General features: G+C 47.6%; 1 long non-coding RNA gene across 3 annotated transcripts; it reads left to right on the plus strand.

The window, feature by feature from the left end:
* Positions 1–61,759: 61,759 nt before the first annotated feature.
* Positions 61,760–211,637, plus strand: LOC141240292 (uncharacterized). 3 transcript variants are annotated; one of them, XR_012305559.1, is made up of 4 exons: positions 61,760–61,949; positions 125,342–125,453; positions 155,825–155,903; positions 156,984–157,972. It is a non-coding gene; the product is annotated as an uncharacterized lncRNA (long non-coding RNA). The 3 variants fall into 3 exon arrangements; XR_012305560.1 differs by lacking the exon at positions 125,342–125,453 and adding an exon at positions 211,512–211,637 and having other exon boundaries at positions 61,781–61,949; positions 156,984–157,158; XR_012305558.1 differs by lacking the exon at positions 125,342–125,453 and having other exon boundaries at positions 61,782–61,949.
* The last annotated feature ends 76,721 nt before the right edge of the window (positions 211,638–288,358 follow it).

Consider the following 288,358-nt stretch of genomic DNA (forward strand, 5'->3'; position numbering starts at 1 on the left):
AGGCAGTGTTACCATAGTACACCGATCAGTAATTACTGGTATTAGGTGTAATAATGACTTGTGCCAGGCAGTGTTACCATAGTACACCGATCAGTAATTACTGGTATTAGGTGTGATTATGACTTGTGCCAGGCAGTGTTATCATAGTACACCGATCAGTAATTACTGGTATTAGGTGTGATTATGACTTGTGCCAGACAGTGTTACCATAGTACACCGATCAGTAATTACTGGTATTAGGTGTAATAATGACTTGTGCCAGGCAGTGTTACCATAGTACACCGATCAGTAATTACTGGTATTAGGTGTGATTATGACTTGTGCCAGGCAGTGTTATCATAGTACACCGATCAGTAATTACTGGTATTAGGTGTAATAATGACTTGTGCCAGGCAGTGTTACCATAGTACACCGATCAGTAATTACTGGTATTACGTGTAATAATGACTTGTGCCAGGCAGTGTTACCATAGTACACCGATCAGTAATTACTGGTATTAGGTGTAATAATGACTTTTGCCAGGCAGTGTTATCATAGTACACCGATCAGTAATTACTGGTATTAGGTGTAATAATGACTTGTGCCAGGCAGTGTTACCATAGTACACCGATCAGTAATTACTGGTATTAGGAGTGATAATGACTTGTGCCAGGCAGTGTTACCATAGTACACCGATCAGTAATTACTGGTATTAGGAGTGAGAATGACTTGTGCCAGGCAGTGTTACCATAGTACACCGATCAGTAATTACTGGTATTAGGTGTGATAATGACTTGTGCCAGGCAGTGTTATCATAGTACACCGATCAGTAATTACTGGTATTAGGTGTAATAATGACTTGTGCCAGGCAGTGTTACCATAGTACACCGATCAGTAATTACTGGTATTAGGAGTGAGAATGACTTGTGCCAGGCAGTGTTACCATAGTACACCGATCAGTAATTACTGGTATTAGGTGTGATAATGACTTGTGCCAGGCAGTGTTACCATAGTACACCGATCAGTAATTACTGGTATTAGGAGTGATAATGACTTGTGCCAGGCAGTGTTACCATAGTACACCGATCAGTAATTACTGGTATTAGGTGTGATAATGACTTGTGCCAGGCAGTGTTACCATAGTACACCGATCAGTAATTACTGGTATTAGGTGTAATAATGACTTGTGCCAGGCAGTGTTATCATAGTACACCGATCAGTAATTACTGGTATTAGGTGTAATAATGACTTGTGCCAGGCAGTGTTACCATAGTACACCGATCAGTAATTACTGGTATTAGGAGTGATAATGACTTGTGCCAGGCAGTGTTACCATAGTACACCGATCAGTAATTACTGGTATTAGGAGTGATAATGACTTGTGCCAGGCAGTGTTACCATAGTACACCGATCAGTAATTACTGGTATTAGGTGTGATACTGACTTGTGCCAGGCAGTGTTACCATAGTACACCGATCAGTAATTACTGGTATTAGGTGTGATAATGACTTGTGCCAGGCAGTGTTACCATAGTACACCGATCAGTAATTACTGGTATTAGGTGTAATAATGACTTGTGCCAGGCAGTGTTACCATAGTACACCGATCAGTAATTACTGGTATTAGGAGTGATAGTGACTTGTGCCAGGCAGTGTTACCATAGTACACCGATCAGTAATTACTGGTATTAGGTGTGATAATGACTTGTGCCAGGCAGTGTTACCATAGTACACCGATCAGTAATTACTGGTATTAGGAGTGAGAATGACTTGTGCCAGGCAGTGTTACCATAGTACACCGATCAGTAATTACTGGTATTAGGTGTGATAATGACTTGTGCCAGGCAGTGTTACCATAGTACACCGATCAGTAATTACTGGTATTAGGAGTGATAATGACTTGTGCCAGGCAGTGTTACCATAGTACACCGATCAGTAATTACTGGTATTAGGTGTGATAATGACTTGTGCCAGGCAGTGTTACCATAGTACACCGATCAGTAATTACTGGTATTAGGTGTAATAATGACTTGTGCCAGGCAGTGTTATCATAGTACACCGATCAGTAATTACTGGTATTAGGTGTAATAATGACTTGTGCCAGGCAGTGTTACCATAGTACACCGATCAGTAATTACTGGTATTAGGAGTGATAATGACTTGTGCCAGGCAGTGTTACCATAGTACACCGATCAGTAATTACTGGTATTAGGAGTGAGAATGACTTGTGCCAGGCAGTGTTACCATAGTACACCGATCAGTAATTACTGGTATTAGGTGTGATACTGACTTGTGCCAGGCAGTGTTACCATAGTACACCGATCAGTAATTACTGGTATTAGGTGTGATAATGACTTGTGCCAGGCAGTGTTACCATAGTACACCGATCAGTAATTACTGGTATTAGGTGTAATAATGACTTGTGCCAGGCAGTGTTACCATAGTACACCGATCAGTAATTACTGGTATTAGGAGTGATAGTGACTTGTGCCAGGCAGTGTTACCATAGTACACCGATCAGTAATTACTGGTATTAGGTGTGATAATGACTTGTGCCAGGCAGTGTTACCATAGTACACCGATCAGTAATTACTGGTATTAGGTGTAATAATGACTTGTGCCAGGCAGTGTTACCATAGTACACTGATCAGTAATTACTGGTATTAGGAGTGAGAATGACTTGTGCCAGGCAGTGTTACCATAGTACACCGATCAGTAACTACTGGTATTAGGTGTGATAGTGACTTGTGCCAGGCAGTGTTACCATAGTACACCGATCAGTAATTACTGGTATTAGGAGTGATAATGACTTGTGCCAGGCAGTGTTATCATAGTACACCGATCAGTAATTACTGGTATTAGGTGTGATAGTGACTTGTGCCAGGCAGTGTTACCATAGTACACCGATCAGTAATTACTGGTATTAGGTGTGATAGTGACTTGTGCCAGGCAGTGTTACCATAGTACACCGATCAGTAATTACTGGTATTAGGAGTGATAATGACTTGTGCCAGGCAGTGTTACCATAGTACACCGATCAGTAATTACTGGTATTAGGTGTAATAATGACTTGTGCCAGGCAGTGTTACCATAGTACACCGATCAGTAATTACTGGTATTAGGTGAGATAGTGACTTGTGCCAGGCAGTGTTACCATAGTACACCGATCAGTAATTACTGGTATTAGGTGTAATAATGACTTGTGCCAGGCAGTGTTACCATAATACACCGATCAGTAATTACTGGTATTAGGTGTGATAGTGACTTGTGCCAGGCAGTGTTACCATAGTACACCGATCAGTAATTACTGGTATTAGGTGTAATAATGACTTGTGCCAGGCAGTGTTACCATAGTACACCGATCAGTAATTACTGGTATTAGGTGTGATTATGACTTGTGCCAGGCAGTGTTATCATAGTACACCGATCAGTAATTACTGGTATTAGGTGTGATTATGACTTGTGCCAGGCAGTGTTACCATAGTACACCGATCAGTAATTACTGGTATTAGGTGTAATAATGACTTGTGCCAGGCAGTGTTACCATAGTACACCGATCAGTAATTACTGGTATTAGGTGTGATTATGACTTGTGCCAGGCAGTGTTATCATAGTACACCGATCAGTAATTACTGGTATTAGGTGTAATAATGACTTGTGCCAGGCAGTGTTACCATAGTACACCGATCAGTAATTACTGGTATTACGTGTAATAATGACTTGTGCCAGGCAGTGTTACCATAGTACACCGATCAGTAATTACTGGTATTAGGTGTAATAATGACTTTTGCCAGGCAGTGTTATCATAGTACACCGATCAGTAATTACTGGTATTAGGTGTAATAATGACTTGTGCCAGGCAGTGTTACCATAGTACACCGATCAGTAATTACTGGTATTAGGAGTGATAATGACTTGTGCCAGGCAGTGTTACCATAGTACACCGATCAGTAATTACTGGTATTAGGAGTGAGAATGACTTGTGCCAGGCAGTGTTACCATAGTACACCGATCAGTAATTACTGGTATTAGGTGTGATAATGACTTGTGCCAGGCAGTGTTATCATAGTACACCGATCAGTAATTACTGGTATTAGGTGTAATAATGACTTGTGCCAGGCAGTGTTACCATAGTACACCGATCAGTAATTACTGGTATTAGGAGTGAGAATGACTTGTGCCAGGCAGTGTTACCATAGTACACCGATCAGTAATTACTGGTATTAGGTGTGATAATGACTTGTGCCAGGCAGTGTTACCATAGTACACCGATCAGTAATTACTGGTATTAGGAGTGATAATGACTTGTGCCAGGCAGTGTTACCATAGTACACCGATCAGTAATTACTGGTATTAGGTGTGATAATGACTTGTGCCAGGCAGTGTTACCATAGTACACCGATCAGTAATTACTGGTATTAGGTGTAATAATGACTTGTGCCAGGCAGTGTTATCATAGTACACCGATCAGTAATTACTGGTATTAGGTGTAATAATGACTTGTGCCAGGCAGTGTTACCATAGTACACCGATCAGTAATTACTGGTATTAGGAGTGATAATGACTTGTGCCAGGCAGTGTTACCATAGTACACCGATCAGTAATTACTGGTATTAGGAGTGAGAATGACTTGTGCCAGGCAGTGTTACCATAGTACACCGATCAGTAATTACTGGTATTAGGTGTGATACTGACTTGTGCCAGGCAGTGTTACCATAGTACACCGATCAGTAATTACTGGTATTAGGTGTGATAATGACTTGTGCCAGGCAGTGTTACCATAGTACACCGATCAGTAATTACTGGTATTAGGTGTAATAATGACTTGTGCCAGGCAGTGTTACCATAGTACACCGATCAGTAATTACTGGTATTAGGAGTGATAGTGACTTGTGCCAGGCAGTGTTACCATAGTACACCGATCAGTAATTACTGGTATTAGGTGTGATAATGACTTGTGCCAGGCAGTGTTACCATAGTACACCGATCAGTAATTACTGGTATTAGGTGTAATAATGACTTGTGCCAGGCAGTGTTACCATAGTACACTGATCAGTAATTACTGGTATTAGGAGTGAGAATGACTTGTGCCAGGCAGTGTTACCATAGTACACCGATCAGTAATTACTGGTATTAGGTGTGATACTGACTTGTGCCAGGCAGTGTTACCATAGTACACCGATCAGTAATTACTGGTATTAGGAGTGAGAATGACTTGTGCCAGGCAGTGTTACCATAGTACACCGATCAGTAATTACTGGTATTAGGTGTGATACTGACTTGTGCCAGGCAGTGTTACCATAGTACACCGATCAGTAATTACTGGTATTAGGTGTGATAATGACTTGTGCCAGGCAGTGTTACCATAGTACACCGATCAGTAATTACTGGTATTAGGTGTAATAATGACTTGTGCCAGGCAGTGTTACCAGAGTACACCGATCAGTAATTACTGGTATTAGGAGTGATAATGACTTGTGCCAGGCAGTGTTACCATAGTACACCGATCAGTAATTACTGGTATTAGGTGTGATACTGACTTGTGCCAGGCAGTGTTACCATAGTACACCGATCAGTAATTACTGGTATTAGGTGTGATAATGACTTGTGCCAGGCAGTGTTATCATAGTACACCGATCAGTAATTACTGGTATTAGGTGTAATAATGACTTGTGCCAGGCAGTGTTATCATAGTACACCGATCAGTAATTACTGGTATTAGGTGTAATAATGACTTGTGCCAGGCAGTGTTATCATAGTACACCGATCAGTAATTACTGGTATTAGGTGTAATAATGACTTGTGCCAGGCAGTGTTACCAGAGTACACCGATCAGTAATTACTGGTATTAGGTGTAATAATGACTTGTGCCAGGCAGTGTTATCATAGTACACCGATCAGTAATTACTGGTATTAGGTGTAATAATGACTTGTGCCAGGCAGTGTTACCATAGTACACCGATCAGTAATTACTGGTATTAGGAGTGATAATGACTTGTGCCAGGCAGTGTTACCATAGTACACCGATCAGTAATTACTGGTATTAGGAGTGAGAATGACTTGTGCCAGGCAGTGTTACCATAGTACACCGATCAGTAATTACTGGTATTAGGTGTGATACTGACTTGTGCCAGGCAGTGTTACCATAGTACACCGATCAGTAATTACTGGTATTAGGTGTGATAATGACTTGTGCCAGGCAGTGTTACCATAGTACACCGATCAGTAATTACTGGTATTAGGTGTAATAATGACTTGTGCCAGGCAGTGTTACCATAGTACACCGATCAGTAATTACTGGTATTAGGAGTGATAGTGACTTGTGCCAGGCAGTGTTACCATAGTACACCGATCAGTAATTACTGGTATTAGGTGTGATAATGACTTGTGCCAGGCAGTGTTACCATAGTACACCGATCAGTAATTACTGGTATTAGGTGTAATAATGACTTGTGCCAGGCAGTGTTACCATAGTACACCGATCAGTAATTACTGGTATTAGGTGTGATACTGACTTGTGCCAGGCAGTGTTACCATAGTACACCGATCAGTAATTACTGGTATTAGGAGTGAGAATGACTTGTGCCAGGCAGTGTTACCATAGTACACCGATCAGTAATTACTGGTATTAGGTGTGATACTGACTTGTGCCAGGCAGTGTTACCATAGTACACCGATCAGTAATTACTGGTATTAGGTGTGATAATGACTTGTGCCAGGCAGTGTTACCATAGTACACCGATCAGTAACTACTGGTATTAGGTGTGATAGTGACTTGTGCCAGGCAGTGTTACCAGAGTACACCGATCAGTAATTACTGGTATTAGGAGTGATAATGACTTGTGCCAGGCAGTGTTATCATAGTACACCGATCAGTAATTACTGGTATTAGGTGTGATAGTGACTTGTGCCAGGCAGTGTTACCATAGTACACCGATCAGTAATTACTGGTATTAGGAGTGATAATGACTTGTGCCAGGCAGTGTTATCATAGTACACCGATCAGTAATTACTGGTATTAGGTGTAATAATGACTTGTGCCAGGCAGTGTTACCATAGTACACCGACCAGTAATTACTGGTATTAGGTGTGATAATGACTTGTGCCAGGCAGTGTTACCATAGTACACCGATCAGTAATTACTGGTATTAGGTGTAATAATGACTTGTGCCAGGCAGTGTTACCATAGTACACCGATCAGTAATTACTGGTATTAGGTGTAATAATGACTTGTGCCAGGCAGTGTTACCATAGTACACCGATCAGTAATTACTGGTATTAGGTGTAATAATGACTTGTGCCAGGCAGTGTTACCATAGTACACCGATCAGTAATTACTGGTATTAGGTGTGATAATGACTTGTGCCAGGCAGTGTTACCATAGTACACCGATCAGTAACTACTGGTATTAGGTGTGATAGTGACTTGTGCCAGGCAGTGTTACCATAGTACACCGATCAGTAATTACTGGTATTAGGTGTAATAATGACTTGTGCCAGGCAGTGTTACCATAGTACACTGATCAGTAATTACTGGTATTAGGAGTGAGAATGACTTGTGCCAGGCAGTGTTACCATAGTACACCGATCAGTAATTACTGGTATTATTTGTGATAATGACTTGTGCCAGGCAGTGTTACCATAGTACACCGATCAGTAATTACTGGTATTAGGTGTAATAATGACTTGTGCCAGGCAGTGTTACCATAGTACACTGATCAGTAATTACTGGTATTAGGAGTGAGAATGACTTGTGCCAGGCAGTGTTACCATAGTACACCGATCAGTAATTACTGGTATTAGGTGTGATACTGACTTGTGCCAGGCAGTGTTACCATAGTACACCGATCAGTAATTACTGGTATTAGGAGTGAGAATGACTTGTGCCAGGCAGTGTTACCATAGTACACCGATCAGTAATTACTGGTATTAGGTGTGATACTGACTTGTGCCAGGCAGTGTTACCATAGTACACCGATCAGTAATTACTGGTATTAGGTGTGATAATGACTTGTGCCAGGCAGTGTTACCATAGTACACCGATCAGTAATTACTGGTATTAGGTGTAATAATGACTTGTGCCAGGCAGTGTTACCATAGTACACCGATCAGTAACTACTGGTATTAGGTGTGATAGTGACTTGTGCCAGGCAGTGTTACCAGAGTACACCGATCAGTAATTACTGGTATTAGGAGTGATAATGACTTGTGCCAGGCAGTGTTATCATAGTACACCGATCAGTAATTACTGGTATTAGGTGTGATAGTGACTTGTGCCAGGCAGTGTTACCATAGTACACCGATCAGTAATTACTGGTATTAGGAGTGATAATGACTTGTGCCAGGCAGTGTTATCATAGTACACCGATCAGTAATTACTGGTATTAGGTGTAATAATGACTTGTGCCAGGCAGTGTTACCATAGTACTCCGACCAGTAATTACTGGTATTAGGTGTGATAATGACTTGTGCCAGGCAGTGTTACCATAGTACACCGATCAGTAATTACTGGTATTAGGTGTAATAATGACTTGTGCCAGGCAGTGTTACCATAGTACACCGATCAGTAATTACTGGTATTAGGTGTAATAATGACTTGTGCCAGGCAGTGTTACCATAGTACACCGATCAGTAATTACTGGTATTAGGTGTAATAATGACTTGTGCCAGGCAGTGTTACCATAGTACACCGATCAGTAATTACTGGTATTAGGTGTGATAATGAATTGTGCCAGGCATTGTTACCATAGTACACCGATCAGTAATTACTGGTATTAGGTGTGATAGTGACTTGTGCCAGGCAGTGTTACCATAGTACACCGATCAGTAATTACTGGTATTAGGTGTGATAATGACTTGTGCAAGGCAGTGTTACCATAGTACACCGATCAGTAATTACTGGTATTAGGTGTAATAATGACTTGTGCCAGGCAGTGTTACCATAGTACACTGATCAGTAATTACTTGTATTAGGTGTAATAATGACTTGTGCCAGGCAGTGTTACCATAGTACACCGATCAGTAATTACTGGTATTAGGTGTAATAATGACTTGTGCCAGGCAGTGTTACCATAGTACACCGATCAGTAATTACTGGTATTAGGTGTGATAATGACTTGTGCCAGGCAGTGTTACCATAGTACACCGATCAGTAATTACTGGTATTAGGTGTGATAGTGACTTGTGCCAGGCAGTGTTACCATAGTACACCGATCAGTAATTACTGGTATTAGGTGTGATAGTGACTTGTGCCAGGCAGTGTTATCATAGTACACCGATCAGTAATTACTGGTATTAGGTGTAATAATGACTTGTGCCAGGCAGTGTTATCATAGTACACCGATCAGTAATTACTGGTATTAGGTGTAATAATGACTTGTGCCAGGCAGTGTTACCAGAGTACACCGATCAGTAATTACTGGTATTAGGTGTAATAATGACTTGTGCCAGGCAGTGTTATCATAGTACACCGATCAGTAATTACTGGTATTAGGTGTAATAATGACTTGTGCCAGGCAGTGTTACCATAGTACACCGATCAGTAATTACTGGTATTAGGAGTGATAATGACTTGTGCCAGGCAGTGTTACCATAGTACACCGATCAGTAATTACTGGTATTAGGAGTGAGAATGACTTGTGCCAGGCAGTGTTACCATAGTACACCGATCAGTAATTACTGGTATTAGGTGTGATACTGACTTGTGCCAGGCAGTGTTACCATAGTACACCGATCAGTAATTACTGGTATTAGGTGTGATAATGACTTGTGCCAGGCAGTGTTACCATAGTACACCGATCAGTAATTACTGGTATTAGGTGTAATAATGACTTGTGCCAGGCAGTGTTACCATAGTACACCGATCAGTAATTACTGGTATTAGGAGTGATAGTGACTTGTGCCAGGCAGTGTTACCATAGTACACCGATCAGTAATTACTGGTATTAGGTGTGATAATGACTTGTGCCAGGCAGTGTTACCATAGTACACCGATCAGTAATTACTGGTATTAGGTGTAATAATGACTTGTGCCAGGCAGTGTTACCATAGTACACTGATCAGTAATTACTGGTATTAGGAGTGAGAATGACTTGTGCCAGGCAGTGTTACCATAGTACACCGATCAGTAATTACTGGTATTAGGTGTGATACTGACTTGTGCCAGGCAGTGTTACCATAGTACACCGATCAGTAATTACTGGTATTAGGAGTGAGAATGACTTGTGCCAGGCAGTGTTACCATAGTACACCGATCAGTAATTACTGGTATTAGGTGTGATACTGACTTGTGCCAGGCAGTGTTACCATAGTACACCGATCAGTAATTACTGGTATTAGGTGTGATAATGACTTGTGCCAGGCAGTGTTACCATAGTACACCGATCAGTAATTACTGGTATTAGGTGTGATAATGACTTGTGCCAGGCAGTGTTATCATAGTACACCGATCAGTAACTACTGGTATTAGGTGTGATAGTGACTTGTGCCAGGCAGTGTTACCAGAGTACACCGATCAGTAATTACTGGTATTAGGAGTGATAATGACTTGTGCCAGGCAGTGTTATCATAGTACACCGATCAGTAATTACTGGTATTAGGTGTGATAGTGACTTGTGCCAGGCAGTGTTACCATAGTACACCGATCAGTAATTACTGGTATTAGGAGTGATAATGACTTGTGCCAGGCAGTGTTATCATAGTACACCGATCAGTAATTACTGGTATTAGGTGTAATAATGACTTGTGCCAGGCAGTGTTACCATAGTACACCGACCAGTAATTACTGGTATTAGGTGTGATAATGACTTGTGCCAGGCAGTGTTACCATAGTACACCGATCAGTAATTACTGGTATTAGGTGTAATAATGACTTGTGCCAGGCAGTGTTACCATAGTACACCGATCAGTAATTACTGGTATTAGGTGTAATAATGACTTGTGCCAGGCAGTGTTACCATAGTACACCGATCAGTAATTACTGGTATTAGGTGTAATAATGACTTGTGCCAGGCAGTGTTACCATAGTACACCGATCAGTAATTACTGGTATTAGGTGTGATAATGACTTGTGCCAGGCAGTGTTACCATAGTACACCGATCAGTAACTACTGGTATTAGGTGTGATAGTGACTTGTGCCAGGCAGTGTTACCATAGTACACCGATCAGTAATTACTGGTATTAGGTGTAATAATGACTTGTGCCAGGCAGTGTTACCATAGTACACTGATCAGTAATTACTGGTATTAGGAGTGAGAATGACTTGTGCCAGGCAGTGTTACCATAGTACACCGATCAGTAATTACTGGTATTATTTGTGATAATGACTTGTGCCAGGCAGTGTTACCATAGTACACCGATCAGTAATTACTGGTATTAGGTGTAATAATGACTTGTGCCAGGCAGTGTTACCATAGTACACTGATCAGTAATTACTGGTATTAGGAGTGAGAATGACTTGTGCCAGGCAGTGTTACCATAGTACACCGATCAGTAATTACTGGTATTAGGTGTGATACTGACTTGTGCCAGGCAGTGTTACCATAGTACACCGATCAGTAATTACTGGTATTAGGAGTGAGAATGACTTGTGCCAGGCAGTGTTACCATAGTACACCGATCAGTAATTACTGGTATTAGGTGTGATACTGACTTGTGCCAGGCAGTGTTACCATAGTACACCGATCAGTAATTACTGGTATTAGGTGTGATAATGACTTGTGCCAGGCAGTGTTACCATAGTACACCGATCAGTAATTACTGGTATTAGGTGTAATAATGACTTGTGCCAGGCAGTGTTACCATAGTACACCGATCAGTAACTACTGGTATTAGGTGTGATAGTGACTTGTGCCAGGCAGTGTTACCAGAGTACACCGATCAGTAATTACTGGTATTAGGAGTGATAATGACTTGTGCCAGGCAGTGTTATCATAGTACACCGATCAGTAATTACTGGTATTAGGTGTGATAGTGACTTGTGCCAGGCAGTGTTACCATAGTACACCGATCAGTAATTACTGGTATTAGGAGTGATAATGACTTGTGCCAGGCAGTGTTATCATAGTACACCGATCAGTAATTACTGGTATTAGGTGTAATAATGACTTGTGCCAGGCAGTGTTACCATAGTACACCGACCAGTAATTACTGGTATTAGGTGTGATAATGACTTGTGCCAGGCAGTGTTACCATAGTACACCGATCAGTAATTACTGGTATTAGGTGTAATAATGACTTGTGCCAGGCAGTGTTACCATAGTACACCGATCAGTAATTACTGGTATTAGGTGTAATAATGACTTGTGCCAGGCAGTGTTACCATAGTACACCGATCAGTAATTACTGGTATTAGGTGTAATAATGACTTGTGCCAGGCAGTGTTACCATAGTACACCGATCAGTAATTACTGGTATTAGGTGTGATAATGAATTGTGCCAGGCATTGTTACCATAGTACACCGATCAGTAATTACTGGTATTAGGTGTGATAGTGACTTGTGCCAGGCAGTGTTACCATAGTACACCGATCAGTAATTACTGGTATTAGGTGTGATAATGACTTGTGCAAGGCAGTGTTACCATAGTACACCGATCAGTAATTACTGGTATTAGGTGTAATAATGACTTGTGCCAGGCAGTGTTACCATAGTACACTGATCAGTAATTACTTGTATTAGGTGTAATAATGACTTGTGCCAGGCAGTGTTACCATAGTACACCGATCAGTAATTACTGGTATTAGGTGTAATAATGACTTGTGCCAGGCAGTGTTACCATAGTACACCGATCAGTAATTACTGGTATTAGGTGTGATAATGACTTGTGCCAGGCAGTGTTACCATAGTACACCGATCAGTAATTACTGGTATTAGGTGTGATAGTGACTTGTGCCAGGCAGTGTTACCATAGTACACCGATCAGTAATTACTGGTATTAGGTGTGATAGTGACTTGTGCCAGGCAGTGTTATCATAGTACACCGATCAGTAATTACTGGTATTAGGTGTGATAATGACTTGTGCCAGGCAGTGTTATCATATTACAACGATCAGTAATTACTGGTATTAGGTGTGATAATGACTTGTGCCAGGCAGTGTTATCTTAGTACACCGATCAGTAATTACTGGTATTAGGTGTGATAATGACTTGTGCCAGGCAGTGTTACCATAGTACACCGATCAGTAATTACTGGTATTAGGTGTAATAATGACTTGTGCCAGGCAGTGTTACCATAGTACACCGATCAGTAACTACTGGTATTAGGTGTGATAGTGACTTGTGACAGGCAGTGTTATCATAGTACACCGATCAGTAATTACTGGTATTAGGTGTAATAATGACATGTGCCAGGCAGTGTTATCATAGTACACCGATCAGTAATTACTGGTATTAGGAGTGATAATGACTTGTGCCAGGCAGTGTTATCATAGTACACCGATCAGTAATTACTGGTATTAGGTGTAATAATGACTTGTGCCAGGCAGTGTTACCATAGTACACCGATCAGTAATTACTGGTATTAGGTGTGATAATGACTTGTGCCAGGCAGTGTTACCATAGTACACCGATCAGTAATTACTGGTATTAGGTGTAATAATGACTTGTGCCAGGCAGTGTTATCATAGTACACCGATCAGTAATTACTGGTATTAGGTGTAATAATGACTTGTGCCAGGCAGTGTTACCATAGTACACCGATCAGTAATTACTGGTATTAGGTGTAATAATGACTTGTGCCAGGCAGTGTTATCATAGTACACCGATCAGTAATTACTGGTATTAGGTGTGATAATGACTTGTGCCAGGCAGTGTTATCATAGTACACCGATCAGTAATTACTGGTATTAGGAGTGATAATGACTTGTGCCAGGCAGTGTTATCATAGTACACCGATCAGTAATTACTGGTATTAGGAGTGAGAATGACTTGTGCCAGGCAGTGTTATCATAGTACACCGATCAGTAATTACTGGTATTGGGTGTGATAGTGACTTGTGCCAGGCAGTGTTACCATAGTACACCGATCAGTAATTACTGGTATTAGGTGTAATAATGACTTGTGCCAGGCAGTGTTATCATAGTACACCGATCAGTAATTACTGGTATTGGGTGTGATAATGACTTGTGCCAGGCAGTGTTACCATAGTACACCGATCAGTAATTACTGGTATTAGGTGTAATAATGACTTGTGCCAGGCAGTGTTATCATAGTACACCGATCAGTAATTACTGGTATTGGGTGTAATAATGACTTGTGCCAGGCAGTGTTATCATAGTACACCGATCAGTAATTACTGGTATTAGGTGTGATAGTGACTTGTGCCAGGCAGTGTTATCATAGTACACCGATCAGTAATTACTGGTATTAGGAGTGATAATGACTTGTGCCAGGCAGTGTTATCATAGTACACCGATCAGTAATTACTGGTATTAGGTGTGATAATGACTTGTGCCAGGCAGTGTTACCATAGTACACCGATCAGTAATTACTGGTATTAGGAGTGATAATGACTTGTGCCAGGCAGTGTTACCATAGTACACCGATCAGTAATTACTGGTATTAGGTGTGATAATGACTTGTGCCAGGCAGTGTTACCATAGAACACCGATCAGTAATTACTGGTATTAGATGTGATAATGACTTGTGCCAGGCAGTGTTACCATAGTACACCGATCAGTAATTACTGGTATTAGGTGTGATAATGACTTGTGCCAGGCAGTGTTATCATAGTACACCAATCAGTAATTACTGGTATTAGGTGTGATAATGACTTGTGCCAGGCAGTGTTACCATAGAACACCGATCAGTAATTACTGGTATTAGATGTGATAATGACTTGTGCCAGGCAGTGTTACCATAGTACACCGATCAGTAATTACTGGTATTAGGTGTGATAATGACTTGTGCCAGGCAGTGTTACCATAGTACACCGATCAGTAATTACTGGTATTAGGAGTGATAATGACTTGTGCCAGGCAGTGTTACCATAGTACACCGATCAGTAATTACTGGTATTAGTAGTGATAGTGACTTGTGCCAGGCAGTGTTATCATAGTACACCGATCAGTAATTACTGGTATTAGATGTGATAATGACTTGTGCCAGGCAGTGTTACCATAGTACACCGATCAGTAATTACTGGTATTAGGTGTGATAATGACTTGTGCCAGGCAGTGTTACCATAGTACACCGATCAGTAATTACTGGTATTAGGAGTGATAGTGACTTGTGCCAGGCAGTGTTACCATAGTACACCGATCAGTAATTACTGGTATTAGGAGTGATAGTGACTTGTGCCAGGCAGTGTTACCATAGTACACTGATCAGTAATTACTGGTATTAGATGTGATAATGACTTGTGCCAGGCAGTGTTACCATAGTACACCGATCAATAATTACTGGTATTAGGTGTGATAATGACTTGTGCCAGGCAGTGTTACCATAGTACACCGATCAGTAATTACTGGTATTAGGAGTGATAGTGACTTGTGCCAGGCAGTGTTACCATAGTACACCGATCAGTAATTACTGGTATTAGGAGTGATAGTGACTTGTGCCAGGCAGTGTTACCATAATACACCGATCAGTAATTACTGGTATTAGGAGTGATAATGACTTGTGCCAGGCAGTGTTACCATAGTACACCGATCAGTAATTACTGGTATTAGGTGTGATAATGACTTGTGCCAGGCAGTGTTACCATAGTACACCGATCAGTAATTACTGGTATTAGATGTGATAATGACTTGTGCCAGGCAGTGTTACCATAGTACACCGATCAGTAATTACTGGTATTAGGAGTGATAGTGACTTGTACCAGGCAGTGTTATCATAGTACACCGATCAGTAATTACTGGTATTAGGTGTGATAATGACTTGTGCCAGGCAGTGTTACCATAGTACACCGATCAGTAATTACTGGTATTAGGTGTGATAATGACTTGTGCCAGGCAGTGTTACCATAGTACACCGATCAGTAATTACTGGTATTAGATGTGATAATGACTTGTGCCAGGCAGTGTTACCATAGTACACCGATCAGTAATTACTGGTATTAGGAGTGATAATGACTTGTGCCAGGCAGTGTTACCATAGTACACCGATCAGTAATTACTGGTATTAGGTGTGATAGTGACTTTTGCCAGGCAGTGTTACCATAGTACACTGATCAGTAATTACTGGTATTAGGAGTGATAATGACTTGTGCCAGGCAGTGTTACCATAGTACACCGATCAGTAATTACTGGTATTAGGTGTGATAATGACTTGTGCCAGGCAGTGTTACCATAGTACACCGATCAGTAATTACTGGTATTAGGAGTGATAATGACTTGTGCCAGGCAGTGTTACCATAGTACACCGATCAGTAATTACTGGTATTAGATGTGATAATGACTTGTGCCAGGCAGTGTTACCATAGTACACCGATCAGTAATTACTGGTATTAGGAGTGATAGTGACTTGTACCAGGCAGTGTTATCATAGTACACCGATCAGTAATTACTGGTATTAGGTGTGATAATGACTTGTGCCAGGCAGTGTTACCATAGTACACCGATCAGTAATTACTGGTATTAGGTGTGATAATGACTTGTGCCAGGCAGTGTTACCATAGTACACCGATCAGTAATTACTGGTATTAGATGTGATAATGACTTGTGCCAGGCAGTGTTACCATAGTACACCGATCAGTAATTACTGGTATTAGGTGTGATAGTGACTTGTGCCAGGCAGTGTTACCATAGTACACTGATCAGTAATTACTGGTATTAGGAGTGATAATGACTTGTGCCAGGCAGTGTTACCATAGTACACCGATCAGTAATTACTGGTATTAGGTGTGATAATGACTTGTGCCAGGCAGTGTTACCATAGTACACCGATCAGTAATTACTGGTATTAGATGTGATAATGACTTGTGCCAGGCAGTGTTACCATAGTACACCGATCAGTAATTACTGGTATTAGGTGTGATAGTGACTTGTACCAGGCAGTGTTATCATAGTACACCGATCAGTAATTACTGGTATTAGGTGTGATAATGACTTGTGCCAGGCAGTGTTACCATAGTACACCGATCAGTAATTACTGGTATTAGGTGTGATAGTGACTTGTACCAGGCAGTGTTATCATAGTACACCGATCAGTAATTACTGGTATTAGGTGTGATAATGACTTGTGCCAGGCAGTGTTACCATAGTACACCGATCAGTAATTACTGGTATTAGGAGTGATAGTGACTTGTGCCAGGCAGTGTTACCATAGTACACCGATCAGTAATTACTGGTATTAGGAGTGATAATGACTTGTGCCAGGCAGTGTTACCATAGTACACCGATCAGTAATTACTGGTATTAGGTGTGATAGTGACTTGTACCAGGCAGTGTTACCATAGTACACCGATCAGTAATTACTGGTATTAGGAGTGATAATGACTTGTGCCAGGCAGTGTTACCATAGTACACCGATCAGTAATTACTGGTATTAGGTGTGATAGTGACTTGTACCAGGCAGTGTTATCATAGTACACCGATCAGTAATTACTGGTATTAGGTGTGATAATGACTTGTGCCAGGCAGTGTTACCATAGTACACCGATCAGTAATTACTGGTATTAGGAGTGATAATGACTTGTGCCAGGCAGTGTTACCATAGTACACCGATCAGTAATTACTGGTATTAGGAGTGATAGTGACTTGTGCCAGGCAGTGTTACCATAGTACACCGATCAGTAATTACTGGTATTAGGAGTGATAATGACTTGTGCCAGGCAGTGTTACCATAGTACACCGATCAGTAATTACTGGTATTAGGTGTGATAGTGACTTGTACCAGGCAGTGTTATCATAGTACACCGATCAGTAATTACTGGTATTAGATGTGATAATGACTTGTGCCAGGCAGTGTTACCATAGTACACCGATCAGTAATTACTGGTATTAGGTGTGATAATGACTTGTGCCAGGCAGTGTTACCATAGTACACCGATCAGTAATTACTGGTATTAGGAGTGATAGTGACTTGTGCCAGGCAGTGTTACCATAGTACACTGATCAGTAATTACTGGTATTAGGAGTGATAATGACTTGTGCCAGGCAGTGTTATCATAGTACACCGATCAGTAATTACTGGTATTAGGTGTGATAGTGACTTGTACCAGGCAGTGTTATCATAGTACACCGATCAGTAATTACTGGTATTAGATGTGATAATGACTTGTGCCAGGCAGTGTTACCATAGTACACCGATCAGTAATTACTAATATTAGGAGTGATAATGACTTGTGCCAGGCAGTGTTACCATGGTACACCGATCAGTAATTACTGGTATTAGGTGTGATAATGACTTGTGCCAGGCAGTGTTACCATAGTACACCGATCAGTAATTACTGGTATTAGGAGTGATAGTGACTTGTGCCAGGCAGTGTTACCATAGTACACCGATCAGTAATTACTGGTATTAGGAGTGATAATGACTTGTGCCAGGCAGTGTTATCTTAGTACACCGATCAGTAATTACTGGTATTAGGTGTGATAATGACTTGTGCCAGGCAGTGTTATCTTAGTACACCGATCAGTAATTACTGGTATTAGGTGTGATAATGACTTGTGCCAGGCAGTGTTACCATAGTACACCGATCAGTAATTACTAATATTAGGAGTGATAATGACTTGTGCCAGGCAGTGTTACCATAGTACACCGATCAGTAATTACTGGTATTAGGTGTGATAATGACTTGTGCCAGGCAGTGTTACCATAGTACACCGATGAGTAATTACTGGTATTAGGAGTGATAATGACTTGTGCCAGGCAGTGTTACCATAGTACACCGATCAGTAATTACTGGTATTAGGAGTGATAATGACTTGTGCCAGGCCGTGTTACCATAGTACACCGATGAGTAATTACTGGTATTAGGAGTGATAATGACTTGTGCCAGGCAGTGTTACCATAGTACACCGATCAGTAATTACTGGTATTAGGAGTGATAATGACTTGTGCCAGGCAGTGTTACCATAGTACACCGATCAGTAATTACTGGTATTAGGAGTGATAATGACTTGTGCCAGGCAGTGTTACCATAGTACACCGATCAGTAATTACTGGTATTAGATGTGATAATGACTTGTGCCAGGCAGTGTTACCATAGTACACCGATCAGTAATTACTGGTATTAGGAGTGATAATGACTTGTGCCAGGCAGTGTTACCATAGTACACCGATCAGTAATTACTGGTATTAGGAGTGATAGTGACTTGTGCCAGGCAGTGTTACCATAGTACACCGATCAGTAATTACTGGTATTAGGAGTGATAATGACTTGTGCCAGGCAGTGTTATCATAGTACACCGATCAGTAATTACTGGTATTAGGTGTGATAGTGACTTGTGCCAGGCAGTGTTATCATAGTACACCGATCAGTAATTACTGGTATTAGATGTGATAATGACTTGTGCCAGGCAGTGTTATCATAGTACACCGATCAGTAATTACTGGTATTAGGAGTGATAATGACTTGTGCCAGGCAGTGTTACCATAGTACACCGATCAGTAATTACTGGTATTAGGAGTGATAATGACTTGTGCCAGGCAGTGTTACCATAGTACACCGATCAGTAATTACTGGTATTTAGTGTTGAGCGATACCTTCCGATATCGGGAAATATCGGATCGGATTGGATCGGGCCGATACCCAAAAAGTATCGGATATCGCCGATTCCGATACCGGAAACCAATGCAAGTCAATGGGACAGAAATATCGGAATGAAAATAAACCCTTTCTTTCCTTGTAGGTTAATTCTACATGAAGGAAAACAACTAAGAATAATGTAGAATGTATTGGGGGAGGTGGGGGAGACAATAAAGGCATAGAGGTTTAGCCCAATCAAATGGAATAGCATGACCGTATACGGCCAACCCGGGTTCCACTGTTCATATGCCTCCACCCCCATCTTACCACACTTACATACTTTACAAATAAAAACACTGCACCTGTAATTTTCTTTGGATAAATTTGGCCACAGCGGCCATTTTATTAACAAACAACATTAACATATATACATTATTATGAAATAAATAAGAAGGGAGGGTTCTTGGAGTTAAAAATTGATCTGGCAAAACTAAACCGAAGTTGAACCACCGTGTTACCCTCAGCCGTCCATCACCAGCTCGAGGGCACCAAAAGCTCCCAGGGTAAAACCCCGTCCAGAGCCCCAAAAACCAGATGCCAGATCACCCCGCTTAATCAAGGCACTGCCTGTAAAATTCAAATAATTTTCCACCGACACTTCTGTGCCAACTCCAAGAACCCCACCCCCCGCCACAAACGAACAGCCCAGACCACCTCAGGCTTGTGAGCGCCCCAACACCGCCATGGCCCTCTCAATCCCCTCCTGTATAGCCAATGTCCACAAATCAATTCCAACATCGTTCAGATGTACGCCATCCTTAGCCCAAAATTCTCCAACCCCCGCCTCAAGATCAAGATGCCGAACACTTATTTCCCCGTTCCTACCGACAAACGCTGCTATGGCCCTATTTAACTTAACTCGTACCCTGTTAATGCCCTTCACTGATCTAGCCTCCCTCCATTTTTTCCTCGGTACAATGTCAGACCAAACCGTTAACACCCCCGGAAAAGATGTCCACAACCTTAAAAAATCAATCCGAATATCCCTCATCAATTCCCTAACCGGCCGAGACCCCAAATCATTCCCCCCCAAATGCACTACCAAAATATCCGGCGCCCGGTCCAAACGAGCCGCCTTATGGAATTCAGACAGCACCCTTCTCCATACCATCCCTCGAAAACCCAGCCACCGAACCACCGCTTGCTCCCTGCTAAAACCCAATTGCCTACCGTTCGGCCCCCCAATGAACGAAAGACTGTCCGAGAATCCAGACTAATAACGGGATGCCACCTGCAAAAAGACAACCAAAGAATTGTATTCACTTCTGACCAGATAAAACATAAGCCTGCACACCTAATGCCGTACATAGGACAGATAACGATCTGAACTCCACCTCCTGATGCGTTTTATCACATCCTTTCCTAAACCCAAACCGTCCGCTTCTGACGCCGCACCGATTCTGAACGAATGCGACCCGTAAACCTCAGGGCTAAGGCCCAATTCTATGATCCCTTTCTTAAACACTGCAATAAATTGAAAACGAGACAAAAACTCACCATTTTTATGACACAATAATGGGCCCTTACGTCCCGACCAGACTTGCCAATAAGCCATTAAACATCTCCTAGGACACATAAACGATCCATCAACTTCCCCCAATACCACTGGCTTGCCTCTGCCCAATTGATCCGTCTTCCCCCTCCTGATCCAGAATTCAATGCACCTGTCCCGACCGCTCACGTCCTCGGCAAACAAACCCCCAACCTTATTCCTACTTGGTGCCACCAACTCACCTAATCTTAGTGCGCCGAAAAACGCCCATGAAAAAGCCAACCTAAACAGTGTGGCTTCAAAAACCGAACAACAGATCTTATCCAACGCAAAACCCAACTGCTCTAAAATACTAAAAGTCACCGGTCTTCGTTTATCTAACACTTTACTTCCCCTCCTAAAGCCCTTAATTGCTTGTTTCACTAAAAACGATTTTGTAACATCTTTTAACCCCTGTAATCTAAAACCGAATGCCAATCCTGCAACAAATTTACTGACTTTTGAAACAGACCATCCGCTCTCCGCTGCCTTTCCCACAAGAAACAACACCTCCATCTCTCTATCTCCCTCACTCTCCACGCCACCCCACTGCAAAATCCAGCTTTGCCATACTCGCCATGATGCCTCTTATGATGCCCAAGTCTGCCTTGCAATGGACTCCTGTATTAAACGTCCTGCTCTTCCATAACCAGCTGCCACAAATGCGAAGGGCATTCCTGTCCCGCATCCTCGGCCTCTGGTGCTAGCGCCCGAAAACGGTCCCACTGAAAACGAGACAAGGCATCTGCTATGGTATTTTGCACACCTGGAACATGTACTGCTGTAATCCAAGCGCTCAAGTTAAGGCAACAAAGAACTAGTTCCCTCAGCAGCCTAATCACAGGCGGGGACAAGGCAGACAAGCTGTTGATGACAGACACCACTCCCATGTTGTCGCAATGAAACCGAATTCTCCTGTTGGCAAAACACTCATCCCAAATAGTAACCGCAACAACGATGGGAAACAATTCCAAAAAAGCCAAATTCTTCGTAAGACCCTTCTCCGTCCACTCGCCCGGCCATACTCCAACACTCCACCTCCCTTTCCAATAGGCCCCATAACCAGCACCTCCTGCCGCATCCGTAAATATCTCACAATCAAAGCTGCTTAAGAACTCCTGCTGGATTAAGGACCTGCCGTTATAACTTTCCAAAAACAGCTTCCAAACCTTTAGATCCTCCTTGTGTTCCCTATTTAGCCGAATAAAATGATGGGGGGCCCGCACTCCTGCTGTCGCGCCTGACAACCTGCGACAAAATATTCTGCCCATTGGCATAATCCAGCATGCAAAATTCAGTCGCCCTAACAGCGATTGCAACTCCCTCAGGGTCACCGTGCGCAACCTCCCGACTCTATCAACCTCCTGCTTGAGCAAAATCAATTTGTCCTCCGGTAACCGACACTCCATTCTTTCTGTATCAATTACAATGCCCAAAAAACTTATGGTTGTGCAAGGGCCTTCTGTCTTTTCTTCAGCCAATGGTACGCCAAAATGCTCTGCCACCCACACCATAGTACCTAATAAATTCCTACACAACAACGATTGCGGAGGGCCTATAAACAAGAAATCATCCAAATAATGAATGACTGACTTAACTGATGCCAGGTCCTTCACAACCCATTCCAAAAATGTACTAAACGTTTCAAACAAAGAACAAGAAATTGCACAACCCATTGGCAAACACCTATCCACGTAATATGCCCCATTCCAAAAACAACCTAACAACGGGATACTATCCGGGTGAACTGGCAGCAACCTAAAAGCCGACTCGATATCCGTTTTTGCTAGCAACGATCCTGACCCATATCGCAGTACCCATTGCACCGCAGCATCAAATGAAGTATATTCAACTGAACACAATTCTTGTGCAATGCCATCGTTCACCGAGAGCCCCTTCGGGTACGACAAATGCTGAATTAACCGAAACTTATTCCTCTCTTTTTTGGGCACAACCCCCAGTGGCGAGAAAATCACTTTGCTACTAGGTAAGTCCTGAAACGGTCCCGCATCCTGCCCAACTCCACTTCCTTAGCCAATTTCACACTGACCACATCAGGATGAAGGGAGGCAGACAACAAATTTTTTACTGAAACGGGGACCTCGTGCTCAGGAAGAGGTATTCTAAAACCTTCCAAAAAACCGTCCGAAATAACCTTAGCCTTCAACTGATCCGGATACCTACTTAGAAAGGGGGCCATCGCGTGCCCCTTCACTGGAGTCACCCCCTTGACCGGTACCCACTGTCGGCTTTCCCTTACCCTTTTTAAAACATTTTGTTGCTCCGTGTGACCCTCCACTACAATGGGAGCACACATGTTTAAATTTACAGGAGCTCCCATATTTGCAATGGCCATCGTTGAATTGCCAGCAAGTTCCCGCTTCTTTCTTAGTGCTTTGTGCCCCCTGACGGTTTCCCCCATGTCCTGCTGATTGGTTCCCGCCACTGTTGCTCCCGTGAAAGGACTGCCCATACCTCACTGGGGCCATAACCTTCAGCCACAATCCAATGTCCTTTTGATCCCATCTAATCTCCGGGCGAACTGCCTTCCTCTGACGAAAATGCTCGTCATAACGTAACCATGCCTGACCCCTATAAGTCCTATGAGCCTCCCCAATGGCGTCCAAGTAGCAAAACAGCCCTGAGCAATTATCAGGAGCCTTTTCCCAAATAACGCTAGCCATTATCGCAAAAGCTTGTAACCAGTTAACAAACGTCTGTGGAATCAACCTCCACCTGCGCTTTTCTTCCTCCTCTTTCTTACTGTCGTCCTTTTTTCCCTTATCCAGGTTAAACTTTTCCAACGGAAGAAGGGAAAAAATTTCCACATACTCATCCCGCCAAATTTTTTCCTTAACCTCTTTTTTTAAATGCGCCCCTAACGGCCCCTCAAAACACACATATACTTCCCCTTTCGCCCTATCATCCAGTTTTACGGTATCCCCTTTCTCCTTTTCCGTCTGCACACACACCGACACCCCAGACGGTATCCCGGCTGCCACCGCCGCTGACCTGGCCGATTCGCTCCCGTCCTGTGACAGCGCCACTTGACTATGTACCCAAGCCCCCGCTGATGACAACCCCACTTGATAAGCCCCACCGCCTTCTAATCTGGCCAGAATGCGCGACATGTTAACCAACATATCCCTAATCCCGCATACATCAGACCCACTACCTCCTCTAACATTTCCCCCGCTGGGGCCCGCCAACTGCCTATCCCCCACCCCGTCCGCTAAACACCCCACGGGCGACAAACCATACATAGATGCATACTCACCGAGCTGCACGGGTGCTGTGTCCCCGCCAGCCATACGCCCCGAGTCCTGACGATTCCTTGCTTCGCCTTGATCTCCACCGAAGTCCAATGCGCCCGCCTCCATGCGCTCAGGGCCCGCGCCCCTGGCCTCCACGTCACCAGGGGGGACCCGAGCCCATGTTGATGTCCCAGCCGCTCGTCCTCCACTCATCTCTGCGCCGGTCCTCACCGCCATCCATGTACGGTCTTGATTAACAGATCCGGACTCCCTGGCCCGATCGGTGTCAGACAGCGAAAAACTGCCAGGCAACCCCATGCTGCTGCCTGCCGCCTCATCCCTCTGCCTGGTGTGACTTGGGCCAGGCAGGAGGTCCTGGAATTGCTGCCTGCCCGTGTGCCTCTGCTGCATCCTTCCCCTGCTGGTCTGTCTAGCAGGCACCCCGACAGGTACCTCGCCAGGTGTGCCTGCCGCGCTAGTGTTCCCTCCGTTATCCGCCTCTGCAGTAGCGCTGGTGCTCCGTCTTTTGAATTTCCCGCTCCGCACGTTGCCGCGGGATCTTGGAGCGGGGGGCGTGTCCGCGCGCCCGCCGCTGATAGGCCTGTCGTTCCTGCCGTCTGTTTCCTGGGGCGGAAGTGACGTGGGCCGCCCTTCCGGTGAGGCCCCGCCCCCTGGATGACGCGTCTGCAGCATGGGCCTTCCTTCCACAACGGAGCGGGGCACCATCTTCCTGGACCGCAACCCGACACTTTTGGAGCCAGCAGGGAGGCTGGGCAGATTCCTGCCGCGGCGTGAACGCTGGCGGGGGGTTCCGCCGGCATGGTCACCAGACGCAGGGTCCCCTGAGGGGCTCCGCAGCCTGCGCCTGCGGCCCGTACCCACCATCTCCGGGGAGAGCCTCTCGGGTGGCCGCATCCTCCTGGCGGTTCTTCCTGATCCCGACGTGGATTCTTCTTCACCTGCATTCCCCAGCAGACCGGACAGCTGGGCCTCGAGCCATCCTCCTCGCCTGGATCTTGCTGTCTCCCTCAACCTAGCGACAAGGGACTCCACAGACTCCATGACAGCCAGAGAAGCGTCCCAAACGATTTGGAATTAAGGTAAGATTTTTTTTTTTTTTTAAAGTGTTCCTCTGTTACTTTTTCCTATGCTCTTCTCCTCTGGACTAACCGTTTCCCGCACTTTTGCTTCTTATACCTCTCTTCCCCCATCTCCACCCCCGTCCCAATGCCCGCCCTTCCTGACCTCTACCCAATCCCAATTATTGGGATTCAAATTACACCCTGCTGGCCCATCCCGGTCATGTGGGGCTTCCTTCTAGGTTGCCCTGCCTCCAGCCCCTTTCTGGAATTAATATTTTTTTTAAGACGTTCTGAGTTACGGAAATATTGACTATGTTAAGTATTTTTATATTTTGTCAGATATTTATGTTTCACTACTTCCATGCTCTTCACCTTCTTTTTTACTTCTCCCACACTTTCTCCTTCATCATCCTCAGCATCTTTTTCATCCACTTCTTCTTCACCTTCTTCATCTTCTTCTTCTTCACCTTCTTCGTATTATTCTTTTTTTTTACATTCTTCATATTCTACTTCTTCATCTTCTTCATATTCTTCTTCTTCATCATATTCTTATTTGTGACAGGCATTCCTGTAGTTGTTATCTATAAAAGGTTGGACATTACACCTTTTGTTCTGCCCGTCACAAAAGATTTACAACAGGATTTGTCCGCGTTCAGTTTTACCTGCAGCAGCAGGTCTTTTCCAGGGGCACCACGAGGAGGAACGGACTCACCCCCCTAAACTGCTTAGTCATCTTCTGCTTATAATTTAGATATTATCTTTTGCTCTGATTTTTAGTCTTATGCTTAATGTTCTTCCGCTTTTTGTTCTGCAGCTTCTTGTACTTCTGCTTCTTGGTTTTCTGTCTCTTGTTCTTCTGTATCTTGGTGGTTGTCTTCTCTTCTTTGTCCTCTTGGTCAACTTCTTCAGTGTCATCTTCTTGGTCTTCTTCGGGGTGGTCTTCAGGGTCGTCATCTTCTTCGGGGTCCTCGTCTTCAGGGTCGTCGTCTTCGGGGTCCTCGTCTTCAGGGTCCTCGTCTTCTTCGGGGTGGTCTTCAGGGTCCTCGTCTTCAGGGTCGTTGTCTTCGGGGTCCTCGTCTTCTTCAGGTTGGTCTTCAGGGTCCTCGTCTTCAGGGTCCTCATCAGGGAGATCCAGAGTGATTACCAAGAACAATTTCAAAAAGCTTGCACTTGGAAATGTAGCAGAAGGTACAAGAAGGCTGAGGAACTACCGAGGACCAGCTGACGGTACTGGAACCCGGATGGGTAGCAGAAGGTACAAGAGCCAATGGAACTACCAAAGACCAGCTGACGGTACTGGAACTCGGTTACTAAGCAGGAGGTACCTGTGCCAGAAAGCACTACCAAGGACCAGCAGACGTTGGTGGAACTTGGATACCAAGAAGGAGGCACCTAATCCAAAGGCACTGCCGAGAACCAGCTAATGGTACTGGAACCCGGATGGGTAGCATAAGGTACCCATGTAAAAAAAAGTTTCAAGGCCGCGAGCCGGCCGCAGTTACCAAAACCCACAGTCCTACAGGGGGTGCTTGTCCTATTGGCACTATGGAACCAGCCTTCATTGCCAGATCCCGCAGCCCACATAGGAGTCACCTAAACTGCAGGCACCATAGAGTCGGCTAACCCGACCGCAACACGACAGGACAACGCATTGGAGGCAAAGTGACGTTGACACTACCTGGAAACAGCTGGTGTGCTGGAACCAGGCTGGGCAGGAGGGAGTACCCGTGCCAAAGACACTGCCGAGAACCAGCTGACGGTACTGGAACCCGGATGGGTAGCAGAAGGTACAAGAGCCAATGGAACTACCGAAGACCAGCTGACGGTACTGGAACTCAGTTACTGAGCAGGAGGTACCTGTGCCAGAAAGCACTTCCAAGGACCAGCAGACGTTGGTGGAACTTGAATACCGAGAAGGAGGCACCTAATCCAAAGGCACTGCCGAGAACCAGCTGACAGTACTGGAACCCGGATGGGTAGCAGAAGGTACCCATGTAAAAAAAAGTTTCAAGGCCGCGAGCCGGCCGCAGTTACCAAAACCCACAGTCCTACAGGGGGTGCTTGTCCTATTGGCACTATGGAACCAAACTTCATTGCCAGATCCCGCAGCCCACATAGGAGTCACTTAAACTGCAGGCACCATAGAGTCGGCTAACCCGAACGCAACACGACAGGACAACGCACTGGAGGCAAAGTGACGTTGACACTACCCGGAAACAGCTGGCGTGCTGGAACCAGGCTGGGCAGGAGGGAGTACTCGTGCCAAAGACACTGCTGGGAAACAGCTGGCGGTGCTGGAACCCAGGGTAAATACTAAAAACAGAGTAGAGCCTGAGGCGTAATTGGAGCAACTTTAAAATCTGTAGTAGTGTGAATGTGGACAAAGCAGGAGAATTTGCCGGACACACAGCTGGGGAACAGCTGACGTTACTGAACCCCAATAACACTGGAGCAAGCATTTACTGTGCAGATGGCACTTCTGAGCAGCAACTAGTGGTATTGGAGCCCAGGGTAAATACTAAAAACAGAGTAGCCAGAGGTGTAATTGGAGCAAGTTTTAAATAAGTAGTACAGTGGATGTGGACAAAGCAGGAGAATTTGCCGGACACACAGCTGGGGAACAGCTGACGTTACTGAACCCCAATAACACTGGAGCAAGCGTTGACTGTGCAGACGGCACTTCTGAGCAGCAACTAGCGGTATTGGAGCCCAGGGATAATACTAAAAACAGAGGAGCCAGAGGTGTAATTGGAGCAAGTTTTAAATCAGTAGTACAGTGGATGTAGACAAAGCAGGAGAATTAGCCGGACACACAGCTGGGGAACAGCTGACGTTACTGAACCCCAATAACACTGGAGCAAGCGTTGACTGTGCAGACGGCACTTCTGAGCAGCAACTAGCGGTATTGGAGCCCAGGGTAAATACTAAAAACAGAGGAGCCAGAGACGTAATTGGAGCAAGTTTTAAATCAGTAGTACAGTGGATGTGGACAAAGCAGGAGAATTTACTGGACACACAGCTGGGGAACAGCTGACGTTACTGAACCCCAATAACACTGGAGCAAGCGTTGACTGTGCAGATGTCACTTCTGAGCAGCAACTAGCCGTATTGGAGCCCAGGGATAATACTGAAAACAGAGGAGCCAGAGGTGTAATTGGAGCAACTTTAAAATCTGTAGTAGTGTGAATGTGGACAAAGCAGGAGAATTTGCCGGACACACAGCTGGGGAACAGCTGACGTTACTGAACCCCAATAACACTGGAGCAAGCGTTGACTGTGCAGACGGCACTTCTGAGCAGCAACTAGCGGTATTGGAGCCCAGGGTAAATACTGAAAACAGAGGAGCCAGAGGTGTAATTGGAGCAAGTTTTAAATCAGTAGTACAGTGGATGTGGACAAAGCAGGAGAATTTGCCTGACACACAGCTGGGGAACAGCTGACGTTACTGAACCTCAATAACACTGGAGCAAGCGTTGACTGTGCAGATGGCACTTCTGAGCAGCAACTAGCGGTATTGGAGCCCAGGGTAAATACTGAAAACAGAGGAGCCAGAGGTGTAATTGGAGCAAGTTTTAAATCAGTAGTACAGTGGACGTGGACAAAGCAGGAGAATTTGCCAGACACACAGCTGGGGAACAGCTGACGTTACTGAACCCCAATAACACTGGAGCAAGCGTTGACTGTGCAGACGGCACTTCTGAGCAGCAACTAGCGGTATTGGAGCCAAGGGATAATACTGAAAACAGAGGAGCCAGAGGTGTAATTAGAGCAACTTTAAAATCTGTAGTAGTGTGAATGTGGACAAAGCAGGAGAATTTGCCGGACACACAGCTGGGGAACAGCTGACGTTACTGAACCCCAATAACACTGGAGCAAGCGTTGACTGTGCAGACGGCACTTCTGAGCAGCAACTAGCGGTATTGGAGCCCAGGGATAATACTGAAAACAGAGGAGCCAGAGGTGTAATTGGAGCAACTTTAAAATCTGTAGTAGTGAGAATGTGGACAGAGCAGGAGAAATTGCCGTCCGCACAGCAGGGGAACAGCTGACGTTACTGAACCCCAATAACACGGCAGCAAGTGTTGACTGTGCAGACGGCACTTCCGAGCGCCAACTGGCGGTGTTGGAGCTCAGGGATAATACTGAAAACAGAGGAGCCAGAGGTGTAATTGGAGCAAGTTTTAAATCAGTAGTACAGTGGATGTGGACAAAGCAGGAGAATTTGCCGGACACACAGCTGGGGAACAGCTGACGTTACTGAACCCCAATAACACGGCAGCAAGTGTTGACTGTGCAGACAGCACTTCCAAGCGCCAACTGGCGGTGCTGGAGCTCTGGGATAATACTGAAAACGGAGGAGCCAGAGGTGTAATTGGAGCAACTTTAAAATCTGTAGTAGTCAGAATGTGGACAGAGTAGGAGAAATTGACGTCCGCACAGCAGGGGAACAGCTGACGTTACTGAACCCCAATAACACGGCAGCAAGTGTTGACTGTGCAGACGGCACTTCCGAGCGCCAACTGGCGGTGTTGGAGCTCAGGGATAATACTGAAAACAGAGGAGCCAGAGGTGTAATTGGAGCAACTTTAAAATCTGTTGTAGTGAGAATGTGGACAGAGCAGGAGAAATTGCCGTCCGCACAGCAGGGGAACAGCTGACGTTACTGAACCCCAATAACACGGCAGCAAGTGTTGACTGTGCAGACGGCACTTCCGAGCGCCAACTGGCGGTGTTGGAGCTCAGGGATTACAGTTCAGGTGGTAGAAACATGAACACAACAGGAGACCTGGATACTGTTGCCAACCAACTATTTATTCTGGAAGAGGACTGGCAAATTCATGAGAGATCCAGGCCTTGTTCATTTTGAGAAAAGTAAGCCGGTCAATGTTATCGGAGGATAGTCGCATGCGACGGTCTGTTAGTACACCACCTGCGGCACTAAAGACGCGTTCCGATAATACACTAGCAGCAGGGCAAGCCAGCACCTCCAATGCATACTGACTAAGCTCTGGCCTGTATCCAGCTTACAGACCCAAAACTTGAAGGGAGAAGAGCCGTCTGGGAGTACACTAAGAGGGCAAGACATGTAGTCTGTCACCATCTGACGGAAACGTTGCCTCCTGCTGACTGGAGCCATCTGTGATGGTGTAGACATTTGTGGCGGCGGGGACACAAAACTTTGCCACATTTCGGCCATAGTGGTCTTGCCTTGTGCTGAGGCGCTGCTTCTGCTCCCTCTTTGTGCAGAGCTTCCTCCACTGCCTCGACGCACTGAGCTGCTTTGTAAAGCACTAGCAGCACTGCTCTCGGTTGGAATGGAGAACATGATGGAATGCACCAGTGCGTCTTGGTATTCCCGCATTTTACGCTCCCGGTTCAACGGTGTTATGAGGCTTTGTAAGTTGTCCCGGTAGTGAGGATCTAGGAGGGTGGACACCCAATAATCAGCCGTGTTGAGAATGTGGGCGATGCGGCGGTCGTTTCTCAGGCACTGCAGCATGAAATCAACCATGTGCTGCAGACTGCCAACTGGCCAAGAAACGCTGTCCCCTGCTTGAGGCGTGATCTCTGCCTGCTCTGCATCACCCCACCCTCGCTCTAGATACTGACTACTAGAGCATTGTGTACCTCCCTCCTCTGGACAGATGTCTTCCTCATCCATTGACTCCTCCTCATCCTCCTCACAAAGTGTCCCCTGCCTAGGCCTTTGTGAGGAACCACATTGCGCAGACTGTAGAGAAGCAGATGGCATTTGTGACTCCTCATCCTCCACCTCTTCCAAAACCTCGTCCCTTAGTGCTTGCAGTGTTTTTTCAAGCAGGCAGATAAGGGGGATAGTCATGCTGACTAGTGCATCATCTGCACTCGCCATCCGCGTGGAATAATTGAAGGCACGCAAAACGTGGCAAATGTCCTTCATAGAGGCCCACTCAGTGGTGGTGAAGTGTGAACAGCGCGCACTGCGACTTGTTTGCGCCTGCTGCAGCTGGTACTCCATTACTGCTGCCTGCTGCTCACACAACCTCTCCAACATATGTAACGTTGAATTCCACTTGGTGGGTAGGTCACATATGATGCGATGTTCCGGAAGACGTAATCGGCGCTGCAGAGCTGCAATGCGTGATCTTGCGTTGCTGGAACGCCGCAAGTGAGCGCACTCTATGCGGACCTTGTGAAGCAGTGCATCAAGATCCGGATAGTCCCTCAAAAAACTCTGCACGACCAAGTTGAGCACATGTGCCAGACATGGGATGTGAGTGAGGTTGCCTAGGCCCAGAGCTGCCACCAGATTTCGGCCATGGTCACACACTACCATGCCTGGCTGGAGATTCGCTGGCACAAACCACACGTCGCTCTGCTGCTTGATGGCATTCCAGAGCTCCTGCGCTATGTGCCTTCGATTCCCCAAAGAAATTAATTTTAATATGGCCTGTTGACGTTTGGCCACGGCTGTGCTCATATCGGTCATCATAACAGGTAACCGTTCACGGGTCAATGTGGAGGTAGACCGTGACGGCTCCTGCAGCGCTGATTCAGAGGAACTGGAGTATGAGGAGGAGTCAATGTGTACAGACTGGATTCCTGCAATCCTTGGAGTTGGCAGAACACGTACAGCGCCACTCTCAAGATCTGTACCCGGCTCCACAACATTTACCCAATGGGCAGTGAGGGAAAGGTATCGTCCCTGTCCATGCTTACTGGTCCACGGATCGGTGGTCAGGTGGACCTTGCTACTGACGGCGTTTTGTAGCGCATGTTTAATTTTTCCCTCCACATGATGTTGCAGGGCAGGGACAGCTTGCCTGCTGAAATAAAAGCGGCTGGGCACATTGTATTGTGGGACTGCCAATGCCATAAAGTTACGGAAGGTGTCAGTCTCCACCAGCCTGAATGATAGCATTTCAAGGGCCAGTAGTTTAGCAATGCCAGCATTCAGAGCCTGTGCTCGGGGGTGGTTTGCCGAGTATGGGCGCCTTTTCTCCCATGCCTGTGCTAACGATGGCTGTAGACTGGCCTGGGAGTGTGAGGATGACTGGGAAAGTGGTGCTGTGGGTGGAATTACACTGTGTCTCTGTACAACAGTGCCAGAGATTCTTCCATGGCGATCCTGTGAGGAAGCCGAACCAGCTGTGTGTGAGCTGGAGGAAGAGGCTACAACACGAGCTGAAGAGGTGGCAGATGGCGCTGTAGGTTGGCCTAGGTCTTCAGTGTGTTTTTGTAACTCCACCACGTGCTTGGTCCGCACATGTTTCCACATATTTGTGGTATTGAGGTTGCTGACACTTTTCCCTCTTTTCACCTTCTGATTACACAGCTTGCATTTGACAAAGCAAATGTCATCTGCAACTGTGTCAAAAAAGGACCAGGCACTGCAAGGCTTGGGAGCGCCCGCTTTGGATTTTGGAAGAGCCATGCTCCTAATGGGTGCCGAAATGGAGGCTACAGGCAACCAAGTCTGCCCCCTCCCTCTCCCTCCTTTTTGGGCTGTTTGGGGAATCTCTTCCTCAGAGCTGCTCCCACCACCTTCCTGTCCCTCACGCCATGATGGGTCAAGGACCTCATCATCTACACCACCCTCTTCAAACAACTGCTTCTCCTGGGTAGTCTTGACAGCACAGTACGCACCAGAAAGTGGCACCTGAGTCTCATCATCAGATGCGTACTGAGGTGTGCTGCTGACCATAGGCACTGGCCCACCCGCCTCTTCAGATTCAGAGAGACAAAACGGTTGCGCATCACTGCATACTACCTCTTCTTCAAATTCTCAAATTCTGCTTGGCTGGCCCCCTCTTTCCAAGCCAAGAGATTCAGAGAACAGAAGTAGAGATGGCTCCTGTCCAGGGCTCTCTGACTGCCTGGGCAATTTGGCAGGTGGTGAAGAGACAGATGGGTGCTCTTCAGTGCTCAGGACCTGAGAGGATCTGGAACTAATTGAAGTCGATGCGTTAGCTGCCATCCATCCGACAACGGCTTCAATTTGGTCCTCCCGCAGCAGTGGGGTACAGCTAGCTCCTACAAAGCTGCGCATAAAGGACTGTTCCCTGGTAAAACTGGGGGATGCTGAGTCACTGGTGCCCGCAGCAGGCACAGAATCCCCACGTCCTCTCCCTGCAGGCACAGAATCCTCACAGTCCTCTCCCTGCAGAAACTCCACGCCCACGCCCACGACCACATGCCTTACTCCCTGCCTTCTTCATCTTGGTACACTGAAAAAGATAGGCAGAAAAGTACTAAGGGCTTAGTGTGCTTATTCCTGAACAGCTGCTAACAGGTATAAGAAACACTAATTTTATAACGTGTGGACTAGACTTTAATATGAGCTAATGTGGCCTACACAACTGTAAAGTGGAGTGTTTGGTGAACTTTATTTAGTTTTTTTTTTGTCACAAAAAGACACTGGATGTGCCTAAAGATGTAATAACGATAGTATCACAAACTTTTTGTAGCTATTACAATGTAGGAAGGTAACCTACAATGCAATAGATGAGGCTGCAAAAAATAGGCTAATACTAATCTGGCTGGGGCTGCAGGGCCCAATGCTGCAGAAAGGCTCCTCTAACTACTCCTATATAGTGTGTTTGGAACCAATTTAGCTGAATACGGATGGAACCACCACACTAATAGGAGAAATCAGGAAAAATTATGAATTGGCAAAAAAGGACAATGTATGAGGCAGTGACACACACTTAGTGCACTACAACCAGACGTGGTTGAAGCACACACTACAGGGTGAGCTGCACTCACACACACAGACCTTGCAGACAGCGGTGAACAGTACAGAGAACTGTGCACTAGCACTGCAAGGCACAGCGATTTATAAAGTAGCTTGGGTAAAGCAGAATAGACCAAATAGGTAGCTAAAACTGTCCCTCAGAACAACAGCGTCCTATCCCTAACTGAATTCACAGCAGAGTGAGCTCAAAATGGCGGCGGCGGCGGCTTTTATAGTGCATCATGACATCATTTCAGCAGCCAATAACAGCCATGCCATTAGTTAAGATGCCTACATGCCTAACAGGATGTGCCCACACTTCTTAGGATCCTCATTGGCTGAATAAAATGAAAATGGCTCATTGCATTATGGGAACTTCCGATTCCGGTATACGATATTGCAAAAGTATCGGAATTAAGTATCGGAATTCCGATACCGCGAATATCGACCGATACCCGATATTTCAGTATCGGAATGCTCAACACTAATTATTACACATAATGCCAGTAATTACTGATCGGTGTACTATGGTAACACTTCCTGGCACAAGTCATTCTCACACCCTGTACCAGTAATTACTGATCGGTGTACTATGGTAACACTGCCTGGCACAAGTCATTATCACACCTAATACCAGTAATTACTGATCGGTGTACTATGGTAACACTGCCTGGCACAAGTCATTATCACTCCTAATACCAGTAATTACTGATCGGTGTACTATGATAACACTGCCTGGCACAAGTCACTATCACTCCTAATACCAGTAATTACTGATCCGTGTACTATGGTAACACTGCCCGGTACAAGTCATTATCACACCTAATACCAGTAATTACTGATCGGTGTACTATGGTAACACTGCCTGGCACAAGTCATTATCACTCCTAATACCAGTAATTACTGATCGGTGTACTATGATAACACTGCCTGGCACAAGTCACTATCACTCCTAATACCAGTAATTACTGATCCGTGTACTATGGTAACACTGCCCGGTACAAGTCATTATCACACCTAATACCAGTCTTTACTGATCGGTGTACTATGGTAACACTGCCTGGCACAAGTCATTATCACTCCTAATACCAGTAATTACTGATCGGTGTACTATGATAACACTGCCTGGCACAAGTCACTATCACTCCTAATACCAGTAATTACTGATCCGTGTACTATGCTAACACTGCCTGGCACAAGTCATTATCACTCCTAATACCAGTAATTACTGATCGGTGTACTATGATAACACTGCCTGGCACAAGTCATTATCACTCCTAATACCAGTAATTACTGATCCGTGTACTATGCTAATGACGCGCCCCCTGGGCCATATTCTTTAGGGGGAATATCCGGAGCCGGATCAGATGGGAGTTGTAGTCTTCCGAGTGGCTGTGACCCGGTCCGTGCCCAGGGTGTCAAACTCAGTTGTATGTGGCAGTCCTACAGATGTTAATAAGTTCTTAATGTCGACTACGCCACCCGTTGTATTGCGGTCACTATGGCCGCCGCTGCAGCAGGGTCCGCTGAGGCTGATGGTGTAGGTGCAGCTTTTGATGGTATAACCCCCAACGAGTGGGGTATAGCCTCAGGGGGTCAGGTGCAGAGGATGGGGGTTGTGGTGGTGCAGCATAGATGTTAAAGGAAGACAGAGTCGGGTGATGCAGTTAAGGGTATTTACTCACTGCTGATGTTCCGGTCACTCCAGCTTCAAGTGACCTCCCGAGCCGTGCTGCATCCACCAGGTCCTGGATCCAGCCAACCCCCAAGCGAGTCCGGAGCGTGACCCTGAGCTCTCCTTCTGTCCTTTCTCTGGCCGTCCCCACTAGTGATCCACCCAGGTCCAGCTCCCTCGGGCCTTCTGTTGGGAGACCCTTGGCCTTGGGTTCCCTGACCCTCCACGTGGTATGCCTTCGGGGTGGATGTGGTGGGTGGCCGTGGCAGACGCTGCCCACGGCCTCCGGTCTCTGGCTGGGGTGTGTTTTTGCCCCCACCAGCTTGGGTTCCGGTACCCTGATGCCAACTCTTCACCCGCTGATGGACTTTGGGTTCTCAGAGTTCCTTTTCTGTTTCCCCCTCTGGGTCTTTCTGGCTTTCTCCTCTCTCTCTCTGGGGCTTCTCTGCTCCTCTTCCTCTGACTTCTCTGCAAAGACTCACAGACTGACTGACTGTGGCTGACTGACCCTGTTCTTTGATGGTGCCCACCTTATATACACCCTCTATGTGTGAGCTCAGGTGACCAGCACCCAATGAGCTCCTATCTTTACCCAGGCTGCTCCCCCTATCTGCCCCTACACTACTTGGGATGTACCACCCCCCCTCCCACTCCAGCCAGGAACAGACTCGGTCGTACCTGCACATTTCTAAGTGGGAGTACCGTCGGTCTGCTCCTCGGAAATGGGATGTATGTAGTGCATGCAGCCTACCGAGCTCAGTTCCACACTCCATCCTTACCCGGGAGTGGAATATCACACCTCTGGGTTGAGGTGCAATACCCCTGTAGCAGCCGAATCCTCAGGGTGCTACATTCCCCCCTGGTAAATCACAGCACGTCCTCGGGCTGTAAGACAAAACACCAAAACATACAAATTTTTGCATAAACATATAAAACATATAAAACATATAAAACATTATATATATATATTTCAATTTAAAACATTCTCGTCGCCTCTGGCTCCTCCTCCGGTCACTGTGCAACGTGTGACCGGGTAAAGTGCGACAGTCTCTCTGGAAAACTGGTTTTCCTATAAAACCGGTAGGGGGCGCTTTAGGACGCGCAACTATATACAAGGATATGGCCGCTCTCAGTCCTCGGCCAGGTATTAGGGAGGAATGACCGCTCTCAGTCCTCGGTCAGTGGGATTAAGGGAAATACGGGTAAACAGTTCACACATGCTGGTCCCAACGGGGACTATATTAGCAACAACAGTTTCAGTTTCAGTTTACGGTTTCAGTTTACTGTGCCCCGACGGGCAACTATATACAGCTTCTGCTTCGCTGTCCTTAGCGACGGCGTCCTCCTGCTCTTGCTTTATGGTTACCTTTGGCTCTAGTTTCAGACCCGTCCGGGTCCTCTTGTTCTTCCTCCTCACACCGCAGCTCTTCCTCCGTCAGGCGATGCACATGGAGGGCGTAAGGACCTTTGGCACACTTGTGCCGGGTGAAGGTGACCTCGTCCCCGATGTAAAGGTCACGACCTCTGTGTCCCTCCGGTAGGTGGGACTCAACGTCTCTCCTGGTTACGAAGACATCGCCTAGGGTGTGGTGGTCTCGGATGAAGCCCCACCCATGCTGCAGGTTAAACTTTATCACAGTCCCGGTGGTGCGGGGACTATGCGCTGCACGGGGGTCTCTCCTGGCCCGGCTCTTCTGCTCCGCGCTCTTTACTTGAGCTTGCTGTTTCCGGACCCGCCTCTCTCTCCGCTCCCTCTCGAAGTCCTCGAGCTGTTGGCGGCAGCACTCAGCACGCTCCGCTGCAGCTGCCCGAGTCTCTTGAGTGAACCCCATAAGATCTTCTCCGGTGGGGTCCCACTCAAACTGTGCTTCCGCTAGCGGGGGCGAGATCCTCTTTACGGGCTTTGGAGCCGGGATCAGGGGTTCATCCAGGGGTCTCTCTCTCCGGAGTCGGGGATGGTGGAACTCCGGTGGCCATATAAATGGCTGCCCATCCGGGCACGTATGCTGGGCGTACAGGTCCTCTCCCAGATGCGGCACTCTTGGTCTTATGGGCGCGGTGGTGGTGGCGCCCGGGTTGCCCGGGCCTTGCGGCCAGGCCTGGGGTATCTGGAAGGTAAAGGGCACCGTAAGGACGGCGGCGCCCTGGGCTACTTGGCCCTGCGACCAGGCCGGGGGCTCCGCGGAGGTAGGGGGCGCTGTTGGTATTGCGGCGCCCGGGGGTACTAGGCCTTGCGACCAGGCTGGTGGTACTTCCTGCTTGGTCACGCTCGGGGTCGAGGCGTGTGACGTCACAGGGGTCGCGGCTCCCGTTTGAGGCCTAGTCTGCGGCGGTGACGTTGCAGCGACGGGCAAGGCAGGATAGACTTCGGGCTCTGCGACGGGGAGCTGGGGCAGGTACGCGGTTTCCCGGTCTGGGGTATAGACGTCCCCTTTACCTGCCTCCACACGTTCGGCTCCCTTCTCGGCGCCGTCTCCGGCCTTCAGTCCTCCCGCGCCATCCTCAGAGGCGGTCTGTCTCCTCGTCTCGGGTGGCGTGCTCCGCTGACAGGTCTCGGTCTGCTGGGCCATCTCACGGCTCCACTCCGCCAACGTCTCTCGCTGCACCCGGGCCATCCTCCTTGCGAGGCCCTCCAGAGCGGTCTGTGCACACTCCCGGTCTCGGGGGAGCTGTGCTAGGACCTCCACTAGGCCTAGTGGGGTCGTTGTTTCCAGCAGGCTCCTGACCAACGGGTCGGTGCTGCTCTGCTCTCCTACAGTCGTCTCCAGCAGGCTCCTGGCCAGCGGGCCGGTGCTGCTCTGCTTTCTCGCCATCTCCGGGTAAGCTCCTCCGATATTCTTCTCCAGGCTTCTTGCCTCCGGGTGCGCTCGCTCTAGACTGCTCCAGGCGGCACCCATCTTTGTTCTCTCCTTTCGTCTCCTCCCACCTCGAGGGCGGTTCCGGGGCCACTTGGTGACTGTCAGCTCCAGGGGCTGTTCTTTCACGCTGACAGACACCTCTAGCATCACAGTCTCTGTTGGTGGGGGCGGTTTCCACTTTTGGCGCCATTTTCGGTCCTGGCCCACGATGGGAGGTGGCCTCTCGCCACCCTCTGGCACGCCCATAATGGCGTCCGCTCTTCCAAGGCGGGAAACCTTTGGAAATGGCGGGAATCGCTTCCCAGTGGCGGGAAACTCTGCAGATGGCGGGAAAACGCTGTTAATGGCGGACAACCGGCTGGGATCGACTGGTGATGGGGTCCGATGGCGGGGACCCTCCGGAACCGGCAGGAGACTTCTTTTTGAGGTAAACTCATTCTTTTCTTCAGGCACGCAGTACCCGGTTGTTGCGGGCACGTAATCCTGCCGACTACGCCAAAGTTGACGCGCCCCCTGGGCCATATTCTTTAGGGGGAATATCCGGAGCCGGATCAGATGGGAGTTGTAGTCTTCCGAGTGGCTGTGACCCGGTCCGTGCCCAGGGTGTCAAACTCAGTTGTATGTGGCAGTCCTACAGATGTTAATAAGTTCTTAATGTCGACTACGCCACCCGTTGTATTGCGGTCACTATGGCCGCCGCTGCAGCAGGGTCCGCTGAGGCTGATGGTGTAGGTGCAGCTTTTGATGGTATAACCCCCAACGAGTGGGGTATAGCCTCAGGGGGTCAGGTGCAGAGGATGGGAGTTGTGGTGGTGCAGCATAGATGTTAAAGGAAGACAGAGTCGGGTGATGCAGTTAAGGGTATTTACTCACTGCTGATGTTCCGGTCACTCCAGCTTCAAGTGACCTCCCGAGCCGTGCTGCATCCACCAGGTCCTGGATCCAGCCAACCCCCAAGCGAGTCCGGAGCGTGACCCTGAGCTCTCCTTCTGTCCTTTCTCTGGCCGTCCCCACTAGTGATCCACCCAGGTCCAGCTCCCTCGGGCCTTCTGTTGGGAGACCCTTGGCCTTGGGTTCCCTGACCCTCCACGTGGTATGCCTTCGGGGTGGATGTGGTGGGTGACCGTGGCAGACGCTGCCCACGGCCTCCGGTCTCTGGCTGGGGTGTGTTTTTGCCCCCACCAGCTTGGGTTCCGGTACCCTGATGCCAACTCTTCACCCGCTGATGGACTTTGGGTTCTCAGAGTTCCTTTTCTGTTTCCCCCTCTGGGTCTTTCTGGCTTTCTCCTCTCTCTCTCTGGGGCTTCTCTGCTCCTCTTCCTCTGACTTCTCTGCAAAGACTCACAGACTGACTGACTGTGGCTGACTGACCCTGTTCTTTGATGGTGCCCACCTTATATACACCCTCTATGTGTGAGCTCAGGTGACCAGCACCCAATGAGCTCCTATCTTTACCCAGGCTGCTCCCCCTATCTGCCCCTACACTACTTGGGATGTACCACCCCCCCTCCCACTCCAGCCAGGAACAGACTCGGTCGTACCTGCACATTTCTAAGTGGGAGTACCGTCGGTCTGCTCCTCGGAAATGGGATGTATGTAGTGCATGCAGCCTACCGAGCTCAGTTCCACACTCCATCCTTACCCGGGAGTGGAATATCACACCTCTGGGTTGAGGTGCAATACCCCTGTAGCAGCCGAATCCTCAGGGTGCTACACTAACATTTCCTGGCACAAGTCATTATTACACATAATACCAGTAATTACTGTTACCATAGTACACCGATCAGTAATTACTGGTACTGGGTGTGAGAATGACTTGTGCCAGGAAGTGTTACCATAGTACACCGATCAGTAATTACTGGTACTGGGTGTGAGAATTACTTGTGCCAGGAAGTGTTATCATAGAACACTGTTCAGTAATTACTGGTATGACCCCCCAAAAGAAATTCAGCAAATTCTGTGCTCCCAAATCCACATCCCCCCTCCCTTCTGAGCACTGCAGTGTGTCTAAACCACATTTAGTGTCCACATGTTTGGCAGGGGTATTATTTCCAAAATGAGGTCACTTGAGGGGGGATTCTGCTCTTCTAGCATTTAGGGGTTTCGGTATATGGAGTCCGCAAACTATTCTAGGAAAATCTGCGCTCCAGCAGGCAAACAGCGCTCCGTCCCTCCCGAGTGTCGCGGTATGGCCAAGCATTACTGTACAGACACATATGAGGTATTACCACATTCAGCAGAAATTATGGGACAAATGTTGGTGCCATTTTTATCCATTATCCCAGTGTGAAAATGTAAAATCTTGGGCTAAAACAAAATTTTTGCGGTAAAAATGTAATTTTTTTTTCCTCACTGCCCAATGGAATAAAATTCTGTGACACACCCTTGGTGTCAGTATGATCACTGCCCCCCTAGATGAGTTCATTGAGACGTGTAGTTTGTAAAATGGGGTCATTTATGGGGAAATCTGCTGTTACGGCACCTCAGGGGATCTTCTAGTGGGTCATGGCACCCTCAAACCATAACAATAAAATCTATACTATAATATGGTGCTCTATCCTTTCTGGCCTTTGCACTGTGCCTCAAAAGTAGTTGCCAATTACATGTAGGGTATTGGCGTACTCAGGAGAAATTCCACAACAAAATGAGAGGCCATTTTCTACAGTTACCCTTGTGAAAATAAAAAATTGGGGGCTAAAAATACATTTTTGTGATTTTTTTTTTCACGTCTCTATGTTATAAACTTCTGTGAAGCACCTGAGGGTTCAAAGTGCTCATCACACATATAGATAACTTCATTGAGGGGTCTATTTTCCAAAATGTGGTCACTTGTGGGGGTTTCCGCTGTTTAGGCACATCAGGAGCTCCCCAAACGCAACATGGCGTCCGCTAATTATTCCAGCAAATTTTGAATTCAAAAAGTCAAATGGCGCTCCTTCCCTTCCGAACCCTGCCGTGCGCCCAAACAGTAGTTTTCTGCCACATATAGGGTATTGGCTTGCTGAGGAGAAATTGCACATCAACTTCTGGGGTCCATTTTTTCCTGTTAACCTTGTGAAAATAAAAAATTGGGGGCTAAAAGAAAATTTTGAGATTTTTTTTTTTCACGTCTTTATGTTATAAACTTCTGTGACGCACCCACAGAGCACGCAGCATGCCCCTCACAGAGCCACAAGCCCATAGCATGCCCCCACAAACCCACAGCATCCCCCAGAGCCTCTACAGAGCCTGCAGCATGCCCCCAGAGCTGCCACAGAGCCGTAGCATGCCAGCAGCATAGCACCCAGAGCCAGCAGCATAGCACCCAGAGCCAGCAGCATAGCACCCAGAGCCAGCAGCATAGCACCCCCACGCGTGCATCTCCCCACAGAAACCCGCAGCATGCCCTCACCAGCCACACAAAGCCCGCAGCATGTCCCCACAGAGCCCCCAGCATCCCCCCAGAGCCCGCAGCATGCCCCCAGCATCCCTCCAGAGCCCGTCCCCACATAGCCACCACTAGCCCCCACAGAGCCCCAAGCATGCATCCCCCCCAGAGCCCCCACAAACCCGCAGCATCCCTCCAGAGCCCACAACACTGACTTCCTCCTGCAGCTTCACCGGCAGCTGTGTCTCTCTGCCTGAGACTATGGAGTCTGGTGCTAAACTAGAACACGCCCATAATGCAGTCAGGACACGCCCCCCGGAAATGACGCCAGACCTGGAAGGAGTTAATACATTCTAGCGTTTACCGTGGTGGGAGACATGGCGGATGACTGCGCACCCCACACTGAGCTCCTGGGGGGGCAGCCTGGCTTCCTGTGGATGTGGTTAGTCCTCTGCACTATAGAGAGCGGCACATAGACTGCTGTATAGCAGCAATGGTCGGTGATGGGTCAGAGCCGGGGATTACAGGGAGCCGCAGCCTCTCACCTCTCAGCAGTTGGACTATAAACCAGGTTTCCAGTCACTGACAGTATGGCTGGAGCTCTGCCCATGATGCACTGTTAGAACTTAGCGATTTCTGCCATGTTTGGAGGTTCCCGGATTCTGTATTTTTCTGCACAGTGTTTGTCCAGGAGGAAAAGGACCACAGAGCGCCAGTCCTGGCCACAGGTTGTGTCTGGTACTACAGCTCTGGTCTAGTGACGTGACAGGTGCTGAGCTGTAATGCCACACACAGCCTGTGCCCAGGGGTGGCGCTGTAATCCAACAGCTCTGGCTTTCTACTCTGGGAAAACTTATGTAAGGCTGAATTCACACATCTGTGCTCCACGGACCGAGCTCAGATCTGACAACCGCGGGGTCACCAGTGCTGATCTGTGATTATCTCCTAGGAATAGATGAGGCATGGATCAGGTCCGGAGGGTCGGGCCGGGTGGTCTCGTCCCACCACGGATGTGTGAATTCGTCCTTAAGTTAATATCTTAGTGTTGGAGTTCTCCTTTAGAATTTGTGTTTACATGAGAGTAATTTATTATAGTTTATTGTGTAACTTTCGAAAAAGGTATCGATTACTAATCCTGAGTTACAGCCAGTGTTATAGTCTAGAGCTGCGTTCAGAGATCTGCAGGCTTCTGAGCTGAAATCTCCCAGCAGTCCTTGATGAGATCACTATTGTTAGCGTTGAAATGTTAAGGCAGGTGCATACAACCGTGTCTTCGGTCGGAGTGCGATCTGACAAAACATTGAATCGCACTCTGACCAGTGTTTGTCCAAGGAGAAAAATCAGACATGTGCACGGCCCCATAGACAGTCTGTCCGAGGACAAAAATCACTATGCTTGAGTTTCATCTAATATACGGATCGCGCTCGGCCATGCGAGTTAATGAGTCCTTGGATAAGATCGGACTGCACTCAGATGACATCTGAGTGCAGTCCCATTTTTCATGGATTGATGTAATGGAAGAGATGGAGAATTTTTTTTTATCTATGTCTTGTATCTTGTTTTGTGTCACTTTATGTACAGTCGTGGCCAAAAGTCTTGTGACTGATACACAATTGTGGTGTTCACTTCAGTGTTTTTAGATCTTTTAGTCAGATGTTTCTGTGGTTACTGTAGTACAATTATCTGCATTTTATAAGTTTTACACTTTTATTGACAAATACATCAAGTTTATGGAAAGATTCAATATTCACAGTGTTGACCCTTATTTTTCAAGACTTGTTCCCTTCGCCCTGGCAGCTGGATATCGGCTGCTGGGCCAAATCCTGACTGACCACGGACAATTTTTGTCTAATCAGTGCTTGGAGCTGACTACATACATTTCTGATTGTCCACCTGCTTTTTGAGGATTGACCACAATCAAATTGAGATCTGGAGAGTTTACTGGCCATGAACCCAAAATGTCAATGTTACCCAGACACTTAGTTGTCACTTTTGTCTTGTGACATATTCTCCGTCATGCTGGTAAATGCATTGTTAATCACCAAAATGCTCCTGCTGTGTTCTTAGGCAAAATTGTGAGTGAACCCACTCCCTTTTGATGATGGATAACTCCACATGTAGCACCCTGAGGATTCGGCTGCTACAGGGGTATTGCACCTCAACCCAGAGGTGTGATATTCCACTCCCGGGTAGGGAAGGAGTGTGGAACTGAGCTCGGTAGGCTGCATGCACTACACACATCCCATTTCCGAGGAGCAGACCGACGGTACTCCCACTTAGAAATGTGCAGGTACGACAGAGTCTGTTCCTGGCTGGAGTGGGAGGGGGGTGGTACATCCCAAGTAGTGTAGGGGCAGATAGGGGGAGCAGCCTGGGTAAAGTTAGGAGCTCATTGGGTGCTGGTCACCTGAGCTCACACATAGAGGGTGTATATAAGGTGGGCACCAACTAAGAACAGGGTCAGTTGCAGAGAGAAAGTCAGCGAGCAGAGGAGAAGAGAGACCCAGAGTGAGAGAGGAGAAAGAGAGACCCAGAGGGGGAAACAGAAGAAGAGGACTCTAAGAACCTAAATTAAATCCCCGGGTGAAGAGTCGGCACAGGGTACCGGAACCCAAGCTGGTGGGGGCAAAAACACACCCCAGCCAGAGACCGGAGGCCGTGGGCAGCGTCTGCCACGGCCACCCACCACATCCACCACGAAGGCATACCACGTGGAGGGTCAGGGAACCCAAGGCCAAGGGTCTCCCAACAGAAGGCCCGAGGGAGCTGGACCTGGGTGGATCAATAGTGGGGACGGCCAGAGAAAGGACAGAAGGAGAGCTCAGGGTCACGCTCCGGACTTATTTGGGGGTTGGCTGGATCCAGAACCTGGTGGACGCAGCACGGCTCGGGAGGTCACTCGAAGCTGGAGTGACCGGAACATCAGCAGTGAGTAAACATCCTAAACTGCATAACCCGACTCTGTCTCTGATTGCCGTCTACACTGCATCACCACAACCCCCATCCTCTGCACCTGATCCCCCTGAGGCTATACCCCTCCCGTTGGGGGTTATCCTATCAAGCTGCACCAACACCACCAGCCTCAGCGGACCCTGCTGCAGCGGCGGCCACAGTGACCGCAACACAACGGGTGGCGTAGTCGACATTAAGAACTTATTAACATCTGTAGGACTGCCACATACAACTGAGTTTGACACCCTGGGCACGGACCGGGTCACAGCCACTCGGAAGACTACAACTCCCATCTGATCCGGCTCCGGATATTCCCCCCCTAAAGAATATGGCCCAGGGGGCGCGTCAACTTTGGCGTAGTCGGCAGGATTACGTGCCCACAACCACCGGGTACTGCGTGCCTGAAGAAAAGTGCAAGTTTACCTCAAAAAGAAGTCTCCCGCCGGTTCCGGAGGGTCCCCGCCATCGGACTCCATCACAGGTCGATTCCCGCCGGTTGTCCGCCATTAACAGCGTTTTCCCGCCATCTGCAGAGTTTCCCGCCACTGGGAAGCGGTTCCCGCCATTTCCAAAGGTTTCCCGCCTTGGAAGAGCGGACGCCATTATGGGCGTGCCAGAGGGTGGCGAGAGGCCACCTCCCATCGTGGGCCAGGACAGAAAATGGCGCCAAAAATGGAAACCACCCCCACCAACAGAGACTGTGATGCTAGAGGTGTCTGTCAGCGTGAAAGAACTGCCCCTGGAGCTGACAGTCACCAAGTGGCCCCGGGACCGCCCTCGAGGTGGGAGGAGACGAAAGGAGAGAGAAAAGATGGGTGCCGCCTGGAGCAGTCTAGAGCGAGCGCACCCGGAGGCAAGAAGCCTGGAGAAGAGTATCGGAGGAGCTTACCCGGAGATGGCGAGAAAGCAGAGCAGCACCGGCCCGCTGGCCAGGAGCCTGCTGGAGACGACTGTAGGAGAGCAGAGCAGCACCGACCCGTTGGTCAGGAGCCTGCTGGAAACAACGACCCCACTAGGCCTAGTGGAGGTCCTAGCACAGCTCCCCCGAGACCGGGAGTGTGCACAGACCGCTCTGGAGGGCCTCGCAAGGAGGATGGCCCGGGTGCAGCGAGAGACGTTGGCGGAGTGGAGCCGTGAGATGGCCCAGCGGACCGAGACCTGTGAGCGGAGCACGCCACCCGAGACGAGGAGACAGACCGCCTCTGAGGATGGCGCGGGAGGACTGAAGGCCGGAGACGGCGCCGAGAAGGGAGCCGAACGAGTGGAGGCAGGTAAAGGGGACGTCTATACCCCAGACCGGGAAACCGCGTACCTGCCCCAGCTCCCCGTCGCAGAGCCCGAAGTCTATCCTGCCGTGCCCGTCGCTGCAACGTCACCGCCGCAGACTAGGCCTCAAACGGGAGCCGCGACCCCTGTGACGTCACACGCCTCGACCTCGAGCGTGACCAAGCAGGAAGTACCACCAGCCTGGTCGCAAGGCCTAGTACCCCCGGGCGCCGCAATACCAACAGCGCCCCCTACCTCCGCGGAGCCCCCGGCCTGGTCGCAGGGCCAAGTAGCCCAGGGCGCCGCCGTCCTTACGGTGCCCTTTACCTTCCAGATACCCCAGGCCTGGCCGCAAGGCCCGGGCAACCCGGGCGCTAACACCACCGCGCCCATAAGACCAAGAGTGCCGCATCTGGGAGAGGACCTGTACGCCCAGCATACGTGCCCGGATGGGCAGCCATTTATATGGCCACCGGAGTTCCACCATCCCCGACTCCGGAGAGAGAGACCCCTGGATGAACCCCTGATCCCGGCTCCAAAGCCCGTAAAGAGGATCTCGCCCCCGCTAGCGGAAGCACAGTTTGAGTGGGACCCCACCGGAGAAGATCTTATGGGGTTCACTCAAGAGACTCGGGCAGCTGCAGCGGAGCGTGCTGAGTGCTGCCGCCAACAGCTCGAGGACTTCGAGAGGGAGCGGAGAGAGAGGCGGGTCCGGGAACAGCAAGCTCAAGTAAAGAGCGCGGAGCAGAAGAGCCGGGCCAGGAGAGACCCCCGTGCAGCGCATAGTCCCCGCACCACCGGGACTGTGATAAAGTTTAACCTGCAGCATGGGTGGGGCTTCATCCGAGACCACCACACCCTAGGCGACGTCTTCGTAACCAGGAGAGACGTTGAGTCCCACCTACCGGAGGGACACAGAGGTCGTGACCTTTACATCGGGGACGAGGTCACCTTCACCCGGCACAAGTGTGCCAAAGGTCCCTACGCCCTCCATGTGCATCGCCTGACGGAGGAAGAGCTGCGGTGTGAGGAGGAGGAGCAAGAGGACTCGGACGGGTCTGAAGCCAAAGGTAACCATAAAGCAAGAGCAGGAGGACGCCGTCGCTAAGGACAGCGAAGCAGAAGCTGTATATAGTTGCCCGTCGGGGCACCGTGAAACTGAAACCGTGAACTGAAACTGAAACTGTTGCTGTTGCTAATATAGTCCCCGTTGGGACCAGCATGTGTGAACTGTTACCCGTATTTCCCTAAATCCCACTGACCGAGGACTGAGAGCGGTCATTCCTCCCTAATACCTGGCCGAGGACTGAGAGCGGCCATATCCCTGTATATAGTTGCGCGTCCTAAAGCGCCCCCTACCGGTTTTATAGGAAAACCAGTTTTCCAGAGAGACTGTCGCACTTTACCCGGTCACACGTTGCACAGTGACCGGAGGAGGAGCCAGAGGCGACGAGAATGTTTTATATTGATATATATATAATGTTTTATATGTTTTATATGTTTATATGAAAATTTTTGTATGTTTTGTGATGTTTTTGTCTTACAGCCCGAGGACGTGCTGTGATTTACCAGGGGGGAATGTAGCACCCTGAGGATTCGGCTGCTACAGGGGTATTGCACCTCAACCCAGAGGTGTGATATTCCACTCCCGGGTAGGGAAGGAGTGTGGAACTGAGCTCGGTAGGCTGCATGCACTACACACATCCCATTTCCGAGGAGCAGACCGACGGTACTCCCACTTAGAAATGTGCAGGTACGACAGAGTCTGTTCCTGGCTGGAGTGGGAGGGGGGTGGTACATCCCAAGTAGTGTAGGGGCAGATAGGGGGAGCAGCCTGGGTAAAGTTAGGAGCTCATTGGGTGCTGGTCACCTGAGCTCACACATAGAGGGTGTATATAAGGTGGGCACCAACTTAAAACAGGGTCAGTTGCAGAGAGAAAGTCAGCGAGCAGAGGAGAAGAGAGACCCAGAGTGAGAGAGGAGAAAGAGAGACCCAGAGGGGGAAACAGAAGAAGAGGACTCTAAGAACCTAAATTAAATCCCCGGGTGAAGAGTCGGCACAGGGTACCGGAACCCAAGCTGGTGGGGGCAAAAACACACCCCAGCCAGAGACCGGAGGCCGTGGGCAGCGTCTGCCACGGCCACCCACCACATCCACCACGAAGGCATACCACGTGGAGGGTCAGGGAACCCAAGGCCAAGGGTCTCCCAACAGAAGGCCCGAGGGAGCTGGACCTGGGTGGATCAATAGTGGGGACGGCCAGAGAAAGGACAGAAGGAGAGCTCAGGGTCACGCTCCGGACTTATTTGGGGGTTGGCTGGATCCAGAACCTGGTGGACGCAGCACGGCTCGGGAGGTCACTCGAAGCTGGAGTGACCGGAACATCAGCAGTGAGTAAACATCCTAAACTGCATAACCCGACTCTGTCTCTGATTGCCGTCTACACTGCATCACCACAACCCCTATCCTCTGCACCTGATCCCCCTGAGGCTATACCCCTCCCGTTGGGGGTTATCCTATCAAGCTGCACCAACACCACCAGCCTCAGCGGACCCTGCTGCAGCGGCGGCCACAGTGACCGCAACACAACGGGTGGCGTAGTCGACATTAAGAACTTATTAACATCTGTAGGACTGCCACATACAACTGAGTTTGACACCCTGGGCACGGACCGGGTCACAGCCACTCGGAAGACTACAACTCCCATCTGATCCGGCTCCGGATATTCCCCCCCTAAAGAATATGGCCCAGGGGGCGCGTCACACACATGACTCGTCTCGGGGTGCTTTACTGTTGGCATAACACAGGACTCAAAGTAGCGCTCAGCTTTTCTTCTCCGGACATTCATTCTTCCATATGCCCCTAACAGCACTGATGCCTGCCTGCTGCCATTCTTGAGCAAGCTCTGCACTGGTGTTGAACCAATTCCATAGCTGAATCTATGTAGGAGGTGATACAGGGACTTGCTGGACTTTCTTCGGAGTCCTGAAGTCTAAACAGCAAATTAACCTCCCCCCTATTAAGTTATTTATTATGGTGCCATTTATTACATAGAGCTTTACATGTGAAAAGGGATATACATAGCAAAAAACAAGTACAATAATCTTAAACAAAAACGAATCACCGACTGGTACAGAAGGAGCGAGGACCCTGCCCGTGAGGGCTTACATTCTACAATGAATGGGTGAGGATACAGTAGGTGAGGGTAGAGCTGGTCGTGCAGCAGTATGGTGGAGCAGTGGTTACTGCAGGTTATAGGCTTGTCGGAAGAGGTTGGTCTTCAGCTTCCTTTTGAAGGTTTCCACGGTAGGCGACAGTCTAATATGTTGGGGTAGAGAGTTCTAGAGTAGGGGGGATGCACGGGAGAAATCTTGTGTGCGATTGTGGGAAAAGAAGATAAGAGGTAAGTAGAGAAGATCTTGTGAGGATCGGAGGTTGCGTGCAGGTAAGTACAGGGACACTAGGTCACAGTTATATGGAGGAGACAGGTTGTGGATGGCTTTGTATTCCAAGGTTAGCGTTTTCAACTGGAGTCTCTGGATAATGGGGAGCCAGTGAAGGGATTGACAGAGGGGAGAGGCCAGGGAATAGCGGGGGGACAGGTGGATTAGTCGGGCAGCAGAGTAGAGTTATCTGACAGGAGAAAACCAACTCCTTTGCCATGCTTGCCGATGGGGTGAGGGGTGTGGGAAAGGTGGAATCCAACGTATGAAAGTGCAGCTGAAGAGGCCATGTCAGAGGGGGTGAGTCAGATACCATTGATGCCAAGGAAGGAAAGTTTGTTAGTAATGAAAAGGTCATGGATGTAGGAAAGTTTGTTGCAGACAGAGCCAGCGTTCCATAGAGCTCCTGTTAGTGGGATTGGTGAAGCGGGGGATGGGCAATAGGTATAGGGTTAGAAAGGTTGCGGAAATTTGATAGATTGTGGATGAGAGGTAGAAGTGACTGTGGGGATGTGGTGAGGAGGGCCATGATTTGGAGAGATATCGCCAGCAGTGAGGAGGAGCAGAGAAAGTGATATTAGTGGGAGCAGGAGAGCGTGAGGTGGCTGTCTGTGTTTGGAGACAGAGGATTGTATGTTGAGGAACAAATCTGAGGAGGTGAGATGGAGGGAGAGATGACCACTTCATTACTAGGTGTATGGATGAGAAGGGTTAGTAGAACGTGTAGGACTATAGTGGTGAGAGTGAAAACCAAGAGAAACATTTTTTACTATGGCTGTGCAGTTACCTTCAGTTATCTTCTGGTTCAATTCTGGTCTAACTCAGTGCAGCACACTGTAAGATTGCTGCCGGACAGGTCGTGGATGGGATCTATATGTCCCCGAAGTGATGGTGATGTAGGACCCGAAGAAGCAGGCTCCAGCACACATAGTGTAGGGAGTTAATGGGCCCAGATTAAAGGGCCGAGTTTTACGAGCAGCTGAAGGGAGCTGTTATGTTCCAAGTTCACTGATGAACATCTGCTTTCTTCATGTTGCGTTGCGATCTACCAGTGTCTCCGTAAGATTTGGCCGCTCTCTACTGTTATATGCAAGAGTGTGCCAATTTTCCAAAGGAACAAGGAGATTGAGTAGCTCAACAGCCTCTTGCCACTGATCGGCAAACTAATTTGGAGAAAATAATTGGACAAAGCCTGAAGGACGCTGTAATACAGGGCTGTGTTCTGGGGGATGGGTGAAGACATACACTGTGTTCCAAATTATTATGCAAATAATATTTTCTCAGATTTTCCCAAATTACCTATATGAATTGCAGTCATTGTAATTTTCCAGTCAAATAACTATTAGAGTACAATTGAAAGGTTTTTGTACAAACTGCCTATGATAACAGTATATTTTTAAAAAAATAAAAAACTCAAACTGCATGTTCCAAATTATTATGCACAGCAGAGTTTTCAACCTTTTCATTTTAATAAAGAACAAAAAAATGGTCATTTTTGAAATTATAAGCATTAGCAGGTTATTACAAACTGAAATCAAACAGTTTTCAACTCAAAACTTTATTCTAGGTGATGTTACATTTGCACATAGGACCCCTTGTTCGAAAGGAGCTTCTGAACTCTCTCGTCTATTGAATTTGTCAGGTTTTGGATGGTTTCTGCTTCAATTGTTTTGCATGAGGACAGAATACCCTCTCAGAGCTGTTGCTTAGATGTGAACTGCCTCCCGCCATCATAGACACTACTTTTGATGATGCTCCAGAGGTTCTCAATGGAGTTGAGGTCAGGGGAGCATGGGTGCCACACCATAAGTTTGCCCCCTTTTATGCCCATAGCAGCCAGAGATGCAGATGTGTTATGTGCAGCATTAGACGGGGCATTATCATGCATGAAAATGATCTTGCTGCGGAATGCACGCTTCTTCTTCTTGAACCATGGAAGGAAGTGCTGTTTGAGAAACTCGACATACATTATGGAGTTCATCTTTACCCCTTCAGGGATCCTAAAAGGACCGACAATATCTCTCCCCATGATTCCAGCCCAAAACATTACTCCACCTCCTCCTTGTTAGCGCCGTAGCCGTGTTTGCATGGGGTGTCCATCAACCAGCCATCCTCCACTCCATCCATCTGGACCATTGAGATCATTTCATGCATGATAATGCCCCGTCTCATGCTGCACATAACACATCTGCATCTCTGGCTGCTATGGGCACAAAATGGGACAAACTTATGGTGTGGCACCCATGCTCCCCTGACTTCAACTCCATTGAGAACCTCTGGAGCATCATCAAAAGTAGTGTCTATGATGGCGCGAGGCAGTTCACATCTAAGCAACAGCTCTGGGAGGGTATTCTGTCCTCATGCAAAACAATTAAAGCAGAAACCATCCAAAACCTGATAAATTCAATGGATGAGAGAGTTCAGAAGCTCCTTTCGAACAAGGGGTCCTATGTGCAAATGTAACATCACCTAGAATAAAGTTTTGAGTTGAAAACTGTTTGATTTCAGTTTGTAATAACCTGCTAATGCTTATAATTTCAAAAATGACAATTTTTTTGTTCTTTATTAAAATGAAAAGGTTGAAAACTCTGCTGTGCATAATAATTTGGAACATGCAGTTTGAGTTTTTTATTTTTTTAAAAATATACTGTTATCATAGGCAGTTTGTACAAAAACCTTTCAATTGTGCTCTAATAGTTATTTGAGTGGAAAAATACAATGACTGCAATTCATATAGGTAATTTGGGAAAATCTGAGAAAATATTATTTGCATAATAATTTGGAACACAGTGTACAGTGGTGGCCAAAAGTATTGGCACCCCTGCAATTCTGTAAGATAATACTCAGTTTTTTCCTGAAAATGATTGCAATCACAAATTCTTTGGTATTATTATCTTCATTTAATTTGTCTTCAATGAAAAAACACAAAAAGAATTGTCCTAAAACCAAATTGGATACAATTCCACACCAAACCTAAAAAAGGGTGTGGACAAAAGTATTGGCACTGTTTGAAAAATCATGTGATGCTTCTCTAATTCGTGTAATTAACAGCACCTGTAACTTACCTGTGGCACCTAACAGGTGTTGTCAATAACTAAATCACACTTGCAGCCAGTTAACATGGATTAAAGTTGACTCAACCTCTGTCCTGTGTCCTTGTGTGTACCACATTGAGCATGGAGAAAAGAAAGAAGACCAAAGAACTGTCTGAGGACTTGAGAAACCAAATTGTGAGGAAGCATGAGCAATCTCAAGGCTACAAGTCCATCTCCAAAGACCTGAATGTTCCTGTGTCTTCCGTGCGCAGTGTCATCAAGAAGTTTAAAGCCCATGGCACTGTGGCTAACCTCCCTAGATGTGGACGGAAAAGAAAAATTGACGAGAGATTTCAACGCAAGATTGTGCGGATGGTGGATAAAGAACCTCGACTAACATCCAAACAAGTTCAAGCTGCCCTGCAGTCCGAGGGTACAACAGTGTCAACCCGTACTATCCGTCGGTGTCTGAATGAAAAGGGACTGTATGGTAGGATACCCAGGAAAACCCCACTTCTTACCCCGAGACATCAAAAAGCCAGGCTGGAGTTTGCCAAAACTTACCTGAGAAAGCCTAAAACGTTTTGAAAGAATGTTCTCTGGTCAGATGAGACAAAAGTAGAGCTTTTTGGCAAAAAGCATCAACATAGAGTGTACAGGAAAAAAAAAGAGGCATTCAAAGAAAAGACCACGGTCCCTACAGTCAAACATGGTGGAGGTTCCCTGATGTTTTGGGGTTGCTTTGCTGCCTCTGACACTGGACTGCTTGACCGTGTGCATGGCATTATGAAGTCTGAAGACTACCAACAAATTTTGCAGCATAATGTAGGGCCCAGTGTGAGAAAGCTGGGTCTCCCTCAGATGTCATGGGTCTACCAACAGGACAATGACCCAAAACACACTTCCAAAAGCAGTATAAAATGGTTTGAGAGAAAGCACTGGAGACTTCTAAGGTGGCCAGCAATGAGTCCAGACCTGAATCCCATAGAACACCTGTGGAGAGATCTCAAAATGGCAGTTTGGAGAAGGCACCCTTCAAATATCAGGGACCTGGAGCAGTTTGCCAAAGAAGAATGGTCTACAATTCCAGCAGAGCATTGTAAGAAACTCATTGATGGTTACCGGAAGCGGTTGTTCGCAGTTATTTTGGCTAAAGGTTGTGCAACCAAGTATTAGGCTGAGGGTGCCAATACTTTTGTCTGGCCTATTTTTGGAGTTCTGTGTGAAATGATCAATGATTTGATTTTTTGCTTCATTCTCTTTTGTGTGTTTTCCTTGCAAGCAAATGAAATGAAGATAATAATGCCAAAGAATTTGTGATTGCAATCATTTTCAGGAAGAAACTGAGTATTATCTGACAGAATTGCAGGGGTGCCAATACTTTTGGCCACCACTGTAAGAAGCATGATCTGTGCTGAACAGTATGGATTGTAATCCAAAGCCTCCATAACCAAGCTTGGCATGGAAGGCACTCGGGGAAATAGGAGTGTGAGTTGGGGGTCTCCCAGTGGTAATACAGTTGGAATCACTGCCTTATTAATACAACGGGGAACTGTTTTTATTTCAATTAACAATTTAAAGGGGTTGTCTGAAACCAACACTGATTTAATTCTAAATCTCTATTTAATTTAATAATCTAATTGCTTTTCTAATATACTTTAATTAAAAGTTAATCTGAATTTATTTAACTGAGGTGTGTTTGTATGTGTGTGTGTATATTTGTTTTTTTTACTAACTTCCTGTTTGATAAGATTTAGTTTGAAAATCCCCAGTGCATCCTGGGATATGAAGACGGACGCGATCAGGGAGCAGAGGCTGCGGTCACTGCTGCTGCCTCTTTCCGCACCCTGAATGAAGCGTCATCAGTGATGCCTGTTTCAGGGGCTGGGCTAGTCCTTGCTACTCTGTGCATGTGTCGGTTGTCAATTCCAACTCTCAGTTGCTCAGCAGGATCTTGTCACTGTGCAATATTCTTTTTAATGCGCAGTGTCAGGGATTCCTCAGACGACACCGGGGCGATCACGCAATATCTCATCCTGCCGTCACTGTGTCACGGATTTCGTCCTGAATCGCGAGCACACGATCCAGATTACTCGACAGTTCAGCACTTTTTGGGGATTATGAATCTCAAGACTGCTACCTACCGGAAGCTAAAATGCAATAAATGAGGGGCCAGGTGAAGAAAGCCATAGCAAATTCTGTCAGGTCCCTTTGAGGTGCATTGTACCTGTTGGGTACCCTGACATCATGCTTCCCAGGGGTTCTGTGAGCACAATACCATTCCAGGGTTCTACAGTGGGATCTGCTACATAATGAAGTTTCTCTTAAGGGGCACTTGGAAGGGAAGATGTCCTTATCACCCCGGTCAGTAAAATCTTTATAGTGGTGGCAGGATGAGCCTAACCTATCTCGAGGGGTTCCCTGTGTTCTTATGGTCACTAGAACAATTACTGCAGATGCGAGTCCCAGAGGGTGGGGAGCCCATCTGGGAGACATGGTAGCCCAGGGGACCTGGTCAGATATCGAAAAGGGTCTCTCCTCCAATGCAAAAGAACTTCTGGCGGTAGACAATGCGGTGAATAATTTCTTACCTTTCCTTCAGGGCCAGAATGTAAAGATCCTCTTGGATAACCTAGTTGCGGTAGCATATGTGAACCACCAGGGGGGTACATGGTCAAGATAGCTGATGAAAGGGACAGATCATCTCTTCCAGATTACAGAAAGTCACCTCCTTTCCCTGATGGCCCTCCATATAAGGGGAAAAGAAAACACCAGAGCAGATTTCCTAAGCTGCTATCCTCTGATGCAAGGGGAATGGGAACTAAATCAAGGAATTTTTACCCAAATAGCCTCCTGTCAGGTAGATCTGTTTGCCACAAAACTAAATCGGAAGACAAAGATCTTGTGTTCCCTAAATCCCCTAGCTGTGGACGCTCTCCTGATACATTGGGATTTCAGCCTGGCGTATGCCTCCCCCACCCCGGTTGGCTCTTCTTCTCATGGTCATAAGAAAGATCAGGGAGGACAAGGCCAGGGTTCTGCTGATCGCACCCTTTTGGCCCAGGAGGCCCTGGTTCTCATGCCTGAGGAGCATGTCCATCTCCGATCCTTGGGTTCTTCCAGAGATTCCGTATCTTTCTCCAGGGTCCGATATTCCATCCTCAAGCAACTGGCCTCCACTTGACGGTGTGGAACTTGAAAGGACACTGCTAAATCGGAAAGGTTTTTCCCAAGGTCTAGAAACCATCCTGATGCACAGCAGAAAACCTGTTGCAACCCATATTTATGCCAGAACTTGGAGAAAGTTTTTGTCTTTCTCTGGTTCTGGGGTTGATGGGGGGGCGCCAATAGGAAACATCTTGGAGTTTTGACAAAAAGGTCATGAACTAGGGTTATCCACCAGCACCCTTAAAGTTCAGGTTTCTGCCTTGGGTGCCCTATATAGCTGTGATCTAGCGGGTAACTACTGGGTTTGTCTGTTCATTAAGGCAGCTTTTAGATCTAGATCTATTGAAAGCAGCTTGGTTCCCTGGGATTTAAATTTGGTTCTAAAGGCCTTGACTAGCTCGCCGTTTGAGCCAATAGAGTCAGCAACCCTTAAATCCCTCTCCCTTAAGACCACTTTGTTAATAGCTTTAACCTTGGCCAGGAGCATTAGTGACATCCAGGCCCTGTGTATGGCCCCGCCGTTTACTCAAATTCTGGATGATAGGCAGGATCTGGTCTAAAAATCACTCTCTCGCCCTAAGGTAGCCACTCGTTTCCACAGACTTCAGGAAGTCCTCCTACCCTCCTTTTGTCCAAATCCTAGTAACCAGAAAGAGGTGGAGTTGCATACTTTAGAAGTGAGGAGATGTGTGGTTAGGTACCTTTCAGTTACCAAAAGCTTTAGAAAAGATAACTCGTAGTTTATATCCTACCAAGGGGCTAGGAAACGGTCTTAAGTCACGAAGTCCACCATAGCTAGATGGAATAGGGAGGCCATTTCTCTAGCATATACATCTAGCGACGAGGAAGTGCCAGAAGGGCTGAAGGCTCATTCCACCCGGGCTGTGGCGACCTCCTGGGCTGAGAAGACAGGTGTCTTGACAGAAGACATATGTAGGGCTGCTACCTGGTCCTGTCCCTCTACATTCCATAGACACTATATATGTTAGCTATGGGTATATCGGCTGACCTCACCTCTAGGAGAAGTGTTCCAGGCTGTGGTCCTTCAATAGATTACTTCATCTCTGTAATTCTCTCGTGGTGCTGCCATGGTCGACCGATAAAATCGTAAGTTACTTACCGGTAATGGGATTTTTCGGAGACCATGACAGCACCCTTACATTCCCTCCCTTCACGTTTGTGGGAGCACTCCCCTTTTATTAATTATAATCTCACACTCAATAGGTGTCGTGTGGTATGGCAATTTTGTGATGGTTTGCTGTGTTCATTAACCTGGCGGTCCTCTCAATGCTCTGTAATCCAAACTGAGGCGGGAGAGAGGTGACGCCCTTTTAAGCCTGTAGGTTTCCTCTCCTTGGTGGGCGGATCCCCTCTCTCGTGGTGCTGTCATGGTCTCTGAAAAATCGTCGTTACCGGTAAGTAACGACTATTCATTTGATGGAGCAATCAAAAAGTTCTTCCCCAAAATGGTAAGTATTAAAAACGGGTCTTAGAAAATAGAAACACAAGCCAAACAATTTGTTTGCAAAGTTTAGAATTTTTTAAAAGCAGTAAAATGTTTTTGTTTTTTTCTTCTGCACCATTTCACTTTATTTAGAATTCATTGCCCTTGTTTTCTATATTTTGCACAGTAAAGTGAATGGTGTCTTTCAAAAATGCTGTAATTTTGTCCCACAAAATACCTCTCAACCCTGCTGTATTGAGTAGTGTCTGTGTTATTCAGCAAGTAAGAAAAAGATCTTCAGCTCACCTGGCCCAGCCTGCCAGTCCTCCTTTCCATGATCTCGGTGCTTGGAATTAGTCCATCCCCATCTGGGAGAAAAATCCTCAGTGAAAGTAAAAAATAGTTTTCCAGCACACGATGTAGAAAAATTAGAAAAAGCCTTTATTTAATCCATCGTTAAAACATACAATTCCAACAGAGATAAAAGCATGTGTAAGCTTCCGCGTTTCGGATCATATTTGACCCTTAGTCATGGCATAAAGTACTGAATAAATGTTGCACTTTTCAAGGAAAACAGTCAAGGGAGCTGCCAAGGGTAACACCCACCAAAATCAGCTGTGATATTAGCTCACTAATTCAAGGCTAGCAGTGATCTAAACACTAGTTTAACCCTATACTACATCCATCCTCTACAAACATATTACAATGTGAACTGTCACTTAGTAATGCACTAATTATTTGATCACTTTTTACCCAAGTTTTTTATATATATGAATTCATTGAATAAACAATTGATGCACTATTTAAATATATATGTAACAATAAGAGCTTCTAATGATATCATTACCTATTTTCTAAAAATTATTGTTCTAACATTTGATTTCAAGGGCATACTTTTCCCCCAAAAAAATAAAAAAAAATCTCTATTTTAAAACCATATGAGAATGGCTGGAAATTATTACAAAATGTAATTAGCATGTTTTGTTTTGTATACTATTGATTATAGAGTCCCCTAGATTGATCACAAAAATAAAAAATGTATTTAATTCCTCAATTTGTCCCAACTTTTTTAATATAGATACATCAATTCATGTCTTAGATTTAGTCCTGCTGGGTATCTGGTATTTAGTTTTAGAATCTATCGAGCTTCAGTCATCTGGAGTAATTTCACCCTATCTCCACCTCGCCATGGAGCAGAAACAAATTCCAAAGCACTTACTCGCAGGCTACTTAAATCCCCCTTGTGTTCATTCAAAAAATGTTTGGAAGCCCCCGAAAGACTGCGGGTAGTGACATTGTTAATGTCATAAATGTGCTCCGACAGTCTTTTTCTTACACTGCGGCTTGTAGATCCCACATATTGTTTTCCGCATATCGTGCAAAAAATGATATAAACCCAGTGGTCAGTAGCACAGTTCATGAAAGTCTTAAGATTAAATACTTGACCCTCATTACTTATGACAGACTTGTTATTATTTATCATGAATTTGCATAAACCACATGACTTCTACCCGCATCTAAATGAGCCCTTAGTGGACTCATTTAAAAAATGGTTGTAAATTTGTTCCAAAAAAATCCCTGACAATAGGAAATGTAATCTCCCTGAGTGAACTCAGAGAAAATACAGGCAAAATAGGTCGTACATGGTGGTCCACTAAGGGCTCATTTAGATGCGGGCAGAAGTCATGTGGTTTATGCAAATTCATGATAAATAATAACAAGTCTGTCATAAGTAATGAGGGTCAAGTATTTAATCTTAAGACTTTCATGAACTGTGCTACTGACCACTGGGTTTATATCATTTTTTGCACGATATGCGGAAAACAATATGTGGGATCTACAAGCCGCAGTGTAAGAAAAAGACTGTCGGAGCACATTTATGACATTAACAATGTCACTACCCGCAGTCTTTCGGGGGCTTCCAAACATTTTTTGAATGAACACAAGGGGGATTTAAGTAGCCTGCGAGTAAGTGCTTTGGAATTTGTTTCTGCTCCATGGCGAGGTGGAGATAGGGTGAAATTACTCCAGATGACTGAAGCTCGATAGATTCTAAAACTAAATACCAGATACCCAGCAGGACTAAATCTAAGACATGAATTGATGTATCTATATTAAAAAAGTTGGGACAAATTGAGGAATTAAATACATTTTTTATTTTTGTGATCAATCTAGGGGACTCTATAATCAATAGTATACAAAACAAAGCATGCTAATTACGTTTTGTAATAATTTCCAGCCATTCTCATATGGTTTTAAAATAGAGATATTATTTTATTTTTTGGGGGGAAAAGTATGCCCTTGAAATCAATCAAATGTTAGAACAATAATTTTTAGAAAATAGGTAATGATATCTTTAGAAGCTCTTATTGTTACATATATATTTAAATAGCGCATCAATTGTTTATTCAATGAATTCATATATATAAAAAACTTGGGTAAAAAGTGATCAAATAATTAGTGCATTACTAAGTGACAGTTCACATTGTAATATGTTTGTAGAGGATGGATGTAGTATAGGGTTATACTAGTGTTTAGATCACTGCTAGCCTTGAATTAGTGAGCTAATATCACAGCTGATTTTGGTGGGTGTTACCCTTGGCAGCTCCCTTGACTGTTTTCCTTGAAAAGTGCAACATTTATTCAGTACTTTATGCTATGACTAAGGGTCAAATATGATCCGAAACGCGGAAGCTTACACATGCTTTTATCTCTGTTGGAATTGTATTTTTTAACGATGGATTAAATAAAGGCTTTTTCTAATTTTTCTACATCGTGTGCTGGAAAACTATTTTTTACTTTCACTGTCTGTGTTATTCACTATGTAATATGTTGTTGTTTTTTATGGTATACTAATGTATATTGACTAGTGATGATCGAGCGTGTTCTATTAACCTCTTCGGCGAGCACGCTGTCTAACAGCCGTGGCACTTGCAGGCACGGCGACCTTAAAAGAAATTTCGAGCATGCCAAAATATTCAGCGAGCACCCGAACGTGCTCGCCGAAGGGGTTGATAGAACACTCTCGATCATCACTAATAGTTACCAGATGCCTCTAAGGATTCGTTTTTGGCCTCTGTTTTACTGATGCTTGAAGTGAAAATTTTTGTAGCGCTAATGATTAATTAATATACCCCTCCCTCCTATTCCCATTCATGACCATGCAGGATTTGGAAAGCTAAATCCATAGACACCTCTATATCTTTTATCTGTTGCTGCATTTGAGTGCTCTGGGTGTAACGGAGCACTTACCGAGCCTCAGCCTTCCAAGGTTGCTTCCCTGCCCAGCACCAGCCTCTTTATCTTGATTGATAGCTCACTGTCTGATTTTCCTTGCCTGGTGCCTGACGTTCCAAAAAACTGTGAGCTGTCATTGACACCTGAGGCTAAGTTCCCACCATGAGCTTTCGTGAGTTTTTGATGTTACAGATTTAAAGCAAAAAAAAAAACAAGTAACCTATTTTACTTAATAGGTGCAGGAATGCTGTAGAAAATCTGCAACATCGAAAACTCACCAAAAGCAATGGGAACGTAGCCTAAAGAGACTGATGCTTGATGTGGGAGATAATCTCAGGAGACAGAGACTTAACTCCTTATTTGCATGTGAACCAAAATGCTATTTACTTAGAAGTGCAGCAACAGATAGAAGATATAAAAGTGTCCATTGGTTTAGATTTACATTTCAAAGGCCTGCATGCCCACATCTGAGGTTTAGAAGATTTCCTTTTAAAATTAGTGTGTTGCTTTGAACTGGAGCTATTGCTCAATCAGTAGCGCCACACTTAGTCACAAGGTAGCCCTAGCCTAATGGAGCACCATAGACACTAGCACTGGGAACTTTCCCTCCGTACACGCAGAACATAAACAAAAAAAAAGCAATTTGGCACATTACTTAATTATTTATGTAGATTTATAGAATGAAATGTTGGATCTCGTACGAGCTCTATCCTTGTTTTTCACAGAGCTCATATCTATTATAGTCTAGGGCTGTTCACATATTTCTGCGGGCCGCGTATTTTTCACCGAAACACGTTGACTTGTCGGATTTTGATCCAAATCAAAGTTTAGAACTTCTCGGATGCAAAACAAAGCTGATGAAAATCGGTCTTTTTTTTTTTTTTTTACCTACAAGAGAAATCACTGTGGTCTGAATGAGGCCTTACTCTATTGTTTATTTTTTTAAGCAGCGTTCATTCCAGGCTGCTGTACACATGAAGAGGGTTTACACACCTAAAATACATATATAAAACACAGAAACAAGCTACCATTGACAGACTATTATGGAGGGGGACACTGCCACCACGAGCTAACAGTGTGGATTCTGGTGTCTCGCTCCTTCCCTCAGGGTGTATTCCAAAAGCCGCCTCCAATAAGCAAGTTCTGGCCAAGCTGCAGGTGGAGAGGGAGCCGGGATTACGGTGAAGGCCCAGACTGCGTCTCTGCTTTACACTTACGAGGGAAAGAAGTATCTCCTGAACCTGATCCACACTCCGGTGAGTGTGACGTTTCTTCTTGATTTGTTTCTCTGTGGTCTTGTTGCGGATGTTCAGATACTGAATGAGTTATACAAAATGCAGCAGCTGCTCTAATAATAATAATAATAATTAATTTACAGGGTGGGTCATTTATATGGATACACCTAAATTAAATGGGAATGGTTGGTGATATCATCTTCCTGTTTGTGGCACATTAGTATATGGGAGGGGGAAAACTTTTCCAGATGGGTGGTGACCATGGTGGCCATTTTGAAGTCAGCCATTTTGGATCCAACTTTATTTTGTTCAATGGGAAGAGGGTCATGTGACACATCAAACTTATTGAGAATTTCATAAGAAAAACAATGGTGTGCTTGGTTTTAAGGTAACTTTATTCTTTCATGAGTTTTCTACAAGTTTATGACCACTTATAAAATGTGTTCAAAGTGCTGCCCATTGTGTTGGATTGTCAATGCAGCCCTCTTCTCCCACTCTTGACACACTGATAGCAACATCGCAGAAGAAATGCTAGCACAGGCTTCCAGTATCCGTTGTTTCAGGTTGATATCACCAACCATTCCCATTTAATTTAGGTGTATCCTATAAATAGCCCACCCTGTAGATCAGGGGTCTCAAACTCGGCTAACTATATGGGCCACACATAGAAAAAATGTGAATTTGAAGGGCCGCATTCTTTGCAGGATGATATGACATTTTTAATGATACCATATTGTTTTTTCTATACACCTTTTGATTATTTTTTGACCATTGTTTTTTTTTTTTTATTTTATTCTTTTAAATGGCATTCATTTTATGGCCTATGGTACAGTTTTATAGTTTTTAAAAGTTTACAGTTTTTACAATTTGTATTTACTTTTTGTGCCCCCTAATTGGCCACATACAGTGATTTTTTTTTTTCTCACAATTAGCACCATATAGTAATTCTAACCAATTTCTTATAGTAATGTCCCCAGTCTTGGTCCTCATCTTGTAGTAATGTGCCCATGCTGGTCCTCATCTTATAGTAATGTGCCCATGCTGGTCCTCATCTTGTAGTAATGTGCCCATCCTGGTCCTCATCTTGTAGTAATGTGCCCATCCTGGTCCTCATCTTGTAGTAATGTGCCCATCCTGGTCCTCATCTTGTAGTAATGTGCCCATCCTGGTCCTCATCTTGTAGTAATGTGCCCATCCTGGTCCTCATTTTGTAGTAATGTCCCCCATCCTGGTCCTCATCTTGTAGTAATGTCCCCCATCCTGGTCCTCATCTTGTAGTAATGTCCCCCATCCTGGTCCTCATCTTGTAGTAATGTCCCCCATCCTGGTCCTCATCTTGTAGCAATGTGCCCCTGCTGGTCCTCATCTTGTAGTAATGTGCCCATCCTGGTCCTCATTTTGTAGTAATGTCCCCCATCCTGGTCCTCATCTTGTAGTAATGTCCCCCATCCTGGTCCTCATCTTGTAGCAATGTGCCCCTGCTGGTCCTCATCTTGTAGTAATGTGCCCATGCTGGTCCTCATCTTGTAGTAATGTGCCCATGCTGGTCCTCATCTTGTAGTAATGTGCCCATGCTGGTCCTCATCTTGTAGTAATATGCCCATCCTGGTCCTCATCTTGTAGTAATGTGCCCATGCTGGTCCTCATCTTGTAGTAATGTGCCCATCCTGGTCCTCATCTTGTAGTAATGTGCCCATGCTGGTCCTCATCTTGTAGTAATATGCCCATCCTGGTCCTCATCTTGTAGTAATGTGCCCATCCTGGTCCTCATCTTGTAGTAATGTGCCCATCCTGGTCCTCATCTTGTAGTAATGTGCCCATCCTGGTACTCATCTTGTAGTAATGTGCCCATCCTGGTGCTCATCTTGTAGTAAGTGTCCATGCTGGTCCCTAACTTGTAGAACATTCAACTGAAAAGAATCACTGACTTAAGCGGCCCTCAGGACCAGGCCGCAATCATTACGGGGGCTCCGGTGCCTGGGGGCCGCACTAAGCAGCCTCAGGGGCTGCATGCGGCCCTCGGGCCGCGTGTTTGAGACCCCTGCTGTAGATATAACACTGGTTTTTTTTTTATTTTTTTTGTTTTTTTATAGACGCCCATAAGAGCTATCCAATATTTTAACATTGAAAGAGTTTGCTCTCAGATTACAACTTATCACTTATCCACAGAACAGATTGCTTGCTAATTGCTGGGGGACCCATCTCTGGGACTCCCAATCACAGGAAATCAGGTGCACGAGCCATATTACGCCCATGGATTGGCAGATGAGCGTGTGCACTGCTGCTCCACTCAAAGGCTAATGGGCTGCCGAAGATGGCCGAATTCACAGCTCAGCTATCTCCATCTGTCCCGTAGACAATGGCACCACTCCATTAAAAAAGGGGATGTGAGACATCAGTTCTTCTGATCATTGGAGGTCCCGGTTGTCACACCCGTACAGAATAGCCATAAAGTTGGGATCTTGGCACAGCCTATTTAAGAATGCTATAGAAAAAAAAAACCCAGCTCACCCACAGCGGCTCTCGGCGTGCTGAAGCCCGGAGATCGTGTGGCCTCACGTGTGTAAATCACAGGAAAAAGAAAAGGAACTCCAGCTCCATAAAATCCATCTTCATTATTTCATCTTTAAAAGTCCATTAATCCACAAGGTTCAAGTGAAAAACTTATGCAACATAGCAACATGTTTCACACGCTCAGCATTCTTTGTCCATCTACATACGAAATGACTCCCCTCACATTTAAATATGGTTATTTAAGAATGCGCCTTGTATCCATCAATCCATATTTGTCCAACATGTTTTCCCTTTTAAAGTTTTTGTACTTTTGTAGGGTCATGTTGATTTTAGCTATGAAGTTTCAAGGTCCCTTTCTGCATGCCAAGGTGTATTATTGGTGGTCGACGCAAATGAGGTACTTTTTCTTAGTGACGTTGTATATAATTATAATGCATATGCTACCTGTAAGGTAGATATAATTTATGATATACTGTTACTTCTTTATTGTTCCAGATTTATTGTACACTTGCATCTATACTCTTATTAGATTCTGATTATATAGAGACAGAGACTCTGATTCCAGCCATGTCTCAATAACTGGCTGCTTGTTTTAGTTTTATCACTCAAGGACTAGTAAACCTGCTACCATGTAGTCCTCCACATTCATGAGCTCTATATATAACCCCACCCGCACCACTGATTGACAGCTTTCTGTGTGCCCTGTGCATAGGCAGAATATCTGCAGCTAATAAAGGGATTTTATCAACACTGCATCAAGCAGCTCAGTAAGTGACACATCGCTGGAATCCAGGTACCACGGGTTTACCGTAACTAGAGGGGCCAGAAGTCTGCGGCGTCTGAGCTCCTGCACTGATTAGAAGCACTTCACTATCATATTAAACCGTGAAGGTTTCTGCTAGCAGTGCAAAGGTTAATCTGTTCAGTTGAGAGCTGCTAGAGCTTTCCAGCTGTTCAGTGTTGGCCTCTCCCCTCTCCTATATATGCTCGCCTCTGGCATTCTGGAATTCCCAGTGTTAGATTTATGCTGCCTAGTTCTGGAGTCTGAGGTGTTGGTTTTTTGAAGAGGCGTTTGTGTGTTAACCGCCGTCTTTGCCAGAGACATAAGGAGACACTCCAATTTCCAGGGGGCCTGGGGTCAAGGGCACCTAGGTTTGAGTTAACTGAGGAACCCATGCTGTTGGGTGTGGCATCTTGTTCTGTTGGTCCAACTGTAGTTCGGCAGAAAGTGTGTGCGTGCGTGCGTGCGTGCGCAGATATCATTGTGTGATGTCTGTTTATATGTATTTTTGTGTTTCAAATGTGTTTATGCGTGTATGTATATGTCTGTATATGTTTGTGTGTGTGCGTGACTGCATACATGTGGCCTCCTGCTGACTATAGTTGGCACCGTGCGGCCTCCTGCTGTCTCTGGGGGGGGCGCCGTGCGGCCCCCTGCTGTGTATAGATGGCGCCGTGCGGCCCTCTGCTGTGTATAGAGGGCGCCGTGCGGCCCCCTGCTGAGTATAGTTGGTGCCGTGCGGCCTCCTGCTGTCTCTTGGGGGGACGACGTGCGGCCCCCTGCTGTGTATAGATGGCGCAATACGGCCCCCTGCTGTGTATAGATGGCGCCGTGCGGCCCCCTGCTGTGTATAGATGGCGCCGTGCGGCCCCCTGCTGTGTATAGATGGCGCCGTGCGGCCCCCTGCTGTGTATAGATGGTGCCGTGCGGCCCCCTGCTGTGTATAGATGGCGCAGTGCGGCCCCCTGCTGTGTATAGATGGCGCCGTGCGGCCCCCTGCTGTGTATAGATGGCTACGTGCGGCCTCCTGCTGAGTATAGATGGGACCATGCGGCCTCCTGCTGTCTCTGGGGGGGTGCCGTGCGGTATCTATACTCAGCAGGAGGCCACACGTAGCCATCTATACACATATACTCAGCAGGAGGCCGCACGTAGCCATCTATACGGTGCCATCTATACACAGCGGGAGGCCGCACGTAGCCATCTATACACAGTGGGAGGCCGCACGTAGCCATCTATACACAGCGGGAGTCTCAGTGCTTTGCAAGAGCAGTCAATAAATTCTGCTTGACTAATTCTGAGCACCATAAAGTCTGGTTCGCTTCTAACCTGCTGTCTTCATTTTCAGCTTGCTGAATTCTAACTCATTTACTGTCATTCGAGACGATGCCTTTGCTGGTCTCTTTTACCTTGAATACCTGTAAGTGCTCCACTTAATGTCATATTTTTGATTCTGTTCTTCTTCATCTTTTGGCATGTGCAATTGTATGAGCAAGTATTCATATGAATTTATGACCTACTTAAACCTTGGAGGACCTTAAATTTTATTCAATCAAATTTTTTTCCAGTTTAAAACTATGGGACATATATGTGCCTTGGTCCTCAAAGGGTTTTTAAAGGGGCTGCAAACATGAATAAGAAAAAAATAATTCAATTAGTGCTTTTTGTGTTCATTTAATTTTTATTTGAAGTCCATTTTTTTACATACCTTGAAATTAAGCCCTACCCCATGGAATGAAGCCCTACCTACATGACATCTGAGAGCTACATGGATGCCGCTTGTGAGGTGCCTGTCCGTCACTACTATTCAGTTTTAGGGTCCACTCACTAAGCCATATATTCTCTCATGCAAGAGAATAGGGCCAATTATGCTAATGACACTCGGCTCAAACTCTGTCAGAGTTTCAACTGAGTGTGATCTGATTCTCTCGCAGCACAGATATGGAGAAGATGGAGAACTTAATTTCTCCATCTTCTCCATAGTCTCTGTGAGTGTTCATCGGACTGCACTTGGATGACATCCGAGTGCAGTCCAATGTTTTACGTGCACCCATAGACTTGTATGGGTGCACATGGTCCGAATATCGAATGAGATTATTTTCTCATGCCAATAATCGCAGATCTGCACTGTCCCATAGTATAACATAGGGCCGAATCCTATCCGATAAAACATCACATAGCATTCGGCCGTGTTATACGACAGTGTGAGCGAGCCCTTAGAGTCCAGGAATATTTACATGCAGATGATGATATTACTCTCCAAGTGTATATTTTTTTAGGCGAGTTCATAGTAAATGCTTTGCCTTTTTTGACATGTGATCAACTAAAGAACAAGAAAGATTTAGGACCTCCCCTATAGAGAAACGGAAAATAGTTTGGAGGACTTGCATGTCCTTTTTTATTTATTATGAGAAAATCATAAAAGATCCCGTTTTTTAACCATGCTGTGACTTTCTGCTGAGGGAGAGGGAGAGAGCTGCCCTATTCAGAGTCTGTAATAAGACCTGCTGACAAAAGTGTTGAAGATACAGTCAAATGTGAATTAACCGGTTCCCGACCGCCCACTGTAGATAAACGTCGGCGCTTGCTGGGCTCTGTGCAGCGCCGACGTTTAAAAACGGTGGGTGGTCTCGCAGCGCTCAGGACCCCCCAGGGTCCTGCAAGCGCTGCGATTCCGGTGCAGAGCGTTAGCTCTGACAGGGAACATCATCGGGACCTGATTGGATCAGGTCCCAGTGATGTTAACCCTTTGCTATGTTCTATATGCCGCGATCTATAGTGATCGCGGCATATAGAAGATAGAAGGAGGAGAGGGGGTCGTCTTACTTACCTCTCCGACGACCCCTGATACCTTCCAGGACCTGGCGTTGCTATGGCAGCTGGAGGTCACATGACCGCCTCCAGCTCTGCCATATATGGTGTCCTGCCTGGCTCAGCCTGCAGCTGAAGCCAGGCAGGAGACTGACTGTGACACAGTCAGCGAAGATCTCATTTAATGTAATATATGTCTATTACATTACATGAGATCAGTGATCAGAAAAATAAAAATTAATGTCCCATACAGGGACTAAGTAAAAATGTAAAAAAAAAGTTTTTAAACTATTAAAAAAAAATCACAAAATAAATAAATAAAATATTAAACCAATAAATCCGTATATTTTTACAAAACCAAAAAAAGTACACATATTTGGTATCGCCGCGTCCAAAACAACCCGAGCTATAAAAGTGTCACACTAATTAACTCCTTCTGTGCACACCGTAATAAAAATAAATAAAAAACGGAGCAAAAAAATATGCTTTTTCATCATATTGCCAAACAAAAAGTGGAAAAAAATGCGATCAAAAAACAAAATAGAAATAAAAATGGTACCGCTGAAAACTTCATCTTGTTCTGCAAAAAAAAAGCCGCCATACAGCTCCATCAGCCAAAAAGTAAAAAAGTTATAGCGCTCAGAATAAAGCAATGCAAAAAAAATTTTTTTCCTATAAAATTGTTTTATTGTGTAAAAGCGCCAAAACATAAAAAAAAAATACAGTAAGTGTAGTATCGCTGTAAACGTACTGATCCGAAGAATAACGCTGCCTGATCACTTTACCACACGCAGAATGGCATAAAAAAAACCTCAAAAAATCATTCCTGAATTGTTTGTTTTTGTTAATTTTACCTCCCAAAAAACGGAATAGAAAGCGATCAAAAAATGTCACGTACCAATAAAAATGGTACCAATAAAAATGTCAACTTGTCCCGCAAAAAACAAGCTGTCACATGACTGTCGGCCGAAATATGGAAAAATTATAGCTCTCAAAATATGGTGATGCAAAAACTAGATTTTGCAAAAAAAAGCGTCTTTTAGTGTGTGACAGCTGTCAGTCATAAAAACCCGATATAAATCTGGTATCTCTGTAATCGCACCGACCTGAAGAATAAAGTAATCTAATCAGTTATATCACACTAGGAACCCCGTAAAAAATAAATAAAACAAATTCTTCACCTGCTACTGATTTGTTTATTATGTCTCCCAAAGATCGCAGTAAGGCTCTGCTCACATTTATCCTGTGCTCTGCGCTGAGCGCTTACACCAGAGTTTCCGTATAAATCTCTGAAATACGTGATTCAGCCGGAACCCATGACGGAAGATTCCCTGTAATGAGGCAGATATAGGATAGGCCACTGTGGACGCCGTCTGGCCTGTGATCCCACGGTGTCATTTGTTTTAGGCGTGCATAAAAGTGCGGTTGGCCACAGTTTTGTGCACTTCTGAAAAAAAGGACACCGCTAAACAGAGGCCAGACAGAGTCCAGAGTAACTCTGCTGCCTCATTACAGTGAATGGATCCGGCAGGGGTTTCATCTGAATTACATCACTTGGAAATTTAGATGGAAACCCCGATGTAAGTGCTCAGCCTAGAGCGCCGGATAAATGTTACGTAAAATGTTCCCAATAAAAGCTTCAACTCAGTCCTCAAAAAAAGCTAGTCCCCACTCAGGTCCATCATCTGTTAAAAATATAAGGGACTTCCAAGTTACTGGTAGCAGAAAGGCTCTGGAAAAGCGAAATGGCCCTTGCCCCCCCAAAAGAAATTCAGAAAATTTTGTGCTCCCAAATCCAAATGCCTATTCTACAATAATTTGTTCTCCAATTGTCAAATAGCACTCCTCCCCCCCAGATCTCGCCGTATGGCTGAGCGGTACGATACAGCCACATATGGGGTATTGACACTTTTAGAAGAAATTGTGTGACACATTTCGGCACCATTTTTACCCGTTGCCCTGTGTGAAAATGTAAAATCTGAGAGTAAAACATTTTTTTGTGGTAAAAATATAATTATGCTTTTTTCACTGCCCAATGGTATAAATTTAAAAATTAAAAAATACTCACTACTTCCCTAGATGAATTTCTTGAGAGGTGTAGTTTACAAAAAGGGGTCACTTGTGGGGGTTTCTGCTGTTTCGGCATGTCAGCGACTCTTCAAATGTGACATGGTGTCTGCTGCCTATCCCAGCCAACATAGCGCTCCTTTCTCTTCCGAACCCTGCCGTACACCAAAGCAGTGGTTTTCCCCCACATATGGGGTATCAGCGTGTTCAGGAGAAATTGCACAACAAATTTCATGGTGCAATTTTTCCAGTTACCCTTATGATAATACAAAATTAAGGGATGAAAAACGTTTTTGTGGGAAAAATGTAAACATTTTATTTTTACAGCTCAATATTATAAACTTCTATGAAGCACCTTGGGGTTCAAGGTGCTCACCACACATCTAGATAAGTTCCCTAAGGGGTATAGTTTCCAAAATGGTGTCACTTGTGGGGGGTTTCCACTATTTAGGCACATCAGGGGCTCTCCAAACGCAATATGGCGTCTGCTAATTATTCAGACAAATTTTACATTCAAAAAGTCTAATGGCGCTCCTTCCCTTCCGACCCCTGCAGTGCGCCCAAACAGTGGTTTTCCCTCACATATGGGGTATCAGCATGCTCAAGAGAAATTGCACAAAAAAATTTTGGGTCCATTTTTTCCTGTTACCCCTGTGAAAATAAAAAAAATTGGGTCTAAAGTAACACTTTTGTGAAAAAAGTTAAATGTTAATTTTTTTCTTCCACATTCCAAAAATTCCTGTGAAGCACCTGAAGGGTTAATAAAGTTCTTGAATGTGGTTTTGAGCACCTTGAGGGGTGCAGTTTTTAGAATGGTGTCACTTTTGGGTATTTTCTGTCATAAAGACCCCTCAAAGTGACTTCAAATATGATGTGGTCCCTAAAAAAAATGTTTTTGTAAATTTTGTTGGAAAAATGAGAAATCGATGGTCAACTTTTAACCCTTATAGCTCCCTAACAAAAAAAATTTTGGTTCCAAAATTGTGCTGATGTAAAGTAGACATGTGGGAAATGTTATTTATTAACTATTTTGTGTGACATATCTCTCTGATTTAAGGGCATGAAAATTCAAAGTTTGAAAATTGCAAAATTTTCGCCAAATTTCCGATTTTTTTCACAAATAAACGCAAGTTATATCAAAGAAATTTTACAACTGTCATGAAGAACAATATGTCACGAAAAAACAATCTCAGAATCAGGGGAATACGTTGAAGCGTTCCAGAGTAATTAATTCATAAAGTGACAGTGGTCAGAATTGAAAAAATTGGCCCGGTCACGAAGGCAAAAACAGGCTCTGGTGCGAAGTGGTTAACAATGAAAAAAAGTTAATTTCACAAATGGCTTGTATTTTTTTAATGCAAACTTTTTTTGTGTTTACTGCTCCTTTAAAGGGAATCTGTCATCAGGTTTTTGCCACCTAATCTGAGAGCAGCATAATGTAGGGTTAGAGGCACTGATTCCAGTAATGTGTCACTTACTGGGCTGCTTCGTGTTGTTTTGATAAAATCATTGATTTGTCAGAAGGTAATTATCACTAGATGACTAGTAAGTTCTGTAGGACCCCACCCCCATCACTGATCAGTAGATTTCTGTGTACACTGAGCATGGGCAGAAAGCTGCCAATCAGTGGTGTGGGTGGGGCTATACAGAGCGCAGCATTCAGAGAGCTGCTAGATCTGCAGCAGATAAAATGGTGATTTTCTCAAAATGACAACAAGCAGCTGAAAAAGTGACACATCGCTGGAAACAGGGCATCTGCCCCTATATTGTGCTGCTCTGATGGGGCAGCACAATTAATATTGTGCCAAATTAATTTCCCGTGAACTATCACATGATCTATCACAGGGGATCATGTGACATGTCACGTGATAAATCAGGTGTGTGTGTGTGGGGGGGGCCCGCGACTTCTAAACTGCCCAGGGCCCTTGCTACTCTTAATCCACCCCTGGTCATGAGTCTCGGTTGGCAGGTCATCCAGGAATTTCTGAGACTAAGAGACTTATAAGTCGCAGTTTTTGGTGGCCTGGATGGCAGAAGGAAGTCATCAAGTGGGTGCGTCAATGTACTGTGTGTGCCAGGTCAAAGGCTTCACATACCCCTGCTGCGGGGTTGCTTTGCCCTCTGGAGTTTCCTAGTGCGCCTTGGATGCATCTCACAATGGATTTTATTACTGATCTTCCTGTGTCCGAAGGTTTCACTGTCATCTGGGTGGTCGTGGACCGTTTTAGTAAGATGTGTCATTTGGTTCCATTCATTAAGTTGCCCTGCGCCAAGACACTCGCTAAGGCGTTTGTTAAGGAGATTGTCAAGCTCCATGGCGTTCCCACGGATATTGTTTCTGATAGAGGACCTCAGTTTGTGGCTCGCTTTTGGCGTGCTTTTTGTGACAGGTTGGGAGTCCATTTGTCATTTTCGTCTGGGTATCATCCTGAGTCTAATGGACAGACTGAAAGAAAGAAAGAACCAGGATATTGAAGAGTTTTTGCGTTGTTTTGTGGCAGACAATCAAGAGGTGTGGTCTGAGTTTCTGCCTCTCGCAGAATTTGCTCTTAACAACCATACATCCTCCTCTGCTGGGTGTTCTCCTTTTTTTGTTGTACTGGAAGACATCCATCTTTTGGTTTGTTCTCCAAATTGGGGTCGGCGGTGCCGGAGGAGGAGAATTTTTCTGGTGATTTGGAGAGAGTTTGGACTAATGTACGTTGCAACCTTCAAGAGGCTAACAAGAAGTCCAAAAAGTATTTTGACAGAAAACGTAAGGAGGTTTTGTTTACTGTGGGTGACATGGTTTGGTTGTCCTCAAAGAACCTGCGGATGAGGATTCCCTCTAAAAAATTGGGTCCTAAGTTTGTGGGGCCATTTAAGGTGCTTCAGGTGGTTAACCCGTCTGCTGTTAGGTTGGATGTCCCTACTTCCTGGAAGATTAATCCTGTGTTTCATGTTTCCTTGTTGAAAAAGGTTGATGTACACTACCGTTCAAAAGTTTGGGGTCAATTAGAAATTTCATTATTTTTGAAAGAAAAGAACATTTTTTTTTTCAATGAAGCTAACATTAAATGAATCAGAAATACACTCTATACATTGTTAATGTGGTAAATGACTATTCTAGCTGCAAACGTCTTGTTTTTATTGCAATATCTACATAGGTGTATAGAGGCCCATTTCCAACAACCACCACTCCAGTGTGTTAATGGTACATTGTGTTTGCTAACTGTGTAAGAAGGCTAATGGATGTTTAGAAAACCCTAGAAAACCCTTGCACAAGTATGTTAGCCCAGCTGAAAACGGTTTGGCTGATTTGAGAAGCTATAAAATTGACCTTCCTTTGAGCTAGTTGAGAATCTGGAGCATTACATTTGTTTGTTCTATGAAACTCTCAAAATGGCCAGAAAAAGAGAACTTTCATGTGAAACTCGAGAGTCTATTCTTGTTCTTAGAAATGAAGGCTATTCCATGCGAGAAATTGCCAAGAAACTGAAGATTTCCTACAACAATGTGTACTACTCCCTTCAGAGGAGAGCACAAACAGGCTCTAACCAGAGTAGAAAAGAAGTGGGGGGGCCCCGCTGCACAACTGAGGAACAAGACAAGTACATTAGAGTCTCTAGTTTGAGAAATCGACGCCTCACAGCTCCTCAACTGGCAGGTTCATTAAATAGTACACGCAAAATGCCAGTGTCATCGTCTACAGTGAAGAGGCGACTCCAGGATGCTGACCTTCAGGGCAAAGTGGCAAAGAAAAAGCCATATCTGAGACTGGCTAATAAAAGGAACAGATTAATATGGGCAAAAGGACACAGACATTGGACAGAGGAAGATTGCAAAATAAGTTTTATGGACAGACAAATCAAAGTTTGAGGTGTTTAGATCACACAGAAGAACATTTGTGAGACGCAGAACAACTGAAAAGATGCTGGAAGAGTGCCTGACGCCATCTGTCAAGCAGGGTGGAGGTAATGTGATGGTCTGGGGTGGCTTTGGTGCTGGTAAAGTGGGAGATTTATACAAGGTAAATGGGATTTTGAATAAGGAAGGCTACCACTCCATTTGGCAACGCCATGCCATACCCTGTGGACAGCGCTTGATTGGAGCTAATTTCATCCTACAACAGGACAATGACCCAAAGCACACCTCCAAATTATGCATGAACTATTTAGGGAAGAAGCAGGCAGCTGGTATTCTATCTGTAATGGAGTGGCCAGCACAGTCACCAGATCTCAACCCCATTGAGCTGTTGTGGGAGCAGCTTGACCATATGGTACGCAAAAAGTGCCCATCAAGCCAATCCAACTTGTGGGAGGGGCTTCAGGAAGCATGGGGTAAAATTTCTCAAGATTACCTCAGCAAATTAACAGAATGCCAAAGGTCTGCAATGCTGTAATTGCTGCAAAGGGAGCATTCATTGACGAAAGCAAAGTTTGAAGGAGAAAATTATTCTTTCTAATAAAAATCATTATTTCTAACCTTGTCAATGTCTGGACTATATTTTCTAATTATTTTGCAACTCATTTGATAAATAAAAGTATGAGTTTTCATGGAAAACACAAAATTGTCTGGGTGACCCCAAACTTTTGAACGGTAGTGTATCTGATAGGGATGCCACTGTCACAGTTCCTCCTGTGGTGGAAGACGGCGAATATGAAATTTCTCGTATCCTGAATTTGAGATGGCATAGAGGGAGATTGCAGTATCTCGTCGCATGGAAGGGTTTCGGTCCCGAGGATAACTCCTGGGTAAGGGCGGATGATGTCTCTGCCCCTAGACTTGTCAAAGCTTTCCACAGGAGGTTTCCGGATAGGCCTGGGCCTGGAGGATCTGGAGGATCCTCATAAAGAGGGGATACTGTTAGAACCCTCCTGTTTGTTTTCTTTTCCTTCCTGTGTTTTGCGGTCATGTGACCATTTGCCATTATATTCCAGCTCCGCCCTTTTGGCTGTGCTGGACTTCAGTTTTTGACTGCTTCTCTAGCCAGGTGCTTCTGTGCCTATCTGGCAGCTCACTTGGTCCTTCTGGGACCTTTAGTACCTTTTTGTCAGTTTGTATTTTTGTGTTCTGCAACTACTTCTCTGTTTAGGAGGTGTCCCATTTTTGTCCCAGTCCTTAGTTCTTTTAGGGAACCCTTCCTTAATGCTATAGGTCTCTGTTCAGACTAGCGGAGGACTAAGGTGGGTCTGTTTGCTAGGAACAGACAGCCCGCTACATAGTAGGGATTCAGCTTAGTCTTATTGTAGGGACAGCCTTCCCCATCTTTCCTTAGTTCATGTTGCAGGTCATGACAGCAGAAGTTCCCCGGTCCTCCCTTCACACTTGCCGTTGGGAGATCAGCGGCCCTAGCCTAGCGACTGGCGCAACCTGGCCGCGAATTGGCGCCGGATTTGAAACACGCAGGCCACCATCAGGAGATCAGCGGCGACGCAGCCGCGAGATGACCGGTGCTAGCCAGTCATCTCCTGGCTGCTCGCAGCAGAAGTACCACGACCGGCGGTCTCGCTCCGCGGTCCTCCCTTCACACTTACCGTCGGGAGATCAGCGGCCCTAGTAGGGGGGCTGTGTGCATGCTCATACTGTATAGGGGGATGTCTTCTGAATTAATTCAGAATTAAGTATGAATTAATTTCAGCCTATTGGCTCGGCCCTCCACAAGTCACGGTGTCTCATGTGGCCCCAGGAAAAATTAATTGCTCACACCTGATCTAACCCAATGTTTCTACCAGTGCCAATTAAAACTATGTTCACACGTTGCGATTTTGCTGTGTTTTTTAATGAAAATTTATGTAACATTATATGTTGCATTTTACAGTACCAGCAGAAAGCTACGAGATTTCTGAAATCTTATGCACACACATAAGATTTTTTTTCCTGACTGCATTGGAAAACTGCTGCGTTTTTCAAAAAAAAGGCAGCATGTCACTTTTTTCTGAATTTTTGCAGCGTTTTTTCTCCTAAAAGAAAGCAATTAGTAAGTGCAAAAATGCAGCAAAAAAAAGCAAGTATCAGGTTTTGCAGCGTTTTTAGTGAAAAAAGCGGGTACAGCATTATGTGAAATACATTTATTTTTGTGATTTTCCCAAGTTTAAATCATGATGTCTTGATGTCCTAACATGAGCATTGCAATTAGGATTAGTACAGCTTAATTAAATTAGTGATATGTGAAAGGAATCATTGGCTCACCAAGGTGTTAAATTGAACAATACCTGAGCAACTCAAGGGCTTACCAAAGGGTGAAAGTAAACAGTGTCCTACAATCTCAATGCTTTGCCAATGTCTAAAGGAAAATATTTCCAACCAATTCACCTCCCTCCGGCTGTTACATTTGTAATTGTGTATTTTTTCATGAACTCATATGAGCTTTTTTTGTTCACAAAAGCTAGTTTAACATCCCTGGCAGCGTGCTGGCATGGCTTACCATCTCCCACCATGCAAGACCGCCAACTTACCTACCAGTCCAGGCTGCACACTATGCTCGTCTACCTGCTGTGTGCATGTCTCTTGTCTGCTGGCTTAGGGCGGCGGCGCTGGCACTTCCTGATTCTTAAAGTTACAGTGTGCGCAGTCCTAATGCGTCCCCAGCCTCTGTTTCCGCCACCCTGGGGGCTGAGTAACCAGGCCTGTTACCTGTATCTGTGACTTCTAGTCTATTACCGCCACACTGGGGGCTGAATGCCCAGGCTCGTTCCTGTATCTTTTTCCTGTGTCAGTTCCTGTCTGAACTGTGTCCTAGCCAGTTACCTGTTTGTCTCTGTCCCTTTTCCTGCAGTGTCTGAACCAGCACCTAACTCCTACTCATCTCTGTACTTCTGTGTTTGAGTTTTGTGTCCACTCAATACTTCATAGCAAGTACCTTGTGTGTATCTGGTTCTGCTTGTCCTGTTTCCCTACCTCCTGTGTTCTAAGAGAATGTCGCGCCCAGGGGATGGGGAGGACCTGGCGCCCAGGCCTTGTTGAGGCCTGACCTTGGGGGATGTTGCGGTGGTCGGCTCCCGGGCCCGTACCCTGGGCCTCTCTTTAAAAGCGGGTTGATGGATAATTATATGAGTTCGTGACGCCACCTTTGGTATCTGGTGAGGATCACCAGCGCTGCAGCAGTCCGCTGAGGCCGGTGATAAGACAGCTTGTTGGTATAGCTCCCCACAGGTGGAGCTGGGCCTTTGGGCAGCATATGGAGAGGGGGAATGCAGGACAGAAGAGACCCAGCAGGGACTACTGAAAGACAGGCAGCCACACACAGTTCTCTTCTGTACCTATTACTGATGGAAATTCAGGCACATCCCGGAGCACTGCAGGGTGAAGGGTGCATTTCAGGATTCTCCCCAGGGAGCGGGTATAGGGCCTCCTGATTCTTGCCTCTTCCTAATAAGTTCCTGACCTGCCTGAAGCTAGGCCTAACTTTGTCTCCGTCCTGCACCGGCTGACTTTGTGGTAGGGCCTTCTCTTGGAGTGCACGCTCCCAGCTTACGGGGCCTATGGGTCTCCTGGCTCTGTTACGTATCAGCTCTCTGGTGATCCTGGGACCTGTAGTTCTCCAGGGATTCCAGTTATGTCCTACTGGGTCATAGAGATCCCGGTAAGCTCGGACCCGGTGTCCGGTATATGCTTCGGGGTGAGCTGGTTAAGCTCCTCTGCCCCCACTGCTACTCACTTTCCACTCGCCTTCGGCCATGCTCGGGCCCTCATTAGGCTACTCACACTCACGGCAGCTTGCCGCGCTTCACCGCTCTTACGGCGTCGGCATGCCTTGGGCTCTAACCTGAGCTCCTTGAGTCTGGACTGGGCTTCAGGACCGCTGGAGGCCTAACTTGCCTCACACAGCAACCTGCGTGCTTCTTCTCACACACAGCTCTTCACTCACTGTGCACTTCAGACTCTCTCTGCCTAGCTCCACCTTCCCTATTTATATCCCTAACGGGCTCCCTCTGCTGGTCTGAGGTGGAAGGTGGAGATGTGTTAATGTTTATGGGAGCCTCTTGTGGAGGAATCCATTAATGCACCCCTCTAGGATCTGTGGCTCCAAGCGCAGCTGGGCGCCACACTGTGTTTGCCAGTCTGTTCCATGTGAACAGAGCTCTGCTCCGATTGTCCTCGGCACCTGCGGCTCTGCTTGTCCTCGGCACCTGCAGCTCCGCTCTGCTCTGCTTGTCCTCGGCACCTGCGCCTCCGTTCCTGTATCCCAGTCTGTACTGGTCACTATCCAACCTGTTTACCTACCTGCCAGTAGCTGCCTGTCTGTATACCAGCCTTACCTGCCTGTTCCTGCATTCCCCGGTGTGGGTCAACAGCTGTGTGATCAGGGTCTGACCTGGAGTAGCACCTGGGCCACCTCCCTCGTTCCTCCTCAGACCACGGAGTCAATTAAGCCGCCGTGCATCTGTGGTCAGATCTGGCGAGGCCCCTAGTCATGCCCCTCCAGGAGCTCCTCGGTTCGTGGCCCAGTGGGACCACTAACCACGTTCACGCCAAACAGTCCGGGCGTGAGCATAACAGCTAGAATAGTCACTATCTTTTCAGACATAAAGATCTTTTTCAAATAAATAATCTGATCAAATTGCACTTTTTTCCAAAAGTGGTTTTATGTTTTCACACATGTCTTGCATTGGTACTCTGTGTTCATGCTTCAGTGGTGGAAGCAAAGCTGAACTTTGGGATCCTAAAAAATCCAGCAAAGCCTGCTTTTTGTAAACACCTTCTTTACTGCCAAGAGAGCAGGTTTTGCCTGCAGAAAAAAAACGCAGCAAAAATGGAACATGTGAACATAGCCTAAGTCTTACATAAAGGTTTTAACACTGACACACAGTGTAGGGATTGTACTCACTCAGGTGCGATGACAGGCAAAAAGGAGGCATGTTTCTTTAAATGTCCGTAGCGGTTTATTGGCTTCATGAACTGTGAAAAGAAAAATGCAAACAAACAGCCTTTAGTCCAGGCAAAAGCAAAAGTAAGACAGTCCTTTAGCAAAGTCTCTGGTAAACCAGACCTATGGTCACACAGGCTGGTTCTCTGGTCCAGCACTCAGCTCAGTCTGGAGACAACAAACAGGAGACCTTCTCCCTCCAAACACAGCCCTTGTGCCAAACAGCCTCCATTTTATAGGCTGTTAACCACACCCAGAGGTGAGGTATGTGGGTTGCTAGAGCCGCCCATTCTCTCCTAACAACCCGTAACCCGTCTCCCAGGTGCACCAATTAGTCCTCTTAGTGCATGCGTGCACTAGAGAAAGCACTCTGGGTTACATTACAGAGACCAGCCATCTCTGTGATACATACCTCCCATCGTCTACGTGACCATTAGCCTCCTTACATCAGCAACAAACTTGCATTCATTTTCATGAACATTAGAGCTATTTTTAGTATATACTGTGTTTTGCAGGTTATAAGACGCACCCCAAATTTTGAGAAGGAAAATAGGAAAAAAATATTTTTAATAAAATGGTGGTTCATCTTATAGTCTGCTTTTATGATAGCTTACCGGGGGGAGGGAAACTGTGGTGCATCGGGGTCCGAGAAGGTTGGGTCGCTGCTGCAGGAAGTGGAGCCTCCACACTTCCCATGGTTTTCAATGCATTGAACTTCGGGTCTCACTGTAATAATGTTCATCATCCTGGCCTCTTCCTGTAATAATGTCCCCCATACTGGGTCTCTTTCTATAATGATAATAATATCTCCCATCCTAATTCCTTTCTGTAACAATGTCCCCCATCCTCTAACCATGAACCAGTTTGATAACAAACGTTCTACCCTCACCCGCCCACCACCAACAAATCAAAGCTTTAAGGCATAACTACAAGGCCTAAACATTTTTTTTTATTTTTTGAGGGCATTATTTTCACACTTCTTTCAAATTTCCAAACTAAAACCACAAGGGTAATAATAAAATATCTTTTCACATGACCATTCTTTTAACCAAATTAATTAAATTTAAAATAAAAAATGTGCTCAGTTAGATTAGACACTCCTAGTTTGTTTCTAAACATCATTTAAAAGGGTTATCCCTCCACCAACAACAAGATTATCACCTATGCATGTCCGGATTCTTGTTTTTGCCTCTCTGGCCAGTGGATATGAACATAGCCTGCAATATTAGAAGTGGAAGTGAAATATTGTACCATTGAAGCAGGTAACTTTTATGAAGCCACTGAACAATCGACAAGGCATACATACCATGCAGGGAGACGACGGGGCAGTTATGGTGCACTTGGTAATAGAAGGACCAGTCATGGTTGGTCCCATCTGTTTTGCTTTGAAAAGAAAGAAGCTGTGCAGGACCCTCCTTCAGAGGTTCTCAGGTCCAGACTTGACAATCTGTATAATGTCATTTACCAGAAGGTCTCATCTGTTGAACTGTACAGCTGCTCCCAAAATTGTCCTGCTCTGATTCAGCAGTCTGTAGACCAACAATCCAAGGGAGCATTATTTCCGTCTTGCCCCATGAAGTGAAATAGAGTAAAGAGGAGACTGAGCTGAAAGGGATCCCTAATGAAAAGAAAAAGATTGAATCTGCGATTATTCAGGTTATCATGACAGTTATGGCCAGACGCAACTCTCACTTCCCATTTTGCTCCTTCTTAAGCCCCTTACTGTTTTCACTCACTACAATACACCTTTTGAGGCTCCATACAGTATAATGTCTCTAAGAATGCATCCAGCACACTGAATGATACCCCCACCCAACAATGAATTCTCCCAAACACACATGAACTCCAAAACAGTATGATGTCCCCACAGTATATACCCCCACATAATGAGACCGCCATATCACCTCATATAGTATAATGGCCCTACCAGTACAATTTCCCCAAACACACATGAACGCTCCCATAATGGTCCCCATCACCACAGAGTATGATGGCCCTATAAGTACTGACTGATAAAAAAAATATCACTCACCTAGCCACGTTCCACTGTTGTGCTGCTCCATTCGCGTGAACTGAGGCTCTGTGCAGCAGGCTCCATCTTGTGATGTAATTGTGCCTGCTGTGCTGGGACTCAGACATACAAGCTGAATGGTAGAGAAAGGATCAGACAGATCCCTGTTGCACCATTTTATTCACTGTCGGACTGGGGTATATAGGGCCCACCAGTGATATTAATTCTCAGAGTCCACCTTAGACCTATATGATAACAATGTTCTGGAAGTGTATAGAAAAGTACACATCACTTTAAGCCTCCACTTCTGATCATACAGATCGTTGTGGGTCAGGAAGTAGATGAGACATATGTTGTTATGCGCTCCTTCCATGATGGGAAGCCAAATACGTTGTACATATGGTGTTCAGCTTCTCCTGCTGCCCTATACTGATCGTTTGCAGATCTCCAGTGCCATGTCACTGATGATTCTATTTACATGGGCTGCAGATCACACAACCTGGACGCCCTAAGTGTCTTTTGCAGCATGTCAGTGGTTTAAGGCTCAAGACCATGAAGCCAGTGATTGGCTGGAGATGTCACATGGGGCATCTGGGGTGAGATTTCTGCAGCAATTGTAAACAAAAGCATCAGGGAATGTGACATTAAAGCTGCCAGGAGTTAGGAAGATGAGTATCTATACATTTATTAAAGGGGTTTTCCAGGCAAAAGTGCTCATTGCCTGGAGGCCAGATTCTGTAAAAATAACAAAATAAATCATACTCAGCTACTGTCCCCCTCCTGGACTCAGTGCAGACAGCCCTATGGTCTGCAACATCATTAATTATGACACTGTTTTACCAGACACACGACTGCTACAGCTTGGGATGCATAGAAAAAACCTGAAGGTCTGAACTGAAACGTAAGTAGATGTGCATGCAAAATGTAAATGCATGTTCACACAAGGCCATTAAACGGAGAGAAACCAAAGACAAGAAAAATACCCAAATAACTGAAAGTAAATGTATAAATCGCACAGTGAAAAAATACTGATAAATAATAAAGGGTATTTAGTTAACATAATTTTGATCAAAATAATGTGAAAGCCATCCCGCCACTTCACAGCAACCCTTATGGGACAGTCCTAACTCTAATATTAAAAACCTTACCATTTGTCAAGTGACATACATATGGACAAGGGCAGAGAGACTGGATCCCTAGTGTGAGCATAAGATGCATGCAGTTCAAGTTACCTGACCGTTGCGGCCTATCACAAGCTGCAGTGCTCCTGTGTCTGGTAGAACGGTGACATTATTGTGACTTATCACAGATCAGTCTGCACTGAATCAAGGAGGGTGACTGCAGGTGAGTAAGGCTATGTGCCCACGATGCAGAAATGAAGCAGAAAATTTCTGCATCATTTCTGCATCTCCCTGGCAGAAAAAACGCATGCAGATTGTACATGCGTTTTTCCTGCGGAATACATGCGGATTCACATGCGTTTCCACATGCGTTTCCGCATGAGGATTGACAAGCGCTTTCCAGGCGATTTTAGCATCACCTGGAAAGTGCTTGACAACTAGGTCACACTATACACTATATAAATCCATGCAACCGGCATAGATTTATATAGTGTGACCGTAAAAGAATGTTTAAAAATAAAAAAATAAAGCTATACTTACCCTCCGATGGCCCGGCGTGTGCTGCCGGGCTTGTTCCTGGCTGCCGGGATATCGCGAGACACTGCGCTGAAGGGCCTGCGGTCACATGACTGTGACGTCACCGACTGTGACGTCCTTCAGTCTTGCACGTAAGCAGAGGGAAGGAGACCGGGGGCCGTCGGAAGGTGAATATATCTTATTTTTTATTTTATTCTTGTTTTTACAGCTTTTTAATGGTACCTGGGTGTGGAGGAGAGTCTCATCTTCTCCACACTCGGGTACCATCCGCACATTAGAACGCGCCAATAACGCAAGTACAAAAGCAGTCTTGCGGTATTGGCGCGTTCTAATGCAAGTCTATGGCGGCGAAAATGCCGCGTTTCCGCAAAATTAATGGACATGCTGCGGATTTTTGAGCGCAGCATAAACGCTGCGGAAACACATTAAAAACACATCGTGTGCACACAGCCTAAGACTAATTTTGTTGTTTTTATTTTTACAAAATCAAAGGGTATGTGCCCACGATCCGGCTACAGCAGCGCTTTGGACACAGCGTATTTTCACTGTGTCCGAACCAGCAGGTAAATCCACATGTGAAATTAAAATGCTGCGGCTCGTAAAGCTGCACCACTGGTGAGTTTACGCAGCAGCAAATAGAAGCACAGTGGGCATGGGATTTCTATAAATCCATCCACTGTCCTTCTACTGTACAACGCAGCAGTTTGGACACAGTGTAGGTGAGCTGCGTCCAAACCGCTGCTACTCCAGATCATGGGCACATACCCTAAGCCCTCATGAAAACCCTTTACCAGATAATCTCTTTAATGGACATGTCTTATTGCTGGGGTACAGTGCTTTCATTATTTTGCATTACACCTTCAAATGCAACCTGACAGCTGACTCCCATCATCCACGGGCAGCAGGTATCAGGCACGGGCTGTATGATCTGAGCCAGGTATGTCTGACTCTGGAACCCTGCGGTGTTTACGAGAAGAACGTATTTTGAAAGCTGTTGGGGACTGAGCCGCACAGTGGATGTGTAATGCCCAGGGGATGGGGATTACTCGGCACCCGGGCCTTGATGCCTGGTCTTGGGGGATGTCGCGGTAGTCGGCTCCCGGGCCCATATACTGGGGTCTCTTTTAAAAGAAAGGGGATAATGAAAGTTCGTGACGCCACCTGTGGTGTCTGGTGAGGACCACCAGCGCTGCAGCAGTCCTCTGAGGTCGGTGTTCTGGCAGCTTAGATGTTGTAGCTCCCCACAGGTGGAGCAGGGCCTCAGAGCAGTGTCGAGCCCAGGGGATGGGGATGACTCGGTGCCCGGGCCTTGTTGCCTGGCCTTGGGGGATGTCGCGGTAGTCGGCTCCCGGGTCCGTACCCTGGGGAAACTCCTAAAAGGGGGGGGTAAAGGAAATTTATAGAATGTTCTTGACGCCACCTGTGGTGTCTGATGAGGATCACCAGCGCTGTGGCAGTCCGCTGAGGCCGATGTTAGGGCAGCTTGGATGGTGTAGCTCCCCACAGGTGGAGCTGAGCCTCAGGGCAGCGTAAATGTAGAGATGCAGGATCAGAGGGGATCCAGTCGGGTCTGAAGAAGGATAGGCAAACACACTCAGTTCGCTTCAGTACATTTTACTGGTGGAAGTTCAGGCACATTACGGAGCACTGTAGGGCAAAGAGTGCATATCAGGATTCTCCCCAGTGAGCGGGTATAGGGCCTCCTGTTTCTTGCCTTTGTGTAGTAAGTTTCTGACCTGCCTGGAGCTAGGCCTAACTTTGTCTCTGTCCTGCACCGGCTGACCTTGTGGTAGGGCCTTCTCTTGGAGTACACACTCCCAGCTTGCGGGGCCTCCGTGACTCCTGATTCTGGTACGTATCAGCTCTTGGGTGATCCTGGGACCTGAAGTCTTCCAGGGGTCTCCGGTTGTATCTACAGGGGAATATAGGGCCCTGTAGACGCGGACGCGGTGTCCAGTATATGTTTTCTGGAGTGAGCTTGTACAGCTCCTCTGCCCCCAATGCTACTCACTCCTCTAGCTTTCGGCCTCGCTCGAGGCCCTTACTAGGCTATACACACTAGCAGCTAGCTGGCTGCTTCTTCACCGCTCTTATGGCCTTGGCACACCTTAGGCTCACTAACCTGAGCTACTTGAGTCTGACTAGAAACTGACTGAGAACTGTTCTGCTCTGACTGTGAGCAGGAACTTAACTAGTACTCACTGAGCTTCACTGCAGTCTAACTTCTGCGGGAGCTACTCTATGACTGCCTAACTCCACCCTCCAGTGCCCTATATATGTCCCTATCCGGGCTCCCTCTGGTGGTCTGAGGTGATAGGGTGGAGGTGTGTGTATGCTGTAAGGGCCTCTTGTGGAGAAATCCGTCCATGCACCCCTCAGGGATCTGTGGCTCCATTGCGCAGCAGGGCGCCACATTTCCCCCTAGCAAAACTCAGCACTCCCGGGCTGAAGCACATTTTATGAAACAATAAAACAACAATAGCATAACAATCTTCCCTTACGGGAGGCACATTTTCTTAAATGTTGCATAACAAAACATGGATAAATATATATATATACATTGCAATAAGCAACCTAGAAGTCCAAGTCTCTTCCGGAGAGGTTGCTCAAAGGGGCACTCCAGGGAGCGCAAATGTTCACAAGAAAAGTCTTTGGGCTGCACATAGTCCTCAGCCACAGAGTTCTTAGGTACCCATACGGGTAATGGGAAGTAAATGGGGTAAGTGTCCATATCATTTGAATTGTCCATTAGGGGGCAAAATATAAGTTAGTCAGCACATAAATCAATAAACACATGGCAATATACAAGATAATACAATATTGTACAATACAATGCTATATAATACCCCAGGGGCAACTATCTACATTAGTCAGAGTTTCTACTTTACTCAGTGTACTTGACAGGGGGTTGACCTTTTGTGCTATGTATGGACCTGCGTAGTGCGGTGGTCTGTGTGGTATCAGTATTGTCAGCTACCCGGTTTGTTCTACTAGTGATGGTATTGAGAAACTACCTTAACCTCCCTTTGGGCCTGGCAAGTTCACCATTGGCTGGGCCTTCTTGCTCTTCTCCTGCCGGGGATCCTTCATGCGGGGATTCTTCTTGAGCTGGCTCTTCTGCAGCACTAGGCTCTTCTGCAGCACTTACAGGTTCAACTTCCTGTGGAGGGTCTTCTGGCTGTTGGAAGAAGTGGAGTACCGGGATTATGATTATGACTGCTCCTCCTATTTTAGGCCAATCTGCCGGGAAGTCTCCTAAGTCAGTATGGATTACTGCTTCTTCAGGTTCCTCCAGGATGATGAGAGGCACTTCTTTTTGGGGCTTTAGCAGGTCTGGACACAACTGCAGGTGGTCTCTAGATACCGTTGCAATCGTTCTTCCCCCGTCTTTGCTAATGAGACAAGTCTTTTTATTATCAAATCTTGAATTCAACACAGTGTAGGGTTCTCTCTCCCACTGGTCATCATGTTTTTGGTTTCTTCGCTTCCTTTTCAACACCACTTCTCCTGGTGTGAAGGGTTCTACTGGTGCACTTTTATTGTAGTGGGCTTCCTGCTTATCTCTCACCCGAGTGAGACTGTCTTCGACACAGGCTTGTACTCTTCTGTACTGCTCCTGTCTGGTTCTGTCCCAGTCTTCAGTGGTCACATCTGCTTCTGGTTCTACAACACCAAGCTCCAGGTCCATGGGCAACTTTCCTGGTCTTGCTCGCATGAGATATGCTGGAGTGCAATTGGTGGAACTCACAGGTATGTGGTTGTACAGATCTACCAGGTCAGGTAGTAGGTCTGGCCACTGATTTCTCTCCTCAAGTGGTAAGGTCTTCAGCAGGTCGATGACAATGTTGTTCATCTTTTCACAGAGACTGTTGGTTTGTGGGTGGTACGGTGTAGTTCTTATCTTTTTACACCCGTAGAGATGGCAGAACTCTTTGAACAGCTCAGCCTCAAAGGCCGGGCCTTGGTCCATCAGCACCTGCTCAGGGTATCCATGGGGTCTGCAGAAATATGCTTGGAACGTTTTTGCTGCTCTTTCTGCCGTCATGTCTTTGACGGGGGCGACCACCAGGAACCTGGAGTAGTGATCCACCATGGTCAGGGCATAGGAGTACCCTGACCTGCTGGGTGACAGCTTGACATGGTCCAGGACCACGATCTCCAGGGGTCAAGTCGTCTTGATGGGTTGCAGGGGTGCCTTCTGGCTGCTGTAGTCTTTTCTTCTGAGGCTACAGGGTCCACAGTTTCGGAACCACCGCTCAATAGAGATGCGCATTCCTACCCAGTAGAATCGACACTTCAGCAGGGTCTTTAGCTTGTTCCTGCCAAAGTGCCCCGCCTGATCATGGTAGGCCTCCAACACCATTTGGATGTCTGTCTTGGGGACCACTATCTGCCATACCATCTCATGGGTTTTTGGATTGACGTACCTCCGACACAGCTTCTCATGGTAGATAAACAGCCGGCTTCTCTTGTTCCACAGCTGTTTTGCTTGGAGAGACGCATACTTCTCCAGGGAGGAACCTTCTTGGGTTATGAGTTCTTTGATACGGCTGACAACCGGGTCACTGTCCTGGGTCTCTTTCCAGCTGTGGTGAGGCAAAGGGTTTAACGTCTTTCCACGCTGCCTCCTGGAGGCTTGTTGCTCGTGGATCATCCCATTCCGGAGAAAGGCAGGTAGCTCAATCTCTTCCAGGTCATCCACTTCTTCTTCTGTGTCTTACTGGTCAGGCATCCTGGACAGGGCATCGGCGTTGGCATTCTTGTGGCAAGCCTGTTACTTTATTGTGAATTGGTAGTTTGACAGCCGAGCCATCCATCGTTGCTCCATGGCTCCTAGCTTGGCTGTTTCCAGATGAGTCAAGGGGTTATTGTCAGTGTAGGCAGTGAACTTGCTAAAGGCTAGGTAGTGCTTGAATCTTTCAGTGATGGCCCAGACCAGAGCCAGGAACTCTAACTTGAAGCTGCTATAGTTCTCTGGGTTCCTCTCTGTCGGGCAGAGCTTTCTACTTGCGTATGCGATCACTTTCTCTTGGCCATTCTGCTTTTGACTTAGGACAGCTCCTAATCCTTCATTGCTGGCATCAGTATACAGCAGGAACGGTTGGCTGTAGTCAGGGTAGGCTAGGATCTCTTCTCCAGTCAGGAACTCCTTCATCTCTTTGAATGATTCAGCCTGCTCTTTACCCCAATGGAATGGGGGATTTCTGCCTTTGGGGGACTGTCCTACCAGGAGGTCTTGCAGAGGCGCTGCTTTCTTAGTGTAATCTTTCACAAACCTCCGGTAGTATCCTACTAGTCCCAGGAACTGATGTACCTCCTTGAGGTTCTTCGGCTCCGGCCTTTTCTGGATGGCAGTGACCTTCTCCGGGTCTGGTGCTACTACTTCTGGACTGACAATGTGCCCCAGGTACTGTACCTTTCTCTTGAGCAGGTGGCATTTTGAGGGCTTCAGCTTCATCCCATACCGGGACAGAGACTCAAATACTTCCGCCAGGTGCTTCAAGTGGTCCTCATACATTTTGGAGTACACTATCACTCCCCACTGTTCATCCTTCTTTATACCCTCCATGCACATAACTGCACCCGGTAATTGAGTACTGCACTTAAACATACAGGCTGATGACCAGATCATACAGCTTTATATGACAATCCCGACTTATTATAATTGCCTGACCTGATATAACAAGCACTCTCCACCTATTGTGTCCCCCCATTTCCTTGTAGAATGTAAGCTTGCGAGCAGGGACCTCACCCCTGATGTTACTGTTAAAGTGTCTCACCTGTATTGAATTTATTGTTTGTACATGTCCCCGCTTAATTGTAAAGTGCTGCGGAATATGTTGGCGCTATATAAATAAAAATTATTATTATTATTATCCAGGTCCGGGGGCATTGCAAACGGCATACTGTTGAACTTGCAGAGTCCCATTGGTGTGGTGAAGGCCGTCTTCTCCTGATCCTCCTCAGCCACTGCTACTTGACAGTACCACTAGTGAGGTCAAGGGTGGAGAAGTAATTTGCAGACTTTAAGGCAGCCAGGGATTCCTCTATACGTGGTAAAGGGTTCAATACGTGGTAAAGGGTATGCATCTTTATATGTAATGCGATTTACTTGTCTGTAATCTACACACATTCTCATGCTTCCATCCTTTTTCCTGACTAGTACTAGGGGAGCTGCCCAGGGACTACAACTATCCCTTACTACCCCTGCCTTCTTCATGTCGTGCAACATCTCCTTGGCTTTCTGGTAGTGTGCTGGTGGTATAGGCCTGCAACGTTCCTTGATGGGTGGATGATTGCTTGTGGGGATATGGTGTAGTACCCCTTTAATCCTCCCAAAGTCAAGTGGGTGCTTGCTGAATACCTGTGCGTATTCCTGTACCACCCAGTATACCCCCCCCGTTTTTGGTGGGCAGGCGTGGTGTCTGTCCCAATATGGATCTGTTGACACCAATCCTCCACCTGGGTTGCTGGGTCATTATCCTCCACTTGGTCTGGTGAGGCTAAGGACTCCGCCGTGTGAATGGAGTTGTTATTTACAGCGTGTAACTTGGCAACAGTGGCATAACGTGGTAATCTGACCTCGTCTTCCCCATAGTTGAGAAGAGGATGGGCACCCTCCCATTGCGTACATCCGCTACCCCTCTGGCAGTTAAGAGTGTAGGTCTGTGCTCTGAGCTAAGGGGTTCTACTACCGCCTGGTAGCTCTGTCCTTTGAGACCTATCGCTCCTCTACACCAAATAAGCATTTCACTCATTGGGGGAATCACAATGGGTATCGGGTCTGTTACCCGCACATTACCAATCTCACCACCGGTTAGCTTTACTTGCCGCTGGTACATCAGGGCTCGGATCTCTTTCTGGAGCGCTCTCCTCTGCCCTGGTCTGGCGGCGTTAGAGAGCTGTTGGAGCAAAAACAACACTTCCTCCAAACAGTTACCAACAATGTTAGTGCCTAGTACCATGTACAGTCCATTCTCATTAGAGATAGTCTCTACTACAATGAGTCCCTGGTCCTCCAGCTCCACTCTCCCCATCTTTACCGCTACATCCTTAACCCCGACTAGGTTAAGAGGGAGGCCGTTGGAGGTATAAACGGAGAGATCTGGATCTGGGGGTTGGAGATTGTCCATGGATCAGAATCTCTTGTAAAGGGCATCAGGCATTATGGTTACCTGAGATCCAGTGTTCAGCAGGGCAGGTATCGCAATGCTGTCCAGGATTATGGACACGAAAGGTCTTCCTCCCACGAACCTGCCGTGCCAGTCTGAGGGGCCTGCTGAGTCTATTCCTGGGTGTTGGCCCTTGGACCCAGGGTTTGCTCGTTTAAAGGACAATGGCACACTGTGTGGCCTGCCTTCTGGCAGCGGTGGCAGACAAACTCTCGTTGAGGGTGGCGTTGGTTGTTGGTCCTTCCACGGGGCGGCGTTGTAATCCTCCGAGGCGGCGTTGTCCTCCTCTGGGGCGGTGGCATCCTCCTCCGGGGCGGCGGCGTCCTCCTCCTCCCTCTCATCCAGGGGACATCCTCAGGGCAGTCTGCTAGCAGGATCCTTCCCTCCCTCTCTGGCTCCGTCCTTAGCTGCAGGGCACTCATCACAGTGGCCAGGTTTTTAGTCAGCTGGCGCACTTCTGAAGGTAGACTGTCCAGCTCACTAGGGGGCGCTGCTTGCTCTTTGGCTTCAGCGGCCAGCGGGGAAAAGGTGGATGCTGCGGGCATTGGAGTGGCCCCACCCTGGTAACATTGGATAGCAGTATCTGCTGTTTCCCTTTATAGCCATGTCCTTAAGGGTGTCAAAGGTAGCATCTGGATGATCCAAGGACCACCAACGCACAGTCATGCTCTCCTCTTGGGACCTCAGCCCTCGGACAAACTGTTCTTTTAGCATTTTATTTTCATCAGTTATGCTGGTTGGACTAACCTGTTTCAGAGCTCGCAGGGCCCCTTGTAAACGGCAGGCATACTCCCGAACACTGTCCTCCGGTTTCTCAGCACAGTGATAGAACCTTATCCGGAGGTCCATCTCAGAGCGGTCCTCAAAGACAGTCTGTAACTTTTTGAAGATTGTGGACTCTGACTCCTGGTCTGCGGCCGACCAAGTTTCTACCTCCCGATCCGCAGCACCAGTCAATTGTCCCAAAACAACAGCGGCTCTATGTTTGCCCGTCATAGAGTACATGTCCAGTATGCTGCATATTTTCCGCTTGAATCCAGACAGGGTGTCTGGTTTGCCGCTGTACTGGGGGAGCCACTTCGCTCCAAGTATGTACGGTAGAGTCATGGGTACGACAGGGGCTACAGGTCCTGGTGATGGAGCGGCTGTTCGGTCCTGCGCGACTGCGTCCGCGGGTGGGTTATCGGGGCTGTCAACCTGGGTCCCGCGGTCGGGCTGCTGCTGTGACATCCTGGCGCCCCCCTAGCAAACCGTGGCCTACCTTCTTTTCTGTAGACCGCAGCTCCGCAGGTGACTGTCTTTCGCTAGGACCTTGCATTGCTTTACGTCCTCCGTCGGAGCGCTCGCTGGGGCTTCCTGCCAGGACCTGACGCTGCGTCAGTACGTGGGGCGTGTCTGAGACTTCGCGGGATTTTTAAGGTACGCCTCCAAGTTTCCCGCGGTTACGCCCTTCTTCTCGCGCGGTGACGTAACAATGGCGGCAATCTTCGCCACAGTCAATATACAGTTTATTGTTAAAGGCGCACAGTACCCGGTGGCAACGGGCACAACTTCCTCCATTGTCGCGGGTACGCAATCCTGTTCGTGACGCCAGTTAGAGTTGTCAAGCCCAGGGGATGGGGATGACTCGGCGCCTGGGCTTTGTTGCCTGGCCTTGGGGGATGTCGCGGTAGTTGGCTCCCGTGCCCGTACCCTGGTGAAACTCCTAAAAGGGGGGTAAAGGAAGTTTATAGAATGTTCGTGATGCCACCGGGTAAAGGAAGTTTATAGAATGTTCGTGACGCCACCTGTGGTGTCTGGTCAGGATCACCAGCGCTGCTGCAGTCCGCTGAGGCCAATGTTAGGGCAGCTTGGATGGTGTAGCTTCCCACAGGTGGAGCTGGGCCTCAGGGCAGCGAAAATGTAGGGATGCAGGACAGAGGGGACCCTGCCGGGTCTGAAGAAGGATAGGCAAACACACTCAGTTCGCTTCAGTACATTTTACTGGTGGAAGTTCAGGCACATTCCGGAGCACTGTAGGGCGAAGGGTCCATCTGAGGATTCTCCCCAGTGAGCGGGTATAGGGCCTCCTGTTTCTTGCCTTTGTGTAGTAAGTTTCCGACTTGCCTGGAGCTAGGCCTAACTTTGTCTCTGTCCTGCACCGACTGACCTTGTGGTAGGCCCTTCTCTTGGAGTACACACTCCCAGCTTGCGGGGCCTCCGTGACTCCTGGCTCTGGTACGTATCAGCTCTTGGGTGATCCTGGGACCTGAAGTTTTCCAGGGGTCTCCGGTTGTCTCTACAGGGGAATATAGGGCCCTGTAGACGCGGTGTCCGGTATATGTTTTATGGGGTGAGCTTGTACAGCTACTCTGCCCCCAATGCTACTCACTCCTCTAGCCTTCGGCCTCGCTCGAGGCCCTCACTAAGCTATACACACTAGCAGCTAGCTGGCGCTTTCTTCACCGCTCTTATGGCATCGGCACACCTTAGGCTCACTAACCTGAGTTACTTGAGTCTGACTAGAAACTGACTGAGAACTGTTCTGCTCTGACTGTGAGCAGGAACTGAACTAGACCTAACTGAGCTTCACTGCAGTCTAACTTCTGCAGGAGCTCCTCTCAGACAGCCTAACTCCACCCTCCAGTGCCCTATATATGTCCCTATCCGGGCTCCCTCTGGTGGTCTGAGGTGGTAGGGTGGAGCTGTGTGTATGTTGTAAGGGCCTCATGTTGAGAAATCCGTCCATGCACCCCTCAGTGATCTGTGGCTCCATTGCGCAGCAGGGAGCCACAGCAGCGTAAGTGCAGGGGTGCAGGACAGAGGGGACCCAGCCGGGTCGGAAGAAGGATAGGCAAACACACAGTTCACTTCAGTACCTTTGCTAGTGTTATTTCAGGCACGTTCCGATGCACTGTAGGGTGAAGGGTGCATATCAGGACTCTCCCCAGTGAGCGGGTGTAGGGCCTCCTGTACTTTGCCTTTTCCTTGGTAAGTTTCTGACCTGCCTGAAGCTAGGCCTAACTTGGTTTCTGTCTTGCACCGGCTGATCTTGTGGTAGGGCCTTTGGTTGGAGATCACTCTCCCTGGTAGCGGGGCCTCTGTGACTCCTGGCTCTGTTACGTATTAGCTTCTGGTGAACCTGGGACTTGAAGTCTTCCAGGGATTCCGGTTGTCTCTACAGGGGATATTGGACCCTGTAGACGCGGACCCGGTGTCCGGTATATGTTTTCTGGGGTGAGCTTGTAAAGCTCCTCTGCCCCCTATGTTACTCACTCCACTAGCCTTCGGCCTACTCGGGGCCCTCACTAGGCTACAGACTAGCAGCAGGCTTGCTGCGCTTCACCGCTCTTATGGCGTCGGCACGCCTTATGCTCACTAACTGGAGCTACCTGAGTCTGAACTGACCTTAGCACTTCACTGTCTGCAGCAGACTGACTGCCTAACTCCACCCTCTGTATATATATGTCCCTCTCTGGGCTCCCTCTGGTGGTCTGAGGTGGTAGGGTGGAGGTGTATGTATGCTGTGAGGGCCTCTTGTGGAGAAATCCGTCCATGCACCCCTCTGGGATCTGTGGCACCAATGCGCAGCAGGGCGCCACATTCCCCCCTAACAAAACTCAGCACTCCCGGGCTGAAGCACATGTTATAAACAATAAAAGTAACAATAACAAATCTTCCCTTTATGGGAGGCTCGGTTTCTTAAACGTTGCATATAAAACACGAATAAATATGTACATATGCACAATGCAATAAGCAACCTCGAAAGTCCAAGTCTCTTCCTGTGAGGTTACTTAAAGGAGCACTCCAGGGAGCGCAACTAATTACAAGGCAGAGTCTTTGGGCTGCACATAGTCCTCAGCCACAGAGTTCTTATGTACCCTTACGGGTAATGGGAAGCAAATAAAAGGGAAAGTGTCCATTTCACTTAAATTGTACATTTTCAAGGGAAAAAAATACAAGTTAATAACCACATGAATCAATAAATACATGCACAGTATAATACATAATACTATACAATACCCCAGGGGCAACTATCTATACTGTCAGAGTTTCTACTTTATTCTCTGTACCTGACAGGGGGTTGACCTCTCGTGCTACGTGTTGATCTGCGTAGTGTGGGGTTCTGCATGGTATCAGTGTCTGCATTGTCAGTTGCCCTACCAGCTCTATGTGAGACTAGATTGTAAAACTGCCTTAACCTCTCTCTGGGACTGGCAAGTATACTGTTGGCTGGGCCTTCTTGCTCTGCTCCAACCGGGGATCCTTCTTGAGCAGGCTCTTCTGTAGCACTTACAGGTTCTACTTGCTGTGGAGGGTCTTCTGGCTGTTGGAAGAAGTGGATTACAGGGATTATCACTGCTCATCCTAGTTGAGGCCAATCTGCCGGGAAATCTCCTAATTCAGTGTGTATTACTGCTTCTTTAGGCTCCTCCGGTATGATGGGAGGCACTTCCTCTTGGGGCTTTAGCAGGTCTGGACACAACTTCAGATGGTCTCTAGATACCGTTGCAGTCGTTCTTCCTCCATCTTTGCTGATTAGACAGGTCTTTTTGTTATCAAACCTTGAATTCAACACAGTGTAGGGTTCTCTCTCCCACTGGTCATCAAGTTTGTGGTTTCTTCGCTTTCTTTTTAACACCACTTCTCCTGGTGTGAAGGGTTCGGCTGGTGCACCCCTGTTGTATTGGGCTTCCTACTTGTCCCTCACCCGAGTGAGACTGTCTTTGACACAGGCTTGTACTCTTCTGTACTGCTCCGGTCTGGTCATGTCCCAGTCCTCAGTGGACATATCTGCTTCTGGTTCTACCACACCAAGCTCCAGGTCCATGGGCAACTTTCCGGGTCTTGCTCGCATGAGATATGCTTGAGTACAATTGGTGGAACTCACAGGTATGTGATTGTACAGATCTACCAGGTCAGGTTGTAGGTCTGGCCACTGATTTCTCTCCTCAAGTGGTAAGGTCTTCAGCAGGTCGATGACAATGTTGTTCATCTTTTCACAGAGACTGTTGGTTTGGGGGTGGTACGGTGTAGTTCTTATCTTTTTACACCCGTACAGATGGCAGAACTCTTTGAACAGCTCGGCCTCAAAGGCTGGGCCTTGGTCCGTCAGCACCTGCTCAGGGTATCAATGGGGTCTGCAGAAGTACGCTTGGAATGTCTTTGCTGCTGTCTCTGCCGTCAGATTTTTGATGAGGGCGACCTCCAGGAACCGGGAGTAGTGATCCAGCATGGTCAGGGCATAGGAGTATCCTGACCTGCTGGGTGACAGCTTGACATGGTGCAGGGCCATGATTTCCAAGGGTTGAGTCATCTTGATGGGTTGCAGGGGTGTCTCCTGGCTACTGTAGTCTTTTCTTCTGAGGCTACAGGGTCCACAGTTTCGGCACCACCTCTTAATGAAGCTGCGCATTCCCACCCAGTAGAATCGACACTTCAGCAGGGTCTCTAGCTTGTTCCTGCCAAAGTGACCCGCCTGATCATGGTAGGCCTCCAACACCATTTGGATGTCTGTCTTGGGCACTACGATCTGCCACACCATCTCATGGGTCTTGGGATTGACGTACCTCCGGCACAGCTTCTCTCGATAGTGTAATGCAGCAGCTTGCTAGCATTACTGTAAAAGGTCCAGGATGTGTTTTACCTGACCATGTACCTTCCTCTTTAACTGACTGGTCACATGACTGTGACATCACACAGGTCCTGTATGCACAGTAAAGCTCTGTACACATGACTGGGACAGCACACAGGACCTATACACACAGCTGACTGATCACATGACTGTGACATCAGCAAGGTCCTGTCAGTATGTGGGTGTCTGTGCACAGGATATATAAACCCTGGTGATTTGAGACAGGTGTGTTCGGTGTGAGGCCTGTGCTCCGTGTGTGTGGGACACCGTTTCTGAGAGGCCTAGTGAGGCCGAGCGTGAAGCCTGGCAGCCTGAATGGCCGAGCCCGGATCCTGTGCGTGGATGCCTGTCGCCTTTGGAGAAGAGCCGGCTTGTTGAGGAACCCTGAAAGGCGCAGGCTGGATGTCAAGTGTGGAAGACATACCAGTAGCCTACGAGGGGAAGACCGCAAGAGACCCCTAACTGGGAAGCCACAAAGCCACAGTGGTGGCAAGCGTAATGGACTGCAGCAGCTAAACCCGGTAAAGGTAATACCCTGTGCTATATGGACATTGTGATATGAACATTGCTATTTTTACCTTGCCGTAAGCTGTAACCTGGTGCAAGTGGGCCTGTGTGCCACTTGGCTCATGAACATTGTGTTAATGTGTGTCGGCATGCCACGGAGTTGGACCCGGCGAACTGTGGCTTATGAAGTAATAAACTGCAGCATTGTGAGAAAATACGTAAAGACATTGCACGTGTGCATTGATTGACGCAGCGAAGCGAGTAACCCCAGTATGATGACTAGCGCTGCCGTACAATAGATAAACAGCCGGCTTCTTTCGTTCCAGAGCTGCTTTGCTTGAAGAGATGCATCCTTCTCCAGGGAGGAACCTTCTTGTGTTATCAGTTCCTTAATACGGCTGACAACGGGGTCACTGTCCTGGGTCTCTTTCCAGCTGTGGTGAGGCAAAGGGTTTAACGTCTTACCACGCGGCCTCCTGGAGGCTTGTTGCTCGTGGACCATCCCATTCCGGTGAAAGGCGGGTAGCTCAATCTCTTCCAGGTCATCCACTTCTTCTTCAGTGTCTGACTGGTGAGGCATCCTAGACAGGGCATCGGCGTCGGAGTTCTTGCGGCCCGCCCGGTACTTAATTGTGAATTGGTAGTTTGACAGCCGAGCCATCCACCGTTGCTCCATGGCTCCTAGCTTGGCTGTTTCAAGATGGGTCAAGAGGTTATTGTCAGTGTAGGCAGTGAACTTACTGGAGGCTAACTAGTGCTTGAACCGTTCAGTGATGTCCCAGACCAGGGCCAGGAACTCCAACTTGAAGCTGCTATAGTTCCCTGGGTTACTCTCGGTTGTGCGGAGCTTCCTGCTTGCATAGGCGATCACCTTCTCTTGGCCATTCTGCTTCTGACTCAGTACAGCTCCTAATCCTTCGTTGCTGGCATCAGTATACAGCAGGAACGGTTGGCTGTAGTCAGGGTAGGCTAGGATCTCTTCGCCGGTCAGGATCTCCTTCATCTCCTTAAACAATTCAGCTTGCTCCTTACCCCAATGGAATGGGGGATTTCTGCCTTTGGGGGACTGTCCTACCAGGAGGTCTTGCAGAAGCGCTGCTTTCTTGGTGTAGTCTTTCACAAACCTCCGGTAGTATCCTACTAGTCCCAGGAACTGACGCACCTCCTTGAGGTTCTTCGGCTCCAGCCTTTTCTGGATGGCAGTGACCTTCTCCGGGTCTGGTGCTACTCCTTCTGGACTGACAATGTGCCCCAGGTACTGTACCTTTCTCTTTAGCAAGTGGAATTTTGAGGGCTTCAGCTTCATCCCATACCGGGACAGCGACTCAAATACTTCCGCCAGGTGCTTCAAGTGGTCCTCATACGTCTTGGAGTACACTATCACGTCATCCAGGTATAGTAGTACAGTCTCGAAGTTGCGGTGTCCCAGGCAGCACTCCATCAATCTCTGGAACGTTCCGGGGGCGTTGCAGAGTCAAAACGGCATACTGTTGAACTCGCAGAGTCCCATCGGGGTGGTGAAGGCCGTCTTCTCCCGATCCTCCTCAGCAACAGCTACTTGCCAGTACCCACTAGTGAGGTCAAGGGTGGAGAAGTAATTTGCAGACTTTAAGGCAGCCAGGGATTCCTCAATACATGGTAAAGGGTATGCATCTTTATGTGTAATGCGATTTACTTGTCTGTAATCTACACACATTCTCATGCTTCCATCCTTTTTCCTGACTAGCACTAGGGGAGCTGCCCAGGGACTACAACTATCCCTTACTACCCCTGCCTTCTTCATGTCGTGCAACATCTCCTTTGCCTTCTGGTTGTGTGCTGGTGGTATAGGTCTGTAACGTTCTTTGATGGGTGGATGGTTGCCTGTGGGGATATGGTGTTGTACCCCTTTAATCCTCCCAAAGTCAAGTGGGTGCTTGCTGAATACATGCACGTATTCCTGTACCACCAGGTGTACCCCCTGTTTCTGGTGGGCAGGCGTGGTGTCTGTCCCAATATGGATCTGTTGACACCAATCCTCCACCTGGGTTGCCGGGTAATTATCCTTCACTTGATCTGGTGAGGTTAAGGACTCCGCCGTGTGAATGGAGTTGTTATCTACAGTATGTAGTTTAGCAACAGTGGCTTAGCGTGGTAATCTGACCTCGTCTTCCCCATAGTTTAAAAGACGGACGGGCACCCTCCCATTGCATACATCCACTACCCCTCTGGCAGTTAAGAGTGTAGGTCTGTGTTCTGAGCTAAGGGGTTCTACTACCGGATGGTAGTTCTGCCCTTTAAGACCTATTGCTGCTCTACACCAAATAAGCATTTCACTCATTGAGGGAATCACAATAGGTATCGGGTCTGTTACCCGCACATTACCAATCTCACCACCGGATAGCTTTACTTGCTGCTGGTACATCAGGGCTCGGATCTCTTTCTGGAGCGCTCTCCTCTACCCCGGTCTGGCCGCGTCAGCTAGCTGTTGGAGCAAAAACAACACTTCCTCCAAATAGTTACCAACAATGTTAGTGCCTAGTACCATATACAGTCCAGTTTCATCAGAGATAGTCTCTACTACAATGAGTCCCTGCTCCTTCAGCTCCACTCTCCCCACCTTTACCGCCACATCTTTAACCCGTATCAGGTTAAGGGGGAGGCCGTTAGAGGCATATACAGTCATGGCCAAAAGTTTTGAGAATGACACCAAAATTATATTTTTACATGATCTGCTGGCCTCTGGTTTTTATTAGTGTTTGTCTGTTGTTTATATCACATACAGAAATATAATTGCAATCATATTGTAGCGTCGGCGTCCCTGCCCTCTGCTAGGCAGGGACGCTGTTCCCCTCACCTCTCTGCTCCGAGCCCGGCGTCCTCCTCCCGCTCTGCTGGCAGCGCGCGCTCCTTCCCGGCCACTGTGCTTAGGGCGCGCACGCGCGCGCGCGCTCCCTCCCTCTTAAAGGGGCCGCGCGCGCCGTCCTAAGGAGTCCCCGGCCAATGGCCGGAGGACTTCACCATATATAAGGCACCTCCTCCAAAATGGAGGTGCCCGAGCAATGTTGTTGCACTGTTCACTACTCTGCTTCAGCCCTCAGGTCCCGTTGCCAGTTACCTGCCAGATACCTGCCAGATTCCTGCCAGCCTGCTGTCTTATTCCTGCCTGATACTCTGCTACCTGCCTGCTAGCCTGAGGTCCGACGGTCTGCCTTACTACTCCTGTCAGTCTGTCTAAGGACCAGCTTGCCCGCTCACCTGGGAGCGCACATCAACTACCTGCCTGATTGCCTGAGGTCCGACGGTCTGCCTTCCAACTCTTGTCAGTCTGTCTATGGACCAGCTTGCCCGCTCACCTGGGAGCGCACATCTGCTACCTGCCTGCTAGCCTACCTGGAGGCTCTGCAGTCACGTGCTGTGACCACCCGCCTGTCCAGAGACTTCTGCCCGCTCACCTGGGAGCGCTCATCTGCCGCCTGTCTGTTGGTCTTCCTGGAGGCTCCGCCGTCACATGCTGTGACCACCCGTTTATCCAGAGACTCTCGCCTACTCACCTGGGAGCTCACGTCTACCATCAGCCGCCACAGGTCGTACCAACTCTTTACCCAGAGACTGCCCCGGTCACTTGCCGTGACCATCTGCCCGTTCACCCAGAGACTGCCCCGGTCACTTGCCGTGACCATCTGCCCGTTCACCCAGAGACTGCCCCGGTCACTTGCCGTGACCATCTGCCCGTTCACCCAGAGACTGCCCCGGTCACTTGCCGTGACCATCTGCCCGTTCACCCAGAGACTGCCCCGGTCACTTGCCGTGACCATCTGCCCGTTCACCCAGAGACTGCCCCGGTCACTTGCCGTGACCATCTGCCCGTTCACCCAGAGACTGCCCCGGTCACTTGCCGTGACCATCTGCCCGTTCACCCAGAGACTGCCCCGGTCACTTGCCGTGACCATCTGCCCGTTCACCCAGAGACTGCCCCGGTCACTTGCCGTGACCATCTGCCCGTTCACCCAGAGACTGCCCCGGTCACTTGCCGTGACCATCTGCCCGTTCACCCAGAGACTGCCCCGGTCACTTGCCGTGACCATCTGCCCGTTCACCCAGAGACTGCCCCGGTCACTTGCCGTGACCATCTGCCCGTTCACCCAGAGACTGCCCCGGTCACTTGCCGTGACCATCTGCCCGTTCACCCAGAGACTGCCCCGGTCACTTGCCGTGACCATCTGCCCGTTCACCCAGAGACTGCCCCGGTCACTTGCCGTGACCATCTGCCCGTTCACCCAGAGACTGCCCCGGTCACTTGCCGTGACCATCTGCCCGTTCACCCAGAGACTGCCCCGGTCACTTGCCGTGACCATCTGCCCGTTCACCCAGAGACTGCCCCGGTCACTTGCCGTGACCATCTGCCCGTTCACCCAGAGACTGCCCCGGTCACTTGCCGTGACCATCTGCCCGTTCACCCAGAGACTGCCCCGGTCACCTGCTGTGACTGCCTGCCTGGTCGCCACCCGCTCCCTTACAAGGACCGCCCCCTTGTATAGTAGCCCAGAGGTTCCGCCTCCCAGACCCGTTACAGTTTGCTCGGGCCATGGAACCCGGTGGCACCCAAGCTCCCTCGCTCTCGGACCTCTGTCATGAACTGTCCCGTGAGAGGTCCCAACAGGAGTCCATCCTGGGTCACCTGCGGAATGTCAATTCTCGTCTGGACACTCTGACTGCTCCACCAGCAACCACCGCCAGTGCCATGACTCGCAACCCGGCAGCTCCGCTGTCCACCAATACCATGGTATCCTACCCCGGACCCCGGCTTTCTGCACCTCCTCGCTTCGGAGGCGACTCCGCCCAGGCTCGGGGCTTCATAAATCAGTGCACCCTGCACTTTGAACTCCTGTCCCACCAGTTTAACTCCGACCGGGCCAAAATTGCCTTCATCATGTCCCATCTCACCGGGGAGGCCCTGGCCTGGCTAAATCCTCTATGGGAGAGAGGAGACCCCCTGGTGTCCGACTTGCCTGCCTTTCTCATGGCTTTCCGGAAAGTCTTCGACGAACCCGGACGGAAGACCTCATCCGCATCATCTCTGCTACGCCTCCGTCAGGGAAGTCTCACCGTGGGCCAATATGCCATACGGTTCCGTACCCTTGCCTCGGAGCTGGCCTGGGATAACGACGCTCTGGTATCCGTCTTCTGGGAGGGTCTGTCCGGCCGTATTAAAGATGAACTTGCCGGTCGGGACATTCCTACCACTCTCGATGACCTAATAAATCTTGCCACCCGGATTGACCTACAGTTCCAGGAGCGTGCCAAAGAGGTCACCCGTGAGAGGAGGTTTCCACGTCTAGCTCCTACTTTTCAGAAATCCGTCTCTCCCCAGGTACACTCTCCTGAGCCTATGCAGGTCGACCAGACCAAGATGGTCAAAACCCGTCAGGACTTACGCCGTGCCGAAGGGAGCTGCTTCTACTGTGGCAGTAAGGAGCACCGGATCCGTACCTGCCCGGAGAGGTCGGGAAACGCCTGTGTCTAGGTTCGCTCAGAGAGGTCAACCTAGACAAGAATAAATCCTCTCCATCTCTGCTACTGTCAGTCTCAATTGTCTGCGGGGAGAATCGTTATTTCGAACTAGCCCAACTTGACTCTGGAGCGGCCTGGAATCTTATCTCACAGTCCCTGGTAGAAAAATACCGCATTCCCACCAAACCTCTGGCTGTACCAATATCTGTCGCTGCTGTGGATGGGGGCCTCTTACCACGTCCCATCCAACTCATCACCGAATCCGTAACTCTGCAGGTGGGAATGCTGCATTCTGAGAGCATCTCTTTTCATGTTCTGCCTGGACTCTCTCACGCCCTCTTACTAGGTCTACCTTGGCTCCAGAGACATGCACCCGTGCTTGACTGGCAGACCGGAGAAGTCCTTCGCTGGGGACAGGACTGTCCTAAGACTTGTTTGGTTCCTGTTCATCCCGTCCGTCCTTCTCCTACCCCAACTAATCTACCTGGACTTCAGATTCCCTATTGGTCATTTGCTGATGTCTTTAATAAAAAGGAGGCAGAGACATTACCCCCTCATAGACCATACGACTGTCCTATCGACCTGTTACCCGATACTACTCTTCCCCGTGGGCGTATTTACCCATTGTCCGCTGCTGAGACCCTGTCGATGTCCGAATATATTGAGGAGAATTTGGCCAGGGGATTCATCCGGAAATCTACCTCCCCGGCGGGAGCAGGCTTCTTCTTCGTAAAAAAGAAGGACTGCTCTCTCCGTCCCTGTATAGACTATAGAGGCCTTAACCAGATCACGGTGAAGAATAAGTACCCCCTTCCGCTCATTCCAGAATTATTTGATCGCCTGAGGGGGGCTAGAGTCTTCACCAAACTGGACCTCCGTGGGGCGTACAACCTGGTCCGTATCCGTCAAGGGGATGAATGGAAGACTGCATTCAACACCCGGGACGGCCACTATGAATATCTGGTAATGCCCTTTGGTCTCTGTAACGCTCCTGCCGTCTTTCAAGAGTTGGTCAATGACATCTTCCGGGACCTTCTCTACTCCTGCGTTGTGGTGTACCTGGACGACATCTTGGTCTTCTCTCCGGATCTCCAGACTCACCGGAGGGACGTTCGTCAGGTCCTGCTCAGGCTCAGGCAGAACCACCTCTTCGCTAAATATGAGAAGTGCCTCTTCGAGCAGACCTCGCTTCCGTTTTTGGGCTACATTATTTCTCAGACCGGCCTACGAATGGATCCAGAGAAACTGTCTGCCATCGAGAAATGGCCCCGACCGGAGGGGTTGAAGGCCATTCAGCGGTTCCTGGGCTTCGCCAACTACTACCGCCTCTTCATACCGCACTTCTCTTCCCGGACTGCCCCAATTTCCGCGCTCACCCGTAAGGGTACTAATCCCAAAGAGTGGCCGCCCGAAGCAGAGGAGGCCTTTCTTTCCTTAAAACAGGCCTTCTCTTCCGCCCCGGTGCTGCATAGTCCGGACGGCAACAAGCAGTTCTTTCTGGAGGTTGACGCCTCCTCCTCTGGAGCCGGAGCTGTACTTACTCAAAAATCTTCTTCCGGGAGGATGGTAACTTGCGGCTTCTTCTCTAAACTCTTCTCCTCCTCAGAGCGCAATTATTCCATAGGAGACCGAGAGTTATTGGCCATCAAGCTGGCATTGGAGGAGTGGCGTTACCTACTCGAGGGGGCTCTTCATCCGGTAATAATTTACACTGACCACAAGAACTTGGCTTATCTCCAGCATGCCCAGAGACTTAATCCACGCCAAGCCCGGTGGTCCTTGTTTTTTGCTCGCTTTGATTTTGTTCTACATTTTCGCCCGGCTGACAAGAACATCAAAGCAGACGCCTTGTCCCGATCCTTTCTGGTATCTGATCTCGAGGAAGAACCTAAACATATCATCGATCCCGCCAGAGTAATGCAGGTGGCTCCCGTGAGTCTAAATCGTCTCCCTCCCGGTAAGACGTTCGTATCGGTACCTGATCGGGAGAGGATCCTACACTGGGGTCATTCGTCTAAACTAGCTGGCCACGCCGGTCAGAAAAAGACCCTCCAGCTTATTTCCCGGCACTACTGGTGGCCTAACCTGCGCAAGGATGTAATAGACTTTGTTTCTGCCTGTGTGTCCTGTGCCGCAACAAAGTTCCGAGACACCTGCCAGCCGGTCGCCTTCTTCCTCTGCCAGTACCTGCTGCCCCCTGGCAGCATATAGCGATGGACTTCATAACTGATCTTCCCGTCTCTGCCGGTTGTACGGTCATTTGGGTGGTCGCTGACCGCTTTTCCAAGATGGCTCACTTCATTCCCCTGCCAGGCCTCCCGTCTGCACCCGAGCTGGCTAAAGACTTTATCCGCCACATCTTCCGTCTTCATGGCCTGCCCCGTCACATCGTGTCGGATCGTGGGGTACAGTTCACTTCTCGTTTCTGGAGAGCCACTTGTAAATTGCTAGACGTCACCCTGGACTTCTCCTCCGCTTACCACCCACAGTCTAATGGTCAAGTGGAGCGGATCAATCAGATCCTGACCAGTTACCTCCGGCACTTCGTTAATGCCCACCATTCTGACTGGGTGGATCTCCTGCCATGGGCCGAATTCTCGTACAACAATCACGAGAGCGAATCTTCCTCCAAATCCCCGTTTTTTGTAGTCTTCGGTCAGCATCCTCGGATCCCGTTTCCCGTCTCCACCTCGGTGGACAATCCGGCTGCGGAATCTCTTGTTAACAAATTTTCCTCCACATGGGAGAGTACCCGGTCCGCACTCCTTCTGTCATCCGAGCGTATGAAAAGACATGCTGACAAAAAACGTCTGGATCCTCCTCAATTCCGTCCAGGGGATAAGGTCTGGCTCTCATCCAAGTATGTCCGGCTCAAGATTCCTTCCTATAAGTTAGGGCCTCGGTTCATCGGTCCTCTGGAGGTCATCAGTCAGATCAACCCGGTGGCCTATAAATTGAAACTCCCGGCCAACTTGCGGATCCCTAACTCCTTCCATGTATCTCTCCTCAAACCTGTGGTACTTAACTCTTTTTCCAAGTCTACAGGCACGCCTCCTGCTCCAGTTTCCGCTGAAAATGAATTTGAGGTAGAGAACATTCTGGCCACCAAAAGGGTAAGAGGGAAGACCTTTTTTCTAGTAGATTGGAAGGGGTTTGGTCCTGAAGAGAGAACGTGGGAGCCCCGGGAGAACATCCATGCCCCTCTCATCCTTGCTAAATTTCTGTCTGGCCTAAAAAAGGGGGGGTACTGTAGCGTCGGCGTCCCTGCCCTCTGCTAGGCAGGGACGCTGTTCCCCTCACCTCTCTGCTCCGAGCCCGGCGTCCTCCTCCCGCTCTGCTGGCAGCGCGCGCTCCTTCCCGGCCACTGTGCTTAGGGCGCGCGCGCGCGCGCTCCCTCCCTCTTAAAGGGGCCGCGCGCGCCGTCCTAAGGAGTCCCCGGCCAATGGCCGGAGGACTTCACCATATATAAGGCACCTCCTCCAAAATGGAGGTGCCCGAACAATGTTGTTGCACTGTTCACTACTCTGCTTCAGCCCTCAGGTCCCGTTGCCAGTTACCTGCCAGATACCTGCCAGCCTGCTGTCTTATTCCTGCCTGATACTCTGCTACCTGCCTGCTAGCCTGAGGTCCGACGGTCTGCCTTACTACTCCTGTCAGTCTGTCTAAGGACCAGCTTGCCCGCTCACCTGGGAGCGCACATCAACTACCTGCTTGATTGCCTGATGTCCGACGGTCTGCCTTCCAACTCCTGTCAGTCTGTCTATGGACCAGCTTGCCCGCTCACCTGGGAGCGCATATCTGCTACCTGCCTGCTAGCCTACCTGGAGGCTCTGCAGTCACGTGCTGTGACCACCTGCCTGTCCAGTGACTCCTGCCCGCTCACCTGGGAGCGCTCATCTGCTGCCTGTCTGCTAGCCTACCTGGAGGCTCTGCCGTCACGTGCTGTGACCACCCGCCTGTCCAGAGACTTCTGCCCGCTCACCTGGGAGCGCTCATCTGCCGCCTGTCTGTTGGTCTTCCTGGAGGCTCCGCCGTCACATGCTGTGACCACCCGTTTATCCAGAGACTCTCGCCTGCTCAACTGGGAGCTCACGTCTACCATCAGCCGCCACAGGTCGTACCAACTCTTTACCCAGAGACTGCCCCGGTCACTTGCCGTGACCATCTGCCCGTTCACCCAGAGACTGCCCCGGTCACTTGCCGTGACCATCTGCCCGTTCACCCAGAGACTGCCCCGGTCACTTGCCGTGACCATCTGCCCGTTCACCCAGAGACTGCCCCGGTCACTTGCCGTGACCATCTGCCCGTTCACCCAGAGACTGCCCCGGTCACTTGCCGTGACCATCTGCCCGTTCACCCAGAGACTGCCCCGGTCACTTGCCGTGACCATCTGCCCGTTCATCCAGAGACTGCCCCGGTCACTTGCCGTGACCATCTGCCCGTTCATCCAGAGACTGCCCCGGTCACTTGCCGTGACCTCCTACCCGTTCTTCTAGAGACTGTCCCGGTCACCTGCTGTGACTGCCTGCCTGGTCGCCACCCGCTCCCTTACAAGGACCGCCCCCTTGTATAGTAGCCCAGAGGTTCCGCCTCCCAGACCCGTTACACATATTATGAGTACCAATAGGTTATATTGACAGTTAGAATGAGTTAATGCAGCAAGTCAATATTTGCAGTGTTGCCCCTTCTTCTTCAACACCTCTGTAATTCTCCCTGGCATGCTCTCAATCAACTTTTGGACCAAATCCTGACTGATATCAGTCCATTCTTGCATAATCAATGCTTGCATTTTGCCAGAATTTGTTGGTTTTTGTTTGTCCACCCGTCTCTTGATGATTGGCCACAAGTTCTCAATGGGATTAAGATCTGGGGAGTTTCCAGGCCATGGACCCCAAATCTCTATGTTTTGTTCCATGAGCCATTTAGTTATCACCTTTGCTTTATGGCAAGATGCTCCATCATGCTGGAAAAGGCATTGTTGGGCGCCAAAATGCTCTTGGACGGTTGGGAGAAGTTGCTCTTGGAGGACATTCTGGTACCATTCTTTATTCATGGCTGTGTTTTTAGGCAAGACTGTGAGTGAGCCGATTCCCTTGGCTGAGAAGCAACCCCACACATGAATGGTTTCAGGATGCTTTACAGTTGGCATGAGACAAGACTGGTGGTAGCACTCACCTCTTCTTCTCCGAATAAGCTGTTTTCCAGATGTCCCAAACAATCGAAAAGGGGATTCATCAGAGAAAATGACTTTGCCCCAGTCCTCAGCAGTCCACTCCCTGTACCTTTTGCAGAATATCAGTCGGTCCCTGATGTTTTTTCTGGAGAGAAGTGGCTTCTTTGCTGCCCTCCTTGAAACCAGCCCTTGCTCAAAGAGTCTCCGCCTCACAGTGCGTGCAGAAGCACTCACACCAGCCTGCTGCCGTTCCTGAGCAAGCTCGGCACTGCTGGTAGTCCGATCCCGCAGCTGAAACAGTTTTAAGATACGGTCCTGGCGCTTGCTGGTCTTTCTTGGGCGCGCTGGAGCCTTTTTGACAACAATGGAAGCTCTCTCCTTGAAGTTCTTGATGATGCGATAGATTGTTGACTGAGGTGCAATCTTTGTAGCTGCGATACTCTTCCCTGTTAGGCCATTTTTGTGCAGTGCAATGATGGCTGCACGTGTTTCTTTAGAGATAACCATGGTTAACTGAAGAGAAACAATGATACCAAGAACCAGCCTCCTTTTAAAGTGTCCAGTGATGTCATTCTTACTTAATCATGACTGATTGATCGCCAGCCCTGTCCTCATCAACACCCACACCTGTGTTAATGGATCAATCACTAAAACGATGTTAGCTACTCCTTTTAAGGCAGGACTGCAATGATGTTGAATTGTGTTTTCGGGGTTAAAGTTCATTTTCTGGTCAAATATTGACTTTGCAAGTACAGTAATTGCTGTTAAGCTGATCACTCTTTGACATTCAGGAGTATATGCAAATTGCCATTACAAAAAATGAAGCGGTAAACTTTGGAAAAATTACTATTTATCTCATTCTCAATACTTTTGGCCATGACTGTACGGAAAGATCTGGATTTGGGGGGTGGAGATCGTCCATGGATCAGAATCTTTTGTAGAGGACATCAGGCATGATTGTTACCCGAGATCCAGTGTCCAGCAGGGCAGGTATCGCAATGCCGTCCAGTATAATGGACAGGAAAGGTCTTCCTCCCACGAACCTGTGGTGCCAGTCTGAGGGGCCTGCTGAGTCTACTCCTGGGTGTTGGCCCTCGGCCCCAGGGTTTGCCCGTTTAAAGGACAGTTACGCACTGTGTGGCCTGCCTTCTGGCAGCGTTGGCAGATGAACTTTCTTTGAGGGTGTCGTTGGTCGTTGATCCTTCCACGGGGTGGCGTTGTCCTCCTCCGGGGCGGCATTGTCCTCCTCCAAGGCGGCGTTGTCCTCCTCCTCCTGCTCATCCATGGGACATCCTCAGGGCTGTCGGCTAGCAGGATCCTTTCTTCAGTCTCTGGCTCCGTCCGTAGCTGCAGGGCACTCATCACAGTGGCCAAGTTTTTAGTCAGCTGGCGCACTTCTGAGCGCAGACTGTCCAGCTCACTAGGGGGCGCTGCCTGCACTTTAGCTTCAGCAGCCAGCGGGGAAAGGGTGGGTGCTGCAGGCGTTGGAGTGGCCCCACCCTGGTAACGTTGGATAGCAGTATCTGTTGTTTCCAGGGGTTTCAGTCCCTTGATAGCCATGTCCTTAAGGGTCCACAGCATAAGGAGAAAGGATTACCCGCTTCATGAATAGTTCAAAAATAGGTTTCTTTATTGTGAAAAAAGCTCTTTAAAAACAGATTCCATAGTCACATAGTGTAGCCAGGGCAATGCGTTTCGAACGCTAAAGATGTGTTCTTTGTCAAGACCGGCTTGCAAATAGCATACCCATGGTATATAAACCATTGTTCACCAATCGCATACAAAATGGAAGTCACATGATACATAAATTTGCATACAAAAATATAAAACCAATTTGCAGAGTATATGCATAGTGAAAACAATCACATGACAAAGAAGAAATCACATATGCATAGAAAAGTTACTCGCTATAATGGAACAGTAGTACGTCATCGCGATCGCGCGCGCACACAGGCTGTGCGGGCGCGATCGCCGCCGGGTGTCAGCTGATTGTCACAGCTGACTCCCAGTACTATGTGCAGGGAGCAGTCCCACACCGCTTCCGGTACATTAACCCCCGCAATACTGCGATCGAAGTCGATCGCAGCATTGCTGTGGCAAGGGGAGGTGATCGCCGATACTCGCCTCCAGCTCTGTCTGCCGTGGCTTCCAGGATGTTGCCATGACGACCCGATGTCGTCATGACAACATCCGGGTCACCAGACAGCAGGGAGATTTTTTGGACATGTTCAGTGCATCTCCAAACTATCTTCTCCCTGTCCAGCGCTGACAGCCTGCATGGCACAGGGATGGTGCTCCATTCCTGTGCCATGCAGGCGATCATAGAAAAAAAAGTGAAAGTCCCATAGTGGAACAAAGTAAAAAAGTAAAAAACCTCCCAGAAAGTGAAAAAAAAAAAAAAAAAAAAAAAAATTGTAAAAATATTAAAAAAAAAATAAAAAAATAATCCACTAAAAATAAAAATATATTGTACCCATCAATAAATATTATTATGAAAAAAAAGCAAAAAAACAATAAAAGTACACATATTTGGTATCGCCCGTCCATAACGACCTGACCTATAAAACTGTTCCACTAGTTAACGCCTTCAGTGAACACGGTAAAAAAAAAAAAAAAAAAAAAACGAAGCAAAAAATAATGCTTTATCATACCGCCAACCAAAAAATGGAATAACACGCGATCAAAAAGACGAATATAAATAAAAATGGTACCACTGAAAACGTCATCTTGTCCCGCAAAAAACAAGCCATCACATGACTCTGTAGGCCAAAATATGGCAATGCAAAAACTAGATTTTACAAAATATGTGCCTTTTTAGTGTGTGACAGCTGTCAGTCATAAAAACCCGATATGATTCTAGTATCGCTGTAATCGCACCGACCCGAAGAATAAATTAATCTCATCACTTATACCGCACGAGGAACGTCGTAAAAAATAAACGCTAGGGCTGGTGTTGGGGTTGTGCTAATGTTAGGGTTGGGGTTGTGTTTTTTTTTCAAAAGTAAAAAAAAAAAAAAAAAAAAAAGATGACGATATGGCAACTATTGTTGAACGCAAGTGCTCGCTACTTGAGTTTGCATCGGGTGCTCGGGTATGCACTGAGTATCGCGGGTGCTCGAGTCTCCGCCCCATATGCTTCGCGGCCGAAAAAACCTCGCGGGGATTGCCTGCCATGCACGAGCGATCCCCGCATGTTTTTTTTGGGGTGTCTAATAACCGTGAAACATGTGGGCGGGGACTCGAGCATTTCACTTGAGCACCCGTGATACATGGTGCATACCTGAGTACCCGATGCAAACTCAAGTAGCGAGCACTTGTGCTCAAGAGTAATGACAACTTATTCAATATGATGACTTAATGTTATCAAATTCTGTGTCGTACCTCTGGGTTCAAAATGTTCACTATACCCCTTAATAAAATCCTTGAGGGATATAGTTTCCAAAATGGGGTCACTTTTGGGGGAGCTCCACTGTTTAGGCACATCAGGGGCTCTCCAAACGCGACATGGTGTCCGCTAACAAATTGAATGGAAAATCGGCTCAAATTGTTAGCGGACACCATGTCGCGTTTGGAGAGCCCCTGTGTGCCTAAACATTGGAGCTCCCCCACAAGTGACCCCATTTTGGAAACTAGACCACCCAAGGCACTTATCTAGATGCATAGTGAGCACTTGGAACCCTCAGGTGCTTCACAAATTGATTCGTAAAAATGAAAAAGTGGAAAAAAAAATACTTTTTCATTTTTACGAATCAATTTGTGAAGCACCTAGGGGTTCCAAGTGCTCACTATGCATCTAGATAGGTGCCTTGGGGGGTCTAGTTTCCAAAATGGGGCCACTTGTGGGTTTCCACTGTTTAGGCACATCAGGGGCTCTCCAAACGCAACATGGCGTCCGCTAATTATTCAAGCAAATTTTACAATCAAAAAGTCAAATGGCGCTCCTTCCCTTCCGAGCCCTGCCGTGCGCCCAAACAGTGTTTTTTCCCCACATGTGGGGTATCTGCGTGCCCAGAGGAAATTGCACAACAAATTTTCAGGTCCATTTTTTTCTTGTTACCCCTGCGAAAATAAAAAAACATTGGGTCTAAAGTAACATTTTTGTGAAAAAAGTTAAATCTTCATTTTTTTCTTCCACATTCCAAAAATTCCTGTGAAGCACCTGAAGGGTTAATAAAGTTCTTGAATGTGGTTTTGAGCACCTTAAGGGGTGCAGTTTTTAGAATGGTGTCACTTTTGGGTATTTTCTGTCATAAAGACCTCTCAAAGTGACTTCAAATGTGATGTGGTCCCTAAAAAAATGGTTTTGTAAATTTTGTTGGAAAAATGAGAAATCGCTGATCAACTTTTTTAACCCTTATAGCTCCCTAACAAAAAAAAATTTTGGTTCCAAAATTGTGCTGATGTAAAGTAGACATGTGGGAAATGTTATTTATTAACTATTTTGTGTGACATATCTCTCTGATTTAAGGGCATAAAAATTCAAATTTTGAAAATTGCAAAATTTTCTAAATTTTCACCAAATTTTCATTTTTTTCATAAATAAACGCAAGTGATAGCGAAGAAATTTTTCCACAATCATGAAGTACAATATGTCACGAAAAAACAATCTCAGAATCAGGGGGATCCGTTGAAGCGTTCCAGAGTAATTACCTCATAAAGTGACAGTGGTCAGAATTGTAAAAATTGGCCTGGTCATTAGCGTGCAAACCACCCTCGGGGGGTAAAGGGGTTAAAGACCAATCCGGATAACCCCTAGATTTCAATTTATTTTTACACCTGATGAATTCTTCCTCCAATTTATTTGCATTGTTACAGTTACGTTTAATTCTTGTCAGTTCCCCCACAGGTATAGCTTTTATAGTATGGCGCGGATGTCCGCTTTTGGCGTGTAGAATGGTATTCCCAGATATGGGTTTGGAAAATGTGGAAGTAGTGATGGAACCGTCAAGAATCTCCAATTTTAGATCAAGAAATGATATATACTTAGAATCAAAGGTGTAAGTGGAAGAAAGATTGAATTCATTGTTATTTAAATACTTGATGAATTATGGTATGGCAGACACATCCCCACTCCAAATACAGATCAAATCATCGATGTATCTGCCATACCAGAAAACATCACGAGCCCATGGATTGGCGAAGGTGTACAATGCAACATATTCCCAATGTGACATTGCCATATTGCCAAAGATGTGGAATAGCTAGATCCCATGGATACTCCTCTACATTGGAGATAAAATTCCTGATTGTACATAATAAAATTGTTAGTCATAAGGTATTGTGTACAAGACAAAAGATAATTAATTAAATCCAAGGTATAATTACTATACCTATTAAGATGGAAATCCAATGCTTGCAGAGCGACATCATATGGTATACTTGTGTACAAAGACACTGCATGACACCCCAACCATGTATATCCCTCCTGCCATGTGATATTTGTTAATTGGTCCAGAACGTCTCTTGAATCAAGAAAACCTGCAGATCTCTGCACTAGCGGTTGAAATAATGTATCTATCCAATTACCAAGATGCTCTGTAACAGAATTAATATTAGAAATGATTGGCCTCACTGGGGGGGGGGATTGATGCCCTTATGTGTCTTGGGTAGACCATATAAAAGTGGTAGCATGTGACGCGCCCCCTGGGCCTGTGCTGTGCAGGGGGATACCCGGAGCCGGATCGCTGGGGGTTGTAGTTCTCCGTCGCGGTGACCCGGTCCGTGCCCAGGGCGGTCAAACCAGTGGCGGTCTTAAGTAATAACAATGTCCGACTACGCCACCCGTGGATTGCGGTCAGTGGGGACCGCCGCTGCGCTGCCGACCGCTGAGGCTGATGTTGTTTGCGCAGCCGAGTATGGGATAACTCCCCACGGGAGGAGTATTGCCTCAGGGCAGCTAATGTGGATGATGGGAGTGATGGTGTGAGCGTCCCGGTAGTAATGGTGCTGGTGCGGCAAGGAATCACAGAGACGTGTGGTGCAGTTCAGGGTCTTTACTGATGGTATAACGCAGACCCTCCCGGGAGTACTGGTTAGCAGTAGGGGCCTGGTCTGTCTGTGAGCAAGCAGGATCTCCCCTGGCCAGGTGCAGGTGTAGGCCTCCCCGACTATCTGCACTCTTTCCTGGCTACCTTGCTCTATGCGGGTAGAAGTAGCCCACGTCCCTGAGTATACCGTGTGGTGCTCACCCGTATGGCCGGTGACTTGGGGCCTCCCGTTAGCCTTCGCTTCACGATGGCGGTGCTGGTCCCTTGCTTGTGACCGTGCCTTCGGGTTTCTAAGGCCAGAGGACATGGAATCCCCTGCCTGTTGGATTCTGCTGCTGGACCTGGATGTCCCCACAGCCTCGGACTCAGTGTCCGGGTTAGTGTCTTCAGCCAAGGCGAGCTTTCTAGCTTCCAGCCTCTGGCACTCGCTCCTGCTCCTACAGAGCTCCTGTTGTAACTTTCCCTGTGTCTGGAACTGAACTCTTTCTCCCCTAATCCCGCCCCAGACCCAGTTTATAAGGGCAGATTCCTCCCCTCCCAGGTCTGGGCGGGCCGTGTTGCATGCTTAGGGCTCCTGGCCAGAGAAACCTCAACTTGCTCTCAGACATAATATTTCTATTACTGTGGTAACCAGACCCCTGGGGTGCCACATATGCGATGCTCAACATTGAGAAAGTCTTTTTGTTTAGCTGTAATAACCCCTAAAACAAAGCCTTCGTTTATTATAGCATGGGTTATTATTTTGTAATCTGTGGAGGGATTTGATGGAACCTTTGTGTAAGTAGTTGTATCAGAGAAAAGCTCCAACATTTGGTTGTGATACATGTCTGCATCCATAACTACTACTAGTCCGCCTTTATCTGACATCTTAATAATGATATCCTCCATCCGTTTTAGTTCCTGTAATGCCTTCATTTGTTTTTTGTTCAAATTACTTTTTGAGCTGTTATTTTCCACCTGCATATGGAGATTTTTTAGTTCACGTTGAATAGTTTACTGAAATTTATCCATTGCTCCCGTTCTTGATTGTATAGGATAAAAAAAAGGATTCCGCCCTGAAAAAAACTCTGCTGAATTGGTGCTAGGTTGTGGAGAGCAATTTTCTTTTTCCAAATCTTGAAGGTGTAGTAATGCTGATTGTTCCTGAAAATTAAGAGTCCGAAATTCATTGGTTATTTTGTCATGATCTATATTGTTAGGTGCAGATTCAGTCTCATCAAAAAATGTCTTTTTACCGTCAGGTTTCTTACAAATTTATTGACATCTTTCAAGGTCCCAAAGAGATCAAATTTTCTATCAGGTGCAAAATTCAGTCCATAGGATAGAACTTGTATTTGTTCACTTGTGAGCTGGTGTTTGGATAAATTCAGGAAATTCTTTGTAGGGGATGAATCACATGTTACTTTCTGTAGCGAGAAGTCATTCTTGAGGTGCTTGGAATGTTTCCGTCCACCTCGTTTGCGTTTCTTCTGCGTTTTTTTATATTCTGGTAATAGGAAAAATCCTTAGTTAAGTGACTGGAATCTGAGTCATTAGTGTTACCATCCGATATATCTGGATCGAATGAACTAAAACTGACATGTGATTTCTGTGGAGTTTTTTACAATTATAGGAAGGTGTACGTTTTAGTATTGATCTGGGTGTGTGGACTTTTTCCCACCTTCCCCATTCATACACCTGATCCAGCTGGTAGTCATTATTATCTCTGATGAATTTAGATTTTTTTTCTCAAAGTAATAACTTCTTCTAACTTTGAGACATTGACATATATGTTTTGCATTTTGTTTTCGAAAATAGTTTTATCAAAACGCTCTTTGAGTGAATTTTTTAGGGATTTAATATCAGTATTTAATTTTGACAATTTTAGTTCTTCCTCCGCAATAATCAGTTTGATCAGCACTATAGAACAGTCTGAAAGTGCTTGATTCCACTTGTTGACAAAAGCAGGGGAATAAACTGTAGTTGGTACTTTTTTTAAACGAAGTCCTCTAGGTATCATGTTTTTAGAAACATAATTTTCGAGGGTTTTGTGATCCCACCATATTTTTGTTTCACTCATAATTAATTTTTCTATGTCATGAAATTCATCAGATAATTTTGTTGGTAAACTACTGCTGGAATTTGTGTCCAATGAAAATACCTCCACTGCTTTGCGAACTCTATTTTCATTTATATCAGTCATATTTGGACTATTACAAGACGTCTTAGTGAAGGAAAAAAAAAAAACTCAGTTTTTTTTTAAATGTCCAAAAAAATAAGCTTAAATAAGCATAATTTCTTCCAACTTAGAATTAGTTATCTGGAGTGCACGGTGATAAAGTTCAACAATGGAGTAGTAATAAGGTAACACCAGCTCACCTGAGCAATGACGTCCTAAAGCAATGTGCAATGAACCATTCGCAGTAGTTCCACAGCATAAGGAGAAAGGATTACCAGCTTCATGAATAGTTGAAAAATAGGTTTCTTTATTGTGAAAAAAGCTCTTTAAAAACAGATTCCATAGTCACATAGTATAGCCAGGGCAACGTGTTTCGAACGCTAAAGATGCGTTCTTTGTCAAGAGCGGCTTGCAAATGGCATACCCATGGTATATAAACCATTGTTCACCAATCGCATACAAAATGGAAGTCACATGATACATAAATTTGCATACAAAAAATATAAAACCAATTTGCAGAGTATATGCATAGTAAAAACAATCACATGACAAAGAAGAAAACACATATGCATCTTTAGCGTTCGAAACGTGTTGCCCTGGCTACACTATGTGACTATGGAATCTGTTTTTACAGAGCTTTTTTCACAATAAAGAAACCTATTTTTGAACTATTCATGAAGCTGGTAATCCTTTCTCCTTATACTGTGGAACTACTTTGAATGGTTCATTGCACCTTGCTTCAGGACGTCATTGTTCAGGTGAGCTGGTGTTACCTTATTACTTTTCCAATGTCCTTAAGGGTGTCAAAGGTGGCATCTGGATGATCTAAGGACCACCAACGCACAGTCCTGCTCTCCTCTTGGGACCTCAGCCCTCGGACAAACTGTTCTTTTAGCATTTTATTTTCATCAGTTATGCTGGTTGGACTAATCTGTTTCAGAGCTTGCAGCGCCCCTTGTAAGCGCCAGGCATAGTCCCGAACACTGTCCTCCGGTTGCTGAGAGCAGTGGTAGAACCTCATCCGGAGGTCTGTCTCAGTGCGGTCCTCAAATACAGTCTGTAACTTTTTAAAGATTACGGGCACTGACTCCTGGTCTGCGGCCGACCAAGTTTCTACTTCCCTCTCCGCAGCACCAGTCAATTGTCCCAAAACTACAGCGGCTCTTTGTTTGCCCGTCATAGAGTACATGTCCAGTATACCGCATATTTTCCGCTTGAATCCAGACAGGGTATCTGGTTTGCCGCTGTACTGGGGGAGCCACTTCGCTCCAGGGACGTACGGTAGGGCCATGGGCATGACAGGGGCTACAGGCCCTGCTGATGGAGCGGCTGTTTCGGCCTGCGCGGCATTGAGCGCGTGTGGATTATCGGGGCTGTTAACCTGGGCCCCGGCGTCGGGCTGCTCCTCCGACATTGTGGCGCCCCCCTAGCGAATCGTGGCCTACCTTTTTTTCTGTAGGCCGCAGCGCCGCATGTGACGGTCTTCTAGCTAGGACCCTGCGTCGCTTTGCGTCCTCCGTCAGAGCGCTCGCTGGGGCTTCCTGCCAGGACCTGCGTGGGGCGGGTCTGAGACTTTGCGCGCTACTGCAGGTACGCTTCTTAGTTTTCCTGCGGTAACGCCCTTCTTCTTGCGCAGTGACATAACAATGGCGGCGATCTTCGCCACAGTTCAATATACAGTTCGTTATTAAAGGCACACAGTACCCGGTGGCAATGGGCACAACACTCTGTCATTGTCGCGGGCACGATATCCTGTTCGTGACGCCAGGAAAGAGAGATGTAATGACCAGGGGATGGGGATTACTCGGCGCCTGGGCCTTGATGCCTGGTCTTGGGGGATGTCGCGGTAGTCGGCTCCCGGGCCCGTACCCTGGGGTCTCTTTTAAAAGAAAGGGGATAATGAAAGTTTGTGATGCCACCTGTGGTGTCTGGTGAGGACCACCAGCGCTGCAGCAGTCCTCTGAGGCCGGTATTCTGGCAGCTTAGATGTTGTAGCTCCCCACAGGTGGACCAGGGCCTCAGGGCAGCATAAGTGCAGGGGTTCAGGACAGAGGGGACCCAGCCGGGTCGGAAGAAGGATAGGCAAACACAGTTCACTACAGTACCTTTACTGGTGTTATTTCAGGCACGTTCCGGAGCACTGTAGGGTGAAGGGTGCATATCAGGACTCTCCCCAGTGAGCGGGTGTAGGGCCTCCTGTACTTTGCCTTTTCCTTGGTAAGTTTCTGACCTGCCTGAAGATAGGCCTAACTTGTTTTTTGTCTTGCACTGACTGATCTTGTGGTAGGGCCTTTGGTTGGAGATCACACTCTCTGGTAGCGGGGCCTCTGTGACTCCTGGCTCTGGTACGTATTAGCTTCTGGTGAACCTGGGACTTGAAGTCTTCCAGAGCTTCCGGTTGTCTCTACAGGGGATATTGGACCCTGTAGACACGGACCCAGTTTCCGGTATATGTTTTCTGGGGTGAGCTTGTAAAGCTCCTCTGCCCCCTATGTTACTCACTCCATTAGCCTTCGGCCTACTCGGGGCCCTCACTAGGCTACAGACTAGCAGCAGGTTTGCTGCGCTTCACCGCTGTCATGGCGTCGGCAAGCCTTATGCTCACTAACTGGAGCTACCGGAGTCTGAACTGACCTTAGCACTTCACTGGCTGCAGCAGACTGACTGCCTAACTCCACCCTCTGTAAATATACGTCCCTATCCGGGCTCCCTCTGGTGGTCTGAGGTGGTAGGGTGGAGGTGTATGTATGCTGTGAGGGCCTCTTGTGGAGAAATCCGTCCATGCACCCCTCTGGGATCTGTGGCACCAATGCGCAGCAGGGCGCCACAGATGAATCGGACAGACATAACTCTGCGGCTTCTCCCCACCCGCTGCCAGTGACTGACAAGTTGCCAGTATTACTGCATGCATGATTGAGAGACCGGTCAGTCACTGGCAGCGGGTGGGAAAAGCCATCGGGTCACGTCTGTCCAACTAGTCTACCGTGCGGCTAGTTCCATTGTGGCTTTTAAAGTATGTTTTTATCTGAAACTCCGCCACGTTTCAGAGTAAAACATTGCTGGCTGAGATCATCCTGCCAGATGGAGCAGCCGGAGCCTGTGGATGAGCAGCATGTATCATGTCAGGTTCACTTTAGGGCGTGCTGCACCACAGACATCATAAAATGTATTTATTCACTTGTATGTTTATATGTGGCACTTCAGCCCCACCACACCAGGTCTTTCTCAAAGTTTTAATGGAGCTGAAATGCTACATATGAACACAGGAGAATACATGGATGTACCACAGATAAATACATGGACATCACATACACATCTACTATATAATCGGCTTATCCTGTCTTTCTGTCCGTCCAGGAAATCCCGCGTCGCTGATTGGTCCGGCCGCGGCCAATCAGCGACACGGGATTTCAGAACAAGATGGCGGCCGTCCTGCCGCATGGAGGTCAGCGGCGATGCAGCCGGGAGATGATCGGCGCTAGCTGCTCTCAGCGGAAGTACCCCGACCGGCGGCCTAGGCGGCGCTGCTCCCCGGTCCTCCTTTCACTCTTGCCGTCGGGATATCAGCGGCCTTAGCCGCTGATCTACTGACGGTAGCTGCATGGAGGTTACCGGTCCTCACTTACACTGTTCGCCGATTGTCGATATTGGCGCCAAATTTAAACACCCCTCTGCTGATTGGTTGCGGCAGCCTGGCCACGAATTGGCGCCGGATTTGAAACACACAGGCCACCGTCGGGAGATCAAGCACGCACATTCATTGACAGAGCGCGCAGTGGATGCTGGGTGTGACACGATGGGGGATAACCCCACCCACAGTCAGTCATTCACCGTGGTACGCGGAACAGGAGACCCCTGGCTGCAGCAGCAAATAGTCGTGATGTAAGCGGAAGCAAGAGTCGGCTGCAGCCGGGGGAATTACGCGCTGGCTGTGCGTGGTCAGTGATGTTGTCACAAGCAGTATTGACAACATGACATAATTACAAAATTCATTAGGGGCCCCGGGGGGATACATTGGGGGGTTAATTTAAAGTAGTGCACAACCCATTTAAATATTGCTTCGCTGATTAGTCGCGCCCGGTCGGCCGCATACATATTCTAGAATACCTGATGCGTTAGAATCGGGCCACCATCTAGTATGTACACAAATACATAGAGATGACATATAACACACCTCTATACAAACATATTACACATACATACATATAAATACCGTATATACCCACACATTACACATGGACTTACCCTCCCTGCAGATGATTGCACATGGATGTACAGTGGGTACGGAAAGTATTCAGACCCCTTTAAATTTTTCACTCTTTGTTTCATTGCTGCCATTTGGTAAATTCTAAAAAGTTCCTTTTTTTCTCATTAAAGTACACTCTGCACCCCATCTTGATTGAAAAAAAACAGAAATGTAGAAATTTTTGCAAATTTATTAAAAAAGAAAAACTGAAATATCACATGGTCATAAGTATTCAGACCTTTTGCTCAGTATTTGTTATGCACACGCCCGGACTGACTGGCGTGTGTGTATTTAGTGATCCCACTGTACCATGAACCGGGGAGTGCCTGGAGGGGCGTAACTAAGTATCAACCCGATCCGACCAAGGTCGCACGGCGGCTCAGTCGATTCCGTGCACCAGGGAGGAACCGAGCAGAGGGACCACGTGCTACTCCAGATCAGACCCCGGACACCGCTGTTGACCCACACCGGTGAATGCAGGAACAGGCAGGTTAGGCTGGCATACAGACAGGTGGGTATTGACAGGCACGACTGGTATGCAGACAGGTGGATACTGGTAAGCACGGCTGGTATGCATACAGGGGGGTACTGGCAAGCATGCCTGGAGTGCAGACAGGGAGGTACTGGCAGGCACAGCTGGCGTGCAGACAGGGAGGTACTAGCAGGTTGGAGCGCAGGCTGGATAGGGTCCAGTACAGACTGGAATTCAGGAACAGAACCGCAGATGCGGTAGACAAGCAGAGTAAAGCGAAACCGCCGGAACGGAGGACAAGGCAGAGCAAAGCGAAACTGCTGGTGCGGTGAGCAAGTAGAGCAGAGCGAAACCGCAGATGCAGTGGACAAGGTAGAGCAGAGCGAAACCACAGGAGGGGTGGACAAGGCAGAGCAGAGAGCAACCGCCGGAGCGGTGGGCAAGGCAGAGCAGAGCGGAACTGCTGGTGCGGTGAGCAAGTGGAGCAGAGCGAAACCGCAAGTGCGGTGGACAAGGCAGAGCAGAGTGGAACCACCGGAGCGGAGGAGAAGGCAGAGCAGAGAGGAACTGCTGGAGCAGTGAGCAAGCAGAGCAGGGAGAAACCGCAGGTGCGGTAGACAAGGCAGAGCAGAGCAAAACCGCCGGAGCGGTGGACAAGGCAGAGCAGAGAGGAACCGCCGGAGCGGTGAACAAGGCAGAGTAGAGGGGAACCGCTGCAGCGGAAAGCAAGCAGAGCGAAACCGCTGGTGTGGTGGACAAGGCAGAGCAGAGAGGAACCGCTGGAGCGGTGAGCAAGCGGACGAGGGCTAAACCTCGGGTGCGGTGGACAAGGCAGAGCAGAACAGGGCGGAAGGTGCAGGCAGAGAGGACAGGGCTCTGTTCACATGGAACAGACTGGAAGGGACAAGCAGAACCAGATACACACAAGGTACTTACAATGAAGTAGCGAGTGGACTCTAAACTCACAAACAGAAGTACAGAGACAATGAGTTGGAGTTAGGGGCAGGTTCAGACACTGCAGGAAAAGGGAAGGTACGGACATAGAGACAAACAGGTAACGAGCTAGGACACTGTTCAGACAGAGACTGAACCAGGAACAAGGTAAAGGAACGAGCCTGGGAACTCAGCCCCCAGGGTGGCGGAAACAGACTAGAAGTCACAGATACAGATAACGGGCCTGGGCATACTGCCCCCAGGATGGCGGAAAGAGACTAGAAGTCACAGATAACAGGTCTGGGTAAACGGCCCCCAGAGTGGCGAAACAGACAAGAAACAGAACAAGACCTGGCAACTCGGAGGCGAAGGAGCACACTGAATGATAGTGTTACTCAGGCACCTCCTTCAGGGTGAAGTGAGTTTAAATATCCAGTGACTCACAGCAATAGGCTGGGGACGCATTAGGAGTGTGCCCACAGCAGGTATAAGAATCAGGAAGTAACTGGGCCGCCGCCCTAAGCAATCAGACCAGAGGCATGCACACAGCATGAACAGGAGCAAGGTTTGCAGACTGGACTGAAGGGTAACATTGCGATCTTGCATAGTGGGAGGTGGTGCACTATGCAAGCACGCCACCACGGATGTTACAGTATTGAGTAGAAGCACCCTTTTGAGCTAGTACAGCCATGAGTCTTCTTGGGAATGATGGAACAAGTTTTTCACACCTGGATTTGGGGATGCTCTGCCATTCTTCTTTGCAGATCCTCTCCAGATCCGTCAGGTTGGATGGTGAATGTTGGTGGACAGCCATTTTCAGGTCTCTCCAGAGATGCTCAATTGGGTTCAGGTCAGGGCTCTAGCTGGGCCAGTCAAGAATTCAGAGTTGTTCTGAAGCCACTCCTTTGTTATTTTAGCTGTGTGTTTAGGGTCAGTGTCTTGTTGGAAGGTGAACCTTCGATCAAGTCTGAAGTCCAGAGCACTCTGGAAGAGGTTTTCATCCAGGATATGTCTGTACTTGGCCGCATTCATGTTTCCTTCAATTGCAACCAGTTGTCCTGTCCCTGCAGCTGAAAAACACCCCATACCATGATGCTGCCACCACCATGTTTCACTGTTGGGATTTTATTGGGCAGGTGATGAGCAGTGCCTGGCTTTCTCCACATATACTACTTAGAATTATCAACAAAAAGTTCTAACTTCGTCTCATCAGACAAGATATTCTAATTTCTCATAGTCTGGGAGTCCTTCATGTGTTTTGGAGCAAACTCTATGAGGGCTTTCATATGTGTTGCACTGAGGAGAGGCTTCCGTTGAGCCACTCTGCCATAAAGGGCCGACTGGTGGAGGGCTGCACTGATAGTTGACTTTGTGAAGCTTTCTCCCATCTTCCTACTGCAGATCAGCCACAGTGATCTTGGGGTTCTTCTTTACCTCTCTCACCAAGGCTTTTCTCCCACGAGTGCTCAATTTGGCTGGACGAATAGGTCTAGGAAGACTTCTGGTGGTCCCAAACTTCTTCCATTTAAGGATTATGGAGGCCACTGTGCTCTTAGGAGGCTTGAGTAATGCAGAAATTCTTTTATAACCTTGGCCAGATCTGTGCCTTGCCACAATTCTGTCTCTGAGCTACTTGGGCAGTTCCTTTGAGCTCATGATTCTCATTTGGTCTGACATGCACTGTGAGCTGTGAGGTCTTATATTGACAGGTGTGTGCCTTTCTAAATCAAGTCCTATCAGTTTAATTAAACAAAGCTGGACTCCAATGAAGGAGTAGAACCATCTCAAGGAGGATAACAAGGAAATGTGACTTAAATATGAGTGTCTGAGCAAAGGGTGTGAATACTTATGTCCATGTAATATTTCAGTTTTTCTTTTTTAACAAATTTGCAAACATTTCTACATTTCTGTTTTTTTTTCAGTCAAGATGGGATGCAGAGTGTACTTTAATGAGAAAAAAATGAACTTTTAGAATTTACCAAATGGCTGCAAAGAGTGAAAATGTTAAAGGGTCTGAATACTTTCTGTACCCACTGTACAGTCTTCAGAGAGAAGAACCTGCTGAATGCACCATCTTCTCTGTGGTGCAGCCTCCACTCCTCTGGGGCACGACTGCAGAGCTGGCTCCTGTCTTACTATAATTACAAGCAGTGGCGTACCGCCAATGGCAGCAGACCACGCAACTGCTATGGGGCCCATGAGTCTTCGAGGCCCCATAGTAGTCTAGCTTCTCCCTGCACACGGCACGAAGGGAGCGATTTCTGCAGCTCCGCTGCTGACAGGAGAAGAATAGCAGCAGAGCTGGAGGGATCCATCCTCTGCTTTCTCCCTGACCCAGGCGTGCGCAGCTTGATGACGTCATCATGCATGGCGCTCCTGGGTTAGGCAGAATACTGCCGCAACCATGAGGATGCTGCAGGGGACCGAGCTGAGGTAAGTTGTTGTTTTTCGTTTTGTTTTACTGAAACGTTGGGGAAGGGAGGTAGTGGAGAGCAATTATGGGATGGTGGGGCTGGGGAGGGAATAATGGGGCTGATTGGTCTGGGGAGAGCAATGATGGGATGGTGGGGTTGAGGAGAGCAATAATGGGGCTGGCGAAAGGAATGATGGGATGGTGGGGCTGCGAAGAGCAATAATGGGGCTATAGGGGCTAGGGAGAGCAATGATGGGGCTGGGAGAGCAATGATGGAGCTGGGGAGAGCAATGATGAGACTGATGGGGCTGAGGAGAGCAATAATGGGGCTGGGGAAAGGAATGATGGGATGGTGGGGCTGGGAAGAGCAATAATGAGGCTGATTGGGCTGGGGAGAGCAATGATGGGATGGTGGGGTTGGGGAGAGCAATAACGGGGCTGGGGATAGGAAAGATTGTGCTGATGGGGCTGGGAAGAGCAATAATGGGGCCTTTGGGAGCTAGAGAGAGCAATGATGGGGCTGGGTAGAGCAATGATGGGGCTGGTGGGGCTGGGGAGAGCAATTATGGGGCTGATGGGGCTTGGGAGAGCAATGATAGGGCGGGGAGAGCGATGATGGCATGGTGGGGCTGGGGAGTGCAATATTGGGGCTGGGGAGAAGAATGATGGGATGGTGGGGCTGGGGAGAGCAATAATGGGGCTGGGGGTGGAATGATGGGGCTGCTGGGGCTGTGAAGAGCAATAATTGGGCTGATTGGTCTGGGGAGAGCAATGATGGGACGGTGGGGTTGAAGAGAGCAATAATGGGGCTGGGGAAAGGAATGATGGGATGGTGGGGCTAGGAAGAGCAATAATGGGGCTGATTGGGCTGGGGAGAGCAATAATGGGGCTGTAGGTGTTAGCGAGAGGAATGATGTGGCTGAGGAGAGCAATGATGGAGATGGGGAGAGCAATGATGTGACTGATGGGGCTGGGGAGAGCAATAATAGGGCTGGAGAGAGCAATGATGGAGCTGATGGGGATGGGGGAGCAATGATGGGGCTGATTGGGCTTCGGAGAGCAATGATGCAGCTGGGGAGAGCAATGATGGGGATGGTGGGGCTGGGGAGAGCAATGATGGGATAGGGAGGAATGGGGAAAGCAATGATGGGGCTGGGGGCTGAGGAGAGCAATGATGGGAATAGAGGCAATGGGGAGAGCAGTGATGGGGCTGTAGAGAGCAATGATGGTGATGTTGGGGCTGGAGAGAGCAATTATTGGTATAGTGGGGACGAGGAGAGCAATGACGGGTTGCTGGGAGAGAGCAATGATGGGGTGCTGGGAGAGAGCCATGGTGGGGGTGCTGGGAGAGAGCAATGATGGTGCTTGGAGAGAGCAATGACGGGGGTTGCTGTGAGACAGCAGTGACGGGGTGCTGGGAGAGAGCAATAATGGGGTTGCTGGGAGAGAGCAATGACGTTGGTGCTGGGAGAGAGCAATGATAGGGGTGCTGGGACAGAGCAATGATGGGGTACTGTTAGAAAGCAATGACAGGGGTGCTGGGAGAGCAATGATGGGGTGCTGGGAGAGCAATGATTGAAGTGTTGGGAGAGAGCAATGACGGGGGTGCTGGGAGAGAGCAATGATGGAGGTGCTGGGACAGAGCAATGAAGGGAGTGCTGGGACAGAGCAATGATTGGTGTGCTGGGACAGAGCAATGATTGGTGTGCTGGGAGAGAGCAATGATGGAGGTGCTGGGACAGAGCAATGATGGGGTGCTGGGAGAAAGCAATGATGGGGTGCTGGGAGAGCAATGATTGAAGTGCTGGGAGAGAGCAATGACGGGGGTGCTGGGAGAGAGCAATGATGGAGGTGCTGGGACAGAGCAATGATGGGTGTGCTGGGACAGAGCAATGATGGAGGTGCTGGGACAGAGCAATGATGGAGGTGTTGGGAGAGTGCAATGATGGGGGTGCTGGGAGAGAGCAATGATGGGGGTACTGGGAGAGAGCAATAATGGGGGAGCTGGGAGAGAGCAATGATGAAGGTGCTGGGGCAGAACAATAATGGGGTGCTGGGACAGAGCAATGATGGAGGTGCTGGGAGAGAGCAATGATGGGGGGTGCTGGGAGAGAGCAATGATGGGGGTGCTGGGAGAGAGCAATGATGGGGGTGCTGGGAGAGAGCAATGATGGGATGCTGGGAGAGAGCAATGATGGGGGTGCTGGAAGAGAGCAATGATGGGGGTGCTGGGACAGAGCAATGATGGGGGTGCTGGGACAGAGCAATGATGGGGGTGCTGGGAGAGAGCAATGATGGGGGTTTCACTTTACTGGTACTGTAAAGCCTTATATATTTTCCGTGTGAACGTAACCTTTCAGTTAATTGAGTCACAGAGACTGAATAATTGATATAATTGGGCGGCGGAGATTATAGTTAATGGCGAGCATAGTGCTGCTTATCACGTTATATTTTGATTACTAAGTGGCTAATAGTATATTAATGGGTGGGTGGTACATATCTGTATTCAGGGGAGCATGTATGTATACAATATATGTGACCTTGTTATTTTCTAGGCTGGAGATCATCGTGACAAGATGAGTCGTGGCTGGGAGATGTCGACATGAAGGTCTGACCAGATGGAGAAGAAGCAGCAGAAACAGACTCTGATCATATGAGACGTCAGCGGTAAGTGCCTGGATGTAAATATTATTCTGTATCTGCACTGTTTGACTTGGAGTGATAATGTTATCTGTAAAATCCCTTAGGCTGCATTCTCACATTTGTGTGAAATGTTCGTGTGCTGCCAGATTTTTTCATCGGATGGTCCACGGACTCGTACAGTTTTATAAATCCATTCACACATCCATGAAAATCACTGATCTGAGAATGAGATCTGTGAGGGTCAGATAATGTTCTGTTCAGATCCGAATTTGAGGATTAGAATAGGACATGCTCAATGAGTCTGTAAAAGCGGGCAGCACACCGACACTGCACACAGATGCAGGAATGTAGCCAAATTATGTATAGCATACGCCCTTAGTATATAGTGTACTCACTTTTTATGTATAGCATACTCCCTTAGTATATAGTGTACTCACTTATTATGTATAGCTTCGTCCTTAGTTATATAGTTTCCTCTTTTATTATGTATAACACCCTCCCTTATTATGTACCATTATCTCTAGCTCTAGGGGGTCACAGTTGGGAAATCATACTGTGTTGGGGTCAGCAAACTTTGCTCTGTGAGTTGAGGTGGTGTACAGTAGGGTCATTATACTGCGCGTGTGAAGGAATTCACCATGGGGACATCATACTGTGTTTGGGGTGCACTTTTGTTGGGATCACACTTTATGGGGCAAGAAAAGAGGAATCTAGTACTTCAGCAGGAGGAAAATTACTATGTAAAGGATGGAAAGTTGTGAGATCTACTCTTCTGTGACCCCCACAATTATTTATATTTTTTGGGGGAGGGGGGGTGCCCAGTTAGAACTTCTGCTACAGGGCCCCATGATTCCTATGTACGCCCCTGATTACAGGGCTGGAGGGGGAGAGCGGCACTATAATATACAGAGGGGTGGGCAGAGAGAGCAGTGGCCATGCTGTAAGCAGCCTCTCTGCTCTGCTGGAGGCTAGAACCTCCTCTCCTTCTCTAACAGAGCAGACAGTGAGGCATCCTTTGTGCAGAACAACACAACTTTTTCAGAGGTGGATACCTTCTCCTGACTCCTGGGCCCCCTGTCTCACGGCCCCCATAGCAGCAGCGTAGTCTGCCACTATGGGCCATATGCCAGTGCCCTCCAACAAGAATTGAAAGACTCTTGTCTGGCTACAAAAAGCATTTACACGCTGTGATAATTTCAAAAGGGGGTGCTACTAGGAACTAACCATGCAGGGTGCCCAAACTTTTGCATTGACCCATTTTCCTTTTTGTAATTTTTAAAATGTAAAAGATGAAAATATATATTTTTTCCTAAAATACAAATGCAATGTGTCATCTTTAACTTTAGCCCTTTTAGAGATCATTTCATCTTCAACTTGCTTAACTGTTCACAATAACAGTAATTTTGACCAAGGGTGCCCAAATTTTTACACGCCACTGTAATTTATATTAATCCATAGAAGACGCTCATAGTGATACCTATCATGGTTATGTCTTACTGCAGGTGGGAAACCCTACTGGAATAAACAAGCCATGTCTAAGATGCCTGTGTGGTTTACCAGGGAACAATCCCGTTAGGTCATGTTCCCACAAAAAAAAAAAATATCCTTAACGGTCCAAGCAAAGTGAATACAATTTCATGAAAACTGCCCACTGTACATCTATAACCTCAGCTGAAATGTGCATATTTTGGTGCATTTTTTCTCTACAGTCATCTATGGGGATCTTGAAAAAAACACAGTTGAGTTTTGCAGTTGTGCAGTTTTCTGTACCAAAAATGCATTGAAAATGCTGATTCAAATAAAGAGGAAAATGCAGCAAAAAAATGCAATAAGACAAAATTGTTATTGAGTATTTTGGTGTGGACACCTGTAGAAGACGTCGCTAAAAAGCAGCAGGAAAAAAAGGCACAAAAATCACTACGTATGAAGCAAAACCTGCAATGACCCATGTCCCTTTATTTGTATTATAACTGAGGCACTTATGACAGAGATTTTTCTGGAATGAGACTAGTGATGAGTGAGCACTAAAATGCTCGGGTGCTCGATGCTCGGGTCCAGCAAATTGGAATGCTCGGGTGCTCGACCAGAGCAATGAGCCCAATATAAACTCAAGCATTTTTCCGGTGACTACCCCCAGCGGTCTGCAGAGGGCCTAAAACTTGCACAAATTGATGGGAACAGTGCTCAAATGACATGGGAACAGCATGGGGAAGACACCTGGAAGCATTTCTGACTCCCATGTCACTGCTGTCAACAATGTTGTCAGAGCTATTACGCCACTTTTACGGACTCACAATAAAACATACAAAAACTAAACCAAAATGGATTTTCCTGGGAAATATGTTAAGGAACATCCTTTCCAGGAAAATGACTTGTATATAAGGCAAAATGAATAACCAAAAACAAAATGCTCCTCCACACCTTGAGCTATGTTCACATGTAGCGTTTTTGATGCGTTTTTGCACTTTTGCATTGCTTTCAACCAAGACATATGCATTCACCGGGAAATGTCATTTTAACATTGGCCATGTGGTGTGTGAGACATGATCAGACACATCCTGTTTCATTTTTGGACTCTGAAAGTCCCAAAGCCTATTTTTATAGGGCCAGCAGTCGGCCCTCGCTATTATTAGAGAGCCATCAGCCGGCTATGCTTTGTTGTTCCCATTATTAACGAGTGGGTCTCCTATACAGTTATTGGAGGGGCTGCCAAAAATTTGGAGGAACTCCAATGCCCCTTGCTAGAGACGTAGAGGCCAGAGAGCCTCCTAAAAACAATCTTCCCATTGTTAGGAAGTGGGTCTCTCATAGTGTTTGCCTATGCAGTGAATGCAAAAGCTGGCAAAAATTTGGAGGCACTCCAATGCCCCTTGGAGGAGACGTAGAGGTCAAAGAGCCTCCTAAAAACAATGTTTATTAGGAAGTGGGTCTCCCATAGTGTTTTCCTATGCAGTGAATGCAAAAGCTGCTAAAAATTTGGAGGCACTCCAATGCCCTTTGCAAGAGACGTAGAGGTCAAAGAGCCTCCTAAAAACAATGTTCCTATTATTAGGACGTGTGTTTCCCATAGTGTTTTCCTAAGCAGTGAATGCAAAAGTTGCCACAAATTTGGAGGAACTTGCAAGACACGTAGAGGAGGTGATATGGTAGATATGGTGGTGAATGTTATGGTGATAGAGGATGAGGAGAAGGCAGAGAACAAGAGCAAATAGACAATATCAGGAAGCGTATACCCATGTATAGGTGTGAAGAGGTGCATGGGAATAGACCTCCCAAAAAAAGACACTGGATTTGAGTTTATGTTACACTGCTAGCTATCATTCGGTCGTGTTGAGAAGTCTGGCCCAATCCAGCTCTTGTTCATTTTTATAAGAATCAGCCTGTCAGCATTTTCAGTTGACAGGCGGATGTGTTTATCAGTTATAATTCCACCAGCGGCACTAAAAACCAGCTCTGACAAAATGCTAGCGACAGGGCAGGCCAGGACCTCCAAGGCGTAGAGAGCCAGTTCATGCAACGTGTCCAGCTTGGATACCCAATAATTATAAGGCACAAAGGAATCACGGAGGACGTTGGTATGGTCAGCAAGGTATTCCCTCATCATCTTCCCAAACTTTGCACTCCTTGTGAGAGTACCCCGCGCCTCAAGGCCTGTAAGATGGGAGGGTCTGAAAAAACTGTCCCAGAACTTTGGCAGTGTTCCCCTGCCTCTGCTGGATTGGAGTTGTGTCTCTCTCGTCTGTACTCCTTGGTTGCCAATGAACTGTGACCTCTACCGCCAGCGTTTTCAGATGGGAATTTTTTTAATAATTCCGCAACAAGGGCCTTCTGGTACTGCCCCATTTTAGTAGACCTGCCCGCCTTGGGAATTAGAGATAGAAAGTCCTCATTGTAGCATGGGTCTAGAAGTGTCATTAACCAGTAATGACTGTCATCCAAAATTTGGAAAACGCGAGGGTCATGGGAAAGGCAGTGTAACATAAACTCAGCCATGCATGCCAGATTGCTAACAGGCAAGACTTCTGTGTCCTCACCAAGAGGACAACTGACCATGCTCTCCTCCTCCTCCATGTCCTCAGGCCATCCACGCTAAACAGACGGTATGACAGTTGTGCAGGTAGTACCATCTATAGAGCATGAAATTAGCTCCTCCTCCTAATCTTTCTCATTTTCACCCAGTACACATTGGGATGAGGTGAGGCTGGGCTGTGTGTAATCACCCTGTATGGTTCCTTGCTCCATCTCATCATGCTCCACCTGCAATGCATCCTCTTTGATTGTGAGCAGAGAGTTTCAGAAGACAGAGAAGCAAGATGGTGATGCTAATTATGGTATCACCGCTCACCATCTTGGTGGAGTCCTCAAAGTTTTGGAGGATGGTACATATTTTTGACAGGTCTTATGTGTGGAGTCTGAACTGAATACCGATGGCCTTGTTGATGCTGGTAGTCAACAACTGCCCTCTTGTGCTCGCAAATCCTTTCCAACATCTGCAATGTAGAGTTCCAATGCGTGGGGACATCACACATCAGTTGGTGAGCTGGAAACTGCAAACGCTGCTGAAACACGGCAAGGGCAGCGGAAGCTGTAGATGACTTTCTAAAATGGGCACACAGGTGGCGTACTTTGACAAGCAGATCCGGCAGTTCCGGGTAGGTTTTGAGAAACCGCTGAACCACGAGGTTAAGCACTTGAGCCAGGCATGGTACGTGTGTGAGCTCGCCTCGCCTCAGAGCTGCCACCAGGTTCCAGCCATTGTCACACACGACATTGCCTGGCTGTAGGTTCAGCGGTGTCATCCACAGATCTGCCTGCTCTTTCAGAGCTGTCCACAACTCTTCAGTGTTGGGTGGTTTGTCACCTAAGCATATTAGCTTCAGCACATCCTGCTGCCGCTTGGCCCAAGCAATGCTGCAGTGCTTCCATCTTGCGACTGATGTGGTAATTTCAGAGATGGATGCTGAAGAGGAGGAGAAGGTGCAAGAGCTGTAGAATGTGGGGGCAACCCTGATTGACCCAGGGCCCGCAATCCTCAGCGTCGGGAGGACGTGTTCCGTCCCAAAGTCTGACTGGGTCCCGGCTTCCACTATGTTAACCCAGTGTGCTGTCAGTGAGATGTACCGTCCCTACCCACAAGCACTTGTTCACGTGTCCGTGGTTAGGTGGACTTTCCCAGTAACTGCTTTTTTGTGTGCACGGCTAATGTTGAGGGACACATGCTCATGTAATGTGGGGATGGCACACTGTGAGAAATAGTGGCGGCTGGGGACCGAGTACCAAAGGACGGCCGCCGCCATCAGGTTGCGGAAAGCTTCCGTCTTCACAAGCCTAAAAGGCAACATTTCGAGCGCAAGCAGTCACGAAATGTGTGAATTTAGTAGTGTGGCCTGTGGGGCATTGGCTGCGTATTTACACTTGCGTTCCAAGGACTATGGTAGGGACAACTGAATTCTGAGCTGGGACAAGGACATGGACATGCTTGCTGATGGTGCTAGTTGAGAGTGTGCAACAACAGGTGAAGGCTAGGAAGCATCTTCGCATGTGCCATGGACAGAGGATTGACTTGCATGCACAACAGCAGAAGAAGTGTGGCACCCCGGGGGTCTGGTTGCCACAGTAATAGAAATATTACGTCTGAGAGCAAGTGGGAGGTTTCTCTGGTCAGGAGCCCTTAAGCATGCAACATCTCCTGCCCAGATCTGGGTGGGGAGGAATCTGCCCTTATAAACTGGGTCTGGGGCGGGATTAGGGAGTCAGAGCCTGGAGAGGGAGAGTTACAGCAGGAGCTCTGTAGGAGCCAAGAGCTGAAGACCAGGGGCTGGAGCTGAGCAGAGCTCGCCCTGGCAGAAGAATCCAAGTACCGGACACCGGAGTCCGAGGCTGTGGGGACGTATATTCACCCAGCAGCAGAAACCAGCCGGCAGGGGATTCCAGGTCCTCTGGCCATAGAAGCCTGGAAGCTCAACCACAAAGAAGGGACCAGCACCGCCATCGAGGAGCGGAGGCTACCAGAAGGCCCCAAGTCACCAGCCATACGGGTGAGCACCACACGGTATACTCAGGGACGTGGGCTACTTCCACTCGCTTACAGCAAGGTAGCCAGGAAGAGTGCAGATAGACGGGGAGGCCTACAACTCCACCTGGCCAGGGGAATTCCTGCTTGCTCGCAGACTGACCAGGCCCCTTATGCTAGCCAGTACTCCCGGGAGGGTCTGCTTTAATATCATCAGTAAAGACCCTGAACTGCACTGCAAAGACTCTGAGTCATTCCTGCTTTCCCACCTCATACAGCACTACTAGTACTGGGACTCCCGTGCACCATCACCCTCATCATCCACATTCCCTGCCCTGAGGCTATACTCTTCCCGTGGGGAGTTATCCCATCTTTTGCTGCGCACACCACACCAGCCTCAGCGGACTGCCTCGCACCGGCGGTACACCCTGACCGCAATCCACGGGTGGCGTAGTTGGACAATTAACCTAAAACCCTACAAAATACCGTCATTGGCCTGACCTGGGACCGGGTCACCGCCACGGATACTACAACCCCCCAGAAGCCCGGTTCCGGGTGCCCGTCGGCCCAGGGGGCGAGTCAGCTTTGGCGCAGTCGGCAGGATTTCGTGCCCACAACCACCGAGTACTGCGCGCCTTCAAAAGACTGTCCTACCTGTTCTGGTGAAGGTACCTGCCATCCGGAGCCGTATCCCGCCATCTTCAGCCGTTCCCCGCCATCTTCAGTCGGTTTCCCGCCATCAGACGCCATCTTCAGGACGCCGCGCGGGAAGAAGAGGGGCGTGGACGCCGAAAGCGCGCGAGATCTGAAGCTCCGCCCTACGCACCGACGCTGCGCAAGGTCCTCGAAGGGAGAGAGAGCGACGCTGACGTCATCAGAGCGCGACGCAAGGTCCTCCACCCTGACGATCGTCTGCGGAGCCGCAGCCTACGGAGAAGAAGCAATGGAAGGTAGGCCACACTTAACTAGGGGGGAGGAAGATGACGGACACGGAGGGACCCTCTACCACCTGCGCGGCCGCTGCCGCAGTAATGCCATTTACAATGCCCTATATCCCCAGAGCGGCCTGGCTGCCCCAGTACTCGGGGGAGTCGCATACCCTAAGCGACTTTAAAGAGAGACTGTACAGCCTGTTTGAAGTATACCCCCTGACAGAGGGACAAAAAGTGAGCATATAGATAGGCCAGCTAACCGGGGCAGCCCAACGTGAAGTGAAGTCCTGGTCAGTCGGGGACAAGGAGACTATAAAAGAGATCTTAACCCGGCTGAGGGACACCTTTGACACCCGCACCTCAGCAGTGATCAAAATGAAATTTTATGGGTGCAAGCAGTGGGCCCAAGACAGTATAAGAGACTATGCTCTGAATTTGCAAGAGGCCCTGGGAGCCATTAAACAGGCAGACCCTGACAGTGTGCGGAATGCAGATGAACTGTTGACTGAGCAATTTATTGAGGGTCTGCTGTCCAACACCCACCGAACCCAGTTACGTGCAATGGCCTTGCAGAACCCTGGTTTAGAATTTGCAAAGTTCAAAGACAGCGCCATCCGGGTGCTCCGAGAACCGGCACCGAGTAGCACTGTAACCCACCGGCGCCCTGCTATTACCTATCACCAGGAGGCGGCGCCCTTGTCTGCAGGGCCTGTGGGAGCTGATGCGCAGGCTTGGATAACAACCCGGCTACAGACTTGCACCACCAGGTCCAAGAACTGACAAAAGCGTAGCCGCGCTAACCAGAACTGTGCAGTCTTTACAGGTCTCTCCTCCAGGAAAGATCCAGCTGGCATCCGGACCGGAGGACGTCCCATGGCACCGACAGAGGAGGATCCCAACGTCCAGAGGAAGACCCAGCGACAGATACAACGAGAACGGACAACCCATCTGCCGCCGCTGCAATCAACCCGGACTTATGGCAAGGTACTGTCATTTAAACGGGCACAACCTGGGGTAGAGGGCCAACCCCCAGGCATAAGATCATCAGGCCCATCGAGCTGGCGTGATAAATACGTAGGGGGGGCGTCCGGTCATGCCTGTGGTACTGGATGGCATTCCTATGAGTGCCCTACTGGACACCGGGTCACAGGTGACTACCATCCCGTACGTGCTCTTTAAGCGGTACTGGAATGACTCGGACATAACCCGCTACCCAGATGACGACCTGAGTATAATCGCCAGCAATGGTCAGCCCGTGCCGCAGGTGGGGTTCAAAGAGGTGACCATTAAGATCGGTAAAGTCGAACTAGCGGCACAAGGACTGATTATTGTGGACATTGACCGTCATGAGAGTCACCCTAGAATAACCTTGGGAACTAACGTGATTGAAAATTGTCTTGCAGAGGTGATTCTCATTTTACAGCAGGTTGCAAAGAACGCCAGTTCCAGCCAGCAGCGTGTCCTCCAAAAAGAAATCCGGGCACTGATGAAGCGGCAACAAGTGAAACTATCTGGTGGTGAGATAGGTAGCGTGAGAATGTGTGACCCATTCCCTATTGCCATGCCCCCAAAAAGCGAGATGATGATCTGGTGCCGGGCAGCTATTGGTCTAAGAGGTAGAAACTACCAAGCAATGGTAGAACCCGTCTACTGAGACAGTAGGCCCACCATTTTGACAGCACGCGGGGTGGTCGATGTACGCCATGGGAGGGTACCTGTCCGCATCATAAATATCGGGGAGAGGGAAGTATACCTGCCCCGGTATGCCACGCTAGCCAAATTGTTCACCATAAAACAAAATTCTGTAAAGGCCGTAGAACCTTGGTTCCATCTCAACCAGAGGAAGGTAACGGCTCTAAGAAACAAATGGAGGACTGGTGTCAGCAACTGCATTTGGGTACTGACTCCACTCCCTCACACCAAAAGCAGGGAGTCTACCGGGTGGTTCAGGAGTATGAGAGAGTCTTTAGTAAACACCCACTAGACTTCGGGCGAGTAAAGGGGGTAGACCATCACATCCCCACAGTAGACCATCCGCCCATAAAAGAAAGATACCGACCTGTACCCCCTGCACACTATCAGCATGCAAAGGGGATGTTGCGGGACATGAAGGAGGCTGGGGTAATCAGGGACAACTGTAGCCCCTGGGCAGCTCCACTATTTCTAGTGAAAAAGAAGGATAACACAATGAGAATGTGTGTAGACTACAGAAAGGTCAACCGTATCACACACAAAGATGCGTACCCGTTACCTAGAATAGAAGAATCTTTAGCTGCATTAAAAATCTGCTAACTTCTTCTCCACTTTGGATCTTACTAGCAGGTACTGGCAGGTTCCTGTAGCAGAGGCAGACAAGGAGAAGACTGCATTCACCACCCCGATGGGTCTCAGCGAATTCAACTGTATGCCGTTCGGGCTCTGCAACGCAACAGGAACCTTCCAGCTGTTGATGGAATGCTGTCTGGGACACCAGAATTTCGAGACGGTCCTGTTATACCTGGACGATGTCATTGTTTATTCCAAAACCTACGAGGACCATCTGAAACACCTGGCAGAAGTGTTTGACGCCCTGGCAAGCTACGGCCTAAAGGTGAAACCCTCCAAGTGTCACCTCCTGAAACCAAAGGTGCAGAACCTGGGACACGTGGTGAGTGCTGACGGAGTGGCTCCTGACCCCGATAAGAACACCATGATTAAAGACTGGCCAAGACCCTCCAGCATAAAGGAAGTGCGGCAGTTCCTCGGGTTGGTAGGCTACTACCGAAGATTCATTCCCGGTTTCACCAAAATGGCAGCCCCTATGCAGGACCTCCTGATAGGTCAATCCAGGAAGGCCAAAAACCAGAAGCCGCCCTTCAGGTGGGAAAAGCTGGAAGATGAGTCCTTCCGCCAGCTGAAGATGGTCCTCACGGGGGATAAAATCCTGGCGTACCCTGACTACAGCCATCCCTTTATCCTCCACACGGACGTGAGCAACATCGGGCTAGGAGCCGTACTGTCCCAGATCCAGCATGGGAAAGAAAGGGTAATCGCTTACGCCAGCCGAAAACTACGGCCCACGGAGAGAAACCCTGAGAATTATAGCTCATTCAAGCTAGAGTTCCTGGCAGTGGTGTGGGCAGTGACCGAACGTTTCAAAGCATTACCTTGCCTCTTCCAAGTTCACCTTGTACACGGATAACAACCCGTTGACACACCTGGACACTGCAAGACTTGGTGCCCTTAAGCAGAGATGAATGGCCCGCCTGTGCAACTATGAATTCACCATCAAATACCGGGCGGGACGCTCAAATGCCAACGCAGATGCCCTCTCCAGAATGCCAAACTTACCGGACGTAGGGAAAGATCTGGAAGAAGTCGATCTCCCTGCGTTCCACCGTCATGGGATTATCCTGTATTCCCACCGTGTAAGGGACAGGCGCTCTGCTATGTTCAATCCCTTACCCCACTACAGCTGGGCGGAGACACAAGACAGTGATCCCGCAGTCCGTCTGGTGAAGGAAATGCTGACACAGGCTGACGCCCGTCTTGATCCAGACGCTCCGGAGGAGACCAAGCAACTGTGGAAGGAGAAAGGTAGACTGTTTCTCTACAAGGAGAAGCTGTGTCAGAGAATGGTCAACTCTAGAACACATGAGCTGGCCTGGCAGGTAGTGGTCCCAATACGAGACGCGGCTATGGTTCTGGAGGCATACCACGACGGAGCAGGGCACTTCGGATGGAAGAAGCTGGAGTTCCTGTTGCGTGAACGGTTCTACTGGGTAGGCATGAGAGGAGCCATCGAGAGGTGGTGTAGAGACTGTGGCCCGTGCAACCTAAGAAGGAAGGACCGTGCCAGCCAGAAGACTCCCCTGCAGCCCATCATCACCAGGCAGCCACTGGAACTGGTAGCTCTGGACCATGTGAAACTGGCTCCAAGCAAATCTGGGTACGTCTACGCCCTCACCATCGTAGATCACTACTCCCGGTTCCTAGCGGTGGTCCCTGTCAAGGACTTAACGGCTCAAACAGCAGCCAGAGCCTTCCAGCTGCACTTCTGCCGTCCACACGGGTATCCGGAGCAAGTGCTGACGGACCAAGGACCAGCCTTCGAAGCGGAGGTCTTCCAGGAGTTCTGCAATCTGTATGGCTGCAGGAAGATAAGAACAACGCCCTATCACCCTCAGACCAACGGACTATGTGAGAAAATGAACCAGGTGGTGATAGACTTGCTAAAAATGTTGCCCCTGGAAGAACGCAGTCTCTGTCCTGAAAAACTGCCTGATCTGGTGGACTTATATAATCACATCCCCGTAGGTTCTACCAACTGTACCCCGGCTTACCTAATGAGAGCAAGACCTGGTAAGCTGCCTATTGACCTGGATATGGGAGTCCTGACACCTGAGGCCACCTCGCCAGAGGCAGACTGGGATACAAAACGGCAGCAGCAGTATCGGAAAGTACAGGAGAGCGTCGAGCGGAGTCGGTCTCAAGCAAGAGAAAGGCAAGAGAAGGCTTATAACCAGTATGCTCCCGCTGTTCCCCTGGTACCTGGAGAGCAGGTCTTGAAGAGAAAGAGGCGGCTCCACAAATTGGACGACCAGTGGGAGAAGGACCTGTACACCGTACTGCCCTCAAGCCATGAGAACCCAAAAGTCTGTGTCATCAGTAAGGATGGAGGAGAAACCACAGCCATTGTCTCCAGAGACCACCTGAAGAAGTGTCCCGAGCAGCTACAAAGCCCTGAAGAAGATCAAGAAAACCCTCAACCCGCAGAGGAAAGGGAAGAAATGATCAGTACCGTACTCGGAGACTTTCCCCGGTCCTGGACTCAGATCAACAACGCAGTCGTGGTACCCGTCCTCGCCTTTCTCCAGCCAGCCCCTCAAGGGCCTACAGAGGAACAGGGAGTGTCAGAAGAGCAGCCGGCCCAGGAGGCAGAAGAATTCATACCAGCAGCCCAGGAGAATCAACCCTCTGCTAGTAGTGAGCCTGCCGTGCACCGAGTAAGCCAAAGAGTACGCAGAAAGCTGCCAGACCTACCCGCAACACCTCCTACACCCTGTAGTGCAGAGCCAGATAGTGGGTTACGTAGGTCCACCAGGAGTACTAGAGGACAAATGCCCGCTCGCTGGAGAATCTAAAATGTCATCTGTAAATTGCAAATGTTGAAAATAGTTTGATTTTGTTACCTGGTTACTAATTATGTTTCTCTAGTTACCCTTCAGGTTTATTTGGACTGACAGGTTATGGACATTGAATAACCGGAACTACATTGTAGATAGTTGCACCTTGGTGCCTCTTACGAAGATGGCCGCGGAAGAGAAAACCTGTCTGTCGTGCCCTCCATGTGGCCCAAAGTAGCTAGCCTCAGCCTTGCAGCCACGCCCAGGGCCAACGTTTGGGGTTTGCTTTGGACAGGTCCCCCTACTCTGTTCCAAGACTTCACCTTGTTGGGTGACATGGACACCCGGTTACGGACACGCCGTGACCTCTAAAGACTAAAGCTTCTTGTAAATATGTTGTTGTATTATTGTTTATACCCTTGTATTTGTGTTTTCTTGAAAATGTGTTTAGTCCCGGAGTACTAAAATTTGCTAGGGGGGAATGTGGCACCCCAGGGGTCTGGTTGCCACAGTAATAGAAATATTACGTCTGAGAGCAAGTGGGAGGTTTCTCTGGTCAGGGGCCCTTAAGCATGCAACATCTCCTGCCCAGACCTGGGAGGGGAGGAATCTGCCCTTATAAACTGGGTCTGGGGCGGGATTAGGGAGTCAGAGCCTGGAGAGGGAGAGTTACAGCAGGAGCTCTGTAGGAGCCAGGGGCTGAAGACCAGGGGCTGGAGCTGAGCAGGGCTCGCCCTGGCAGAAGAATCCAAGTACCGGACATCGGAGTCAGAGGCTGTGGGGACGTATATTCACCCAGCAGCAGAAACCAGCCGGCAGGGGATTCCAGGTCCTCTGGCCATAGAAGCCCGGAAGCTCAGCCACAAAGAAGGGACCAGCACCGCCATCGAGGAGCGGAGGCTACCAGAAGGCCCCAAGTCACCAGCCATACGGGTGAGCACCACACGGTATACTCAGGGACGTGGGCTACTTCCACTCGCTTACAGCAAGGTAGCCAGGAAGAGTGCAGATAGACGGGGAGGCCTACAACTCCACCTGGCCAGGGGAATTCCTGCTTGCTCGCAGACTGACCAGGCCCCTTATGCTAGCAAGTACTCCCGGGAGGGTCTGCCTTAATATCATCAGTAAAGACCCTGAACTGCACTGCAAAGACTCTGAGTCATTCCTGCTTTCCCACCTCATACAGCACTACTAGTACTGGGACTCCCGTGCACCATCACCCTCATCATCCACATTCCCTGCCCTGAGGCTATACTCTTCCCGTGGGGAGTTATCCCATCTTTTGCTGCGCACACCACACCAGCCTCAGTGGACTGCCTCGCAGCGGCGGTACACCCTGACCACAATCCACGGGTGGTGTAGTCGGACAATTAACCTAAAACCCCACAAAATACCGTCATTGGCCTAACCACCATGAGCCACGGGACCGGGTCACCGCCACGGATACTACAACCCCCCAGAAGCGCGGCTCCGGGTGCCTCTCGGCCCAGGGGGCGAGTCAGAAGCAGTGGTGCCACCCACAGACACTGTTCCTGGACCCTGAGGTTCAGCCCACTTAGGGTGCTTTGTTGCCATATGCCTGATCATGCTGGTGGTGGTCAGGCTGGTAGCTTTGCTACCCCTGCTGATGCTGGCCTGGCAGGTGGTGCAAATGACCTTTTTGGGTTTATCAGCAGTGTCATTGAAAAACAACCAGACTCGGGAAGACCTAACAATTGTACTGGCAACTTCCGTTGAGTTGATGTTACAGGGAACGGTTGCCCGCCTTCTGTCTGCTGCCACCACACTGCTTCTTCCTGCCTGTTGGGGTGCTATGCCTCTCTCCCCCTGTGTGCTGCTGTCCTCACTCTGTATGTCCCCCTGTCAAGTTGGGTCAGTTATGATATCATCCGCCACCTCGTCTTTCACTTCCGCACCCTGGTCCTCCTCCTAAATTTCTGACAATTGTGTCTCATCATCGTCCACCTCTTGTGACAGTTTCCCACCGTGGCTGCTCAAATATTTGGGCATTGCTACATGCAATCTCCTCTTGCCCCGCTTCAAGTGGACCGGGTGAGAGGCCCGAATCTATAAATTGAAAAGTGAACAGCTCTTCGGAGTGTCCAAGTGTGGGATCATTTGTCTCCGGGCGCTCTGCATGGTGTGAGAAAGGAGGAGCAGGGTGAGGAATATGCGGTCCAGACTCGCGTATACTGAGACTTGACTGTGTGGAAGACAGCGTGGTTGTGGTGGTGGCAAAGTGAAGCATTATCTGCTATCCAACCAATAACCTTTTCACACTGCTCTGTGTTCAATAGTGGTGTTCTGCGGTCCCCTATTAATTGGGACAGGAAGGTCGAGCGAGAAGATGTGGATGTTTGTTGTGGCACAATTTCAGCTAGCCAACGGCCTCAGCCTCGTCCTCTGCATGCACCATCATCAACATCACGTCCACTTCCCCGTCCCTTGCCAAGCTACTTGCCCATTTTGAATGGAGGACAATATTTTCCACGTTCACTACAAATGGCTGGATATCAACCACAGCGATATGTGATATGTGTGACGGAAAACCACAGTTTTAAATAGCTGACCTGTAGGTAACTATTTTTAACAGCAACCTCGTGTCAAAAACTTCACTGACACACTGCAGGAAAATTTCAATGGAGGCCAGAAATGGCAGAATTTTCAGCGCACTTATATGTGATCCGTGTTATGGACAATCCACAGTTTTAAGTAGATGGATTTTTAGCACTGTACTATGGAAAGGATCTGGCTGTATTCTGCAGTGCCAACAAGGAAATGGAGCAGAAAAATGGTATTCTCTGGATTGCTTTTTAAGCAAATAATGAGGATTAAGATCCCAAAAAAAATAATCCTGGCCCCTGATACCTGGAGCTATTTCTAGAAATATCTGTAAAAGCACCAGCAGCAGACAGAACTGGAATGGACCCTCTTTCTATATGCACTGTAATCTGCCACATACACTGCCTGCCTGCCTAGCACTGATATCTATGCAGCTGGATTAGTCCTCAGAAGGACTGTTAGTAGAGATGGATATGTGTATAATATATGGTGGTATAACTACACTAACTAAGAAACAAGCAAATCTCTCCTTAGCTCACCTCTCCCTACACTGCATGATGCAGTGACTGTGACGAGCATGGCGGCACAAGGTCTGATATAGACCCGATGACTCTGTGCGGCCAACCAATCATTGTAATGCCACAACCAACAAGGCTGTGGCATTACAGTGTGTCGCAGACAATTGCTGCATGTTCATTGTCTCTCTAAGGAGCGCCAAACATGCAGAGAGGGGGCCCGAGCTCCCGCTGAGCAAGTCAGGAAATACTCGGCGAGCGCCGAGCATCTCTAGCAGTGAGATGCTCGGGCGAGTACCGATCAGTAGCGAGCATGCTCGCTCATCACTAAATGAGACTTGTTCACATATGAATGTATTACAGTTTATGCACGTGCAATTCAGAAATAGGCAGAAAATTAGGATTAGTATCTAATATAATGTAGTTGGTCTGGGCTTTCATCACAAGTGACATGCTCCAATTTAGTTGTTCACCAGGTTTTTGCCTACAGTTCATTCATTCAGAGTCATACCTGGTGTAGCATCGGCGTCTCTGCCTCCTGCCCGGCAGAGACGCCGTCACTCTTACCGCCATGGTCCTGCTCCGGCGTCTTCCGGCCTCCCTGCAGCTGCTGCTGGTGCATGCAGCTTTCCCCGCTTTGTGCTTAGGGCGCACGCGCCCGCTCCCTCTCTCTTAAAGGGGCCTCGTGCGCCGTCCTGAAAAGTCCCCGAACAATGGCCGGAGGACTTCCCCTATAAATGGCACTTCCTCCAATATGGAGGTGCCCATGCAAGGTTGTAGCTCTGTCTACTTACCTCTGCTTCAGCCCTCAGGTCCCGCTGCTAGTCTGACTACCAGTCCTGTCCGCCAGCCTGACCCCCCTTCTGCCCGACAGTCTGTCTACAGTCCAGTCCGCCAGTCTGTCTATGGGCTCTACCCACCTGCTTACCTGGAAGCACCTACCTGTTACCTGCCGTGCCTGCCAGCCTGCTTACCTGGAAGCACCTGCCTGTTACCTGCTGTGCCTGCCAGCCCGCTTACCTGGAAGCACCTGCCTGCAACCTCTTGTGCCACCAGCTTGTCTACCCGGATCACCAGTCAAGCCCGCCTGCCGTGTTCATCCGCTGTACCGGTCAGTCCCTACCTTCTGACCCGTGGGAGTCACCTGGTCTCATACAAGGTCTGGCCCAGAGTAGCACCTGGTCCCTCTGCTCGGTCCTTCTCTGGTCACAGAGTCGATTGAGCTGCCGTACGACCCCAGTCAGTCCGAGTTGATACACAGTTACGCCCCTCTGGTCCCTCCTTGCACCGCTAACACAGAGGTTCCACCACCCGGATCCGTAACACCTGGTAGTATATGGCAGTTCTAATTACCTTCATAGAAGCTAGAAGTAATCTATAAATATAATTCTATATAAAAAAATAAAAGAACCTGAATGCAATAGAGGATATCACCAGGAAAGTTTCAGATCCTTAGGCATTACTAAGGCTGGTGCTACTTGGTGACTTTGACCATAACCCAGGTTTCATAGCCAAAGATCGCATTACGACCTCTAGTATACCGCAAATGACTCACCCCCTGGGCCGTGTGTGTAGGGGAACACCTGGAGCTGGGTCTCTGTGTAATACTGGGGGTTGTAGTCTCCGTGGTGGCGGCCCGGTCCCGTGGCTCAGGGTAATGTTTAATTGTCTGACTACGCCACCCGTGGATTGCGGTCACTGAGAACCACCGCTGCGGGGCAGACCGCTGAGACCGATGTTGTGTGCGCAGCAGAGGGTAGTATAACTCCCCACGGGAGGAGTATAGCCTCAGGGCAGCGTCTATAGACGGTGAGTGTTGTGGTGCGTGGGCGCAGCAAAAATGACTCAGAGTCCGTGCAGTGCAGTTCAGGGTCTTTACTGTTGGTGATGAAGAAGGCCCTGCCGGGAGTACTGGCTAACATTAGAGGCCTGGTCAGTCTGTGAGCGAACAAGAGTCCCCCTGGCCAGGTGGAGGTATAGGCCTTCCCGTCTGACTGCACTCTTCCTGGCTACCCTGCTGTAGTCGTGTAGTAGCCCACGTCCCTGAGTGTACCGTGTGGTGCTCACCCGTATGACTGGTGACTTGGGGCCTTTGGTTCCTTCCGCCCCTCGATGGCGGTGTCGGTCCCTTGCGTGTAACTGAGCCTCCGGGCTTTCTATGGCCAGAGGACCTGAAATCCCCTGCCAGGTGGTTTCTGCTGCTGGATGTAGATATCCCCACAGCCTCGGACTCCGGTGTTCGGTTCTCTGCGTCTTCTGCCAGGATGAGCTCTATCAGCTCCAATCCCTGGCCTTAAGCTCCTGGCTCCTACAGAGCTCCTTGCTGCTGCTCTGTCCCTTCCTCTGGAACTAGACTCCCTAACACCACCCCAGATCCAGTTTATAAAGGGCAGGTTCCTCCCCTCCCTGGACTGGTGCAGGAGGTGTGGCATGCAGTATTGCTCCTGACCAGGAAAACCCATGCTCGCTCTCAGACATGGTATTTCTACCACTGTGGCAACCAGACCCCTTGGGGTGCCACACAACCACAACAAGCAAGTCACAAAAAGTTGGAACCACTTGGATTATCTCACTATGCTACAGGTTGTCTTCTATATAGTTTTATTTTTAAAAAATAAGCCTATTGTGGTCTGAAAATATGAAGAAAATAAATAGATACTCAACTACAAGACCGCTCCTTCACAGACCTACCCATACAGATCCCCTGTTTCTTCCTGGTTCAGATTGGCTGCAACATTGACATTCAGTCAGTGGCTGCTGACTGTCTGCAGTGGCTCTACAGCAAGATACGCAGTCAGCAGGGTGGAGAAATGGCAGGGGTCAGGTAGTTGAATATCTATTTTTTCATTATATATATATATATATATATATATATATATATATATATATATATATATATATATATATATATATATATATATATATATATATATATTATTATTTTAAATCCAGTATACCCAGTTTTAAAGTATAAATAAAGTAATGCACAGGCCATTTAACTAGTTTTCTAATTTTCTAATCTGTCTGTTCACCAGTAATCAAAAGTATGTTTATCTCAGCGGCTGATGAGGGGCTTGTAAAGGGGGCAGGGGTTCCTCATGAGCTGCTAACTGAGAACGATCTAAATGACTAATGCAACAAAATGACTCATCAATCAAAAAAATGAGACATGAGTTCTTTAAATATTAAGAAGAAACTTAGATGACATTTGTATTAATTTCCTCTACAATTGGGAAAATAATATTAATGAGCCCATACCTGCAGGCTATATAATTTCCATCGATGACAGATACTGTAGGAAATACGGATCGGGTGCGCTGGATTTCAGCATGCAGAATCTTTCCTTTTCACAGGAGACAAAATAATCCTGAAGACCTTGGCAGCGGCTTATTCTCATGTTCAGCTGTACAAGTGCACGCTTGTCCGCTCCAGGAGTGCATGCATATGGGGGACTAGTGAGTGATGATAACTGTCAATCAAAGAAGTGTTTAAAGGGAATCTGTCACCAGACTTTTATCATGTAATCTGACAGCAGCATAATGTAGGACCAGAGACCCTAATTCCAGTGATGGAATGGGCTGTTTGCTGTAGTTTTTATAAAATTATGGAGTTCTCAGCAGATTATCACTAGAAGACTAGTAAACCTGCTGCCACGTAGTCCTCAACATTCATGAGCTCTGTATAACCCCGGCCACTCCACTGATTGGCTGCTGCTTTCTGCCTATGCACAGTGTACACAGAAAGCTGGCAATCAGTGGTGTGGGCGGGGTAATACACAGCTCAGCATTCAGAGACCTGATAGATCTGCAGCAGATAAAACTGTGATTTTATCCACTGCAATAAGCAGCGCAGTAAGTGATACATCACTAGAATCAGCGTCTCTGTCCCTGTATTATAATGCTCTTAGATGGGGAAGCAAAGACCTGGTGACAGATTCCCTTTCACTGACATCTATCTAAGGTGTATGGCTGCCTTTACTCTGACTAAAAACAGAAAGTGTAAAACCAGTATGCCCTACAACAGTTGTAGAAATGATGGGTTAGCTGGCTTTTTTTATCTTTTGGGCTACTTTACTATGTTTTGCAGCAATTGTATATTTCCAGGGTTCAGAAAATGTAGAATCATGGCAAAAACAAACTCCAGAGTACAATGAAGACCTGGTTATATACACTATTTAACACTATATTTCATTTACATCATACATTACTGGGATTTTAAAAATAAGGCAACCCCTCTCCAAATGATGTATTAGGGCAGTGGTGGGGAACCATCAGCTCGCAGGCCATTTACGGCCCAAGATTTCCTTTTCTCCTTCCCCCGGGCAGGTTCCTGGGGACTGCAGTGCTTGGGCCGGGGATCACAGCGCTCTGTGCTGACTGCCGGCACTACTTAATGCTGCGGTGCATAAAATAAATGATTACATCCTACTTTGTGGATGGTATCGGCGTACTCTGCCCTCCGGTCCCACCCACAGCAGTAGCAGAAGCCCCTCCTGTGATGTATACTGTATCTATTACCCACCATGGACCAAACCTCCAGATACCACTCACCATCAGAATAAATAATTTATGTGTAAGGTGCCTCAGCGAGGTAGTCGTGGGCGAGCTGTAGCCCCTGCTCGCTCTGGCACCCTACAGGCAATACGTGTCCTCCCTCTGAAGTGTGGCTGTGTATGTGGTGCTCTCCACTTACTTCAAGCCATCCGATCGCAGCTGTCTCCAGGCATTTCTCTTCTGGGACCAGGGCAGCAATAAATTCAGAGGACACGATGTTCATAACCATAACTGTGACTTTACTTGGGGAAGAGGAATATGTACAATATTTACAGGCAGATATAATGGATAAGGCCCGACAGGTTATTATCTCCCTCACAGGCACTGGCAACATCTTCAGCCCTGGTTCCCTCTTTGAGTGAAGCATCTCTGTGACTCTATTTCTAGCCCAAGAGACTCTTCTGCAATACCAACAGTGTTCCGGATCTGATATCTCCCCCACGTCTTAGCCTGGAGTCCTATTTATCTTCCTCTGCTACCTGCAGACTAGAAGTGCCCCGGGTCCTCAATATCACCGTGGCATCTTGTGGCTGGTTACAGGTACTGCAGCCCACAAGGAATTATGCCAGGAACAAGCTCTATAACACTCAAGGCTTGATCAGGGCACTAAGTCCCCCCTGTACTCTACTGACTGAACCACTGAAGCTAACCCCTTAGCTTGGCCTAACAACAGTTCAGAGAGGTTTAACTACTTCATTGTCAAGAGGAAGGCTACATCCTTCCCCACTATTACATTCCCCCACACTTTAATGTTGGTCGTCCCCGACCACACTAAACAATCAATACAGATCAGCATTTATGGCATCATATCACATTACTATATTACTAAAACATTTTACTACAAGACTGGTCCTGAAGTCTTCTTCTTGGGAAGGAGACCGGCCCTTCTCGGTTAAGGGCCCCGGAACTGAAATTCAGGACAGTCCATTGTTATAACACTTGACTCTTGCTCAACAATACTGGTCCTTCTTGGTAAGGACCCTGGAAACGCAATGTTCATGTCCATATTTTTTAAGACAAGTCACCCACTAATAGCCTTCAATCTCCTTTGAAGGCTGCATTCTGAGGCACACGGTCACAGGGAACACCCCGTGAGTCTCTCTCTTCTTGGCCCTAGCGGGGGTCACCGGTTCTTCCCGCTAGGCCGCAAGTCTCTTAGGTTTAGAAGATAGCCATCATCAAGGTGTGCCTCAGCGTTGCAAATTCCAGCAGAAAAAGGCGCAAACCAACCTTCAACTGTCTGCTGCTACTACAGGCCCACCTGGCCTCGAGGGTATCTCAAACAGTCCCTCTGATTCCTTTTCAGAAAGAGAAAACACACAGGCCTTCTGGCCAGGAAGGTATCAACAGTCCTTCCTAGAATAACAAAGGCGAGGCGCCTTAAACTTCGTTTCCTGAGACTCGACTGGTCTTCAACCTTTAACTAGGGGTTCCTCGAAACTCGACCCCTCAAAATAGCCTGCTGGATGAATCGAGTAACTGCAACTGCCCAGAGGGCACCTTGGTCACTGCTCAGGTGTCTCACAGAATTTCTCCATTTTCTTCCAGACTCCTCTCAGGCAGAACCAAGCCACTTCCAGCTGAAGTTATCACTGGAACTACCTGCACATCTGCATCAGACTCCCAGAGTGAAGTCAAGGCCCAAAGTCCTTCCTGAAGCTCCTCTACCATCTTCCTCCCCTCAGCATACCACCACTCTATGCTACTGAGGAATTCACCGCAGCTTTTTTGGGTTGGCAACTGAGCAGCATGCAATAGTTGCTGGCTTGCGTCCGGCCTTACTGAACAGGATGGAGCTGAGGCTTGCATAACTTCTGCAGTGGGACACACCTCTTCTTGGTATTCTAGAGAGGTCATGGACGCTCCAGTCCCTGGAGCGGTGTACGCTGAGTGCCTCCATTTAGGCTGAGCCACAATAACTGGGAATGGTAATATGTCTGGAACTACTTGATCGCGGTGATCAGGTCCCCAGGGCAGACAAAAGACTCCAAGTCCCCGCCAGTACTCGTCCACTGCATACGGGTCCCCATATTGACTCTCACCGCTCATGCCTTCCATCTCTTCATCATCACCGCCAATGCTCATTCTCAATACAGGCTGGGCTCTTGGCTCGTAAACACGGTGTGTCATCACAACTGATATCTTCCCCAGCTCCTTACCTCTCATGCGCTGTTAGAACTCTCCTGTTAGGTTTTTTCTAGTTTGCTGGTCACATGACCATTTTTGCCTATTTACTCCGGCTCCGCCCTCCTGGCCTTGCTGGACTTCATTGTATTTTCTACTCTTGAGCTAGCTTGGTACTCTGTTACCTTTCTCTGTTAGTTTTGCTAGGTCTTCTGACCTCTATGTTCTATGTTGTGTGTTTGTCTTTTACTGCTACAATTTCTGCTAGGAGGTGTCCAACTTTATCCCAGTCCCTAGTTCTTGTAGGGATCCCTCGCTTGCATCTATAGGTCTTCGTACAGACTAGCCGAGGACTTTAGCGGGTCTGATCGCAGGATCAGGTTCCCCGTTACATCGTAGGGATCCAGTTTAGTTCTATTGTAGGGACAGATCTCCTGTCTTTCCTTAGTGCTTGTAGCAGATCATAACATGCGCTGGGACGAAAATGGTGCTGGTCGCTCGCTGATGACGCGCGTCCTGCGCGTCCAACTCCTCCTCTTTCTGGGCTGGCCTTCTGATGCGACCATCGCGTCACACCTAACTGTCAGCAGCTCCGCCTTCAGCCGTGCCCCTTCTCTGGGCGCGCTGGTACTCACTGGGCCGGACTTCGTTTTGTGCCGCGCCCTCTTCTTCACTGGACGTCCCATTCTGGGACGCATCTTCACTGCTGGGCCCATCCTTCTTTGGGCCAGAACTCGTAGGGGCTGGACATCTTTTCATGCTCTCCGGTGACGTCCACTCCCACGATAGGGGGTTCTTCTCCTAGACTTTACCGCCACTGTCACCATCTTGGAATCCATGCTTCGGGCCGCCATCTTGGGCCGCATGTCTTCCAACACTTTCTCCTCAGTGTTCTTCGTCGGCTCTTCCCCGTTTTCTTCATGCGAGGAGCTCACATCCTGCCGACTTCGCCAAATGTAGGGTGCCTCAGCGAGGTAGTCGTGGGCGAGCTGTAGACCCTGTTCGCTCTGGCACCCTACAGACAATACGTGTCCTCCCTCTGAAGTGTTGCTGTGTATGTGGTGCTCTCCACTTACTTCAAGCCATCCGATCATGGCTGTCTCCAGGCATTTCTCTTCTGGGACCAGGGCAGCAATAAATTCAGAGGATACGATGTTCATAACCATAACTGTGACTTTACTTGGGGAAGAGGAATATGTACAATATTTACAGGCAGATATAATGGATAAGGCCCGACAGGTTATTATCTCCCTCACAGGCACTGGCAACTGTAGCGTCGGCGTCCCTGCCTCCTGCTAGGCAGGGACGCTATTCCCCTCACCTCTCCGCTCCGTGCCCGGCATCTTCCTCCTGCTCTGCTGGCAGCGCGCGCTCCTCCCCGGTCACTGTGCTTAGGGCGCGCGCGCGCTCCCCCTCTCTTAAAGGGGCCGCGCGCGCCGCCCTAAGGAGTCCCTGGCCGATGGCCGGAGGACCTCTCCATATATAAGGCACCTCTTCCAAGATGGAGGTGCCCGAGCAATGTTGTTGCAATGCCTTTCAACTCTGCTTCAGCCCTCAGGTCCCGTTACCTGCCAGTCACCTGCCAGATTCCTGCCTGTTTCTTATCTACCTGCGGTCCGACAGTCTGCCTACCAGCCCTGCCAGTCTGTCTATGGATCTGTCTGCCTGCTCACCTGGGAACGCTCACCTGTTACCTGCCTGCTAGCCTACCTGGAGGCTCCGCCGTCACGTGCTGTGATCACCTGCCTGTCCAGAGACTCTTGCCCGCTCACCTGGGAGCGCTCACCTGCTACCTGCCTGCTAACCTACCTGGAGGCTCCGCCGTCACGTGCCGTGACCACCTGCCTGTCCAGAGACTCTTCCCCACTCACCTGGGAGCGCTTACCTGCTACCTGCCTGCTAGCCTACCTGGAGGCTCCGCCGTCACGTGCAGTGACCACCTGCCTGTCCAGAGACTCTTGCCCGCTCACCTGGGAGCGCACATCTGCCACCTGCCTGCTAGCCTACCTGGAGGCTCTGCCGTCACTTGCCGTGACCTCCTGCTTGTCCAGAGACTCTCGCCTGCTCACCTGGGAGCACACATCTGCTACTTGCCTGCTAGCCTACCTGGAGGCTCTGCCGTCACAGGCCGTGACCACCCGTCTGTCAAGAGACTGTCCCCGTCACTTGCCGTGTCCTCCTGCTCTTCAACCCAGAGACTGTCCCTGTCACTTGCCGTATCCTCCTGCCCTTCTACCCAGAGACTGTCCCTGTCACTTGCCGTGACTACCTGCCCGCCTTTCCTGGGAGCCACCTGCTTCCTTACAAGGACTGCCCCTTTGTATAGTAGCTCAGAGGTTCCACCTCCCAGACCCGTTACAGCAACATCTTCAGCCCTGGTTCTCTCTTTGAGTGAAGCGTCTCTGTGACTCTATCTCTAGCCCAAGAGACTCTTCTGCAATACCAACAGTGTTCTGGATCTGATATCTCCCCCACGTCTTAGCCTGGAGTCCTATTTATCTTCCTCTGCTACCTGCAGACTAGAAGTGCCCCGGGTCCTCAATATCTCTGTTGAGTTTCTCCGGCCGGCTAACAGGACTGTTGCGCAGGGAGACCTTTGCACTGGTGATCCCACTGTCTGAGGGTATGGAGCTCCCGTCTACCCTAGCAGCCACCATATAGTTAGGCTGCCCGTACAGTTCACTGTCCTAACTCTTTCTGGCCCATCACTTCCTGCTTCTTGGAACTAAGCAGGGATTTTCCTAATGTGCCCACCCTCTGTGGGCTGCCATCAGACAGCATTAACCCCATCACTGCCTGTAACACTACTAGCTGACTCAACCTGACATCTGCACCCAGGACAGTGGCATCTTGTGGCTGGTTACAGGTACTGCAGCCCACAAGGAATTATGCCAGGAACAAGCTCTATAACACTCAAGGCTTGATCAGGGCACTAAGTTCCCCCTCTACTCTACTGACTGAACCACTGAAGCGAACCCCTTAGCTTGGCCTAACAACAGTTCAGAGAGGTTTAACTACTTCAGTGTCAAGAGGAAGGCTACGTGAAGTGTTGGCATAAAATTTTACATAAATATACTTGGAAAAGGAGTAAATAAAAGAAGTTAAAGTGGACCTGTCACCAAATTTCGTGATACATTCTGAATACATTATCTTAGACTTTGAATATCCTTTTAAGACAGGCTGTATGATGCTATATGAAAGCTTTCCTGCCTAATTTGAAAATGAGTTTTTATGAGTCTAGGTCTAGCTGGACTCATAAAATGCTGTTTTAAATTTCAGAATTAGACAGCCATTTTGATATTGATTTACATGGTAAGCACACCAGTCTCATCAGCTTTAAAAGACATGACTAACAGATCCACTCTTAAGGTGTATTCCCATCTTAGACAGTTGTGTCCATAGAATATGCCATAAATGTCTGACAAATGCCGTTTTCACATTTGTACTCCACACCTTTTTTTCAGAATGGGTGTTCCCTCTCCTGCTTTTATATTTTTTTCCGTAACTCCCATGTAAATCAATTAAGAAGACCACGAATATGCACGATCATCTTTCTATTCATAGTAAATTGGAGTGCATCTATCAGACAGTGATGACATATCCTGTGGATAGGCAATAACTATTTATGTTGGAAATACCCTTTTATTAGACTGTTTAATGCTTAAAGGGGTTTTCTATGAGTTAAGAAATTCTTAGCCTGAAATGTTTTTGTGTTGAAAGTTATTTCAATGCATTTTCTCTTGATTTGATGTTTTTTCTGGTACCATTATCCTGGGCACATGCCTCTCATTGGCTTTCAGGTTTGAAGTCATGTTGCCAGTTCAGTTTACCATAATTATAACTTTACATTGTGGTATTCCATTCCCATCATCTTTATCCCACCACTATACCTCCTTTTTCCATCTATAACCACAGAATACCTTTCTTGCTGCACTAATATATTCTACTACCTATTGAGCCCGTTCTACGCCCGGGTGGTGAGCATTTTTTTATTAATATATGGTCTCCCATGCTGGTATGTGCTGCCCCCATCCTGGTATTTGTGCTCCCCAATCCTGTTCCTCCATCCTGTTATGTGCTGCCCTCATCCCTATCCTGGTATGCATGGCACGCCTTATTCCTATCCTTGTATGCATGACACCCCTCACCACTAATTTTGGTATGCATGGCACCCTCATCCCCAATCCTGGTATGCATGGCACCCCTCACCCCCAATCCTGGTATGCATGGCACCCTTCATCCCCAATCCAGGTATGCATGGCACCCTTCATCCCCAATCCTGGTATGCATGGCACCCTTCATCCCCAATCCTGTTATGCATGGCACCCCTCATCCCCAATCCTGATATGTATGGTACCCAATACCTCATCCTGGTATGCATGGCTTCCTCATCTCGAAATTTGGTATGCATGGTACCCCTCATCCAAAATCCTGGTATGTATGGCACTACTCATCCCTATCCTGGTATGTATGGTACCCCTCATCCTGGTATGCATGGCACCCCATCCCTCATCCTGGTATGCATGGTACCCCGCATCCCTATTCTGGTATGTATGGTACCCCTCAACCTGGTATACATGGCACCCCTCATCCCAATTCTGGTATGTATGGCCTCCTCATTCCTCAATCCTGGTATGCATGGTACCCCTCATCCCTATTCTGGTATGCATGGTACCCCTCATCCTAGTATACATGGCACCCCTCATCCCAATTCTTGTATGTATGGCCTCCTCATCCCTCAATCCTGGTATGCATGGTACCCTGCATTCCTATCCTGGTATGTATGGTACCCCTCATCCCTATTCTGGTATGCATAGTACCGCTCATCCGAGTTTGCATGGCACCCCATCCCTCATCCTGGTATGCATGGCACCCCATCCCTCATCCTGGTATGCATGGCACCCCATCCCTCATCCTGGTATGCATGGCTCCCCATCCCTCATCCTGGTATGCATGGTACCCCACATCCCAATTCTGGTATGTATGGCACCCCTCATCCTCCAATGCTGGTATGTATGGCCTCCTCATCCTCCAATCCTGATATGCATGGCACCCAACCACTCATCCTGGTATGCATGGCTCCCACATCACCAATCCTGGCATGTATGGCCCCCTCATCCCTATCCTGGTATGCATGGCACTCCTCATCCCCCAATCCTGGTATGCATGGCACCACATATTCCGATTCTGGTATGCATGGTACCTCTCATCCCTATTCTGGTATGCATGGTACCCCTCATCCTGGTATGCATGGCACCCCATCCATCATCCTGGTATGCATGGTACCCCGCATTCCTATCCTGGTATGTATGGTACTCCTCATCCCCAATGCTGGTATGCATGGCACCCTTCACCCCCCAATACTGGTATGTATGGCACCCCTCACCCCCAATCCTGGTATGCATGGCCCCTCTCATCCCCCAATCCTAGTATACATGGTACCCTTCATCCCCCAATCTTGGTATACATGGTCCACTCACCCCTCAATCCTGGTATGCATCATCCCCTCACCCCCAATACTGGTATGCATGGTACCCCTCATCCTGGTATGCATGGTACCCCTCATCCTGGTATGCATGGTACCCCTCATCCTGGTATGCATGGTACCCCACATTCCTATCCTGGTATGTATGGTACTCCTCATCCCCAATGCTGTTATACATGGCACCCCTCACCCCCCAATCCTGGTATGCATGGTACCCCTCACCCCCCAATCCTGGTATGCATGGTACCCCTCATCCCCCAATCCTGGTATGCATGGTACCCCTCAACCCCCAATCCTGGTATGCATGGTCCCCTCATTCCCCAATCCTGGTATGTATCGTACCCCTCATCCCCCAATCCTGGTATGTGTGGCCCCCTCACACCCCAATCCGGGTATGTATGGCACCCCTCATCCCTTTCATGCTGCACACATACAAAAAAAACACTTATACTCACCTTTCTTCCCTGTTCTCCAGTGTTGCAGTGTCATGTTCTGCTGGAGGCCAGGGGAGGAGTGAGCGCCGGAGTATGTGCATGCCCATACCACGCTGTCCAGCGCCATTTTGCTGAAGACACACTGCAAATGTGTCTTCAGTAAAATGGCGCCGGATAGCGCTATGCGCATGCGCCGACTCCTTCACTCTTGCCACGGTGTCCGGCGAGAAGAGAGGCACCGCGGCAACACTCTTCCTGGTCAGGTAAATATGTAAGTATGGCGCCGGAGATCGCGGTATTCGTTCAGTGTCCACTCATACCGTGATCTCCAGTGCCATACACTCCTCTTACCTGTAACGGCTCTATGCGTTCTTCTGTCTGGAGCCAGACTGCACATCACGCATGCGCAGTCTATAGAGGTTTCAGACAGAGGGACACTTGCAGAGTTATATTATAGATTCCCATTACATCCCCTTGCACCAGGTCCACCTTTCCATATGTGATGGGCTGGAGGCTACTGAAATGGTGCACAGTTTGGAGCGACTGTGGGGTAAGTACAGTGACTAAGGAATATGACCGTTCTCAACATGAACTGTGATATGCAGGGAATTTAGTGGAGGAGACTATACTGGGGTTACAGAGCAGTAGCTGATGATGTTAGCCCTATCCCATGTGTGAAGTAGTGCTTTTGCTTCAAAAGCATCCAGCAACTAGAAGAGTTAACACAATCACAGGGACAGGAAGTGGTTTGCTTCAGAAGCATCCAGCAACTAGAGGGGTTAACACAGTCACAGGAAACAGGGAGTGGTTAGCAGATCCCCAGGGCGATTGTGGGGAACTTGTTTACTATTCTGGCAGCAACCAAAGGGATGAGTGGTGTGTGATCTGTCTCTCACAGAAGTTCAGGCAAGTGAACCATAATGGATCAAGATTCCAGTACAGAGTGAAGCTGGGAAAAGGTCAGAATCACATTGTACTGCTAGCTGAGGAAGTCTATCATCGGGCAAGAAGATAAAGACTGGAAGGAATTGTGTCACAGGGATCATCTCCCTCACCAAACCCTCCCCCCTCCTCCATCTCACTGTACTATAAAGAATGCTGTTGATTTCTGTGCCTTTGTGAAGAAGCTGTTTAATGTTGAAGAAGGACTTGATTTGTACTGGCTGTGCTTCTATATTAAATTCTACTGTTCACCTGATCATGAGGACTCTGTCAAGTGTGTCTGTGCCAGCAAGTGAATACATCTTATGCCTGAGAAAGCTGCAATGTATGGACGCTCTGAGTAACTGTTATCCCAGGATTCCAAGAATTCATGAGACCTGTCTCACCCCAATCTAAACCTAGCAGCATGCACGTAACTCATGTACAACATGTGGTTGATGATGTGGTGCATATTGGGGCAGTGACATTAGTTCGGGAAAGCCATATGACAGATGGCCATAACATCACTGTCATGATGGGAAAGAATCGGCAGCGAGATCATGTGACCCAACTCCCCACAAAAAAAAAGTTGAATTAACTCTAAATTCCTTGCCATGTGCATATTCACTACAGCAGTCAAAAATTAAATTAGTCACAGCGGAATGAATAGAATATAAAGAAGACACAGACACAATGAATAGAGTTTATTAATTTATTTTTATTCTCATCTATTATCAAATTTAGTTACATTTTTCATCCAGTGCCATTTAAAGGATTTACTGCATAAAAAGTATATGAACCAGAGGAAGGCAAAACAACCCCATGTGTGGGGAAAAATTCCTTCCTGACCCCAAGCAGTGGCGATCGGCTAGTCCCTGGTTCACTGCAGTGTCAGCTCTGGATGGGACCCTGTCACACCTTTACATGGAATATTTTATATGAATCTAACACATATATGTCTATCTTATCTTTATATCTAGGCTATTTAATGCTTATGTCTAACCTTTAATGCTTATGTCTAACCAAGGGCACACTACACTGGTCGATTTTTGGGAATTGGGGTTTACCTATACTTATTACATACCTATGCTTATCCTTTCTTACATATACTTTACTTAACTATGCTTATCCTTTTTTATTTTTTATTGAATGCTAAATATATTTATCCCTTTTTATCAGCACTTATCCTTTTTTACCTATTCTAATCCTTTCCCACTTATAATTCTCCTCTTTTACCTATACTTATCTTTTTTTTATTAAATTTTAAATATACTTCTTCATTACTTATTCTTATCCTTTTTTACCTATACTTATCTTACCTACACTTTTTTATCTATACTAATCCTTTTATTTCCTAAACTTACCTATGCTTCGTTTTTTGCCTATATTTATCCTTTTTTATCTAAACTTATTCTTCTTTACCTATACTTACATATGCTTATCCTTTTTAACCTATAAATATACCTTCTTGCCTATTTTAAATCCTTTTTTGTCTACACTTATCCTTTCTTCTTACCAATACTTATACTTTCTTACTTATAGATGCCTATATTTATTCTTTCTTACCTATATTTACCTATACTTATACTTTCTTACCAATACTTACCTATAGTTATTCTATCTTACTTAGACTTATTATTTTTTTCCTATACTTATCCTCTTGCACCTACACTTATCCTTACTTATATTTTCTTACTTATATTTACCTATACTTATCCTTTCTTATATTTACCTACACTTATCATTTATAGATATATCTATGTGGAGGTTCCTGATGATGTTGGACGTCCTATCTTCTGGTCTTCTCTCCATGGTCTTCTGGAAGCTCAGGTACACAGCTTGCTCTGAGATTATTGAGCTGGTGTCTTGTTGAGGGTTTTCTAGTTGACAAATGAAAACCCTCTGAACATGGCCTGGTCCTTTGGTGTTATAGATAATGCAGCCTCTGCCGCTTGGATCTTGTCAAGCTTAAAAGCACGGAATCTGGGTTTAGGCTTAGTTGGCTATAGAAAAGATACAGAAAAAAGTAATGGTGAACTTGGTGACTAATCAAAACAGTCTTGACTTGAAGTATTGAAAAAAATGGCTCAATATTAAATGAATGTTTTCAAATGTAAATAAAATATCTTAGAGACAACACCAGCACCATGAGTATTGCAGCTCCAGTCGAGTCACTTCAAACAGCTGCAGTGCCACTAATCATCTCTATGACCAATCATACTTCTGTCTCATCATGCATAGGATGCAGAATTATGTGCAGGTAGTACGAGAAGTTTCTAAATAAGTACAATCTGTACTTATTACTTCAACTCTGAACACTTTGACCTGTTAACAGACTCTTTCCAAATTGGTCTAGCTCCATCAGTCATTTGTTTTTAAAAAATGTGTTCATATTTTTTGTTTTATTTTTTCTTCTAGTCAAAATCACCAGTGGAGACTATAAAAAGGAGAATTATTATTGAAAAATGTAAACTAATCTTCTTTAGATGCACTTCCAGGTTTGCCTGAAAAGTTATCAAAATTTTGTGAACTGGTCCTTATGGAGAGCTCATTTAAATTTATTTTTAGCCAAGAATCTTCTTCTTTAGCTACAGCTGCAGATCCCTTTGCAATGCTTTGCCAGATTAAATGGCTTGCACCTGACAGAACATATGACTAGTTATTTATTTGCATATAACCTGCAAGAGTCTGAGAGAAGTACAATACTATAGACTAGATATGCACACTAATAAATTAAATAGTCCAACCAGCCCAGTCGTCTATAATAGTAATGTAAAGATTAGCGCTGTCTAAATCATTTTCCAACCCTGACCTTAAACATAATGTATCACAGAGCCCAAAGCGTGGAAGCTTGTGGGAGAGTATCTTATTCAGATCCATGTAACAATTCTGTACATTCACTTACTACAGGGATGTATGGTGGGGCCATCCTAAGGGCTTCCACTGAGACCCAATCGATTCGCTGGAAGAAGGGGTGTTCTCGGATGTTACTATTGACTCCTAATCGCTGGACAGGATCTTCCTGGAGGAGCTGTTCAATGATGTCCTTGGCGCCGGAGGAAGATTCATCAAAGAGTGTTGGATGGTAATTACACTCACTGGTCAGCATTTCGTTTAAGATGACTCCAAACGAATACCAGTCTACTCCGGCGTTATACTCCTCCATGTCCAGGATCTGCCATAGAGAAGCATTATTAGTAGTGCTACCTCTTGTATGTCACCGTACTTATATGTCACTCATATTATTATGTGATTCTACAGTAAATGACAGGAAGTCTTATTACTTAATCAAGAGACAAAAAGTATCTCTCATAATTATGCGCCATAAATTAAATTAATAAAGGTTATTAAAAATCAGAATGAATGTAATATGTATGATTGTGATGGCACACACAACACTCAGCTCAGTGTATTACTGGCTCAGACTTTTACCTCTTCACCCTGGGTGATTTTTCATTTTTTCGCCCCCTTCTTACAATAGCTTTATTTTTTATCTACATAACCATATGAGGGCTTGTTTATTGCGGGACGAGTTGTACTTTTGAAGGACACCATTGATTTTATCATGTGATGCACTTGAAAGTGGTAAAAAAAAAATCAAATGTATTAAAATTGCAAAAAAAGTTCAATTTCAATATTTTTTTTTACATTTTATTTTATTTAGCATGTTCACTATAAATCTGATCTGGCAAAATGATTATCGAGGTCAGTACAATTACGCAGATACTAAACGTGATTAAATTTTTACTGATACCATTTTGAGGTAGATACAATGTTTTGATCACCTCTTATTGCATTTTATTAAAATGTTGCAGAGTGATCGGACTTTTACCAACACAGCAATACCAGATATGTGTATTTTTACTTTTTTAATGTTTTTTTTATTTTTAATGGGGCAAATGGGTGGGTGATTTGAACTTTTCTGTGTTTTTTAGTTTCCTCATATTTGTAAAAACATTTTTTACTTTTTACTGTATTTATTAGTCCCTTTAGGGGAATTAAAGCTGCGACTGTCTGATTGCTGATGCACTGCTATGTATAGTTAAAATCACAATCTCCAATTAAATCAGCCATCATCAGCCGGAAAAGATGCGGGCTCGGCGTGCGACCCCGCATCAAAGGCAGGGACGTGACATATGACCAACATGTATGCCATATGTCATGAAGGGGTTACTTTTATATTGTTGATCAGAACAGGTCATCAATATAAGATTGGTGGAACACCCGGCAGTCCCACTGATTAGCTGTTATCTCCTCCGCCGGTGGTTGAAAATAACGAATAAACAGAGGTCACAGCTCCGTTTACTGGTTAGTGGCAGCTGCTGGTATTACATATTAGCCCCTACTGAAATGAACACGGACTGATCTACAGATCTCGGTCCTGACCAATATACAGTACAGAGGTGCGATGTTCTGCTCTGATTACATCAGGTTGCAGTCAGAGATAAGAACAGCTAATCAGTGTGATCGGTCCCCCAATGATTTTATATTGATGAACTAGCCTAAATAAAGCTCATCAATGTGAAAGTATCCAAAGACCTTCTAAACACAAAAAATAAAAACATTCTATTCTCACCTCAGGAGCCATGTAACCCATGGTCCCAGCGAAACCGGTGGCTGTTCGGTCTCCATGCATGTTTTCAAGTGCGAGACCGTAATCCGTGATCTTAATGTGGCCCGTATCAGCCACCAGGATGTTCTCGGGCTTTAGGTCTCTGAAAGAAAAAATAAAAGTAACCTGAGTATAAAGTAAGTGTCCTTATATCGGTGGTCATATGATGACATTCGTGAATAAACATATTTTCTCTTCCTGCTGCACTTTCCTCATTTGAGAACTCCTTTACAGTATGCCCTAACTGTATCACTGTAGGGATCACTGTATTATATGTGACGGCCGCTCAGCTGCAGCTTCCTGACAGTGATACCAGATAGGACTACTAGACCCCAGTTACAGGACATCAGTCTGCGGATCACCAGGGTTGAGGAGCTGAGTGCAGCCAAGCTTTAAGGGCTTGTACACATGACCGTATTTTTGGAAAGAGTGTGATCTGACAAAACATCGGATAGCACTTTGACCAATATTATTCTATGGGCCCGTGTACATGTCCGATTTTCTCCTCGGACCGATCGCAGCATGCCCGATTTGGAGAGAATATACGCTGGTGTGACCCAGCCTCAGGCTGAGTTCACACGATGCGTATTTCATGCGTTTCCGCGGCGTTTTTGCAGTTGCGTAAACGCCGCGGAAACGCATGAAAAACGCATGGTAGAAGGGAAGCAATGTTCCCCAATGGAAATCCGCATGTGCTGTGCCCATGATGCGGATTTTTCCGCAGCGTGAACGCTGCGGTCAAAAATCCGCAGCATGTCAATTAATTTCGCGGAAACGCGGCGATTTCGCCGCCATTGACTTACATTAGAATGCGCCAATTCCGCAAGACAGCATCTGTACTTGCGCTATTGGCGCGTTCTAATATGCGGATGGTACCCGAGTGTGGAGGAGAGGAGAGTCTCATCCACACCCAGGTACCATTAAAAAAGCTGTAAAAAAAGAATAAAATAAAAAATAAATGTATTCTTACCTTCTGTCGGCCCGCACAGCGCTCCCGCTTGGTTCCCGGCACTTGCAGTGAGTTGTAGGACGCACTTGCAGTGAGTTGTAGGACCTGCGCGGACGTCAGAGTCATGTGACGGGTCACGTGACGCTGATGTCGGCAGGTCTTTCAATTCAAAGTTGCCGGCAGCCGGGAACTTTGTAAAGCAGGACAGCGCGGGCCATCGGAGGTAAGTATATACACTCTCTCGGGTCACACTATATAAATCCATGCTGTTTGCATGGATTTATATAGTGTGACCTAGTTGTCAAGCACTTTCCAGGTGATGCTAAAATCGCCTGGAAAGCGCTTGTCAATCTGCATGCGGAAACGCATGTGAATCTGCATGTGGATCCGCATGTATTCTGCAGGAAAAACGCATGCACAATCTGCATGCGTTTTTTCTGCCAGGGAGATGCAGAAATGATGCAGAAATTTTCTGCTTCATTTCTGCATCGTGTGCACATACCCTCACACTGACTACATTACCTGTGGATGACGCCCTTAGAATGGAGGAACTGGATCCCACACACTAGTTCGGCGGCATAAAATCTGACAAGGAGAAAATTAATAAGTATCAGATCCCATAAATAGTAAACTTAGGAATTGATATTAGTCAATAGGAGCATCATTCTATATTATTCTGTCATTGGACAATTTTCTTTCATTATTCTAAGCATTTTCATTTCAGATACTTTACACAACAATGAGAATGAATCTGAGCTCTTGACTGTTATAAAGTATTTCCACATTCAGAAGTAGAGAAAATCTCAGGAGTCAGGACCTGACATGTCAGGAGTGGAAGTAACACTGTGACCTACAGTATCTAACTGCCCTTTTATATACAACGTAACTTAGAGGTTTTTTTTAAGAGGTTATCTGGTCTCAGAAGAAAAGTCTGCAGTCACTCTATGTATGGGCATTGCACACTTACACGATTTGGCAGTCTGCCATCATGTAGAGTGATTGCTGACTTTTCTTCTGAGACCGGACAACTCCTTTAACACATTACCTGGCACTGGTGATGTCAAGCGGCCCCTTCCTGTGTAGAAGTTGGTAAAAGTCCCCGCAGCTCATGAATTCCATACCAAGAAAAACATTCATCTGTAACATGGAACATTCTCATTTATTATACAGTAAAGGCAAATACACAATTCAGTACTTTAAGGGGGTTTCCATCCAAGAAAGTTAAAGTATATTGCAAAGATATGTAGTCACTCAATAAAAAGGTGGTTTAACTGCTGCGACCCATAAAATTCTAAACCATGATATAGAATATATTAATAAATTTAGAAATTCTTGTTTCAACCAATGTTTGGTAATAATTATTTTTCATTTAATTATAGACATAGTGTCACGGATGTGTCAGGTGTGACAGACAGTCGCTCTGGATCCAGCTGTAGAAGGTCACTGCGCTTGGCATTGCAGACACCTTCTTAATCCTCTCATCTCTGCAGTATAGTTATATCCTTCGCCCTTCAGGACCCAGCAGCGACCTCCACCTTCTGCTGCTGATTGACACACCCTTGCTTGGTAGTTAAAAACTCTCAGTTTCTCCAGAGACTCGCCAGTGATGGCACTATGTACCTCTGTACAGGCTTGGAGTACTAGCAGTCAGCCAATCTCATTTTTGGTGCTCTTGGGGGACAGTTGGTGTTATCTTTCTGCTGTCTGCTCAAGCTAATTGTATCCCCTTTGTTTGTTTACCTTGTTGTCTTTAGTTTGTAGTGGGGCCTGACTAGTGCTCACCCTGTCCCCTCCCTATCTAGGGCCTAGCTCTAGGGACATTCAGGGCTCAGGTTCCTGCTCAGCGATATGTGCAGAACCTATATAGGGACGATAGGGTAGGCAGGGTGATATTAGATCTGCATAGGGGTCTCCACTCCTCCTTGCCCTAGTTGTTGGGCTCCCCCTATTCTTCCCGTTGTTGTACACTTATTCCTTCCCTCACCTTGATTGATACATAGGCCCAGATTCATAATTTGCATTTTTTTAATCACTTTCCTGTCTTGTCTTGCCGTATTTGTTGCTGATTTTGGTGCTAAATTCTTCAAAATGGCGCACACGATTAAAGAATTTGGTGAAAAGTCAAAAATAGTCTTGTTTCTGCCTTGAACTGTTTTTGCAACTTTTTGGCCTCAAAAATCACACAAATTGCAAATTGGCCCAAAAATTTGGCCAAAAAACTGGCTTTCTCAAAAAATACGCCAAGGGGGACTGAAATGAAGGCTGTGTCATATTTGCGACTTCACAATTGATGATTTAGATAAAATCATCTGGAATCACTAAACTCTGGCAAAAAAAAGTGGAAAAGCAGGCAAGCTCATATAAAATAGACTTCAAAAAAGGCGCTAATAAAGTGAAGAATTGAGTTCAAACAAAAGAAGGGGCAAAACCAGACAAAAAACAGACGTAAAGGCAATGATGAATCAAGGACATAATGTTATCTCTCTGTTTTGTATAAAGCTGCTATACAGTAGCTGTTTTCTGTGCATTCTGTTTCCCAAAAAGTGGAATGAGGCTGTATGACCACTATGCGTTTTTTACGCATTTCCGCAGCAGAAACGCTTAAAAAACGCTTGGTAGAAAGTCTGCAATGTTCCCCAATGATAATCTGCTTGTGCTGTGCACATGCTGCGGAAATTTCCGCTGCGGATTATCATTGCCGAAAAATCCGCAGCACTGCCAATTATTTCGCGGAATCGCGGCGATTTTGCCGCCATTGACTTGCATTGAATCGCTTAATATCCGCATGACTACATGTGTACATGCGGATATTAAGCGATTCAATGTGTGAATGGTACCCGGGTCTGGAGAAAAGGAGACTCTCATCCAGACCCGGGTAACATAGTACCTGCAAAAAAAAAAGAATTTAAAATAAAAAAATACATTATACTCACCTTCCGATGGGCCCCGGTCTCCATAGCGATGCGTCCTGGCTCCCACGCTGACGTTGACAGTCGCGTGACCTGTCACATGACTAAATGACGTCATGGAAGATGGAAGGTCCTTTTACACAACCGCGAGACACCAGGGAGACTGGACGCATCGGATAAGGAGACCGGGGGCCATCGGAAGATGAGTATATGTTTTTGTTTGTTTTTTTACCATTTTTATTCTTTATTTTAACTAACTTGGTCACACTATATAAAAATCAATGACAGTTGCATCGATTTATATAGTGTGACCAAGCTGTCAAGCACTTTCCAAGTGATGCTAAAATCGCTTGGAAAGCGCTCGACAACCCGCATGCGAAATCGCATGTGAAAAACGCTTCACATACGCTTGTCCCTGGCAGGAAAAACGCATGTAAAATCCGCATGTACAATCCGCATGTGTTTTTTCTGCCAGGGAGATGCAGAAACGCTCAGGAAAAATCCGGAGCATTTCTGCATCGTGGGCACTTAGCCTAAAAGACAGTTATAAAGTCCTGTGTACTTTATAATAATACTAAAGTAAAGTCCAGGCTATGCAGAAAAAAACAGCTATGTTAATAACAACAACAAAGCAATGAGTCTTGTAAAACAGCAACACAAAAAATATTTGTTTGTTTTTTTGTTTGGTTTTATTTTTTCACTATGTTAATGTAGCAAAACATAAAAATTATATAAATCTGTTTTTTCCATAATCCTAAAGACCCTGAGAATAAAGTTAACATATTATGTAAGTAGCATAAAACCCCCAAAATACTAACATACTTGCTATTTTTTTCAATCCAACCCTAGAAAATGAATAAATGTTATCCAGTACAATATGTGCACTCTAAAATGGTGCAATTAAAAATACAACACGTCATGCAAAATTAAATATAGACTTTCAAACAACTATAGTGATAGAAGTATAGAAAAGTTGCACTTTTAGGTTATGTGCCCATGATGCAGAAATGCTGCATATTTTTTCCACTTCTCCCTGGCAGGAAAAATGCATGCGGATTTTACATGCGTTTTTCCCGCCAGGTAGAAGAGTTTGTCAAGCATTTTTCCATGCATTTCTGCATGCGGGTTATCAAGCGCTTTTCCAAGCGATTTTAGCATCACTTGGAAAGTGCTTGACAACTTTGTCACACTATATAAATCCAGGCAACCGGCATGGATTTATATATTGTGACCAAGTAATAGTTAAAAAAAAGAATAGGAATGGTAAAAAATAAAAAATAATGATTATACTTACCTTCCGATGGCCCCTGGTGTTTTCTCCGCTCCGTCCGGTCTCCCCGGTGTCTCGCGGTAGTGTGAAAGGACCTGCGATTACGTCATTGAGTCATTTGACAGGTCCTCACACCACCGCAAGGCGAGCAAGAGACCGGGCGCATCGCTGAGGAGGCCGGGGGACATCAGAAGGTGAGTATGATCTTTATTTTTTTAATTTTAAATTCTTTTTTTTTACAGGTTCTATGGTACCCGGGTCTGGAGGAGAGTCTCCTCTTCTCCAGCCCCGGGTACCATCCGCACATTGAAACGCTTAATATCCGTGTGTGCAAATGTGCTGACACGGATATTAAGCGATTCAATGCAAGTCAATGGCGGCAATTACGCTGCGTGTCCGCAAAATTAATGGACATGCACAGCACATGCGGATTATTATTGGGGACCATGGGGCACGTATAACCAAGCGTTTAAGCGTTTTCGCTGTGGAAATTCTGCGGCAAAAATGCTTGAAAAACGCATAGTGGGCACGCAGCCTAAGACTGCAGAGATGAAAAAAAAAATGAAAATTGCTGCTCTCTTACAGCCTCTGCTCCTTCTTTATGGGGATAAAGGGGTTGTTCAGGTTAGGAAAAAGACTTGCTTTTCTTCCAGAAAAAAAGTATTTCTGCCCATGAGCTGCACCTGGTATTTCAGCTTAGCCACATTCAAGATTATACAGAACCATTTTGCTCTGAACATTAATACCCCGTACATCACCTCTGTAGAGTTTGTCCCTGGCAGAGGTATTGTCCATTGAGCAGTGAAGCTTGTAGTGCATGCAGTGACATTTGTTAAAGGGGTTTTCCACTCTTATGATGTACCTATCCTTAGAATAGGTCATTAATATCAGTTTTGTGGGGGTCCGATCAGCTGCTACCATCTCTGCCAAAAGCCGGATGTAAACAGTGTACAGAGCAAACAAGGTTTAGTGGTCGCTCCTGGTACAGCAGGATAGCTCCTATTTAGGCAAATAGGTCATCAACATAAGAGAAGTGGCCACTAAGTAGTCACAATTCTACCTTGGTCTGGAATCCAAAGTCCGCGTGGACGAGGAAGGGGCTTCCAGATGCCAGCTGAAGAACTCGCCTCTCCACCATGACATCCAGCCTATCACCTCCGGCTAGCAGGGCTCTTTTGCTGATGATCTTAATAGCAAATTCTTGGCGGGTTAAAGTATCTTCCGCCATCAGGACCTTTCCAAAGCTTCCGATGCCGAGCACATGGTGGAATAATAATCTCTCTTTGATGGAATGAGAGATTGTGCTGGAGCTGGATGGCCGAACACCGCTGCATCCTATCAGGGGAGAAAAATAGGAAATATTACAATAAATCTAACATTTACAGGACATTATTTAGACTGAGGAAATCTTCTGTTCTAAGTAAAGCTTGTACTTCATTTTATAAATTGTCTTAATGGATTTTATTAGTAAGAAACTTAGTATTCATGTAATCAATCTGACATAGTTTTGTCTGTTAAAGAGGAGAAGTCATAAAATAATTCCATTTCCATTATACACTTGGTTGTGATTAGGTTGAACAATATGAACATTTAAAGGGTTTTTCCATAATGACACTTATCACTAGCGACAAATCGCATAGATTTTACCAGGACATTCGATTTACAGTGAATTTATACTCCTCAAATTCAATTTCCTTTATTAAGCTCTGGAGTACTGGGGTGTGGAAAGACTCCCAAAGCATAGTAAAGGTAAGATGTAGAAAAAAAGAACCCAAAAAACTAATACTCACCTCACTTCTCACCTTTCCTGCTCTCTGTCCCCCGCAAGGTCCTTGTCGCTGCTCCTTACCACCAGAGTGCACTGATGGAATCCGGTCATCTTCACACTAAGACAGGACTTCTGGCCGTGACTAGGCCTGGGATGTCCTTGCATGTGCGAAGGAATTTCCCGGGCCTACTCGCAGCTGGAAGTTCTGGTCTAGAGTCACGAAGCAAGTCATGATGTTAAGACATGCGCCACGATCTTACGATGAGCGCTCTAGACCAGGACTTTCAGACACAGGGACATCCAGGGTCTACTCCCAACCTAGTGTGAAGAGGCGTCAGTGCACGTTGATGGTAAGTAGAGGTGTTGAGGACCGTACGGGAGAGAATGAGTAGCAGAGACATTCGTTTTTTAACCTTTTGTCGCCCCTGTACAGTTCAACAAGATGGTGGCCACCATTTTGCTGAATTCCTACAAGCTACAAAAATATGGAAAAGAATACTGATTTTTGTAAAATTCAACTTCACTTGAATAAATTATCCATTCTCTACTTATCACCTTTTCTGGGACCCTCATGATCACTAGAACAAGACACCTGCAGTCGACCAGTGCGAGGGCATTTGATAGGGTGGGGGTGAAACATGCGCACGGTCGGACTGGGGTGTCTGGGGCCCACAGGGAAAATTGACTCTAAGGACCCACCCTACAGCTATATGCAAATACCTGTTATCCGTTACCCCTGTTATAGTGGAGCGTCGCCTGTAAAACACAGGCAGCTCCTGCACATCTACTGTGCACCATTATAACTGGGATGTACAATTCTGGTAGTTTATATTACAGGGGTTCTTTGATGAAAACAAGTTATCACCAATTCACAGGTTAGGTAGGAGATATCTTATTGATCGGTGGAATCCGACCATTGGAAACCGCACCGATCTGAAGAATGGGGAACTTTTATCCCTGACAGGACACTTTTATGTCCATTTTAAAATGGAGCTGCATGTGGGATATCTGACCGCAGCTCCATTTATTCTCTTTGGGGCTTCCAGAAAAAAACAATAGCAGAGCTCGCAGCCACTGAGGGAATGAATGGATCGGTGGTCGAGTTGCCCATGAGCTCCAGGGGAGGAGTCCTGAGGAGATAATTTGCATATTCCCACTGCATTTTGGGGTAAGTGAAGAGTCTCCGCGAGCTCAAAGAACACTGGATTTTGGCTGCTGGAGCTGAAAAGAGGACATCGGTAAACCAGGGGAGGAGTCCTGAGGAGATAATTTGCATATTCCCACTGCATTTTGGGGTAAGTGAAGAGTCTCCGCGAGCTCAAAGAACACTGGATTTTGGCTGTTGGAGCTGAAAAGAGGACATCGGTAAACCAGGGGAGGAGTCCTGAGGAGATAATTTGCATATTCCCACTGCATTTTGGGAACATTAACAATAAGAACATGGAAGAGTCCAGGAGCCATTTGGTGAGCTGCATATCCTGCTACATGTTCACAGACTTGCCAGTGGAAAAGCCAAACTTCACATGCCAGAAATGCAAGCTTGTGTCCCTGTTGGAGGAAAAGTTGCGAAATCTAGAAGAGAGGTTAACTACCTTGAAAATCATTAAGGAAGGTGAAGAGTTCTTAGACAGAGCAGAATTATCTCTTCATGATTCAGAAAGAGAAGAAATTCGAACTGCACCTGACGAAACAGAGGAATGGAAGCATGTGACCCACAGAAGCAGGAGGATCGAGAGGCAGTCAGCACCCATACTGCTCAGGAACCAGTACCAGGCTCTCACGCAGGAGAACCATGAAGAAATACAGCAAAATAAGACTTTGCCAGCAATGAATAACCTTGTAAGCCCTCAGAATCCTCCTGGATGGAGAAAGAAGAATGTTGTGAAGAAAAAACGGAGAGTGGTGGTCATGGGGGATTCCCTGTTAAGAGGAACAGAGGCCGCTATCTGCAGACCAGACATAACCTCAAGAGAAATGTGCTGTCTTCCAGGAGCAAAAATTAAAGATGTGTCGGACAGGATATCAAGACTCTTCAGACCTACAGATCACTACCCATTCCTGCTAATACATGTGGGGACAAATGACACCGCAAGAAAGGACCTGGAAACCATCTGCAGTGATTTTGAAGACTTAGGCAAGAAAGTGAAAGAATTGGGAGCGCAGGTGGTCTTCTCATCCATCCTCCCAGTGGATGGCCATGGAACAATGAGGTGGAATAAGATTCTACAGGTGAACAACTGGCTACGTCGATGGTGCCGTCAACAAGGATTTGGATTTCTGGATCACGGAATGAATTACCTATACGATGGACTACTTGCTAGAGATGGGGTGCACCTTACGAAGACTGGAAAACATGTATTTGGAAGTCGCCTTGCTACACTCATCAGAAGAGCTTTAAACTAGAACAATGTGGGAAGGGAAGCAAAAGGCCAGAAAAAGCCATACAGCTGACAAATACTATTGAGATCTCTGCTACTGGAAGTGGAAAGGAAGAACAAAGACAAAACAATTTAAATAATAAAAATATGGGAGGAAGAGAAACCAATCACAAACTAAAATGTTTTTATACAAATGCACAAAGCATGGGCAACAAACAAGGAGAATTGGAACTACTAATGCAGGAAAAGGAATATGATGTCATTGGAATCACTGAAACTTGGTGGGACGATACACATGATTGGAATAAAAGGCTAAAAGGATACAACTTATTTGCAAGAAACAGACTTGATAAACGAGGAGGAGGTGTCGCATTGTATGTTAGAAAAGCGTATATCTGCACAGAGATTGAAGCTTCAGAGACTGGGAGTTCTGTGGAAACTGTTTGGGTAAGAATACAAGGAGAGAACAACGGAAAGGACACCATTGTAGGCATTTACTACAGGCCACCTGGGCAAGCTGAAGATATGGATGAACTCTTTATGTATCAAATGACCAAGTTCTCCAAAAAATATGACGTAGTGGTCATGGGAGATTTCAACTATCCAGACATTTGTTGGGAATCTCTCTCAAGTAAAACTAACAGGTCAAGCAAATTCTTATCCTCTCTTGCTGACAACTTTATCTTCCAAAAGGTAGGGGAGAAAACAAGGGGATCTGCTACTTTGGATCTAATCCTTATAAACAGGGAGGAAATGGTTGAGGAGGTAAAGGTGGCTGGGACCCTAGGAGGCAGCGATCATGCTATTATAGAATTTTGGATAACTAGAGGAGGAAGACATGTGAAGACTCAAACTTCAAGGTTAGATTTTAGAAAGGCAGATTTTAAGAGACTCAGAAAGAGAATAGGAGGGATCCAATGGCTGGATGTCCTTAAGGACAAAAATGTCCAGGAAGGATGGGAAATTTTTAAAAATGAGATTCTCAAAGCACAATCGTTAACAATCCCGAAAAGTAGGAAGAATGGGAAGCATTTAAGGAAACCAGGATGGATGAACACAGAACTTAAACACATGCTAAAAAGAAAGAAAGAAATGTTTATTAAATGGAAAGAGGGAGGCATATCTAAAGAAGATTATAATGCAGTCTGCAGTTCCTGCAGGGCACGTATCAGGGTAGCTAAAGCTGACAATGAATTAAGGCTTGCAAGAGATGTCAAAAGCAATAAAAAAGGATTTTGGGGGTATGTCAAAAGTAAAAGAAAAGTCAAAGATGCTATAGGATTTTTACAGGATGAAAATGGAGAAATGGTAAGAGAGGATGTTGAGAAGGCCGAACTTTTTAATTCCTATTTTGCATCTGTTTTCTCTCAGAAAGAAAATGTAACATCAACTGATCTTCACTGTCCTTTTAAAGGAATAGAGGAATCCAAGTTATCTGTAAACAGAAAGATTGTGAGGGAATATTTAGCTAACATAAATGAGTTCAAGTCTCCAGGTCCAGATGAATTACACCCCAGAGTACTGAAGGAGATCGTAGAAGAAATTTTAGAACCACTCTCCATAATCTTTGAAAATTCTTGGAGAACAGGAGAAGTCCCAGAAGACTGGAGAAGAGCAAATGTTGTTCCTATCTTCAAAAAGGGGAAGAAGGTGGACCCAGGGAACTATAGGCCGGTGAGTCTGACTTCTATACCAGGAAAGATCTTTGAACAAATTATTAAACAACATGTATGTAAGTACATGGATAAGAATGAAGTGATTAACCAGAGTCAGCATGGGTTTGTAACTAACAAGTCATGTCAGACTAACTTAATTTCCTTCTATGACAGAATCACTGACTGGGTGGATCAGGGAAATGCTGTAGATATAGTATATCTTGACTTCAGCAAAGCATTTGACAAAGTATCTCACACCATCCTTATTGAAAAAATGACCAAGTATGCAATGGACCAGGCAACTGTTAGGTGGATTCATAACTGGCTTAGTGATCGGACTCAAAGGGTGGTTGTAAATGGCTTCACATCCAGCTGGATGAATGTCTCAAGTGGGGTACCACAGGGCTCCGTCCTGGGACCTGTATTGTTCAACATCTTTATCAATGATTTAGATGAAGGAATTGAGGGTAAACTGATTAAATTTGCTGATGACACAAAGCTAGGAGGGATAGCTAATACTAGAGAAGAGAGAGACAGGATTCAAAAAGACCTAAATAAACTGGAGCAGTGGGCAGCAACCAACAGAATGGTTTTTAACAGGGAAAAATGCAAAGTACTACATCTGGGCAATAAAAATGAAAAAAGCATATACAGAATGGGAGGAAAAGAGCTAAGCAACAGTACATGTGAAAAAGACTTAGGTATACTAATAGATCATAGACTGAGCATGAGTCAACAGTGTGATGCAGCAGCAAAAAAGGCAAATACAATTCTGGGATGTATTAACAGAAGCATACAGTCTAGATCACGTGAAGTCATTATCGGTCTTTACTCCTCTTTGGTCAGACCTCATCTGGAATACTGTGTACAGTTTTGGGCACCACATTTTAAAAAAGACATAGACAAACTGGAGCAAGTTCAGAGAAGAGCGACCAGAATGGTGACTGGTCTGCAAACCATGTCCTATGAGGAACGGTTGCAGGATTTGGGAATGTTTAGCTTGCAAAAAAGAAGACTGAGAGGAGACTTAATAGCTGTCTACAAATATGTCAAGGGCTGTCACATTGTAGAAGGATCATCTTTATTCTCATTTGCACAAGGAAAGACTAGAAGCAATGGGATGAAACTAAATGGGAGGAGACACAGATTAGATATTAGAAAAAACTTTTTGACAGTTAGGGTGATTAATGAGTGGAACAGGCTGCCACGAGAGGTGGTGAGTTCCCCTTCAATGGACGTCTTCAAACAGAGGCTGGACAGACATCTGTCTGAGATGATCTAGTGAATCCTGCTTTGAGCAGGGGGTTGGACCAGATGACCCAGGAGGTCCCTTCCAACTCTACCATTCTATGATTCCAGTCTAATGGGGAGAAAAACTTTACATTCTGCAGATAGGTGCAGGTCCCAGCAGTCAGACCCCCACCAATCAATAACTTTTAGGTCACGTTCACAGAATTTTTTCATCACTTATTTGTAAGCCAAAACCAGGATAGGAACAATCAGAGGAAAAGTATAATAGAATCACGTCACCACGTCTGTATTTATCACCCACTCATGGTTTTGGCTGACAAATATTGATGTAAAATCCTGACCAAATACTGAACGTGTGAATGTGGCCTTAGGATAAGCGATTATGTGTTTCCACTGGAGAACCTCTCTAAGTGCATATTTGCTATTGTGTAATAGACACAGGACAGGGAGGGGTTAAATGTCAATGTAATTAATCTCTATTGAAAATAAAGGATCTTATACTTATTGATATGAGAGAGAACAAGTGAATCCTCCAAACACAACGTAAACTCCTATACCAAGACCAATAATACCACATAGAAGGGGACAAATACCGTCACACTATGATCAGACCACATATTACCATCTTCTCCCCCCTCATCATGGACTCCTACGTAGCATCCTGTCCCTCCCAATCATGTGCCCCTATATAGCATCCTCTCCCTCATGTGCCCTTATATAGCATCATCTCCCTCATATGCCTCTATATAGCATCATCACCCTCATGTGCCCCTATATAGCAACCTCTCCCTCATGTGCCCCTATATAGCATCTTCTCCCTCATGTGCCCCTATATAGCATCATCTCCCTCATGTGCCCATATATAGCATCTTCTCCCTCATGTGCCCCTATATAGCATCTTCTCCCTCATGTGCCCTTATATAGCATCATCTCCCTCATATGCCTCTATATAGCATCATCACCCTCATGTGCCCCTATATAGCAACCTCTCCCTCATGTGCCCCTATATAGCATCCTCTCCCTCATGTGCCCCTATATAGCATCCTCTCCCTCATGTGCCCCTATGTAGCATCTTCTCCCTCATGTGCCCCTATATAGCATCATCTCCCTCATGTGCCCCTATATAGCATCATCTCCCTCATGTGCCCCTATATAGCATCATCTCCCTTATGTGCCCCTATATAGCACCCTCTCCCTCATTTGCCCCTATATAGCATCATCTCCCTCATGTGCCCCTATATAGTATCCTCTCCCTCATGTGCCCCTATGTAGCGTCATCTCCCTCATGTGCCCCTATATAGCATCATCGCCCTCATGTGCCTCTATATAGCATCCTCTCCCTCATGTGCCCCATATAGCATCCTCTCCCTCATGTGCCCCTATATAGCATCCTCTCCCTCATGTGCCCCTATATAGCATCAACTCCCTCATGTGCCCCTATATAGCATCCTCTCCCTCATGTGCCCCTATATAGCATTCTCTCCCTCATGTGCCCCTATATAGCATTCTCTCCCTCATGTGCCCCTATATAGCATCATCTCCCTCATGTGCCCATATATAGCATCTTCTCCCTCATGTGCCCCTATATAGCATCATCTCCCTCATGTGCCCCTATATAGCATCATCTCCCTCATGTGCCCCTATATAGCATCATCTCCCTCATGTGCCCCTATATAGCATCCTCTCCCTCATTTGCCCCTATATAGCATCCTCTCCCTCATGTGCCCCTATATAGTATCCTCTCCCTCATGTGCCCCTATGTAGCGTCATCTCCCTCATGTGCCCCTATATAGCATCATCTCCCTCATGTGCCCCATATAGCATCCTCTCCCTCATGTGCCCCTATATAGCATCCTGTCCCTCATGTGCCCCATATAGCATCCTCTCCCTCATGTGCCCCTATATAGCATCCTCTCCCTCATGTGCCCCTATATACCATCCTCTCCCTCATGTGCCCCTATATAGCATCCTCTCCCTCATGTGCCCCTATATAGCATCATCTCCCTCATGGGGCCCTATATAGTATCCTCTCCCTCATGTGCCCCTATGTAGCGTCATCTCCCTCATGTGCCCCTATATAGCATCATCTCCCTCATGTGCCCCTATATAGTATCCTCTCCCTCATGTGCCCCTATATACCATCCTCTCCCTCATGTGCCCCTATATAGCATTCTCTCCCTCATGTGCCCCTATATAGCATCATCTCCCTCATGTGCCCCTATATAGTATCCTCTCCCTCATGTGCCCCTATGTAGCGTCATCTCCCTCATGTGCCCCTATATAGCATCATCTCCCTCATGTGCCCCTATATAGCATCCTCTCCCTCATGTGCCCCTATATAGTATCCTCTCCCTCATGTGCCCCTATATACCATCCTCTCCCTCATGTGCCCCTATATAGCATTCTCTCCCTCATGTGCCCCTATATAGCATCATCTCCCTCATGTGCCCCTATATAGTATCCTCTCCCTCATGTGCCCCTATGTAGCGTCATCTCCCTCATGTGCCCCTATATAGCATCATCTCCCTCATGTGCCCCTATATAGTATCCTCTCCCTCATGTGCCCCTATGTAGCGTCATCTCCCTCATGTGCCCCTATATAGCATCATCTCCCTCATGTGCCCCTATATAGCATCCTCTCCCTCATGTGCCCTTATATAGCATCATCTCCCTCATATGCCTCTATATAGCATCATCACCCTCATGTGCCCCTATATAGCAACCTCTCCCTCATGTGCCCCTATATAGCATCCTCTCCCTCATGTGCCCCTATATAGCATCCTCTCCCTCATGTGCCCCTATGTAGCATCTTCTCCCTCATGTGCCCCTATATAGCATCATCTCCCTCATGTGCCCCTATATAGCATCATCTCCCTCATGTGCCCCTATATAGCATCCTCTCCCTCATTTGCCCCTATATAGCATCATCTCCCTCATGTGCCCCTATATAGTATCCTCTCCCTCATGTGCCCCTATGTAGCATCATCTCCCTCATGTGCCCATATAGAGCATCATCGCCCTCATGTGCCTCTATATAGCATCCTCTCCCTCATGTGCCCCATATAGCATCCTCTCCCTCATGTGCCCCTATATAGCATCCTCTCCCTCATGTGCCCCTATATAGCATCAACTCCCTCATGTGCCCCTATATAGCATCCTCTCCCTCATGTGCCCCTATATAGCATTCTCTCTCTCATGTGCCCCTATATAGCATTCTCTCCCTCATGTGCCCCTATATAGCATCATCTCCCTCATGTGCCCATATATAGCATCTTCTCCCTCATGTGCCCCTATATAGCATCATCTCCCTCATGTGCCCCTATATAGCATCATCTCCCTCATGTGCCCCTATATAGCATCATCTCCCTCATGTGCCCCTATATAGCATCCTCTCCCTCATTTGCCCCTATATAGCATCCTCTCCCTCATGTGCCCCTATATAGTATCCTCTCCCTCATGTGCCCCTATGTAGCGTCATCTCCCTCATGTGCCCCTATATAGCATCATCTCCCTCATGTGCCCCATATAGCATCCTCTCCCTCATGTGCCTCTATATAGCATCCTCTCCCTCATGTGCCCCATATAGCATCCTCTCCCTCATGTGCCCCTATATAGCATCCTCTCCCTCATGTGCCCCTATATAGCATCAACTCCCTCATGTGCCCCTATATACCATCCTCTCCCTCATGTGCCCATATATAGCATCCTTTCCCTCATGTGCCCCTATATAGCATCATCTCCCTCATGTGCCCCTATATAGTATCCTCTCCCTCATGTGCCCCTATGTAGCGTCATCTCCCTCATGTGCCCCTATATAGCATCATCTCCCTCATGTGCCCCTATATAGTATCCTCTCCCTCATGTGCCCCTATATACCATCCTCTCCCTCATGTGCCCCTATATAGCATTCTCTCCCTCATGTGCCCCTATATAGCATCATCTCCCTCATGTGCCCCTATATAGTATCCTCTCCCTCATGTGCCCCTATGTAGCGTCATCTCCCTCATGTGCCCCTATATAGCATCATCTCCCTCATGTGCCCCTATATAGCATCCTCTCCCTCATGTGCCCCATATAGCCTCCTCTCCCTCATGTGCCCCTATATAGCATCCTCTCCCTCATGTGCCCCTATATAGCATCATTTCCCTCATGTGCCCCTATGTAGCGTCATCTCCCTCATGTGCCCCTATGTAGCGTCATCTCCCTCATGTGCCCCTATATAGCATCATCTCCCTCATGTGCCCCTATATAGCATCCTCTCCCTCATGTGCCCCTATATAGTATCCTCTCCCTCATGTGCCCCTATATACCATCCTCTCCCTCATGTGCCCCTATATAGCATTCTCTCCCTCATGTGCCCCTATATAGCATCATCTCCCTCATGTGCCCCTATATAGTATCCTCTCCCTCATGTGCCCCTATGTAGCGTCATCTCCCTCATGTGCCCCTATATAGCATCATCTCCCTCATGTGCCCCTATATAGTATCCTCTCCCTCATGTGCCCCTATGTAGCGTCATCTCCCTCATGTGCCCCTATATAGCATCATCTCCCTCATGTGCCCCTATATAGCATCCTCTCCCTCATGTGCCCTTATATAGCATCATCTCCCTCATATGCCTCTATATAGCATCATCACCCTCATGTGCCCCTATATAGCAACCTCTCCCTCATGTGCCCCTATATAGCATCCTCTCCCTCATGTGCCCCTATATAGCATCCTCTCCCTCATGTGCCCCTATGTAGCATCTTCTCCCTCATGTGCCCCTATATAGCATCATCTCCCTCATGTGCCCCTATATAGCATCATCTCCCTCATGTGCCCCTATATAGCATCCTCTCCCTCATTTGCCCCTATATAGCATCATCTCCCTCATGTGCCCCTATATAGTATCCTCTCCCTCATGTGCCCCTATGTAGCGTCATCTCCCTCATGTGCCCCTATATAGCATCATCGCCCTCATGTGCCTCTATATAGCATCCTCTCCCTCATGTGCCCCATATAGCATCCTCTCCCTCATGTGCCCCTATATAGCATCCTCTCCCTCATGTGCCCCTATATAGCATCAACTCCCTCATGTGCCCCTATATAGCATCCTCTCCCTCATGTGCCCCTATATAGCATTCTCTCCCTCATGTGCCCCTATATAGCATTCTCTCCCTCATGTGCCCCTATATAGCATCATCTCCCTCATGTGCCCATATATAGCATCTTCTCCCTCATGTGCCCCTATATAGCATCATCTCCCTCATGTGCCCCTATATAGCATCATCTCCCTCATGTGCCCCTATATAGCATCATCTCCCTCATGTGCCCCTATATAGCATCCTCTCCCTCATTTGCCCCTATATAGCATCCTCTCCCTCATGTGCCCCTATATAGTATCCTCTCCCTCATGTGCCCCTATGTAGCGTCATCTCCCTCATGTGCCCCTATATAGCATCACCTCCCTCATGTGCCCCATATAGCATCCTCTCCCTCATGTGCCCCTATATAGCATCCTCTCCCTCATGTGCCCCATATAGCATCCTCTCCCTCATGTGCCCCTATATAGCATCCTCTCCCTCATGTGCCCCTATATAGCATCAACTCCCTCATGTGCCCCTATATACCATCCTCTCCCTCATGTGCCCCTATATAGCATCCTCTTCCTCATGTGCCCCTATATAGCATCATCTCCCTCATGTGCCCCTATATAGTATCCTCTCCCTCATGTGCCCCTATGTAGCGTCATCTCCCTCATGTGCCCCTATATAGCATCATCTCCCTCATGTGCCCCTATATAGTATCCTCTCCCTCATGTGCCCCTATATACCATCCTCTCCCTCATGTGCCCCTATATAGCATTCTCTCCCTCATGTGCCCCTATATAGCATCATCTCCCTCATGTGCCCCTATATAGTATCCTCTCCCTCATGTGCCCCTATGTAGCGTCATCTCCCTCATGTGCCCCTATATAGCATCATCTCCCTCATGTGCCCCTATATAGCATCCTCTCCCTCATGTGCCCCATATAGCCTCCTCTCCCTCATGTGCCCCTATATAGCATCCTCTCCCTCATGTGCCCCTATATAGCATCATTTCCCTCATGTGCCCCTATATAGCATCCTCTCCCTCATGTGCCCCTATATAGCATCCTCTCCTTCATGTGCCCCTATGTAGCATCATCTCCCTCATGAGCCCTTATATAGCATCATCTCCCTCATGTGCCCCTATATAGCACCTCCCATCCCAACATGTGCCCCTATATAGCATCCTCTCCCTCATGTGCCCCTATATAGCATCCTCTCCCTCATGTGCCCCTATATAGCATCCTCTCCCTCATGTGCCCCTATATAGCATCCTCTCCTTCATGTGCCCCTATGTAGCATCGTCTCCCTCATGAGCCCTTATATAGCATCATCTCCCTCATGTGCCCCTATATAGCACCTCCCATCCCAACATGTGCCCCTATATAGCATCCTCTCCCTCATGTGCCTCTATATAGCATCCTCTCCCTCATGTGCCCCATATAGCATCCTCTCCCTCATGTGCCCCTATATAGCATCCTCTCCCTCATGTGCCCCTATATAGCATCAACTCCCTCATGTGCCCCTATATACCATCCTCTCCCTCATGTGCCCCTATGTAGCATCATCTCCCTCATGTGCCCTTATATAGCATCATCTCCTTCATGTGCCCCTATATAGTATCCTCTCCCTCATGTGCCCCTATGTAGCATCCTCTCCCTCATGTGCCTCTATATAGCATCATCTCCATCATGTGCCCCTATATAGCATCCTCTCCCTCATGTGCCCCTATATAGCATCATCTCCTTCATGTGCCCCTATATAGCACCTCCCATCCCAACATGTGCCCCTATATAGCATCGTCTCCCTCATGTGCCCCTATGTAGCATCATCTCCCTCCCCATCATGTGCCCCTATGTAGCATCATCTCCCTCATGTGCCATTATATAGCATCATCTCCCTCATGTGCCCCTATATAGCATCCTCTCCCTCATGTGCCCCTATATAGCATCCTCTCCCTCATGTGCCCCTATATAGCATCCTCTCCCTCATGTGCCCCTATATAGCATCCTCTCCTTCATGTGCCCCTATGTAGCATCATCTCCCTCATGAGCCCTTATATAGCATCATCTCCCTCATGTGCCCCTATATAGCACCTCCCATCCCAACATGTGCCCCTATATAGCATCCTCTCCCTCATGTGCCTCTATATAGCATCCTCTCCCTCATGTGCCCCATATAGCATCCTCTCCCTCATGTGCCCCTATATAGCATCCTCTCCCTCATGTACCCCTATATAGCATCAACTCCCTCATGTGCCCCTATATACCATCCTCTCCCTCATGTGCCCCTATATAGCATCCTCTCCCTCATGTGCCCCTATATAGCATCATCTCCCTCATGTGCCCCTATATAGTATCCTCTCCCTCATGTGCCCCTATGTAGCGTCATCTCCCTCATGTGCCCCTATATAGCATCATCTCCCTCATGTGCCCCTATATAGTATCCTCTCCCTCATGTGCCCCTATGTAGCGTCATCTCCCGCATGTGCCCCTATATAGCATCATCTCCCTCATGTGCCTCTATATAGCATCCTCTCCCTCATGTGCCCCATATAGCATCCTCTCCCTCATGTGCCCCTATATAGCATCCTCTCCCTCATGTGCCCCTATATAGCATCAACTCCCTCATGTGCCCCTATATACCATCCTCTCCCTCATGTGCCCCTATATAGCATCCTCTCCCTCATGTGCCCCTATATAGTATCCTCTCCCTCATGTGCCCCTATGTAGCGTCATCTCCCTCATGTGCCCCTATATAGCATCATCTCCCTCATGTGCCCCTATATAGCATCCTCTCCCTCATGTGCCCCATATAGCCTCCTCTCCCTCATGTGCCCCTATATAACATCCTCTCCCTCATGTGCCCCTATATAGCATCATTTCCCTCATGTGCCCCTATATAGCATCCTCTCCCTCATGTGCCCCTATATAGCATCCTCTCCTTCATGTGCCCCTATGTAGCATCATCTCCCTCATGTGCCCCTATATAGCACCTCCCATCCCAACATGTGCCCCTATATAGCATCCTCTCCCTCATGTGCCCCTATATAGCATCCTCTCCCTCATGTGCCCCTATGTAGCGTCATCTCCCTCATGTGCCCCTATGTAGCGTCATCTCCCTCATGTGCCCCTATATAGCATCATCTCCCTCATGTGTCTCTATATAGCATCCTCTCCCTCATGTGCCCCATATAGTATCGTCTCCCTCATGTGCCCCTATATAGCATCCACTCCCTCATGTGCCCCTTTATAGCATCATCTCCCTCATGTGCCCCTATATAGCATCATCTCCCTCATGTGCCTCTATATAGCATCCTCTCCTTCATGTGCCCCTATGTAGCATCATCTCCCTCATGTGCCCTTATATAGCATCATCTCCCTCATGTGCCCCTATATAGCACCTCCCTCCCCATCATATGCCCCTATAAAGCATCGTCTCCCTCATGTGCCCCTATATAGCATCCACTCCCGCATGTGCCCCTATGTAGCATCATCTCCCTCATGTGCCCCTATATAGCATCATCTCCCTCATGTGCCCCTATATAGCATCATCTCCGTCATTTGCCCCTATATAGCATCCACTCCCTCATGTGCCCCTATGTAGCATCATCTCCCTCATGTGCCCCTATATAACATCCTCTCCCTCATGTGCCCCATATAGCATCCTCTCCCTCATGTGCCCCTATATAGCATCATCTCCCTCATGTGCCCCTATATAGCATCCTCTCCCTCATGTGCACTTATATAGCATCATCTCCCTCATGTGCCCCTATATAGCACCTCCCATCCCAACATGTGCCCCTATATAGCATCGTCTCCCTCATGTGCCCCTATGTAGCATCATCTCCCTCCCCATCATGTGCCCCTATGTAGCATCATCTCCCTCATGTGCCATTATATAGCATCATCTCCCTCATGTGCCCCTATATAGTACCTCCCTCCCCATCATGTGCCCCTATATAGTACCTCCCTCCCCATCATGTGCCCCTATATATCATCGTCTCCCTCATGTGCCCCTATATAGCATCCACTCCCTCATGTGCCCCTATGTAGCATCATCTCCCTCATGTGCCCCTATATAGCATCATCTCCCTCATGTGCCCCATATAGCCTCCTCTCCCTCATGTGCCCCTATGTAGCATCATCTCCCTCATGTGCCCCTATATAGCATCATCTCCTTCATGTGCCCCTATATAGTATCCTCTCCCTCATGTGCCCCTATGTAGCATCATCTCCCTCATGTGCCCTTATATAGCATCATCTCCTTCATGTGCCCCTATATAGTATCCTCTCCCTCATGTGCCCCTATGTAGCATCCTCTCCCTCATGTGCCTCTATATAGCATCATCTCCATCATGTGCCCCTATATAGCATCCTCTCCCTCATGTGCCCCTATATAGCATCATCTCCTTCATGTGCCCCTATATAGCACCTCCCATCCCAACATGTGCCCCTATATAGCATCGTCTCCCTCATGTGCCCCTATGTAGCATCATCTCCCTCCCCATCATGTGCCCCTATGTAGCATCATCTCCCTCATGTGCCATTATATAGCATCATCTCCCTCATGTGCCCCTATATAGTACCTCCCTCCCCATCATGTGCCCCTATATAGTACCTCCCTCCCCATCATGTGCCCCTATATATCATCGTCTCCCTCATGTGCCCCTATATAGCATCCACTCCCTCATGTGCCCCTATGTAGCATCATCTCCCTCATGTGCCCCTATATAGCATCATCTCCCTCATGTGCCCCTATATAGCATCATCTCCTTCATGTGCCCCTATATAGTATCCTCTCCGTCATGTGCCCCTATGTAGCATCATCTCCCTCATGTGCCCTTATATAGCATCATCTCCTTCATGTGCCCCTATATAGCCTCCTCTCCCTCATGTGCCCCTATGTAGCATCCTCTCCCTCATGTGCCTCTATATAGCATCATCTCCATCATGTGCCCCTATATAGCATCCTCTCCCTCATGTGCCCCTATATAGCATCATCTCCTTCATGTGCCCCTATATAGCATCATCTCCCTCATGTGCCCCTATATAGCATCATCTCCCTCATGTGCCCCTATATAGCATCATCTCCCTCATGTGCCCTTATATAGCATCATCTCCTTCATGTGCCCCTATATAGCATCCACTCCCTCATGTGCCCCTATGTAGCATCCTCTCCCTCATGTGCCTCTATATAGCATCATCTCCATCATGTGCCCCTATATAGCATCCTCTCCCTCATGTGCCCCTATATAGCATCCTCTCCCTCATGTGCCCCTATATAGCATCATCTCCCTCATGTGCCTCTATATAGCATCATCTCCTTCATGTGCCCCTATATAGCATCATCTCCCTCATGTGCCCCTATATAGCATCATCTCCCTCATGTGCCCCTATATAGCATCTCCCTCCCCATCATGTGCCCCTATATAGCATCTCCCTCCCCATCATGTGCCCCTATATAGCACCTCCCTTCCCATCATGTGCCCCTATATAGCATCTCCCTCCCCATCATGTGCCCTATATAGCATTTCCCTCCCCATCATGTGCCCCTATATAGCATCTCCCTCCCCATCATGTGCCCCTATATAGCATCTCCCTCCCCATCATGTGCCCCTATATAGCATCTCCCTCCCCATCATGTGCCCCTATATAGCATCTCCCTCCCCATCATGTGCCCTATATAGCATCTCCCTCCCCATCATGTGCCCCTATATAGCATCTCCCTCCCCATCATGTGCCCCTATATAGCATCTCTCTCCCCATCATGTGCCCCTATATAGCATCTCTCTCCCCATCATGTGCCCCTACATAGAATCACCCCCCCCCCCATTCACTCACTACCCTGCCCATTCATTAAAATAAAAATACCTTCCTGTGCTCCCCACGTCCTCTGCAGCTTCATGTCGGTGTGGTCTTCTACAGGGCCGCCGACCGATCAGAGGCTGCTCGCTGGCTGCAGCCCGCCGGCCAGAGGCCTCTTCAGATCACTGCAATGCGCTGCGCACTGACATCAGCGCCCGGCGCGTAGCAGTGACGTTCAATGTCCGCCGGCCTATCAGTGGCCGAACGCTGACGCGTGCGGCTTTGATTGGCCGGCGGCCTTTGAACGTCACTGCTATGCACCGTATGTGCGCAGCGCATAGCAGAAGACAACAGATGTCTGTGACTTCTATCTGAGTTCAGGATAACTTCTCGTTTGAGGTCAAGGGCTAAGAATTTACATATGAATCAATGGGCATATTTGTGAGATGTAATATCTTGTATATACAGTGGGTACAGAAAGTATTCAGACCTCTTTAAATTTTTCACTCTTTGTTTCATTGCAGCCATTTGGTAAATTCTAAAAAGTTCATTTTTTTTTCTTATTAAAGTACACTCTGCACCCCATCATGTCTGAAAAAAACAGAAATGTAGAAATTTTTGCAAATTTATTAAAAAGAAAAACTGAAATATCACATGGTCATAAGTATTCAGACCCTTTGCTCAGTATTGAGTAAAAGCACCCTTTTGAGCTAGTACAGCCATGAGTCTTCTTGGGAATGATGCAACAAGTTTTTCACACCTGGATTTAGGGATCCTCTGCCATTCTTCCTTGCAGATCCTCTCCAGTTCTGTCAGGTTGGATGATGAACATTGGTGGACAGCCATTTTCAGGTCTCTCCAGAGATGCTCAATTGGGTTTAGGTCAGGACTCTGGCTGGGCCAGTCAAGAATGGTCACAGAGTTGTTCTGAAGCCACTCCTTTGTTATTTTAGCTGTGTGCTTAGGGTCATTATCTTGTTGGACTTCGGCCAAGTCTGAGGTCCAGAGCACTCTGGAAGAGGATATCTCTGTACTTGACTGCATTCATGTTTCCTTCAATTGCAACCAGTCGTCCTGTCCCTGCAGCTGAAAAACACCCCATAGCATGATGCTGCCACCACCATGTTTCACTGTTGGGATTGTATTGGGCAGGTGATGAGCAGTGCCTGTTTTTCTCCACACATACTGCTCAGAATTATCACCAAAAAGTTCTATCTTCATCTCATCAGACCAGAGAATCTTATTTCTCATAGTCAGGGAGCCCCTCATGTGATTTTGAGCAAACTCTATGCGAGCTTTCATATGTCTTGCACTGAGGAGAGGCTTCCGTCGGACCACTGTGCCATAAAGGGCCAACTGGTGGAGGGCTGCAGTGATAGTTGACTTTTTGGAACTTTCTCCCATCTCCCTATTACATCTCTGGAGCTCAGCCCCAGTGTTCTTGGAGTTCTTCCTTACCTCTCTCACCAAGACTCTTCTCCCACGATTGCTCAGTTTGGCTGGACGGCCAGGTCTAGGAAGACTTCTGGTGGTCCCAAACGTATTCCATTTAAGGATTATGGAGGCCACTGTGCTCTTAAGAACCTTGAGTAATGCAGAAATTCTTTTGTAACCTTGGCCAGATCTGTGTCTTGCCACAATTCTGTCTCTGACTTCCTTGGGCAGTTGCTTTGAGCTCATGATTCTCATTTGGTCTGACATGCACTGTGAGCTGTGAGGTCTTATATAGACAGGTGTGTGCCTTTCCAAATAAAGTCCTAACAGTTTAATTAAACACAGCTGGACTCCAATGAAGGAGTAGAACCATCTCAAGGAGGATCACAAGGAAATGGACAGCATGTGACTTAAATATGAGTGTCTGAGCAAAGGGTCTGAATACTCATGACCACGTGATATTTCAGTTTTTCTTTCTTAATACATTTGCAAAAATTTCTACATTTCTGTTTTTTTCCAGTCAAGATGGGGTGCAGAGTGTACTTTAATGATAAAAAAAATGAACTTTTTAGAATTTACCAAATGGCTGCAATGAAACAAAGAGTGAAAAATGTAAAGGAGTCTGAATACTTTCCGTACCCACTGTATATCGACATTGAAGCATATTCAATATTATATTGCTGCCTTGCTGACCTTTCTGCATATTTTGGACTCGAGATTGTCTCTTAGTCTTATATTATATATTGTTTTCATACCCTGCAGACATTGTTTCTATGTGGTTACAGTGGATGATTTATATATATATATATATATATATATATATATATATATATTTATAATCCTGTTACTATCATACTAGCCCTGTGCTATCCCTCTCTATTGGTGTTCAGGAACTTTTAGGGATAGACGACTTGTGAGTGGAGGCTTCATTGTCGTCAGGGCCGGCTCCAAGTTTTTGTCGGCCCTGGGCGAAAGAGTCTCAGTGGGCCCCTTTAACACATGCCACGATTCATGATGCACAGATACCGCAGAGAAATATATACTGTATATATAGTACAAGGCCAAATAATTCACTTACATTACATGACCGATATCTATAGTAAATTCCACAATAGCTCAGAAACCGGTGTATCGCTCCATACAATATTGGCCCCCATAAAATGCTCCATACAGAATACTGGCCCCAATATAACATTCCATACGGATACTGGCCCCCTTATAATGCTCCATACAGGATACTGGTCCACATATAATGCTCCATACAGAATACTGGCCCTCATATAACGCTCCATGCTGGCTGTGCCCCCACATAAAGCTCCATGCAGGTTGTTCCCCCTATATAATGCCTCATGCAGGCTGTCCCCCCCACATAATGCCCCACGCAGGCTGTTCCCCCTTATAATGCCGCATGCATGCTGTTCCCCCCATATAATGCCCCATGCATTAAGTCACCCCCCACTTATAATGCCCCATGCATTATGTCACCCCCCCTTATAATGCCCCAAGTACACACCTCATTTCTCACCTGCTGCCGCTGCTCAGCTCTGGACTCCAGCGTTGCCGGCATCTTCCCGCTGTGACGGTTCAGGAGAAGGCACGGTGGAAAGATGTCACTGTGTGTCCACGCCCTCTGTCCTGAGACATCACAGTCAGAGTACGCGGAAGAGACTGGAGCTGCTGCGGAGGCACGGAAAGGGGTAAGTATTGTGCCGGCTGCCGGGGCCCTGAGTAAGCACTCTCCTCCGCTCACGGGTCCCATAGTGCAGCAGGGTGCCCCGAAGTCGAGTGGGCCCCCCCCCGCCTGCTCAGGGCTCGGAACTTGCCCGGGTACACAGGGTGCTGGCGCCAGGCCTGATTGTTGTACAAATTCTAAGGTGCCAACCCCTGTGGTCAGGAAGGGTCATCCTAGAGGACAATAGGAGATGACTAGTATCATTGATATGTTATGATATTTATTCAATCCCGCTGTTATCATATTACGGGTGGACGAACCTTCTGTTCCCACCCTACACTTGCTCTCCAAGGTCCATAAGAGTCTTCAAGACCCTCCGGGACGCCCCATTGTCTCCGGCAATGGGAGTCTATCTGAACCAATTTCTAGATTCTTGGATTACTATCTAAAACCTATTGCTATGGAACTTCCATCTTTCATCAAAGACAGTACAGAAGTTTAACAGAGATTGGATAATATTCATATTGATTTGGATATGTTTCTCATCACGTGATGTAGAATCATTATATACTTGAATTTCACATGAATATGGATTATCCTCTACTAGGTTTTTGCTATCAGACTGCGTTTGGATGAATCTCTTGTGGATTTTCTCATGATTCTTTTGGAATATGTTTTGTTACATAATTATTTTGTATTCAAAGGTCACTATTACCTACAGAAGAGAGAAGTGGCAATGGGCGCTTGGGCCTCATCTTCCACAGAGGTGTATCTAGGCTTTCTGGCACCCGGGGTAACAGTTCAGTTTGGCGCCCCCCTCCCCCCAAGCACATATGCGATTTGCACACTTAGTCACGTGCTGATGAGCTGTTCTGCCTAATTCTCTCAATGTTCAGTGAAAAACTGAGAGAACCAGAAAGAGAAGCGAGTTGTCACAGGACTGTAAGTATGAAAATCGCATATGAGTGAGGTATCCATGTGATGGCTGCTGGCAGCTGCAAGCAGAGCTGAATCCTGACAGCGAGTATATTACACACAGTTAGGATTGGCTACAAGTCTTCATTGTATAATTAAAGGGCTTGTCCAGGTTTGAGATTAAAGTCTGCAGTCACTCTATGTGACTGCATGCTTCTGAATTCTCACAGCACATGCACTGCACACTTTTAGGATTCTGCCTTGAACAAGTATGTGATTTGTACATGTCTGGACACATTCCGATTAGACGTGTCCGGCATCGCTCAATTCGTTGTCATTGAGTGAGGCCACGCATGTTTAGTCGGCATCTGACCGCAAGTATACAAATCGCCGGCACGAGAGAATCCTGATAATGTGCAGTGCGCACTGTGAGAAGTCAGAAGTCTGCAGTAACATAGAATGACTGCAGACTCATCACAAACTTAAATAACCCCTTTAATGCTTCTAACAAATAAAAATATGAGAATTAGTCAGTATCACAAAAAACATTTACATCCAGGTACCTGATAGATGACGTTGTCTCTGGAATCGTTCTTTCTTCTTCATCTTGACCAAACGCCATGATGAGTTTTCTCATCCACAGCTGGTCTCTGTAGACTTTCATCTTCTCCGGTCTTCTGCAGCACATCCCCACACAATGCCCTTAAAGATAGCAGATGCTCCTGAATAAAAATATCTGCCCTACGCTGAACCCCTGAATAAATAATTGCCCCTCACTATATTCCCTGCACAAAATATCACCCCCACAGTGCCCCTCTTATGCTACATGTCCTCCACATTGCCCTCCCCTTACCATACTGGGCCTCCGCTTCACACTGTCCTCTCACACGGTGTCCCCCCTATAGGACCCAGTGTCTATACTGTGCCCCCTCATCACACTCCCCCTCCTTGACTTTCTGTCCCTTCCTGGCTGTGCCCTTACACTGTCCCCCCATACTATACCCCCAACACTACTCAGTCTCTATTCTGTGTCCACTCTCACTTTTCTCCACCCATTATTTCCCCCTCCTCCTCATACTGTCTTCTCTCACATCCCACTGCTAACCATACTGTCACCTCATATATTTACCCTCACACACACCCCCAATTCCCCATACTGTGTCTGCACACATCACCCTCGCTCCCCATGATGTGTCCGTATACATTCACCTCTTTCGCTCCCCATATTGCGTACGCACCCATTCTCCCCATTCTGTGTCCGCACCAATCACCCACACACAAAATCTTCCCCACCCTCCCCCCACACTAAATCCCCCCCACCCACACAATAAATCTTACCCCACACTAAATCTTCCCCAGCCATACAATAAATCTCCCCCCAGCCATACAATAAATCTCCCCCCATAGTAAATCTTCCCCCAGCCATATCATAAATCACCCATCATGGTATATCGCCCCCTGCCAAACAATAAATCTCCCCCCATAAATACAATAAATCTCCCCCTATAGTAAATCACCCCCAGCCATATCATAAATCAACCCCTGTAGTAAATCACCCCCCAGTCATACTATAAATCACCCCCCAAAGTAAATCACCCCCCAGCCATACCATAAATCACCCTCCTAGTAAATCACACACCCAGCCATATCATAAATCACCCCCTATAGTAAATCACCCCACAGCCATACCATAAATCACCTCCATAGTAAATCAACCCCTAGTCATAACATAAATCACCCTGTATAGTAAATTACCCCCATGGTAAATCACCCCCAGCCATACCATAAATCATCTCCCATAGTAAATCACCCCAAAGACATACCATAAATCACCTCCCCATATTATATCAAACCCCATCCATACAATAAATCTTCCCAATACAAAATTATGCCCTAGCCATACCATAAATCATCCCCTATAGTAAATCACCCCCCAGACATACCATAAATCACCCCCAGCCCTACCATAAATCACCCCCATATAGTATATCACCCCCCAACCATACCATAAATCATCCCCAGTCATACCATAAATCACTCCTCATTGTAAATCACCCCCAAGCCATACCATAAATCACCCCCCATAGTAAATCACCCCCCAGCCATACCATAAATCACCCCTCATAGTAAATCATCCCCCAGCCATACCATAAATCACCCCCCATAGTAAATCACCCCCCAGCCATACCATAAATCACCCCTCAGTCATACCATAAATCACCCCTCATAGTAAATCATCCCCCAGCCATACCATAAATCACCCCTCATAGTAAATCACCCCCCAGCCATACCATAAATCACCCTTCACCCATACCATAAATCAACCCCCATAGTAAGTCACCTCCAGACATATCATAAATCACTGCCTAGAGTAAATCCCCCCTATCAATACCAAAAATCAGTCCCCATAGTAAATCACCCCTCAGCCATACAATAAATCACCCCCAATACTAAATTAAGCCCTAGCCATACCATAAATCATACTCTATAGTAAATCACCCCAGTCATATTATAAATCACCCCCCATAGTAAATCACCCCCCAGCCAGACCATAAATCACCCCTCATAGTAAATCACCCCCCAGCCATACTGTAAATCACCTCCCAGAGTAAATCACTTCCCAGCCATACCATAAATCACCCTCTATAGTAAATCACCCCTCATAGTACATCACCCCTTATAGTAAATCACCCCCCAGCCATACCATAAATCACTCCCCAGCCATAACATAAATCACTCCCCAGCCAAACCATAAATCACCCCAACCATACCATAAATCACCCCCATAGTAAATCACCCCCACCATACAATAAATCACCACCATAGTTAATCAACCCTTAATCATAGCATAAATCACCCCCTATAGTAAATCACCCTTCATAGTAAATCATCCCCCAGCCATACCATAAATCACCCCTCATAGTAAATCATCCCCCAGCCATACCATAAATCACCCCTCAGTCATACCATCTATCACCACCCATAGTAAATCACCTCCCCAGCCATAGCATAAATCACCCCCCCAGAGTAAATCACCCCTAACCATTCCATAAATAACCACCCATAGTAAGTCATCCCCAAGCCATACCATAAATCACCGCCCATAGTAAATCAACCCCCAGCCATACCATAAATCACCCCCAGCCATACCATAAATCACCCCCCAGCCATACCATAAATCACCCCCATATAGTATATCACCCCCCAACCATACCATAAATCATCCCCAGTCATACCATAAATCACTCCCCATTGTAAATCACCCCCAAGCCATACCATAAATCACCCCCCATAGTAAATCACCCCCCAGCCATACCATAAATCACCCCTCATGGTAAATCACCCCCAAGCCATACCATAAATCATCTCCCATAGTAAATCACCCCAAAGACATACCATAAATCACCTCCCCATATTATATCAAACCCCATCCATACAATAAATCTTCCCAATACAAAATTATGCCCTAGCCATACCATAAATCATCCCCTATAGTAAATCACCCCCCAGACATACCATAAATCACCCCCCAGCCCTACCATAAATCACCGCCCATAGTAAATCAACCCCCAGCCATACCATAAATCACTCCCAGCCATACCATAAATCACCCCCATATAGTATATCACCCCCCAACCATACCATAAATCATCCCCAGTCATACCATAAATCACTCCCCATTGTAAATCACCCCCAAGCCATACCATAAATCACCCCCCATAGTAAATCACCCCCCAGCCATACCATAAATCACCCCTCATAGTAAATCATCCCCCAGCCATACCATAAATCACCCCCCATAGTAAATCACCCCCCAGCCATACCATAAATCACTCCCCATTGTAAATCACCCCCAAGCCATACCATAAATCACCCCCCATAGTAAATCACCCCCCAGCCATACCATAAATCACCCCTCATAGTAAATCATCCCCCAGCCATACCATAAATCACCCCTCATAGTAAATCACCCCCCAGCCATACCATAAATCACCCTTCACCCATACCATAAATCACCCCTCATAGTAAATCACCCCCCAGCCATACCATAAATCACCCTTCACCCATACCATAAATTAACCCCCATAGTAAGTCACCTCCAGACATATCATAAATCACTGCCTAGAGTAAATCCCCCCTATCAATACCAAAAATCAGTCCCCATAGTAAATCACCCCTCAGCCATACAATAAATCACCCCCAATACTAAATTAAGCCCTAGCCATACCATAAATCATACTCTATAGTAAATCACCCCAGTCATATTATAAATCACCCCCCATAGTAAATCACCCCCCAGCCAGACCATAAATCACCCCTCATAGTAAATCACCCCCCAGCCATACTGTAAATCACCTCCCAGAGTAAATCACTTCCCAGCCATACCATAAATCACCCTCTATAGTAAATCACCCCTCATAGTACATCAACCCTTATAGTAAATCACCCCCCAGCCATACCATAAATCACTCCCCTGCCATAACATAAATCACTCCCCAGCCAAACCATAAATCACCCCAACCATACCATAAATCACCCCCATAGTAAATCACCCCCACCATACAATAAATCACCACCATAGTTAATCAACCCTTAATCATAGCATAAATCACCCCCTATAGTAAATCATCCCCCAGCCATACCATAAATCACCCCTCATAGTACATCACCCCTTATAGTAAATCACCCCCCAGCCATACCATAAATCACTCCCCAGCCATAACATAAATCACTCCCCAGCCAAACCATAAATCACCCCAACCATACCATAAATCACCCCCATAGTAAATCACCCCCACCATACAATAAATCACCACCATAGTTAATCAACCCTTAATCATAGCATAAATCACCCCCTATAGTAAATCACCCTTCATAGTAAATCATCCCCCAGCCATACCATAAATCACCCCTCATAGTAAATCATCCCCCAGCCATACCATAAATCACCCCTCAGTCATACCATCTATCACCACCCATAGTAAATCACCTCCCCAGCCATAGCATAAATCACCCTCCCAGAGTAAATCACCCCTAACCATTCCATAAATAACCACCCATAGTAAGTCATCCCCAAGCCATACCATAAATCACCGCCCATAGTAAATCAACCCCCAGCCATACCATAAATCACCCCCAGCCATACCATAAATCACCCCCCAGCCATACCATAAATCACCCCCATATAGTATATCACCCCCCAACCATACCATAAATCATCCCCAGTCATACCATAAATCACTCCCCATTGTAAATCACCCCCAAGCCATACCATAAATCACCCCCCATAGTAAATCACCCCCCAGCCATACCATAAATCACCCCTCATAGTAAATCATCCCCCAGCCATACCATAAATCACCCCCCATAGTAAATCACCCCCCAGCCATACCATAAATCACCCCTCAGCCATACCATAAATCACCCCTCATAGTAAATCATCCCCCAGCCATACCATAAATCACCCCTCATAGTAAATCACCCCCCAGCCATACCATAAATCACCCTTCACCCATACCATAAATCAACCCCCATAGTAAGTCACCTCCAGGCATATCATAAATCACTGCCTAGAGTAAATCCCCCCTATCAATACCAAAAATCAGTCCCCATAGTAAATCACCCCTCAGCCATACAATAAATCACCCCCAATACTAAATTAAGCCCTAGCCATACCATAAATCATACTCTATAGTAAATCACCCCCAGTTATATTATAAATCACCCCCAATAGTAAATCACCCCCCAGCCAGACCATAAATCACCCCTCATAGTAAATCACCCCTCAGCCATACAATAAATCACCCCCAATACTAAATTAAGCCCTAGCCATACCATAAATCATACTCTATAGTAAATCACCCCCAGTCATATTATAAATCACCTCCCAGAGTAAATCACTCCCCAGCCATACCATAAATCACCCTCTATAGTAAATCACCCCTCATAGTACATCACCCCTTATAGTAAATCACCCCCCAGCCATACCATAAATCACTCCCCAGCCATAACATAAATCACTCCCCAGCCAAACCATAAATCACCCCCAACCATACCATAAATCACCCCCATAGTAAATCAGCCCCACCATACAATAAATCACCACCATAGTTAATCAACCCTTAATCATAGCATAAATCACCCCCTATAGTAAATCATCCCCCAGCCATACCATAAATCACCCCTCATAGTAAATCATCCCCCAGCCATACCATAAATCACCCCTCAGTCATACCATCTATCACCACCCATAGTAAATCACCTCCCCAGCCATAGCATAAATCACCCCCCCAGAGTAAATCACCCCTAACCATTCCATAAATAACCACCCATAGTAAGTCATCCCCAAGCCATACCATAAATCACCCCCCATTGTAAATCAACCCCCAGCCATACCTTAAATCCCCCCCATAGTAAATCACCATCTAGTCATACCATAAATGACCCTCCAGCCATGCCATGAATCACGCCTCATAGTAAATTACGCCCTAGCCATACCATAAATCACCCCCCATAGTAAATTACGCCCTAGCCATTCCATAAATCATCCTCTATAGTAAATCACCCCCAGCCATACTATAAATCAACCCTCATAGTAAATCACCCCCAGCCATACTATAAAGCACCCTCCATAGTAAATTACGCCCTAGCCATACCATAAATCATCCTCTATAGTAAATCACCCCCAGCCATATTATAAATCACTCCCCATAGTAAATTTCGCCCCAGCCATACCATAAATCACTCCCATAGTAAATCACCCCCCAGCCATACTATAAATCAACCCCCATAGTAAATCACCCCCTAGCCATACCATAGATCTCCCCCAGCCATACCATAAATTACCCCCCTATAGTAAATCACCCCCAGCTATATTATAAATCACCCCCCATAGTAAATCACCCCTCAGCCATTCCATAAATCATCTCCTATACCAAATCACCCCCCAGCCATATCATAAATCTGCCCCCAGCCATACCAAAAATCACCTCCCAGAGTAAATCACCCCCAGCCATATTATAAATAACCCCCCATAGTAAATCAACCCTCAGCGATTCCATAAATCATCCCCTATAGTAAATCACCCCCCAGCCTTACCATAAATTAGCCCCCAGCCATACCATAAATCACCCTCTATAGTAAATCACCCCTCATAGTACATCACCCCTTATAGTAAATCACCCCCCAGCCATACTGTAAATCACCTCCCAGAGTAAATCACTCCCCAGCCATACCATAAATCACCCTCTATAGTAAATCACCCCTCATAGTACATCACCCCTTATAGTAAATCACCCCCCAGCCATACCTTAAATCACTCCCCAGCCATAACATAAATCACTCCCCAGCCATACCATAAATCACCCCCAACCATACCATAAATCACCCCCATAGTAAATCACCCCCCCACCATACAATGAATCATCACCATAGTTAATCAACCTTTAATCATAGCATAAATCACCCCCTATAGTAAATCACCCTTCATAGTAAATCATCCCCCAGCCATCCCATAAATCACCCCTCATAGTAAATCATCCCCCAGCCATACCATAAATCACCCCTCAGTCATACCATCTATCACCACCCATAGTAAATCACCTCCCCAGCCATAGCATAAATCACCCCCCATAGTAAATCACCCCTAACCATTCCATAAATAACCACCCATAGTAAATCATCCCCAAGCCATACCATAAATCACCCCCCATTGTAAATCAACCCCCAGCCATACCTTAAATCCCCCCCATAGTAAATCACCATCTAGTCATACCATAAATGACCCTCCAGCCATACCATGAATCACGCCTCATAGTAAATCACCCCCCAGCCATACCATAAATCACCCCCCATAGTAAATTACGCCCTAGCCATACCATAAATCATCCTCTGTAGTAAATCACCCCCAGAAATATTATAAATCACCCCCCATAGTAAATTACCCCCCAGCCATACCATAAATCACTCCCATAGTAAATCACCCCTCAGCCATACTATAAATCACCCCCCATAGTAAATCACCCCTCAGCCATTCCATAAATCATCTCCTATACTAAATCACCCCCCAGCCATACCATAAATCACCTCCCAGAGTAAATCACCCCTCAGCCATATTATAAATAACCCCCCATAGTAAATCAACCCTCAGCGATTCCATAAATCATCCCCTATAGTAAATCACCCCTCATAGTACATCACCCCTTATAGTAAATCACCCCCCAGCCATACCATAAATCACTTCCCAGCCATACCATAAATCACTCCCCAGCCATAACATGAATCAACTTCTATAATAAATTACCTCCATAGTAAATCACCACCCAGCCATACCATAAATCACTCCCCAGCCATACCATAAATCACTCCCCAGCCAGACCATAAATCACCCCCCATAGTAAGTCACTCACTAGCCATGAAATAAATCACCCTCTATAGTAAATCACCCCTCATAGTAAATCATCGCCCAGCCATACAATAAATCACCCCTCATAGGAAATCACCCCCAGCCATACCATAAATCACCCCCATAGTAAATCATCCCCCCGCCTTACCATAAATCACCCTTCATAGGAAATCACCTGTAGCCATACCATAAATAACCCCCATAGTAAATCACCTCGCAGCCATAGCATAAATCACCCCCATAGTAAATCACCCCCCAGCCATACCATAAATCACCCCCCATAGTAAATCACTCACTAGCCATAAAATAAATCACCCTCTATAGTAAATCACCCCTCATAGTAAATTATCCACCAGCCATACAATAAATAACCCCTCATAGGAAATCACCCCTAGCCATACCATAAATCACCCCCAGCCATATGATAAATAACCCCCATAGTAAATCACCCCGCAGCCATAGCATAAAACACCCCCATAGTAAATCATTCCCCTGCCATACATTAAATCATCCCCATAGTTAATCAGCCCTTAGTTATAGCATAAATCACCCCCTATAGTAAATCACCCTTCATAGTAAATCATCCCCCAGCCATACCATAAATCACCCCTCATAGTAAATCATCCCCCAGCCATACCATAAATCACCACTCATAGTAAATCATCCCCCAGCCATACCATAAATCACCCCTCAGTCATACCATCAATCACCTCTCATAGTAAATCACCCCCTAGCCATACTAGAAATCACCTCCTATAGTAAATCACCTCCCCAGCCATAGCATAAATCACCCCCCCATAGTAAGTCACCCCTAGTCATTCCATAAATCACCCCCCATTGTAAATCCCCCCCACCCATACAATAAATCATCCCCCACACTAAATCTTCCCCCAGCCATACAATAAATCTCCCCCCCATAGTAAATCTTCCCCCAGCCATATCATAAATCATCCCCTAGCCATGCCATAAATCACCCATCATAGTATATCGCCCCCAACCAAACAATAAATCTCCCCCTTAAATATAATAAATCTCCCCCTATAGTAAATCACCCCAGCCATATCATGAATCACCCCCTATAGTAAATCACCCTCCATAGTAAATCACTCCCCAGCCATAGCATAAATCACCCCCCATAGTAAATCACTCGCCAGCCAAAACCATAAATCACCCCCCTAGTAAATCACCCCCCAGCCATATCATAAATCACCCTCTATAGTAAATCACCCCCCAGCCATACCATAAATCACTCCCCATAGTAAATCACCCCCCAGCCATACAATAAATCACCCCCAATACTAACTTACTCCCTAGCCATACAATAAATCATCCCCTATAGTAAATCACCCCCAGTCATATTATAAATCACCCCCATAGTAAATCAGCCCCAGCCATAGCATAAATCACCCCCCATAGTATATCACCCCCCAATCATACCATAAATCATCCCCTATAGTAAATCACAACTCAGCCATACCATAAATCACCCCCCATACTAAATCACCCCCCAGCCCTACTATAAATCACCTCCCATAGTAAATCACCCCCCAGCCATACCATAAATCACCCCCCATAGTAAATCACCCCCCAGCCATACCATAAATCACCCCCCATAGTAAATTACTCCCCATAGTTAATCATCCCCCAGCCATACCATAAATCATCTCTCATAGTAAATCACCCCCCAGCCATACCGTAAATCACTCCCCCATAGTAAATTACTCCCCATAGTTAATCATCCCCCAGCCATACCATAAATCACCTCCCATAGTAAATCAACCCCCTAGCCAGACCATAAATCACCCCCCATAGTAAATCACCGCTAGCCATTCCCTTAATCACCCACCCATAGTAAGTCACTCACTAGCCATAAATCACCCTCTATAGTAAATCACCCCTCATAGTAAATTATCCCCCAGCCATACCATAAATCACCCCAAACCATACCATAAATAACCCCCATATTAAATCACCCCGCAGCCATGCCATAAATCACCCCCATAGTAAATCATCCCCCCGCCACACAATTAATCACCCCTGATAGGAAATCACCCCTAGCCATACCATAAATCACCCCCAGCCATACGATAAATAACCCCCATAGTAAATCACCCCGCAGCCATAGCATAAAACACCCCCATAGTAAATCATTCCCCCGCCATACATTAAATCATCCCCATAGTTAATCAGCCCTTAGTTATAGCATAAATCACCCCCTATAGTAAATCACCCTTCATAGTAAAGCATCCCCCAGCTATACCATAAATCACCCCTCAGTCATACCATCAATCACCTCCCATAGTAAATCACCCCCTAGCCATAATATAAATCACCTCCTATAGTAAATCACCTCCCCAGCCATTGCATAAATCACCCCCCCATAGTAAGTCACCCCTAGTCATTCCATAAATCACCCCCCATTGTAAATCCCCCCCACCCATACAATAAATCATCCCCCACACTAAATCTTCCCCCAGCCATACAATAAATCTCCCCCCCATAGTAAATCTTCCCCCAGCCATATCATAAATCACCCCCCAGCCATGCCATAAATCACCCATCATAGTATATCGCCCCCAACCAAACCATAAATCTCCCCCTTAAATATAATAAATCTCCCCCTATAGTAAATCACCCCAGCCATATCATGAATCACCCCCTAAAATAAATCACCCTCCATAGTAAATCACCCCCCAGCCATAGCATAAATCACCCCCCATAGTAAATCACTCGCCAGCCAAAACCATAAATCACCCCCCTAATAAATCACCCCCAGCCATATCATAAATCACCCCCTATAGTAAATCACCCCCCAGCCATACCATAAATCACTCCCTATAGTAAATCACCCCCCAGCCATGCAATAAATCACCCCCAATACTAAATTACTCCCTAGCCATACAATAAATCATCCCCTATAGTAAATCACCCCCAGTCATATTATAAATCACCCCCATAGTAAATCACCCCCAGCCATAATATAAATCACCTCCCATAGTAAATGACCCCCAGTCATATTATAAATCACCCCCCATAGTAAATCACCCCCCAGCCATACCATAAATTACCCCCATAGTAAATCACCCCCTAGCAATACCAAAAATCACCCCATAGTAAATCCCCCCTGACAAACCATAAATCACGCCCCAGCCATACCATAAATCACCCCCATAGTAAATCACCCCTAGACATACCATAAATGACCCCCATAGTAAATCACCCCTAGCCATACCATAAATCAACCTCTATAGTAATTCACCCCCCAGCCATACCATAAATCACCCCCATAGTAAATCACCCTCTAGACATACCATAAATGACCCCCATAGTAAATCACCCCTAGCCATACCATAAATCACCCTCTATAGTAATTCACCCCCCAGCCATACCATAAATCACCCCCATAGTAAATCACCCTCTAGACCTACCATAAATCACCCCCATAGTAAATCACCCCTAGCCATACCATAAATCACCCTCTATAGTAATTCACCCCCCAGCCATACCATAAATCACCCCCATAGTAAATCACCCTCTAGACATACCATAAATTACCCCTCATAGTAAATCACCCCCCAGCCATACCATAAATCGCTCCCATAGTAAATCACCCCCCAGCCATACTATAAATCACCCCCCATAGTAAATTACACCCTAGCCATACCACAAATCATCCTCTGTAGTAAATCACCCCCAGCCATATTATAAATCACCCCCTATAGTAAATTACCCCCCAGCCATACCATAAATCACTCCCATAGTAAATAACCCCCCAGCCATACTATAAATCACCCCCCATAGTAAATCACCCCCTAGCCATACCATAGATCTCCCCCCAGCCATAACATAAATCGCCCCCCTATAGTAAATCACCCCCCAGCCAGAGCATAAATAACCCCCTAGCCATACCATGAATCACCCCTATAGTAAATCGCCCCCAGCCATATTATAAATCACCCCCCATAGTAAATCACCGCTCAGCCATTCCATAAATCATCCCCTATAAGTAAATCACCCCCCAGCCATACCATAAATCAGCCCCCAGCCAAACCATAAATCACCTCCCAGAGTAAATCACCCCCCAGCCATACCATAAATCACCCTCTATAGTAAATCACCCCTCATAGTACATCACCCCTTATAGTAAATCACCCCCAGCCATACCATAAATCACTCCCCAGCCATACCATGAATCACCTTCTATAGTAAATTACCCCCATAGTAAATCACCCCCAGCCATACCATAAATCACCTCCTATACTAAATCACCCCCCAGCCAGACCATAAATCACCCCTCATAGTAAATCACCCCACAGCCATACTGTAAATCACCTCCCAGAGTAAATCACTCCCCAGCCCTACCATAAATCACCCTCTATAGTAAATCACCCCTCATAGTACATCACCCCTTATAGTAAATCACCCCCCAGCCATACCATAAATCACTCCCCAGCCATAACATAGATCACTCCCCAGCCATACCATAAATCACCCCCAACCATACCATAAATCACCCCCATAGTAAATCAACCCCCCCGCCAAGCAATAAATCACCACCATAGTTAATCAACCCTTAATCATAGCATAAATCACCCCCTATAGTAAATCACCCTTTATAGTAAATCATCCCACAGCCATACCATAAATCAACCCTCATAGTAAATTATCCCCCAGCCATACCATAAATCACCCCTCAGTCATACCATCTATCACCACCCATAGTAAATCACCTCCCCAGCCATAGCATAAATCACCCCCCATAGTAAATCACCCCTAACCATTCCATAAATAACCACCCATAGTAAGTCATCCCCAAGCCATACCATAAATCACCCCCGATTGTAAATCAACCCCCAGCCATACCTTAAATCCCCCCATAGTAAATCACCTTCTAGTCATACCATAAATGACCCTCCAGCCATACCATGAATCACGCCTCATAGTAAATCACCCCCAGCCATATTATAAATCACCCCCCATAGTAAATTACCCCCCAGCCATACCATAAATCACTCCCATAGTAAATCACCCCTCAGCCATACTATAAATCAACCCCCATAGTAAATCACCCCCCAGCCATACTATAAAGCACCCCCCATAGTAAATTACGCCCTAGCCATACCATAAATCATCCTCTATAGTAAATCACCCCCAGCCATATTATAAATCACTCCCCATAGTAAATTTCGCCCCAGCCATACCATAAATCAATCCCATAGTAAATCATCCCCCAGCCATACCATAAATCAATCCCATAGTAAATCACCCCCAGCCATACTATAAATCAACCCCCATAGTAAATCATCCCCTAGCCATACCATAGATCTCCCCCAGCCATACCATAAATTACCCCCTATAGTAAATCACCCCCAGCCATATTATAAATCACCCCCCATAGTAAATCACCCCTCAGCCATTCCATAAATCATCTCCTATGCTAAATCACCCCCCAGCCATATCATAAATCTGCCCCCAGCCATACCATAAATCACCTCCCAGAGTATATAACCCCCAGCCATATTATAAATGACCCCCCATAGTAAATCACCCCTCAGCGATTCCATAAATCATCCCCTATAGTAAATCACCCCCCAGCCTTACCATAAATTAGCACCCAGCCATACCATAAATCACCCTCTATAGTAAATCACCCCTCATAGTACATCACCCCTTATAGTAAATCACCCCCCAGCCATACAATAAATCACTCCCCAGCCATAACATAAATCACTCCCCAGCCATAACATGAATCAACTTCTATAGTAAATTACCTCCATAGTAAATCACCCCCCAGCCATACCATAAATCACTCCCCAGCCATACCATAAATCACTCCCCAGCCATACCATAAATCACCTCCTATAGTAAATCACCCCCCAGCCAGACCATAAATCACCCCCCATAGTAAGTCACTCACTAGCCATAAAATAAATCACCCTCTATAGTAAACCACCCCTCATAGTAAATCATCCCCCAGCCATACCATAAATTACCCCTCATAGGAAATCACCCCTAGCCATACCATAAATAACCCCCATAGTAAATCACCCCACAGCCATAGCATAAATCACCCCCATAGTAAATCACCCCCCAGCCATACTATAAATCACCCCTATAGTAAATCACCCTCCAGCCATACCATAAATCACCCCCATAGTAAATCACCCCCCAGCCATACCATAAATCACTACCTCATAGTAAATTACTCCCCATAGTAAATCATCCCCCAGCCATACCATAAATCACCTCCCATAGTAAATCAACCCCCAGCCATACCATAAATCACCCCCATAGTAAATCACCCCCCAGCCAGACCATAAATCACCCCCCATAGTAAATCACCGCTAGCCATTCCATTAATCACCCCCCCATAGTAAGTCACTCACTAGCCATAAAATAAATCACCCTCTATAGTAAATCACTCCTCATAGTAAATTATCCCCCAGCCATACAATAAATAACCCCTCATAGGAAATCACCCCTAGCCATACCATAAATCACCCCCAGCCATACCATAAATAACCCCCATATTAAATCACCCCGCAGCCATGACATAAATCACCCCCATAGTAAATCATCCCCCCGCCATACAATAAATCACCGCTCATAGGAAATCACCCCTAGCCATACCATAAATCACCCCCAGCCATACGATAAATAACCCCCATAGTAAATCACCCCGCAGCCATAGCATAAAACACCCCCATAGTAAATCATCCCCCCGCCATACAATAAATCATCCCCATAGTTAATCACCCCTTAGTCATAGCATAAATCACCCCCTATAGTAAATCACCCTTCATAGTAAATCATCCCCCAGCCATACCATAAATCACCCCTCATAGTAAATCATCCCCCAGCCATACCATAAATCACCCCTCAGTCATACCATCAATCACCTCCCATAGTAAATCACTCCCTAGCCATACTAGAAATCACCTCCTATAGTAAATCACCTCCCCAGCCATAGCATAAATCACCCCCCCATAGTAAGTCACCCCTAGTCATTCCATAAATCACCCCCCATCGTAAATCCCCCCCACCCATACAATAAATCATCCCCCACACTAAATCTTCCCCCAGCCATACAATAAATCTCCCCCCATAGTAAATCTTCCCCCAGCCATATCATAAATCACCCCCCAGCCATGCCATAAATCACCCATCATAGTATATCACTCCCAACCAAACAATAAATCTCCCTCTTAAATATAATAAATCTCCCCCTATAGTAAATCACCCCAGCCATATCATGAATCACCCCCTATAGTAAATCACCCTCCATAGTAAATCACCCCCCAGCCATAGCATAAATCACCCCCCATAGTAAATCACTCGCCAGCCAAAACCATAAATCACCCCCCTAGTAAATCACCCCCCAGCCATATCATAAATCACCCCCTATAGTAAATCATCCCCCAGCCACACCATAAATCACTCCCCATAGTAAATCACCCCCCAGCCATACAATAAATCACCCCCAATACTAAATTACTCCCTAGCCATACAATAAATCATCCCGTATAGTAAATCACCCCCAGTCATATTATAAATCACCCCCATAGTAAATCAGCCTTAGCCATAGCATAAATCACCCCCCAAGCCATAGCATAAATCACCCCCATAGTATATCACCCCCCAATCATACCATAAATCATCCCCTATAATAAATCACAACTCAGCCATACCATAAATCACCCCCCATAGTAAATCACCCCCCAGCCCTACTATAAATCACCTCCCATAGTAAATCACCCCCCAGCCATACCATAAATCAGCCCCCATAGTAAATCACCCCCCCAGACACAGCATAAGTCAACCCCCATAGAAAGTCACCCCCAAGCCATACCATAAATCATGCCCATAGTAAATCACCTCCTAGTCATACCATAAATGACCCCATCCATACCATAAAACACCCCCCTATAGTAAATCCACCCCCCCAGCAATAGCATAAATCACCCCATAGTATATCACCCCCCAGCCATACTATAAATCATCCTCCATAGTAAATCACCCCCCAGCCATACAATAAATCACCCCCCCAATAGTAAATTACGTCCTAGCCATACCAAAAACCATCCCCTATAGTAAATCACCCTCAGTCATATTATAAATAACCCCCATAGTAAATCACCCCCCAGGAATACTATAAATCACCCCCCATAGTAAATCACCCCCCCAGCCATAGCATAAGTCAACCCCCATAGAAAGTCACCCCCAAGCCATACAATAAATCTCCCCCCCAATAGTAAATTACGTCCTAGCCATACCAAAAATCATCCCCTATAGTAAATCACCCTCAGTCATATTATACATCACCCCCATAGTAAATCACCCCCCAGGAATACTATAAATCACCCCCTATAGTAAATCACCCCCCAGCCATACCATAAATCACCCCCAGCCATACCATAAATCACCCCCATTGTAAATCACTCCCCAGCCATACCATAAATCACTCCCCCATAGTAATTCACCCCCCATAGTAAATCACCCCCCATAGTAAATCACCCCCCAGCCATACCATAAATCATCTCCTATAGTAAATCACCCCCAGCCAAACCATAAATCACCCCCATAGTAAATCACCACTCAGCCATACCATAAATCACCCCTTAGTCATACCATAAATCACCCCCCTATAGTTAATCACCCCCCCAGCCATAGCACCAATCACCCCCTATAGTAAATCACCTCCCCAGCCATAGCATAAATCATCTCCCATAGTAAATCACCCATAGCCATTCCATAAATCACCCCAATAGTAAGTCACCCCCAACCACACGATAAATCACCCATCAGTCATACCATAAGTCACCCCCCATATTAAGTCACCCCAAGCCATACTATAAATCACCCACTATAGTAAATCACCCCCCAGCCATACCATAAATCACCCCCATAGTAAATCACCCCCCAGCCATATCATAAATCACCCCCTTAGTAAATCACCCCTAGCCATTCCATAAATCACTGCCCAGCAATACTATAAATCACCCCCTAATAGTAAATTACACCCTAGCCATATCATAAATAATCCCCTATAGTAAAGCACCCCAGTCATATTATAAATCACCCCTCAGCCAAACCATAAATCACCCACCATAGTAAATCACCCCCAAGCTATACCATAAATCACCCCCCAGCCATACCATAAATCACGCCCCTATAGTAAATCACCCGCCAGCAATACCATAAATCACCCCCCAGCCATTCCATAAATCACCCCCATAGTAAATCCTCCCCTGCAGGGCCGGCGTCAGCACCCGGCGCACCCGGGCAAATGCCGGGGCCCTGAGCAGGCAGAGGGGCCCACTGGCGGTCGCGCACCCCGCTGGGCTATGGGCGGAGGAGAGCGGTGTCAGCGCCCGCCCTTCTCCGCCGCTTGCTCAGGGCCCCGGCAGCTGGATACTTACCTCTCCCCGTGCCTCCGCAGATCAGCTGTCTTCCTGCTCTGCGCTCCCTGTGACGTCTAAGGTCAGAGGAAGCGGTGACGTCTTTACACCGCGCCCTCCCCTGAGCCGTCACAGGGAGTGCTGAGCGGGAAGACGCTGACAACGCTGGAGTTCGGACCCGAGCAGCGGGCAGCGGGCAGCAGGTAGCAGGTGAGGAGAAGGGAGGTGAGTATTTGATTTTTTTTTTTTTAATGTATGGAGGCATGGGGCAGTATAAAGAGAAAGGGGGGGAGGGGGTGGCATCCTCCATGGAGCATTATAAAGAAAGGGGGGGGGCATCCTGCATGAGGCATTATAAAGAGGGGGGGTGACATCCTGCATGAGGCATTATAAAGAGGGGGGGTGACATCCTGCATGAGGCATTATAAAGAGGGGGGGTGACATCCTGCATGAGGCATTATAAAGAGGGGGGGTGACATCCTGCATGGGGCATTATAAAGAGGGGGGGACAGCCTGTATGGGGCATTATAAGGTGGGGAACAGCCTGCATAGTGCATTATAAGGGGGGGGGTAACAGCCTGCATGGAGCATTATAAGGGGGGGACAGCCTGTATGGGGCATTATGTGGGGGGTAACAGCCTGCATGCAGCATTATATGGGGACCAGTATCCTGTATGGAGCGTTAAAAGGGGACCGGTATCCTGTATGGAGCGTTATATGGGGACAGGTATCCTGTATGGAGCGTTATATGGGGGCCAGTATCCTGTATGGAGTTTTATAAGGGGACCAATATCCTGTATGGAGCGTTATATGGGGGCCAGTATCCTGTATGGAGCTTTATAAGGGGACCAGTATCCTGTATGGAGCGTTATATGGGGGCCAGTATTCTGTACGGAGCCTTATATGGGGGCCAGTATTCCGTATGGAGCCTTATATGGGGGCCACTATTCCGTATGGAGCCTTATATGGGGGCCAGTATTCCGCATGGAGCCTTATATGGGGGCCAGTATTCTGCATGGAGCCTTATATGGGGGCCAGTATTCCGCATGGAGCCTTATATGGGGGCCAGTATTCCGCATGGAGCCTTATATGGGGGTCAGTATTCCGCATGGAGCCTTATATGGGGGCCAGTATTCCGTATGGGGCCTTATATGGGGGCCAGTATTCCGTATGGGGCCTTATATGGGGGCCAGTATTCCTTATGGGGCCTTATATGGGGGCCAGTATTCCATATGGGGCCTTATATGGGGGCCAGTATTCCGTATGGGGCCTTATATGGGGGCCAGTATTCCGTATGGGGCCTTATATGGGGGCCAGTATTCTGTATGGAGCGTTATATGGGGGACAGTATTCTGTGTGGAGCGATTCACCGGTTTCTGAGCTATTGTGGAATTTACAATAGATATCACTCATGTAATGTAAGAAGTGAAATCTTTGCATTGTACTATATATATATATTTCTCCGCCGTATCTCTGCATCATGAATCATGGTATGTGTTAAAGGGGCCCAGTGAGACTCTTTCGCCCGGGGCCCAGAAAAACCTGGAGCCGGCCCTGCTCCCCTGACACACCATAAATCAGCCCCAGTCATACCATAAATAACCCCCCTATAGTAAATCACCCCCCAGCCATAGCATAAATCACCCTCTATAGTAAATCACCTCCCCAGCCATACCATATATCACCCCTCATAGTAAATCACCCTCCAGCCATACCATAAATCACCCACCATAGTAAATCAACCCCCAGTCATACCATAAATGACCTTAAATAGTAAATTACCCCCATAGTAAATCACCCCCCAGCCATACCATAAATCACCCCACAGTCATACCATAAATCACCCCCCAGCCATACCATCAATCACTCCTCAGTCATACCATAAATCAATCCTCAGTCATAACATAAATCATCACCCATAGTAAATCACCGCCTAGCCATACCATAAATCACCACCCATAGTAAATCGCCCCCTAGCCATAACATAAATCACCTCCTATATTAAATCACCTCCCCCTCCATAGCATAAATCACCACCCCCATAGTAAATCACCCCCTAGTCATACCATAAATCACCCTCTATTGTAAACCACCCCCCAGCCATAGCATAATTCACCCCTATTGTAAATCACCCCCGAGCCATACATAAATCACCCTCTATTGTAAATAACCCCCCAGCCATACCATAAATCCACCCCATAGTAAATCACCCTCCAGCCAATACCATAAATCACTTCTATAGTAAATCACCCCCCCAGCCATAGCATAAATCATCCCCTAGAGTAAATCACCCCCAGCCATATTATAAATCACCCCCATAGTAAATTACCTCCAAGCATGCCATAAATCACCCCCATAGTAAATTACCTCCAAGCATACCATAAATCACGCCCCATAGTAAATCATCCCCCAGCCATACAATAAATCATCGCCTATAGTAAATCACCCCTTAGCCATACCACAAATCACCCCCCATAATAAATCTCCCCCCCCAGCCATACCATAAATCACCCCCTATAGTAAATCACCCCCTAGCCATACCATAAATCACCCCCCATAGTAAATTACTCCCCAGCCATGCCATAAATCACCCCCCATAATAAATCACCTCCTAGCCATACCATAAATCAACCACTATAGTAAATCATCCCCCCAACCATAGCATAAATTACCTCCCATATTAAATCACCCCTAGCCATTCCATAAACCACCCCCCCTAATAAGTCACCCCCAAGACATAACATAAATCATCCCCTTAGTAAATCAACCACTAGTCATACCATAAATGACCTCCAGCCATAGCATAAATCATTCCCTATAGTAAAGCACAACTCAGCCATACCATAAATCACCCCCATAGTAAATCACCCCCCAGCCATACCATAAATCACCCATCATAGTATATTGCCCCCAGCCAAACAATAAATCTCCCCCATAAATACAATAAATCTCCCCCTATAGTAAATCACCCCCAGTCATATTATAAATCACCCCCAAGCCATACTATAAATTAGCCCCTATAGTAAATCACCCCCTGCCATACCATAAATCACCCCCCATAGTAAATCACCCCCATAGTAAATCACCCCACAGCCATACCATAAATCACCTCCCATATTAAGTCACCCCTAGCCATACCAAAAATCACCCTCTATAGTAAATCACCCCCAGTCATATTATAAATCACCCCCAAGCCATACTATAAATTACTCCCTATAGTAAATCACCCCCTGCCATACCATAAATCACTCCCCCATGGTAAATCACCCCCATAGTAAATCACCCCCCAGCCATACCATAAATCACCCATCATAGTATATTGCCCCCAGCCAAACAATAAATCTCCCCCATAAATACAATAAATCTTCCCCTATAGTAAATCACCCCCAGTCATATTATAAATCACCCCCAAGCCATACTATAAATTAGCCCCTATAGTAAATCACCCCCTGCCATACCATAAATCACCCCCCATAGTAAATCACCCCCATAGTAAATCACCCCACAGCCATACCATAAATCACCTCCCATATTAAGTCACCCCTAGCCATACCAAAAATCACCCTCTATAGTAAATCACCCCCAGTCATATTATAAATCACCCCCAAGCCATACTATAAATTACTCCCTATAGTAAATCACCCCCTGCCATACCATAAATCACTCCCCCATGGTAAATCACCCCCATAGTAAATCACCCCACAGCCATACCATAAATCACCTCCCATATTAAGTCACCCCTAGCCATACCAAAAATCACTCTCTATAGTAAATCACCCCTCATAGTAAATCACTCTCAGCCATACCATAAATCACCCCTCATAGTAAATCACTCTCAGCCATACCATAAATCACTGCCTATAGTAAATCATCCCCCAGCCGTACCATAAATCATCCCCATAGTAAATCACCCCTAGCCATGCCACAGATCTTCCCCTAGCCATACCATATATTACCCCCTATAGTAAATCACCCCCCATTGTAAATCACCACAAGCCATACCATAAATTATCCCCAAAGTAAATCACCCCCAATCCATACCATAAATCACCCCCTATAGTAAATCACCCCTCAGCCATACCATAAATCACCCTGTATAGTAAATTACCCCCATGGTAAATCACCCCCCATAGTAAATCACCCTACAGCCATACAATAAATCACCCCCAATAGTAAATTACACCCTAGCCATACCAAAAATCACCCCCCTATAGTAAATCACCCCCCCCCCTCATAGTAAATAATCTTCTTTTTTTAAAATCTTTTTATTTTTATATAGCACTAACATATTCCCCAGCGTTTTACATACAGTACATTATTGTCACTGTCCCCATCGGGGCTCACAATCTAAATTCCCTATCGGTATGTCTTTGGAGTGTGGGAGGAAACCAGAGAACCCGGAGGAAACCCACGCAAACAAGGGGAGAACATACAAACTCCTTGCAGATGTTGTCCTTGGTGGGATTTGAACCCAGGACCCCAGCACTGCAAGGCTGCAGTGCTAACTACTGCGCCACCGTGCCGCCCATCACCCCTAGTCATTCTATAAATCACCCTCCATAGTAAGTCACCCCCAAGCCATACCATAAATCACCCCCCATTGTAAATCCCCCCACCCATACAATAAATTTTCCCCCAGCCATACAATAAATCTCCCCCCATAGTAAATCTTGCCCCAGCCATGTCATAAATCACCCTCCAGCATACCCTTTGTCACCTCCATAGTAAATCACAGCCTAGCAACACCATAAATCAACCCCCATAGTATGTCACTCCCTAGCCATAGTATAAATCACCCCCAATAGTAAATCACCCCCTAACCATACCATAAATCACCCCCCAGCCATACCATAAATCACCCCCTATAGTAAATCACCCCCCAGCCTTAGCATAAATCACCCCCTATAGTAAATCACCCCCCCAGCCTTAGCATAAATCACCCCCCACAGCAAATCAGCCGTCAGCCATACTATAAATCACCCCCCACAATGAATCTTCACTTCCATTCCATCTTCGGTGTCTTCAGCTCTGAAGCACAGAGCAGTTTTCACCAATGGCCGCCTCTGCAGCTGCCCACCGGCGAGCGACATCAGCAGCGTGATCACATGACCTGAGGTCAGAGCTTCAGCGCTGGGAGCCGGCACAATGCAGCTACTCTGAGCGCGGTCTCTGCTCAGAGAACTGCCGACTCCCAGTCCGGGGGGTGGCAGAACGCAGCCGCCGGCAAAGAAGACACATCGAACCGACTGCGCCCCACCTAGATATGCCTCTGTCTTACGTCAATCTCTTCTTGAGATTTTGGGAGCGTGAATACATCCAAAACATTGAACATAAGTCATTGGCATCAGTGATATCTTGGATGAGATTCATAGACGATGTGTTGTTTAGTTGGCAGGGCTCCTGTGAGGAACTTGAAAAATTCTTAAAACATCTCAATGACAAATGCATGGAATATTAAACTAACCCATCACATTGAGCTAAAGAAAAGTGATTTTCTGGATTTGGATATTCGTGTTGATGACCATGGACAGTTGCATACAAATATTTATTGCAAGAAAACTAGTGTCAATGCTTTCTTGCATGCCAAATCACATCTGGCACATGTAATACGGGCAATACCGACCGGCAATTTATTAGGGCACATCGTATTTGTGACCAAGACAAAGCTTTTGAAGAGCAGGCATGTGATATTACATCGTGGGAACAAAATGTAAAATATTCAACAGGCCTACTATCGGGCCAAACACACCAATAGACAATCTCTTCTCATTACTAAAAGGAAAAAGGAATCTTATGGGCATGTTCGATCAATCAAGAATTATCATTCAAGGTGGAAGGAGATGACCAATATCATCTCCAAATTTTGGCCAATTCTCCAACAGGATCAGACAATAATTCCTTTTCTATCAAATCGTCCATTTATTACGGCTAAATGTAATAAGACACTACGTGATATATTGGTTCATAATCATCATGTACATGATACGTCTTCATATATCTTTGCCTCAAAGGGCCCCAAATGGGGCACATGGAAGTGTGGCAACTGCAAAGTGGGCAGATATATTGAAAAAACAGATACCTTTCAGGATTCGATGGGTGAGCAGATTTACAAGATCCTGCATTTCATCAATTGTAGAACATCTATGGTCATCTACCAAGCCACATGTTCCTGTGGACTCTTGTATATTGATATGTTAACTCAGGAGCTGAGGGTACGTACTTTGTAACACATCAAACATATTAGAGCAGCGAGAAAATTTCTCAAGATGAGGTGGGTGCTATTTCTAAACTTAAACCTTTGGCGAGACACTTTCGGGATTGCCACCCTCATCAATGGCATCTCTTACGTGTCAAAGGGATTGACCATCTGTATCCTGGGAATAGGAGGGAAAATCTAGCCAAAAAACTGGCCCAGATTGAATGTAAATGGATCACCACTCGAAGAAGTATGACCCTCAGAGGTTTAAACGAACAGTGGGGTTTTTCGAGTTTTCTTTAAGTATATGACGCGCCCCCTGGGCCATGTTCAGGGGATACCCGGAGCCGGATCTGACAGGGGTAGTAGTCCTCGTGGCGGTGACCCGGTCCGTGCCCAGGGTGTCAAACTAAGTGTGCGGCAGTCTTTGTAGATGTTGTTAAGTGTCGACTACGCCACCCGTTGATTTGCGGTCACAAGGCCGCCGCTGCAGAACAGTCCGCTGAGGCCGGTAGTATGGGTGCAGCGATGGTGGTATAACCCCCAACGGGAGGGGTATGGCCTCAGGGCAGCTGGTGCGGATGATGGGGGTAGTGATAGTGCAGAAAGGAGAGTCAGAGACGTGAGATGCAGTTTCAGGGTTTTTACTCACTGGTGTTCCTTCAGTCACTCTGGCCTTGAGTGACCACCCGAGCCATGCTGCATTCACCAGGTGTGGGACTCTGCTAACCCCCAGGCAGTTCCGGAGCGTGGTCCTGAGCTCCCTTCTCTTTCTCTCTCTGCTGGCCGTCCCCACCAGGGATCCACCTTTGTCCGGTTCCCTTGGGCCTCCTGGTGGCAAAACATTCTCTGGCTTTCCTGACCCTACTCTTGGTGTACCTTCCTGGTGGATGTGGTGAGGGTCGTGGCAAAGCTTGACCACGACCTCCGGTTCCTGGCTAAGGGTTACTTTTGCCTCCGCCAGCTTGGGATCCAGTGCCCTCTTCTGCCAACCCTTCACCCTTTTGGCTTAATTCTGGGATCTCAGGGTTCCCTCTGGCTCTGCGTCTCTGGGCCTTTCTTCTTCCTCCTCCACTACAAGCCTGGCCCTGGAGCTGGGCCCAGCAGGAGCCACAGCTCCCTGTCAGCCCTCCTGGCTGAGCTCCTCTGCTCGGCTTCTCCTCAGGCTGAACTGACTGACTGACTGACTGACCCTGATCTAAGATGGTTCCCACCTTATATACTCCCTCTATGTGTGAGCTCAGGTGACCAGCACCCAATGAGCTCCTAGCCTTACCCAGACTGCTCCCCCTATCTGCCCCTACACTACTGGGATGTTCCACCCCCCTCCCACTCCAGCCAGGGACAGACACTGTCGTACCTGCACATATACCTAGTGGGAGTACCATCGGTCTGTCCCTCGGAAATGGGATGTATGTAGTGTATGCAACTAACTGAGCTCAGTTCCACACTCCATCCTTACCCGGGAGTGGAATATCACACCTCTGGGTTGAGGTGCAATACCCCTGTAGCAGCCGAATCCTCAGGGTGCTACATATACACTTGGATTTTTTGGTATATTCTCATCTTCAGTGTCTTGTCCTTATTATCAATCGAATCATATAATTTATATAGTCATAGTGGATTTGATTGAATAATATAATATATACATGTATTATTAGTTTTATTGTATATATAAATGGTAGTTTATGAGTTTGTGGAGGTATTTTTATGGGATATATGTGGATACTAATTTTTATTATCTCTTTCAGACTGGAGGACTCTTTGTATCATCATCATCGCCCAAACAGCCATACAGTTTCACATGAATTCCGTCACTAAGTATAACATTGGATATATATTTTTTGTATTATCCTCTCTATCATGATCACGTCTCTTTTTCATATATATATTCTTATTATATTTTATGCTTTTTTAATTTTCGTATATACACATATATAACTATCACTTACATAAACTTATACATTGAATTAAGGATATTAAATTATCATATATAAATAGCTGCTAGTATATTCATTTACCTCTATACATACACAAGGTAATTAGATATATTCATTTGTAGATGTCATATTTTTGTGGGTTCGTACAAGAATCAACATTTTAATACATACAGTCATACTTTATTATGGTTTTTTGTCTCCATCTTTGCTCTGATTTACCCTGGCTGCGCTGGCGCTGTGTGTTATATTACGCATGTGCTGCACAGAGTATTTAAGCAAATTATTCACCTGTATCATATACATGGTGAGAGTTTATAGTGTGTTTATACACTTTGACATATACACATTATATATGGCATAATATTGTGTGTGCGCACATTAACTATATTATATAGAGATCTTTTTCTGTATTTCATACAGTTCTATTTTGCTATTCTCATTATATTTCGGCTTTGATGTTGACCCACACTTTTGGCCTTTTCTACTATGGCTGCAGGGTTGCTGTGCACCACACTGCGCATGCTCCGGTGTGCTCTCGCGCCCGATACTGGGGTCTGGTCATTGAACTGCGACCTTTGGTCGCGCTTCGGTGATGCACATCCGGTCGCAGACAGGACAGCTATCCGGACGCGAGGGACAGTAATGGAGCCTGGTAACATGGCACCCTTGATTTGTAAGTAACCACAGCCGTAATCCCCCTATAAAACATCGCCCCTTCCTCCTCCACCTCACTCCCTGATGAAGCGGTAGCGAAACGTGCGTTGGAGCAGGTGGAGGGGGTGATGATGTGCCTCTGGTCAGTACCTATTCATATGCACAAATGAAACTTACTATGATCTTATTGCTCTTTGATTATTTTTTGCATTATGACATTTGATATTACATGGTGATCACTTTTACTCTTCACCATGTGGTTTGGATATGTATAGTTCCTTACATACATACATTTGTATTTTTGCGTAAATAATTTAAATATATATGGATATGCACATGCATATATATAACATGCACAATGCATTTTTTGGATAAAATCCATTTTATAAATAGCAGATTTTTGTGCATTAACAGTGGAATTACGTTTGGACATGCAGACTTATATATAACATGCATTATGCATATTTCTTGGGTTATATCCATTGGATGAACAATAGTTTTTTTGCACATAGGTATATATAATCTAAGCATTAAATCTTTAGACTTAATATAATACTTGTTTGTGCAATATATCCTTTTTTTGGTCTATATTTATTAAAAATAAAATTATATTGATATTATTCAGTGGGGTCAATGAAGTTATGACATTAAGATTTCGTATATGCATTTTAAATTTAATCATATAATGTATAATATTATTTTATGCAATTTATCATATATGGACATTTTGTAATTGGTATTCCCTGTATGTAGCATGGAGTGCATACTCATCCCCCTCCTCCTATAACAAGAATAAAATAATAAAATCCATGTACTCACCAGTCCTAAGTGTCCCCCGCTGTAATCCTCTGACGCCAAGGTGCCCTTATCTATTGCTCACTGTTGATTACACTTATAGGTACTTTGAGGGATAGACGACTTGTGAGTGGGGCGTCATTGTCGTACTATATTTTAGGGTGCCAAGCCTTGCGGTCAGGAAGGGTCATCATAGGTGACAAAAGGAGCAGACTAGTTCCCATTGATACAGTATATTGTGTATCATCCATATACTTTTGTATTTTTATATCACTAGTTTTGCACATTTATTATTTTTCACTTTGATCTTCGGAATATTTGTTTCTATGGATAATTGTAATTATCTTTAATTAAGGTTACATTTTAAGGGTTTTATATGCAAATAATATTTATTCACCCTTTGTTTGATATGCTATTAGTTGGTCAAATAAAAAAAAATAAAATAAAAATTCAAATCACCTCTTTCCCCCATTGAAAGTAAAGAGATTAAAATAAAAAATACACATATGTGGTTTCATTTTTTTAGTCTCTGCAATTCCACAAAAAATGCTGTAACAAGCGATCAAAAAAGTGACATTGATCACAAAATGGTATTAATAACAATGTCTTCTTACATCGCAAAAAAAGTCATCAGACAGCTCCATCGACTGAAAAATCAAAATGTTAGTGGTCTCGGAAAATGACGACAACCCATAATTTTTATTTTTTTTTCACCCCTAAAAAAATTGGATGTGTTGGGTATCGCTGTAATTGCATTGATGAGGAGAATAATACTGCAAGGAAATTTTTACTACAAAAGGTACACCATGAAAACAATTCCCAAAAAGCAATGTCCAAATTGCGTTTTTTCCACAATTTCACTGCATTTGGAATTGTTTCCCATTTTCGAGTACACTAGTGGTAAAATGAATGGTCTCATTCAGAAGTAAAACTAGTACCACAAAAAACAAGCCCTTATACGCAAGTGTGGACAGAAAAATAGTTATGGCTCTGGGAAGAAAGGGAGGAAAAATGGAAGCACAAAAACGGAAATTATCTGCGACGTGAAGGGGTTACGTCACAAAAAAGCAACGTGTGCATGAGACTTCAGGATTCTCATTCATTTTGCTGGCATCAGGAAACTCTTCAGGTTTTGTGACAAATCTGCACTGAAAAGAAACGCAGCAAAAACACAACGTGTGCACACAGCCTTACAGTAGGAGTGAGTATTTTGCCCATAACAACCAATCAGAGATCAGCTTTCCTTTTACCAAAGCAGGTTGAGAAATGAAAGCTGAGCTCTGGTTGGTTGCTATGGACAACAAAGACAATGTAATGAACCGTTTGATAAATGAGGCTCTGAGACTCTGCATTATACATCAGGGGACTGCAGCTCTATGTCACTGATCCACCACTGCTGTCAGGAGATGGCATCAAGGACAATTGATGAGAATCTAGCAATATGGATGATGTGGTCTGCATTACAGGAACCATATAGGAGAAGACCTCAATATGGCGGATAACGCAGACATGGCACATCCGCTACAGCAGGTACACAAGAATTTCTAAATGTACGGCGTATGGTGCTGAGGAGAAACTGCAATGCTCATGAAATAAACCTCCTAAGAGATGGACAATCCTCTACAATTATCACTAGGATTATTATTATTATTTATTATTATAGCGCCATTGAATCCATGGCACTTTACATGTGAGATGGTGTATACATAGTAAAGACAAGTACAATAATCTTGAATAATACAAGTCGGCGACTGGTCCAGGAGGAGAGAGGACCCTGCCCGCGAGGGCTCACAGTCTACAAGGGGTGGGTGAGGATACAGTAGGTGAGGGTAGAGCTGGTCGCGCAGCAGTATGGTGGAGCGAGGGTTACTGCAGGTTGTAGGCTTGTCAGTAGAGGAGGGTCTTCAGGTTCCTTTGAAGGTTTCCCGGTAGGCGACAGTCTGATATGTTGGGGTAGAGCGTTCCAGAGTAGGGGGGATGCACGGGAGAAATCTTGTATGCGATTGTGGGAAGAGGAGATAAGAGGGGAGTAGAGAAGGAGATTGCAATATCTAACATTTGCACAAATTTGGCAACTTTTGGGACAGTTTTCTGCAGAGAGAGTCACTTAAGGGGTTTTCCTCTACTGGTCAACCTCCTCTGAAATGCTAGAGTGCAACAAATAAAGTAAAAACACTTCATATTTTCCTCAGCGCCAACAACGTTGGAATAGCGCCATTGCAGGAGCAGAGTTGCCAACCGTCCAGAAATTCCAGGACTGTCCTTAAAAAATAGGACACTTTTTTAGACCTGTTCGTAAAAAAAAGTAAGGTGCCCATGATTTTTTTGAAGAAACTTATACAGATTATTTTGACTGTAATTGTCATTATTTTACAGTGTACAGATAAAGCAGCTGATGTTATTATCAGAATTATGGGCTGTAGACATGTGTCGCTTATAATCGTAATGATTTATTATGGTTTTCCAATGTGTCTGTCAAAATATTGTCCGTCCATGATTGTTTGATAAGCTGTCCAGAAAAAATAAAAAGTAATTTGGCATAACTGTCCAGGAGGTATGTGTTTTTATTTTATTTCAGGCACTGCGGCATTTAAAGGGACTATGTCTCCAAGGTTTTGACAAGTAATCTGAGCTATAATATACAGTATATAGAGATATACTGTATAGATATATAATATATAGAGATAAATGTGTCACTTATTGGGCTGCTTACTGAAGCTTTGATAAAATCACAGCTTTATCAGCAGGAGATTATCTCTAGAGGACTGCTGCCAGGTAGTCATCCATATTCATGAGTTATGTATAACCCGCCCCCCACCACTGATCGGGAGCTTTCTGCCTATGCATGGGGTACACATGCAGAAAGCTTCCGCGTAGTGTTGTTAGCAGGGTTATGCAGAGCTCAGCATTCAGAGAACTGGTAAATCGGTAGCAGATAAAACTGTGATTTTATCAAAATTATACCATGTAGCCCAATGAGTAGTCACTGTCCCTATTTCATGCTGCTCTCAGATAGGGTAAAAAAAACTTCTGACAGATTCCCTTTAAAAAGGTGTCAGCAGTTTCCATGTATTGTGGTAAATCTCATCAGCACTGAACCTGAACATTACACAATGATAAGAACATTTCACCATGATTTGGGAACAGATAACTCTGACCACTTTGTATTGGTAAACTGCCTACAACCCCTGTAATCATCTGCTCTAATATAAAACTGTTTTTGATAATTTTTCATTATAAAGGTAGATTTGGAATCATTTTGCTGACTTTATCCCTGGATTACATGTGGAGGTATAAACATGTACAATAATGTTCCTTATAATTATTAGTTACATTTCTCTACTTACCTGAGCCTCCCACGTCTTCTTTCTTCTGGCTATTAGCCTGGATTGATGGTGTCTTTCCTTCCTCTGAACAGTCCAGGCTGATTCTTCTGTTCTTCGGTCCTTTACTCTGGGCAATGACGTCTTCATCCACTCGCTCCATCTCTGGGGTGGGAGACATCTTCCGTCCTGAGTCTGGTTTCTTCCTCTTTTTTCCCTTCACTTTGGGCTTCTTGATTGAAGACTTCTCATCAGCCGATGAGTCCAAATGTCTTCTCTTCTTCAGTTCTTCACTCTGGGCAATGACGTCTTCATCCACTCGCTCCATTTCTGGGGTGGGAAACATCTTCCGTCCTGAGTCTGGTTTCTTCCTCTTATTTCCCTTCATTTGGGGTTTTTTGATTGAAGACTCCTCATCAGCCGATGAGTCCAAATGTCTTCTTTTCCTCACTCTCTTCCTCCCTTCAACCTCCTCTTTCTCCATATTAACGTTTTGCTCACAATCCTAGACAGCTTCTTCACTATCACCAGTCAACTCCTCAACTGTCACTTTCCTCAACTGTCAACTGAGCGCACGGGCACCTGGATGGCACTGGTCATGTGATCAGTAACTGACCAATAAGATTCCAAGGTGTATGCTACAGTATAAGTATTGGACTGTATCAGTTTGATCCAAGGGTTGTAATAAAATTAAATCTGTTTCTGTTCTACTGTTTTTAATTAGTTGATTTAAACTTTATTTTTTCTATTTTCCATCACTTCAGTATTATCTCACAGATAATTTTAGGATTTTAGGGCCCATTTTAACAATATGCTGTATTATTTATCCACATGAAAATCAATGAACTAAATATCTGACCATTGTATTTATTGAGAAAGAGTTGAGAGCTCTACTTTATTTGCATCGAGTGGCTGCGAACAAAGCAAGCAAAATGAGTTTCTAATCCACTCCTGTACTCAACATAAGCAGCGGCTGAAATGATAAAGCTAAGTGCAATAATGTTTGTTTTGATTGCTGCCTATGCAGAGCGCAAAAGTCTATGATAAACTCATTTCGACTTCAGTGCTATGTATAAGCAGTGATCAAGATGAAAGGAAATGAGCAGCTAATTATTGGAGACAGCTATAATCATGTGCAGTGCATATAACCAATGTTCATTCATTCGCTACTGAGTTTCTGTTGTCTCAGTCTCTGCCTATGTAGAGTGAAGCACTCGAGATGAGTTTGACATAGGCTGTTGTGCTCTGCATAGGCAGAAACTTATATGATAAAGCTCATTTCATTATAATAAGCATTGTAATTTCCATCTTTGCTTATGTAGAGAGCAGCAGCCGCTCATGGCAAACTCATCTCTTCTTCTGTGCTCTGCATAAGTAGTGTTGGTTGGGCATTCGCTTTGCCGCTCAATACTGTCTTCATTTATTACTTAGAGCTGCGTTTATAGTTTTACATTTTTTCTCACCCGAATTTGTGTTACAAGTAAGGCAAGGGACTGGTTTAGGATTAGGCTTATGGTTAGGGCTTGAGCTAGGCTTAATGCTGGGGTTAGGGATCAAGTTAGGAATAGGGTTAAGGATAGGATTAGGATTATGGTTAGGGTTAGGAATAAGGCTAATGTAATAAAATTGTTACATAAAAAATATAATAAGAAAATAAAAAGCAATCAAATAAAATAATGTATAAAGTTTTATATTTTTAAAATTTGAGATCTGATTTCAGCAAAAAGTAGAAAAAAATTAAGAGATAAAAATGCAAAGTATAATTACATCAGTATTTTCCTTTAATTGCAATACATGTGCAATACTGGGCTTTTGGAAAGGACTCAAGGAGTGCTGATGGTTCATAGTTAGGGGGGGACATACTTGTCTTGTCCTGGTGCTTGTGTAGCACCCTGAGGATTCGGCTGCTACAGGGGTATTGCACCTCAACCCAGAGGTGTGGTATTCCACTCCCGGGTAAGGATGGAGTGTGGAACTGAGCTAGTAGGCTGCATGCACTACATACATCCCATTTCCGGGGGACAGAACAACGGTACTCCCACCAGTATATGTGCAGGTACGACAGCGTCTGTCCCTGGCTGGAGTGGGAGGGGGGTGGAACATCCCAGTAGTGTAGGGGCAGATAGGGGGAGCAGCCTGGGTAAAGCTAGGAGCTCATTGGGTGCTGGTCACCTGAGCTCACACATAGAGGGAGTATATAAGGTGGGCACCATCTTAGATCAGGGTCAGTCAGTCAGTCAGCCTGTGAGTCAGTCAGACAGTCTGTCTGAGAGCCTGAGAAGCAGAGCAGAGGAGAAGGAAGAGAGACCCAGAGGCGCAGGACGAGAGGGGACCCCAAGATCCCAGAATAAGGACAAAAGGGTGAAGGGTCGGCAAAAGGGTACCGGATCCCAAGCTGGCGGAGGCTACAGCACACCTTAGCCAGGAACCGGAGGTCGTGGGCAGGATCTGCCACGACCCTCACCAAATCCACTAGAAAGGCATACCAAGCATAGGGTCAGGGAGCCCAGAGGAGGCTTGACCACCAAGAGACCCGAGGGAGCCGGCCAAAAGTGGATCCCTGGTGGGAACGGCCAGAGGAAGGGAGAGTCAGAAAGGAGCTCAGGACCACGCTCCGGAATTGCCCGGGAGTTGACCGAGTCCCGCACCTGGTGGACGCAGCACGGCTTGGGTGGTCACTGCTGTACACAGTGACCCGAGCAACACCAGTAAGTAAAACCCTGGAACTGCATTTTATGCCTCTGAGTCTCCTTGCTGCACCTTCACAATCACCATCCTCCACGTCTGACCCCCTGAGGCTATACCCCTCCCGTTGGGGGTTATACTACCACAGCTGCACACACACCACCAGCCTCAGCGGACCATCCTGCAGCGGCGGCCTTTTGACCGCAAATCAACGGGTGGCGTAGTCGACACAGAAACAACAACTACCAGGACTGCCGCACACTGAGTTTGACACCCTGGGCACGGACCGGGTCACAGCCACTCGGAGACTACAACCCCCATCTGATCCGGCTCCGGGTATCCCTAACAACATGGCCCAGGGGGCGCGTCACTTGCAACCCATGCTGTGACAATGCGCTATCAGCATAGTGGACAGCAACCAGCAAGTTTTCTTATTTAACATTTTTTTCTGCATTTTTTCATCTGTAACCTAAAAGACAAAAGTTAAATATTAAATGCACTACAAACTTTAGGCTTTTTTATTGAGTGAAAGCTCACTTTAGGAGTGTTTTTTGACAAGCGCTAAGTGAGTATGAGTATGCATATAACGATATGATGAGTATGTCTTATTATTTTTTTCATGTGTATGGTACATTTGTATGTATATAAGGGATCCAGCCTTCGCCTTCAGGCTAGTAGAGTCCCATACACAGGGACGAGGCTTCTTGCCTCACCAGGCCTCACTCCGTTCAACGCTACTGGGGGATGAATAGCGCTACCTTACATCAGATTATATATATAATCTCATGTAAGGTAGTGATGCACCCCTGGGCCTGTGTCGCACAGCGTTGCGAATGCAGGAGCTTACCCGGAGCCGGATCTGTTGAGGGTTGTAGTCTCGTGGCGGTGACCCGGTCCGTGCCCAGGGAGTCAGACTAAGTAGCGTTGTATTAGCGGTAGGTGTTGGACGACTACGCCACCCGTTGAATGCAGCGAAGGAGCTGCCGCTGCAGGGCAGACCGCTGAGGCCGGTGGTAGGATTGTGCAGCGTGATAGTATCACCCCCAACGGGAGGGGTATGGCCTCAGGGCAGCCGACGTGGATGATGGGGGAGCAGGAATCACTCAGAGACGATGCGGTGTAGTTCAGGGTCTTTACTGGTGATAAAGATAGACCCCCCCGGAGTACTGGCTAGCGAACGGGGCCTGGTCAGTCCTTGAGCAGATGGGATCTCCCCTTTCCAGGCGGAGTTGTAGGCCTCCCAAACTGACTGTACTCTTCTGGCTACCTTGCTAGAGGCGGGTATAAGTAGCCCACGTCCCTGAGTGTACCGTGTGGTGCTCACCCGTATGGCTGGTGACTCGGGGCCTTCTAGTGGCGTCCGCTCCACGACGGCGGTGCTGGTCCCACGCGTGTGACCGTGCCTTCGGGGTTTCTTGGCCAGAGGACCTGAAATCCCCTGCCGGGCGGTTTCTGCTGCTGGGTAAAGATTAGTCCCCACAGCCTCGGACTCCGGGTCCGGTGATAGCTTCCCAGTCAGGGCGAGCTCTGCAGCTGCCAGCCCCTGACTCCTTATAGCACTGCTCCCACAGAGCTCCTGATGTTCTTTTCCTAGATCTGCTTCTCTTCTCTGTCTCTACTTCTTCTCTACTCACTCACCCTGCCTCAGCCCTAGGTTTATATAGGGGAAGTTCTTCCCCTCCCAGGACTGGGCAGGAGGTGTGGCATGCATAGGATCCCTGACCAAGAGACCTCCCACCTGCTCTCAGACGTAATATCTCTATCACTGTGGCAACCAGACCCCTGGGGTGTCACATTCCCCCCTAGTGAAATTTAGTACTCCGGGACTAAACATATTTTTAGAAAAACATAACAAGGTATAAACAAAAACAGTACAATAAAGAAAGACATTAGGATGGTCACGGCATGTCCGCAACCAGGTGCAGTCTTTGAAGAAAACAAAGGTGTTCATTTCACCAAAACAGGGAGACGTAACCAGGTAGGGGTCTGTCCTGCCCCGAGTCCTTAACAGTCTTTTAGTCCATCCTGGGTTACGCTCCAACTAATTGTACAAGGATTCCCAGTAAATCCACCAAGGACTCCTAAAAATAACTAGAAGCACATAATTATTTACAAGTAACAGACAGGTGACCACAAATAAAACAATTTAAACACTTCAAATCCTCCAACGTGCGGGTAACTGGCCTCTAGTGGCCCTAGTGGACCTACGGAGCTGACTATCTGGCCCTGAACTACAGGGTGTAGGAGCTGTCAAGGGTAAACTGGGCAGCTGTCTACAGGCTCTTTGGCTCACTAGGGGTACGGCAGGCTCACTATGAGCAGAGGGTTGATCCTCCTGTTCTGCTTGTGTGGAGTCTGCTGCCTCCTGGACCGGCTGCTCTTCCAGCTCCACCTGTTGCTCCGTAGGCACTTGGGATGCTGGTTGGAGGAACGTGAGGACGGGTACCACAACTGCACCATTGACTTGAGTCCAGGACCGAGGGAAGTCTCCGAGCACAGTACTAACCATATCTTCCCTTTCCTCTACGGGTCGAGGGTCTTCTTGCTCTCCTTCTGGGTTCCGTAGCTGCTCGGGACACTTCTTTAGGTGATCCCGGGATACAATGGCTGTGGTTTCCCCTCCGTCTTTACTGATGGTACAGACCTTTGGGTTGTCGTGGCTTGAGGGCAGTACGGTGTACGGGTCCTTCTCCCACTGGTCGTCCAACTTGTGGAGCCGTCTCTTCCTCTTCAAGACCTGCTCTCCGGGTACCAGGGGAACAGCGGGAGCATACTGGTTGTAAGTTTTCTCTTGTCTTTCCCTAGCTTGACAGAGACTTCGCTCCACGCTCTCCTGTACTTTCCGGTACTGCTGCTGCCTCTCTGTGTCCCAGTCTGCTTCCGGTGAAGTGTCCTCGGGTGTCAGGACTCCCATCTCCAGGTCAACAGGTAGCTTACCAGGCCTTGCCCTCATTAGGTAAGCCGGGGTACAGTTGGTGGAACCTACAGGGATGTAGTTGTATAGGTCCACCAGGTCGGGCAGCTTCTCAGGCCACAGACTGCGTTCTTCCAGGGGCAACGTTTTCAGAAGATCCATTACCACCTGGTTCATTTTCTCACAAAGTCCATTAGTTTGCGGATGATAGGGTGTCGTCCTTATCTTCCGGCAGCCATACAGATTACAGAATTCCTGGAAGACCTCCGCTTCAAAGGCAGGTCCCTGGTCCGTCAGCACTTGGTCCGGGTACCCGTGTGGACGGCAGAAGTGCTGCTGGAAGGCTCTAGCTGCTGTTTGAGCTGTTAAGTCCTTAACGGGGACGACAACCAAGAACCGGGAGTAATGATCCACAATGGTTAACGCGTAGACGTAGCCACTTCTGCTTGGGGTCAGTTTTACATGATCCAAGGCTACCAGTTCCAACGGCTGCTTGGTGACGATGGACTGAAGGGGGGTCTTCTGGCTGGCACGGTCCTTCCTTCTCAGGTTGCACGGGCCACAGTCTCTGCACCACCTCTCGATGGTTCCCCTCATGCCTACCCAGTGGAACCGCCCGCGCAGCAGGAACTCCAGCTTCTTCCATCCGAAGTGTCCAGCCCCGTCGTGGTATGCCTCCATCACCATGGCTGCGTCTCTTTGTGGCACCACTACTTGCCAGATTAGTTCATGCGTCCGGGAGTTAACCATTCTGCGGCACAACTTCCCCTTGTAAAGGAACAGTCGACTCTTCTCAGCCCACAGTTGTATGGCTTCCTCCGGAGCGTCCGGGTCAAGGCGAGCCTCTGGCCGAGTCAGCATCTCCTTAACCAGTCAGACGGCAGGGTCACTGTCTTGCGTTTCCTCCCAGTTGTAGTGAGGCAAGGGGTTAAACGTAGCGGCTTGCTTACTCCTTACCCGACGGGAATACTGGATAGTCCCATGACGGTGGAACGCGGGGAGTTCGACTTCTTCCAGTCCCTCTGGATCTTCTCCTACGTCCGGTAGGTTTGGCATCCTGGACAGGGCGTCCGCGTTGGTATTGGAGCGTCCTGCCCGGTATTTGATTGTGAACTCGTAGTTGGACAGACGGGCCATCCATCTCTGCTCTAGGGCACCGAGTCTTGCCGTGTCCAGGTGTGTCAACGGGTTGTTATCCGTGTACACGGTGAACCGGGAAGAAGCGAGGTAGTGCTTAAAGCGTTCGGTGACTGCCCACACCACTGCCAGGAACTCTAGCTTAAATGAGCTGTAATTCTCAGTGTTTCTTTCGGTGGGTCGCAGTTTTCGACTGGCGTAAGCGATTACTCGTTCTTTCCCCTGCTGGATCTGGGACAGTACGGCTCCTAGCCCGATGTTACTTGCGTCGGTGTAGAGGATAAAGGGCTGGCTGTAATCAGGGTACGCCAGGATTTCATCCCCCGTGAGGGCCATCTTCAGCTGGCGGAAGGACTCTTCTTCTAACTTCTCCCATTTGAAGGGCGGCTTCTGGTTCTTGGCCTTCCGGGACTGGCCTATCAGGAGGTCCTGCATAGGAGCTGCCTTTTTGGTGAAACCGGGGATGAATCTGCGGTAATAGCCTACCAACCCGAGGAACTGCCGCACTTCCTTTACACTGGAGGGACTTGGCCATTCCTTAATTGCGGTGATCTTATCAGGGTCGGGAGCCACTCCGTCGGCGCTCACCACGTGTCCCAGGTACTGCACCTTTGGTTTTAGGAGGTGACACTTGAAGGGTTTTACCTTTAGGCCGTAGTTTGCCAGAGCTTCGAACACTTCCGCCAGGTGTTTCAGGTGGTCCTCATAAGTCTTGGAATATACGATGACATCGTCCAGGTACAACAGGACCGTCTCGAAGTTTCTGTGGCCCAGACAGCACTCCATTAATCGTTGAAAGGTTCCTGGTGCGTTACAGAGTCCGAACGGCATGCAGGTAAACTCGCTAAGTCCCATCGGGGTGGTGAATGCGGTCTTCTCCCGGTCCGCCTCTGCTACAGGAACCTGCCAGTACCCGCTAGTGAGATCCAAGGTAGAGAAGAAGTTAGCAGATCTTAAAGCAGCCAAAGACTCCTCTATCCTTGGTAAGGGGTACGCATCCTTGTGTGTGATACGGTTGATTTTCCGGTAATCTACACACATCCTCATGGTGTTGTCTTTCTTTTTGACTAAGACTAGTGGAGCTGCCCAGGGGCTACAGCTATCCCTGATCACCCCAGCCTCCTTCATGTCCCTAAGCATCCCCTTGGCGTGTTGGTAGTGTGCAGGGGGTACGGGTCGATACCTCTCTTTTATGGGAAGATGGTCTCCTGTGGGGATGTGGTGTTCTACCCCCTTGACTCGCCCGAAGTCTAACGGGTGTTTACTAAACACTCTCTCGTACTCTCGAACCACCCGATAGACTCCCTGTCTCTGGTGTGAGGGAGTGGAGTCAGTACCCAAATGTAGTTGCTGACACCAGTCCTCCATTGTTTCCTTAGAGCCGTTACTTTCCTCCGGGGAAGATGGAGGCAAGGGTTCTACGGACTGTATGGAATTTTGATTGATGGTATACAATTTGGCTAGCGTGGCATACCGGGGCAGGTACACTTCCCTCTTCCCGATATTTATTATGCGAACGGGCACCCTCCCATGGCGTACATTGACCACCCCCCGTGCTGTCAAAATGGTGGGCCTACTGTCTGAGTAAACTGGTTCTACCATTGCCTGGTAATCTCTACCTCTCAGACCAATAGCTGCCCGGCACCAAATCATCATTTCACTTTTTGGGGGCATGGCAATAGGGAAAGGGTCACACATTCTTACGCTACCAATCTCACCACCGGAGAGTTGTATCTGTTGCCGTCGCATCAGTGCCCGGATCTCTTTCTGGAGCACTCGCTGCTGGCCGGAGCTGGCGTTCTTGGCAACCTGCTGTAAAAGGAAAATCACCTCTGCAAGACAATTTTCAATTACATTAGTTCCTAGAGTTATCTTTGGGTGACTCTCGTGCTTGTCAATGTCTACAATGATCAGTCCCTGTGCCGCCAATTCGACTCTACCGATTTTAATGGTCACCTCTTTAAATCCAATCTGTGGCACGGGCTGACCATTGCTGGCGATGATACTCAAGTCGTCGTCAGGGTAGCGGGTGATATCCGAGTCATTCCAGTACTGCTTGAAGAGCACGTACGGGATAGTGGTAACCTGTGACCCGGTGTCCAGTAGGGCACTCATGGGGATGCCATCCAGTACCACAGGCAAGACTGGACGTCCTCTCACATATTTGTCGCGCCAGTTCGATGGGCCTGATGATCTTTTTCCTGGGGTTTGGCCCTCTACCCCAGGTTGTGCCAGTTTAAAGGACAGTACCTTGCCATATGTCCGGGTTGATTGCAGCGGCGGCAGATGGGTTGTCCGTCCTCGTTGTATCGGTCGCTGGGTCTTCCTCTGGCTGGTGGGGTCCTCCTTGGTCGACGCCACGGGATGTCCTCCGGTCCGGATGCCAGCTGGATCTTCCCTGGAGTGGAAACCTGTAAAGACTGCACAGTTCGGGTTAGCGCGGCAACGCTTTTAGCTAGCTCTTGGACCTGATGGTGCAGGTCTGGAGCCGGGTCATTGTTCAAAGCCTGCGCATCAGCTCCCACAGGCCCTGCCGACAAGGGTGCCGCCTCCTGGTGGTAAGTGGTAGTGGGGCGTCTGTGGGTCACAACGCCACCTGGTGCCGGTTCTCGGAGCACCCGGATGGCTCTGTCCTTGAACTGTGCAAATCCCAGATGAGGGTCCTGTAAGGCCATTGCCCGCAACTGGGTTTCGGTGGGCATTGCAATATAAACCCTCTATAAATTGTTCAGTCAACAGCCTGTCCTCGTCTCCCACGCCGTCAGGGTCGGTCTGCTTAATGGCTCTCAGGGCCTCTTGCAGGTTCAGGGCATAGTCCCTTATACTCTCGTGTGCTCGCTGCTTGCACCCGTAGAATCTAAGCTTGATCTCGGCTGAGGTGCGGGTATCAAAGGTGTCCCTCAGCCGGGTTAGTATCCCTGCAACAGTCCTCCCCCCAGGTGGCCAGGACTTTACCTCCCTTTGGGCTGCCCCGGTTAATTGGGCCACCAGGATGCTCACTTTTTGCTCTTCTGTGAGGGGATACACCTGGAAGAGGCTATCCAGCTTTTCTCTAAAGTCATGCAGGGTATGTGACTCCCCTGAGTACTGGGGTAGCCAGGCCGCTCCCGGGATATAGGGCATGGTGAAAGGCATGACTGCAGCAGCGGTGGCGCTGGCGGGGGTTGAGGCAGTGAAGCTCTCCTCCGTATCCGACATCTTCCTCCCCCCTAGTGGACCGTGGCCTACCTTGCGATGATCCTCTTCCGTAGGCCGCGGCTCCGCAGTGGATCGTCAGGGTTGAGGACCTTCCGTCGCGCTCCTGTGACGTCGGCGTCTGCTGGGCTCCTTCCAGGACCTTACGCAACGTCCGGACGTGAGGCGGGGCTTCAGCTCTCGCGCGCTTTCGGAGTCCACGCCCCTCTTCTTCCCGCGCGGCGTCTTCAAGATGGCGTCCAACGGCGGGAAAACTCCACGGATGGCGGGAAGAAGGCAGAAGATGGCGCCGGATGGCGGGAAAACTTCGCGGATGGCGGGAAGAAGGTAGAAGATGGCGCCGGATGGCGGGAAACCTCCACGGATGGCGGGAATCTTCACCACTGGTAAGTTTGAACAGTCATTTTCAGGCACGCAGTACCCGGTGGTTGCGGGCACGAGATCCTGCCGACTACGCCAAAAGTTGACGCACCCCTGGGCCTGTGTCGCACAGCGTTGCGCATGCAGGAGCTTACCCGGAGCCGGATCTGTTGAGGGTTGTAGTCTCGTGGCGGTGACCCGGTCCGTGCCCAGGGAGTCAGACTAAGTAGCGTTGTATTAGCCGTAGGTGTTGGACGACTACGCCACCCGTTGAATGCAGCGAAGGAGCTGCCGCTGCAGGGCAGACCGCTGAGGCCGGTGGTAGGATTGTGCAGCGTGATAGTATCACCCCCAACGGGAGGGGTATGGCCTCAGGGCAGCCGACGTGGATGATGGGGGAGCAGGAATCACTCAGAGACGATGCGGTGTAGTTCAGGGTCTTTACTGGTGATAAAGATAGACCCCCCCGGAGTACTGGCTAGCGAACGGGGCCTGGTCAGTCCTTGAGCAGATGGGATCTCCCCTGGCCAGGCGGAGTTGTAGGCCTCCCAAACTGACTGTACTCTTCTGGCTACCTTGCTAGAGGCGGGTATAAGTAGCCCACGTCCCTGAGTGTACTGTGTGGTGCTCACCCGTATGGCCGGTGACTCGGGGCCTTCTAGTGGCGTCCGCTCCACGACGGCGGTGCTGGTCCCACGCGTGTGACCGTGCCTTCGGGTTTCTTGGCCAGAAGACCTGAAATCCCCTGCCGGGCGGTTTCTGCTGCTGGGTAAAGATTAGTCCCCACAGCCTCGGACTCCGGGTCCGGTGATAGCTTCCCAGTCAGGGCGAGCTCTGCAGCTGCCAGCCCCTGACTCCTTATAGCACTGCTCCCACAGAGCTCCTGATGTTCTTTTCCTAGATCTGCTTCTCTTCTCTGTCTCTACTTCTTCTCTACTCACTCACCCTGCCTCAGCCCTAGGTTTATATAGGGGAAGTTCTTCCCCTCCCAGGACTGGGCAGGAGGTGTGGCATGCATAGGATCCCTGACCAAGAGACCTCCCACCTGCTCTCAGACGTAATATCTCTATCACTGTGGCAACCAGACCCCTGGGGTGTCACAGTAGCGCTATTCATCCCGCTGGGGGACACTCGCTTCACCGGGTCAATTAAAGCATACATGCCACGTTTTCCAGTAACACGACATCCAGAAGTTTATTACACTTCATAACTGCACATAACATAGTCCATCTCAGTGGCTCACCGGCATGGTTATACACATAACATCCAGGAGACCTTTCCAGTGGCAGACATGCCCACTTGGCTCAAGTTACAGCCTTCAGCAAAGTAACTATATCAGTTTGAAGAGCACGTAGCACCCAGGGGATAGGGACGACTCGGCGCCCGGGCCTTGATGCCTGGTGTTAGGGGATGTCGCGGTAGTCGGCTCCTGGGCCCGTACCCTGGGGTCTCTTCTAAAAAAGGGGATAATGAAAGTTCGTGACGCCACCTGTGGTTTCTGGTGAGGACCACCAGCGCTGCAGCAGTCCTCTGAGGCAGGTGTTCTGGCAGCTAAGATGGTATGGCTCCCCACAGGTGGAGCATGGCCTCAGGGCAGCGTGGAAGCAGGGGTTGCAGGACAGAGGGGACCCAGCCGGGTCAGAGTAAGAACAGGGACACACACGATAGTCACTTCAGTACCTTTTACTGGTGGTATTAAAGGCACAATCCAGAGCACTGTAGGGTGAGGGGTGCATATCAGGACTCTCCCCAGTGAGCGGGTGTAGGGCCTCCTGTCTCTTGCCTTTGCTTGGTAAGTTTCTGACCTGCCTGGAGCTAGGCCTAACTTGTTCTCTGTCCTGCACCGGCTGACCTTGTTGTAGGGCCTTCTCTTGGAGTCCACACTCCCTGCATGCAGGGCCTTCGTGTCTCCTAGCTCTGGTACGTATCAGCTCTTGGGTGATCCTGGGACCTGAAGTCTTCCAGGGGATTCCGGGTTGTCTCTACAGGGGAATATATGGCCCTGTAGATGCGGACCCGGTGTCCGGTATATGTTTTCTGGGGTGAGCTGGTAAAGCTCCTCTGCCCCCAATGCTACTCACTCCACTAGCCTTTGGCCTACTTGGGGCCCTCACTAGGCTACACACTAGCAGCTAGCTGGCTGCTTCTTCACTGCTCTTACGGCGTCGGCACACCTTAGGCTCACTATTCTGAGCTTTCTGAGTTCACTGAGTCTGAACTAGAAACTGACTGAGAACTGTCCCTCTCTGACTCTGAGCAGGGACTCTGTTCTGAGCTGCCTAACTCCACCCTCCGTATATATATCCCTATCCGGGCTCCCTCTGGTGGTCTGAGGTGGTAGGGTGGAGGTGTGTGTATGCTGTAAGGGCCTCTTGTGGAGAAATCCGTCCATGCACCCCTCTGGGATCTGTGGCACCAATGCGTAGCAGGGCGCCACATTTTCCCCTAGCAAAGCTCAGCACTCCCGGGCTGAAGTAAATTTTATAAACAATAACAATAACCATAACAATTCTTCCCTTTATGGGAGGCTCAGTTCTTAAACATTGCATATAAACATAGGTAAGTAATAAATAGATATATACAGGGCAATAAGCAACCTTGAAAGTCCAAGTCTCTTCCGGAGAGGTTGCTCAAAGGGGCACTCCAGGGAGTGCAAATATTTACAGGCAAAAGTCTTTGGGCTGCACAAAGTCCTCAGCCACAGAGTTCTTAAGTACCCATACGGGTAATGGGAAGTAAATGGGGTAAGTGTCCATATCACTTGAATTGTCCATTAGGGAAAAATATAAGTTAATATGCATACATAGGAAAAGACACAATATGACACACAATATAATATAATACAATATTATACAATACCCCAGAGGTAACTATCTACACTTGTCAGAAGTTTAACTATTCAGTATATTTGATAGGGGGTTGACCTCTCGTGTTACGTGTTTATCTGCGTAGTGCAGTGGCCTGTGTGGTATCTGTATTTTCAGCTACCCGGTTTGCTCTACATGTGATGGAATTGTAAATCTGCCTTAACCTCTCTCTGGGCCTGGCAAGTGTAGCATTGGCTGGGCCTTCTTGCTCTTCTCCTGCCGGGGATCCTTCACCCGGGGATTCTTCTGGAGCTGGCTCTTCTGCAGCACTTAAAGGTTCAACTTGCTGTGGAGGGTCTGTGGTGCCCCTGACGGTTCAGTCGCCACAGGGGTACTGCACCTCAGACTGAGGTGTGGTATCTCCTCTCTGAGGTAAGGGTGGAGCACCTCTCAGGACTCAGCCATCCATTCAACACTACACCACTCCTGTCCTGAGGGGGGTTTTAAGGCACCATAGTGCTGCCCCAGCCGGGAGAGAGGACATGGGGGGAACCAAAAGATAGGGGGGACCATGTAGTGGGTGAGGGTGGAGGACGCACTTTAGGTTACACTCATTCAATCATATTTAATCAACGGCCATCTTAGGTTCATGGTCCTTTGATTGTGGTCTTCATCACTGAACGTGGCTTTCCGGTGGAACCTGCAGCTGATTGAAGATACACGGTCCTCGTTCTCTGGCCTTGAGGCGAGGAGCGGGCTAGAGTTAAAGGCTGTCTCTACCCGGTCAAGGTCCCTACCTAAGAAGGCCTGGAGGGGAGCAGAGGAGACAAGCTCCACAGGCAAAAGGATCCCAGGGGGATGCAGACGGAGCGGCATACGCCATCTATCCTCACTATTCTGGCCTAGTCAGAGGGACTCTGAAGTGCAGACCGCCCCCTGCAGTGGAGACACTCCGCAAGGTAATGTCCATCAAAGCAGATGGGATGTCCCTGGGAGTGCCTGTCAGCCAGCCGCCCCGAAAAGAGGAGGAGACGAAGGCAACAACGAGGTGTGGCCGCAACAATCCGAGACTCGCCGCACCCTGCAGCAGTGATGGACGCCGCCGAGGAGATTTCTCCCGAAACCTCCAGCGCTGGCCCACAAGCTGCTACCTTCCGTGGCATGGGAGGAATCCACTTGACCCCGGAGGAAGCCGAGTTCCTCCGCGAGGAAGCGCAGGACCTCACCAGGAGGATCGCAGAGGCGCAACGATTGGTCTCTGGAGAGTGGCGAGAGGAGGTGCTCCGCATGATTTGGGCCCGCCACCAGAGCTCTGCAAGCCTGTCCAGCGGAACCGTAGCCCAGACAGAGGAAACCCAGGAGGCCTCGTGCAGCCCAGGAGCGGGTAAGCAAGAAATCCCTGTCCCAGGCGCAGGGCGTACTGTACCTCTCCTGAGTATCCTGCCGGCACCCTTGTCCCCGGGCGCCATCCAGTGGGAGCAGCTTCTAGCTCCGGAGCTGGAGGCCCAAGTTACCGCCACCACCGGAGGCCTGCTGTGTCTCCCGACTCCCGGCCAACCTCCTGCCCTTACTGAGGAGACTCCCAGCTCCAACCCGGACTGGTCCGTACTGGTCGAGGACCAGCAGCAACCCCTGCTGACGCCGCTACCCGCGCCCCTGGTCACCTGCCCGGCGGCAGAAGAGATGGCCTGGGACAACCAGGGGGGGGGACCTGATGGGCTTCCCCAGGAGACCCGGGCTGCAGCACGGAGGAGGGAGGAGATGTGCAGAAGGCAGCTCCTCCAATTTGATAAAGAGCGACGCCAAACAGAGGTCCGCTGTGAGCGCCTGGAGGTGCGGACCAAGGCCTCAAAGTCACAGGCCCGCCAGGCAGAGGCCACCCGTCCAAGCCCCCGGGAGGAAGGCCTGATAGTCAGATTCCACCAGGAGGCCGGATGGGGCTTCATTCGCAGCTCCCAGTTCCACCGGGACATTTTCGTGAATCGGCGGGACGTCGAGCCACAACTGGAGCAAGGCCACCCTGACCGGAACCTCTACCCGGGCGACTTGGTGTCCTACACCCGCCACCACAGGGAGCGTGGGTAGTACGCCCTGGACGTCCACAGGGTGTTCAAAGGGGATGCCCCCGCTCCCCTGCCCACAGAGGACCGGTCAGGCTCAGGTGGCAAGAATGAGCCTTTTCCTAAGTGGGGATACCGTTTCTGAGCAGCCCCGGAGGATGTACTTCCCTGTTGACTAAGTTACTGTTTTAAGTTGTTATTTTGTTTTTCCTCCTGGTTTAAAGAGACATTTGTCCCTGCGGACACTAAGCAGTAGACAGACTCACTTTGTAAATAGCTCTGCATCTCTTTAGGTGCTCCCTATTGGTTTTATGCAAGACCGCTCTACTACTACCTCAGACCTCGGAAGCAAAACCTGTCTGCAGTGGCTCTCCTGGAGGTCCAACCCAGCGTCTCCATGCCCTGCAGCCACCCCAGGGCCTACGTTTAGGGTTTGGGACAGGTCCCTCATGCTGCTGAACTGACTCTATTCTACAATGTTTTCTACAGAACTGTCACTTAATATTTTTCTATATTTATATTGTATATATATTATTGCAACGTTGAAGAATTGAGCCTCCCATAAAGGGAAGATGGTTTTACTGTTAAGCAAAAATTTAAAAAGTCTATACCAATGCTTTGCTCTCTTTTCAGCCCGCGGACGTGCTGTGTTTCACCAGGGGGGAATGTGGCGCCCGGTTGAACTCATTCAATCATATTTAATCATCGACCATCTTAGGTTCATGGTCCTTTGATTGTGGTCTTCATCACTGAACGTGGCTTTCCGGTGGAACCTGCAGCTGATTGAAGATACATGGTCCTCGTTCTCTGGCCTTGAGGCGAGGAGCGGGCTAGAGTTAAAGGCTGTCTCTACCCGGTCAAGGTCCCTACCTAAGAAGGCCTGGAGGGGAGCAGAGGAGACAAGCTCCACAGGCAAAAGGATCCCAGGGGGATGCATACGGAGCGGCATATGCCACCTGTCCTCACTATTCTGGCCAAGTCAGAGGGACTCCTGCAGCAAAAGGGGTACCGGCCCCCGATATCTGGCTTTGCTACTTCATGTCCTAGTCAGAAAAGCCCGGAGGCTTAGAGGATCCCGCCGGGTAACGGACGGAGCGGAGTCGCCACACATACCCTTGTTCTGTGTATAGCCAGAGGGAGACCCAGCCTTGTAACACGCACCACATACGGACAGGAGAGGACCTAGTGGGAAGGTCTAGGAACACTCTGGTGCAGGGGGTCCTGATTGATGCACCCGAACTACCCGGAGTGTGCTGAACCCCTTCCTGGTGGCCGCAGCGTGCCGTGAGGAGCAAGGAGAAGCCTTGCAGCTGACACCTAACAACGAGAGTAAAGTTTGGAAGACTGCATCCATTGCCTCCGGTTCCTCATTTCAGCGCCACACCACACCGCACTACCCACTACGACCCCCCTGATCCGTCTTCTCTGCCCTGAGGCCCTGCTCCGCCTGTGGGGAGTAGTACCATCTTCTGCTGCCACGACATCGCGCCTCAGAAGACTGCCGCAGCGCTGGTGGCGAATCACCAGGCCCCACAGGTGGCGTAGTCATTACATCCACTCGATTACCACCGTCCCTCCTGGCCCTTATTTTTACTGTGACGACCCTGGGCACGGACCGGGCCTAGGCCATGACTGCATCCACCGTACACCAGGAGGCCCGGTTCCGAGTACCCCCATCTCTCAGGGTAGGGCCAGGAAGAGAGGCGTCACAGACCTTCTGGCTGTTGGAAGAAGTGGAGCACAGGTATTATCAATGCTCCTTCTAGTTGAGGCCAATCTGCCGGGAAATCTCCTAATTCAGTGCGTATTACTGCTTCTTTAGGCTCCTCCGGTATGATAAGCGGCACTTCTTCTTGGGGCTTTAGCAGGTCTGGACACAACTTCAGGTGGTCTCTAGATATCGTTGCAGTTGTTCTTCCCCCATCTTTGCTAATCAGACAAGTCTTTTTATAATCAAATCTTGAATTCAACACAGTGTAGGGTTCTCTCTCCCACTGGTCATCAAGTTTGTGGTTTCTTCTCTTTCTTTTTAACACTACCTCTCCAGGTGTGAAGGGTTCTGCTGGTGCACCTCTATTGTATTGGGCTTCCTGCTTGTCTCTCACCCGAGTGAGACTGTATTCGACACTCTTCTGTACTGCTCCTGTCTGGACGTGTCCCAGTCCTCAGTGGTTACATCTGCTTCTGGTTCTACAACACCAAGCTCCAGGTTCATAGGCAACTTTCCTGGTCTTGCTCGCATGAGATAGGCTGGAGTGCAATTGGTGGAACTTACAGGTATGTGATTGTACAGATCTACCAGGTCAGGTAGTAGGTCTGGCCACTGATTTCTCTCCTCAAGTGGTAAGGTCTTCAGCAGGTCGATGACGATGTTGTTCATCTTTTCACAGAGACCATAGGCTTGGGGGTGGTACGGTGTAGTTCTTATCTTTTTACACCCATACAGATGGCAGAACTGTTTGAACAGCTCGGCCTCAAAGGCCGGGCCTTGGTCCGTCAGCACCTGCTCAGGGTATCCATGGGGTCTGCAGAAATACGCTTGGAACGTCTTTGCTGCTGTCTCTGCCGTCAGGTCTTTGACGGGGGCGACCACCAGGAAACGTGAGTAGTGATCCACCATGGTCAGGGCATAGGAGTACCCTGACCTGCTGGGTGCCAGCTTGACATGGTCCAGGGCCACAATCTCTAAGGGCCGAGTCGTCTTGATGGGGTGCAGGGGAGCCTTCTGACTGCTGTAGTCTTTTGTTCTGAGGCTACAGGGTCCACAGTTTCGGCACCACCTCTCAATGGAGCTGCGCATTCCCACCCAGTAGAATCGACAATTCAGCAGGGTCTCTAGCTTTTTCCAGCCAAAGTGTCCCGCCTGATCGCGGTAGGCCTCCAACACCATCTGGATGTGTGGCGCCCCTGAGGGTTCGGTTGCCACAGAGGTACTGCACCTCATAAAGAGGTGTGGTATCTCCTCCTACAGGTAAGGATGGAGCATCACACAGGACCCCACCTTCGCATTCAACACTACACCACTCCAGTTCTGTACGGGGCCATATAGCACCAGGGTGCTGCCCCGGGCCAGGATAGTGGAGATGGGGAGAACCAAAGTGAGGGGGAACCATGTAGTTTGTGAGGGTGGAGGACACACTTACTGAAGCACTTAATAGGAGCATATAAAATAGCCAGCTATCTTAAGTTCAAGGTCTTTGATTGTGAGTTCTTCAGTTGGGGCTCAGCAAGTGTCTGTAGCTGGCTGAAGAGTCACGGCCCTCGCTCTCTGGCCTTGAGACGAGGGGCAGGGTGGAGGTAACTAGAGCACTCTACCCTGGTCAGGGTCCTGAACTAAGAAGGCCTTGGAGGGGAGCAGAGGAGAGAGGCTCCACAAGCAAAAGGATCCCAGGGGGATACGGATGGAGCAGAGCCGCCACCTGTATTCTTCACTCTGGCCTAGTCAGAGGGACTCCTGCCGCAAAAGGGGTGACCGGCCCCCGATATCTGACTTTGTACTTTATGTCACTGTTGGAGAAGTCCGGAGGCTGAGAGGTTTCCCATGGGGATACAGACGGAGCGGAGTCGCCACCTGTAACTCACCACCTGCGTTTATCCAGTGGGACCCAGCCTTACACCACGTTCACATCACATACTGTCAGGAAAGGACTCAGTGGGAGAACTTACTACCAAAAAGGAACATTCTGGAGCGGGGTCTTGATAGGTGCTCCTGATCTACCCGTAGAATGCCGAACCCCTACCTGGTGGCCTCAGCGCGCCGCAAGAGGCAGAGTGAAGCTTTGCAGCTGCCCCATTCATTAACGTGAGTAAAAGACCGGGATGACTTCATCTACTGCCTCCATCTGTCTTTATTGAGCGGCACCGCACCCACCATTCCCTCCACACTGTTCCACAAACTCTGCCCTGAAGCCTAGCTCCACCTGTGGGGAGCTATACCAACACCGCTGCCATAACTCCGGCCTCAGAGGACTGCTGCAGTGCTGGTGGCCTTCACCAGACACCACAGGTGTCGTAGTCAAACTTTACTACTCAAATAAGCCCATTGTTCATGTGACAGCCCTGGGCACGGATCGGGTCACGGCCACGACGACATCCCACCACCAACATACATTGGCCAGGTACCGAGTAAACCCTTCGCTCAGGGAGGGCGTCACAGATGTCTGTCTTGGGGACCACTATCTGTCATACCATCTCATGGGTCTTTGGGTTGACATACATCCGGCACAGCTTCTCCCGATCCAGAGCTGTTTTGCTTGAAGAGATGCATCCTACTCCAGGGAGGAACCTTCTTGGGTTATCAGCTCCTTAATACGGCTGACAACCGGGTCGCTGTCCTGGGTCTCTTTCCAGCTGTGGTGAGGCAAAGGGTTTAACGTCTTCCATGCTGCCACATGGAGGTTCGTTGCTCGTGGATCATCCCATTCCGGTGAAAGGCAGGTAGTTCAATCTCTTCCTGGTCATCGACTTCTTCTTCAGTGTCTGACTGGTGAGGCATCCTAGACAGGGCATCGGCGTTGGAATTCTTGCGGCCCGCCCGGTACTTTATTGTGAATTGGTAGTTTGACAGCCGAGCCATCCACCGTTGCTCCATGACTCCTAGCTTGGCTGTTTCAAGATGGGTCAAGGGGTTATTGTCAGTGTAGGCAGTGAACTTGCTGGAGGCTAAGTAGTGCTTGAACCGTTCAGTGATGGCCCAGACCAGGGCCAGGAACTCTAACATGAAGCTGCTATAGTTCTCTGGGTTCCTCTCAGTCGGACGGAGCTTCCTACTTGCGTATGCGATCACTTTCTCTTGCCCATTCTGCTTCTGACTTAGGACAGCTCCTAATCCTTCATTGCTGGCATCAGTATACAGCAGGAACGGTTGGCTGTAGTCAGGGTAGGCTAGGATCTCTTCGCCAGTCAGGATCTCCTTCATCTCTTTGAATAATTCAGCTTGCTCTTTACCCCAGTGGAACGGGGGATTTCTGCCTTTGGGGGACTGTACTACCAGGAGGTCTTGCAGAGGCGCTGCTTTCTTGATGTAATCTTTCACAAACCTCCGGTAGTATCCTACTAGTCCCAGGAACTGACGCACCTCCTTGAGGTTCTTCGGCTCTGGCCATTTCTGGATGGCAGTGACCTTCTCCGGGTCTGGTGCTACTCCTTCTGGACTGACAATGTGCCCCAGGTACTGTACCTTTCTCTTGAGCAGGTGGCATTTTGAGGGCTTCAGCTTCATCCCATACCGGGACAGCAACTCAAATACCTAAGGCCAGGTGCTTCAAGTGGTCCTCATACGTCTTGGAGTACACTATCACGTCATCCAGGTATAGTAACACTGTCTCGAAGTTGCGGTGTCCCAGGCAGCACTCCATCAATCTCTGGAATGTTCCGGGGGCATTGCAGAGTCCAAACGGCATACTGTTGAATTCGCAGATTCCCATCGGGGTGGTGAAGGCTGTCTTCTTCCGATCTTCCTCAGACACAGCTACTTGCCTGTACCCACTAGTGAAGTCAAGGGTGGAAAAATAATTTGCAGACTACAAGGCAGCCAGGGATTCCTCTATACGTGGTAAAGGGTATGCATCCTTATGTGTAACGCGATTTACTTGTCTGTAATCTACACACATTTACATGCTTCCGTCCTTCTTCCTGACTAGCACTAGGGGAGCTGGGCAGGGACTACAACTATCCCTTACTACCCCTGGCTTCTTCATGTCATGCAACATCTCCTTGGCTTTCTAGTAGTGTGCTGGAGGTATAGGCCTGTAACTTTCTTTGATGGGTGGGTGCTTGCAGAATACCTGTGCGTATTCCTGTACCACCCGGTGTACCCCCTGTTTCTCGTGGGCAGGCTGTGACGGGGTATGCGGCAGAGCAAGAAGAGACCACCGGACTAAGAATGATCCAACGGGGTTTATTAAGGCGGGCAGCATACCAAATCAAAAATCCATGTTATTCCTAAGGTCCATAATAAGTCCACAATCACCAATGGGCATGAGGTCTTGCCGCAGCTAAGAGCCCCCACTCTTCTTCCTCCAGAGATCTCCCAGCACAACACTGGTCACGCATAAGTCCATTGTCTTGGGCTACCGGGAACAGCCCAAGGGTTGGGGAGGAGAGGTTTCCCCCCTCCTAGTCGATGGTTTAGTCCATGGCATGGCTCCGATGTGTCTATAAAGATGTGTACTGTGAGTTCTCCCCCTGCTTAAGAGAACAATGGGGAGTCCTCTAGCGGTGTTGACACAAGCCCAAGTTAAATTATGGTTGAGGAACAAAGATCTGGGAAAGGCCATGGGTACTTACATCACATCATGACATTTTATACAGAAATGCAGGACAGGGAAAACTATGTACCATGACACAGGCGTGGTGTCTGTCCCAACATGGATCTGTTGACACCAATCCTCCACCTGGGTTGCCGGGTCATTATCCTCCACTTGGTCTGGGGAGGTTAAGGACTCCACCATGTGAATGGAGTTGTTATTTACAGCGTGTAACTTGGCAACAGTGGCATAACGTGGTAATCTGACCTCGTCTTCCCCATAGTTGAGAAGACGGATGGGCACCCTCCCATTGCGTACATCCACTACCCCTCTGGCAGTTAAGAGTGTAGGTCTGTGCTTTGAGCTAAGGGATTCTACTACCGCCTGGTAGCTCTCTCCTTTGAGACCTAATGCTGCTCTACACCAAATAAGCATTTCACTCATTGGGGGAATCACAATGGGTATCGGGTCTGTTACCCGCACATTACCAATCTCACCACCGGATAGCTTTACTTGCTGCTGGTACATCAGGGCTCGGATCTCTTTCTGGATCACTCTCCTCAAGCCCGGGTCTGGCAGCGTTAGCGAGCTGTTGGAGCAAAAACAACACTTCCTCCAAACAGTTACCAACAATGTTAGTGCCTAGTACCATATACAGTCCATTCTCATCAGAGATAGTCTCTACTACAATGAGTCCCTGGTCCTTCAGCTCCACTCTCCCCACCTTTTCCGCCACATCCTTAACCCCAACTTGGTTAAGAGGGAGGCCGTTGGAGGCATAAACGGAGAGATCTGGATCTGGAGGTTGGAGATTGTCCATGGACCAGAATCTCTTGTAAAGGGCATCAAGCATTATGGTTACCTGAGATCCAGTGTCCAGCAGGGCAGGTATCGCAATGCTGTCCAGGATTGTGGACAGGAAAGGTCTTCCTCCCACGAACCTGCTGTGCCAGTCTGAGGGGCCTGCTGAGTCTATTCCTGGGTGTTGGCCCTCGGACCCAGGGTTTGCTTGTTTAAAGGACAATTGCGCACTGTGTGGCCTGCCTTCTGGCAGCGGTGGCAGACAAACTCTCGTTGAGGGTGGCGCTGGTTGTTGGTCCTTCCACGGGGTGGCATTGTCCTCCTCCGGGGCGGCGTTGTCCTCCTCCGGGGCGGCGGCATCCTCCTCCTCCCTCTCATCCAGGGGACATCCTCAGGGCAGTCGGCTAGCAGGATCCTTCCCTCCGTCTCAGGCTCCATCCGTAGCTGCAGGGCACTCATCACAGTGGCCAGGTTTTTAGTCAGCTGGCACACTTCTGAGCGCAGACTGTCCAGCTCACTAGGGGGTGCTGCTTGCACTTTGGCTTCAGTGGCCAGCATTGAAAAGGTGGATGCTACGGGCGTTGGAGTGGCCCTACCCTGGTAACGTTGGATAGCAGTATCTGCTGTTTCCAGGGGTTGCAGTCCCTTTATAGCCATGTTCTTAAGGGTGTCAAAGGTAGCATCTGGATGATCCAAGGACCACCAACGCACAGTCCTGCTCTCCTCTTGGGACCTCAGCCCCCGGACAAACTGTTCTTTTAGCATTTTACTTTCATCAGTTATGCTGGTTGGACTAACCTGTTTCAGAGCTCGCAGGGCCCCTTGTAAACGGCAGGCATAGTCCCGAACACTGTCCTCCGGTTTCTGAGAGCAGTTGTAGAACCTCATCCGGAGGTCTGTCTCAGTGCGGTCCTCAAAGACAGTCTGTAGCTTTTTAAAGATGGCGGACACTGACTCCTGGTCTGCGGCCGACCAAGTCTCTACTTCCCTCTCCGCAGCACCCGTCAATTGTCCCAAAACAACAGAGGCTCTTTGTTTGCCCGTTATAGAGTACATGTCCAGTGTGCTGCATATTTCCGCTTGAATCCAGACAGGATGTCTGGTTTGCCGCTACACTGGGGGAGCCACTTCGCTCAAGGTATGTACGGTAGGGTCATGGGTACGATAGGGGCTACAGGCCCTGGTGATGGAGCGGCTGCTCCGTCTTGCGCGGCGGTGCCCGCGGGTGGGTTATCGGGGCTGTCAGCCTGGGCCCCGGAGTCTGGCTGCTGCTGCGACATCCTGGCGTCCCCCTAGTGAACTGTGGCCTACCTTCTTTTCTGTAGGCCGCAGCTCCACAGGTGACGGTCTTTCGCTAGGACCTTGCGTCACTTTATGTCCTCCGTCAGAGCGCTCGCTGGGGCTTCCTGCCAGGACCTGACGCTGCGTCAGTGCGTGGGGCGTGTCTCGGGCTTCGCGCGCTTCTCCACGTATGCCTCCAAGTTTTCCGCGGTTACGCCCTTCTTCTTGCGTGGTGACGTAACAATGGCGGCAATCTTCGCCACAGTCAATATACAGTTTATTGTTAAAGGTGCACAGTACCCGGTGGCAACGGGCACAACTTCCTCCGTTGCCGCGGGCACGCAATCCTGTTCGTCACGCCAGTTTCAAGAGCATGTAGCACCCAGGGGATGGGGACGACTCGGCGCCCGGGCCTTGATGCCTGGTGTTAGGGGATGTCGCGGTAGTCAGCTCCCGGGCCCGTACCCTGGGGTCTCTTCTAAAAAAGGGGATAATGAAAGTTCGTGACACCACCTGTGGTTTCTGGTGAGGACCACCAGCGCTGCAGCAGTCCTCTGAGGCCAGTGTTCTGGCAGCTAAGATGGTATGGCTCCCCCACAGGTGGAGCAGGGCCTCAGGGCAGAGTGGAAGCAAGGGTTGCAGGACAGAGGGGACCCAGCCAGGTCAGAGTAAGAACAGGGACACACACGATAGTCACTTCAGTACCTTTTACTGGTGGTATTCAAGGCACAATCCGGAGCACTGTAGGGTGAGGGGTGCATATCAGGACTCTCCCCAGTGAGCTGGTGAAGGGCCACCTGTTTCTTGCCTTTGCTTGGTAAGTTTCTGACCTGCCTGGAGCTAGGCCTAACTTGTTCTCTGTCCTGCACCGGCTGACCTTGTTGTAGGGCCTTCTCTTGGAGTCCACACTCCCTACTTGAGGGGCCTTCGTGTCTCCTGGCTCTGGTACGTATCAGCTCTTGGGTGATCCTGGGACCTGAAGTCTTCCAGGGGATTCCGGTTGTCTCTACAGGGGAATATATGGCCCTGTAGACGCGGACCCGGTGTCTGGTATATGTTTTCTGGGGTGAGCTGGTAAAGCTCCTCTGCCCCCAATGCTACCCACTCTACTAGCCTTCAGCCTACTCGGGGCCCTCACTAGGCTACACACTAGCAGCTGGCTGGCTGCTTCTTCACCGCTCTTGTGGCGTCGGCACGCCTTAGGCTCACTATTCTGAGCTTTCTGAGTTCACTGAGTCTGAACTAGAAACTGACTGAGAACTGTCTCTCTCTGACTCTGAGCAGGAACTCTGTTCTGAGCTGCCTAACTCCACCCTCCGTATTTATATCCCTATCTGGGTTCCCTCTGGTGGTCTGAGGTGGTAGTATGGAGGTGTGTGTATGCTGTAAGGACCTCTTGTGGAGAAATCTGTCCATGCACCCCTCTGGGATCTGTGGCACCAATGCGTAGCAGGGCGCCACAAATGTCCATATAACACACCGCTTTACCTTTGTCTGGTGTCAGCTGCTTCTTGCCTTCCAAGGCTCCTGGTATCCTCAAACCCAGGGATCCAGCCTTTGCCTTCAGGCTAGTAGAGTCCCATACACAAGGACGAGTCTTCTTGCCTCACCAGGCCTCACTCCGTCCAAGGCTACTGGCATCCCACACACACCCAGGGATCCAGCCTTCGCCCTCCAGGACTACATGAGGCTTCACCAGGCTTCACCAGACCTGGCTCTCTCTTCAGGCCACACTAGGCCTCACACTCTGCTCTGTTTCAAACCAGCAGGATTTATATATCCCTCTGTGCACACAGGACCTGTGATGATGTCAGTCACAGTCATGTGATCAGTCACCTGAGGGGGAGGTACATGGTCAGTCAAAACACACTCCCTGGACCACTACAGTAATGCCGCAAGCCGCTGCATTACAATATATATATATATATATATATATATATATATATATATATATATATATATATATATATATTACAGTACAGACCAAAAGTGTGGACACACCTCATTTAAAGATTTTTCTGTATTTTCATGACTATGAAGATTGTACATTCACACTGAAGGCATCAAAACTATGAATTAACACATGTGGAATTACATACTTAACAAAAAAGTGTGAAACAACTAAAAATATGTCTTATATTCTAGGTTCTTCAAAGTAGCCACCTTTTGCTTTGATGAATGCTTTGCACACTCTTGTCATTCTCTTGATGAGCTTCAAGAGGTAGTCACCGGAAATGGTTTTCACTTCACAGGTGTGCCCTGTCAGGTTTAATAAGTGGGATTTCTTGCCTTATAAAAGGGGTTGCGACCATCAGTTGTGTTGTGCAGAAGTCAGGTGAATACACAGCTGATAGTCCTACTGAATAAACTGTTTGAATTTGTATTATGGCAAGAAAAAAGCAGCTAAGTAAAGAAAAACAAGTGGCCATCATTACTTTAAGAAATGAAGGTCAGTCAGTGTGAAAAATTGGGCAAACTTTGAAAGTGTCCCCAAGTGCAGTTGCAAAAACCATAAAGCGCTAAAAAGAAACTGGCTCACATGAGGACCGCCCCAGGAAAGGAAGACCAAGAGTCACCTCTGCTTCTAAGGTTAAGTTTATCCGAGTCACCAGCCTCAGAAATCGCAGGTTACAGCAGCTCAGATTAGAGACCAGGTCAATGCCACACAGAGTTCTAGCAGCAGACAAATCTCTACAACTGTTACGAGGAGACTTTGTGCAGCAGGCCTTCATGGTAAAATAGCTGCTAGGAAACCACTGCTAAGGACGGGCAACAAGCAGAAGAGACTTGTTTGGGCTAAAGAACACAAGGAATGGACATTAGACCAGTGGAAATCTGTGCTTTGGTCTGATGAGTCCAAATTTGAGTTCTTCGTTTCCAACCACCGTGTCTTTGTGCGACGCAGAAAAGGTGAACGGATGGACTCTACATGTCTGGTTCCCACCATGAAACATGGAGGAGGAGGTGTGATGGTGTGGGGGTGCTTTGGTGGTGACACTGTTGGGGATTTATTCAAAATTGAAGGCATACTGAACCAGCATGGCTACTACAGCATCTTACAGTGGCATGCTATTCCATCCGGTTTGAATTTAGTTGGACCATCATTTATTTTTCAACAGGACAATGACCCCAAACACACCTCCAGGCTGTGTAAGGGCTATTTGACCAAGAAGGAGAGTGATGGGGTGCTACGCCTGATGACCTGGCCTCCACAGTCACCAGACCTGAACCCAATCGAGACGGTTTGGGGTGAGCTGGACCGCAGAGTAAAGGCAAAAGGGCCAACAAGTGCTAAGCATCTCTGGGAACTCCTTCAAGATTGTTGGAAGACCATTTCCGGTGACTACCTCTTGAAGCTCATCAAGAGAATGCCAAGAGTTTTTAGGGCTACATTGTCTCCAGCGAGGGCTTTGAGATGGACCCGGTGAAGGTTCAGGCTGTGCATGAATGGCCTAGTCCTATTGGTTTGAAATCTATACAGAGATTTTTGGGTTTCGCCAATTATTACAGGAAATTCATTAAGAATTTTTCTGTAATTGTTAAGCCTCTGACCGAACTCACCAGGAAAGGTGCGAATACGGTCCAGTGGACTACTGAGGCCATTGAAGCATTTGTGTATCTCAAGGAGAGGTTCAGTTCCGCCCCTATCCTTATGCAGCCTGATGAGACCAAGTCTTTTTTGGTCGAGGTCGATGCTTCATCGGTGGGGGTCGGTGCAGTTTTGTCTCAGGAGAACAGGGATGGAGATGATGCCCCATCTAACACTCCCCATGGGAGGTTGTTTGTGCCTAGAACCTTTAGGAGAGATTTGTTTGTGGAGTGTCATGAGCATAGGCGGATTATAATGAGGGCAATCCGGGCTACCGCCCGGGGCCCCGAGCCTGCAGTGGGCCCGCGGCTCCGGGCGGGGTGTCTAATGCCGGATTGCCCTCATTATATGTGCGGGCTGCCGCGGCACATACCGGTAGCAGTGGCGGGAGGGGGGGGCCCTGGACCACTCCCCCAGCTACTTCTTCATCGGCCGGGCCAGCACTGCAGCAGTTAACTTCCCTGTGCTGGCCCGGCCTCGTCACTGCTATGAGACACGGCCCTGTGTGCAGCCGTGTCTCCTAGCTCTGACGTCACGCAGTGCGCGCCCGGCCTGCAGTGCTGCAATGGAGAAGTCAGAGCAGGCAGGAGGAATGGAGTCGGGGATGGTGAGTGAGTGTGTGTGTGTGTGTGTGTGTGTGTATGTATGTATGTGTGTGTGTGTGTGCGTGTGTGTGTGCTTTTCCTAAACACCCACCAGAAAACTAAGGTGCCCGAGTTGCGGGGGGAATTGGTAACTCGGGGGTGTACTTATTTCCTCTCTGGGTAGGTCACAATTTTTTTTACCGTTCAAGATCCATCTTGGCAAAAGTATGGTGGTAATTTCTGACTTTTTTGACAGTGGGGCGGGGATTAGTTTGATCGATTCTAAGTTCAATCAGGACATCAAACCTCATCAATTTTCTAGATCAACACCCATAATCGCCATTGACTCTGCACCCTTGAGCTAGGGCTATTTTACTCTTGTCGTTCGTGTGCTACATCTACAGGTAGGGGCCTTGCACTCAAAAGTTATTGACTGTTATGTGCTAGAGGGCTTGCCCTCTCCTGTGGTCCTTGGACTACCTTGGTTTACGCTGCACAATCCTGTGGTAGGTGGGTGCCCACTATGCTGTTTTTAAGCATTTCCGCAGCGGCAATTCTGCTGCAGAAACGCTTAAAAAAACGCTTGGTAGAAGGTCTGCAATGTTCCCCAATGATAAACCGCATGTGCTGCGCACATGCTGCAGAGATTTCCGCTGTGGATTATCAGTGCAGAAAAATCCGCAGCACTACCTATTATTTTGCGTAATCGCGGCGTTTTCGGCACCATTGACTTGCATTGAATCGCTTAATATCCGATGACTACATGTGCACATGCGGACATTAAGTGATTCAATGTGCGGATGGTACCCGGGTCTGGAGAAGAGGAGACTCTCCTCCAGCCCCAGGTACCATGGTGCCTGTAGAAAAAAAAAAATAATAATAATTTTAAAATAAAAAAATACATTATACTTACTTTCTGATGGCCCCCGGTCTTTTCTCTGCTGCGTCCGGTCTCTTGTACGGCTCACGATGGTCTAAAAGGACCTGACATGATGTCATTTAGTCATGTGACGGGTCACGCGACCGCTGACGTCGGCGGTCGCGTGACCTGTCACATGACTAAATGACGTCATGGAAGGTCCTTTCACACCACCGCGAGACGTACAAGAGACCGGACGCAGTGGAGAAAAGACTGGGGGCCATAAGAAGGTAAGTATAATGTTGTTTTTTTTTTTTTTTTTACCATTTATAATATTTGTTTTCAACTATTAACTTGGTCACACTATATAAATCCATGCCGGTTGCATGGATTTATATAGTGTGACCAAGTTTTCAAGCACTTTCCAAGTGATGCTAAAATCGCTTGGAAAGCGCTTGACAACCCACATGCGGAAATGCATGTGAAAAACGGTTCACTTGCGCTTGTCCCTGGCAGGAAAAACGCATGTAAAATCCGCATGCGTTTTTTCTGCCAGGGAGATGCAGAAACGCTCAGGAAAAAGTCCGGAGCATTTCCGGAGCATTTCTGAGAGCAGAAGGGCAGAGGGGTTTCCTCTTCCTCATAGGAGAAAGTCCACAGGGAGCAGCACAGAAGCCAGTGCAGAAGGGGAGACAAGGGCTGAGCCACTTACACAGACAGAAAGCTGAGGAGAGGAGGACATGTTATTACTCCAGGATCCACTCCATTCATTCCCTATGTGGCGTCCAAGCGCTGAGCTCGGCTTTTCCGGAGCCCCATAGAGAATGAATGGAGCTGCAGTTGATCCATGACTTTCCACTCCTTCCCGATCAGATGATGGTTCGCAGCGGTCAGACCGCACGATCAGTAAGTAATCACCAAGCCTGTGGGTAAGTGATAACTTGTTTTCTTCAGACATCCCCTTTAAGCAATGGAGCATGCTAGCAGAGAAGGTGGGAGGAAGCGCTGGTTACAGGGGAGACTTTACCTCTGGAGGCCCCATATAGGGCATGTGAGGGGCAGACACTTCCCGTATTCATAATTACTGAACCCCCGCTCTGTACGGCTCTTATCTGAGCTGCAGGAGACGCAGCAGTTACTAACCAGCTGCTCTCTGTTCTCTTGCAGCTGCCCGAGCTCTGCTGTGCCTGTTAGGGGTGAAGTTCTGGTCCTAGGAGGCAGCGACTATGCAGCCTGCATGACAGATCACAGCCCGGGCACCGCGTCTCCGGGTAAATTTCCACTTTGTGAGTTGCTTCTTGTGCAGCAGCCCCATGCAAGTTGCTCCGCTCTCCTCGGCCAGCTCCTTCTGAAGACTGAACTCCTCTGCCCAATCTAGGAGCTCAATAGCCCTGATCACGTCAGTGGTAGCCCAGCGCTGCTGGATCAGATTTACAAATGGCAAACTAATCAGCCCTAGGTATTTCTAATATGTGCAGAGCAGGCGACATAAGTCTGACCGGTGTCCTCATAGACCTTTTCACAGCCGGGGTCTAATAGGAGCAGTAAGATGTCCGTCATGGGGTCCATTGTTAGATCTCGGCTGCCATAAAAACTCATCGGCACCATGATCTCTCCTGTCTAAAGTGCCTAAATGCTGTGGAAGCCCCCTACTGTGTCATACAATGGATTAAGCTGCCAGGATCAGGGTTGGCTCCTCTGTCGGCGGCTGAGGCAGGAGCAGGACTGTTATTCAGCCACACTTCTGCCGCAGATCTTGCTGCTTCTGGTTGAGACCTTGCCCTCATTTATCAATGACACGACGGACGTCCTTACTAGGTTTGACGGCATCTTTGTGGATGATAATACTCTTTTTGTCACTGCTGATGTGGAGACACTATATACTTGCATTGAACATGATGTTGGTTTTGTAGGCTGTCCGCCTTTTCCGGGGTGCCTCCGACCTGGACGGCCCTTTGTGCGGGTTTATCCTTGAGCTGCTGCGCTTTATACTTACCACAATTTTTTTTACTTTTAAAACCTGTTTTACCTGCAGAGGCGCGGTACGGCCATGGGTGTGGCCTGCGCCCCCTCGTATGCCAATCTCTTCTTGAGTTCATGGGAGAGACACATCTTTGGTGGCGAGGGGGTGTGGGTCACTGACCATGTGCTGTGCTGGCACCTGTATATTGACGATATTTTGTTTTTGTGGAAAGGTACGGCGCAGCAGCTTTGGACTTTCATGAACAGACTAAATCAAAACAATTTAAACATTCGTTTAACATATAAATACCACTCAACGAAAATTGATTTCTTGGACGTCAGCCTTGGAGTCGACTCTCTGTCGTCTGTCCAGACTGACCTCTTTAGAAAAACAACAGCAGTCAATGCTCTTATTCATGCTTCGTCTGCCCATGATCCCGCCACCATAAGGTCCATCCAGGTTGGACAGTTCCTCCGGGTGAAGCCGATATGTTACTCCAACCAACTGTTTGAGGCACAGGCAAAGGACCTCCAGACCCGATTTATACAACGTGGCTATAGCCGTCATTTTATCAAGAGAGGATATGCCAGGGCTAAAACAACCCCAAGATCCCAATTATTATACCAACGTAGAAGAAAGGACACGGGGAAAGACAAAATTCGTTTTATTTCCACATTTAATAGCGAGTGGAATAATATGCGGGCAATTTTAATGAAACACTGGCCTATCCTGAGTGCGGAACCATGTCTGGCTCACCACTTGGGTGAGCAGCCGTCTGACACCCAGAAGGTCTCGCAATTTAAGCGATCTTATAGTCAGGAGCCATTATGTTCCTCCTAACAGTATGTTTTTGTCATCCTTCAAAACCACACTGGGGTGCTACCCCTGTGGCCACTGCCTGGCCTGCACGAATGTACTTCGCTGCAAGACCTTTGACTCTGCTGGAGGTGACCGACAATTTAAGAGCCTACATTGGATCTTGTGTAGTAGCAGCAATGTGATCTATTATGCTTCATCTATGTGGGACTCACCTCCAGAGAACTCAGTCAGGGTCCGCGAACACGTTAGGGACATTAATGCGGCGAGGCATGTGACCGATGCCTCGAAACTTAAAACGATTCCCCGTCATTTTAAAGAATTCCACAACTGCGACCCTCGATCCCTCATGATTAGGGGTAACGATTTGATACACCTTGGGATAAGAGGTGGCAATAAAAAAAAAACTTCTTGCACGATGGATCGTTACGCTTGACACCATGGCCCCCAAGGGCCTCAATGAGTCTTAGTTTTGCCTCTTTCCTCTAGATGACCTCTTTGTTTTCTTAAGGATTAAAGAATTGTCCAATTTTGTTATTATGTTATTTCCCCTGCTTTTCCCTTTTTTTCTGCTTCAGTTCTGTTTCCCCTTTCTTTAACCCCTCCTACCCCATATTTTCTTTTAGGGTTTTATTTTATCCCCCTTTTTTTCTTTTTCTCAATTCTCATTTTTTGTCATTTGTGGATTTGGTGTTTGCTTTGTCTGTGTTACTGCCCCATTTTATATATTGGTTCTTTATGAGGGTTTATATTAATTTTTGTAATATGTATTTTATTTAGGATCCTTTTTTGTCTCCGATTATTGGCCTTTGCAAGCATCTTAGTATCATATTCTACAATGCACATCACCTCTGGGATGATCGTTTCTGAGGTGGGACATAAACCATTCTTCTTGGATAAATGTTCAAGATTGACACCTGTCTCCTCCCCCTTTTGTAGAACAAATTAAAAATTGATGTTCTTCTTATTTGTTTTTGTTTATTCGTTCCACCTTTAATATTTATGGGGTTCAGGTTGGTTATGCACTGTCAGTATAACTACACTACATGGATAATTTTCTTGTTTGCTTACCATTGGTGGCGCTGTGGAGCGCATGCTCCTCCTGGGGTCGCGTCCCCCTGCCACCTCTCGGTGTCTCTATGCCCGCGCGCGCACTGCGGCAGCTGGCTCGGCTGACTGTCTGCGGTGTGCGCACATTGCGGGCTTGACCGCTGGGAGTGCGGCGGGGGGTCATGGCCTGCCGGACGCACATGCGCCTTTCTAAGCAGTGCCATTGGACTGCAGCCGGTCACATGACATTCGATGTGACCGGTTGTTACGGTTACTTGAAGGTCCTAGAGGGGCAATTCTAGTACCTTCCCTTGAAAAAGCAACGCACGGTCAACACGAAACGCGCATTGGGAAGCTGCAACGGCACCTTTTCCATCCCATTGGGGGGGGTCTCCAGCCTCTGGGTAAGTGACTTACCATAAGTCCAATTTCAGTGACATCCTTGGCACTCTACCTTATGAGGGTTACTAGTTTTTGCTGCTTGGCTCTGGCCATTCGTGAGGCATTTAGCAGCATTGTCTGCCCCTCTCTACAGGTTACATATATTTAAAAGGTTCTTCCTGTGCCAGTTTGCTCTATATGTGGACTTGTGCGTTTATGAACTTTTATACAATTTTGCACTTTAATATATCTATACCCTCACTACCCTTGGCTGGTTACTCATCAGAGTGTCTGTTCTCCTCTAACCACACTTGATTGTAAAAAGTCATGTAAAGTACATTAAAATACAAATATGTATTTAATAAAGAATTTTTCTATTTGCATTTAAAAAGCTCCATTTGTCTCCTGTTTCACATGTATTTTGGAGTTATGCTGCTGTTGTGGCACACTCTCGCTTATGGGTGTTGATGTGTTTCCAGACATTATGTATCTGAGTTCTTTGTTACTAAGATCTTGGAAGAGCCCTGACACGACCTGCCTGATGATAATGTGTCCTATAGAGCAGGTCTTGGTACCGGACTGCCCTATACATATTCACCACTAGCTGGGAACCAGTTACTTACAAGGTCTAGTTTCGAATGTGTTTCCAGGATCTGTAGTTATCAGCATTTTATCCTTAAGACTGAGTTATATTATCACTGTAACACTATCGCCTTGTACCTGTATACCTGCACGGTGTGCTGCACAAAAGTATATAACAAAATGTGTGTACACAGATATCTATCTCCTGAATGGTATTATTGCTAGATCTCCTGTAAATAGAAATATGAGGTTCTTAGCGCACATTTTGAGCAAATTGTGCGAGCCCATCTGCCAACATCAAGGCGACCTCTTCAGATGGGTCCCTACACTAACACTACACTAACTTAGTAACTGGGAATAGTTTTTTGTATTATTATTATTACCACCATTTTTACTATTTATTATTATTGCATTAATGCAATTAATTGTAACTTATAAAACTAATTAAAGAAATTTAAATTCAATTTTTTTTTTATTATTCTTGTGATTCTGATAATGGTATTACTAAAATCCCTATGCCTAAGCTGTTGATCCAGAAGAAGGCAAAAACCCCAGGACACCTTCAGCCAATTTGTGTCACAGTGGAAAAATTCCTTCTTGACCCCGGGAAAAGGCGATCAGTCCTAGGACCCCAGATCAAACCTAATAATGTTATTACAAGTTATATAATATTACACTAATTATTGTACTACTGGAGTTATTTTAATTTGTTTTTATAAATCTAACTATTTGATATGGTTATTAACATTGTGCTATCTTATTACAGTATTATTCCTCTTTCCTATCACTATTAATACTGCCCTATACCTACAGTATTACTACTTTCCTGCTATTATTACTTTGGTGGATTTATACTTACCAGCCGGTATTGCCGTATGATGTTATTGGCAGAGAGGTCCCCATGATGTTCCTCTTTCCTCTCAAATAACAGTTGATGTAATGGCGGATGTTGGTCTGGTTCTGCTTCTTCCTTTTTGCTGTAGGGTCAATTGTTGTCTTTTCTGGCCTTTGGCCATCCCTTTCCCCCTAGGGATCTTAAGGTGCAGTAAGTCCTCTTCTGTCCTCTTCTGACCTCTTCTGGCCTCTTCTCAGGAAACACAACCAGATATTGGGAGCAATCCTCAACTGACAGAGTGCCACTATTGACCCCCATCCCGCTAAGTAAAAGTGTTTTTCCTCTTTAACACATAATGCAGTCTACCGTGCAGCAACCTCTACGCCAGAGGGGCCACAGGAAACTGGAGTGAATAATGACCTCCTCTCCCTATAGATTACGCTTAGGCCGTGTTCTCACTGATGCTATCGGTTTCCATTGGAGATTTAAGCTTTTTGGTATTTTTGATGCTGTATAGTTAGTCACAAAGTTAACTGAGTCGTAATAAATAGCATGAACGCTGCAGTAATTTTTTTAGAATAAATAGATATATACTGCTCAAAAAAATAAAGGGAACACTTAGACAACAGAATAAAACTCCAAGTAAATCAAACTTCTGTGAAATCAAACTGTCCACTTAGGAAGCGACACTGATTGACAATCAATTTCACATGCTGTTATGCAAATGGAATAGACAATAGATGGCAATTATTGGCAATTATCAAGACACCCTCAATAAAGGAGTGGTTCTGCAGGTGGGGACCACAGACCATATCTCAGTACCAGTGCTTTCTGGCTGATGTTTTTGTCACTTTTGAATGTTGGTTGTGCTTTCACACTCGTGGTAGCATGAGACGGACTCTACAACCCACAGAAGATGCTCAGGTAGTGCAGCTCATCCAGGATGGCACATCAATGAGAGCTGTGGCAAGAAGGTTTGCTGTCTCTGTCAGTGTAGTGTCCAGAGGCTGGAGACGCTACCAGGCGATGTGGAGGGGGCCGTAGGAGGGCAACAACCCAGCAGCAGGACCGCTACCTCCGCCTTTGTGTAAGGAGGAACAGGAGGAGCACTGCCAGAGCCCTGCAAAATGACCTCCAGCCAGCCACAAATGTGCATGTGTCTGCACAAACGGTTAGAAACCGACTCCATGAGGGTGGTATGAGGGCCCGACATCCACAGATGGGGGTTGTGCTCACAGCCCAACATCATGCAGGATGCTTGGCATTTGCCACAGAACACCAGGATTGGCAAAGTCGCCACTGGCTCCCTGTGCTCTTCACAGATTTGGCAGTGGGTCAGTAATGGTGTGGGGTGGCATTTCTTGCTGGAGTGTGTCAGCAGTTCCTGCACGATGAAGGCATTGAAGCTATGGACTGGCCCGCCTGTTCCCCAGAGCTGAATCCGATTGAGCACATCTGGGACATCATGTCTCGCTCCATCCACCAACGTCACATTGCACCACAGACTGTCCAGGAGTTGGCGGATGCTTTAGTCAAGGTCTGGGAGGAGATCCCACAGGAGACCATCCGTAATCTCATCAGGAGCATGCCCAGGCTTTGTAGGGAGGTCATACAGGCACGTGGAGGCCACACACAATACTGAGCCTCATTTTGAATTGTTTAAAGGACATTACATCAAAGTTGGATCAGCCTGTAGTGTGTTTTTCCGATCTAGGATGTGTTATTTGAGCAGGAATATATTTTTATATATATATATATATATATATATATATATATATATATATGCTGTACAGACCAAAAGTTTGAACACACCTTCTCATTTAACGATTTTTCTGTATTTTCATGACTATGAAAATTGTACATTCACACTGAAGGCATCAAAACTATGAATTAACACATGTGGAATTATATACTTAACAAAAAAGTGTGAAACAACTGAAAATATCATCAATATATCTTCAACGTAGCCACCTTTTGCTTTGATGACTGCTTTGCACACTCTTGGCATTCTCTTGATGAGCTTCAAGAGGTAGTCACCGGAAATGGTTTTCACTTCACAGGTGTGCCCTGTCAGGTTTAATAAGTGGGATTTCTTGCCTTATAAATGGGGTTGTGACCATCAGTTGTGTTGTGCAGAAGTCTGGTGGATACACAGCTGATAGTCCTACTGAATAGACTGTTAGCTGCTTTTTTCTTACCATAATACAAATTCTAAGTAAAGAAAAACGAGTGGCCATCATTACTTTAAGAAATGAAGGTCAGTCAGTGCGAAAAATTGGGAAAACTTTCAAAGTGTCCCCAAGTGCAGTTGCAAAAACCATCAAGCGCTACAAAGAAACTGGCTAACATGAGGACCGCCCCAGGAAAGGAAGACCAAGAGTCACCTCTGCTTCTGAGGATAAGTTTATCCGAGTCACCAGCCTCAGAAATCGCTGGTTAACAGCAGCTCAGATTAGAGACCAGGTCAATGCCACAGCAGACACATCTCTACAACAACTGTTAAGAGGAGACTTTGTGCAGCAGGCCTTCATGGTGTAATAGCTGCTAGGAAACCACTGCTAAGGACAGGCAACAAGCAGAAGAGACTTGTTTGGGTTAAAGAACACAAGGAATGGACATTAGACCAGTGGAAATCTGTACTTTGGTCTGATGAGTCCAAATTTGAGATCTTTGGTTCCAACCACCGTGTCTTTGTGCGACGCAGAAAAGGTGAACGGATGGACTCTACATGCCTGGTTCCCAACGTGAAGCATGGAGGAGGAGGTGTGATGGTGTGGGCATGCTTTGCTGGTGACACTGTTGGGGATTTTTACAAAATTGAAGGCATACTAAGCCAGCATGGCTACCACAGCATCTTGCAGCGGCATGCTATTCCATCCTGTTTGTGTTTACTTGGACCATCATTTATTTTTCAACAGGACAATGACCCCAAACACACCTCCAGGCTGTGTAAGGGCTATGGGGTGCTACGCCAGATGACCTGGCCTCCACAGTCACCAAACCTGAACCCAATCGAGATGGTTTGGGGTGAGCTGGACCGCAGAGTGAAGGCAAAAGGGCCAACAAGTGCTAAGCATCTCTGGGAACTCCTTCAAGATTGTTGGAAGACTATCTCTTGAAGCTCATCAAGAGAATGCCAAGAGTGTGCAAAGCAGTCATTAAAGCAAAAGGTGGCTATTTTGAAGAACCTAGAATATAAGACATATTTTCAGCTGTTTCACACTTTTGTCAAGTATATAATTCCACATGTGTTAATTCATAGTTTTGATGCCTTCAGTGTGAATTTCCAATTTTCATAGTCATGAAAATACAGAAAAATCTTTAAATGAGAAGGTGTGTGCAAACTTTTGGTCTGTACTGTGTGTTTGTGTATATATATATATATACACACACACAGTACAGACCAAAAGTTTGGACACACCTTCTCATTTAAAGATTTTTCTGTATTTTCATAACTATGAAAATTGTACATTCACACTGAAGGCATCAAAACTATGAATTAACACATGTAGATTTATATACGTAACAAAAAAATGTGAAACAACTGAAAATATCTATATCTATATATATATAATCGTCTTATCCCGTCCGTCTGTCTGTCTGTCCAGGAAATCCCGCGTCGCTGATTGGTCCGGCCGCTGCCAATCAGCGACGCGGGATTTGAGAAAAAGATGGCGGCCGTTAGCGGCTCATCTGCCGCACGGAGGTCAGCGGCGATGCAGCAGGGAGATGACTGGCGCGAGGCGCTCATCTCCCGGCCGCTAGCTGAACGGAGGACCGGGGAGCGGCGCCGCCGGTTGGGATGCTTCTGCTGCGAGCAGTCGCTCATCTCCCGGCTTCTCGCAGCGGAAGTAGCCGCACAAGCAGCGCGGCTCCCCGGTCCTCACTAATATGATGCTGATTGGTCACGGTCAACGCCCGCGACCAATCAGCGATATGGAAGGAAAATTTAAACGCCGCTCTGCTGATTGGTCGCGGCCACCGGGCGACCGCGACCAATCAGCGAGATTGGCGCCAAATTTAAACACCGCTCTGCTGACTGGTCGCGACTAATCAGCGATTTTTGGCGCCAAATTTAAACACGCTCTCCAGTCCTCACTAACACGGTTCGCAGATTGGTCCCGGCCGCCGCCCGCGACCAATCACCGATATTGCCGCCAAATTTAAACACCGCTTTGCTGATTGGTCGCGGTTGCCGGCTGCGACCAATCAGCGATTATTGCGCCAAATTTAAACACCGCTCTGCTAATTACGCCCGGTCGGCCGCATACATATTCTAGAATACCCGAAGCGTTAGAATCGGGCCACCATCTAGTGTCTTATATTCTAGGTTCTTCAAAGTAGCCACCTTTTGCTTTGATGACTGGTTTGCACACTCTTGGCATTCTCTTGATGAGCTTCAAGAGGAAGTTACCGGAAATGGTCTTCCAACAATCTTGAAGGAGTTCCCAGAGATGCTTAGCACTTGTTGGCCCTTTTGCCTTCATTCTGCGGTCCAGCTCACCCCAAAACATCTTGGGTTCAGGTCTGGTGACTGTTGAGGCAAGGTCATCTGGCGTAGCACCCCATCACTCTCTTTCTTGGTCAAATAGCCCTTACACAGCCAGGAGGTGTGTTTGGGGTCATTGTCCTGTTGAAAAATAAATGATGGTCCAACTAAACGCAAACCGGATGGAATAGCATGCCGCTGCAAGATGCTGTGGTAGCCATGCTGGTTCAGTATGCCTTCAATTTTGAATAAATCCCGAACAGTGTCACCAGCAAAGCACCCCCACACCATCACACCTCCTCCTCCATGCTTCACGGTGGGAACCAGGCATGTAGAGTCCATCCGTTCACCTTTTCTGCGTCGCACAAAGACACGGTGGTTGGAACCAAAGATCTCAAATTTGGACTCATCAGACCAAAGCACAGATTTCCACTGGTCTAATGTCCATTCCTTGTGTTCTTTAGCCCAAACAAGTCTCTTCTGCTTGTTGCCTGTCCTTAGCAGTGGTTTCCTAGCAGCTATTTTACCATGAAGGCCTGCTGCACAAAGTCTCCTCTCAACAGTTGTTGTAGAGATGTGTCTGCTGTGGCATTGACCTGGTCTCTAATCTGAGCTGCTGTTAACCTGCGATTTCTGAGGCTGGTGACTCGGATAACTCATCCTCAGAAGCAGATGTGACTCTTGGTCTTCCTTTTCCTGGGGCGGTCCTCATATGAGCGAGTTTCTTTGTAGCGCTTGATGGTTTTTGCAACTGCACTTGAGGACACTTTCAAAGTTTTCCCAATTTTTCGGACTGACTGACCTTCAGTTCTTAGAGTAATGATGGCCACTCGTTTTTCTTTACTTAGCTGATTTTTTCTTGCCATAATACAAATTCTAACAGTCTATTCAGTAGGACTATCAGCTGTGTATCCACCAGACTTCTGCACAACACAACTGATGGTCCCAACCCCATTTATAAGGCAAGAAATCCCACTTATTAAACCTGACAGGGCACACCTGTGAAGTGAAAACCATTTCCGGTGACTACCTCTTGAAGCTCATCAAGAGAATGCCAAGAGTGTGCAAAGCAGTCATCAAAGCAAAAGGTGGCTACTTTGAAGAACCTATATATATATATATATATTAAAACCCCACACGTTCAACTCACCTCCCACTAAAAATAAAGATAATAAAAATATACACATTTGTGGTATGATCTATTCCAGAGGAATACAATCTATAAAAAAAAAACCTGATCAGTAAAGACAGGGAAAAATTCAAAAAGCCAAAATTGCATTTTTTCGTTCGCCACAATACTGCAGAAAATCCTGTAAGAAGCGATGACCATGTCATATGTGTCTCAAAATGTTAAGTTAAATAGAGTCCGATTAGAACTGGACAATATTCACATAGGTGGTCCCCACCAGATAAGTAACTATTTTCTAATAGTCCCAAAATGTTATCAATAAAGTCCTCTTGCCCTTCAAAAAATAAGCCCCCACACAGCTCCATCAACCTGAAAAATGAATATGTTATGGGTCTCAGGAAAAATGGTGACACAATCAAAAAAAGTTTTTTTCTTTTGCCAAAACTAATGGAGAAGTTTGGTCTTGCTGTAATCACACTGCGGAGTAGGATCCTATTACCAGGTCGTTTTTACCACACAATGTACGCCATTAAAACCGTTCCCAGAAAAACAATGTCAGGCTTTTGTTTTTCGTACTTTTACTGCACTTGGAATTTTTTTCCCGTTTTCTAGTACTATGTGGTAAATGAATGGTGTCATTTATAAGTACAGCTCATCCTGCAAAATAAGACCTCACACTTGCTTTGATGACTGCTTTGCACACTCTTGGCATTCTCTTGATGAGCTTCAAGAGTAGTGTTGAGCCACCCCCGTAGTGCTCGAGTTCGGTTCGGTTCGTCGAACACCCGTGTGTTTACCGAACTGTTCGTCGAACTGTTCGTCGAACACCTTCGAACACCGTTAAAACCAATGGCAGGCAAACAAAAACACATAGAAACACATAGAAAACACCTTCAAAGGTGTCCAAAAGCTGACAAACTGCTCAGAAGACACAACTAACACATGGAAAAGTGACAAGTACATATAGTCATGCGAAAAGAAAAGAGGTGGAGGAGTAAAAGGAGGGGGAGACACAGATATAGGCATGTCATGCCCTTCTAAAATCCAAAAAGTGAGAAGCCGACACGTTCAGTCCGCTCCTGTCCGTGCCACCTCCGTGTCGCCGGGTTTGTGCCAGAGCCGCGGTGAACCCTGACGGCTAGCCCCCCTCTCCCAATACTGGTGCCTGTCCGCTGGTGGGTCGAGCGAGCCCCCCTGTGGTGGAGGCAGCTCTAAGATTTTTAATTTAAATTGTCTCTCTAATTTGAATGAATACACTTTAAATCCATTTACAAGGATCTATTGGAGGGCAAGTCTCATGCCAGCAGCCGCGTAATTCCAGCTCCAGTAGCGTCCACTAAAGCTGCTGCAGTTAAAAAGCTTTTATAAGGATCGAGCTCGGCTGTCCACCGCAAGGCATCCTACTGCCAGTCCCAGCCCCTATGCCTTGGGGTGCCTCCTGATGCTCTTCACTGAGTATCCCATGGTCCCGAAGCATTTCCTTTGAAAAAATTAAGTGTCCAAACTACAGGTGGTGTAGCTTGCTTAACAGCCGGGATAATCCGCTGACTAGCAGACACTGCTACTAGGCACAAAGTATTTCCTGGGCTAGATGCAGTTAAAAATTTGTAATTAGATACTCTCGTTGGATGCTGAGAAAGCATTCCATAGAGTCTCCTGGCACGCCATATATGATTCTCTTAAAAAGCTTGGGGTAGGGGTCTAGGGGACCCTTTTATAGCCAAAATCACGGCCCTGTATCACAATACGTCACGTAGGCTGAAGATAAATGGAACTGTAGCACCCTGAGGGCTCGGTTGCTACAGACGTATTGCACCTCACCCAGAGGTGTGATATCTCACTCTCAGGTAAGGATGGAGTGTGGATCAGGACCCGACACCTGCATGCATTACACCACATTGCCGTGGGGCAGGGCGACCAATATGCCCCTGAGATGGGCACGACAGTCCCTGTCCCTGGCTGGAGTGGGGGGAGGGAACACTGAGGAAGGGGAACCCGGTAGTGCAGGAGCAGGGAGGAAGCAGTTCCTGGGTGCATTGAGAAGGGAGTATAAAAGGTGGGCACCATCTTAGTTCAGTGCAGAGAAATCTGAGCAGAAGTGGCAGGGAGCAGGGGCTCTGCATGAGCTCTGCTCCGGAGGCGGGCCTAGTAACAGAGGCCCAGGCCTGGAAGAGGGAGAAGGAAGGAAGAGGAGCGGAGAAGGCTCCAGGAACGAGGAATGAAGGGATCCCAGGGGTGCGGACGGGCGAGTCGCCACCGCACGCCCGAATCCACCTGCGTGGAGGGGTCAGGCCAAAGGGGGAGACCGGTCCCCGAACTAGTGGAGGCAGGAAACGACCCTCAGCTAGAAACCGGAGGCTCTGACATTTTATGTGGCGCAGCCCCTCGCTACACCCGCTAGGAAGGCACCACATAGGGTCAGGGAAACTGGCGCCAAGTTTACCAAGAGGAGGCCCGAGGCAGCCGGACAGAAGTGTTGGTAAGAAAGGCCAGACAAAGGACACACAAAGGGGGTCCTGTGAAGTGCTCCAAGGTTATCTGGGAGTTGTCTGAGCCCCTCACCTGGTGAGCACAGTACGACGTGGGCAGCCGTTACCTGCAGACGTGGTCTGGATAATAAGAACTGTGAGTAAAGGCCCTGAACTGCATCACTGACTCCGTGTCGTTACTGCTGCTGCCCTGCACCATCACCCCCATCCTCCGCATACACTGCCCTGAGGCTATACTCCTCCCGTGGGGAGTTATGCTACGCTCTGCTGCACCCACAACACCAGCCTCAGCGGTCTGCCCTGTAGCGGCGGTTCACTCTGACCGCAATCCACGGGTGGCGTAGTCGGACATTTAAACATGAAAACCACATAAATAGTTCCGCCACTGGTTTGACCGCCCTGAGCCACGGAACCGGGTCGCCGCCACGAAAACTACAACCACCAGCATCCACCAAAAAGGGTCCGGCTCCGGGTGTCCCAAGGCCCAGGGGGTGCGTCAGAACATTTTCATCACCTTTCACAATCACCAATGGGACAAGGCAGTGATGTCCTCTGTCCCCTCTCTTATACATCCTAGTGACGGAGCACCTGCTCTCATCAATTCGCCATAACCCCAATATTGGGTGGATTGAGGTGGGAGGCACCGAGTACAAGTGCTCTCTATTTGCTGATGATGTCCTAGTATATATCACTCAATCACATATATCCATCCCTGCTGTTATGGCTGAAATAGATCACTTTGTTACATGGTCAAATTTTAAAATCAATGCAGCGAAGTCTGAGGCCCTCGATGTCTCCCTCCCCAAATCCATATAGGATTCCATCCAGTCCAACTTTCCCTTTGCCTGTCCCTCACAGGGTATCAAATACTTAGGAATTTCTATTCATAGAGACCTCTCCCATCTATGTTATCTTAATTTTGGGCCCTTTATTGAACAACTCCATACAGACCACGGTTGGCAAGTTAGAACTGTAAGATTCACTACGTGAACCGCTGGTGTTTTGTGGAAAAGCACATGTACACTGCGTTCCAAATTATTATGCAAAAAGTGTTTAGGAGTGATAAGGGAAGAATTTGTTTGTTTGTCAGTTAAACTCATTGATGGTGATGTGTGTCAGGGCTCTTTATATCACTGTAAGCAATTGCAGACACCTGTGCTAATTAGTTTGGCAGGTGTGTCCAATGAAAGGCAAGACTACTTAAGAAGGCTCTCTCACATTATTAAGCAGCCTACATTTTCTGCCAAAATGGGAAAGAAAAAGGATGTGTCGGCTGCTGAGAAGCAACAAATTGTGGAGTGTTTAGGTCAAGGCATGACTACAATCAACATTGTGCGATGATCAGGATGAAGTGTCTTGGCAATCAAGAAGTATGTATCTGATTCACAGTACACACGTGTGCGTGCTGATAAGGGCAAATTGAGGACTCTTTCCTACAGGCAATTACGTCAGGTTGAAAGAGCAGCGGCAAAAAAGCCTTGTCATAGCAGCAGACAAGTTTTTGAAGCTGCTTGTGCCTCCAACGTCCCCCGAACAACAAGATGCAGGGTCCTTCAGAGGTTTACAGCTGTGCATACGCCATCCTGTCGACCTCCACTATCCACTTCACACAAGCAGAAACGGCTCCAGTGGGCCAAACATTACATGAAGACTGATTTCAAAACAGTTTTGTTCACGGATGAGTGCCGTGCAGCGCTCGATGGTCCAGATGGATGGAGTGGAGGATGGCTGGTTGATGGACACCCCACGCAAACACGGCTACAGCGCCAACAAGGAGGAGGTGGAGTAATGTTTTGGGCTGGAATCATGGGGAGAGAGATTGTCGGCCCCTTTAGGATCCCTGAAGGCGCTAAAGATGAACTCCATAATGCATGTGGATTTTCTCAAACAGCACTTCCTGCCATGGTTCAAGAAGAAGAACCGTGTATTTCACAGCAAGATCATTTTTATGCATGATAATGCACCATCTCATGCTGCACATAAAACATCTGCATCTCTGGCTGATATGGGCATAAAAGGGGACAAACTTATGGTGTGACCCCCATGCTCCCCTGACCTCTACCCCATTCAGAACCTTTGGAGCATCATTAAAAGGAGTGTCTATGATGGCAGGAGGCAGTTCACATCTAAGCAACAGCTCTGGGAGGGTATTCTGTCCTCATGCAAAACAATTGAAGCAGAAACCATCCAAAACCTGACAAATTCAATGGACGAGAGAGTTCAGAAGCTCCTTTCGAACAAGGGGTCCTATGTGAAAATGTAACATCACCTAGAATAAAGTTTTGAGTTGAAAACTGTTTGATTTCAGTTTCTAACAACCTGCTAATGCTTATAATTTCAAAAATGACCATTTTTTTGGTCTTTATTAAAATGAAAAGGTTGATCGAAAAGTTTGGGGGATCTAAGAGTGTGGCAACCCAGTAGTCATGATTACTTCGAATTCTGACAATATGAGGGTCATGCTGCAGGTAGTGCAGCAAGAAGGCACTTATGTGTCTTGCGCATCTCGGAGCCCCAAAATTATTTTCCGGGCTAGATGCAGCTAAAAATTATTTTTAATTTTAAATCTGGTGAAGCTTTAGTATAGATGGCCTAATAGGATCAGTGCTGCACACTGCTACAAAGCCCAAATTATTTTCCAGTCAAGATACAGATAAACATGATTAGTAATTTGAAAGCTTAAAACGGTTGGTAGGGTGATTTTAACCAATCATCAAGCTTTTACTCTCCCCAGGATGACACAGGGGTAGAAAAGTCGTTTCGGATCCATGATTTGTTCATCTTTATGAACGTGAGTCTGTCTACATTATCAGTGGAGAGCCGCGTGCGCTTATCTGTCAGCACACCACCAGCAGCGCTGAACACACGTTCAGACAGAACGCTGGCTGCGGGGCATGACAAGATCTCCAAGGCGTAAGTGGCTAGCTCCGGCCATTTATCCAGATTGGAAGCCCAAAAAGAGCAAGGGTCCAGTGACACAGTCGTGGCTTCAATGTTTACTTGGAGATACTCCTGTACCATCGTCTCTAGGCGTTGACTATGTGTCAGACTTCTTGTCTCCTGTGGCCTTGCAAAGGATGGGCTAAAAAAGTGGTGAAATGATTCCGCAAAATTGATGTTACCAGCAGATACTGTGGTTCTGTTACGGTTTGAGTGCTGAACACTTGACGGTCCCACGGTTGGCAAGTTGGAACTGTGAAATTCACTACGTGCACCACTGGTATTTTGTGGAAAAGCACATGTAAGATTCTGCAACAGTCTCTGCTGATACTCCTGCATGCGTGCATCCCTTTCTATGGCAGGAATAATTTCTGCAAATTTACTTTTGTACCGGGGATCTAACAGTGTGGCAACCCAGTAGTCAGGATTATTTCTAATTCTCACAATTCGAGGGTCATGTTGCAGGTAGTGCAGCAAGAAGGCACTCATGTGTGTTGCGCATCCAGGAGCACCAAGTCCCTGTTGTGTTGGTGGCGAGGTAACAATCATGCTTCCTTCCTCTGTCCTCTCCCCCCAACCTCGCACAACAGAAATGTGATCAAGGTCTCCCTCATCTGATGAGTCTTCCATCAGTTCGTCCTCCACTTCTTCCTGGGCTCCTGCACCTTCCTCACTAGTTTGGCTGCCACCATGCGCCCTGGTAAAACCATCTCCCCCACCCTCACATGCCTGCCGCCTTGGTGCTGCCGACCGTCTGGACCTTGCAGATGTTAGCCCTTCCGCATACAACTCCTCCTCCTCTACTTCCTCCACCTCCTCTTGTGCCACCACCTGACTCCGAATTCTGTTTAACATGTGCTCCAGCATGTAAATCACCGGAATAGTCATGCTGATAATGGCATCGTCAGCACTAAACATCTTCGTCGCCATTTCAAAACTGTGCAGAAGGGTGCATAGGTCCCTGATCTGAGACCACTCCTCCAGCGTGATTTGCCCCACCTCTGAATCTCGTTGGCCCAGGCTATACGTCAGAACGTATTGCACCAGGGCTTGTCGGTGCTGCCACAGTCGCTGCAACATGTGCAGAGTTGAATTCCACCGGGTAGGAACATCGCATTTTAGCCGGTGAAGTGGCAGGCCCAACGACTTCTGTAGAGATGTAAGTCGCTGAGCTGCGGGATGCGAACGGCGGAAGTGAGCACACAGCGACCGTGCCCTCTGCAGAAGGCCATCTAGTCTGGGATAGTGGGCTAAAAATTGCTGGACAACCAGGTTCAACACGTGAGCCATACAAGGCACGTGTGTGACATTGCCCCGGCGAAGGGCCGCACCCAGGTTTGCAGCATTGTCGCACACGGCCTTCCCTGGTTTCAGGTCCAGTGGAGACAACCATTCATGAAATTGGTTCTCCAGAGCTGACCACAACTCCTCAGCTGTGTGACTCACATTTCCCAGACATTTCAATGTAAAAACCGCCTGATGACGTTGAGCCCTACTGCCAGCATAGTAAGGAGGTGTGCAGGATCCCTTCTGCGCAGTTAGAAAGCTTGTGGCATGACCAGACAGGCTTTGGGTGCAGGTGGAAGACCGAGAGGAGGTTGAGGAGGCAGAAGCAGTGGAGGAACTTTGACATAAAGAGGATTGACGCACAACTCGTGGGGACGGCAAGACTTGGACAGCAGCCCCTTGTCCTGCTGTCACCATAGTTACCCAGTGCCCAGTCAGCGACATGTAACACCCCTGTCCATGCCTACTCGTCCAAGTGTCTGTGGTGAAATGCACCCTGTCACACACAGAGTTTCTCAAAGAAGCGGTGATGTTGTGTGCGACATGCTGGTGGAGCGCAGGCACACCTTTCTTTGAGAAGTAGTGCCGACTGGGCATCTGGTACTGGGGCACTGCGACGGACATAAGGTCTCGAAAATCCTCTGTGTCCACCAGGCGGAAAGGCAGCATTTCTGTAGCCAAGAGCTTGCAGATGGTGAAATTCAACCTCTTAGCTTTCTCATGGCTAGGAGGAAATGGTCTTTTACTTGTCCACATCTGAGGGACCGAGGGCTGGCTATTGTGCTTAGACGGGGTTGATAAGGGTGTCCCCGGCAAACTGCCGGTCTGTGAGGAAGATGCAGGCGGACATGTTAGGTTGCCTTGATCCAAAGGTGGTGCTATAGATGTCGGACAGCGCTCAACACCAGCTGGTGTTCCCACCTCCAAAGAAAATGATGACCTGCCAATCACGCTGGCTGTTGCGGGTAAAGAGGTGGCAGGTCTGCGCCCCAAAACAGGTGTGACTGCTGTCCCCCCAGTCACAGAGGATGAAGAGGCCGCGGATGCACAAGATATGGCAGACGGTGGTTGGCCCGGCCGGCTAGGCCGCATTGTAGCACACTGAGCTTCCCACTGCAACTTATGCTTCATGTCCATGTGCCGGTTCATGCATGAAGTACTCAAACTATGTATTTTTTGGCCTCTACTTAGCTTTTGCTGACAAATGTTACAGATAACACGAGTTGGGTCATCTTTATCGATCTGAAAAAATGCCCAGACTATGCAAGGCTTAGCACCCATGCGACCTGAAGAGCCACCACGACTTGTGGTGAGAGGCAGAGTTGTGTTTGAGGATGCAGTTGTTGACGTGCTTCCAGTACTACGTCTCTGTCCAGGAAGGCGCAACCTGACCTCGTCGTCACTAGCATCTTCCTCCACCTCCTCTGCTGACCTCATCTCTTGGCTGACTGTGGGTTGACAGTAAGTGGGATCTCCGACCTCATCATCATCACCCTGTGCGTTATCACACCCGTCGTCCTCAGAGCCAACCTGTTCCTGCCCTGACAAAAAACTAAAGTTGTCGCTCCAATCAGGTATTTGAGTCTTATCATCGTCTTCCTCATTGTCTCCACCAACAGGAGTTACAGTTTGGGAATGAGGGTCTACATTATGGTCAGAACCTTCTGCGTCTGGTCCTGGATCCGACTCATAAAGATTCTGGGCATCAGTGCAGATCATTTCCTCGTCTGGATTCACAGAAGCGCTGGAGTCGACCTCTGATTCCCAGGCTATAGTATGAGTAAACAGCTCTGCAGACTCAACCATCTGTTCTACCTCATACTCAGACGGGCAGCTGGAGATTTGGGAGCTGTGAGGAAGCAAGTGCGATTGGGGTGACACCTTTGAGGACTGGAGTATTTGTGATATTGAAGTTGATGTGGAGGAGAGCCCACTTAAAGGAGCACTTGATATCCGTTGAAGCACCTGCTGTTTTTGTGCTTCATCTGGAATTTGTAGCGATTGGCGTGGCCGTAAGAAAGGGATCTTATCACATTGTCCGCTAAAAGAAGTAGACATTTTAGTTTGGCTGGAAGATGGTCTTTCTTCTGCAGATGTTACTGTTGCTTTAACACCTACCCCACGGACACAACCTTTTTTCCCCTTCCCAACACGCCTATTCCCCTTTCCACCAGCAGCAGGCCTTTTTCCACTCATTTTGGTGGTTAACTAATTCACAACTCTGGAGTTGTTTGCACAAAAAAACAATGGATGGTAACCGAGCAGAGCTGAGTGGCCAAACTGTGGTATTAGGCCAAAACTATTGGCTGGGTTAGATGCAGAAAAAAATTATATTCAATTCGCAACCTGATGGAGGTCAGTATAGATGGACTAATACAACAAGTCCCACACACAGCTAGAAGCCCAATATTTTTTCAGAGGTAGATGCAGAAAAAAATATATTCAGTTTGCAACCTGATGGAGGTCAGTATAGGTGGACTAATAGAACAAGTCCCACACACTGCTAGAAGGCCAAATATTTTTTCAGAGCTAGATGCAGAAAAAAATTATATTCAGTTTGCAACCTGATGGAGGTCTGTATAGATGGATTAATAGAACAAGACCCACACACAGCTAGAAGCCCAATATTTTTTCAGAGGTAGATGCAGAAAAAAATATATTCAGTTTGCAACCTGATGGAGGTCAGTATAGATGGACTAATACAACAAGTCCCACACACAGCTAGAAGCCCAAATATTTTTTCAGAGGTACTGTAGATGCAGATAAAAATTATTTTTAATTTGCAACCTGATGGAGGTCAGTATAGATGGACTAACAGAGAAAGTCCCACACACTGCTAGAAGGCCAAATATTTTTTCAGAGCTAGATGCATACAAAAAATTATTTTGAATTTGCAACCTGATGGAGGTCAGTATAGGTGGACTAATAGAACAAGTCCCACACACTGCTAGAAGGCCAAATATTTTTTCAGAGCTAGATGCAGAAAAAAATTATATTCAGTTTGCAACCTGATGGAGGTCTGTATAGATGGATTAATAGAACAAGACCCACACACAGCTAGAAGCCCAATATTTTTTCAGAGGTAGATGCAGAAAAAAATATATTCAGTTTGCAACCTGATGGAGGTCAGTATAGATGGACTAATACAACAAGTCCCACACACAGCTAGAAGCCCAATATTTTTTCAGAGGTAGATGCAGAAAAAAATATATTCAGTTTGCAACCTGATGGAGGTCAGTATAGGTGGACTAATAGAACAAGTCCCACACACTGCTAGAAGGCCAAATATCTTTTCAGAGCTAGATGCAGAAAAAAATTAGATTCAGTTTGCAACCTGATGGAGGTCAGTATAGATGGACTAATAGAATGATGCTATGCCCAAAAGATTTTACTTCACTAGGTGCAGTAAAAAAATTGGTATTCTATACACAGGTGGTATATCTTGCAACACAGATAGGCTACTCCACTGACTAACACACTCTGCAATAGGCCAAAAAGGATTAGCTTTGCTAAATTCAGCCAAATGCTGTGAAAAAAACTTGCACAGCACTGGCACAGACCTGCCTGGCAAAAACTGATAGGAACTGATGTAACCTAGTCCTGAAAAGGACTGCAATTACAATTAGTCTTTACTCCCACAACCTATCTATTTAAGAGCACAGACCTGCCTGATAAAAGTCGTAGGAAATGCTGTAACCTAGTCCTTAAAAGGACTGCAATCACAACTATTCCCTACTCCCAAGCTATCTGTATATTTGTGCGAAAATTGGCTTGAAATTAACAAGGTATAGCGCACACAGCAACAGCGGTGCCGTCTAACACGCAGCTGCAGCAGTGAGAAAATGGTGGCGACGGGGAAAATGGCTTGGTCTTATAGGGCAAGGACATGTGACATACACTGCCAATGACACATGCCCTTGCTTGTGTGAAAAAAAGCACTTCGCTCCGTGTGTGCGCTGCTGATAGGCTGACAGATTGCACCTCCCCACTGTAAATGCGGGAAAGAGAAAAAAAAATGGAGATCTTCATTGTTCCTGCAGAGATCCATCCCCTGCCCCTCCCCCCACCCCGCTGTACACTCAAACTGCGTATTAACATTAATTTTCATCATTACTGAGAAAAAATCCAGTTATGATTTTGGTGCACGAACAGTTATCGAACATAACCTCGAACAGCCGAATTTTTCTCAAATTGTTCGTGTTCGCCGAACGGCTCGAACACCGCCCAAAACAGCTCGAATTTGAGATTGGCGAACAGTTCGAGTAGAACAACGCTCATCTCTAGTTCCTACCTCCTGGAGAATTAATCCGGTATTTCATGTCTCTCTGTTGAAAAAAGCGGTTGTATCGGATTGTGACGCCTCTGCCTCTGTTCCTCCGGTGGTGGAGGACGGGGAATATGAAATTTCTCGCATCCTTAACTCTAGACGGTATAGAGGTAGTTTGCAGTATCTTGTGGCCTGGAAAGGTTTCGGACCCGAGGATAACTCTTGGGTGAGGTCGGATGATGTTTCCGCGTCCAGACTTATCAGAGCGTTTCACAGGAGATTTCCTGATAAGCCTGGTCCTAGGGGATCCGGAGGATCCTCTTAGAAGGGGGGGTACTGTTAGAACCTTGCTCTTAGGTTTTTTCCTTTGCTGGTCACATGACCTTGTTGGCCTATTTAAGCCTGCTCCGCCCTTCTGGCTTTGCTGGACTTCATTGTATAACTACATTCTAGCTAGCCTGTGCTCTGTATCTAACTCTGTTAGTTTGCTTGGTCTACGGACCTCTATGTTCTATATATTTTGTTTGTTCGTCTGTCTGCTACTATTTCTGTTAGGAGGTGTCCCATTTTCCTCCCAGTCCTTAGTACTTGTAGGGATTCCTTCCCCACATCTATAGGTCTCCGTACAGACTAGCTTAGGACTTTAGCAGGTCTGATCGCAGGATCAGGTTCCCTGTTACATCGTAGGGATTCAGCTGAGTTCTATCGTAGGGACAGATCTCCTCTCTTTCCTTAGCTCTGGTAGCAGAACATAACAGATGAATAGCGCTACCGCACAAGGAGTAGAACCCTCTCAAGGAGGATCACAAGGAAATGGACACCATGTGACTTAAATATGAGTGTCTGAGCAAAGGGTCTGAATACTTATGACCATGTGATATTTCAGCTTTTGTTTTTTTTAATAAATTTGTAAAAATTTCTACATTTCAGTTTTTTTTTTCAGTCAAGATGGGGTACAGAGTGTACTTTAATGAGAAAAAAAATGAACTTTTTAAAACTTATAAAATGGCTGCAATGAAACAAAGTGAAATATTTAAAGGGGTCTGAATACTTTCCGTACCGACTGTATATTCTGCTCCTCAGGCATGTTGTGATGCGGGATAAACAGGTGTGCTTCAGACGCATGCCCTGCTATATGGTTTGCAGCTGGAAAATGGAGATCCACGTGAAGGGACACATATTTTTTATTGCTCCTTCAAACCCCCAAGAAGACACATGGTCACGGATCACTCTAAACAAATGGGATATACCCTGATATTTTTATAAACACACAGTGGTACTCTAAAGAGGCCGATGGTCTCAGAGGTACATCACAGTTATATATATTAATGGGGTATAGAACAAGAAAATGATTGGGCAAAGATATTTTACCATTATTTATTAGTTATGTCAGGGGGGTCTAGATCAAGAATGAGATTAGGCACTTAGCTTCCCATTAGGGTCAAGAAATGATACAGATACACATGCATGGATACCCTACATGTGCTAAGCTAGTAGGGTGATACCACCAACCTGCAGTATTTGGAAAAAACTGGGAAGGAAAGTGTCTATTATTCCCTACTCTCTCCCTTTTCTATATTGTCCCCTACCTCACATGGTGGTTGGCACCCTAAAAAGGAAGCTCTTAAGTAGCAAATAGAGGTAACTAAGAAATTCTCATCAGAACTGGACTTCGCAAAAAAAGGACTTCTTATCTTCTCTTCCCACAATCGCACACAAACTTTATCCCATGCATCCCTCCTACTCTGGAACTCTCTATCCAATCATAAAAGACTCTTGCCTACCTTGGAAACCTTCAAAAGGAACCTGAAGTCCCACCTCTTCCGACAAGCCTACAACCTGCAGTAACCTTCTTTGCACCATACTGCTGCATGACCAGCTCTACCCTCATCTACTGTATCCTCACCTATCCTTTGTAGATTGTGAGCCCTCGCGGGAAGGGTCCGCTCTCCTCCTGTTTGGCTTTACAGACATTTTCTTAGACTCTGTCTCTAGGACCCAGCGGCTACCTTCCTCTCGCTAATTAACACCCTGCCTGGTTGTATAAATATCTGCTGTGTATTCATTACAACTTGTGAAGGCTTTAGCAAGAGCAGTACTTTTTGCTGTTTGGAGCTTGAGAACGTGTGCGAATTTGTCTGGAGTTCGTCTAAAGCTAAGTAATTTCCCCCTGTTTGTCTACTTCTGTTGTCTATAGTGATTAATTGAGATCAACTAGTGCTCATCTCCTCCCTTCCCTAGCCTTATCCATATGCCAGGGAAAGACAGGGCAAGGCACATGTGCGGCGATTGGTGAAAAGCCAATACAAGGAGGTTAGGGAATACATGGTTATGATAGATCAACCTAGGAGGTCTCCACTTCCCCCCTTTCCCTAGAATCTGGACTTCCTTTCCTTCTTGCCTTTGTGTTGCAGTAGGTTTTTTCCACATCTTGCGTGACACATGGATACCTAAGATGTTGCAATGATCTGTGCATGGGGTAAGCAACATAGTGAATCAGAAGAACTATACTAAATTTATAATTGGAGGAATTTGCTAATATTATTATTACACCTAATACACTTTGAGTTATGATCTTGGAGATGAGAATAAACCTTTAACTGTCAGAGGGTTCTCATCTATGCAAGGTCACCGAAGTTGTTAATATTTAGTAGAAATTAAACCATGTGTGTGGTTCACAGATATGATCATATCTGTGATAAAGTGATTGTGTATTAACATCCTTTGTCGTGGTTGACTGGGTCCATTATGTGTGCCTAAGTTGTAGGTATTCGTAAAAAGATAATGAGGCAAGTTGATCTCCTTCTGGAGTTTCTTTAAACTTTTAGGCACCCTATCTTCAAGCAGATAATCTATTATCTGGATTGCTAAGGTTATTGTATTAATGATTAGTGACCACATTAGAAAAGTAAGTGCATGTCAACAATGATTTTGCTACTAAGAGAAAAATATTTTGATTTATTGTGATTTACACTAAATTGAATGCGCTGATTCCAAACATGAACTTCGAATTTGCCTGACACGTTTATATTTTAAGTTATACATGCAAAGCCTATTCACTTATAATATTAATGCATTATATATTGGAAATATTCCAACGTACATGCCCAGACCTGTCCTAACATTCTCATACAGGTCTATCAGTTGATGTCAGCAGGAAGCACCGTATTTTTCGGACTATAAGACGCACCGGACCATAAGACGCACCAAGGTTTTAGAGGTGGAAAATAGAGAAAAAAAAACTTTTTTGGATTGCGATAGCTGATGCATGCTGCCCGTGGATCAGGCAGAATGTATCAGACACCGGATGTACGACGTAAGGCTGATATGGTATGTTTCAGTCTTCCGTCTGAAATGCTGCGGCAGAGGAAAACATACCGTCCTTTGGCTTCTCCTCTCCTGCTGTCAATGACTGAGTGGTCTAACTGTACACACACGCAGGAAGAAACGCCAAAAAACAAATGTGGCTGAAGTCATACAGCCAGTATGCTGCTCGATCCACTGGTTGCTTGTATCATGTACTGGCTGTATTCAGCCATGTATGGTATGTCCTCTTTAAGATCCCACAGGTATTGTGGTTGACTTTGAGGGGCACTATAACTCGCAGCATGTCCTACAGCTCTTTTGCCATGCTGGGAGTTATAGTTCACCACATATTTGTCATGTGGTTGCTCTGAGGAGAACTATAACTTCCAGCAAGTCCTTCAGCTCTTATGGCATGCTGGGAGTTATAGTTTACCACAGGAGTAGTACAATGTTTTATGTCATGTGCTTTTTCACTTTACTTTATATTTTACTTCTACGTCATAATGCTTGCCTCTCATTCTGGACCCACGATAGGCAAGGAGCGGGGTCACACTGGCTGGGGGCTGGGGCAGCAGAGGTGGCTGGGGCTGCGGAGGGAGCTGTGGCAGCTGAGGTGGCTGGGGCTGTGGCAGCGGGCGGAGGCAGTTGGGGCTGCAGAGGGGGCTGGGTCTGTGGCAGCGGAGGTGGCTGGGGCTGCGGCAGGGGAGGCGGCTGGGGCTGTAGCAGTGGAGCCGGAGGGAGCCAGGGCTGCAGAGGGGGCTGTGGCAGTGTAGGCGGCTTTGGCAACGTAGGCGGCTGGGGCTGTGGCAGTGGAGGTGGCTGGGGCTGTGGCAGTGCTGGCGGCTGGGGCTGTGGCAGCGGAGGTGGAGGGAGCTGGGGCTGCAGCGGCGGAGGGGACTGTGGCTGGGGCAGTGAAGGCAGCTGGGGCTGGGGCAGCGGAGGCGGCTGGGGCTGTGGCAGCGGAGGTGGCTGGGGCAGCGGAGGGGGCTGTGGCGGCGGAGGGGGCTGTGGCAGGAGGGGGCTGGGGCTGTGGCAGCGGAGGCGTCTGGGGCTGAAAGGGGCAGTGGCAGGAGGGGGCTGTGGCGGCAGGGGGCTGTGGCAGCGGAGGAGGCTGTGGCAGCAGAGGGGTCTGTGGCAGCGATGGAGCGAATTTACCCAGTAATGAGCGGCGGCAGCAGAATATTTGTGGGCACAGCCATGAATTCACTATGGCCATGCTCGAAATCAGGAGGTGGGCGGTTTCTCATCCTGATCAAGCGCTGCAGTGACGTTACAAAGAGGCAGGGTCGGTAATGACTGCGCGCTGTGCTGTTCTGTGTTGCCCCGGCCCTGCCTCTTTGTAACATCATTGCAGCGCGCGATCTGGACTTGAGACCGCCCACCTCCTGATGTCTAGTGTGGACGTAGTGAATTCATGGCTGCGCCCACAAGCATGCTGCTGCCACCGCTCGTTACTGGGTAACACAATTCCATCGCCACCCCAGCTGCTGCAGCCCCCGTCGTTGCCGCAACTCCAGCCGCCTCCACATCACGAAACAGTATATTCAGACCATAAGACGCACCCCCATAAATTGGGGGAAAAAAGTGCGTCTTATGGTCCAAAAAATACGGTATATAAGGCAAACTGGACAGAGCTCAATAAAGTGATCTCTTATAGGGCTATCAGTTTGGAAACTTAAGGCTGGAGTCATACTAGCGTATAAAAAATTGGTCCAATGTTGATCCAGAATAGTAGGATGAGTGTATGGCGCTATGTTATGCATACTGCTGAATAAAAAGGGTTCAATAAAATATTATGTACCCAAAAATAAATGTTTTAATTGTGCAAAAGCAGGAAAACATTAAAAATCTTATATGAATCTGGTATCGCTGTAATCGAACTGACCTACAGAATAAAGTCATCATATCACTTATACCCTGGGCTGGCGTCAGCACCTGGCGCACACGGGCAAGTGCCGCTGCCCTGAGCAGGCGGGGGGGGGGCCCACTCGCCGTCTAGCACCGTGCCGCGCTATGGGACCTGTGAGAGGAGGAGAGCGGTGTCAGCGCCCGCTCCCCCCGCGCTTGCTCATGGCCTCAGGGCCCCTACAGCCTGCGGCTCATCACTTATCTGTCCCCGTTCCTCCGCAGCCGCTCCAGTCTCTTCGCGGCTGCTGCACTGTGATGTCTCAGGTCAGAGGGTGCGGTGACATCTTTTCACCGCGCTCTTTCCTGAGCCGTCACAGCGCAGAGTGGGAAGACGCCGGCGACGCTGGAGTTCAGAGCAGCGGCAGCAGGTGATAAGAAGTGAGGTGAGTATTTGATTATTTTTTTTTAATGTATGGAGGCATGGGGCATTATAAGGGAGGGGGGTGTGACATCCTGCATGGGGCATTATAAGGAAGGGGGGGTGACATCCTGCATGGGGCAGTATAAGGGGGGGTGTGACATCCTGCATGGGGAATTAAAAGGGGGGATGCTGTGACATCCTGCATGGGGCATTATAAGGGGGGGCGAGTGACATCCTGCATGGGACATTATAAGGGAGGGGGGTGTGACATCCTGCGTGGGGCATTATAAGAGGGGGGAGAGGTGACATCCTGTATGGGGCATTCAAAGGGGGGTAAGTTACATTCTTCATGGGGCATTATATGGGGGGAGTGACATACTGCATGGGACATTACATTGGGGAAGTGACATCCTGCATAGGGCATTATATGGAGGTGGTGACATAATGTATGGGGCATTATAAGCGAGGGTGACATCTTGCATGGGGCATTATAAGGGGGGGTGACATAATGAATGGGGCATTATAAGCGGGGTGACATCCTGCATGGGACATTATAAGAGGGGTGACATCCTGCATGGGGTATTATAAGGGGGGAATAGCCTGCGTGGGGCATTATGTGGTGGGAACAGCTTGCATGAGGTATTATGTGGTAGGAACAGTCTGCATGAAGCATTATGTGGGGGCACAGCCTGCATGGAGCATTATATGGTGGCACATCCTGCATGGAGCGTTATATGGGGGCCAGTATTCTGTATGGAGCGTTATATGGGGACCGTATCCTGTATGGAGTGTTATATGGGAGCCAGTATCCTGTAGGATTGTAATAAGGGGGACAGTATCCTGTATGGAGCGATTCTCTGGTTTCTGAGCTATTGTAGAATTTACAATAGATATCGGTCATGTAATGTAAGAAGTGAAATCTTCGGCATTGTATTATATATATATTTTTCTGTGGCATCTGTGCGTCATGAATCGTGGTATGTGATAAAGGGGCCCACTGAGGCTCTTTCGCCCAGGGCCCACGAAAACCTGGAGCCGGCCCTGCTTATACCGCACGGCGAATGTCATGAAAGAAATAAAAAGCAATTCTTGAACTTTTGTTCATATTTATCCTGTGAATGCTGGGAGTTGTTGTTTCACAAAAACTGGAATGTCCATAGTTCCTGCACCTACAAAATGTGTGAAAATGTGTAACAATGGGAATGGTTTCTCTCATAGACAATGATTCCTGCTCTTACCTGTCATTTGTCCATTGCTAGATGTATCACCAGCAAACAAAACACTCAATGTTCTTGATTTCAGGCCTTAAATACACTAAAGCTGGAATTGGACTGGTTGCTATGGGCTATAGGTCTTTGTTCCTATGGTAACAGTGTAGTGTTGTCATAGAGCCTAGAATTTAATTAAATTTGAAGTAATATAAAGTTATTTATTTTTTGCAGTCGCAGTAAATGCATTTTACTTTTGGGAACTTTTCCTTATTCGTCCTGCTCCTCCAGCCTTGATGCTAACCAATGTGATCTGCCATATTATTACTACTTGTTATAAATATTAATTAATACCTGTGGAGATATCACTCATGGTCATATGTGACATCATCAAATCCAGGAGGCCATTGTTACCTCACAGCATGATGTCACAATGACTGTGGGTCTATATAAACGGGTGTTCAGGGGGCAAATTCTCATTTCAAGAGATGAAGACAAGGAGAGCAGAGGATCCAGGATCGAGGACACAGATTCTCATTTCAGGAGATGAGACGAGGAGATTGGAAGTTCCTGGATTGAGGATACAGGTAAATGAGAAACTTTACAGGGATTTGTTAGTGAACTTAGCGCCAACATGGACATCGATCCTCCAAGTCTACAGATTGTGGCTGTAAGGTTCTAGCTTTCTCCAGTCTTTGCTGGCAGAATCTCTAGACTTGGGTGATGAAGGTTCTTTGTGAGGTCACACAGCGGAATGTTGGACACTGAGAGTTCTATGCAGCAAACATGGGGACATCCCTGGGGCTATCACAGAGGTCAACAACAAGATGGCACCTCGGATGGAGACACTACAGAAGCTACTTTGGTCAGTGACAGTTCCAGTGGTATCTGTGGCTGGCTCAGATTGCTGGTGGTGGTTCTGTCACTTTAATTTCAGATTTTTGAGGCAAAAAAAATCTACCCTTATTCCCCCACATGGGAGAGAGGTTGGTGTACATACATTGGGGGACATATAGTTATTTATTTTACTCTTTATTTTACATATATATACATTTTCCACAATTTTTTTTAAATTAAATCTTTTTGCACTATTTTAAGTATCTACATCAAAATTTAAAAATACAAAGAAAAGGGGGCATAAAGTACAATATATATATATGACCGATTTTCTATGGGTCTTTGCCTGATCCGTCTTGTATTATTTTTTTTTCTTACCAGGAAGAATATCTGGATCCTGGAAAGAAGACTGAAGAATCTAACAAGAGCCACGGGATTATTTAGTGTTAATCATTTAATATGTCTGTAGATAATATTTGTTGTCTTATGAGGTCATTATATACTGATTATGTAGATCTAATTCTGGAATCAGTGCATCATGACATCATATTACATAGGTGTCTGCTGTCTAACCTAATTGTATAAGGGACCTGATATGATATAACTGCCCTATGTCTGTATCCGAAGGGCTAGTGTTTGTGGGGTGTAGTGTTTGTGGGGTGTAGTGTTTGTGGGGGGTAGTGTTCTGTATTTTTACAGAGGAGATCAAGGTAGTCAAGCTATAAGCTCAGAGTCCCATCTGATAAGGAGAGGTGAGGCGTGTTACCAGGACAAAGAAGATCTGCTCTCCGGAAACGAGTCATTGCTCTATATATCAGTTAGCTAGTTGTAGTATGGCCTTGGTCCAGGGTTCTTGAACTGATCGCCTTTTCTCGGGGTCAAGAAGGAATTTTTTCCCTGTGACACACATTGGCTGAACGTGTCCAGGTTTTTTGCCTTCTTCTGGATCATTGGCTTTAGGTAGGGGTAAACATTTTATTTAATAAAATGTTTAAAATTAATGCTCTGTCTCCTTGTGTCTTTATTTTATAGCACTCAGGTAGTTGTATATGTCAGTTCTCATTTTTATGATCCACGGCTGCCACAATATGAAGGCAAACTGGAATACAAGGGCGGTAATTATGTGTCTACTAATGTAATGACTGTATCTATGATGCATAAAATATAGTCAAAAAAGCAAGGGGTAGATGCCCAAACAGATTTAAGTCAAGAAAAGCAGTAATTGGACTAATTAAAAATATATTTTTATTAGAATTGATTAAAAAACCTCAATAAAAATCTCCTAAAAACGCCAATAACAAATATCAACAGAGATGAGGTAGGTCACCTCAGTGACCAGTAGGTGATTAGAATAGTGCCAGTATTCCAAAACCAATTGTCTGGACATGCAGCCAAGCACACAGCAGGTACAAATAACAATTTAGTGACCAGCTAGTGGTGGCCACAAACTGTACAATAAATGCTCATATCCTTATATACACACGTGGTCAAAATTGTTGGTACCCCTCGTTTAATGAAAGAAAAACCCACAATGGTCTCAGAAATAACTTTAATCTGACAAAAGTAATAATAAATTAAAAATCTATGAAAATGAGCAAATGAAAGTCAGTCATTGCTTTTCAACCCTGCTTCCACAGAATTAAAAAAAAAAATAAACGTTTGAATTAGGCCTGGACAGAAATGATAGTACCCCTGAAAATAATGTGACAAAAGGGACATGTTAAATGAAGTTGTGTCCACTAATTAGCATCACAGGTGTCTACAATCTTATGATCAGCCAGTGGGCCTGTATATAGGTTTACAGATACTCACTGTGCTGTTTGGTGACATGGTGTGTAACACACTCAACATGGACCAAAGGAAGCAAAGGAAAGAGTTGTCTCAGGAGATTAGAAAGAAAATTATAGACAAGCATGTTAAAGGTAAAGGTTATAAGACCATCTCCAAGCAGCTTGATATGCCTGTGACTACAGTTGCACATATTATTCAGAAATTTAAGATCCATGGGACTGTAGCCAACCTCCCTGGACGTTGCCGCAGGAGGAAAATTGATGATAAATGAAAGAGACGGATAATACGAATGGTAACAAAAGAGCCTTGGATAACTTCTAAAGAGATTAAAGGTGAACTTCAAGCTTAAGGAACATCAGTGTCAGATCGCACCATTCGTCGTTGTTTGATCCAAAGTGGACTTCATGGGTGACGACCAAGGAGAACATCATTGTTGAAAAAAAAGTCATAAAAAAGCCAGACTGGAATTTGCCAAACTACATGTTGACAAGCCACAAAACTAATGGAAGAATGTCCCATCGACAGATGTCTATGTTCACGGACAGAAAAATTAAAGGGATTGTCCACTACTATTGAAAATAGTCCAATGTATTTTTATGATGAATAGAAGCTTCTTTGTAAATACCTTACTCTGCTGTTTCTGCCTGTGAGCGGCGCTATCACTGGCTGCTCACAGGCATCACGTGACCCCCAGCTGCAGTCGGCGCTGACAAGTTCAGGCTGCAGCCGAGGGTCCCTCTTCTGCGGTCCATGGTGGCTGCTGGGTTGTGGGCGGGGTTACCCCGCGCATCACACCCAGCATCCACCGCGTGCTCTCCCTCTCCCCATTCATTGGGAAAGCAAGTGGTGGATGCAGAGTGTGACGCGGGGGTAACCCTGCCCACAACCCAGCAGCCACCGCGGGGATCCCAGCGCTAAGTCACGCCTCACTTGACAAGACCTCAGCGGGGGTCACATGCTGCCTGTGAGTGGCCAGTGATAGCGTTGCTCACAGGCAGAAACAGCAGAGGAAGGTAATTACAAAGAAGCTTCTGTTCATCATAAAAATACATTGGGCTATTTTCCATAGTAGTGGACAACCCCTTGAAGCATATCAATAAAAGAACACTGTCCCTACTGTTAAACATGGAGGAGGTGTGACACCCAGGGGTCTGGTTGCCACAGTGATAGAGATGTTATGTCTGAGAGCAGGTGGGAGGTCCTTTGGTCAGGGATCCTGTGCATGCCACACCTCCTGCCCAGTCTTGGGAGGGGAAGGACTTCCCCTATATAAACCCGGGGCTGAAGCAGGGTTAGGAGTCAAGGAGAGTAGAGACAAGAGACAGTCATAGGAAGAAACAGCTGGAGCTCAGTGGGAGCAATACTACTACGAGTCAGGGGCTGGCAGCTGCAGAGCTCGCCCTGACTGAGAAGCTTTCTTACCGGACCCGGCGTCCGAGGCTGTGGGGACTAACTCTTACCCAGCAGCAGAAGCCGACCGGCAGGGGATTTCAGGTCCTCAGGCCCAGAAACCCGAAGGCACGGTCACACGTGTGGGACCAGCACCGCCATCGTGGAGCGGAAGCCAATAGAAGGCCCCGAGTCACCGGCCATACGGGTGAGCACCACACGGTACACTCAGGGACGTGGGCTACTTATATCCGCTTCTAGCAAGGTAGCCAGAAGAGTACAGTCAGTTTGGGAGGCCTACAACTCCGCCTGGCCAGGGGAGATCCCATCTGCTCAAGGACTGACCAGGCCCCGTTCGCTAGCAAGTACTCCGGGAGGGTCTATCGTTGTTACCAGTAAAGACCCTGAATTACACCGCACCGTCTCTGAGTGGTTCCTGCTACCCCCATCTTCCACGTCGGCTGCCCTGAGGCCATACCCCTCCCGTTGGGGGTTATACTATCACGCTGCACAATTCTACACCGGCCTCAGCGGTCTGCCCTGCAGCGGCAGCTCCATAGCTGCAAATCAACGGGTGGCATAGTCGACACTCAAATAACATCTATCAAGACTGCCACACACTGAGTCTGACCCCCTGGGCACGGACCGGGTCCCCGCCACTCGGAGACTACAACCCTCATCTGATCCGGTTCCGGGTAAGCCCCCGTGCGCGAGACGCTGCGCGACACAGCAGGCCCAGGGGCGCGTCAACTTTGGCGTAGTCGGCAGGATTTCGTGCCCGCAACCACCGGGTACTGCGTGCCTGAAAAGCAAAGACTGTTCAAACTTACCAGTGGTGAAGATTCCCGCCATCTGTGAAGATTCCCTCCATCCGTGGAGTTTTCCCGCCATCCGGCGCCATCTTCTGCCTTCTTCCCGCCATCCGAGGAGTTTTCCCGCCATCCGGCGCCATCTTCTGCCTTCTTCCCGCCATCCGAGGAGTTTTCCCGCCATCCGGCGCCATCTTGGAGACGCCGCGCGGGAAGAAGAGGGGCGTGGACTCCGAAAGCGCGCGAGAACTGAAGCCCCGCCTCACGTCCGGACGTTGCGTAAGGTCCTGGAAGGAGCCCAGCAGACGCCGACGTCACCGGAGCGCGACGGAAGGTCCTCAACCCTGACGATCTACTGCGGAGCCGCGGCCTACGGAACAGGATCATCGCAAGGTAGGCCACGGTCCACTAGGGGGGAGGAAGATGTCGGATACGGAGGAGAGCTTCACTGCCTCAACCCCCGCCAGCGCCACCGCTGCTGCAGTTATGCCCTTCACCATGCCCTATATCCCGGGAGCAGCTTGGCTACCCCAGTACTCAGGGGAGTCACATACCCTGCATGACTTTAGAGAAAAGCTGGATAGCCTCTTCCAGGTGTACCCCCTCACAGAAGAGCAAAAAGTGAGCATCCTGGTGGCCCAACTAACCGGGGCAGCTAAAAGGGAAGTAAAATCCTGGCCACCTGGGAGGAAGACTGTCGCAGGGATACTAACCCGGCTGAAGGATACCTTTGATACCCGCACCTCAGCCGAGATTAAGCTTAGATTCTACGGGTGCAAGCAGCGAGCGCATGAGAGTATAAGGGACTATGCACTAAACCTACAAGAGGCCCTGAGGGCCATTAAGCAGACCGACCCTGATGGAGTGGGAAACGAGGACAGGCTGTTGACTGAACAATTTATAGAGGGACTGTATTGTAATGCCCACCGAACCCAGTTGCGGGCGATGGCCTTACAGGATCCCCATCTGGGCTTTGCACAGTTCAAGGACAGAGCCATCCGGGTGCTCCGAGAACCGGCACCGGGTGGCGTTATGACCCACAGGCGCCCAGCTATTACTTACCACCAGGAGGCGGCGCCCTTGTCGGCAGGGCCTGTGGGAGCTGATGCGCAGGCTTTGGACAATGACCCGGCTCCAGACCTACACCATCAGGTCCAAGAGCTAGCTAAGAGCGTTGCTGCGCTAACCCGAACTGTGCAGTCTTTACAGGTTTCCACCCCAGGGAAGATCCAGCTGGCATCCGGACCGGAGGACATCCTGTGGCGTCGACCAAGGAGGACCCCACCGGCCAGAGGAAGACCCAGTGACCGATACAGCGAGGACGGACGACCCATCTGCCGCCGCTGCAATCAACCCGGACATATGGCAAGGTACTGTTCTTTAAACGGGCACAACCTGGGGTAGAGGGCCAACCCCCAGGAAAAAGATCACCAGGCCCATCGAACTGGCGCGACAGATATGTGGGAGGACGTCCAGTCTTGCCGGTGGTACTGGATGGCATTCCCATGAGTGCCCTACTGGTCACCGGGTCGCAGGTCACCACCATCCTGTACGTGCTCTTTAAGCAGTACTGGAATGACTCGGATATTACCCGCTACCCTGACGACGACTTGAGTATCATCGCCAGCAATGGCCAGCCCGTGCCACAGATCGGATTTAAAGAAGTGACCATCAAAATCGGTAGAGTCGAACTGGCAGCACAGGGACTGATCATTGTAGATATTGACAAACATGAGAGTCACCCAAAAATAACTCTAGGAACTAATGTAATTGAAAATTGTCTTGCAGAGGTGATTTTCCTTTTACAGCAGGTTGCCAAGAACGCCAGCTCTGGCGAGCAGCGGGTGCTCCAGAAAGAGATCCGGGCACTGATGCGACGGCAACAGGTGGAACTCTCCGGCGGTGAGATTGGTAGCGTAAGAATGTGTGACCCTTTTCCTATTGCCATGCCCCCAAAAAGTGAAATGATGATTTGGTGCCGGGCAGCTATTGGTCTGAGAGGTAGGGATTACCAGGCAATGGTAGAACCAGTTTACTCAGACAGTAGGCCCACCATTTTGACAGCACGGGGGGTGGTTGATGTACGCCATGGGAGGGTGCCTGTTCGCATAATAAATATCGGGGAGAGGGAAGTGTACCTGCCCCGGTATGCCACGCTAGCCAAATTATATACCATTAACCAAAATTCTATACAATCTGTGGAACCCTTGCCTCCATCTCACCCGGAGGAAGGTAACGGCTCTAAGAAAAACATGGAGGACTGGTGTCAGCAACTACATCTGGGTACTGACTCCACTCCCTCACACCAGAAACAAGGAGTCTATCGGGTGGTTCAGGAGTACGAGAGAGTGTTCAGTAAACACCCGTTAGACTTCGGGCGAGTCAAGGGGGTAACACCACATCCCCACGGGAGACCATCCTCCTATAAAAGAGAGGTATCGACCCGTACCCCCTGCCCACTACCAACACGCCAAGGGGATGCTTAGAGACATGAAGGAGGCTGGGGTGATCAGGGATAGCTGTAGCCCCTGGGCAGCTCCACTAGTCTTAGTCAGAAAAAAAGACAACACCATGAGGATGTGTGTAGATTACCGGAAAATCAACCGTATCACACACAAGGATGCGTACCCCTTACCAAGGATAGAGGAGTCATTGGCTGCTTTAAGATCTGCTAACTTCTTCTCTACCTTGGATCTCACTAGCGGGTACTGGCAGGTTCCTGTAGCAGAGGCGGAGAAGACCGCATTCACCACCCCGATGGGACTTAGCGAGTTCACCTGCATGCCGTTCGGACTCTGCAACGCACCAGGAACCTTCCAACGACTAATGGAGTGTTGTCTGGGCCACAGAATCTTCGAGACGGTCTTGTTGTACCTGGACGATGTCATCGTATATTCCAAGACGTATGAGGACCACCTGAAACACCTGGCGGAAGTGTTCGAAGCTCTGGCCAGTTACGGCCTAAAGGTGAAACCCTCCAAGTGTCACCTCTTGAAACCAAAGTTGCAGTACCTGGGACACGTGGTGAGCGCTGACGGAGTGGCTCCCGACCCTGATAAGATCACCGCAATTAAGGAATGGCCAAGCCCCTCCAGCGTAAAAGAAGTGCGGCAGTTCCTCGGGTTGGTAGGCTACTACCGAAGGTTTATTCCCGGTTTCACCAAAAAGGCAGCACCTATGCACGACCTCCTGATAGGCCAGTCCCGGAAGGCCAAGAACCAGAAGCCGCCCTTCAAATGGGAGGAGTTGGAAGAAGAGTCCTTCCGCCAGCTGAAGATGGCCCTCACGGGGGACGAAATCCTGGCGTACCCGGATTATAGCCAGCCCTTTATCCTCTACACCGACGCCAGTAACATCGGGCTAGGAGCCGTACTGTCCCAGATCCAGCAGGGGAAGGAACGAGTAATCGCCTACGCCAGCCGAAAACTGCGACCCACCGAAAGGAACCCCGAGAATTACAGCTCATTTAAGCTAGAGTTCCTGGCCGTAGTATGGGCAGTCACCGAGCGCTTTAAGCATTACCTCGCTTCTTCCCGGTTCACCGTGTACACGGATAACAACCCGTTGACACACCTGGTCACGGCAAGACTCGGTGCCCTGGAGCAGAGGTGGATGGCCCGTCTGTCCAACTACGAGTTCGCAATCAAATACCGGGCCGGACGCTCCAATACCAACGCGGATGCCCTGTCCAGGATGCCCAACCTGCCGGACGAAGGAGAAGATCCGGAGGGACTGGAAGAAGTTGAACTCCCTGCGTTCCACCGTCATGGGACTATCCAGTATTCCCACCGGGTAAGGAGTAAGCAGGCTGCTACGTTGAACCCCTTACCTCACTACAACTGGGCGGAAACGCAAGACAGCGACCCTGCCGTCCGACTAGTGAAGGAGATGCTGACTCGCCCGGAGGCTTGCCTTGAACCAGACGCTCCGGAGGAAGCCAAACAACTATGGGCAGAGAAGAGTCGACTGTTCCTTTACAAGGGGAAGTTGTGCCGCAGAATGGTTAACTCCCGGACGCATAAACTACTCTGGCAAGTAGTGGTGCCACGAAGAGACGCAGCCATGTTGATGGAGGCATACCACGACGGAGCTGGACACTTCGGGTGGAAGAAGCTGGAGTTCCTGCTGCGCGAGCGATTCCACTGGGTAGGCATGAGGGGAACCATTGAGAAGTGGTGCAGAGACTGTGGCCCGTGCAACCTGAGAAGGAAGGACCGTGCCAGCCAGAAGACTCCCCTGCAGTCCATCGTCACCCGGCAACCGTTGGAACTGGTAGCCTTCGATCATGTAAAACTGACCCCAAGCAGAAGTGGCTACGTCTACGCGTTAACCATCGTGGATCATTACTCCCGGTTCTTGGTTGTCGTCCCCGTCAAGGACTTAACGGCTCAAACAGCAGCTAGAGCCTTCCAGCAGCACTTTTGCCGTCCACACGGGTACCCGGACCAAGTGCTGACGGACCAGGGACCTGCCTTTGAAGCGGAGGTCTTCCAGGAATTCTGCAATCTGTATGGCTGCCGGAAGATAAGGACGACACCCTACCATCCGCAAACTAATGGACTTTGTGAGAAAATGAACCAGGTGGTAATGGATCTTTTAAAAACGTTGCCCCTGGAAGAACGCAGTCTGTGGCCTGAGAAGTTGCCCGATCTGGTGGACCTATACAACCACATCCCGGTAGGTTCCACCAACTGTACCCCGGCTTACCTAATGAGGGCAAGACCTGGTAAGTTACCTGTTGACCTGGAAATGGGAGTCCTGACACCCGAGGACACTTCACCAGAAACAGACTGGGACACGGAGAGGCAGCAGCAGTACCGGAGAGTACAGGAGAGCGTGGAGCGAAGTCTCTGTCAGGCTAGGGAAAGACAAGAGAAAACTTACAACCAGTATGCTCCCGCTGTTCCCCTGGTACCCGGAGAGCAGGTCTTGAAGAGGAAGAGACGGCTCCACAAGTTGGACGACCAGTGGGAAAAGGACCCGTACACCGTACTGCCCTCAAGCCACGAGAACCCGAAGGTTTGTACCATCAGTAAAGACGGAGGGGAAACCACAGCTATTGTATCCTGGGACCACCTGAAGAAGTGTCCCGAACAACTGAGGAACCCTGAAGAGGAACAAGAAGACCATCGACCCGTAGAGGAAAGGGAAGATATGGTTAGTACTGTGCTCGGGGACTTCCCTCGGTCTTGGACTCAAGTCAATGGTGCAGTTGTGGTACCCGTACTCACCTTCCTCCAACCAGCATCCCAAGCACCTACGGAGCAACAGGTAGAGCTGGAAGAACAGCCGGTCCAGGAGGCAGAAGACCCCACACCCGCAGACCAGGAGGATCAACCCTCTGCTTGCAGTGAGCCTGCCATATCCCTAGTGAGCCAAAGAGCCGGTAGACAGCTGCCCAGTTTACCCTTGACAGCTCCTACACCCTGTAGTTCAGGGCTAGGCAGTCAGCTCCGTAGGTCCACTAGGGCCACTAGAGGCCAGTTACCCGCACGGTGGAGGATTTGAAGTGTATAAATTGTTTTATTTATGTTTACCTGTGTATTGTTGCTTGTGTATAATTTTGTGTTTCTAGTTATTTGTAGGAGTCCTTGGTGGATTTACCGGGAATCCTTGTACATAGTTGGAGCGTAACCCAGACGGACTAAAGACTGTTAAGGACTCGGGGTAGGACAAACCCCTACCTGGTTACGTCTCCCTGTTTTGGTGAAATAGACACCTTGCTTTTCTTCAAAGACTGCACCCGGTTACGGACATGCCGTAACCATCTTTATATGTTTTTCTTATTGTATTATTATTGTTTTTATCTTGTTATGTTTTTCTAAAATATGTTTAGTCCCGGAGTACTAAATTTCACTAGGGGGGAATGTGACACCCCAGGGGTCTGGTTGCCACAGTGATAGAGATGTTATGTCTGAGAGCAGGTGGGAGGTCCTTTGGTCAGGGATCCTGTGCATGCCACACCTCCTGCCCAGTCTTGGGAGGGGAAGGACTTCCCCTATATAAACCCGGGGCTGAAGCAGGGTTAGGAGTCAAGGAGAGTAGAGACAAGAGACAGTCATAGGAAGAAACAGCTGGAGCTCAGTGGGAGCAATACTACTACGAGTCAGGGGCTGGCAGCTGCAGAGTTCGCCCTGACTGAGAAGCTTTCTTACCGGACCCGGCGTCCGAGGCTGTGGGGACTAACTCTTACCCAGCAGCAGAAGCCGACCGGCAGGGGATTTCAGGTCCTCAGGCCCAGAAACCCGAAGGCACGGTCACACGTGTGGGACCAGCACCGCCATCGTGGAGCGGAAGCCAATAGAAGGCCCCGAGTCACCGGCCATACGGGTGAGCACCACACGGTACACTCAGGGACGTGGGCTACTTATATCCGCTTCTAGCAAGGTAGCCAGAAGAGTACAGTCAGTTTGGGAGGCCTACAACTCCGCCTGGCCAGGGGAGATCCCATCTGCTCAAGGACTGACCAGGCCCCGTTCGCTAGCAAGTACTCCGGGAGGGTCTATCGTTGTTACCAGTAATGACCCTGAATTACACCGCACCGTCTCTGAGTGGTTCCTGCTACCCCCATCTTCCACGTCGGCTGCCCTGAGGCCATACCCCTCCCGTTGGGGGTTATACTATCACGCTGCACAATTCTACACCGGCCTCAGCGGTCTGCCCTGCAGCGGCAGCTCCATAGCTGCAAATCAACGGGTGGCGTAGTCGACACTCAAATAACATCTATCAAGACTGCCACACACTGAGTCTGACCCCCTGGGCACGGACCGGGTCCCCGCCACTCGGAGACTACAACCCTCATCTGATCCGGTTCCGGGTAAGCCCCCGTGCGCGAGACGCTGCGCGACACAGCAGGCCCAGGGGCGCGTCAGAGGCTCTGTTATGTTTGGGGCTGCTTTGCTGCATCTGGCACAGGATGTCTTGAATCTGTGCAGGGTACAATGAAATCTCAAGTCGATCAAGGGATTCTAGAGAGAAATGTGCTGCCCAGTGTCAGAAAGCTTGGTCTCAGTCACAGGTCATGATTCTTGCAACAGGATAGTGACCCAAAACACAGCTAAATAGACCCAAGAATGTCTAAGAGGAAAACATTGGACTATTCTGAAGTGGCCTTCTATGAGCTCTGACCTAAACCCTAGTGAGCATCTTTAGAAAGAGCTGAAACATGCCGTCTGGAAAAAGCAACCTTCAAACACGAAACTACTGGAGCAGTTTGCTCATGAGGAGTGGGCCAAAATACCCGTCGAGAGGTGCAGAAGTCTCATTGACAGTTACAGGAATCGTTTGATATCAGTGATTGTGACGCGCCCGCTGGGCCTGTGCTGTGCAGGGGATACCCGGAGCCGGATCTCTGGGGGTTGTAGTCTTCCATGGCTGTGACCCGGTCCGTGTCCAGGGCGGTCAAACCAGTGGCAGTCTCAGTGCAATAACAAATGTCCGACTACGCCACCCGTGGATTGCGGTCAGTGGGGACTGCCGCTGCGCTGCAGACCGCTGAGGCTGATGTTGTATGCGCAGCCAAGTATGGGATAACTCCCCACGGGAGAAGTATTGCCTCAGGGCAGCTAGTGTGGATGATGGGAGTGATGGTGTGAGCGTCCCAGTACTAATGGTGCTGGTGCGGCGATGAAACACAGAGACGTGTGGTGCAGTTCAGGGTCTTTACTGATGGTATAAAGCAGACCCTCCCAGGAGTACTGGCTAGCAGTAGAGGCCTGGTCAGTCTGAGAGCTAGCAGGATCTTCCCCTGGCCAGGTGGAGTTGTAGGCCTCCCCGTCTATCTGCACTCTTTCCTGGCTACCTTGTTGTGTGCGGGTAGAAGTAGCCCACGTCCCTGAGTATACCGTGTGGTGCTCACCCGTATGGCCGGTGACTTGAGGTCTTCTGTTAGCCTCCGCTCCTGGATGGCGGTGCTGGTCCCTTGCTTGTGACCGTGCCTCCGGGCTTCTATGGCCAGAGGACATGGAATCCCCTGCCGGTTGGATTCTGCTGCTGGACCTGGATGTCCCCACAGCCTCGGACTCCGTGTCCGGGTTTAGTGTCTTCAGCCAAGGCGAGCTATCTAGCTTCCAGCCTCTGGCACTCGCTCCTGCTCCTACAGATCTCCTAGTTCTTGCTTTCCCTGTGTCTGCTGTCCTCCAGACCTGACTGCGTCTCTGTCTGGGACTTCACTTACTAGGCTCTGACTGCTCTGCTTGTTCTGCAGTCTCTGACTCACCTAATCCTGCCCCAGACCCAGTTTATAAGGGCAGATTCCTTCCCTCCCAGGTCTGGGTGGGCAGTGTTGCATGCTTAGGGCTCCTGACCAGAGAAACCTCCCACTTGTTCTCAGACATAATATTTCTATTACTGTGGCAACCAGACCCCTGGGGTGCCACATTCCCCCCTAGTAAACTTTAGTACTCCGGGACTAAACACATTTTTAAAGAAACATAAATGCAGGGTATAACAATAATACGATAACATATTTACAAGAAGCTTTAGTCTGTAGAGGTCACGGCGTTTCCATAACCGGGTGTCCATATCACCCAAGGTGAAGTCTTAAGCGAGGGAGGGGACCTGTCCAAAGCAAACCCCTTGCGTTGGCCTTGGGCGTGGCTGCAAGGCTGAAGCTAACTACTTTGGGCCGCAAGGAGGCCACGCCAGACAGGTTTTCTCTTCCGCGGCCGTCTTCACAAGAGGCACAATGTGCAACTATCTACAAGTAGTTCCGGTTATTCAGTGTCCATAACCTGTTAGTCCATAGAAATCTGCAGGGTAACTGAGAAACATAATTAATAACAGGCAACAAACATAAACCATAAACAGTTAAACAGATAAATTCACAGTGCATTAATTTAGATTTTCCAGCGAGCGGGCATCTGACCTTTAGTGACTCTAGTGGACCTACGGAGCTCACTAACTGGTTCTGCACTACAGGGTGTAGGGGATGTTATAGGTAAGCTGGGCAGCTGTCTGCGAACTCTTTGGCTCACTAGGGGCATGGCAGGCTCACTACTAGCAGAGGGTTGATCTTCCTGTGCTGCTGGTGTGGATTCTTCTGCCTCCTGGGCCGGCTGCTCTTCCAGCTCTACCTGGTCTTCTGTAGGCACTTGAGGGGCTGGCTGGAGAAAGGTGAGGACGGGCACCACGATAGCGTTGTTTACTTGTGTCCAGGACCGGGGAAAGTCTCCGAGTACGGTGCTGATCATTTCCTCCTTTTCCTCTACGGGTTGAGGGTCTTCCTGATCTTCATCCGTGCTTTGCAACTTCTCGGGGCACTTCTTCAGGTGGTCTCTGGAGACAGTGGCTGTGGTTTCTCCTCCATCCTTGCTGATGACGTACACCTTTGGATTATTGTGGCTTGAGGGCAGTACGGTGTACGGGTCCTTTTCCCACTGGTCGTCCAACTTATGGAGCCGCCTTTTTCTTTTCAAGACCTGCTCTCCAGGTACCAGGGGAACAGTGGGAGCATATTGGTTATAAGTCCTCTCCTGCCTTTCTCTTGATTGACAGAGACTTCGCTCGACGCTCTCTTGTACTTTCCGGT

The sequence above is a fragment of the Phyllobates terribilis genome, unplaced genomic scaffold (assembly GCF_046119375.1).
Source record: "Phyllobates terribilis strain yellow unplaced genomic scaffold, ASM4611937v1 Scaffold_815__1_contigs__length_636389, whole genome shotgun sequence".
Taxonomy (NCBI): Eukaryota; Metazoa; Chordata; class Amphibia; order Anura; family Dendrobatidae; genus Phyllobates; species Phyllobates terribilis.